The 267,139-nt window shown below is 48.1% G+C and overlaps 10 protein-coding genes and 3 long non-coding RNA genes across 22 annotated transcripts; 6 read left to right on the plus strand and 7 right to left on the minus strand.

Moving 5' to 3' along the window:
• Positions 1–12,584: 12,584 nt before the first annotated feature.
• On the plus strand, positions 12,585–33,230 carry LOC131820104 (zinc finger protein 300-like). Of its 6 annotated transcripts, none has more exons than XM_059155645.1 (9): positions 12,585–12,757; positions 12,969–13,033; positions 13,131–13,248; positions 17,787–17,908; positions 18,476–18,708; positions 20,696–21,939; positions 27,372–27,498; positions 27,779–27,874; positions 29,891–33,230. In XM_059155645.1, the coding sequence occupies exons 6-9, from the start codon at positions 21,931–21,933 to the stop codon at positions 30,964–30,966; spliced, it is 1,308 nt and encodes a 435-aa protein (XP_059011628.1). In that variant the 5' UTR covers positions 12,585–12,757; positions 12,969–13,033; positions 13,131–13,248; positions 17,787–17,908; positions 18,476–18,708; positions 20,696–21,930; the 3' UTR covers positions 30,967–33,230. The 6 variants fall into 6 exon arrangements, with proteins under 6 accessions (XP_059011628.1, XP_059011627.1, XP_059011629.1 ...); XM_059155644.1 differs by having other exon boundaries at positions 12,585–12,742; positions 12,964–13,033; XM_059155646.1 differs by having other exon boundaries at positions 12,590–12,669; positions 12,964–13,033.
• A 3,387-nt stretch (positions 33,231–36,617) lies between these two features.
• Positions 36,618–37,595, minus strand: LOC131820105 (olfactory receptor 10AC1-like). The gene has a single exon (XM_059155651.1). The coding sequence runs from the start codon at positions 37,593–37,595 to the stop codon at positions 36,618–36,620; it is 978 nt and encodes a 325-aa protein (XP_059011634.1).
• A 16,004-nt stretch (positions 37,596–53,599) lies between these two features.
• Positions 53,600–54,982, minus strand: LOC131820107 (uncharacterized). Of its 2 annotated transcripts, none has more exons than XR_009349461.1 (3): positions 54,790–54,982; positions 54,427–54,560; positions 53,600–53,973 (listed from the first exon to the last, which is right to left on the minus strand). It is a non-coding gene; the product is annotated as an uncharacterized LOC131820107 (long non-coding RNA). The 2 variants fall into 2 exon arrangements; XR_009349460.1 differs by having other exon boundaries at positions 54,427–54,563.
• Positions 54,983–57,243: 2,261 nt separating this feature from the next.
• Positions 57,244–122,780, minus strand: RBAK (RB associated KRAB zinc finger). 3 transcript variants are annotated; one of them, XM_059155642.1, is made up of 6 exons: positions 122,195–122,780; positions 121,275–121,333; positions 76,901–76,959; positions 67,743–67,869; positions 67,355–67,450; positions 57,244–62,808 (listed from the first exon to the last, which is right to left on the minus strand). In XM_059155642.1, exons 3-6 carry the CDS (start codon positions 76,937–76,939, stop codon positions 60,890–60,892), a joined length of 2,181 nt encoding a protein of 726 aa, XP_059011625.1. In that variant the 5' UTR covers positions 76,940–76,959; positions 121,275–121,333; positions 122,195–122,780; the 3' UTR covers positions 57,244–60,889. The 3 variants fall into 3 exon arrangements, 2 of the variants coding, with proteins under 2 accessions (XP_059011625.1, XP_059011624.1); XM_059155641.1 differs by lacking the exons at positions 121,275–121,333; positions 122,195–122,780 and adding an exon at positions 77,827–77,966; XR_009349458.1 differs by lacking the exons at positions 57,244–62,808; positions 67,355–67,450; positions 67,743–67,869; positions 76,901–76,959 and adding exons at positions 106,874–109,321; positions 109,908–110,096.
• On the plus strand, positions 76,996–79,608 carry LOC131819394 (uncharacterized). Its single transcript, XM_059154453.1, has 3 exons — positions 76,996–77,010; positions 77,764–78,418; positions 79,379–79,608. The coding sequence occupies exons 1-3, from the start codon at positions 76,996–76,998 to the stop codon at positions 79,411–79,413; spliced, it is 705 nt and encodes a 234-aa protein (XP_059010436.1). The 3' UTR covers positions 79,414–79,608.
• LOC131820108 (uncharacterized) lies at positions 80,630–83,146 on the plus strand. Its single transcript, XR_009349462.1, has 2 exons — positions 80,630–82,267; positions 82,794–83,146. It is a non-coding gene; the product is annotated as an uncharacterized LOC131820108 (long non-coding RNA).
• Positions 86,003–90,377, plus strand: LOC131819395 (speedy protein E4-like). The gene is made up of 6 exons (XM_059154454.1): positions 86,003–86,323; positions 86,818–87,015; positions 87,880–87,938; positions 88,423–88,508; positions 90,018–90,186; positions 90,315–90,377. Exons 1-6 carry the CDS (start codon positions 86,044–86,046, stop codon positions 90,375–90,377), a joined length of 855 nt encoding a protein of 284 aa, XP_059010437.1. The 5' UTR covers positions 86,003–86,043.
• LOC131819396 (speedy protein E4-like) lies at positions 90,545–103,734 on the plus strand. The gene is made up of 5 exons (XM_059154456.1): positions 90,545–90,620; positions 96,947–97,005; positions 97,488–97,573; positions 103,472–103,640; positions 103,729–103,734. Exons 1-5 carry the CDS (start codon positions 90,545–90,547, stop codon positions 103,732–103,734), a joined length of 396 nt encoding a protein of 131 aa, XP_059010439.1.
• A 1,043-nt stretch (positions 122,781–123,823) lies between the features above and the next one.
• Positions 123,824–140,988, minus strand: LOC131820106 (uncharacterized). Its single transcript, XR_009349459.1, has 3 exons — positions 140,898–140,988; positions 127,176–130,578; positions 123,824–123,958 (listed from the first exon to the last, which is right to left on the minus strand). It is a non-coding gene; the product is annotated as an uncharacterized LOC131820106 (long non-coding RNA).
• A 106-nt stretch (positions 140,989–141,094) lies between these two features.
• On the plus strand, positions 141,095–175,058 carry ZNF12 (zinc finger protein 12). The gene is given in 6 exon segments (XM_059155643.1): positions 141,095–141,455; positions 142,490–142,554; positions 166,784–166,910; positions 167,162–167,257; positions 170,952–172,754; positions 172,757–175,058. Coding segments are annotated over 5 exon segments (2,112 nt in total). The 5' UTR covers positions 141,095–141,455; positions 142,490–142,539; the 3' UTR covers positions 172,828–175,058.
• An 8,804-nt stretch (positions 175,059–183,862) lies between these two features.
• LOC131820101 (zinc finger protein 665-like) lies at positions 183,863–201,081 on the minus strand. Its single transcript, XM_059155640.1, is given in 6 exon segments — positions 183,863–185,818; positions 185,821–188,466; positions 190,697–190,792; positions 191,089–191,230; positions 198,774–198,830; positions 200,969–201,081. Coding segments are annotated over 5 exon segments (2,940 nt in total). The 5' UTR covers positions 198,789–198,830; positions 200,969–201,081; the 3' UTR covers positions 183,863–185,777.
• A 14,730-nt stretch (positions 201,082–215,811) lies between these two features.
• ZNF316 (zinc finger protein 316) lies at positions 215,812–234,652 on the minus strand. The gene is made up of 6 exons (XM_059154273.1): positions 234,524–234,652; positions 230,408–230,787; positions 230,113–230,234; positions 229,189–229,315; positions 228,574–228,687; positions 215,812–221,287 (listed from the first exon to the last, which is right to left on the minus strand). The coding sequence occupies exons 2-6, from the start codon at positions 230,757–230,759 to the stop codon at positions 218,961–218,963; spliced, it is 3,042 nt and encodes a 1,013-aa protein (XP_059010256.1). The 5' UTR covers positions 230,760–230,787; positions 234,524–234,652; the 3' UTR covers positions 215,812–218,960.
• Positions 234,653–244,989: 10,337 nt separating this feature from the next.
• On the minus strand, positions 244,990–253,058 carry ZNF853 (zinc finger protein 853). Of its 2 annotated transcripts, none has more exons than XM_059154898.1 (3): positions 252,439–253,058; positions 251,551–251,668; positions 244,990–248,699 (listed from the first exon to the last, which is right to left on the minus strand). In XM_059154898.1, the coding sequence occupies exons 1-3, from the start codon at positions 252,448–252,450 to the stop codon at positions 246,340–246,342; spliced, it is 2,490 nt and encodes an 829-aa protein (XP_059010881.1). In that variant the 5' UTR covers positions 252,451–253,058; the 3' UTR covers positions 244,990–246,339. The 2 variants fall into 2 exon arrangements, with proteins under 2 accessions (XP_059010881.1, XP_059010882.1); XM_059154899.1 differs by having other exon boundaries at positions 251,551–251,673.
• Between the last annotated feature and the right edge of the window lie 14,081 nt (positions 253,059–267,139).

Consider the following 267,139-nt stretch of genomic DNA (forward strand, 5'->3'; position numbering starts at 1 on the left):
GCCCACTTGTGATCTCTGTCTATCCAATAAATAAATAAAATCTTTGAAAAAGAAAGAAAAAAAAGTCCTCTATTCCCCTCACTGATTGGAAATGTTGTGTCTTGTACTTTGTTTTGAGTCTGTACCTGGTTCTGCTTCTGGATTTTCTGTTTCTGTGCCCTTCTGTCTGTGACGAGACCAGTGTCTCATTTTAATGACAGAGACTGTATATGTGTTCGAATACCTTGGAATCTGGATGTATTTCAAGCACTATCTGGCTGTTTTATTTCTTCTTGCCCAAATTATAATCTACTTGCTTTTAATCCCAGGAGAAGAAAACGAATGGTTTATTATTTTTTTTTCTTGAAATGCTGTAAAATGTATAGATTAACCTGGGGACAACTGGCATCTTCGTGATGATCCAATCCAGGAATGTGACACGACTTTTCATTCGTTCAAGCTCGCCTTTGCCTTTCCAAATGTGTTTTTATAGCTTCTTATATGAATTTTAGATATTTCTTTTTAAGATTATGCTTATATTTTATTATTTTTTTAATGAAATCACCAATAGGGTCATCTCTCCCAGTATACCTTTTTTCTTCCAATGTATCCTTCGAATGATTTATGTTTATATAGATTTTTGCATGCTGGTTTTAATACTTGCATCTTTTACAAAATGCTCCTTTTAAAAAGATTTTATTTACTTATTTGAGAGAGAGAGAGAGAGAGAGATAGGGAGCCCAACATGGGGTTCGATCCTAGGATGCTGGAATCATGACCTGAGCAAACTGACACTCCCCCAAATGCTTCATTTGATCAAACCATCGGAAATTGTAGTTTTATCTCTTTCTTTGCTCTAATTTGCTTTTTCTTGTTTCATTGCAGCAAATAACTCTAGCACAGTGTTAAGGAGCCGGAGAGTGGCCCTAGCTTAGTGGGCAAGTTTCCAGTATTTTCTCATTGGGATAAAGTATATATATTTTTATCATGTTAAGGAAGTGTTCATTAATTCCTATTTTTATAGCATTTTTATCATGAATGGGTGTCAACTTTAAAATAATGCCCTATGCTACTTCTTATGAAAATGGTCATACAAAATTTCTCTTAGTCCTATTATTATAATATAGTAACAACTTTTCCCACATTGAACCATCCTTACAATCCTGTTGGAAATTCCACCTGATACAATGTCTTATTTTATTTTATTTTTTAAAGCTTTTATTTTTGAGGTGTCTGGGTAGCTCAGTTGTTAAGTGTCTGCCTTTGGCTCAGGTCATGATCTCAGGGTCCTAGGATTGAGCCCCGCATCGGCTCCCTGCTTAGCATGGAGCCTGCTTCTCCCTCTCTTCCCCAATCTTGCTGTCACTATCTCTGTGTCTCTTTCTCTCTCAAATAAATGAATAAAATCATCTAAAAAAATAAATATTTTATTTTATTTTTTTAAAAAATATTTTATTCATTATTTGACAGAGAGAGAGATCACAAGTAGGCAGAGAGACAGGCAGAGAGGAGGAAGCAGGCTCCCTGCTGAGCAGAGAGCCCTATGTGGGGCTTGATCCCAGGACCCTGAGATCATGACCTGAGCTGAAGGCAGAGGCTTTAACCCACTGAACCACCCAGGCGCCCCATTTTTTTAAATTAAAGGTTTGGTATAATTTCTCTATTAATAAACAGTGTGGACCTGGTGCTTTTCAATTATTTTCCCCTGTTTCTTCTTCAGTAATTTATCTATTCAGGCTTCCTGTCTCTGGTGGGGTCAATTTCGATAAATGGCATCTTTCTAGAAAACTATAAATTTCTTGTAAGTTTCCCAATCTCTGCGTGGAGTTCTGGGTTTACTAATTGATTGGCATAGAGTTGTGCGAAATAAACTAGCATCTTACTATTCTGCAAAATATCCCTGTTTCGGTAGCTATTTTCCGTTTGTCCCTTCTGAGGGAGGCTCACCAGATTCACCTGAAGGTAACCTGCATTTACCAGAGAGTTCTCCTAGATGGAATCCCAATGCAACTCAACGTCATTCAGGTGCAGAGAGTGAGTTAAAGCAGGATCAGAGACCAAAATGCCTAGCTTATATGGGAAAGTACATTAAGCAGAAGAAACTAGGTACTGTTACACCTTCGTTAATTTTTCCAGGAGTGTTACTGATAAGGACGTGTGTGTGTGATGTTGCCCCCAACCCCGCAATCCTCTGCTCCTTCCTACATGCTTATGTGGGAAGCCCGGTCACCATTAACTTTTTGAAGGGGTATTTCCCTCAAATGAGTTTTAAGTTCATAGGTTAGAAATCCTAGACAACTGGGGGTTTTGTTTTAAATTAACATATAATGTAACACAACTGGTATCTTGGTGAAGAAGAAACCAAGAAAGTTTTCCGTTTCGCTCCTACTCTCTCTCCTCTCCTCCTCTTGTGCTCTGGGTCGAGGCTGAAAATCCAGGTGTGAACGATAAAGCACCATCCTCCAGCATGCTGGCTGTGGATTCAGAAAGGCTGAATTTTTTTAAAAAAAGATTTTATTTATTTATCCGACAGAGATCACAAGTAGGTAGAGAGGCAGGCAGAGAGAAAGGTGGAAGCAGGCTCCCCGCTGAGCAGAGAGCTCAGTTTCTCTTTTAGCATTGCATAATGCTTTTCCATGGTCTGGATGGACAGCAGCTTATCTGTGCATTCATCTAATGGAAGAACATCTTGATTGCTTCCAGGTTCTGGCAATTATGCATAAAAGCTGCTACAAAAATCAGGTTTTTGTATAGGCATACATTTTCAACTCCTTTGGGTAGATACCAAAGAGCATGATAGCTGGTTCATATGGTAGGACTATGTTTGTTTTTTTGTTTTTTTTTTTTAAAGATTTTTTTTTTAAATTTACTTATTTGACAGAGAGAGATTACAAGTAGGCAGAGAGAGAGAGAGAGAGGAGGAAGCAGGCTCCCTGCCGAGCAGAGAGCCCGATGCGGGACTCGATCCCAGGACCCTGAGATCATGACCTGAGCCAAAGGCAGCGGCTTAACCCACTAAGCCACCCAGGCGCCCTATGTTTGGTTTTAAAAGAAAGTCTTTTAAATGTCTTCCAAAGCCATTGCACCATTTTTCATTCCCCCCAGCAGCGAACGAAGAGTTCCCACTCTTCCACATCTTCCCCAGCATTTGGGGTTCTCAGTCTTGGATTTCGACCATTCTGAGAGATGTGAGGTCATTGTGTATCTCATCGTTGTTTCAATTTGTGATTGTCTAATGGCCTAAGCGTGCAGGACGGGTCTATTACAACAAAACCCTCAGTTTCATTTGTCTGAAAGTGTCTTTAATTTCCTTTCGCCTTTGAAGAATAATTTTGCAGGTTACACGACTCTAAATTGGTGGGTTATTTTTCTTTTCACACTTCAAATATTTTACTCTATCCTCTTCTTGCTAGCATGGTTTCTGAGAAGTCAGATTAATTCTTATCTTTTTTCCTCTATAGATAAAACGGATTTTCCCCCTCTGGCTTCTTCCAGGATTTTTTTCTTTATTTTCTGAAGTTTGAATATGTTATGCCTAGATACAGTTTTTGTTCTTTATTTATTTGTGTGCATTTTGGCATTTATTTTGTTTGGTGTTTTCAGAGCTTCTTGGATCTTAGGTTTGGTGTGTGACAAAAATTTTGGGAGATTCTCATTTTTGTTTCAAATATTCCTTCTCTTCCTTTCTCTTTCTTCTCCTACTGGCATTTCCGTGACATATATGTGATGTCATTTTTATATACATAGTTCTTGGATATTCTAGTCTGCTTTTTCATTCTTTTTCTTTTTTCCTTTGCTTTTTAATTTTTGAGGTTTCTATTGAGATGTCCTCACACTCACGGATTCCGTCCTCAGATGTGTCTGGTCTACCGATAAGCCTATCCAAGGCATTCTTTATTTCGGTTGCAGTGATTTCGGTTTCTAATGCTTCCCTTTTATTCTCTCTGAGAGTTTCCATTGCTCTGCCTACATTATTCATCTGTTCTTCCATATTGTCTTCCCTTTCCATTAAAGCCCCTACCCTATTAATCACAGTTTAAAAAATGTTTTGGTCTGATAATTCAATGTTTCCACCATATCTGTTTCTTGCTCTGATGAATGTTCAGTCTCTTCAAACTGTTTTTTTGCCTTTTAGTATGCCTTGTAATTTTGTCTTGATGGCCACACATGATGCCCCAAGTAAAAACACTGCTGTAATGGGCCGTTAGTAATGTGGTGCTAAAGTGTTGGGGAGGGGGAGCACTTACAGTTCAAAGATTAGGTCTCAGTTTTTTTCGCCAGTGAGTGCCTCTGGAGTGTGAGCCTCCCAGATGCGGTTCAGTGCACCTCCCCCGCTGAGTGCGCCCGTGGCGGAGTATTTTCCTTCCCCCGGTCATTTAGGCTCTGATAAAGCCCTAGTAGGTTAGGCTCTGGTTAACTAGTTTCTCCTGAGGGCCGGCCTCGTTAAGAAGAACAGAATGCTCTGGTGTATTTAAAAATGGTTACTTTCCCCTTCCCCTTGCAGGAAGCATGAGGCGGTTTTCCTGCCCTCTTCACTGAGAGCACAGGGTGAAACACCTAAGATAAAAGTCCTGAAAGGGCACCCCCCTCCCTGGACTCTCAGACTTGCCCACACTGAACCTCCAGTAATTCATCCATTACAGTTGAGATTTTCTTAACCCAGACTGGTTCATGTGAAGGTTTCTGCCCTGGTAAGTTGTGAGTCTCAGAATCTGCCCATCTGTATGTTCGATTTGGGGGGACCACAGCTTGCCCTGTGACCTCCCATGTCTGATGGATCTAAGTAGAGTTGTTTTTGTTTTTCTTTAGTTTAGTCAGTTTTTAATTTGTTGTTAGGGTAGGATGGCAACTTCTGAATTCTTTAATTTGCTGTGGTATTTATAGATATCCTGTTGACTTGTTGAAATCTTAGAAAAGTGGGACCACAATAGCCTTGGGAGAGAACTGGTCCACCTTGGAGATGCCGAAGGAAGCATTAGCTTCTATGGAAGACAGAGCAGACTTGAAAGAAAGATGGCAGATTCTATATAGGCTCCTGAAACCCACTAAGGTGGGTTTTTAAAGTAACAGGTAAGAGATTTAGTTATTCAAATTTTTCTAAGGAGGAGGACCTTTCAGTATGGGATATTAATTCCTCAGCTGAAGCTTGATGATATCAGGAGTTCGTAATCCTGAAATCTGGGACATTTTATAGCGTTGGCTTTGTGTTATTTTAACTGTGCTGTCATTGGCTGTTTGTTAGATTGTTACTAGTTTTTTTTGTAAGAGCATAGAGCTGCCTTCTCTTTGGGGTGAGTTTCCCTGTCTGGAAAGAGATTTTTTTTTTTAAAGATTTTTATTTATTTATTTGACAGAGACAGAGATCACAAGTAGGCAGAAAGGCAGGCAGAGGGAGAAGGGAAAGCAGGCTCCCCGCTGAGCAGAGAGCCCGATGCAGGGCTCGATCCCAGGACCCTAAGATCATGACCCGAGCCAAAGGCAGAGGCTCAACCCACTGAGCCACCCAGGCACCCCTGGAAAGAGATTTGACGCTGAACCGCAGGTCGAGAGTTGCTGTTGGGGGCAATGTTTCCAACAGGAATTAGCGACAAACCCTGTTGCATATTTGAATTAAGGATTCCAAGTCCAGCTCCCAAATGGAGCTATTGAAGGAACCCCATTAGTTCCCATGGAAGATGGCCCTGGTTTCAGCCATGGAAGAAGGAAAACAGATTCCACCTGGCAAGCCACATACTCTAGACTCAAGTTTCTCATGATTTAGATCTCTGGTCTGACGAGGCTGTGACTCCCTGGCCAGTTTGCATAAGCTACTTGATTATATTAAACGAGTGGTTCTCAAATGGGGACAATTTTCCTCCCCATCCTCTCCCACCACTCCAAGGACATCGGTAGTGTCTGCAGACCTTTTTGGTGGTCATAAATGTGGAGGGGGCTTCTGGCATCTGGGCACAGAACAGCGCCCCCTACAACAAAGAATTATTTGGCCTCAAATATCAATAGTGCTGAGGTAGAGAAATTTGCTCATCAGTGTGTACCTAAAGATAAGATTGCTGGGGCACAGCAAACAGTCACGCTCAGCTTTACTGCAGCAGACCAAAGTGTTGCCTCATGTCGTTGTATTAATAGCCACTCTTCCCCGGTAATGAGTGCCCGGTTGGTTTTTACAAACTTGCTGATCTTTGGTGCTGCCCCTGCCAACCTGGTGGTTTATAGTTTGCTTTTCCTTGATCATTACTAACGTTGTATCCCAAAATGCCCACTTGGGTGTTCTCTTCTGGAAAATATCTGTTCGGGTTTTTTTTAATCATTTCTCTTTCCCATTGCATCATCTCCTTTTTTTTTTTTTTTTTTTTCTCCTCAATGATTTCTAGGAATTCTTAGTTCTTCAGATGAGTCTTTGTGAGTTACCGGTATAATAGATCTTCTCTCCCGTGCTATGGCTAGTTATTCATCCTCTTTATGGTGTCCTTACCCTTGATGCAGTCTTACCAATCTATTCCATTATAGTTAATGATTCTTGTGTTTTTCTTAGGAAATTTCACTTCTTTCTAAAATTGTGAAGATATTTTATACTTGATTTTTAAAATTTATTTTAGTTTTAAAGTAATCTCCACACCCAAGGTGAGGCTTGAACTCATGACCCGAGACGGAGAGTCACACACTAGGGACGCCTGGGTGGCTAAGTTGGTTAAGTGTCTGCCTTTGGCTCAGGTCATGATCCCTGGGTCCAGCAGCAAGCTTCTCACTCAGCAGGGAGCCTGCTTTTCCCTCTGCCTTCCCCCTCCCTGCTTATGTTCTCTCTCTGACAAATAAATAAATAAAATCTTTAAAAAGTCACACACCAACATCAAGACTGATGTTGGTCTTGATGACTGAGCCAGGTAGGCACCCAGAAAATCGTGAAGATACTCTCTATCTTTTCAAAGTAATATAGTTCTATTTCTCACAATGAGGTCTTCTGAATTTTTGATCCTCTTTGTTTTCATTTATTTTCAATTATCAGTTTATTCCCCAGTCTTATGACTATTACCCTTCTAATTTCTTTCAGTTTAGTTTGCTGTTTCTTTTCTAAAATTCTTTTTTTTTTTTAAAGATTTTATTTATTTGACAGATCACAAGCAGGCAGAGAGGCAGGCAGAGAGAGAGAGAGAGGAGGAAGCAGGCTCCCCCCAGAGCAGAGAACCCGATGTGGGGCTCGATCCCAGGACCCTGGGATCACGACCTGAGCTGAAGGCAGAGGCTTTAACCCACTGAACCACCAGGCATCCTCTTTTCTAAAATTCTTAATAGGGAACTGCAAAAATATTACACAGAAGGAAAAAAAAAAAGGCAACTTCTTTGCAGAAGAATAAATCCAGCAAGTCAGAAGAAAATGGATGACTTTTTTAAAGAGTTGACAGTAAAAAACCAAAACTCCATTGACCTATCATTCTATATCCAGTGAAAGTATCTTTCAAAAATGAAGATAAATTTCTGTTTCCAATGCAGATAGTGCAGAAATATTCTATCTGAAAAACAAAAACAAAGTAACAAAAATATGTGAAATAAATATTTGGGAGACATTGGACACCAGGCAGTGAACTGTCTTTTGTGAGAGCAGAGACTCAGTGGGGAAAATTCTGTGATGCCCCAGCCCTGGGACAAAGAGGGTAACCTGGGTGAAGCCCGGTAGACTCCCTGAGTTGAGAAGCCCAAGGAGACCAAAATAGTTAGTGCTCTCAGGACAGAGTGCCAGAGAGCGTTAGGTAAGATATCCTGTAATATCACTGGAAGGTAGATTGCGAGAAGTTAAAATGGATGCTGTGACTAGAAAGCAACCACTAAAAAAATAGTTACAGCTAATGAGCCAACGAAAGAAATAAAGTGTAACTGTTACATATGGGGGCAATGATCAGGCGGGGGCTGGTGGCTTGGGTGGTGGAAGGATTCCACATGAGGCAGAACAAAGGAGAATGAAATTTATTAAACTCACTGCAAGGGAGCAGCGGGCAAGACAGCAGAGGGGAGGCTGTTTGCCAGGACGTGGTGGTGGGGGGCTAGACTTAAGGGGGAAGTGAGGAGGTATGGGAACATACAGAATTGTCCTTTTGTGGTACCTCGCGAGTGGCCCATTGGTGAGTTAGGATCTGTGACTATTTCGAGGTGGTCACCTGATGGGATTCAGCCCAGGGGTCGCTGTGGGTCCTTATGCCTTACTCATGTTTCCATTGTTCAAGCCTATTGCCTAAGAGTGGCCTCTATGCTATAGACTGAACGTGCACCCCCCATTCCCACTGCCCAAATACCTATGTTGAAACCTAACTCCAAATGTGATTATATTAGGAGGCGATGTCTTTGGGAGGTCAGGAGGGTAAAGCCCTCCTTGGTGGAATTTGTAACTTATAAAAGACGCCCCAGAGAGCTCCATCTGTCTTCCCACCATGTGAGGACACAGAGAGAAGACCTGTAGTCCTGAGTCTATAAACCTGGAAGCAGGTCCTCCCCAGACACTGAATCTGCTGCCATCTTGACCTTGAAATTCCCAGCCTCTCCAGATCTGTGAAGAAACGATTCTCTGTGGTTATAAGCCGCCTTTTCTCTGATATTCTTTTCTAACAGCCGATGGTCTAAGGCAGGAATCATTAAAAAAAAAAAAATTCAATCTAAAAAATGGCCGGGAAATACGGAAAGGAGAATAAAAAGCAAATAGGACAAACAGAAACCAAAGAGCAAGATGAGAGATTTAAGCCCAAACATATTAATGGCCATATTAAATGTGAATGGCCTTTGTATGATTTCATATGATTACATAGAGGCAGGAGAATTATACGGAAGACTAGGCACTAGACTATTTACATTTGTTATTTGGGAGTCCGGGGGCAAGGGGTGTCAGCTTCCTCTCTCTATTTGTATTGTTCGGTTTGTTACACTAAGCATTTCTTACGCTTTTCAAATAAATTGAAAAACATGAGAATCTATAATCAGAGCAGTTAGATCCCCTTGTCTCCGGCTCTACTCGGCATATCTGGCTGGTTATTACTGCTTATCATTTTCAATTCCACCCCCTAGAAGATTAAATTTTGTCCTCTGGTAAAATGGGGAAAATAAATAAAATGCAGCACTATCTGCAGTCTAACTCGATGAGGTGGGGGGAGGCTCGTGGTTAATATCACAATCTGCCTCGGTCGTTTGGCTGGCGTTCTCCATGACTTCCTGCAAGCTCTCTGATCTCCAAAGGCAGAGACTGCTCATTATCTCCCAATATCTGTTCTCCGCTCCTAAAGTAATAAATCCTCAATTTTTAGCTGGGAACATTACCTTCCCAGAATAAAGACTTCATTTCCCAGTCTTCTTCGTAGACAGGAGGGGTCATAGGACGGAGACCCGTCCAATGGGATGTGTGCAGAAGTGACTTGTGCCTCTTCCGGATTGTGCCCTACAAGAAAACTCATTCTAGGCTCTTTCTTTTCCTTCTTACTGCCGAGTGAGGGACGGATGTGGGGCTGGCTATCTTGGAAGAGTATAGGAGTAATCTAGAAAGAGTTTAGTTTTCTGACTCCCTTGGAGCTGCCCAGAGGGTTGTGTAAGGAAAAAAAAATCATCTATGATTTTTTTTTTAAGGCGCTGCTGTTTTGTCATCTCTATTTACAGCAGTTTCATCCACATCCTAAATAATGTGGTTCTGTCCATTTTTAGTTCTCATTTTGTAATTAGCATTGGAATGTTCCTAAATGGAGTGCTCCCATTTATTTTATTATTTTAAAAAAGATTTCATTTATTTATTTAAGGGGGAGCGCTAAGGGAGAGGGAGAGTCTCCAGCAGACTCCGTGTTCACTGCAGAGCCCCAGGTGGGGCTCAATTTCACGACTCTGAGATTATGACCTGAGCCAAAATCAAGAGTCAGATGCTGAACTGATTAGCCCTCCCCCTCCCAGGTTCTCCTGCTCCCATTTATTTTATTATTTTTTAAAGGTTTTATTTATTTATTTGACAGACAGAGATCACAAGTAGGCAGAGAGGCAGGCAGAAGCAGGTTCCCCGCTGAGCAGAGAGCCCGATGCAGGGCTTGATCCCAGGACCCTGGGATCATAACCTGAGCTGAAGGCAGTGGCTTAACCCAATGAGGGACCCAGGCGTCCCAAATCTTTTTTTTTTTTTTTTTATGATTTTATTTACTTTTTTTTTTTTTTTAAGAATTTATTTATCTATTTGACAGACACAGATTACAAGCAGGCAGAGAGAGTGGCAGAAGCAGACTCCCTGCTGAGCAGAGAGCCTAATTCGGGGCTTGATCTCAGGACCCCGAGATCATACCCAAGCCAAAGGCAGAGGCTTAACCCACTGAGCCACCCAGGCGCCCTGCTCCCATTTATTTTAAAGTAAATTCCTTGTCATCCTGATATTAGAAGATAATCATAAGACTTTTATTTTTCTCTCTCATCAGAGAAGAAAAGAAAAAAATTGAATTCATAAACCAATCTAAAGCCTAGTCTTTGGGGGGGGGAAAGATACATTTCTGGTTGTGTTAACACAAAAGAGATAACAATTCTGGGAAAATGCTCTAAAAAAAATAGATGTGGACATTTAAAGTAATAGGCTTAAAAAAAAAAAAAACAACCCTTAGTAAAAATCGTGAAAATACTGAATTGAAGAATAATTTGGAAAAAATATAGATTACCAAAATCAGTTTAACAAGAAGAAAAGAACAAAAGACATGAAACCCCAAGAGAATTAACCTGTAAAAGTTCCTACACTCAGAAGTTTCACAAATGAATCTTTCTGAATGTTTTTTAACAGGATAATTTTTACTGTTTGTAACTATCTCTAGAACAAAAGCTGTAAAGCTATAAGCTTTGCTGAATCTGCAAAGGACTCAAATCCCTGATACCCAAACCTGACCCAGGAAGGAGAAACAAAAGGAGAGGCAACTTCTTGTAACAAAACAATAGGATTACCTTCTTTTCCTTTAAAAGATCATGAACTGAATCTAAGAGTATATTCTAAAAGCTCTTATAGGCTGTACCCAATAATGCATAATGAGTTCACTGATAAGAAACTATTTGAATATTAGTAGTTAAAATTTAAATTTATATCATTTTAATTGTTTTAAAAAATCACATGATAGCATTCATTGCCCTGACCTCTCTCTCTCACCCACAATACATGTATGTCCTAAAGAATATCTCTTTTAGACCAATATCATACTTGGTTGTTCAAATTCTATAGACAATTCCAGCAACCTTATAAAATCAATACAATTTACTGGCACTATTTTATAATGTAGGATCTCCCAAAGCATTAAGCTTTAATAACTTAATATTTCAAGTGCTACAAGCATACGAAAAGCATCATTTTAAGCTTTAAATTCCTTTACCTTCAGTCGGTGAATTTTGAATAATAAATGTTTAATGGCAAACGATGAGGGGAATATCACACAAAAAGAGTAGCTGGCCAGAATAAACAGAATGTATGGGAAAAAAACCTTGACAAATATCTCTCTGAAAATAAACACTAACCAAATGAGAACAGGCAAAACCTATTTATTCAGAACTTGCTATACCAAAGGAGTCAGTCAACGTTCCTTGCATTTCGGCAGAAACTCAAAAATCAGGCAGGGAAATGAGAAAGTTCTACAGTGGGGACCAAAGGAAGGCTTCCAATATGCCTTCATTGGAGGCTGGTGGCAGCAGAAGGCTGGAGGCTAGCACGGGCAGTGAGGCATCCTGTGTGATGGGTTAGCGGTGTATAATCGATTTTTTTCCTCCCCTCTGGTTGATCCCGAGTTAGAAGCGAGGATGAACTTTAGGAAAGCTGTCAGTTATTGATGGAAGTCCTCATTGTTTGGGGCTGTTACAGAAGGGATTGTTCAGCTTCCGGGACTGTGGCTGGAGATTTGCAATCTGGCTCCCAGCGTTGTTCACTGCGGACAAGGGAGCTGGTTTCTGGGGAGGCTGCGCTGCTGGTAGGTCAGAGTCCCTTCTCGGTCCCTGGTCCGGCTGTTGTGCACTTGTATATTCAGTATCTCCTATGCATAACCTCAGGACCACCTTATTACACCATGAGCTGCAGACAGAATAGTTAGGCAAGGGTTCCCTGAGACCTGAGAATTATTTCAAGGGTTCCTCCAGAGGGAAAATATTGAGAAAGGCTGCCTCTGATTCCTCATCTGTGAAATGGGGGATAATGATACCTATTTCGGGACACTCAGGAGGACTGAAGGATAGGAGTGGTTTTTGTTTGTTTGTTTATTTGCTTTTACAAAATCAAGTGCCCGACATGGAGCCCCTCAGGTGGTAGTAGACTTCTGGGGAGGTGGTATACGGACAAGCCCAGGTTGGCGCCCAAAGAGGGGGCCAAGGGGGGACAGCCATAACCCATCCCTCAACAGGGCACAGGACTGGGGACTGCCCGGATCCGATCCGGTGGGAAGACCCTAGGGCGACTGCCACCGGCAACAATGTGAGAGAGGGTGCATTCACTCACATCCCGGGGGACCACTGGGGTGGCCCCCGCGCCATGCCCGCCCACCCACCCACCCACCCACAGCCGCGACTCCGTGGCCGGAAATGTGTGGACCGCCGGCCGGAAGTACCTCACCGCGGAGGCTCCCGGGAATTGTAGTTTCCTCCAGTCCAGGGGCATCTCGGCTATGTCTGGAGGTCTCCGAGAGTGTTGTGCGCACTTCCGGACCTCAGGCTGGGCTCGCGGTGGTCAGCACCTTGGACCTGGCTGGTCCTGAGGCCCCCGCGGCATCTGGGACTGGCTATTCCCTCCGCCTGAGTGGTAGAGAGGGCACGTGTGGCAGAGCCACGGCTGCAGAGCTGGCGGATGCTGGGAGGGGTGCTGTGCTGGGTGGCGGGTGGCGGGTGGCGGGTGGCGGGCGGGGGGGAGGGGTCCGGTGGGCGGCTCCGTCTGACGTCTATTGGGGAGGGTCGGGGTTCCTGTCTGGTTTGGGGCGGGGGCCGTGGGCAGGCTTGTCTCACTGCTTTTCTGCCGTCCTGCAGCCAAGCCTCGTTGGAGCCCACGGTCCGCAGGGGGCTTGGTGCGGTGGACCCAGTGACAGCCGTGGCCCTGGTGAGCTGGGGGGCAGCTCTCCCCCCAATGGTCACCTCTCTTTCCCAACGGTGGATTTGTTTCCATCCCTTGACCTGGAGCTTCTCTGCCCATCCAGGTCCCTGAACTCCGCTGGTGTGGCCCGGCCTCCCGTGGCTGAGAAGGGACTGTTGAGGAAGGAAGCCCCTCCTGTCCGACCTACCCTCACTCCTTCGGACCCCACGTTGCAGCCAACGGTAGGCTCTGAGCTATGAGGGCAAGGAAGGAAGGATGTGAAATGATTGGTACTTCATGGATCTGCAGTGTCCGTCTTCATCTGACAAACATTTGTTGAGTGGGACAGGCACTGGGGAAGCACTGAGCCCCATCTTTGGCTAGAACCCTATAGAGGTGTCCGTCCTGTGAACAGATAAGGGCCACCAAAGTGTGGGTGCTCTGATAGTTATCCCTACTGGATGAAGGGACCCCCAGGCAGGAGGTCAGTTCCTGCTAGGGGAGGCATGACTGAGTATCCGACTTGAAATAAGGTCTCCATAGGTGACAGGGGGCAAAAGGATTAGGGGTAGGGAACAGTCTATGCAAAGGTAAGAGGCCCCCATGAAGCGTGCAGGTAACTGCTGGATTTTGCACCATGGAAGAGCCTGGGGGCAGTGTGGTGAGGCTGGAGGCTGGAGGTGGTTTCGGGGAGCATATCAAGCTGAGCTAGGGGTACGGACTGGGTTCCATTAGCATCTGAAGTGTTTTAGGCAAGGCAGTGGTGTGATGAAATTTCTCTTTTGGTGTGAATATGACCAGCAGTGAGTAGAGTTGATGTGGACTGAGCTAAGGGGGCAGGAAAAGTGAGTGGAGGAAGCCAGGCCAGCGCTGGCGAGGGGGAGAGAAGCGGGGTGTGTGAGTGCATCTGACTGCAGAGTGTCAAAGAAGGCAGGAGGCAGACACGGTTCAGTGTAGACGGTTCTTTCCCCACACTCCACGAGGAGAGGTAGAGCCACAGTGGGGGTACCCGGAGATGCAGAGATGGGGCTGGATCTGTCGTTGTTCTTTGAGACTTTTTTGCTCAAGATACAGGACACACTTGAGCCGGGGCGGCTCACACACTTGAGAGGGGGTGAAGCGAAACCGGTTCTATAGTTCTGCGTCTTGATGAGGCTTATCAGTTGTTTCCATCATGACTTGGATTTGGGTCTTCTTGAAGGAGGTTTTCTTCTATCACAGCCCATGATCTTTTCTTAACTGTGTTCAGCTAGTCCCGTTAGAAAAGATCTCACGTAAAGTGAGAAAAGAAGGAAACTTTTTGCAGTCATCATTTAGACGGAGGAGATGTGAAAAGTTTGTTTGCTTTGGATTTTCTAAAGATCTAAAACCTTATAAGTACCATTGGAGCTATTTTATTATCCCCCCTCATTCCGTTTCTCTTCCTCTCTGGGTAACAACCCCTGAGATCGCTTTATTCTTACATGTTATTTACTTATTAGATGTGAATGTGGTCGTGAACAACATATTGTGTTGTGAGTTCATTACCTTTGCCTGTATTTCTTTGGCTGTGTCTCTTTCTCGTTTATTTTTAGTATTTTTTTTTCATATATTCCAGATATAAATCCATTTATGGCTTATGCATGTTGCAAAAATCTTGACTAGATTTTTTTATTGAGACTGGTGTTTCCTTGATGGGTCTATTTCCGAGTGCCCATCCATTTTATTTAATGTTTAGTGGTGGTGGTTGTTTTCTTTTTTTTTTTTTTTTTCCAGTTTTCTGTTGCTTTGTCAATTTTGGGACTTGATATTTTTCTAGGAAACTGTCCAGTTTAATTTCCGATTTATGGCATTGCATTATCTTTAGTGATCTTCTAACTTAAAGATATCTCTGCTGTATCTGAAATTTGTCTTTTTTTCATGTCTAAAAATTGGATTTTTGCCTCCTCTTGTTTTCTTGATCAATGGTGCTCGAACTTAGTCTATTTTATTAGTTGAAAACATAAACCAGTTATGTTACTAGTTTTAATCTTTTCGAAGAATGGATTGTATTTTCTTCTTCACGGTTTTTTATTTGGGCAGAACTTCAGAAGTAAAGAAAAGTCACAATGGTAGAATGTACAGAGAATTCCTAAACACTTTTCATCTGAATTTCCTGAATGTGAGCATTTTACCACATTTGTGAAGGGGGCTTGAGGGATTTCAGGGCCGATTAAAGAAAAAGATACGTGACCAGGAGCACACACAAGCTTTATTTAAGCATGCAAGTGAGGGTGAGGTCCCTCACAGCACGAGACCATCCAGAGGTTAGGGCCCAGGGGTCCCCTTCCCAGAAGGGGAGGAAGACAAGGATCCCCCCGGGTATCTCTGGCGCAGAGGTTCTTGCGGTCTCTCTAGCCACATGGTGTATGTTATCTCTGGCTACCTGATGCTGGCGACAGATGCATGGGGTAGGCAAAGCAGGCAGCTCTAAACGACTAAAAATCTCTTTCTATTTGGCTTGTTTTTAACACGGCTGCACATTAACATTGGAGTTTGGTGCTGCTGGTCTTTTGAGCTGCTGGTCTCAGCCTGCTAGGGTCCACTCCACAGAGGCCATCATTGAATCATTCATAGACAACTCGCTTTCTCCTTTTTTTTCCTCTCTCCTCCATACCTATGCGTGTGGGTACACACTTCGTGTGAGTTTCCCAAAAACAAGGCCATTGTGTCGCGCAGCCACAGGATAAGGATCAACAACACCGGGAAATTAGCACTGATACAGTACTGCTGTCCACAGATCTTACTCCCAATTTGCACCCGTCGCCTCAGAAAGACCCTTTCTGACTCCAGGAGATCTCCAATCATGCGCCGCTTTTATCCCCTCAGTGTCCCTTTGTCGTCTTTTCTCTGGAACAGTTACGCCGTCTTTCCTGGTCTTCAATAGAATAGCAATTTTGACGAATCCAGGCCAGTTGTTTTGTGGAATGTTCCTCAGTGTAGTTTTGTTGAATGTCTCACCATGATTGCATTCAGGTAATACACTGGTGGCAGGATTTTTTTTTTTTTTTAAGCCGTTCTATTATTTCTTTGATTTCCTCTTTTTAAAATCTCTGCTCAAAAAAAAAAAAAATCTCTTCTCATACTTGTTTCTTTTATGGCTTTTGGGTTTACATTTTTCTGTGTGGGCCTCCTGCGATGCATATCATTAATTTTCCATTTTTATCTAATGAGTATCAAGGCTTTAATTTTTTGTTAAAGTATCCTAGGGCTGTACTTTTTTTTTTTTTTTTTAAGTGTGTCTTTGTAACTATGTCTCCATTTTGATGTGTAATATTTTTGCAGTCATTGTTATAAATAATTCTGCATTCTTATTATTTTCCGGTTGTATTGCTTTTTGGTTTAGAGAGTGGCATCTATGCAATATTCATTTTTAACATATTTATCGAAGTTTATTCTTAGCTTTTTTAGGTCAGTTTTTATAACTATCCCAGATGTGCTTAAAAAGAATTTATGTTCTCTTGTTATCAAGTGCATTCTGTCCGATCCCATAGGTCAGGTTTTTAAATTGTTAACCAAATGTTGTATACGCTTGCTATTTATTTTTTGTATCCAGAATCTTCATTTCTAAAAACACGTGCTAGAATCTTTTCACTATAATAGGGGATTTGTTGGTTTCCCCTGCGTGTTTCACGTGTGCTTGGGCTACATATGCTTCCCATCCGTGTGTTTGTGTGCCCAGACCCAAGATCAAGTTGGCTTCTGGCCCTTGCTATGTCTCTGCAGTGGGTGTCTCTGCAGTGGGTGTCTCTCTTGCTTTTTGTAATTTTTTTTTCTTTTTTTAAATGAATGCGGGGCATTGTTAGGCGGGGGGAGTGGAGACCTCTGCTCCCCTGTTGCTGTACGTGGGGCTTGGAGGCTGGAGGTTGGTCTCTGCAGGACTGGTTAGGAGGGGACAGGGCTGGCATTTCCTGTTGCTCTGGTTACGGTCTGGCCGTGGCCTCGCTCCATGCCTCGGGTGGGCTGCTCACTGTCCCTGCTGTTACTTTCTCTCCGTGCTGATGCTGGACTAGTTCCACCTAGCTGGTGGTAGGGTCCCTGCGTCCCTGAGTCGAGGTTCTGGCACCTTGTCAGGGCTGCTGCCCTTCCCTCTGGAGTAGGAGCCTAGGACACATGCCTGCTCCGTTCCCACTGGGGAGTTTTTTTCCCCCCTTTTCCCTGTCAGGAGCTGGCAGTCTCACCTGTGCTCGGGAAGCAACAGGTTTTGTTGCCCTTCCCTTGGCACAGTGTAAAGCTTTGTTCCTCAGAAGTTTCTGGAAGGATGGGGCTTCCCCGTGTTTTCCACAATGGCAGCCATTCTGCTCCTCCAGACCTTCGCTACCCAGGGAGTCTCTCTGTGGTCTCATGCCGAACCCTAAACTTTCTCCTGAGCCCCCCGCAGAGGGCTGGGTCCCAGATGACCCCACACCCAGTGATTTAAAGCAACACCCACTGTCACCTCGCAGCTCTGTCCAGTCCAGAGGGAACGTGACTGACGGTGACTCCATTCAGGTCTTCCAAGGCCAGAATCAAAGTGTGGGACCGTGGGCCTCTTCCCCGAGGCACTTAGGGTACAGTCTGTTCACAGGGGTCAGCAGACCCCGGTGGTTTGAGGCCCAGGGCTCCGGATTCCCGGCTTGCTGTCAGCTGAGGTTTCTCTCGGCTCTTCACATGGGGTGGCGTGGGGTCCTTCTTGTGTTTCCACTTCTCTGCCCCCAGACAGAGGTGGATGTCCTGCCGATGTTCTCACGTGAGTCTCACCACGCTGTCTGTCTATTTGCAGGTGTTCGTAGCGTCTTGGCAAAGACTAAGCATCAGGCTGGGACCGGGTGGCTCAGTCTGCACATTCTAGCTCCTTTCTACCCCCAGACTGCCTGGAAGCAGGAGCTGAGCCTCCACCCCACGGTAAGTTCTCAGCAGGAGAGCAGAGCTTTGCCAGTCCTCAAACCCCAGGCACCCCACCAATAGGATAATTCTTGTAAAGGTGACCCGGGGAGCAGCAATCTACTTTGGAAGCAGGGCACCCTCTCTGAGCTCCCCCTTAGAGCTTAGGGCTGAAGCTGGAGGTCCACGCAGTACAGGGCACATTCCCCCCAGGAAAGCGTCCCTAAAACAGCCGAGGACCTGCTTGCGGACTGTGAATTTGGGGGAATGCCATCATATCAGGGGATCATCTAGGATTTGGTTTAGGGGAAGGTTTGCTAGCCGGAGAGGGATCCCCTGCTTTAGGGTATGAGAAACAGGAGCAAGAGAAGGGATCCCCGCGACTCTTGGAGGATGCCCCCCCCCAGCCCTGATCTCTCTACACGCAGGTGCATTCACTGTCCCTCTGTCCTGCCCGCGCCCCCTGCCCACCCCCATCCCCACTGCCCTGCACTCCACTCGTGAGACGTAGACCCTCCTCGTATAGTCAAGGCATAGAAGTTGTTTTCTTAACCTAAGAGTATTTCATTTTTCCTTCTCATGTTAAAGACGAAAGAAAATGCGCGTGAGAGCGGTGTTCAGAGCCGCCCAGCTCTCTAGAGGCCGAGCCAGCTCTAGCGCCCAGGGCTCCCGTCCGCCAGGCGGCGGCTTCCTCCCGTGCGCCCGCCTCGGGTCATCGCTAAAACCCGCCCCTTCCCACCTTCCACCCCTTCAGACCCTCCCACGGATTTCCTCTCCTCCAGGGGAAGGACTCTGATAGGCGGTCATGGAGAGAACACCCAGTAAGATGATATATTTTTATGAAATATTGAAATATTGAACAGTGAGCATATGTCGATTGTCTTAATTAGTTAAATATTAGTTAAATGCCACGGTTTCAAAACGGAGCCAACCACGCGAAGGTCACTGTTGTTAACATTGTGTGTGTTTTGTGCAGAATTTTTTTCTTTATATGTTTTTACAAAAACCCACTCTACAGGCTAAAATGGGATGTGCACAAACAGGAGAGAGAGGAGTGTCCCCTCTGACCAGGGTTTTGGACCCACACTCTTGGGTCTGCATTCCTGTCCTCACTTCCCTGGGGGCGCCAGGACAAAGTACTCCAGACAGGGGCGGCTTGAAGCTCAAGCTTCAAGCTTGAGATCTGTCTCAGCTCCGGTTGATCTGTCTCAGCTCAGGTTGGGCTGGGGCTGGTTCCTTCCGAGGCCATGCTGGGGCACCTGCTCCGGGCCTCCCCCCTGCTTCTGGGGGCTTGCCAGCAGTCCTTGGCAGTTCTGCCTTCATCTTCTCTGATGTTCTTCCTGTGTCCAGTTTTCCCTTTTCACAAGCATGCCAGTCCCCCTGGGTTGGGGCACCCTCTATCATCATCTGCAAAGACTCTATCTCTAAATTAGGTCACATTCAGAGACACCGAGGGCTTGGATCCCCGGCATATCTTCTTGGGGGACAGAGTTCAACTCAGAACACGTCCCTGCCAGAGGAGCTCTCTGGTAACCCAGAGTGGTTCAGTCACTCTTCAGCTGGCTGCTGTTGGTCTAGTGCACAGCTCACTCTCCCGTCCAGTTCTGAGCTTCCCCTGCTCCCTGCTGCGGGGCTGCAGGTCTTCATTCCCCAGATGGAAGGCCTGTGATTGCTTCTGTCTCTGCTCTTCCTTAACCCTTCGTTCTCCTCATCGGACTGCTTCTTTCTCCACCGGGGGCAGGCCAGGAGGAGGGGAAAGTAGCACAGATGTCTCCTTGCTTGGTTCTCTTGGTAGCTTCACCTGCCTAGCTGGCTGCCCTCTGTCATGCTGGAGGCCACCTGATGGCCTTTTGAGGGTGCAGAGCTTGTGATACCAGCCTGGACTTTCTGGCAGACCTCAGTGCCCAGCCCCAGCTCCTGGCTCAGTGGTCCTTCTTCTCTGTGTCCTTGCAGTAGAATTCACGCCCACCTACCTTCCTACCCTCCAAGGGCCCCCAGGAACTCTCGCATCCTGGTTCCAACACATGGAGGCTGGGCACGGGGGCTCCTGGTCCTGCCCCCTCTCTTCACCTGATCACCATTGCTGGCCTCTAACTTGCTGGCCTCTAACTTCTGAGTTCCTCGGTTGCAAGGCTCACTCTTGCTGCTGGGATCCTGCATGCACACAGCTGTCCCCGGAGAGCACGCCCCCCATTGTCTGCTGAACTACCATGTGCCCCAGAGTTCTGCACCTGGGCACACATCCAGCCCATGGGGGTGCAATTTTACCCCCTTACTTTTTGCAGGCTCCCTTTGGTTCTTTTGTAACCACCCCCCTTGGCATGGGAAGGAAGCAAAACCCCACGTACACCTTCAGTAGATACCTCTCCTTCGCCATTCCTTCTCCAAAGGGAGGCGTCTGTCAGGTTGGGTCTAGCAGCTTCCCCGGAGAATTTGGGGTGTTTGGGAATTTAGCTGAAACTCCAGGGACCTGGGAAAATCCCATCTATCTACCTGATACCCATCTGTGAATCGCGTGTTTATGGATTACATAGCCTCCTTTTTTTCCTTCCCCCACTTACTGGTCTAGCCAGAAGCGATTTCCATGTCTGATAGTTTCTTGTATGATAGTTTAAATTGATTCGTCGCATGGCATGTTTGAAGTGTATCAAACTTGACTGACTAATCTCTTATTTTTAAAAATGTAGGTAGTCTCTAATTAAAACCAAAACACCTTCAGAATTCTTTACGGAGTTTCTGTAACCCTAGAGTTTTAGTGTCTCTGCAGACTTCTCGGACCCAACTCCCATGTGTCTCTGTCCCGAGTAGGAACATACGTAAGATCAACCTCGTGTGTGTTCAGGAGAGAGATAGGTGTGGGGTCCAGTTGACGCTTCCAGCCACAGTAAATTTGCTCCTGAACCTTCGTGTTCCTGTTCCCTGGCAAAATGAGGAAAGGAGGAGAGGGCTCAGGAGAAGCCATCAGATCTTGCCCCATACTTGGTAAGTGGCAGAGCCAGACCGAGACTGCTTCCCGGGCAGAAGTCAGCACAGATGAGCCAGGGCGGCTGTGATGAGGAGTGACAGCGGACAGACCGCCGGTGCGGGAGGAGGCGCGCACGGAGCCCCACAGGTCCGGGGAGGGGCCGGAGGGCCACGGCTCCTCGCCCCCCGCCCGCCCTAGCTGAACTCCATTTAATGGACTCTGCCTTCAGGAACCCATTTTTATATTTTCCTGGGAGTGGTCCTCCATGCCTGCCAGGGGCAGGCCTGGTGACGAGCTTTGGGTTAGAAGCTTAGTAGACAACAGATGTTTTAAAAGTAAGGTTTATATACGAAGTGCCTGTTAGTCATAGAAAAAGTTAGGAAATTCATCTAAGGACAAAGAAAGTATTTTATAAAGTGGTCGTGACCCAACTGCCCAGAGCTAACCACTAGCGTTTTTGTCTTACATCACTTCAGAGATTGTTCTGCGTGAACATGTCTGTGTGTGCATGCGTCTGTGTGTGTGTGTGGGATCCAATAGTTTCCGGCCACCTTTTTTTTTTTTTTTTCAGTGATGAGTACGCTGTCGCTAAAATAGTTTTCCATGATTTTATTTTCATAAGTTACATAGCGGGTTCATTTCCCTTTGGAGGTAAGGTAGTGTGTTTACTCATCCTCCTTCATTGGTTGTTATTTTCTCTTTTATTTCGGACTTTTAACAAAATGTAATACGTATCTTGGCACCTAACTCTTCGCCTACACTCGTGACTGTTGCGTCAGAATAAATTTCTATGAATTAATTTCTGGGGAGCGAGGGGAGGGGTTAGTAAGTGGCTCACTGGTGACTGAAACACAGATACATATGTGGATTAAGTAGAAAAGTCGAGAGTGGACCCCCACAAGGTGGGGTCCCTCATCACACGCCAAGGCGAGGGCATTGTGTGGTGGCGGGGTCCTTGGGGGGAAGCCTGTCCTCCCCCTGTTCCTGCAGCGAGCTTGGCCTCTCACGTGCTCTCCTGTCCCCACCCCGTCTCTGCTTCCACAGGTGTCTGCTTTTCCCGGCCCATCAGGGAAGGATCATGTACCCGGTGAGTAGGGCATTTCTTTTATTTATTTGTTTTATATTTATTTATTTGATAGAGCGAGAGCACGAGCAGGAGGAAGGGCAGAGGGAGAGGGAGAAGCAGACTCCCTGCTGAGTGGAGAGCCTGATGTGGGGCTCGATCCCACGACCCTGAGATCACGACCTGAGCTGAAATCAGGAGTCAGAGGCTTAACTGACTGTGCCCACCCCCAGTTGCCCTATGGCATTTCTTTATACTCCACTTCGCTTTACTGGGCGGGTTTAGGGATGCTTCTAAGAATGCATCCAGTAAAAACAACGTGAACAGGACCCAAGGTCACTGAAGATGGGAAATGAGTAGAGGGAGGCGGCCCTGGGCAGGGCCGGGCGGATAGAGTTAGGAGCAGCCCTATAAACTTGTGTCTGACATTGCCGGCGCTTGGAAAAGGTGGATTCCGTCCAATGTATGACTTGTGTTGTCTGCTTGGGACTGGCATGTCAACTTCTTAGAGGAAATAAAGCTGTTTTCGGTACTGAGGAGTTCACGTGACGGGCCATGGCGTGAGCAGGTAGGTCCTCTGTAATGACCACACTGCGGCAGACGCACCAGCAAAGCTTCTGCGACTTTTCCCCCAACTAAACAGTGGGTCTTCCATCAGTGTGGAAATCTGTGATTGCGGTTGCTTAAGGAATCAAAATTCGCACTTCTGTGTAAACAGCCTGGTGCTGTCAGACTGACCTAGCGGAGACACGGCCTTGTGCAGAGGAAGGAACCAGTCCCATGTTCTGCAAATTCTTTCTCATAGTAAGTTTGGACACAGATGGAGAGTGAACAGCTCAGTTTCAGCCTTTGGCAGGAGCGTGGAGGGAAGATGGTTAGAGCTCTCCTGGCCTTTTCTCCTGGGCTCTGAGGTTCCTCTTTTCATGACTTAGACCTCACACATCTGCCCTTGGCCCCCCCTTTCTTACGGGGTCACTGTGATCTTCAGATGTCAGTGACGTTGTCTGCTCCTAGCCTGTCTGTGTTCTCTAATTAGTCACGACGGTCCCTCTCCTTACCCCGGATGCAGGAACTTGTGAACAGGAAGTATGCTGGCCAGAATCCATGTTTCAAGAGCCAGAAACCCAGCTAGAACTAGTCTAGAACTAGGCAATACCTAGACCATGGGAGGAGCAGGTGTGCAGCCAGGACTCAGAGGCTGTCACATCGAAGAACGCAGGTGTCGCCTGGAGACTTTCTGGCCCCTTGCCTCTGCGTCTGTGACTTCCTTCTCATACACCAACATCCTCCATGAGGACGGAAGTAGGCATGGCCCACACCCCATCCCCAGGAGTTCTGCCAGATATAGGAACCTAGTCCCCTCCCAGAGCCAGTTTGCGTGGTCTTTGGGAGAAACTCAGACTGGCCAAGCTTAGCCCACGTCTAGGGCTGAGAGGCTGGGTCAGCGGTGGGGTGCCCCCAGGAGCACCACCTGCTCGGGGTGGACGCAAAGGAAGCCTGCTAGCCCAGGAGGGAGCTGAGGCCTCGTGGACGAACATTACACGCAGTATAGTAAGGATACAGTGGAGGATGGTTAACTACAGAGCCTTGGCCGTGCAGTAGATCTTCAGATCTTATTCATCTTTTGTAACAAACACTGAACCCTTAACCAGCACCTCCCCATTTCCCTGCCCCCCCCCAGCCCCCGGTACCCTCCATGCTACTCTCTATTCTAGGAGTTTGGCCATTCTAGAGCCCTCATTAAAGTAGGATCGTGCAGTGTCTGTGCTCCTATGTCTGGCCTGTTTCATTCTGCATAATGTCCTCCAGGTTCATCCGTGTTGTCCAAAATGAAGGGATGTCCTTCTCTCTCATGGCCAATATTCCGTAGTATGTGTACACCACATGGTCCGTTCATCCACTGATGGACACTTAGGCGGGTTCCATCTCTAAGCTCCTGTGAACGATGCTGCAGGAGGCATGAGAATTCAGGTATCTCCTTGAGACCCACACTTCATAAGATCACATCCTCTTCGAGCACAGAAACATTCATTTCTTCCTTTCTGATTTGGATGCCTTTTATTTCTTTTTCTTGTCCAATTGCTCTGGCCAGACTTCTAGTACTGGGTTGAACAGGAGACGTGAGAATGGGCCTCTTTGCCTTGTTCCAGGTCTTAGATGGAAAGCTTTCCCCACTGAATGTGATATTAGCTCGGGGATTTTCATAAATGGCCTTTATTGCGTTGAGGTGAGTTCTTCCTATTTCCTCAGTTTGCTGAGAGCTTTTAATCATGAAGGGTGTTGAAGTTTGCAAAATGCTTTTTGTGCAGCTGTTGAGTGGATTTTGTGATCTTTATTCTTTGTTCTGTTAATGTGGTGTCGCGATTGGATTTTCATGTGTTGAACCATCCTTGCATCCCAGGGATTAAATCCTACTTGGTCCTGGTGTCTGATCCTTTTACTGAGTTGTTGAATTTGATGCGCTGATATTTTGGTGAAGGTTTTTACATCTATATTTATCAGGGTTATTGGCCTGTAGTTTTCTTTTTGTGTGAGGTCTTTAGTTTTGATATCCGAGTAATGCTGGCCTTGTAGAAGGAATTTGAAGGTGTTCCCTCTCTTTCTGTTTTTTTTTTTTTGGGGGGGGGGGAGCCAGATTTTAAGAAGGATTGGTATTAATTATTTTTTAAATTTTTGGCAGAATTTACCCTTGAAATCCTGGGCTTTTCTTTGTTAGGAGTGTTTTGGTTACTTCTTCATTTTTTTGTGTGTGTGTCTGGTATGCCCAGGCTTTCTGTATCTTCTTGATTCAGTATTGGTAGGTCGTACTTTTTTTTTTTTAGAATTGTGTTCATTTTTTTTCTAGGTTGTCCAGTTCGTAAGCATAGAATTGTGTATCATAGTTTTTTGGAACTTTTTATTTCTCTGGCGTCAACTGTAATGTCTCCTCTTTCATTTCGGATTTTATTTATTCCAGTCTTCTCATTTTATTTTCTTAGTCTAGCCTAAGGCTTTGTCAATTTTATTATTTCACAAAACCAACTCTTAGTTTTATTTTGTTTCTATTATTTTCTCTTCCCTATTTCATTTATTTCTGTTCTAAACTTTATTATTTCCTTCTGCCAATTTAGGACTTAATTCTTCTTTTTCTAGAGGTACGAATTTAGATTGTTTGAGATTTTTTTCTCTTTTTTGATGTAGACGTTCATTTCTACAAAATTCTCTTACTGATGCTTTTGCTGTATCCCTTAAGTTTTGGTCTTTTGTGTTTTCATCAGTCTTAAGATATTTCATAATTTCCTTTTTGATTTCTTCTGGACCCAATGATGTTTAAGAATGTGTTGTTTAATTTCCAATAATTTAAAATTTCCCCCTTTTCTATTATTGATTTCTATTTCGTTTCATTGTGACTAGAAAGGATATTTGGAACAATTTTGGTCTTCTTAAATTTAAGACTTGCTTTGTGATCTTGTCTGTGATCCATGCTGGAAAACATTCTGTGTGCTCTTGACAAGAATGAGTATTCTGTTGCTGTTCGGTAGAATGTTCTATAGATACCTCTTGCAGCTATTTGGTCTATAGTATTGTTCATGTCTGCTGTTTTCTTGTTGATGTTCTGTCTAGACAATCTACCCATTATTGACAGTGGACTAGTTAAGCCCCTTACTAGTATTGTAATGCTTTCTGTTTCTCCCTTGTGATTTGTCAATGTTTGCTTTATATATTTAGGTCCTTTGATGTTGGGTGCATATGTATTTAAAATTGTTATGTCTTCCTGTTGAATGGACCCTTTTATAGTTATAAGAGGACTTTCTTTGTCTCTTGTGACAGTATTTGACTTAAAGGCTATCTTGTCTGATACAAGTTTAACTAGACCAGCTCTCTTTCGGTTACTACTGCGTGGCATAGGACATCTTTCTTCATCCCTTCACTCTTACCCAATATGTGTCCTGAAGTCTAAAGTGAGGCTCTTGCAGACAGCATATACTTGGGTCTTGTTTTTTTTACCCATTCAACCACTCTACGTGTTTTAATTTGGGGAGTTGAGTTTATTTACATTTAAAGTGATACTGGTAGGTAAGGACTTAATATTGCCACTTTGTTCACTGTTTTCTGTTCTGTAGTTTCTTTGTTCCCCTCTTCCTCTCTTGTCTTTATTGTGGTTTGAGAATTTCTTATAGTGATATGTTTTGATTCCTTCTTCTTTATTTTTGTGTATCTATTATAGGTTTTTTTGGTGTGATTACCATGAGGCTTACACTGAATATTTTAGACTTTTAGCAGTCTCTTTTAGCCTCATAACAACTTAACTTCAATCACATATGGCAACTCTACACTTTACTTCCTCACACATTTATGCTTTGTTACTTATGTCAGATTTTACTTCCTTTTATATTGTGTTTCCATTAGTAAATCTGATTATAGTTACTATGTTTTTGCCTTTTAACTTCCATATTTGTGTTAAAAATGATTTACATATGGTTACAGTCTTACCACATTCAATATAAAATAATTTGTTGTTTTGGTCCTTAATTCATCCAGAGAGAGAAGATGAAGGAGAAAAGAGAGCCGGCCTTGTTCTGCATGTGCAGAATCCTTTTGCTCTTTTCTTGTTGCCACCTTAATTTTGACAATATCTCATGTCATTGATTGTAATTGTGCCCTAATTTTATTTACTCATTCTCTCCCAGTGATTCCCTACCTTTTTCTACATGCCACTATCTCTTGTAACTCTGCTCCTTAAATACTGTGATGGGAGTCCCTATTGCCTTGTAGGAGAAAAACCTTTTGTCTTGTGATATGTGCGCGCTCTCTCTCTCTCTCTCTCTCTCTCTCCCTCACACACACACACACACACACACACACAATTCTACATTGACGTTCCCAAGTATTTGCAATTCTACATTGACATTCCTAAGTAACTGCAATTCCTACCAGATTTTTTTGTGATGCCTTGCTTTTGCTTGTGCCATGCCTCTTGATAGGAAATACCTTCAGGGGTAGCACATCAGAATGTGCTGTTCATCTTTCACGATTCTGCACAAAGGTACCCTCCAGTGAAGCTTAACTTGACATCAGACATTTGACTGCTGTCTTTGTTCTGTCCTTAACATATTTCCATCATAGCCATATGGAAGTCTTAGGTTTATCTCGCTCCACCAGACTCCAGAAGCCATCAGAGCAAGAGTAATGCTGTGTTCAGCTTTCAACCCCAAGCACCAAGCAGAATGCTATTAACCTACCAAACGCACTGCATGAATGAATGCATGAATAGAGATCCAGAAGCGAGATCTTTTCTAATGAGCTTTTTCTTCTCTTCCTCAAAATATAGTACAGAGTTAGGGGCATGTTAATTTCCCATATCACTTAACATGGGGAAACCTGACATCAAAAGTGTTAACACCCATCACTGCTACACCTTTGCCATGGTGCTCTGTGCCGAGCATTCCAGATTAATCAGGAGTGTGTTGTTCCAGCGGTCGTTGTCATTCAGAGACGTGGCTGTGGGCTTCACCCGGAAGGAATGGCAGCAGCTGGACCCCACACAGAGGACGCTGTACCGGGATGTGATGCTGGAGAACTATAGCCACCTGGTCTCAGTGGGTGAGGCGAGCTTCCCGTGTTTCCCAGTTCTATCTGAGCTCCTTTCTTTTCTCGCTTATGCAAAACTTCTCAGACTAAGCATGTTTGGCCTTGGGTTTCAGTTCAGCAAGGCTCTGGCTCTCATCTCGCCCGCATTATTTGTGAATTTACCTCCCAAGTGAGATACCCATTCTTCAGCCGAGATGGAAGTGTTTGTTGAGCCACCTGAACCTTCTGCTTCCTTAGATGGCCCACGGGGCTTGGCATAGATCCTCATAACAGGGATATTTCTCATCAACAGGGTATCAGGTCACCAAACCAGCTGTGATCTCCAGGTTGGAGCAAGGGCAAGAACCATGGATGGAGGAGGAAGAAATCCTCAGATGGAGCTTTCCAGGTGAGAGAGGGCCAGCTTGCAGGGCGGGCTGGGGCGAGTGGACATCTGGTTGGTCACAGAGCTGAACTTCAGGTGGGTTTCAGGCTTCTTAAAAAGCCTTGGATCTTTGCAAGCAGTTGTGGAAGTCTTGGCCCGAGACCTTGAGTTGCCCCAAAGGACTTCCGCTACCTGCACACATCCCACGATGATACAGGATCACATTCCTTTCCCTGGGTTTTAGAGAAAGACCTATTTTTTTAAAAATTTTATTCATTTATTTGACAAACAGAAATCACAAGTAGGCGGAGAGGCAGGCAGAGAGAGAGAGGAGGAAACAGGCTCCCCGCTGAGCAGAGAGCCCAATGCGGGGCTCGATCCCAGGACCCTGAGATCATGACCCGAGCTGAAGGCAGAGGCTTAACCCACTGAGCCACCCAGGCACCCCAGACCTATTCTATTTTTATTCTTCTATTTTGACCTTACTGTCCCCATCTGAGACCTTGCTTGCTCAGTTTTTCTCTAGAATCTTCAGTCTGACCCTTTCTCCCATAGTTGTGAAACAGATTTCCTCATGTTTTCAGGGATTTGTAGATCACCCCTATTTTAAAATCACTTATTTTTTTGCCACTCATTTTTATTTCATTGCCTTTTCTTTTACTGCAAAATGCCTCAGAAACTTAGTTTCTCCCTTTTATGTGACTTTAAATGACTCTTCTTTCAAAACTATGTAACATGGCTCCGTTTTCCTTAATGGATCATAAATGAAACTCCTCTCTCCCTGTCCCAGTATAATCCCAAGGGGAGAAGAGTGTTTATCTTATATGTCCTTATTCTGTGGGACACACATGGTGGTCACTGACTCTTCCTTCCTTCTTCCTTCTGGGACCTTTTATCCTTCCAGGGTCTTTTATCAAGCATTTGTTTCAGGACCGTTGTTATTAATCAGGGATACCCACCAGAATCACCTGGGGAGCTTTAAAAACACCCTCTGGCTGGGTCCCAACCCGGGACACTGTGATGTAGGCAGGGCGGAAGGTCAGCAGGCATTGATTTTGTCCATTAGGAGTTTGGCGGTAGGACTCAAGGAACTGCAATATTTCTAAACCAAGGAGCTCCTTGGCTGCTCTGGGACTAGGTATGAGAGGTGAACCAGCAGGTACAGTTTGTGGTTTAAAATGTAAACGAAGCTAAAAGCAAATGAGGATGCAAGCACGGGATGCAGAATCCCACATTTAAGAACCTTCGCCTGGTTGCCACAGAGACGGGGACGCCAGCATGCCTCCTACCTTTCCAGTTTTTCTCTCATTCCCTTTTACTTGCGTGTCCTCACCTTCCCAATTGACTGTGTCAAACTCGTTAATAGCAAAGCTACATATATTTACTATCCACAGTAAACCCCTCTTTCCAGTATCCTACTTTTTCCTTTCAAAAGCCAAGGGATACGGCGCCTGGGTGGCTCAGCGGTCAGGCGTCTGACTCCTGATTTCAACTTGTGTTGTGAGATCAAGCCCTGTGTGGGGAATCTGTGCTTGGCGTGGAGTCTGCTTGGGATTCTCTCTTCCTCTCCCTCTGGCCCTCCCACTCAGGCTCACTTTAAGATAAGTAAATCTTTTTTTTTTTTTTTTTTTTAAGATTTTATTTATTTGACAGAGAGAGATCACAAGTAGGCAGAGGCAGGCAGCGAGAGAGAGAGAGAGAGAGAGAGATTGAGAGAGGAGGAAGCAGGCTTCCTGCTGAGCAGAAAGCCCGATGCGGGGATCAATCCCGGGACCCTGGGATCATGACCTGAGCCGAAGACAGAGGCTTTAACTCACCAAGCCACCCAGGTGCCCCAAGATAAGTAAATCTTAGGAAGAAAAAAAAGCCAAGAGACTAGAATGTGTTTGTAGTAGGTTTATGATTGTGATGATTGAATCTCGGCAAAGAGGTGTGAAACCACAAAGGTAATCTTCCTCTTAAGTGTATGTGAAATCATTTAGTTCTGGGACGTGACCCTGGAAAGATTAACAAGTTTGTGTCATTATTTTTTTCCCCTAGGAGAAAATTTACAAGTTGACCACCCAGTAGGAAGACCACAGGAACACCAAGACCGGCTTCTGAGGCACATTGTGTTCCTAGACAAGCAAGAACCGACAAAGAAAGGGCACCACGAGCGTAACCCAATTGAAAAGACAGTCTGTCGGGACACAAACCTTGCTCCTTCAAAACAGCAGGTCCATACATGTGACTCGTGTGGAAGGAAGCTACCATGCAATGTAGACGTCAGCCCCAACGCCTACCTTGCAAGAAGGCGATTTGAGTGTGACGGACATGGGAACCTGTTTCTCTACTCCAAGCTCGAAACACCCCCTTCTGAAGGGCGGCCGCGTGAGTGTGACCAGTGTCGGAAAGCCCTCCGTGGGGACCAGGCCCGGAGTGCCCGCTGGGGAGCTGGTGGCGCCGAGAGAGCCCACAGGTGCCCGCATTGTGGGAAAGGCTTCTCCTACGAATCAGAACTCAGGACACACCTGGATGTGCACGGGGGTGAGCAGCCCCCTGCGCATGGGGCCCAGGGGCTAGGCTGCAGGGTTAGCCGGGGAGGTCACCCCAGAGAGAAACCCGGGGGCAATGGCAGCGGCGGGATGGTGCCATCACAGAAGACGAGCCTGTCATTGCCCGCCGCAGCTCTTGCAGGAGGGAAGCCGTACAAGTGCTCTGAGTGCGAGAAGACCTTCTCCCACAAGTCCCGCCTCATCGAGCATCACCGGTCCCACACGGGGGAGAAGCCCTACGGCTGCAAAGAGTGTGGGAAGTCGTTCTCGCGCAAGTCGTGCCTCATCATCCACTTCCGGACCCACACCGGGGAGAAGCCCTACGGCTGCGGCGAGTGTGGGAAAGCCTTCTTCCAGAAGTCCCACCTCATCCTGCACCAGAGGACTCACACGGGCGAGAGGCCCTACAAGTGCAGCGAGTGTGGGAAAGCCTTCTCGCAGAACTCCTGCCTCATCATACACAAGCGAACTCACATGGGCAAGAAGCCCTACGAGTGCTCCGAGTGTGGGAAGACCTTCTCCCAGAAGGCCAACCTCATCCGCCACCACAGAATCCACACCCGCGAGAAGCTGTACGGGTGAGCGGAGAGCCCGGACTTAAGCTCCCGAGTCCCGGCATGTTGGTGGCGGTCGCACCTCTGGAGGTTGTGAGTGTGGAAAACCCTTCCGCAGGAAGTCCAGTGCTGTGGGTGTGCGGAGATGCAAACCCAGGGGAGACTGGACCAGTCAGGAGAATCAGGAAGGGCTCTTCTCTTAAAACCAGTGAACGATGCTCTAGAGCGATCTATTTTTACAGGGTATACCTCATTATAAAGTCTATCTGCATTAACTGTGGCTATAGGGCTTTGAAATCTGTGACTAAATTAAATCATTATGACAATAGGTCTAATAAACATCAGAACAATCCCAGGGGGCACATAGCGGGTCTGTTCCTGAGGATGCAGCCTAGAAAGAATCTGATTTATTTTAAGCCACGTTGGTAATTGACTGTAAGTGTGAGCTTCTCAGCTTGTCAGGCAGACACACCACCGGAGTGGATGGAGTGACCTGTACCAGGATGTCCCACATGAAATCATGCCCTTTTGTCTCTGTGACATACTCCGTACCCAGGGCAGCAGGAGCTTATTAGGCCAGGACTCCAGACCCCACATGCCATTGCTTGCTGGATCTGAATACCAGCCATTTCCTGACCTCTCCTGATGATCTCTCCGCCCACTGGTTCATAATCAGGTTTCATATCGTGTAAGGTTAGAGCTCCCTTTCCTGGCAAAACGGTGGGCCACCTGAGGCGAAAGCCATTCCACCATCAGTGACCAGAAATGACAGCCGGTAACAGATAAGATTCTTTTAAATGCATAGGTGGGCTGGCAAGAAAACTAGTGCGGTGTCCAGGTGCCAGCAAGGCAAGCTGAGCGGAGAGCCAAAGTGGCAGTTGGAGGCCAGAAGCTCGAGTTGCCCCAAGGGTTTAACTTGGTTTTTCCCAAAGCTCGGGTGTTCGAGACCAAAGGAGGACACAAGGCAAGGCTGTGGAGCACACAGGGCAAAGAGTGGGTCCTGAAGTAACTTAGAGTCAGAAATTTCTCAAGTCTGTACACGCAGGGAAAGGGGGAGGGCTAGCGAAAAGTCTCCCTTGCTCCAGAACCTTGTCTGCCTCTCCTTTGGGCCTTGATGGGGAAACGTTGACCCCGATGATTCATGAGCTCTGACCAGCATCCTGTGTGAGTCAGAATTTGGAATTCCTCTTATTTCTGTCCTAGTCTTAAAACTAACCAGTCAGTATAGAAATTTGCCCCATTTTGAAACAGATGACAGAAGCGAGCACAATACATTTTGGAGGGGAACACCCTCAACCCACATTTGTCGGTGTTTTGACATATAAAACTCCACATGACTTCATAATCCCCAGCTACAAAACATGAAGGACCAAGCTACAGCAAGACGGACAACAGACACTCAAAATAACGTCCAGTATTTTAGGGTCATAGAAACACAAAATTCTAGAAAAATAACTATCTTCACAAATGATTGAAAGCAAAGAATGAAAACCGCAAGACAGCAAGGCACAGAGCCAGAGAGCTGGTGTCTGGCCAGGGGAGCTCACAGAGCATCTAGAAATGAGAAATACGGGCATTGCAACATGAACACCAAAATGCTGAGCGGAAAGCCCAGCAGGAGGCGATACTCAGCTGCAGAGAACGGGAACAGAGTCGAGCAAAGCAGATTCTTAGGAGTCCGTCTACAGAGAAGCATCTAGATTAAAACGCTACAAGCAAGCGGGAGTTCCTAAGAGGCAGACTACAGGAAGATGAGAAAACACGGCTCGGATTTGACAAGATGTGAGCTCACAGGCTCAGGCAGCCTGTGGCCAGGCGGATGAACAGTAAATTCGCATCTTAGATACCCACCTGTACCTGTCAACAGCTGGCTAAGTTGCTCCGAGGTATCGCAGCTCCGCACCTAAAACATCTGGCCGAGCGGTCTGCGGGGACCCGACACTGACGCCGGTCCCCGGATCACAGCCGCAAAGCCACGAGCAAATGTGAGGTCCCGCATGCCTGCCTCCCACATCCTTGCGAACTACAGACTCCTCTGCTCGCCAGCGCTTATCTGCCTTACGCGCCCCTTAGCCAAGACCCCCGTGGCGCTTACCTAAACCCAGCTTCTCTGGTTTGAATGGACCAGTGTGGTCCTAGCCTACGGGCCCTAATAAAGTTGCGTGCCCCGGGTCCAGTCTCTTTCTGCTTTCTGCCTTGATGTCCCCGTGTGGCCCCTCCAGGCCTGCTGTGTACTTCTTGCCCCGCCCCCAGGGCCCCCCCGTGAATAATAAATGTCTCTGTTTCCCGTTCTCCTGTGGCCTGCTGTTGAACCCACCGACCACCAGCGCTCCTCTTAACAAGTGTTAGTTCAACAAAGTCCCAACAGCTGTCCCCAGGAACAGGCAGGGAGGGTCCTAGGGGAATGCTTCTTCCTGCTCGTGACTGGCTAACTGGCTTTGCCGGGTGGGCCGGTCTGTCTGGGGTCCTGCGCCTGCTGGCCTCAGTGGGCATTGCTTTGCCCCGAGGCTGCTGATTGTGCACAGTTCTTCCCATCCCAAAGGGCGAGCTGGGAAAGAAGCAACCAGAGTCCTCCTGGACCTGGAAGGGCTGAGGCGGAGTCTGAGATGCTGTGGGTCTGTCTTATACCTGTTGATGCCCCAACGAGTTCCCCCAGCGGGTGCCGGGCCTTGAGTGAGCCAGCTTCCCCACTCAGCACCTGCCTGACGAGGCTCTGAGCACTTGTTGCCTGGGGTAATGGCCAGGACAGGAGTGTGGGCTATGATAGAGGGGCCCGATGTGCCCTTAGAGCACAGAGAGACTCCCCTTCCCCGCCAGCTATGCTCCCAGGTGGCCCCGGGACTCCTCATCTTACCTGGTGCCCCAGGGGCCTTCACATTCAGGGACCTGTGTGCCCTCTGTGGCTGTACACCTTGGCCCTCGACCCTGTGGGTTATTGTGGACCCCACCCCGGGCACATGGTGGCAAGGGATCTAGTGGCCTGATGCCAATGGTCCAAGCGCCCCCCTGCAAGGCCTGAGGAGGTTAGCAAGCTCCTCGCTAAAGTCAAAGCCCACAGATGAGACCCTGGGCTGGGCAGCTTGCAGGACGCTGACATGCCAGGCCTGGGGGTCGTCCTGGGACCTCTCACTGTCACGTTGCTGCAAGTTCCTCATATCCTGGGGAGGCTGACGGGGACACCCCGGAGAGGGAAGGGGCCATGGGGGGACAGCCACTGCAGACCTTTCCAGTAAGGGTCTGTAAGGTCAGATCGGTGGGGGATGGTGGAGAATCTGAAACGAGAAAGTGTCACGTGTCTGAAAGCTGCTAAGAGAGTAAATCTTCAACGTTCTCATCGCAAGGGGGAAAATGCGGCAAATGTGAGATGATGTTAACTGTGCTTGTGATCACGTTACACTGTACGCATCTATCAAATTGTGCTGTACAACTGAGATTACTGTCCTTACGCATCACTGAGAGCGCCAACATCAGTCAATAAAGGAAAAAAGAACTCCAAACTCGAAACTTGATGCGTCTCGAGACTCGCCAGATTCTAAAGGACCTTGTGCAGCAGGAGGGGTTCGGACAGCTCCCGGCTGCTCGGTCGTTCACACCCGGTGGGGCGCCCCTCCTCAAAGCCCAGCCCCAGAGCCAAGCCAGACCAGAGCCACGCACAACCACAGACGGCCATGCACCGGCCCTTCAGCATATAAGACCTTCTCCTACCTGGTGGTTTCAGTGGGGCGGGGATGGAGGTTGCCTCTGGTGCCTGGAGCCAGAACTCCTGTGTGCATCGGGATATCCCGTTCTCCTCCTAGCACCGGCCTGAGGGAGACACGGAAGGTGACAAAGCAGGTGGCATGGGTGGGTGGATAGCCAGCCAGACAGAGACCCCGTCACGAGCCATCTGAAGCAGTTGGGAGCCCTGTGTGGCCTCACATATTCCCTTCTTCCCGGGCTCCAAGGGAGCCCCTATAGATGGGCCATTTCCCCAGCCTCTCCGACTTCCAGTGTCTGAATGGGACTCTAGGGGAGGGGGAATGTTTCTTGGAAGAGTTCCCTCCTGCACGATCTGGACCTCTGGCCCTGGTACCATCAGGTCTGCCGAGTTTTCTAGATGCAGTTCGGACGCCAAGTTACAAGGCCACTGCTTCCGAGGCTCCTTGCATTGATTGGTAAATTGGGCCCCAGAACTGGCCAGCTGAGGTTTTCAGCCAGTTCTGACACTCTGACAACAGACCCCAGAGGAGGACTCCATTGGACAGATTCTTGCCTTTGGTAGGACTCCAGAGCTTTGCCCCTGGGCCTGTAGCCTGTATGTGAGACCCCCAGAGAACCAAGAAGTTCGCCCATGGTTTGTTCCTCCCATCACATATTTATTAACAACCACCAAGTTCACGGATCGGGAACTAGAAGGTCAGGGTCTGAGGTCTGGCTTTAGGGAGCTCACCGTGTAGTTGGGTGGGGGGTGTGGGTGGGCGAGCGGGAAGTGAAGCGCATGCTGAAATTCTATTTTGGCGTCGCAGCCGCTGTCATCAAGAAGAGGAAGACATGTTCATAGGTGGTAGGAGAGGAAGAAAGTGTACCAGGGGCATCAAGCAGCACGAGCCAAAGTCACGGCAATCCCGAAGTCCTGCCGTACTTGGCGAACAGTCGAACCAGCTGTGGTTTACTTTATAGACGGCAAAATGCACAGACCTGATGTGAACATCTTGATGGAGATTTGTACACATGTATGCCCACGTCATGACCTGCCAGATCTAAATACAGAGCTTGTCCGGTGCCTGTGCCAACCCAGACCCTTCTCCCAGGTAACCCCTGTTACGGTATCAGCCACCGCTGATGAGTCTGTCATTGGCCTTATGAGCAGCGGGGCATTTGGTGTGTACTCTCGGAGTCTCGCTTCTCCTATTCAGTGTCATGTCTGAGTCTGCCAACAGGAACACGTGTCCCTTTCTTATTGTTGTGTCCAATTCTGTCACGTGAATATGCCACAAAGTTGTTGGTGTCTAGTTCTTTCTTTCTTTCTTTTTTTTTAAGAGGGGGAGAGAGAGTGGGGCGGGGGGAGGGCAGAGGCGGAGGGAGGGAGAGAATCTTCAGTGAACTCCATGCCCAGCACAGAACCCAATGTGGGGCTTGAACTCACGACGCTGAGATCATGACCTGAGCCGAGATCAAGTGTCGGATGTTTCACCGACGGAGCCACCCAGGCGCCCCTTCTTTGTGTCTGTTCCACGTTCATGAACACTTGGCTTGTTTTCGGTGTTTGTCTATTATCAGTAACGCAGCTGGAAACCTCCTGCGCATGCGCTCCTTTCTCTTCAGTAGATACTGTGTGGCCAGACGTCAGAGCCGCTGTTCTCAGCCAGGGCTGACCTCGCCCCTTGGGTGAGGTCTGGCTACGTCTGGTGACATTCTGGGGCACCTCAAGTGTGGGGGAGCGGTGGTGTGTTCCTGGCATCTACTGGGTAGAGACAAGGGCTGCGGAATATCCCACAGGGCATGGTCACCAGCAGGAACTGTTCAGCTTGAATGTGCATGGATGCCAAAGAACCAGGTTGTGGTCCGATTCTGGAGTCCTCATACACTGTACACCGTGTTTCCATCCAGCCCATCCTGGGGAGCCACAGATGGCTCTGGAGCAGTGAGGTTCCCCTCAATGAAGGAGATTTCAGGACAGTCACCCCCTGGCTCACACTGTTAGTTGATGTCAGCCTGGTGGACGGTCCCTGGCGTCCTGCCGCTGACTGCCCGCTGTAGGGCACCCTGCACATCCCGGTTCCGCAGCGTGTAGATGGCGGGGTAGAGCAGCGGCGTGAGGCTGATGTAGATGAGCGAGACCAGCTTGTCCTCCTCGAGGTCCCGGCTGCTCAGGGGTCTGGCGTACATGGCCGTGGCACAGCCATAGTGGAGCACGGCCACCGTGAGGTGTGATGCCACCGTGTTGAAGGCCTTGCGGCGGCCCGCAGGCCCCCCAACGCCCAGGATGACCACCAGCACCCTGGTGTAGGACAGCAGGATCAGGGCCAGGGGCAGCACCAGCAGCAGCAGGCAAGCCGCCAGCAGGACCCGCTCCTGCAGCTGGCGGTTCCCGCACGCCAGCACCAACACTGCCGGGAGGTCACAGAAGACGTGGTTGACGAGGCCACCCCGGCAGAAGGGCAGCTGGAAAATGGCTGTGGTGAGCCCCAAGGCCAGGATAGAGCCCCCAGCACAGCAGGAGGCGAGGAGGCACCAGCAGAGGCCCGTGGTCATGAGCTGGGGATAGGAGAGGGGGCGGCAGATGGCCAGGTAGCGGTCCAGGGCCATGGCAGCCAGCAGCAGGCACTCGGAGCCTCCCAGCGCCACAAAGAGGCCCATCTGGGCAGCGCAGGTGGCTCGGGCCACCGCCTGGCCCCCTGGCGGCAGCAGGAAGCCGGCGAGCATGCGTGGGGTCAGCACCAGCGTGTAGGCCACCTCCACAGCGGACAGTGCCCCCAGAAAGAAGTACATGGGGGTGTGCAGGGCAGGCTCCACGATGGCCAGGCCCAGGATGAGCAGGTTTCCTGCCAGCGTGGCCAGATAGAGCGGCAGGAGGAAGGCAAAGAGCAGCAGCCGCAGCCCCTGGGGCCACCCGGAGAAACCCAGGATCACGAACTCCTGTGCCGCGGTCCAGTTGGAGTCTGGCCAAGAGCTCATGTCGGGACCTGCGGGGGGACAGGCGGGCGGGCCGGAGAGGAGGGTCACGGGGACGTATCTCTCCCAGAAAACACACGGATGGCCCCCACGTCCCTTCCACCAGTGACACCGGGCTTTGTCCCCAAGCTGGCACTTTCGGCCCCTTGCTGCCCTCAGCCCAGCCTCCCCCAGGAATTCAGAAGTCTGGAGCCACCGTCCGCTCTTCCTCTGGCCTCCGTGCTCTGGGCACCCAGGGGTCTCTGCACACCTGTCCACCCAGTCCCCAGGTCCGTCCAGCATGTGGAGCCCACAGCTCCCGTGCCCGACGGGCCAGCCTTACAGGGAGGAAGGCGGGGATGTGTACCTGAGTGGACAGTGGCCTGAGGGGTCCGATTTCTGAAGGGACGGGCTCTTTCCGGAGCAGCTGGTTCTGGGGTATGGACATGGTCGCTCCTGGGACAAAGCCCGGGGTGAGGGGCTGGACCAGCACCAGAGTCTCCTGTCCCCAGAGACCCTTCCTACCACCTGCACTCGCCCATCCCGGGGAGGTCAGACCCCAGGCTCTCCGAGGACAGACCGCACACCCTCCTGTCCTCACCTGCCCTGGCCATTGTCTTTTGTCTTATTTATGTCTTCTGGCCCTCCCCTTAGGGGGGACTCAGGACACCCCCCATGGTCATCCTGGGCTTGTCCATTCTGACTCCATCCCGGGGAAGACGCGCACCCGCTCCGTGTTACGGCGGACAGCGGCCTTCGTGGGCGGCAGCGCCCGCGCCCGCGGCCCCAGCTGTGACGTGCAGCCCCGCGGCCCCAGCTGTGACGTGCAGCCCCGCGGCCCCAGCTGTGACGTGCAGCCCGAGCCCCCCGCAGACCCTCCCTTCTCTGAGCCGAAGACCATCAGTAATACTGCCCACACCCCCGCCCGTGCTTCCAACTCAATCTGTCCTGAACTACTTACTGCGTCACTTCTCCAGGAACCTTCCTCGACCTTATGTGAAGGGAGCTAGCCGCGGGCTCAGTTCCGAAGTCAGAAGTCACTGCGGATGGGCACCCGTCCCCACCCCTGCAGGACAGCTGGGCAGGAGCACCTCTGTTCTCTCCCCTCTCAGGTTTCCTCTCCCCCAGGGATCACAGTGGACCCCTGCCGGCCCTCCTGCCTTTAGCACCGCCCACCTGAAGGACCCTCCAAAGACAGATGACAATTCCTCGCTTAACTCTCTCTTCTTTGACCTTCTGGGTGACTTCTGACTTTGCCTCACGGACACCACGGGCTCCGCGTGGTGTGCATGACACGCCTGTCCTGAGCAGATCTATCTCTGCACACGGGGGCCTGGTTGGGGGGGGGCTTCCTGGAACACCCTGCGGTCCCCACATTACTTACAGGGAAGAGCTGGGCTGACGTCACACGTGACACGTGGGTGAAGACCCCTGTCTCCCAGGTGTCACCCTCTTGTCTTACAGTTGTCATGGCAACTGCGCTAAACTCAGGCTCCTGGATTGGAAAGTCTGAGTCATGTCTGCTGATTGCTGAATTCCTGGAAGCGAGGGAGTTCATTCCCATTTCTCCCAAATGTCTGCCTCCTGTCTGTGTCCCTGTCTGCGGGCCTGCTGTCCCCTTCATTCACTCGACTAAGAGGCGTTTTCTGCTTCTCACCTTTCTCTTCCTACACCCCCATCCTTAAAACTGCACCCCTCGGAAGCCTCATGCAAGCTCACCGGAGGACCCTCAGCTGGCCAGACCAAACGGCTACCTTCCGGTCCTCACTGCGAAACCACGCCGTGGCCGTCCCTCAGGCCCCCGTGGACCACTGGCCCGGGGCTCCCTCCCACCGGACCCCCTCCCGCCGCTCCTTCCTGTTTCACCGCTGCTCCCTCCCCGCACGGGTGGGTGCCTCAAGGCCACATCAGTAGAGCCAGAGGTAGGTGAGGCCAAGCCCCCAAAGCCTGCAAGTGCCCGGCCTCAGTTTCTCTTCCCCAAACCCTCCCCGCACCTCTTCCACCAAGCCTTCTGGAAAGTTCCCCAGAGACACTGACAGGGGCCTCCAACTTCCCTTTGTTGGCAACAGTCCCATATTCCCTCCCAACACCGAGGGGCATGGGGGGTGGCGTGGTGCGGGACCACGGCGACAACCCCGCTGTGACAGTCACTGCCACACGTCCAGCCCTGACGGTGTGCTCTAAACGCGCCCCACGCACAGTAATATTGGGTCTTTGTGAGGCTGCTGGGAGGCAGACATGTTACCATCCCTGTTAATTCACAGATGGGGAAGCTGAGACTTGGGGCAGTCACACAGCATCTCCCTTAGCTAGAGGTCACCAGGTTGGTCTGATTTTGAAGTCTGAACTCTTCTCTGTGTCTGCCTTGTCTGTGGGTCCCTCCCCAGCCAGTTGTGGGGGAAAGAGAAAGGGGCCTGGAGGAGGGAGAAAGAAGCAGATTCTGAGGGGGAGAAACAGAACAAGGCACATGACGAGGGACAGGCAGAGGCGACTGCTGAGGGCAGCCGCAGGCAGAGCAGGAGGGAAGCCACTCAGCCTTTGGAAGACCATCCCTACCATGAGGGGTTCATCAGGCTCTGGGCTAACAGAGACCCAGAGAGAGACAGAGACAGGGAGAGAGAAAGACAGAAAGGGACAGAGACCGAGAAGAGGCACAGACAACAGAGGAGAGTCTTCTATGTCCCCCAGGCTTCTGGACCTGAGACCCCCCCAGCCCACCACCACGGGATTTCTGCTCCACTGCAAACAGGGGTTTAAAGCTGGCTAATTCCAGCAGGGGCTTTGCTCTCATCCCTGGCACCCACACCCCATCTTCCATGGCATCCCTGGAGAAAAAAGACCAAAATTTGAAAACTCATTCGTTTAAGCCAGACTCTGGGTCACCAGACCCCAAACTGCTGCCTGAATTAAAGCCTCAGCATCTCAGCTGGCCAGACACCTTGCTCACTGAACTACCCCGGAGGGAGAGCGGGATATGCCCGCTGGGCTGAACGGGGGACCCAGATCCTGGTGGAAAAAGGGCAAGTTCTGGCCATTGCAACATGGAACCCATGGACCTTGTCGGTCCCCGCCCCCCTGTCTCCTGCCCATGTCTTCCCCACAAGTCACGCCGCAGCCTGCACGTACCACCATCTCCCGCCGCTCCCTGACCGAGCACACCTTCTCCGCATCGGAGTGTCCTTCCCCACCTGGAAAGCTACTCACTCTTCACAGCCCAGGTCAAACAGCAGGGCCTCTGTGGACACAAATCTTAAAGTAGCAGCGGGCTACAGGAGGACTCTGCAGAAAACGGGGGGAGGCCTGGCTGCACCGCATCGTGCCCCCTCTTCTCCCGTGAGCTCCGCCTCTGTTCCCGGAGTCGCTCGCCGTAAGCAAAGAGGGACTTAATAGGTTTCCCGGGGCCCACTTAGGGGTCTGGCTTCATCCAAAGCCCCAGGGTCTCGTTAGCGATCTTGGCCCCACGCTGCGGTGCCGAGGGGCACGGTGGTCTCCAAAGGCATGAGTGGGGAAGGATGACTTGGGAAATCTGAACTGGGGTGTCCCGGGAGAGTCAGAAACTTCTGGGCCGGGGGGACGGAGGCTACCACCTCCCTGCAGTGATGGAGGGAATGCGGCGGGAGCTGAGGGTAAACTGGGATGGAGAACGTGCCGAAGTTTGAACTAAGCGGTGGTCAACAGCCTGGATCTCAGAATGGGGCGGCTGGTGGCGGGGGTGGGGGTGGGCGCCTTCACCACCACCGCCCCTGTCACTGGAAAATACCCCAAGATGCAGAGCAACGAGACTCAGCACCATGGACTTCTCATGTCTCACCGCGCCGTTGCAGAGAGGACCGGAGCCCTGCGGAAACGGACAGTTCTATAGCCCGCTGTCCTGTTTCCGTTGAATTACACCTTTTTTCCAATTGCTCCATCGTCATCTTAACCATTTTAGGCATTCATTTTGTTTACTTTTTAAAATAGAAATTTGGGGCGCCTGGGTGGCTCAGTGGGTTAAGCCTCTGCCTTCGGCTCAGGTCATGATCCCGGGGTCTTAGTAGGATTGAGTCCCGCATCAGGCTCTCTGCTCAGCAGGGAATCTGCTTCCTTCCTCCTCTCTCTGCCTGCCTCTCTGCCTACTTGTGATCTCTGTCAAATAAATGAATAAAATATTAAAAAAAAAATAGAAATTCCAAGGGTGTAGAACCTTGCCTCTAAACCAGAGGCAACAGCTTTTATCAGACCCGCTTCTCCTCATAGAGATGGTCTAAGTACATGTGGGATAGCATGCCCAGGTGTGGGTTTTGTTTGCTATTTAAAAAAATTTTTTAAAATTTATTTTAGAGAGAGGGTATGTGAGTAGGGTGGGTCAAGGGAGGACGGAGGGAGAAGGAGAGAGAGAATCTTCAAGCAGACTCTCGGAGGAGTGCAGAGTCTGAAGCGGGGCTCGATCCCAAGGACCCTGAGATGGTGACCTGAGTGGAAACCAAGGGTTGGACACTTAATTGACAGAGCCACCCAGGTTCCACTAGATGCCCTCACCTATTGAACAAGTCCGGGCCGAAGGACATTCAGAGGGTTTCTGATCCTTGGCCGTTACTACCAACACCGAAATTAATATCCTTCCTTATCTACATTGTATTTGGCAAGTGTGCAATTAGGGTCAATGGGTTTGTGCTTTTTCTTTTCTCTCTTTCTTTAAGATTATTTATTTATTTGAGAGAGAAAGCACACGAGCAGGGGGAGGAGCAGAGGGACAAGCGGGCTATACCGGCTGAGTGGGGAATCTGGTGCGGGACTGGATCCCAGGACTCTGGGATCATGACGTGAGCCGAAGGCAGCTGCTTAACAACTGAGCCACCCAGATGCCTTGGGTTTTAAATCGTATTTAAAGCCATTTTCTTTTTATTTGTTTTTAAAGATTTTATTTATTTATTTGACACAGAGAGAGAGATCACAAGTAGGCAGAGAGGCAGGCAGAGAGAGAGGAAGGGAAGCAGGCTCCCTGCTGAGCAGAGAGCCCGATGTGGGGCTTGATCCCAGGACCCTGAGATCATGACCTAAGCCGCAGGCAGAGGCTTTAACCCACTAAGCCACCCAGGCGCCCCTAAAACCATTTTAAATTTTCTTAGTTATTTTTTTAGTGATCCACATGTTACTTCCCGTCTTTATTATAGCACTAACGGCTCCTGTCTGGAATATACGAAAACACCAGCTCGTCCTCCACCTTCACCAACACGATGCTGTTCGGACTGTCCTCGATTTGGTAGAAATGCGCTGTCTCAGCATAATTTTAATTGGCACTTTTCTGTAAGTGAAGTTGACCTCCTTTTCCTATTTTAAAGGACATTTCTATTTTTTGCACTGTTCATTCGTATCCTTTTCCTTCCCCATTTTTTTTCTATTTGCTTGTGGCTCTTCGCTTTTTATTGATTACAAGCCGTTTTAATATACATATTAGAGGACTTCAACTTGCCTGTAGGAGGAATTACAAATCTTTTTCCTGGCTCGCTATGTGTCTTCTGATGTTTATGGCGGGTTTTGCCATGGAGAATTGCTTGATTTCAATGTAGTCAGATTCATCAATATTTTCTTTTGTAGCTTCTAGGTTGCACATCACGCTCGAAACACTCTTGAAATAAAAATTATTTCTCCACCCTTTCTTCTCAAACGTTGTGGTTTGATTCTTTTTTAACAATTAAGTGCTTAATAGACATGCAATTTACCCCGTAAGATGTGAAGTAGGAATCCAATGTTATTTTTACGAGATGTTGGTTATCATTTTAAAAATAAGCATTACAGGGGCGCCTGGGTGGCTCAGTGGGTTAAGCCTCTGCCTTCGGCTCAGGTCATGATCTCAGAGTCCTGGGATCGAGTCGCGCATCGGGCTCCCTGCTTGGCAGGGAGCCTGCTTCCTCCTCTCTGCCTGCCTCTCTGCCTACTTGTGATTTCTCTCTGTCAAATAAATAAATAAATAAATAAAATCTTTAAAAAAATAAGCATTACAATTGACATGTGATAGACTTACAGAAAATGTGATAGACTACCCAGAATAATGATACAACTGAATTTTCACAAAGTGAAAAAACAGAACATTGACAGAATTCCAGAGACCCTCCTCACTCCCTGCCCCACTGTTCTCTTTCCTCTTCCCTAAGGGAGAATAATGTGGGTTGTTTTTTTTTTTTTGGCTTTAGCAGCTTATATAGTTTTGCTTGTTTCTGAACACAAAAATATATACCTTTGTGTTTGGTGTCAAAGAAAAATGCAAAGCCATATAGTTAACCATTATCATGCTGTTTGTGTACAGCAGAGATCAAAATCCTGGACTGAGTCCTAAATAAGCAAAAGGGGGGGGGGAGGAAGTGGGAGATTTAAATTTTAAAAAAGAGGGAAAGGGAAAAGTAAACACTGCAGATAGCCTGGGGACAGTGAATCTTGTTTGAACATTTTGAGGGGGTCAGAACAATCTGTCTTAACGCAGGCTGTTGAACAGTATCAGAGAAAACAATTTCACTTATTTGTAGAGTCACCAGGAAACCTGACAGATCAGCTATGGAGAATAACAAACTATCTCTGTAATGTGTGATCGGTCATTTAAAAAAATTATCTGGAATGCATAGAAGCAAGAAAACATGACCCATAATGAAGTGAAAAATCAATCAGAACCAATCCAGGAATGGCAGAGATGACAGATTTAGTAGACAAGGACACTGGGAGGGTTATCACAACTGTATTCCATATGTTCTGGAAGCTAGAAGAAAGATTGGTCACGCCAAGGAGAGATGGGGAGTATTTAAAAGGGGGACAGTCGAACTTCTTCTAGAGGAGAAAACAGCTGGGTCCAAATGAAACATAAACCATGTGGCGACAATGTGGGAGATATTGGTGACCTTGAAGACACCGCAAGGGAAACTATCCAAGATTAAATAAAGACAAGGAGAAAAAGAATCAGCAAGTTGTGGGACAAAGTCAAGCAATGTAATAAATGTGTGATTGGAATCTAAAAAGGAGAAAAATATTTGAAGAAATAGTGACCCCCCCAAATCCCAAATTTAATGAAAACCGCCAAATCCATATATCCAAGAAGCTCCACAAACTCTGAGCACAAGAAACACGAAGAAAACAATGAAACAGCTTAAAATTAAGGGCAAAAAGAAAATTTAAAAAAATCTAAATAAAAAAAGACGCATTCTATCCAGAGGAATAAATGTAGGAGTAATAGCCAACTTCTTGTCAGCAAGCCAGAAGACAGTGGAGGAATAGCTATAAAGAACCAAAAAGGAGAAAAAAAATATCTGTACCTAGTGAAAATATCTTTCAGAAAGGAGACATTTAAAAATTTCTGGATGTACAAAAGCTGAAAAAATTCATCAAGCAGCGAATCTTCCACAATGCGTGGCAATTGATGTTGGCGAAAATATCCATAGGGCAGGAGGAGACCTCATTTGATGAATGTACAAAGCCTGTGAAGACAGAAGGCATTTAGAGTCTGTGGTAATTAACTGCCTTCTTTATCAGCAGGTGCTTTTTGAAAGCTATTCCAACCTCTCGTGTGTTATCACCAGCATCAACTGTGAGCCTCATTTGCTCTTTTGAACTTGATCTTTGAAAATGTTCTCACCCATGATTGTTTCTTGATATCTGTCGAGGCTGTTCTTCAATCACGTCAAACTTGGCGTTGGCTTCTCCAACAAATGAACCACCTTTGAGGTATCAGTAACAGATGTCAACTCACTGAGAGACCAGGAAAACCACTCAAAGTCACTTGCTTTGTTTTGAAATTGACTATTGATGTTGTTCTCAATGTCCTTGACTTGTCTTCTCACCTACAGGCCAGACATCTCAGAATATGTTCATCTTCTCTGAACACATTTTTCCCCCCAGCTGTCTCCTTCACGTAATTGACTCACCATTAGGTAGGTAGCTTTCCTTGCTTGACTAATAAATGGGTCACTCAGAAACTCAGCTTCATTTCAGCTTCATCTTTAAACAGGATAAATTTATTTGAAACAGAGAGTTCAGGAGGAGGGGCAGAGGGAGAGGGAGAGAGAGAATCTTGAAGCAGACTCCCCACTGAGCTCAGAGCCCGACTTGGGGTTGGATCTCATGACCTGAGTGGAAATTAAGAGTCGGATGCTTATCTGGCTGAGACACCCAGGCATCCCAAACCTCGTTTTTATTTTTGTGAAGAAAGCCTGATGCGATGAGATCATCTCTTGTAAGCTTTCTAATGTTTCTGACGGTTGCTCTCCTACGAGCTGGAAAGATGATGAGTATTAGCCTGGTAAGGTCAATGTCTGTTGGACTCTCTAGCACAGTTATGGTTTGCTATGGCAAACACAATGCTTTGACATCTAAATCAGTGACAAAATAATCTTGCTCCACCAGGTCTTAAAAGTACAGTATTTGAAGTCACTTTTCCTCTTTTACAGAATGGATATACACCGTCTCTGTTGCAACTGATCTCTGTTGCACCTGGTTGAGTCTGCCATTGTAGTCCCAATGGAGCCATGGGGGAGTACGTCATCATGGTTACGTTCCAGTAACACTTTATTTATGGACACTGAAATTTGAACTTGGCAGAATTTTCATGTGTCATGAAATATGATTTTTCTTTTTATTTTTTTTTTCAACCATTTAAAAACATAAAGGCATTCTTAGGTCAGGAGCGGAAGAAAACCATGTGGTAGGCTGAGTTTGTTGAATGGCCCGTGGTTTGCCAACCACTGGGTTAAAGAGAAAATTACAGTGCCAAGTTCCTATGTTAGAAAGAAGATCGCAAATCAAACCCAGCTTCTACCTTAAGACACTGGAAAAAGAATACCGAATTAAATACAAAGCAAGCACAAGAAAGGAATAAAATAAAGATCAGAGCAAAAATCACCAAAAATGGGAAAACCAGAACAATAGAGAAGATGAATAAAACCACAATTTTGGGGGGTAGGGAGAGCAAGAAGATTGATAAATCTCCAGTGAGACTGATCAGGAAAAAAGGAAGAAATAAATTACCAAAATCAGATAAAATGCGGAGGCAACAGAGCGATAGGCTCATCTCAATAGATGCAAAAAAAGCATTTGACTAAAATCTGCATCTACCCCTGATAAAAATTTTCAGCAAACCAGAGAGCGAAAAGGAACCTCCTCTATTTAATGAATGGTAAACAAGCTCAAGTGAATTTGTGTCTTTTGAGTAATTTGTGCAGTGTATCTGAATTGCTGGATCTATTGGTATAAAATTGTTCACATATTTAAGTATCTGTAGGATCTGTGGGCAGTGGTCATTTGTGCTTCTCTCTTTTTTTCTAATTAACCTGGCGAGGCTATTTTTATCAGTCTTCTCAAAGGATCAAGTTTCAATTTCATCAACTTTCTCCTCTATTTTTTCTCTATTCTATTATTCTTTGCTATATATTCTATTTTATTTCTCCTCATGTACTAGTTTATTTCTTCTTTTTCCTTTTGGTGAATCTGAGTCGCTTTCTAGTATGAGAAGGAAGCGGGTGTCATTAGCTTTAGACCTTTGTTCTTTCCCAAGGTAGACATTTATTGCTCTTCCCCTCTAAACACTGTTTCAACCATGTCCCACAAAATTTTACACATTGTTTGTTAAAATTGTTTCATTTGATTCAAAAGACTTATTTCCTTTTTTATTTCTTCTTTGACCGGTTTTTCTCCAGATATTTCGGGGCTCTGTTGTTAGGTGTAAGTATGTTTATAATTGTAGGCATTCCTGATGGATTAATTAATCCTTTTATCATTGTAAATTATTCTTCTTATCTCTAGTAACAATTTTTTGTCACAAAACCCTATTTGTCTGCTATCGGTCTAGTCACTCCATTTATCTTTTATTATTGTTCGCATGGTACACCTTTTTTCATTCTTTCAAGCAATTCTTGTCTTTCAATCTAAAGTGATAATCTTCGGATGCCTGGGTGATTCAGTTGGTAAAAGGTCTGCCTTCGGCTGAGGTTGTGATCCCAGGGTCCTGAGATTGAGTCCCACATTGTTCAGCGAGGATCCTGCTTCTCCCAGTGAGGTCCCTCCACCCCCCTCCACGTTCCCCCAGTCATGTGTTCTTTCACTCTGCTCTCAAATAAAATATTTTTTAAAATAAAGTGATAATCTTATAGATGGCATACAGTTGGATCTTATTTTTTTTTTTTAAAGATTCATTCATCTGACAGTGAGTGAGTGAGAAGGGGGATGGGCAGGGGGGTAGGGAGACAGAGAATCTTAAGCAGGCTCCTCGCCCACCATGGAGACCAACATGGAGCTCGATCTCAGGACCCTGAGATCATAACCTAAGCTTAAATCAAAAGTCAGACTCTTAACTGACTGAGCCACCACGCACCCCTGGATCATTTTTAATACATTCTGCCAGTCTCTACCTTGTGATGAGAGGGTTTAATCTATTTATATTTAGAGTAATTACTGATAAGGAGGAGACTTAGTTCGAGAGTTTTCCTGTTTGCTTTCTGTACACCTTGTCTTTTTTATTCCCTTATTTCTCCATTGCCCTCTTCTGTATTAATATATGTTTTCTAGTTGTACCATTTTAATTTTCTTATTTTCTTTACTACATATTTTTGGGGCTTACCTTTTTTTTTTTTGAGATTTATTTATTTTGAGAGAGGGAGTGAGCACAAGCAGGAGCAGGGGGGAGGGGCAGAGGGAGAGGGAGAAGCAGACTCCCCACTGAGCAGAGAGCCCAGTGTGGGGCTCCTGGGATCAGGACCTGAGCCAAAGGCAGATGCTTAACTGACTGAACCACGCAGATGCCTCAAGATAAATGTCCTCTTAATCCCCTTTACCTATTTCCTACTCTCCTACCCACGTCTCCTCTGGCAACCACCAGTCTGTTTTCTGTATTTAAGAGTCTGGTTTTTGCCTGTTCATTTGTTTTGTTTCTTAAATTCCACATATGAGTGAAATCATATGGTGTTTGCTTTCCTCTGACTTATTTCACTTAGCATTTATACCCTCTAGGTCCACCCATGTTGCCAGATTCAAGATCCATGAAATCCTGCCATTTGCAAGATTTCATCATCTTTATTCATTCCTTTGAAGATGGACACTTTGAGTGTCCATATCTTGGCTATTGTAAATAATGCTGCAAAAAACAGAAGTGTGCATATATCTTTTCAAATTAGTGTTTTCATATTCTTTGGACAAATACTTAGTAGTGGGAATACTGGATCCTATATTTCTGTTCTTAAGTTTTTGAGGAATCTTCATACTCTTTTCCATAGTGGCTGCACCAATTTGTATTCCCAACAATAGTACATGAGGGTTCCTTCTCCTCTACATCCTTGCCAACACTTTTATTTCTTGTCTTCTGATTTAACATCTTATTTTTTTCTTTTAGATTTTATTTTACTTGCCAGAGAGAGAGAGAGAGAGAGAGGGAGGGAGAGAGAACACAAGCAGGGGGAGCAGCAGAGGCAGAAGGAGAAGCAGGCTCCCCACTAAGCAGGGCTGGATCCCAGGACCTTGGGATCATGACCTGAGCCAAAGGCAGACGCTTAACCAACTGAGCCACCCAGGTATCCCCTGATTTAACATCTTAATTTAAAACAGTCTAGCTTGGATTACTATCAACCTAACTTACATAGTATATAAAAACACTCCCCCAATATACCTGTTTTTATTTCCCCATGTTTATATGTACTATTATCATCATACAAATTATATCTCATAAACCCATCGACAGAGATTTTATAATTTACTTGAACATATTTAAAATAGCTTCTTTGAAGTCTTTGTCTAGTAACTCCAACATCTGGGATTTCTCACGGTCAGTGTTTATTGACTGCTTTTTAATGTATATAGGCCACACTTTCCTGTTTCTTTGCATGTCTTCTCTTTTATATAAATCTGGCTATTTTATTTTATTTTTAAGATTTTATTTATTTATTTGACATACAGAGATCACAAGTAGACAGGCAGGCAGAGAGAGAGAGGGGGAAGCAGGCTCTCTGCTGAGCAGAGAGCCGGATGCGGGGCTCGATACCAGGATCCTGAGACCACGACCTGAGCCGAAGGCAGAGGCTCAACCCACTGAGCCACCCAGGTACCCCTATAACTGGCTATTTTAAATAACAATGTGGCAATGGAATTTCCTTTCCCCCTCCTCGGAGTTTTTGCTCTTTGTGGTTGTTTACTTATGGTTGTTTATTTGGTGATTTTCTTTGACTAATTCTGTAAAGTCTGTATTCTTTGTTATCCTAGTTTTCAGCTAATGGTTGTACAGAGCTTTCCATACATGCCTTAAACTGGTAAGTCTTCCAGGCTTTGTCAAGGGGCCCCTTGTGTGTTGGGGCTACCCTCGTTCTGCACTAGCCTTTACTTTCTGCTTGCTCAGAGATTCAAGGCCAAGTCTTGATGTGAGACATCAAGTCTGACGTGACTTGCGCTGTCCATGGTACTTCCTGAGCGTGTGCATGGTCTCCTAGGCAAGGGGGCAGTTAAGTCAGAGCTTCTCTTCCCCCAAGTTTTCCTTTTAAGTTCTTGGCCAGCCTCTTGTTTGCCTCAACTGGTATCATCGCCCCAGAGAGCTACAATGTGATTAAAAGCCACTAATTGGTTTTGACAGATGCCCTGGGGATAGGGCTTTACTCCCACGGTGAGCTTGCAATCAGGGAAGATAAAGACAGTTCTGTAGATGAGGCTTTTCTGGGGAGCTGCCACACAGGCCAAGTTTTGATAGTTCCCTGGGGAAGGAGCTTCTGGGGAGTTTCAGCCCATCTGGTCCCTCCAGTGGCAGCTAGGCTACTGCTTTTCACTGCTCCTGTGTTTCAGAGGCAGGCAGTTTTCAAGGCGACGCCAGAGATGGGGAGAGGGGCATGGAAATAGGGCAAATTCAAATGCCCGAAGTTCACTGTTCTTATATTCAGCCATTTTTCTTGAATAAAGTCTCTGCAAATCGTTGCAAGCCTTTAGTCAATTTCCAAAGTTCTGGAAAAGTTGATTATGACCATTATGTTCATCAATGTTTTGTTGTTTTTATGGAACAGAAGATTTTCAGAGGTCCTTATTCCTCCATCATGGAAGCGCCTGTCCCCTCAGGTTTATTCTTGATTCAATAAATGGAAAAAAAAATAATGAAGTGTGATATTTTCCTTTTGCAAAAATACTGGCCAAAATGTGTTTAAAGTTTCTGAATCCAAAGCTGACAAGGATGAGAGGAAGCAGGCTTTCTCACACAGTTAGTGTGAGTGTAACTTGCTGGAAAGGAGATTTGGTACTTGTCCCTATAAATTGGAATTTCAAAAAATCTCATGTTTTCCTGTGGAGCCCCTTGTGTCAGAGAGATTCTGTCAGGTTCGAGAGGGGGCACTATCGTCCCAGGTGAGAGCAGGAGGGGTTGGCTGGAAGAATTAGGATGGGGAGCTCCTCCAAAACAGAGGCACCTTGTGCCAAGCAGCTGACCACAAGAAGCCTCAACACAGGCAGGAACAGGGAGGGAGGGAGAGAGAGAAATGGGACCAAACACTCTTACGTAGTGTGGTAGGGAGAAACTGGGAGACGTTTTTCACAGGACAAGAAAGGATACACAGACTTTAAGGTGTGTGAACAGACGGTTTGCCGTATGATCTTTGTGTGCCTTCGAGAGCCAGACAACAGAGGAGTCGTAAACAACTTGAGCCTGTAGTTGGATCCTGTGATCAATAAATGCCGAGCCTCCAATGACAGATTCGTTTAGGACACCTTTTCATCAACCCACTCCTGACCAAAAGTGACGACCTAAGAGGATGGGAGTCCCCTTTTGTGGGAGGCACTACTGTTGTTCTCATTTTACAGCTAAGGAAATGGAGACCCCCTGTTTCCCCTTCCTCTTGAAAGCATGCACACACATGGGCACACGTGGGTACACACACACACACACACACAGCTCATGGCCAGAAACTCATGGCTGAGCTTTTTCTACCTAGTTAAGTCAACATTTCCACACTTGTCTTAGCATGGTGATTCATCCCAATACCTTAAAATCTTTGCATCTGTGTTTTTGAGAGATACAGAATTGATATCATTCCTTTCTCAAAATTTACCTTTCAGGTTTTGCAAAAAGGCTATTCTGGTTTCCTAACACACATTTTCTATTCTCTAGAGAAATTTATGTAAGATTGTCAATATTTTTCTAAAGCATTAAGAAGGATTTCCTGATGAGCTGAGTCTGTAGACTCTGATGGGAGGATTATAAACTATAGATCCCATATATTGTGTTAGTTTTAATAAGCTGTGTTTTCTAGAAAGTTACGTTTTAACCACATTTTCTAACTTACTGGCATTGGATGCTCATAATATCTTCTGTGCGCTCTGTAATGATGTCTCATGTTTTCCCATCCTAATGGCTCAGGGGAGCAGAACAGAGATGGCATTCCAGGCATTGGAAGAGCATGAGCAAAGCCCTAGCACAGAGACTGAACCAGCAGCTGGATGCACCTGTCTGAAGATTTTTTTTTTTTAAAAGATTTTATTTATTTATTTGACAGAGAGATTACAAGTAGGCAGAGAGGCAGGCAGAGAGAGAGAGGAGGAAGCAGGCTCCCTGCTGAGCAGAGAGCCCGATGCGGGACTCGATCCCAGGACCCTGAGATCATGACCTGAGCCGAAGGCAGCGGTCCAACCCACTGAGCCACCCAGGCGCCCCTGTCTGAAGATTTTTTTAAAAAAGATTTATTTATTTATTTGACAGAGAGAAACCACAAGTAAGCAGAGAGGCAGGCAGAGAGAGGAGGAAGCAGGCTCCCCGTGGAGCAGAGAGCCCAACGTGGGGCTCAATCCCAGCACCCCAGGATCACGACCCGAGCCCAAGGCAGAGGCTTTAACCCACTAAGCCAACCAGGCAGCCCCCTGTCTGAAGATTTGAGGCACAGGCCCCAAGGATATAGAAGGTCCCGATATCACGTCCATATCACGTACTGTTGGTCCTGGATAGGAATCTGTTAGTAGAAGCAGCTGCCATCTGACTGAATGGTTCCATCGGCCTGGGGGTCCCAGAGACAAACCAAAGAGCAAACCAAGTCACACTGTGGCTTGAAAAGAGGGCACAGCAACCATCTTCAGGGCTCCCCCTGCACGATTAGGGTGTCATTTCTTGCTGGTTGATATCTCCACCAGGTATGCTTTCTTGGGTCCCTGGTGCAGCTGCTCCTCCACCAGCTCTGCACCCCGAGCCCCGCCTGAGCCCAGTTTTTTCTTTTGCTTTTTAAAGTAGGCTCTGTGTCCAGCATGGAGGCCAATGTGGGGCTTGAACTCAAAATCCTGAGCTCAAGACCTGAGCTGAGATCAAGAGTCAGATGCTTAACTGACTGAGCCACCCAGGGGCCCCTGAGCCCAGTTTATGACTGCAGTCTGGTCCATCCATCTGGCCTTATGCCAGGCCCACTCTATCAGCATGGTCCTAACCTCTCTGGCTTCAGCTCAGTCCTCTACCCCCTTTATTGATGCCTCCATATCCACCTGGTTTCCCCATCTGCTAAAGGCAGATGACATTGTGGGTCAGCTCCTCTGACTTGGATCAAGCAGGGATCTATACAGACAATGGCCAGGACCCTCACAGGCTGGAGTACAGCTGGCCATGCCCATGTTGCCTTATGGCCCAGACACACCCACAGTCACCAGAACACAGAACCAAAGAGGAATATGTCATCACTTTAACCCTGAAACATAACTGAAGAGTGCTTCTTTACTTCTCTGGAAGGAGGCAGAGGTCCCCCACTATGAATGACCCATTTCTTTCACCAACTCATCAAAGTGTGTTTTAACTGTCAATTTCAGCATTAGGACAGTAGGACTCCAATACTTTTAAACAGTCCAATGTGATCACCCTTCTAGGCAATACTGAAGTGGGAGCTTACGGCTGGAACTCCGGGGGGGGGGGGTCCCTCCAGACAGCACTCAGTGGACTCAACAACATCTATTCTTGTCGACAAAATGTTTTTGAGAACTAACACAGGCCACACTCTCTGGTAAGCCTCGCGCATCATCTTGCTACAGGGGCTTGTAAATTATGTAGAAGAGATTATTTTTAATTGGCCACATATTGGGGACTGGCCCTGAAAGGAAAGAGCACAGCTGACTGTAAGAAAGGACTTTATTTCTAAATGGTGCTGGGGTCTGTTAAGGGTACATGTCTGTGCCCTGCCCGTGCTCTGGTGCCCACCCCCAGAACCAAAAGCTGCTGATGAGCCTCGAGTGGGTCTTGGGGGTGGGCTGTTGGAACTGAGGGAGGCCCCAGGTCTCCCTTTGGGGCAGACCCCCTTTAAGAAGACTGGGGCAGATGGCCTATAGCCATGGAGGTTTCTCGCAGAGCCGCAGGCCAGCCTCCGGGACTTTGGGGCTCATAACCCAGGAGGACATCTGGAGTGAGTAACTTGATCTGTGATTGCCCACATCCCTCTGTCTCTTGCAGCTTGAGAACCTGGTGAAGGAGAACAGGTTGAGCTCCAGGAGGGGCTGTCTGGTGCTAGCTGCAAAGGGGGCTGCTCCCCACTCAGGAAGCACTGAGGTCCTTGGGGCAGAGGGGAAGCTGTCCATGTCCCACAGCAAGTCCCCTCCAGCCTGGGGCCCGTGTGTCTCCACCCCCTTCCCTGTCCACCCTTTGACCAGGAGGGTCAAACCAGTCCACCCCCACTACCACCATTTTGTTCTTTTTTATTTTATTTTTTTTTAAATCTCAGTCCCTGGTCTATTCTGTCCCACATTCTCCTTATTCTTGAACTTCGTCTGTCATGGTGTATCTGTTTCTGTCCCTAAGGCCCCTTCCCTTTATCTGCCTCTCCTTTGCTCTGTGTCCCTCTGACTTCTCTTGCCATCTGCCCCGCCCCTCCTGTCATCTTCCTCTCCCCAAACCGCAGCGAGAGAGGGTTGCAACCTTGGAGAAGGCCCTGCAGGCTGTCCTGGGCTTTGGCATCCGGGATGGGAGCGGCAGTGGCGCTGGGAATGGGGATGACAGGGAGCAGCAGCAGCATCAAGACCACAGGGCGCCACATGGCCGGGCAGGCAGGGCTGCTGGCAAGGTGGTGAGGGCTGGGTAGTCAGAGGCCCTGCCTCCTATTCCACCAACACCCCCATTTGACCCCTTCTGTCCCCTCCCCCTTCCAGGTGCTAGGCCCACCACCCCCGAGGCACGGCCCTGAAGCCCAAGCCTCAATAACTGCTCACGGGCCCATAAGCCTGGCCATCTTCCCGCTGCTCTCATGTCCGCGCATAGCCCTGTCACTGGCCTTCTGCTCACCAAGGGCTATTAGTTCCAGACGGTTCTCTCCTGAGCTGCTCCTAGAGCTTTGGAGCCACGCCCCGTCCGAAGCCACTCCTCACTCTGACCACGCCCCCAGGGCATCGCCACGCCCCACTTATTGTTACACTCTACTCTTCACACAAAGATCACGCCTCCATGGCAGCCATGCCCCACCCACTGTTATGCACCACCCAAGTCCTACTATGGCCACGCCCCCAAGACGCAACCACGCCCACGCCCTTTAGCCACGTCCCCTAGAGTCAAGATAAGCCTCCGCCCATGGCCACGCCCCAGGCCAGAGCCACGCCTCTAGTTGAAGAGCAAGGGCCCGAAGATCCCTGGTGTTTGAGGGCTCTCCTTTGTTCCACTCTCAAAGCCCACCCAAATGACTTGGGGCACCCTTTCCTCCACTGTCGCCTGGAAAGTCTGTCCAGGAAGCATGCCAGGCACCCAGGAGAATCACTGTCCTCTCTGCCCACTGTCCCAACGCTGTGACTTTATTTTGTTCAAGTTTTCAGTTTAGTCAGAAGGGTAAATCTGGTTCCTGTTACATCACAGTGACCAAAAATGGAAGATCAGAAATTATTCTTTGGAGTGATTGCCTCTTTAAAGAGACTTGCAAAACTTTATCTTCAATATCCTTACATTTCACTTGAGGTATGGCTATTCCTTATCTTTTCTGTTTGGAGCCCTGGTTTTTTGAGGTCACTTTGTTTTTTTCCAAGTCTGTCAAATTAAGTACTCCCCCCACCAAGCAGTTTCTCCTCTGCACTGCTGGAGTCTTCCCCACTTTGGAGACTCCTGTTACCTTGCAGAAACCTCCACTTCTTTTTCCCCCGCACATTTTTTCTTGCCACACAGTATCTCCCAGCTCATCAGCCATCTGCTCATCCGAACTCCTGAACCTTTACTGTTCAAAGTCAACATTTCACCTCTTTTTCACTTATTCCCACCTCACATTAGCAATACACTTTCAGTTCTTTGAGGAGGTTTACTTAGCGGTGGTGGTTCAGGCTGTTCGTGGTCTGGTTTTCCTGAGCTTTTTTTCTCCCAGGAGTTCCTGGAATCTTGTCCGCAGGAAAAGCCACTCACACTCCTGTTTCCCAGTGAGGGTTTATGAAGAACCTGTGTACCCCCAAGCTGGGAAAGCTGGTGTGGATTTCCTTTGTCCACCCACCAGACAACCATGCTACAAAAGGATTTCCTTTCCTTGTTTTTAACCACGAAATCCTGCCAATTTTCTTCTGTTGCTGTGAAAGCGTAGCTTTGGGTGCTATGGGGTGGGGGATGGGCTGAACACCTGCCTGTGTGTTCCATCTACTCCCTAGTCCTGTCAGGCTTGTGGGTTGTCTGGTGGTCATGAGCTAAGTACTTGGTTTCCTCTTCCATGGTCATCAGGTTGGTTGACTGTGCGGAGAAGAGAAAACAGTTGCAGAGCTGTGCTCTGCAGATGCCAAGATATTTGCACCTGTTTCTTTGCCATCTCCAGAGGCTACATGTTCCTCCACTGAGACCACCATCCTGCTTTCCCTGGAGGATCTTGGGGCCTTATTCTCTTATACTCTGCTCGCAAGTCAACAATTCAACTAGTTCCCCAGTCTAACAGGCACTACAGCAATCTGATTTCTTAAATATGAAAGGGAAACTTTTTTGTCATGATTACCATGGTGCTCATCTTTGTGGCTTTTGTATAATTTAATTTGGGGAATACTGTAACATTCTTATTAAAATGGGGCACACATTTTCCCTCTTTAAAGGGCTTAGCTGGATGGACCAGAGAACTGGGCATTTGGGATGGAGTAAGGAGCATGGGGTGAGGTTCTGCCCTTAAATATAAGTGGTCTCATATCCATGTCTTTGGCATAGTTAAGAGACTTGAGAAAAAAAATCTGGAAAGTTAACCGACCCCAAGTTGAGCAGTAGTAGATATGGGGATGGAGGGGGCAATCCCATAATGAAAGAGGCAGGCTCTGTCTGGGATGAAAGGGAGGCCATGGCCATGCTTGACCCCATGCCTCTTGGTTAAGTCCAGTGGATTGAGGGAGTGGAACAGGCAGCTGGCGGTTGGGAGAGCACATCGCCAAGCCCCAGCTCCTGGATCACTGCTCTTTTAGCCAGTATACACTTCAAGCATCGCCTAGTATGAGGCAGGGGAAATAAAGCCAAATGCACACCGTCCACTGCATCCCATGCTGAAACATGCTCCTTGCTGGGCTGCTGAGCTCAGCCAACCCTCTTCCCTCCCCAACCAGCCAAGCGCTCTTACTTTTCATGTCAGAGTTTTCACACATATCTGTGCGGGTAACAACTAAGTGGAAAGCATCGGAGTACAATTTCCTGCCAAATCAAAGTCACCGATACATGGATTTACCTCCCAGCAAGGTCATCTCTAGGACGGTAATGCAGAAGACGCATCCCAAATTCAGAATGTGAAAAATTATTTGAGAAAAATTATGAAATGTTTACACACGTTAGTTCTTTATTGGAAGAGGTGGTTCAGACCCATTTATATATGCAAAAGGGTAGGATGACAAAATACGTAATGGCCCTGTCACCTTTTCAAATATTTTACTTAAAATATACTTTATATTAAGCTTTAAGGTCACAGTGTAGGAAATCTCTGTAGTTGCCATTAAAACTACTCTAAAGAATACTTCCTGCACAGAATGATGCAGGATTTTAAAACAATATACATGCAGAGAAAGACACATATCTTAAGTGCAGAGAACACTCAGATATTCAGAACCCAGGTTTAGAAACAGTATTACTAGCACCAGATAAATACCGTTTTTCAGTCTTGCCCAAGGCTAGCCGCTATCCTGATTCCTAACTGCATAAAGTTTTTCTGTTCTTATGCTTTACAAATGGTCATTCAGTGTGTGTGCCTGTGTGTGGTTTCTGTCATTCAGCTCTGTGAAACCAAGCTACTACTGCAAATACTTACGGTTCACTCGTTCTCAACGCTCAGAAGTCTCCTGCAGTGAAATATGCCACCAGGTTTATTCATTCTACTGCATGCCTACCTTCAGAGAATTCTGGTTTGTGCAGTTTGATGCAATGAATTATTTTAGTATGTCTTTGGTTGACATAAGCGCGCCTATCTGCCAGGTTCGGGTTAAAAGGGTATACGCATGTTCAAAGTGCCAGCTTTCCAAAATGGTCATACTAGTTGACAACACCTCAAGCAGGGTAGGCTTCCTGTTGCTTACCACCTTGCCGGAGCTTGATTCTTTTTCATGCTTTCATTTTAACCATCTCAGTGGGGGGCTGGTGTTCTAATTTTGCATTTCCCGGATTACTAATAAAAATGACATACCTTTTCATGTTTACTGGCCATCTGGATATTCTCTTTTGTTAAGTGGATGTCCCAATCTCTTGCCCATTTTTCTATTTTTTTCTTGTTGATTTGTATTCTTTTTCAATTTTAGATCCAGGGCTGGAAAGTGTGGCCTTTGGGCCAAATCCAGACTGTTGCCTGTGTTTATGAATAAAGTTTTATTGAAACAGACATGTTCACAGAGACTGTCTAGCCCACAGAGCCCCAAGTCTTTAACAAGCGGCACCTTCCAAAATCCATCACCACCTCCTCCTCTACACTCAATTCTGCTGTGATATACATAGGTTGCGAGTATTTTCTCCCCCCTTTCTTGCCTATTTGCTTTCTTAATGGTGGTCCTTTTAGTAAACCTAAGTTTCAGAAAGTTAATAACTCCAAATTAACTGGCTTTTATAGTTTAGTGTTTTGGGGGTCTTATGAAAAATTTTCTCATTATAAGGTTACATACAGTCTGCTAAGTTCTCTTCTTAAAGCTTTATCATTTTACATTTCATACTGAGATCTGTAATCCATTGCAACCCACTTTTCTATTTTCTATTAAATTTTAAAATTTAACTGGCAAAGCATTTACTAGAAAGAATATCCTCTCCCCACTGCATTATCAACTTCAGCAAAAACCAAGTGACTATATTATATATGGGTGTTTCTGGAATCTTTCTTCTGTCCCAATGGTCAATTTGTTTATCTCTGCACCAATTATAATAATTTCTCTGGCTTTAGGACAGCTCTTCCTTGATACCTGGTAATATAAGTTCTTTCACTCTATTTCAGAAGATAGCCTTGACTATTATTGGTCTTCTGAATTTTCATTTGAATTTTTGAGTTTGTTTAATTTCAATTAAAGAACTTAGTCGGACTTTTAAGATTGCATTGAATATATGAATTAATTTGGGGAAAAACTGAGATTTTTAAAAAACTGTCCTGGAATCCATGAACTAGATATGGCCCTCTCAAGTTTTGTGATTTTTTTTTCCTAGAAACAGTTCTTGAAAATATGGAGTTAAGTAATGTTCCCTCGAGGCACTTGAGGAATTTTGATGCTATTGTAAGTGGTATTGCTTTTTAAGTTTTTCATTTTTTATGTTCACTGCTGGTATATTAAAAAACTATTTTTGCATAATGAGCTTAATATGCAGGGAGCTTGCAAAACCTAGTCATTCATTTCAATTATCTGTGCATTCCTCAGAACTTTCAAAGTACAAAATCATGTCAATTGCAAATAAAAGTTTTACTTCCTTCTAATCCTTATGCTCTTTAATTATTATTCTTCCCTTATTCTCCTGGCTACGTCCTTCTGCAGAATACTGAATACAATTACTGACAGTGGATAGCCTTTTTTTTTTTTTTTTCCCATCCTGGAGAAAACTTTCAGTATCTCGGTATTAGGTATGCTGGTAGTTATAGTTTTAGATACTTTTCGTCCAAGTAGGGAAGTTCCCTTCAAATCTATAACTTATGGAGAACATTAACGGATGCTGACTGTACCAAATGACTTCTGCATTCTAGATTACTTGTTTCTGTGAAGCAGTCCAGTGATTAATTTTTGATTATTAAATGATCCTTGCATTCCTTGGCCCAGTGAACTGGGTCCTGCGACCACTATAAAGAGGTTACTCACAATCGGAATGGAATTATCATGATTTAGACGAATCCGGATCCACTCTGTGTCTTGTGAAGAAACGGTGAACAAACTCTTCCAGCAAGGAATTAGGGGGTAAAGGACACCGAGTTAATCAACTAAAACTCTGCTAGAAACCTGTATTTGTTCCAAAATACTGGGAATGAGGGGCAGTGCACAGAACACAATAGTATTCGTGTCAAATAAAAGAAGAGATGATGTATCTGAATTATATAGTATCTGCACACTGCGCACTCTAACAATTAGACAAGCAGAGTGGCACGAGAACTGTGTATATTCTACAGATAAACTGTGTGGATGCCCTCTTTTACTGACACAGACTTAACTCCAAATCATCTATGTGTAGTTTATGAAAAGAGTGTCTTAAAATCCTTTTTGCTCAAATGTAGTTGAAAATGCTACAAAAGCCACCGCTTAGCCTTTATTGATGGGGCATTTGCTAAAAATCCATTTATCAAAGCCTCCCAACAAAGAGAAAAGTATTTAACTACCTAGTACCTAGCAAATGTCTCACCAACAGCACATATCCTGTGTTAGTACATTTTGCCACCTTAATACTCAAAATACTGCGTTTTCCCAAATAATTCAAATCCCAATTTGCAGAGAATTACTATTGGACTGCATTTTAAAAACATGATAGAACTGCCATATATATGTTTAATGTTACCGTCCTCATTATAAACTCCTGGTGATTCCAAAACTTCATTTGATACAATGGTTTATTCAGAGCTGATAGCTTCTGATAGCTTTCCTATTGGAATTTATGTCAGAATTATGGCTTTTAGTATAACAATTTCCAAGACAATAGTTTTCCCACATTCATCCCTCTAACAGATCTCGCCTTGGTATGATTCCCTGATATGTAAATACAATTTGAATTCCAAAATAAATATTAAATATGCACCAAGTTTCACTTCTGTATAAATTATCTCGTGCCCAACGGGTTGCAGTATTTTGCTGAAGGCTTTGCTGCTTCTTTCATTCCTAGGGATCCTTCTCTGTGAGAAATCAGGTGGAGATAAATTTAATTCCTAAATGGCTTCCCCATTCAGAAACATGAAGTCTCAGACAGTGACATCTGACTCCCTATTACATTTTGGTCTACTCAGAGGGTTTGGACTTCACAGGAGATTCTCCACATCCAGTACATTCACATTCCCTCTCCTATGAATCCTCTGATGGCTATTGAAGGCTGACCTGTGGTGGAATTTTTTCCCACACTCGTTACATTCGTAGGGCTTCTCTCCTGAATGAGTCCTATAGTGTACAGTGAGGTAGGACTTCTGAGAAAAGACTTTTCCACATTCATTACATTCGTAGGGCTTCTCTCCTGAATGGCTTCTATAGTGAACAGTGAGGTTTGACATCCGAGAGAAGACTTTCCCACATTTACTACATTCATAGGGCTTCTCTCCCGAATGGATCCGGTGGTGGATGGTGAGATAGGATTTCTGAGAGAAGAACTTCCCACACTCGTAACACTCATAGGGCTTCTCTCCTGTGTGCACTCTTTGATGTCTAAAGAGGGATGAGTTATGGGAGAAGGTTTTCCCACATTCACTGCATCCATAGGGCTTCTCTTCAGAATGACTCCTGTAATGGATAGTGTAGTACGATAATTCAGAGAACAATTTTCCACAGATGTTACATTCATAGGACTTCTCCCCTTTCGGAAGTGACTGGTGCCCACTGAAGGCCGAACTGTCAAGGAAGATTTTCCCACATTCATGACATTCATAGGGTTTATCTCCTAAAGGAGCCGTAGGGTGGTCAGTGACACAGGAGAACTGAGAGAGTTTTCCGCATTCACTACATTCATGGGGTTTCTCGTCTGTGTGTACTTTCCGATGTCTAATGAAGGCTGAATTTAAATTGAAGGTTTTCCCGCACTCGTTACATTCATAGGGTTTCTCTTCTAAGTGACTTCTATAATGTATAGTGAGGTACGACACCCGAGAGAAGAACTTCCCACACTCACTGCATTGATAGGGTTTCTCTCCCGTGTGGGTCCTCTGATGTGTAATGAGGGTAGATTTTCGGTAGTAGGATTTCCCACATTCGTTACATTTGTAAAGTTTCTCTCCCGTATGTGTTCTCTGGTGGTCACTGAGGGCAGACTTGCGTGAAAAGGATTTTCCACATTCGTTACACGGATAGGGTCTCTCTCCTGAATGATTCCTCTGGTGTAGGGTGAGATGGGTCTTCTGGCAGAAGGTTTTCCCACACTCATTACATTCATAGGGCTTCTCACCTGAATGAGTTCTCAGGTGTTGGGTGAGATGTAACTTCTGACAGAAGGTTTTCCCACATTCGTTACATTTATAGGGCTTCTCCTCTAAATGTGATCTCCGATGGACGGTTAAGGTCCCCTTTTGGCTGAAGGATTTCCCACATACATTACATTCGTAAGGTTTTTCTCCTGTGTGGGCCCTCTGATGGATTATTAACTTTGACTTTTTACAGAAGGATTTCCCACATTCACTGCATTCAAAAGGCTTCAATTCCATCTGTGATCTCTGGTAAACACTAAAATTTGACATCTGGATGAAGTCTGACCCAGAGTCATTCCAATCATAGGGCTTTTCCCCCATATAAGCTCTCTTATGAGCAAGGAAAACAGCATCATTGTCTAAGGCTTCCATGCATTCATTATATTCAAAGGGTTTCTCCAAAATACTAATTTTCTGAAGAATACTCTCTTCATTTTGAGAATAGCCTTCCCCATTTTGATTACATTCATAGGGTTTCCCTCCGTGGTACATCTTCCCACATTCACTACACTCATCTGGTTTCTTTCTCGCATAGCTTCCATCACTAATAATTAATTCTGAAGTAGATTCTAAATTCTTTCCACAGGAGACACATGTATGAGATGTTACGTTTGAAGGAACAAGGCTTGTTTCCACATTACATGTTTTATCAAATGCATTCTCTCTCTCTTCAACCGGGGTTTTGCTGTTGATAGAAATAGCTTGCCTTGAATGTTCGTCTTCACTTCCTGGGATTCTCTCTATCGGGTCATCCGCCTTCCAGACTTCTTCTAAAAAGGAATAAAATTAAACAAACTTTGTGAATCTGAACACACCGGGTATCAAATGGGAGTGGTGCTCAGGAGCCCTACTGAGGAACTGACTCTGGCTTTACAGCCAATCTCCACAAATAAAAATAATCACAAGCATATAGTCTTCATTTCCCCTTGATGTGTCATATAAGACAGACAGACAAGACACACACACACACACACACACACACAACACACAGGAGTGGGGCGGGGTAGGCACAGGGAAGGGATGAGTGTGGGACAGGACCCAGTATTAGAGAAAGAAGGGAGAGTAAATTCACACTAAACACAAGTACCTTTGTTATCTCCCAAATATGTTCAAAACTTTGGTAGAAAAGGTGAAAAAAACCCAAGAAATGATGAGCAGAGGGCACTATGACTGAAAAAGCAATAGATTAAGGAGGACTCGTGAGCACAGTGGTCTGGTGGGAGAACAAGAGCAATCACTGCATGAACTTTTAAAGAAAACATCCAAGTACGGATTTAACTGGGAGTAAGAGATTGCAATTTATATTAAATTGTAAGACACTGCTGCACACAAAGATTACCATAATGACATCCTCACTAGCCCAGACACTTCCAAAATCTTTGCCCTTCTATTCTGCACGTAAACCAAATAAACATTCTAAAAATTCCGATCTCCTCATCTTCAGAGACCTCTTTACCACCAGGGCTCCAACTCCCCAGCCCTAGTTCACACTCATCTGGAGGGAGAGCTCGAGGCACCTCAACAGCCAAAAGAAATGTAAGATGGGACCAGATAGCAAGAGACTGAGCCACGAACATTGGCTCTTGGAAGTGTTCTGACAGTCACTGAACCCTAGCTGCATTTGGGTGTACAACAGAGCGTGGCGGCTGAAAGCCTAGAGATGAGGCTACCTTGATTCAAATCCACTTCTAACACACTGCTGGCCAGGTCTTGAGCAAGTTACTGAACTGTGATGCAGCTTCGCATAGCTACAATGTGCCCAGATCACTGGGAAAGGACCAACTTAGTGCATGCTGATCGCTCAGAACAGTGTATGATATGAAACAACGGTTCATCGGTTTTCTTTCAATCTGCTGACTTAAATTTGACAAAACCAGTCACGTCCCTGACATAACACTGATGGAGTCCTGAAAACAAGCAAGAATTCCCATATGTGCAGGTTTCATTTAGTTTTAGTAGAAAACCTTAAATGTCAGATTTCAAAAACTGCCCCTGCAGTATTAACTTATTTATTTCTATGCTTCTTACAAATTTCGGGGGTCCGGGGATTGAGCCCCGCATGGGGCTCTATGCTCAGCAGGGAGCCTGCTTACCCTTCTCTCTGCCTACTTGTGATTTCTCTGTCAAATAAATAAATAAGATCTTTAAAAAATAAATAAATAAAGCTCTTCTTCCTTTAATTCTTAAAATAGCTTTAACATAAAGTTGTAAATAACATGTAAGTGCTCTGTGTGAAAGCGAAATCCAAACTAGTCCATGCAGCTATGTTCTCCTTTCCTAACTAAACCGTGTGCCTGCGGAGAGTGTGGAAACATTTCCTAGCTTTCCTGGAATCTCTCTGTCGTTAGAAACTAAAGTAGTTCCTAATCTGATCAAATGGGGGGCTTTCAGGTTCCACCCTGTTTTATCAAATTTATAGTTGAGGATAAATTATGTCTCAATGGATATAGATAATAAAGATCTTTCTTCCCTAGGTCCTCAAGTCCATGAAAAATCTACAGAATGCCTTCTACACATTACATACCAAAACAGAATGAAAAGATCCTTCCCCTTTGGAGAATTACAATTCACGCAGAAAAAGAGGCTGAAGGACAAAATATATAATCATATCTAACTTTCATAGTAACTGTGGAATGTGTATCAAGAGAAGGGAGAAACAAGTGTGGTGAGCCAGTAATTATGAGAGCATAAATAAGAGGTGAACTTTTCAGGATAAAGCTCTAGAAGTTCTGTTGCACAAGAATGTGAATCTAGTTAATATCAATGAACTGTGTGCCTAAAAATGTTAAAATGGTAAATTCTGTTACGTGTTTGTGTTTTCTTGAGCCTTGGTGTTTCTTTTGGGGTAGGTTTTTAAAAAAATGTTTACTTATTTCTAAGATTCAAATACAGTCAATATACCATGTTCTATTAGTTTCAGACATATATTATTATTTTTTTATAACTACAATTTTAAGAGGAAGGAAGGAAAACATGTAATTTGGGTAAGAAAAGCACACACAAAGAAGAGCTAGGATAGTCTGGAGATCCAGACCAAATGGAATTTGACAATTCTGGGTTAACGGGTTAGTCTGGGGAAACGGGACATGAATTTTGATAGGCGCCATCACACCGTACTGAACGGGACCCGAGGAAAAGAGATTGTAACATCTATTTCAGAAGAAACAGAATAGTTATGGGCTCATCTGTCAGCCTCGTGTTAAATCAGCTGGATGTCTCCACTGAACAGACTTTGCAATTTCCAAATAGGTTTCACTGTCATCCAGGTATGAGAAAGTATCTTTTAGGCTGATGTCAGAAGAAACGAAGATTATGCAGGAAAATTTTAAAGCATTTCACAGGAGATAAGAAACAGGAAGCAGGGGAGAGAAGACCAGTCCGATGTATTAAACAACAGAAGTGGGGAGGATGTGCAGGGTGGTTTGGAGAAGTCTGCAGCCGACTGTCAGCCCTTCTGAGGAAAAAGGGACTGGGGACCCTCTGGTACCGGCCTCTGTCAGGTAAGAGTTCACGGATTATAGGCATTCAATATCAACTTGGAAGAGGAGCATATACACAAAGAAAAAGGCCTGAAAGTTGAGATAAGATATACCTTTTTAAGGGACACAAAGAAAACAAAAGAATGGAAAACAGGCTCTTTTCCTCCCGGGCTGCTCGAAGCCGGGCCGTCATCATGAACGACGTGGTAATTATCCTGACCAGGAGGTTCACGAGCAAGCAACTAGGTTAGCGGAAACAAATGATCACGGATGTTCTTCAGCCTGGGAAGGCCCCAGTAGTTCGGGAACAAGTAGCCGCAACCCACACGACCACACCAGATGTCACCTTCATATCTGGATTCAGAACCAATTTTGGTGGCAGCAACACAAGTGGTGTGGCATGATTTAGGACTCCTTGGATAATGCAGGGAAAAACAAAATGAACCTAAACACATGCTCGCAAGAGGTGGCCTGTATGAGAAGGAAAAGACCTCCAGGAAACAGTGCAGTGAGAGCCAGAGCAGAATGAAGAAAGTCAGGGGGATGCCAAAAGCCAGTGCTGGTGCTGGCGACAGTGAGCCGGAGACCGGACAACAGGAGCAGAGATTCCGCAGTGACTATCAGTGGTGGTTGCGCAGATTTTTCATGAGAACAAATAAAATAAGAACTTTTAAAATAAAACTTTACTTATTTTTGCGAGAGAAAGAACATGACCGCATAAGCAGGGGAACGGTCAGAGGGAGAAGCAGACTTCCCGCGGAGCAGGGAGCCCTGGGATCATGACCTGAGTCGAAGGAAGACGCTTAACCAACTGAGCCACTCAGATGCCCTGCAAACCTTGATTTTAAAGTAACTTTTTCCCTCTCTTCCACAAACCTTCCTCACTGCCCCTTAGCCTGTGGTCTCAGGAATCTGGCACCACCCTGAAAACAACTAACAAGGCTGGCAGCATCCCCACAATTCCTGCTGAACTGGCCAGATCCTAGAAACCCCCTTCCTTGCCATTTGGGAAGGCCACAGCCCGCGGCGGCCTCCTTTGCCCAGCAAAGCAACAAAGCTCTTATTGCTCTGTACCCCGAGCTGTCGGGAGTTATATTTGGGCTCTGAAGCACAGTATCATGTGACAACCAACTTCGGGCCTGTACCCATCGCTGTCAAGCAGAGCACAGAGGAGCACAGATGCACTGACTCGAGGTGACAGCCCGGCCTCACCCGCTCAGGGAGGGGGCAGATTTTGGTGTCTGTGTGCACAAAGGAATGGGTAAAACAGGCAGGAGACCAGCCCGAAGCACTTCATGGCAAGGAAGGAAAGAAAACAGAAGACGGAAAGAATGAATGAGAAAGTCTCAAGTTCATTTTTCTCCAATACTTCTGAATGCCTGCCAAGAAAGGAATTCTGTGGGCGCCTGGGTGGCTCAGTGGGTTAAGTTCCTGCCTTTGGCTCAGGTCGAGATCCCAGGGTCCTAGGATCGGGTCCCACATTGGGCTCTCTGCTTCGGTGGGGAGCCTGCTCCCCAACCCCCGGCCTGTCTCTCTGCCTACTAATGCTTTCTGTCAAATAAATTAAAAAAAAAAAAAATTATAAAAAGAAAGGAATTCTGTGCTATGGGCGCGGTGAGCTCCTGGGGACACAGGAAGAGGAAGTGACCGGAGCCTCAGCACTGGCCATTGTGGAGAACGCCCGCCAAGTGTAAACCAAATGTCAAATCCGAAAAGCAGTGTGCACGTGGCCCTGGAAGGAGCATGCTGTCTGCGGCCTGGAGGTGTGACCGGGGCACCAGTGGCTTGGGGCTGCCCTCAGTCCTTCCTGAAGCGGGACAACCATGTTCTAACCTACCTGGCTGACTCTGACACGGCACTTCACCTTCGGCTACCCACGGCTCCTCTCCCTGTTCCAACTTGAGTATCACTTTGGGCTTGGTGCTGTCGTAGCCTGTGAAGGAGACACGGAGGCAGACTTGGACCGGCTGCTCCCCTCTCAGATCTCTGAGTCCAAGGTGCTGCCTCAGAGGCTGCAGGCTAAAACGTGGCTGGTTTTGCACCTTCGCAAAATCCGAACGTTTTGATGGAGAGGCCGACATATGAATACCCAGCCTGGTGCACGAGGGGAGTGAGATGGTCCTACCACTTGTTTCTTCAAACTTGAGGAAAAATCACGACATGGGCAGTCCCTCCACCCCAACCCCCACCCGCGGGGCAGCGACCCACAAGCAAGCTCTCCTCACCCACAGAGACGAGATGGCTGTAGTTCTCCAGCATCACATCCCGGTACGTGGTCTTCTCATCGGGCTCCAGCTGCTGCCACTCCTCCTGGGTGAAGTCCACGGCCACGTCCCTGAATGACACTGGCCCCTGCAATGGCACCGGATCAGAGCTGGTCAGGTGGAGGAGGTGTGCGGGCTCGGGAGCTTACTGAGCTCACAGAGAAAAGTGAATCGGGAACACTGAAAACCTGACCGGGTGTTACAGGCTATGGAATGAAATCAAACCTGAAGGGAAACACACAGCCTTTGGGTTCTTTCACGTGCTCCCTAAAATAGCCAAATCCTGAAACCAGAAAACCAACTGAGGTCCTGTGTTGCAATGGAACCGAATTCTGGGGTATGTGAGATGAGTAAGACACCACTCCTGCTCTCAGAAAGCTTCCGGCCCGGGAGGGCAATACCATGGAAATACACACGCACTCTGTCTCTTGGCCTCCCACCCCACCGCGGCTTGGGGGCGCCCATGGCACTCAGTTGCTGGTTTCTGCCTTCCCGTTCATCTCTTTCACCTTGGACTTTTACCTGCAGTGACCTGCATGACTAGGGGTTCTACCTCCTCCGAGTTTTGGGCCAAACACCACATCTACAAACACCTCACTCTCGCAGCAGTAACTGGCACTGACGGACGCGCAAGAGGTCAGAGCGCCCGAACAGAGAGCAGTTGAACAGACTCTGAATCTTATGTCGCCTGGTTAGGGTTCACAGATGCAGCCGGTAGGCCACAGGATTAAGGAGGAAAGAGGATGCAGAGGTGTGAAAAAGACACTTCCACGGAAGAAAAAGGCAACCTACAGGATGGGGAAAATATCTGCCAATCATGTTTCTGGTAAAGCCTCATTCTAGAATACAGAGAGAACTCTTCAAACCCACCCAACAACAGAAACCAACATGATTCAAAATGGGCCAAGGACTGGAACAGACATTTCTCAAAGACGACACACACGTGTCCAAGGAGCATGTGGGAAGATGATCAACGTCACCAGCCATTAGGGAAATCAAATCAAAGCCACAGTGAGTTACCACCTCCCGTCCCTTAGCATGGCTACTACCAAAATGCCTACAGATAACACGTGTTGGAGAAATCGGAACCCTCGTGCACTGTCGCTGGAATGCAAACTGTGGGAGCCACTACAGCCAGGAGAGCTCCTCAAAAATTAAAAATAAATCTGGCATTAATTTCCCATATGATCCAGCAAGTCCACTTTTGGAGACACGCTTAAAAGAACCAGAAGTAGGGTCTTAGAGAGGAATTTATGCACCCACGCTGCATCGTTCCCAATAGCAAAAATGCAAAAGTGACCCAAGTGTCCATTGACAGATAAAGAGACAAGCAGAATGCAGGCCACACATACAATGCAAGCAATATTTGGACTTAAAAAGAAGATTCTGGCATCTGTTCCAACATGGATGGACTCTGAAGACACGATGCTCAGCGAAACAAACCAGTGACAAAAAGACAAACACTGGATGAGTCCACTTAGGTGCTGAGAATAGTCACAATCAGAGCGACAGAGAGGACAACACTTGTAGGGGCAGGGGGAGTTGAGGCATTACTCTGTAATGGGGGCGGAGCTTCAGTTTTACAAGATGAGAAGTGTTCTCGAGACGGATGGTTGGTGGTGGTTGCACAAGCACATGAACGTACTTCATGCCCGTGAGCTGTATGTTTTAAAGGTAAAATGGTAAATTTCATATTACATGTAACTTATCACAATTAAAAAAAAAGGAAGAAAAAAATTGAAGTAGTGTCTACCTGCATTTCCCTAGTCCAGTAACTTCTAGAGCTCTGCAGTCATCCCCCCCGTAAAGAAAAGAGTGAAATGGGATTATTAGTTAAGTATATTCACACGAGCTATGAGGAATTCCTCTCTCAAAAACTGAAATTTTTAAAAAAATCAAGAATCATCAGCTAATTGCAGAAAACGGTGTGAATTAAAGATAGGTATCAAGGTGAGCAGCTAAACTATGACAGAACGAATTTCATAAAGGAAACAACTTCTATTGATTTGTATTTTTCAATAAATTTAGCAGGACACAGTTTCCAAAAAATGAGAACATTCTCCAAAAAATAGCCAGCAGAGATTACTTAGAAATTAAAGATCAAATTGTTGAATTTTTTTAAAAACCCCCAAGTAAGAGACTTACGTAATAAATGGGACACAGAATATCTAACTTAGGAATTGTCTCCAATAACAAGAAATTGAAATGATGAAATAAAGCTTGAGATACAAAAGCCATATCGGACAGATTCCACTTTCAGAAAGAGAAAACAAGAAGGAAGAACACAAAGAATCAAAGGCAGAACAAAAAATGATACGTGAGCTGAAGAATCACACAAGCCTTCATGTCACAAGGGGCCATTCAATTTGCAAACAAGAATACTGGGGGAGGGAATACAGATCTAGAAATTTCCCAATAAAATGCCCCACACCAAAAAAATGGAGGAAAAAAATTGCCTAAAAAGTTACAGGTGGGGGGAAAAACACCACTGACCCTGGAACCTGCCATTCTACTTCTCACCTGAGAAAAACCCTTGGACAACTGTCCACGGCTTGTGAAAGAAAAAGAATTGCAAACCCAGAACTGTACGCCAAACCAAGCTATCATTTCAGCCTCCAGATATCAGAATCTTGCAAGAAAGCAGGACAACTGATTATCACAGGAGACACTTTCCTCAAAATGTTCAAGATATCCTCTGCCGGAAGCAAGCGAGAGGGCCACCCCAGAGGGCCATGGGGATGCTGGAGCCTCCTGAAGGGGGTGTTTCCGATGCCACTACTGCAAGCAGTGGTGCTCCAGACTGCTGACACACGACTCCTGTTTCAGAAGAAAAGTGCTCAGCAGACGCGTCCCTACGCCCTGTTTACAAAACATGTATCAACACAGGGTTTTCTACCCATGACGTAGGTGCCACAGTCGAGATTGCCCGAGACTGAAGGAGTTGAGCCAACAGAGAATCCAGAGCAGGACACTGTAGTCGATCCGGGCCAAGTGAACTGATGAAGTGCCATGGAGAGTCACAAGTTTTGTGTTCAGTGAGTCCACAAGGCAAGGATGGGAGGGGTCAGAAGATTGACCACATGATCAGTACGACAGCTGGATACCACTCGTATCAACACCAAATTCCAAAATGAGATGTTAGCAAACAGAATCCAACACCAGAATGAAAAAAATAATATATGATCTCTAAGTGGTGCTTATGCCAAGAATACTGACTTGTTCAATCTTCGGAAATCCATTCATGTAATAGGCTACTCTAATATGGCTAAGAAAACACTTTGATCGCCACTAAGGTGCTGAAAAAGCCTCTGACAATGTTCAAAATACATACCTGATATAAAAAACCCTCAAGAAACTAGGAGTGGATACTTCACTAGCATGAATGTGTGTATACTCACACACTCTCATACCCTAATACACAGAGTATGTGTGATACATGTACAATCTGAATCACAGGCAAGCACACACAAGTTATACAGACACAGCTGCACAGGCACGGGCATGTTTACGCAGTCTTCTCAGTTCTCAAGTCAGGGTTTTACTTAATGGACAAACGTAAGAGACAATCCCAGTAAGGTCAGTAACGAGGCAAAATGTTCACTGCCTCCAGCTGGAGAAAACAACTAGGTATATTAATCAACAGAGAGAGTAAAACTATTTCTATTTGCAACGGATATGCTATACCCCAAAACTCAAGAGAATCAACAACAAAACCAACTCAATGAAAGAACAGTGTTACATAAAATCAGGACATACAAAGCAATAGGCCCGGGGGAGCCTGGCTGGCTCAGCTGGAAGAATGTGCAATTCTTTATTTTATTTTTTTTAAAGATTTTATTTATCCATCTGACAGAGCTCACAAGTAGGGAGAGAGGCAGGCAGCGAGAGACGAAGGGAAGGAGGCTCCCTGCTGAGCAGAGAGCCCGATGCGGGGCTCCATCCCAGGATCCTGGGATCATGACCTGAGCTGAAGGCAGAGGCTTTAACCCATTGAGCCACCTAGGCACCCCAAGAATGTGCAACTCTTGATCCCAGGGTTGTCAGTTTGAGCGCCACGTTGGGTGCAGACTTAAATAAACTTACAAAAAAGAAAGGAAGAAAGAAAGAAAAAGAAAATTATTTTTAAAAAACTCAAACAAACCCAACAGCCCTTGTTACATTAACAGACTAAGAAGATATAATTCAAGCATATACACAGTTCATGGAGTAACAGAAAAGATAAAAGCGTGAACAAGAAATGTACAAAATCTATACTAGGAAAGCTTTAAAACACTCCTGAAAGGCACAGAAGCACACGTGAAAAAAAAGGAATGATGTTCTTTGTTCCTGGATGGGTCAACACTAAGATATAAATCACTCTGCCTTCACTTACTTAACAGATATGTGATCCCAACAAAAATACCAAAAGCTTTATTCCTTGAACTATGTGAGCTGGCACTAAAGTTCATATGAGGGCAGAAAAAATCAAGAACTAGGAAAATCTCAAAAAAAAAAAAAAAAAGCTGTATAGGGGGCCTAATCCCTACCAGATTTAAAACACAACCTTTATGATTAAAAGGGTTCGGTGTCAGCATACGGATGGAGATAGGTCAGTGGAACAGAGCACAAAGTCTAGAAGTAGACTTGTATGATTACATGACACATCATGAGGACCTGTGATATTATAATACATTATAACAATCCACTGATTTTTAATGAACAGTGTTAGAGGAACTATAGTCATTTGGGCATGGATGAAACTGCATCCATACTCCACACCATGAAAGAAAAAAGTCCAACTGGATCAGTGAATAAATATAAAATATTAAAACACACAGAAAAAAAAAATGGGTGAATTTTCCTATAACCCAAATGTAGGGAAAAGTTTCTAACTATGATTCAAAATACAGGGAGGCATTAGGACTGCTTTCAACAAAGACAGACAAGAATCAGATTTACCCTGCCGCCTGAAAGGACACCAAAAAACAGAATATACAAAGCAGTGGCTTTCTTTTTTTTTTTTTTTTTTAAAGATTTTATTTATTTGTTTGACAAAGATCACAAGTATGCAGAGAGGCAGGCAGAGAGAGAGGGGGAAGCAGGCTCCCTGCTGAGCAGGGAGCCTGATGTGGGGCTCAATCCCAGGACCCTGAGATCATGACCTGACCGAAGGAAGAGGCTTTAACCACTGAGCCACCCAGGTGCCCTCAAAGCAGTGGCTTTTAAGACACGGATCTTGAAGCAATAAAGGGCAGCAATGAAGAACAGGAATCAGAGATAGGATATCAACAAGGAGAGGCCTCTAGTTACTGCCCTGAGAGTTCCCAGCCCTGGAGCAGGGAGGGAGAACCGAGAAGAGGTGAGGAGGGTTGACAAACTGGGGGAAAAATGCAGGGAAGGACAAGCCACCACAGAAAATGACACATCTACTGAAATGGGCCTAGAACTGACCCAGATGTTACAAGTGGCACTGATCATTAAAATAGTTTATTACCGTATTCCTTATGTTCAAAACATCTGAGTAGGAACAGGGAAGACATTTAAAAAGACTCAAACTGGGGCGCCTGGGTGGCTCAGTGGGGTAAGCCGCTGCCTTCGGCTCAGGTCATGATCTCAGGGTCCTGGGATCGAGTCCCGCATCGGGCTCTCTGCTCAGCAGGGAGCCTGCTTCCTCCTCTCTCTGTCTGCCTGCCTCTCTGCTTACTTGTAATCTCTCTCTGTCAAATAAATAATAAATAAAATCTAAAAAAAAAAAAAAAAAAAAAAAAGACTCAAACTGAACTTCTACAGATAAATACTACAATGTCTGAGAAAGTTAACACCCGACTAGATAAACACAGCACCAAAAAAAAGATCAGTGAACAAGAAGAACAGCCACAGGAGCTTTTATACAATGAAACACACAGAGAAAAAGGAATTGGAAGAGAACAAAGAATATCAGTGAGTTGTGAGACGACTTCAAGCTGCGTAACACACACGGAAAAGGAGTCGCTGAGGACAGATGGAGGGAGGTGGGGGGAATATTTGAAGGAATACGGTCAAAAATTTCCCAAAGTTGATGAAAATCATAAACACACAGATCCAAGAAGTTCAATGACCCACAAGCACAGAGACCGGAGGAAAGCAATACCAACACACAGCATAACCAAACTGCTCAAAACCAGGGATAAAGAGAAAAGTTCAAAAGCATCTAGAAGAAAAACCAAAAACCGCAGGACAAACGTAGGAATGGAGAGGATGACATCACATTTCTCTTGGGAACAATGGAAGTGGGAAGACAGTAGGGGAACACATCTGAGGTACAGGAGAAAACCCAGCAAAGCTCCCCTGAAACTGTAAGATTTTTTTTTTTTTAAAGATTTTATCTATTTATTTGACCGACAGAGATCACAAGTAGGTAGGGAGGCAGGCAGAGAGAGAGGAAGGGAAGCAGGCTCCCCGCTGAGCAGAGAGCCCAATGTGGGGCTCGATCCCAGGACCCTGGGATCATGACCTGAGCCGAAGGCAGAGGCTTTAACCCACTGGGCTGCCCAGGTGCCCCGCTCCCCTCAAATTAAAGCCAAGGCAAAAATAAAGGACTTTTCTGACATATAAGAGCTGAAAGACTCAGCAGCAGCTTAAAGTGTCCCAAAATTCAGAAAGAACTTATCAAACTCAACATCCCAAAACCAAATAATCCAGTCAAGAAATGGGCAGAGGACACGAACAGACACTTTCCCATAGACATATACCTAGGGCCAAATGCATGTGCCTTACATGCAAAGATGCACAACATCACTCATCATGAGGGAAACACAAATCAAAACACAAATCAAAACGAGATCCCACCACACAACTGTCTCAATGGCTAAACTCAACGACACAAGAAGCAACAGGGGTTGGCGAGGATGCGGAGAAAGGCGAACCTCGTGCACTGCTGGGGGTAATGCAAGCTGGTGCAGCCCCTCTGGAAAACAATATGGTAGTTCCCAAGAAAGTTGAAAATACAAATACCCTACAATCCAGCAATGACGCTCTAGGTTAGGAATTTACCCAAAGGATACAAAAATACAGACTCGAAGGAGAACCTTCGATGTTTATGGAACCCCGATGTTTAGAGCAGCATGATCCACAAGAGCCAAACTACAGCGAGAGCCCAAATGTCCCCCCACTGAGGAATGAAGACGATGTGGTGTATATATACAATGGATTATTACTCAGCCATCAAAAAGAATGATATCTTACCATTTGCAATGACCTCGATAGAACTAGAGGGTATTATGTTAAGCGAAGTAAATCAGTCAGAAAACGACAAATTTCATACGATTTCACTCACATGATTCATAAATATGGGATTTAAGAAACAAGACAGATGAACATATGGGAAGGAACAAAAGAGGAGAGGGGAATCAAACCATAAGAGAACACGATGAGGGGTGATGGAGGGATGTGGTTGGGGTTGGGCTAGATGGGGGATGGGCATTAAGAAGATGTTTTGATGAGCACCAGGTGTCCTATGTAAGTGATGATTCACTGACCTCTACTCTTGAAACTAATATTGCACTGTAAGCTCACTCATTAAAATTTAAATAAAAATTTGAAAAAGAAAACAAAGAACGATTAGAGGTGTTGAAGGAAGTCCTTCAGGCAGAAGGAAAGTAAGAGCAGATAAAAATCTGTATCTACATAAAGAAATGAAGAGTACCAGAAATGGTAGCTATGCTATTTTCTTATTCCTTAAAAAATAAGTATTTGCTTAAAAATCACTAGTCCTATGGGCTTGATTCTACTTGTAAGAGTAAAATGACACAACAGTGTGATGACCCAGGGGGAGCAATGGAAGTCACAAACTCCCTACATTCTAAGCAATAAATGGTACCTTACCTGAAGATAAACTGTGATGAATTAAAAGTTTCATACTATAAATTGCAAAGCAATCACAAATAACAACTGTGTTAGAGCTAACAACCGCACACAAGACGTAAAATGGGATCATAAAAAATACACAATCGAAAGGAAGACAAAAGCAGGAGAAAGAAACAAAGCCAACAGTAGATGTCCGATGGATCTCACTGTAATTACGTCACCGCTAATCTTCACCGAAACATTCGGGAGAGGGGTGAGGACGAAACCGGGTTGCTGAGAATTGAAACGGGAATGAGATTAAGAATATATTTGCTAACGAATACTTTGCTGGGACGCCTGGGTGGCTCAGTGGGTTAAAGCCTCTGCCTTTGGCTCAGGTCATGATCCCAGGATCCTGGGATCAAGCCCCATATCTGGCTCTCTGCTCGGTGGGGAGCCTGCTTTTCACTCCCCCACTTGTGATCTCTGTCAAATAAATTAGTAAAATCTTAAAAAAAAAAAAAAGAAGAAGAATACTTTGCTTTATTATTTACTGCACAACCCAAACGAACAGTAACAGAAGCATCTTAAGGATGGGCAGGCCATTCCCTCAGCCTTAGCTTTTATCCCTGCATCAAACAGGAACAATGACAACAGGTCTTCTTGGATCACCGAAGTTTGCTCACCCAGCAGGCCCTCGGTTTAGATAAGCTACATGCATGAGCCATATGTTGCAATACTTAATGGTTGTTATTAGAAAAGCTACCCATAACTACATCAACTCCCACAAAGACATTTTCTCAAATCCCAGGAAATCTTGAAAACCCACAAGTAACGAAACAGTCAATTCAAATCATGTAACAGGCGGCACTCTCCTTTTCTGAGACTGTCAGGAACATCAGTCATGTGTTTGCTCTACCCCCACAGCCCTGAGGTAACCTACTATCTGCACACATGAACTCAGAAAAAGACTCTGGGTGCTGATATGACCCCCTAATAATTGTACTTTACATGATAATGTCTCTTATTTCCACATTCCCATTTTAAAATCTGAATCCAGAGGCACCTCGGTGGCTCAGTGGGTTAAGCCTCTACCTTCGGCTCCGGTCACGGTCTCTGAGTCCTAGGATTGAGCACCACATCGGGCTCTCTGCTCAGCAGGAAGCCTACTTCCTCCTCTCTCTCTGCCTGCCTCTCTGCCTACTTGTGATCTCTCTCTCTCTCTGTCAAAGAAATAAAATCTGAATCCATATAACCCTTCTGAAATGCATTACAAAGCTAAGCAAGAGAACATATACAAAGACAGGAAAACTCACCTGGGATTCGTTCATTCTCTGCTGCTCTTGGAAAAGCATACAGACTGTTAACGGCTGACCTAGGGAAGCAGAAGAAATAATAGAAATCACGGGTAATGCAGCTTGCCGAGGTGGGAACATCCTGTGTGAGAACCACCAAAGAAAGCTCCTATCGTGTGAACACTCAGAAGGGTCTAAAAATGTGAGAAAAGGAGAAACATCAGAGTAGAGCTGTTGTCACTCCCACATATCAGGAAGTGATTAGCAGGTTTCTCTCATTGGTTAATATAAACACCCATTAATTTTTCAAAGAGGTTGCCTTCATTAAATTAATGTTGAAAAGAAAACCCTCTTACACTGTTCACGCATTCTTTGACTATTCAAAGTGCTTAAAATCACGGTATCCACAGGAACAGAAAACACCAGCTCTCTGAAGTGTGATCAACGTGCATCAAGGCATACTTTTGTTTTTAAAGAAGATCACTTAACTTCGTTATCGCTGCACTTAAGAATCTTTTCCAAAAAAAAAAAAAAAAAAAACCCGTAACGGAGAGAACAGAACCCGGGCCCAGGAGCTGAGTCCTGCGAGCATGCCTACCTCCCGACGCCATCACCCAGAACAAGCCCCCTCCCATCTCAGGCCGTCTCCTGTCAACTCCTCCACGCACGCTGGTCCAGCCCTACACTGGGACATGCCCCAGGCACAACCCAGCGGGGTCAGCACATGCTCCTGCGCGCTTACAGACGCGTCTGGAAACTGGACAGGAAACCAGGGGAGCAAGGGGTCGGGGGGGGGGGCAGGGGGAAGGCGGGAACCCCCTGCGCTCCCGGGAAACGTTGAGTCCCACGAGTCTCCAGTCCCGGGGGAGTGCCCAACCCTCCAGGTCCAGCCGCTCGCGCTCTCTCGCCGCCCCGCCCCCCGCAAGACCCGCAAGCGCACGACCTACCACGTCGGGACACGCCGAGCTGCCCCGAGGCTCCCGAGGACTCCGGGGCGGGGGCTGCTCCTCCTCCACCTCCCGGGGCCGCCGTTCCCGCGGAGCCGGCTCTGGGCCCACGGGCAAACTCTCTTCAGGTCGACGACCTTCCCGGGGCCCGAATCGGTCTCTAAGGGCCTCCCCGTCCCGCGGGCGCAGACCGGCCGAGCCCGGGCCGAGCCGCCCTGCTCCGTCGCCGCCGCCACGGCCCGACCCCTCCGGCCCAGCCCGCGGGCTCCGGGGCTCGAGCTCGAGAGTCCCCGCTCGAGCCTCCGCCCGGCCTGCGCGGAGCCGCGCCCGCACAGCCCCGTGCCCGCTGGATGCCGGCGCGACCGGACAGCGTGCAGCCCCGTAGGCCCCGGGACCCTTGCCCGCCGAGGCCAAAGCCTGGGAACCACTGCGAGCGGTGACCTGGGCACGGGCAGGAAGCGAGAGCAACGCGACGGTACTACGCGTGCGCGAATACGCACACAGGCCGAGGTGCACATGCGCAGGACGGCGGCGGCAGTGCGGCTGTTAGAGCCCACTTGGGAGCCCGTCAAATACCCGACCTCTGTTTCCCGTGAGTCCAAGCGCCCACATGTTAGGGGACGTCTCGAAAGTCTCCACCCTATCTGGTGGTTTAGAGGCGCTATGCTGAGACTTGACTCTGGGACCAGGGTCCGGATTTCCCACTTGCCTTTGCTCCTGTTAGGGATCAAGGAAAGGGGTCACCTCGAGTAGTGGGCTGTGTTTACGTCCTGGATCTCTGGTCCTTTGCTTGCCCTGAGATCTATTGGGTTGGCACTGAGATTCCCCACGAGCAGGAGAGGACAAGGAAAGGGTGTATAGTATGCACATCACTGAAATATTACAAGTTTCACTAAACACTGGTCTACAATTAATATCCAGTCATGACATTAGATATTATCATTCATGGGCACATGGTTTCTCCAAGAAAGGGGAAGAAAATAGAAAACTTAGCTTGTCCAGATTATACAACGAATGCATGAAAACTGTAGAACAATCAGAAATCACGCACAAACCAACCAAACAAACCCAGATACCTGAGATCTTGGGCATCAAAGAGAATTATGTGTATGTTAGCTGAAAATGTCATTTTTCAAAAATGGGACCATAAGGACGATGCTTTATCAGTATTTTTTGGTGAGGTGATGTAATCCTTTTCTTAGCCAATTGCTTCTTAACCAGTAGCGGGTGGTGAGGATTAAAAGTAAAATCTCCTGCCATCCAAGAAATCCTCTCTGCAACTATAGAAATAAGGACAACCACACTATTTTTTTTTTTTAAGATTTATTTTAGAGAGAAAGAGACAGAGCAGGGGGAGGGGCAGAGGGAGAGCTAGAGAGTGAATCCTCAGCCGGCTCTGTGCAGAGTGTGGAGCCCCATGCAGGACTCGATCCCACAACCCTAAGATCTGGACCTGAGCTGAAAACAAGAGTCCCCCCACTGACTGAGCCACCCAGACTCCCCTGTTCTATTGTTAAATAACCATTAAACCAGACTGTGTTGCATGTCACAGGCGAACTACTAACAAGACAGCAAGGAGAAAAATGAACCTCGCCTTTTCAATCAGCTCGGCAGATACAATCCATTACATAGAAGTTCTCCAGCAAAACAATACACCTGTTTCAGGGTCACAGGACTTGCCAGCGGCATTTGGTATAAGTTTTTCATTGTTCATCCTAAATGTACTTTGTCATCTTGGTGCCCATCCGTGTCAGTTGTCTCTGTCCAAAGGAAAAAGAAAACTACTTACCCATTTCTGACAAACAGGTCATTAAAGCTCAGAGTTAGGTGTCTAGGGCCCACCCTTAACTCTCCTGGTGACAGAGAGACACTAGCTTCCTTGAGGCTTACATTTCAAAGAGATGGCTCCCAGGCCCTTAAGAACAACCATCCCCTGTTACAATGCTAGCAAGAAAATGGTTTAGCTTCTAGGAGATTTAGATACATACAAAATCAACAGAGGAAGTTTTCTCCAGGTAACACTCTTTCCAAAGGTAATAGTACTGATTTATGCTAATGATGGGCACATAACCCATTCCTGATTTCTCTCACTGAGCTGTTGCATCAAACGAATCCTGCACAAAAGGCGTGCTTCTCCGGAAGCTTCTCTGTCCGCCATGGCTGTGGCTGTGTAGCCCGAAAGTCCTGCCCAGCTCTTGCTGCTAGTAAGTGTGGTCTGTGCCCGAATTCCCACCAACAGACTTCTCACCAACAGAATGCTGGAATTCATGAGAGGTGACCACACTTCCCTTGGGCCTGAGACTGGAAGACCTCCAGGCACATTTCTTCTGTGTTCTTTTCCATTTTCGTCAGGTAAAGGAAGGAAGCTATGCTGAGCACCTTGGGGAAGACAGGCAGAGCCCCCCGCCTGCCCCGTCTATTGGGTCCTGGCCTCCACCCTTGCCTCCCCCATAGGCACTGACCTGCTCACCTGAAGACTGGGACACCCTCCTGCCTCTCAGTCCACTCTGGTTCTCTGCCTGTGAACTCTGGCTGTCATGCCCACCTCTCCCTCACCACCCAACTCTGTCCCTGCAACTCAGAGACATCCTGGGCAGCCCTAGGACCCCTGCCACATACCTCAGCCTAGATAACTCTCTGGGTGGTGAACTGGAAGCTCTTGGGGGCTCACTCCTCTCTCCAAATGGCTAAAACCTGTCATTTCATATATTCATATATTTCCCCCTCCTAGAAACTTCTTTAAGGCAAATCTGAGCCCTGTGATTCTGTCTGGGCCAGAAGTACCAGATCTGCACCTTTTTTTATTTTTTAAAGATTTTATTTGTTTATTTGACAGAGATCACAAATAGGCAGAGAGGCAGGTAGAGAGAGGGGGGGGAATCAGGCTCCCTGGTGAGCAGAGAACCTGACATGGGGCTCAATCCCAGGACCCTGGGTTCATGACCTGAGCTGAAGACAGGGGCTTTAACCCACTGGCCCACCCAGGCGCCCCTGGACCTGTACCTTTTAAAAATATATACATATTATTTATTTATTTGACCGAGAAGGGGCACAAGCAGGGGGAGCAGAGTGGGAGAGGGAGAAGCAGACTCCCCGCTAAGCAGGGAGCTTAATGCTCGTCTCTATCCTAGAACCCCAGGGTCAAAACCTGAGCCAAAGGCAGACACTTAACCGACTGAGCTACCCAGGTGCCCCAGATCTATACCTTTTAATGTGGCTTCATTAATAGCTCTTCATTTATTAGTATTTAAAATATAAAGCTTTCTCTTTTTGTATTTGTATTAAGTACAAATATTGCCCCCAATTTGTTATTGACCTTTTGAACGTAATGTTTTACTTTTATTTTCTGCCATATGGACATAATGTTTTTAAAGATTTTTATTTATTTATTCATGAGAGACAGAGAGAGAGAGGCAGAGGCAAAAGGAGAAGCAGCCTTCCTGCTAAACAGGGAGCCCTGATGTGGAACTCGATCCCAGGACTCTGGGACTATGATGTGAACAAAGGCAGACGCTTCAGCATCCAAGACCCCCAGATGACCCTCACTCTCTCTTCCTACTTTTCTTCTGTTTGACACCATACTTGAAGAAGCCTTTCCAGCCCTTAATTTTCTAAGTAATTGCCTGTGTTGGCTCCTGTTTCTCTTTAACACATCAATTTTATGAAGATAACTGGCAGCCATCCTCAAGATTTGTGCATCATTCTTCTCTTAAAGTCTTTCAACCATTTTTTTGCCCCCAAACTAGCACATTCACGGTGACCAGGAAATGTCAGAGGCTAAGAAAGCTCAAGTTTCCAATCTGTATGAAAGAACTAGTTCTTCTTTGAAGCCTCGGGACATGGCTTGTTTTAATGGAAGGGGCCACAGAAGTGCGAGGAAAGTGGCTGAATCTGAATTCCCTCTTATGCAAAATACTGGTTGGATGGGTTTACAGGGAAGCTGCAACAAAGTAAGACAACCCAGGGGCCTTAACAACAGAGATGAATTGTCTCCAAGTTCTGGAGGCTGGGAGTCTGAGATCCAGGTGTGGGCAGGCCTAGTTCCTTGGCGGGGTTGGGGGGGGGGTGCGGGGGCTCGGTCCCATCCTCTCTCCTTGGCTTGTAGCCGACTGTCCCCTCTCTATGTATCATCACAGTCTCTTCTCTCTACCTGGGAGTCTCTGTATCCAAATTTTCCTTTTTTCTTTTTTTAAGAGTTATATATTTACTTTAGAGAGAGAGGGCATGAGCAAGGGGCGGACAGAGGGGGAGAGAGAGAGAGAGAGAGAGAGAGAGAGAGAGAAGCAGACTCCCTGCTGAGTGCCGTGCCTAGCTTGGGGCTCATGACCTTGAGATCATGATGTCCACCCTAAGGCTTCATTTTACCTTGATTTTCCTCCATAGACACCCACCACCAAAAAAGAAAGAAAAGAAAAAGAAGAAGAAAACATCACATTCTGAGGTACCAGGGGTTAGGACTTCAACACACGAAGTGGGGGAAGGTGGCTTGGACGGGAGCACACAATTTTACCCCTAGCCTTTGCGTCCCTGGTCTTGTCCAGTTTGCTTCCTCACAGCCTTGGTTATGTTAACATGGGCAGAACGCTTACAGGTCATCTTATCTACGTATTTTATTTTATAGGTTGAAGAGATGGGACCCTGAAGGTAGGAGGATTTGCACAAGGGCATGTGCTGCTTTGTAACAAAACCATTACTTTCCCATTCTCATCGCCCCCATTTTATTTTATTTTATTTTATTTATTTATTTGACAGAGGGAGATCACAAGTAGACAGAGAGGCAGACAGAGAGAGAGAGAGGGAAGCATGCTCCCTGCTGAGCAGAGAGCCCGACACGGGCCTCGATCCCAGGACCCTGAGATCATGACCTGAGCCGAAAGCAATGGCTTAACCCACTGAGCCGCCCAGGCGCGCTCACGGCCCCCATCTTTTAGACAAGCATATTATAACTACTGGCTTATGTTCTCCAGATTGTCTACCAACGGGAGTCTGAGCAGATGGAGAAGGGACATCGTGAACAGGACAGAGGACTTGAATCAGAGCAGCTGAGGTGAATCCTGGGGTCTTGCTTCAGTCTTTAGCGCATCACATCCCTTGTTCTAAAAAACAAATCCCAGAGGTGCCTAGGTGGCAGTGGGTTAAAGCCTCTGCCTTCAGCTCGGGTCATGGCCTCAGTATCCTGGGATCGAGCCCCGCATCGGGCTCTCTGCTCAGTGGGGAGCCTGCCTCCCCACCCCTCTCTCTCTGCCTGCCTCTCTGCCTACTGGTGATGTCTCTCAAATAAAGAAATAAAACCTTTAAAAATAAATAACTAAATAACAAATCGCAGACTTCTGTTTTGTTATGGTGGGTGTCCACTCAGGTCTGATGGCTGAAAACATCAGGAATGGAAATCTGAATGCAAATAGGCTTCCTAGAGATTGAACTTCTGCAGCCACGAGTCACGTGTCATTCATGGGGCAGTGTGGACCCGCAGGAGGTCCAGGACGCAAGGACTCTGTGCGGGAACCCCAAGGCCACCTGCAGGCTCTGTGAGACCTCATCCAAATGTGAAGTTTAACAATTGCAAACAAAGGTAACCGTCGGTCCCTGCACCTTGGATCAACTACTTTTTAAAAATTTCAGTTTTATTGAGGTGTAACTGACATATAAAACCGTACGATTTAAAGTGTACATCATTATGATGTACACAGTGAAGGGATTCTAACCACCTAGTTAATTAACACATCCATGACCTCACCCATTGACCTTTTTGACGGGTGAGAACATGTCAGTTCTACTGCCCTGGCAAATTTCATTTATGTGCTATGTTGTGTGCGGTTACTGTGTCTGATAGGAGATCAGTAGACTTCATCTTCTCACTGAAAAGTGTTCTTCTTTTTACCAGCCTCGCCCTAGTTCCTCCACCTTCCCCACCCCTGGCAACCTCCTTTCTTTTTTTTAACCTTCTGTTTCTCTGAGTTTGACTTTTTGTTGTTTTTTAAGATTTCCCATATAAATGTTACCAACAGTATTTGTCTTTCTCTGTCAGTCTTATTTCATTCCACATAATGCCCTCAAGGTCCATCCATGTTGTCACGAATGGCAGGATTTCCTACTTTCTCACCTCTATACAAATACCAATCTACAGCTCCCTGTGTATGGACCTCACATCCTCTTTATGCACGCCTCCGTTGACGGACACCAGGGTAGTTTTCCTATCTCGGCTATTGTGAGTAATGCTGCAATGAACACAGGAGGGCAGATATTTCTTTAATATCCTGTTTTCATTTCCTTTGGTTGTATATCCAGCCATAAGAATGCCAGATTAAGGGTACTTCTGTTTTCTGGGGGGTTTGTTCGTTTGGTTTTTTAAAATCTTTAGAGAAACCTCCATATTGTTTCCTGGGTGAACTGGTTTGACTTTATTTATGCTTGGACTGGGCTCCTTAGCTATCCGTAAATTTGATCGAAGTGCAAAATAAAACTTGAGACACATCCCGAATTAAGGATGTGTTTCTCATCCAATTTCAAACAATGGATCGAAAGCAAGGCTTAGCCAAAATGTGGACACAATACTGGCGTCCATCAACAGATGGATGGATAAACTAAAAATGGTATGTATGTATCACTGTTCTTATATGATTGTGAAAGGAACATGTAAAAGTGCAAACATACACACACACAGAATGGATATTATTCATCTTTAAAAAGGAAGGAATTCTGTCACACACTATAACACAAAGGAGCTTGGAAGACATTGTGGTGAATGAAATAAATCAGAAACATACGCAGAAAATACTGCATGATTCTACGGATAGGAACTATCTGAAATAGCCCAATCTCTAGAGACAGAAAGTGGAATGGTGCTTGCCAGGGGCTGGGCGAGGGGAGAACGGGCAGTTCTCCTTCAGTGGGTGCAGAGTTTCAGTTTCAGGGAAGACGAAAAAGTTCTGGAGAAGGATGGTGCTGATGGTCGCACAGAGACCCGAAGGTGCATACTGCTAACAAATCATACCCTCAAAAATGGTTAAAATGGTAAATTTTCAGTCCTGTTATTTTAACACAGAAGGAGAGAGTGAGCAAGATTCAGATGCACAGGTGAGAAGCAGAGGTAGGAGGTAGGAGGTTGGGAAGAAGCTTCTTCTGCTGTTAATGGACAGCCGGCCAGAACCTCTGTGACGGCGTCTATGCTACCACATGCTTCCCACCTTCTTGGTTAAACAGATTCTGCCTTAAACGGGAGATTTTTCCATCTAGCCTTTTTGTGCATGTGGCATTTTGTTCATAAGATACACAAGTGGTCATGAGGTTTCTGGGTCGAGAGTGATACACGGGCTTACAAATTTCAGATGCAGACTAGAGCTGATTAATTGTGATCAAGGGGCAGGTTTTGGGTGGTCCAGGGACTTCTTAAGTTGTAGACACCGTCTGAAGTGTGTGAGAACACAGGTACAGTTATCTACCGGTTCAGGTTCCCAAAATGTCTCTTGGGCTCAGAGTTGCCTCAGAGGAGAGCGTGGGTGCTCCCCCACCACTGAACCCCCACCCCCAACACAATGTCTGTAAAACATGGAGCAGAAGAAGTCTACCAAATCAAGCGATTTAAACTAACTTTCTTTAAAAAAATTATTTATTTATTTGTCAGAGAGAGAGAGGGAGGGAGAGGGAGCGAGTGAGCACAGGCAGAGAGGCAGGCAGAGGCAGAGGGAGAAGCAGGCTCCCCGCCGAGCCAGGAGCCTGATGTGGGACTCAATTCCAGGATGCTGGATGGTGACCTGAGCCGAAGGCAGCTGCTTAACCAACTGAGCCACCCAGGCGTCCCTTAAACTAACTTTTACTTCCAACAAGTCCATGTACCTGGAACCTTCTTGACATACTTATGTCTGTCTTGTAAGTTCTTACGTTTCGGCCCATCCCAAATTCCCTTGTCTCTTTCTTCCTTCTCCCACCAGATTGTGCCCTGAATTAGGAATAGGAAGGATGGAGAGAGCCCAATATGTGCCAAGAGGGGAGAGAGCCGGGCATCTGCTGGAGAGGAGTAGTGCGATCCAGACCCCTCGAGGACAGTTTTGGAGGATGACCAAGGCTGGGTCGGTGGCTGGAAACAGCCCTTACCTCGAGATGCAAAACTGGACATCAGTGTGGCAGTTACGTGTTTCCCTTAAAACTGGTTGCCAGGCTGGAATGACCTGTGACATCAGAGGCTTCCGACCTTCCTGATTGGAAGGACCAGATTCCATGGTGCTTGGCAGCAGAGGTGGACAACTGTATCTTCACAGACCTTTTGGCCACTCCTGGCTTTGCCCCAGCTTGGAGAAGGGATCACGGGCTTGTGTTCGGTCGGAATTTGCCCAGAACAGGGTCTCAGGTTTCTGGGAGGACAGAAAGAGCTGGGGAAAAATCATGGCTGATGATCAACCTAATCAACCGCATTCCCAGTCTGAGGACCAGAGTCCCCAGCCTAGCACCTCAGGGTACCAGCTCAATGTGGTGGATGATGAAATCCCAGGACCATCAGGTGAGAAAGGAGGAAGAGGAAGGAACTTGGGAGGCTTGACTAGTAAAGAGGAATGGGTACAAAGTCAGGAATGAGTGTCTGAGTAGGGTGTGTGTGACAGGAGAGATCCAGAAAGCCGGGGATTGGAGAAGGAAAGTACAGGAGTTGGGGACAAAACTGTAACCATGGAAGGAAAACCCAGGAAGCAGGGAAAGTGGGTTAGGAGATGAGGTCCAAAGAGGAGGTAAAGGAAGAGAGGAAATTATGCCATTTTTCCCAGGGCAGAAGTTATCTACAATGAAATTTTGAGGATGGGGGTGGTGAAACAGTGCCAAAGATGAATGGGGACAGATGTGTATCAACAAAGGAGAAAGATGGAAACATGGTTGGGGAGATGTCAATTGTCAGTAAGGCTGGAGAGAATGAAGGGGAAGTTGGGGTTTTTGGAGGGGGAGAAGGGGTGGCTGAATTCCAAAGACCAAAGCCTTATACTGTAGCCTGGTTTCTTCACTCAGCCCCCTGGGTAGACCCCCGCCCCATGCCTGAGTCCCCCACAAGGAAGAGAGGAAGGGATGAGTCAGATGAGGAGACAGGCTCTGGCGCTGAGGACATCTGGGTCGTGGAGTCACTGTGTGGCCTCAAGATGAAGTTGAAGAGACAACGGGTGTCTTCAGTGCTCCCTGAACACCACGAGGTCTTCAAAAAGTTGCTTGGTAAGAAGATCTCCTCCAACCCTCTTCCATTTTCTCTTTAAATTCAGGAAGCTTCCAATGGAAAAGAATTTTCCAGTGGAAAAGCATTCTCTGAAGGTTGGTGAGCTCTCCATCCTTGGAGGACTCCATAATGATCCCTCACTGGGGACACATGAAAATGACAGAGGATTAGGTGAGACTTGGAGAAAGGTCTGTACTTGGGATGAGAAAGATTGGTTTCAGTTACACTCCTGAGATGTCTTAGTTCTTATTGGTCTTTTTTTTTTTTTTTTGATATTTTATTTATTTATTTGACAGAGAGAGAGAGAGAGATCACAAGCAGGCAGAGGCAAGACAGAAAAAGAGGGGGAAAGCAGGCTCCCCGTTGAGGAGAGAGCCTGATGTGGGGCTCGATCCCAGAACCCTGGGATCATGACGTGAGCCAAAGCTGAGGCTTTAACCCATGGAGCCACCCAGGTTCCCCTAATTGGCCTTTTGACTCTAAATGTCTTTGGCTGTGTGTGTGGAGTTGGGCAGGGGGTGTGGAAATGACATGCCATCTTTATACCCTTATGTCACTGTGGGATGAGAAAATGACAGGGAATGACTGTGGTCTCCGCAGTGGCATGCCCATGCATGATGAGACAGCGTCCCTGTTGACTTCCCATCCAATCTTACAGGTGTGCTCCCTCAGCCTCCCTACGCTGGAAGCCACCAACGTTGTCCGGGCGGTGACTGGTCTTTCCTCCCTTTTGCCCATCAGCCTCACCGCTGGCCACATCCTGGAACTTCCCCAGGAGAGGCATCATTCTCCTCTTTGCCCTGGAATGCTCCCACAGTAACCCCATTCTGCTTGTCAACCTGACCTATGCCCTCTTTTCACAGAGGATCCTGTCATTCAAAAATTTCTGGCCTGGGACAAAAATCTGAGCGTATCCGACAAGGTATCATTGTTCTCCACTCAGATGTGTTCTTGCTCCAACATCTGTCCTGGGGCAGGGCGATGCATCCAAAACCCTTTCTCCAACCTCATACTGCCAACACTTCCCGTTGGGGACCTCGTGGTTTCCTGCAGGTCCTCTGGGACCTGAGTCCCAGGCATGCCCCTCTGGCTGTTGCCACCTTAAGTCCCTTCTTTCTCAGCTCTTGGGTGGGGCTACCCGTGGCTCCAGCTTCTCAGAGACCCTCCAGAGGCCGGCTGTCCTGAAGACAAGCCCTCAGACCAGCACAGCTTGCTATCCTGGGAGCACCATCAACTCTTCCCTTGACTTCTTTGGTTTGCAACCAACCTTTTGACACCAAAGAAGCAAATTCACCCAGTCTGTCAAAGCGGGAGCACCTGCTCCAGCCTCCTGTCCCCATGCCCCACTGGTTTTCCTCGCCCAGGATGTGACCTCTGTCTGACACTGTGTCTCCTCTTGCCGGCAGTATCTCCTGTCTATGGTCATAGCTTACTTCAGCCGTGCTGGCCTCTTCTCTTGGCAGTACCAGCGAATCCATTTCTTCATAGCCCTGTGAGTATTTTTGTCTCATCCCTCAGTAGAATTCGCTACCTGGGTGGATGGAGGGGGAAAGTGGGACCCTAACCTTTCTTCTACTTTTTTTTTTAAACCATTTCTAACTGTTTATTAAACTACTTTTAAAAAAAAATGTTGACCCCGTGTTAAAAACGATAGGATTATAGTATAGTGTTTTTTTAGACTGTTCCTTGTAAACACAAACAACCCTGACGTCAGCCAGGAGAAGCAAACAGAAGACCCTTCTAAGAGGACAGAAAGAAGGACGGAAACGGCCCTGTCCTGAGCAAACAGACTAGCGAAGCAGCCGGTCCTGATCCTCTGTCTGTCCCCTTCCCACCGCGATAACAAGTGTAATTGTTTTCCTCCTAAGCATTCCCAGCACAAATGCCTCCATTCACGCCCCCAAGACATAGCACAGATCTGTTGTGAATGCTTCCGCAGGTGTGTCTTACAAGACCGTCCCCAATCCTGTGGGCGCTATGTGCATGAAGTCCTTCAAAGCTCTGGTCTCCTCCTTCACTCTCCAGGGCCAGTGGTATTCTGGGTCAAGGCCAGGCTTCTGAGCTTGGATCCAACCCTTTCGTCTTCGTCCGACTTGCTCATCCCCTTGGTGTTTCAACCTTCTAAGGACACTTCCCTCTGTTCCTATATTGCGTTTTCTGTCTAGGTAATTTTGCACCTATATCTGAGGAAAACGACTTGTCCTCAAGGTCAACTTCAACTCCCAAATCTTCAGATGCTCCCCCCTTCCCCGCCCCGCCCACCTCCCTGACTTCCGCACCGCAGCAGCACTTCTGTAAAATCCGAGTGTCATGGATATTCTGGACTATGGTTATTGCCTATCCACTCCCCGCCCCACCCCTCTGTCCCCTTCCCCAATCCCATTAGACTTGATGCCTGCAGGACTTGTCAAGATATTACCACACTCTCAAAGACACTGCAGAATTCCTTCTGTTTTGCAGAGGTTTAAGTTATGTTGGGACTAGGAGGTGATCAGTATTGCACTTGAACATGAGAAAAAGCATCATTTATTCCTTCAACAAATACATGTAGAGTACACCTTATGGACCAAGGACATGAGGCAATGGGAAGAGAAGTTCAAGAAGTGCGTGTTGAATTAATGCACCCAATGAACCCAGTCCTGTATTAGTCATTTGGTAGGAAAGTCATGGTTACAGAATAGAACAGGGTCAGCTCGTGCCCATGGGAGATGTATATGGCCTTGCTCTATGGGAAGACAGGTTTGTGCACAAACTAGCTAAAGGGAAGGGGTGGGTGTGGATGTCCCCCCACAGGACATGCCCTCAGGCTTCCCATTGAGTTCCCTCTCCATCCTCAAGCTGGGAGAAGTCTCTGCCCAGCCATGCCTTCTTGATGACTGAGTGGCACTCTGTGACACTGGGTAATAAGCAACCTGTGTCCTTGCTGGGAAGCTGAGCTCAGGTGGGGGAGGGGCATCCTTCCCGTCCTGCTCCTGACCAGCCACCTGATGTCTCTCTCCAGCTACCTGGCCAATGATATGGAAGAGGATAACCAGGCCCCCAAACAGGCCATCTTTTCATTCCTCTATGGGAAGAACCGGTCCGAGCGACCCTTGTTCCACAAACTGAGATTCCAATTTATACGATCCATGAACTGGAGGACCAGGGTGTCCCGAGAAGAGTGTGAAGAGGTATGTTGGCTGGAGGGATTTGGGGTGTGGGGCCCAATGGGAGAGAGAGGAGGTGCAGCGAGGGACATGGGGATTTGGGACCAGAAAGAATTAAGGGTTGTGTTCTCATGGGGCCGCTTGTCTTCTAGATCCAGGCTTTTGATCCAGACCTGTGGGTGTGGGGGCGAGACCGCCTCACTCTGATGCCCTAGGTCTCCTAGGGCCATGGAGGCCTGAGGTCATCGGCCTAAGGGAAGGTAGGTCTCTGTCCTCATGGGTCCAGGCACAATGATTTCTTGTGTAATGAGGAGATATGAGGAATCCAGTAGCTGAACCGACGCTCCTCTCCCTAGCCCCACATGTCAGCCTTCCATGCGCTATGAGGTGGAAGCTGTACACGCACTCAGGTCCCAGCCACGAGCTGACAACCCCACAGAGCCATGACTCAGGGAGACGTGTGGAAAACCTTAAGGACCTCAGGAAAACCAGTTTATCACAGAGGCATGGACTTGGCTGAAATAATTCCATTGAAACCAACTGGGCCCAGATGATAGCTCTGAGGAAATGTTGACTTTCTTTGAAAAGGGAGCAAGTTTCCAATTTTCCCCCTACATTTTGTTTTTACTTTCTCTTTCATGCCTCAGAGATATGAATTCTGGGGATTTATTTACAACAAAGTAAATGTCTTACAATAGGGCATTGGATGGAAGAGTCTATGTATCCAATAATCAAAGATAAATTAGGACTAGCTGTGTGTTCATCCAGATTTGCTTGCGAACACATTGCTGAGGCCAGATGGCATCTGTGAGTCCTTTGTGTCCCCTGCCCACTTCTGGACGAGTCTCTCATTTCGTTCCATTACATCTTTCCCCTCAGGTTCACAGTCAAGGAGTTTGTCAGAATGAGTAAACCTTCAGAAATACTAGTTTCAGGGTGCCTGGGGGGCTCAGTGGGTTAAGCCTCTGCCTTTGGCTCAGGTCATGATCCCAGGATCCTGGGATCGAGCACCACATCGGGCTCTCTGCTGAGTCGGGAGCCTGCTTCCCCCTCTCTCCCTGCCTGTCTCTCTGCCTACTTGTGATCTGTCTGTCAAATAAATAAATAAAATCTTTTAAAAAAATGATATACTAGTTTTAGCATAGCTTATTGTGATCAGCATGTAGAGTTATAGATTTGGGCAGAGGATTAAGTAAAGATTTGGTTTAAATCTTGTGAACTAGTTCTCAGTCCATTCGGGCTCCCACAACGAAGTACTACATGGCTTTGAGCAAGACATTTATTTCTCATGATTTGGAGGCTGGAAGTCTGAGAGCAGGGTGCCGGACCCTTTTCTGGGTTGCAGACTAAGTGGGTTCTGAGTTATGTCACTGGGGTCTCTTTTATCAGAGCACTACTGCCATTGTTGAGGGCCGCCCCCCCATGGCCATATCATCCTGAAGACCTCATCTTGTAGCACCATCACCTTGTGGGTTAGGATCTCAATGTACAAATTTGAGGGAGGTGAAGAGACAAACATTCAGACCATGTAGTACTGACCAAATTTAGGACTAGGTGTTATGGTTAAACATTAGGATCTAGGGTTAGAATGGAGGATTATGTGGTCTCATGGTTCATGATGTTGATGTTTGCAGTATGGTTCTTTGTTCAGACTTTAAGTAGCACAAAAGGACCAAGGTGAGTTTCAGGTCTAAAGCAACATTCTCTCAAGTTTGTTTGTTTGTTTTGTTGTTGTTTTGTTTTTGTTTTATTTTTAAAGATTTTATTTGTCAGAGACAGAGAGAGAACACAGGCAGGGGAGTAGCAGGCAGAGGGAGAAGCAGGCTCCTCATTTGAGCAAGGAGCCTGATGTGGAACTCATTCCGGGGTACCTGAGCCGAAGGCAGACGCTCAACCAACTAAGCCACCCAGGCGACCCTCAAGTTTGCTTTACTCCCTGAGCAGAATCACCTAGAGTCCTGGCTATCAAGCAGATAACCGGGTGTGACCTTAGGCTCAGGAGAAAATTTGGGGGGTCAGGGTCACCAAAGTCCAAGAGTCATAACTGAAAATGAATTGGGGTTTAGAATGAAGGATTAGAGAGAACGTTGGATTTATGAATTAGTCTAAATTCTGGTTAGAACTGACCAAGATGTCTGGAGCGTTGACTCCTTGCGATCTGACTTCCTCTCTTTCTCTCAATTTCAGATCCCTGAGCCCCGGGGAGACGCAGATTTACAGCAGGAAATCAATCTAGACGCTAACAACAGGCATGAGGAAGGAAGAGAGGAGTCTCTTGTGCAGATAATCTAGAAGAACCCAAGAACTTCTAAAATGAGCTAAAGGGAATTTTCATATTGTTCTCTGAGGAGATGGGAGTACCTATAGGAGTCCAGAGAAGGACAATAAGAAACCAGGCTTTTGATCAGGATCCACCCTTTCCTGGGGTGGTATCAAATATTCCAGATTTTTTAAGTCAAATCTCGCTTGAGGTAGGAGTTGGAGATCCTGTTTTTTATGCATTGGGACACAATCAAGAAGGAGATTACTTCAAAAATATAAAACGAGAGACAAAGGATTATCTTAACCTAATATTAGGCCATGAATCATTGGTATATTTTGAAAATGTTGTCCTTAGAACTATTTTATTTATTTTTATATATTATATTTATGTATTTATTTTTAAAAGTTCTGAAATTGTCATAGTTTTCAAAACTAGTTTTCAAAAAAAGTTTTGTGATGAGATTACACCTGTAGATAAAATATTGTTGACATATTCGGGATAGGTTTTTGTGTTTTTACTATAGCTATATATCAATTACACTTATAACTAGGTAGGTGATTCCCTCAAGTTGTTATTACTGTAAATGTTTATTTGACATGTAGTCTTCATTATTAAAAAGTGGGAATCAGTTGTAATTCTTTTACTTGCCTGGATGACACGTTTGTAAGTTGTTTTATGTTATTTTAGGTTATTAAAGAGGACACTGCAATGTGTCTCTTGAGGAAACATAATAAAGATAAAAGTCTTCATCTTCGTGGTGTTTGTGGTCATCTCAGTTGGTCTTACTGTTCACTGTCCAATGACACTCTTTCTTAATGGGGCTGTGATTATTCAGCCACACTTCTTACCTTTGAAAAATAAGTGTAAGTTTTTTTTTTTAATGAGGATGTGGGTTTTTTTTTTAAGATTTTATTTATTTATTTGACAGAGAGAGATCACAAGTAGGCAGAGAGGCAGGCAGAAAGAGACAGGGGAAGCAGGCTCCCCTCTGTGCAGAGAACCAGATGCGGATGCGGGCGGTTTCGATCCCAGGACCCTGAGATCATGACCTAAGCCGAAAGCAGACTTTTAACCCACTGAGCCACCCAAGTGCCCCAAGTAGAAGTTACCTTTTATGTAGAAAAAAAAGGAAGATAAAGTGAACCCTGAGCTTGTGTCTTAAAGCAAGAAACAAGGCAAAGATATTGAGGCAGGAAAAGGGAAAGAAGGAAGACAGAGCTATGGGGACCTAGATAATCTGAAATTCACAACAAGGGAACGTGCCTCAGTGAGAGTATGCATTTTAGGCGATGATCCATGGCCAGCAGACCCACAGGTGCAAGGGAGCACCCTTCTTTGGTAGAAGGAAAATCTACAGTATGGGATGAAATAGAACAACTGGAAAGAAATGAGGCCTTGGGAGAATTTTCTGAGAAACACAGTAAGTTAGGAGAAGCTTAAGCTGTCAAATAAGAGAGGCATGGAGAAGAAAGAGTTAATGGCAGGAATCCTGAATATTGGAGGAAACCATCTTGGGAGATGGTAGCACCAGAGAATACTGGGGCTGTCTCAAATACCAAGCTTCAGTGTCCGCGGGAAGCATCCCATGGATGTCTTGGCACATAGATGCATATCACCCGTCATGAAGCTCACCTGAGCTTGGTGACCAGAGTTTTTACTGGGGTTTCTTTATGCAAGTGTGATTAACTCCATCATTGGCCATACATCGAACACAGTCTCCAACTCTCTTCCTTCCACTAGAGATTGGGCTGATATCAAGTGGTTCAAAGCCCCAGCCCTGTTGGGTTCCTGGTATGGCTGGCCCTATCCTGACTCATCTCATTAGCACAAACTCAAGTTTGCTCCAGTGTGAGTAACAAACACTCCTATCACTCAGGATTCCAAAGATGTAGAGGTTCTCTCCCAGGGAGCAGGGAGGGAGAGGTATCTGAAAAATTATTTATACAACACACTGGCTATGGTAGGAGATTGGCAAAACTCAGTTGGTCAGGGAAGGTAACAGTTTGGGGACAGATCTATCACAGGAGATGTTGGAGAAGTTGAACAAATAAGGATTGAAATAATGGGGTCCTCATGGGGATTTGGAATAGCTTGGGAGATGTGAGATATTTAGGAGATGAACACAGCACTCTATAGAGGAACAACAAGCAATGGAGTAAAGAGAAACCGAAGGGAAAATTTAGTGTGTGTGTGTGTGTGTGTGTGTTGGGGTTGGGGTGCAGTTCTGATACATAAGGTGAACTCCTAAGCCTGGAGCAATTTCAGAAAGTGAAACCACCAAGGTCAGAAGAGCCACAGGGACATCAGCATCTGATTACAGCAGCTCAAGGAGAGGGATGGCATTCAGAATTGGGACACAGTTGATGGACTGGGAACAGCAGAGGCTAGATTCTGCAGACACGGAAACAAAGAGGAGAAACAGTATGGCAGCTTGGAAACAGATATAACACATGAGACACTTAGGACTTAAAATGTATATTTAAGAAGCTTTACGTCTCTGCAAGGTGGCAGGTAAAGGCAGATGAGGAAACAACTCAAATGAGGAAAGACCTGAATGAAAAGGCACAAGAAACAGGACGGTGGATGCACACAATAAAGCAGTAACAAACAGGCGAGAAAGCAAACAGTCCGCTGACTTATGACAGGTGAGAACTGGGAGTGCTTGGGAACACTGGAGCAGAACATGGTGGTTTCAGCCTGGACACCTAGAGAAACTGAGATCAGGACGGATCCAGTTGAAGAGAAGGGGGAGCCGAGGCTGCTCAGAAGCGGGTGAAGCTTAAGAGACTTGGAGGATAGAGAGAGGGACCAGCTGAGAAAGTGGGAGAGGCTAGAGGCCACCGAAGGCTGAGAAGGAATACGGATCCAGGGAGGTGGTTCGGAAGTGTGAGCTGATGGCAGAAGCACGTGTGGCTCCCAGAGCACAGAAGAGTCAGAGCAGCCAAGCTTCTGGAACCGGAAAGCATCCAGGCCTATAGGTGGCCGCTGAGGGGAGGTCAGGAGGCAGCAACAGCGAAGTTCAGCCACACAGCAGAGGAACAGCGGGCTTGTCCTGAGAAGCAGGAGTGATGGAAAAAGTCTAGTGCCTGGAGATGGACAAGTAGGAGAGTGGTGGGGATCAGGGGTGTGATGTGGCTCAGTCAGTGAAGCAGCTGCCTCGGCTCAGGTCATGATCTCAGGGTCCTGGGATCGAGCCCCGCATGGGGCTCTCTGCTCAGCAGGGAGCCTGCTTACCCCCCACCCTCCACCTGCCTCTCTGCCTACTTGGGATCTCTCTCTCTCTGTGTCAAATAAATAAGACTGAGTGACAAACAAGGAGGAGCTGCTTTGTGAAGGGGAAACACGGAGAAAACTACAAAGAAATAGGAGCAGGGACTCAGGAAGAGTCCCGCGGGCAACTCCGGGGCGCCTGTCTCAGTAGCTACTCCCATTCTCTCCGCTTCTCCCTCAGCGGCACCCACGTTCCCTCTACCGCTACTCTCATCCTAGATAAGGCGGGATTGTCTTTTTCTTTTCAGTTTTCCCCTTTATTTCTCCTTTCCTTCCGCTTCCCTCTCCCTTCCTTTTCCCTTCCCTACCTTTCCCTCCCCTCCCCTTGCCTTTTTTCTTTTTAAGTGTGGGTTTTTCGAGACGTCCCCTAACTTGTGGGCCCTTGAACTCAAGGTCCTGTATTTGTAGGCTCTGGAGTGGGCTCCAACAGGCGCACCGCTGCCGCCGTCCTGCGCATGTGCAGCCCGGCCTGTGTGTCCTGTTCGCGCACGCGGAGTGCCGCCGCGCAGCTCTTGCTTCCCGTATGAGTTCAGGTCACCGCTCGGTGTGGTTCCCAGACTTGGAGAAAGGTCTGTATTTGGGATGAGAAAGCTCGGTTTCAGTTACACTCCTGAGATGTCTTAGTTCTTACTGGTCTTTTGCTGTTTGGTTTTTTTTTTTTTTTTCGTTATATTATTTTTTTATTTGACAGAGAGAGAGATCACAAGCAGGCAGAGGCAGACAGAAAGAGAGGGGGAAAGAAGGCTCCCCGTTGAGGAGAGAGCCTGATGTGGGGCTCGATTCCAGAACCCTGGGATCATGACGTGAGCCACAGCTAAGGCTTTAAACCATGGAGCCACCCAGGTTCCCCTTATTGGCCTTTTGACTCTAAATGTCTTTGGCTGTGTGTGTGGAGTTGGGCAGGGGGTGTGGAAATGACATGCCATCTTTATACCCTTATGTCACTGTGGGATGAGAAAATGACAGGGAATGACTGTGGTCTCCGCAGTGGCATGTCCATGCATGATGAGACAGCGTCCCTGTTGACTTCCCATCCAATCTTACAGGTGTGCTCCCTCAGCCTCCCCACGCCGGAAGCCACCAACGTTGTCCGGGCGGTGACTCGTCTTTCCTCCCTTTTGCCCATCAGCCTCACCGCTGGCCACATCCTGGAACTTCCCCAGGAGAAGCATTATTCTCCTCTTTGCCCTGGAATGCTCCCACAGTAACCCCATTCTGCTTGTCAACCTGACCTATGCCCTCTTTTCACAGAGGATCCTGTCATTCAAAAATTTCTGGCCTGGGACAAAAATCTGAGCGTATCCGACAAGGTATCATTGTTCTCCACTCAGATGTGTTCTTGCTCCAACATCTGTCCTGGGGCAGGGCGATGCATCCAAAACCTTCTCCAACCTCATACTGCCAACACTTCCCGTTGGGGACCTCGTGGTTTCCTGCAGGTCCTCTGGGACCTGAGTCCCAGGCATGCCCCTCTGGCTGTTGCCACCTTAAGTCCCTTTTCTCTCAGCTCTTGGGTGGGGCTACCCGTGGCTCCAGCTTCTCAGAGACCCTCCAGAGGCCGGCTGTCCTGAAGACAAGCCCTCAGACCAGCACAGCTTGCTATCCTGGGAGCACCATCAACTCTTCCCTTGACTTCTTTGCTTTGCAGCCAACCTTTTGACACCAAATAAGCAAATTCACCCAGTCTGTCAAAGCGGGAGCACCTGCTCCAGCCTCCTATCCCCATGCCCCACTGGTTTTCCTTGCCCAGGATGTGACCTCTGTCTGACACTGTGTCTCCTCTTGCCGCCAGTATCTCCTGTCTATGGTCATAGCTTACTTCAGCCGTGCTGTCCTCTTCTCCTGGCAGTACCAGCGAATCCATTTCTTCATAGCCCTGTGAGTATTTTTGTCTCATCCCTCAGTAGAATTCGCTACCTGGGTGGATGGAGGGGGAAAGTGGGACCGTAACCTTTCATCTACTTTTTTTTTTTTAACCATTTGTAACTGTTTATTAAACTACTTTTTAAAAAAACTGTTGTCGCCATGTATAAAAATGATAGGATTATAGTATAGTGTTTTTTTAGACTGTTCCTTGTAAACACAGACAACCCTGACGACAGCCAGAAGAAGCAAACAGAAGACGCTTCTAAGGGCACAGAAGGAAGGAATGGACACGGCCCTGCCCTGAGCAAACAGACTAGCGAAGCAGCTGGTCCTGATCCTCCTACTGTCCCCTTCCCAGGGCGATACCAAGTGTAATTGTTTTCCTCCTAAGCATTCCCAGCAGAAATGCCTGGATTCACATCCCCAGGACAAGCACAGATCTGTTGTGAATGCTTCGACGGGTGTGTCTTACAAGACCGTGCCCAAGCCTGTGGGCGCTATGTGCATGAAGTCCTTCAAAGCTCTGGTCTCCTCCTTCACTCTGTGGTATTCTGGGTCAAGGCCAGGCTTCTGAGCTTGGATCCAACCCTTTTGTCTTCGTCCGACATGCTCATCCCCTTGGTGTTTCAACCTTCTAAGGACACTTCCCTCTGTTCCTATATTGCGTTTTCTGTCTAGGTAATTTTGCACCTATATCTGAGGAAAACGACTTGTCCTCAAGGTCAACTTCAACTCCCATATCTTCAGATGCTCCCCCCTTCCCCGCCCCGCCAACATCCCTGACTTCCGCACCGCAGCAGCACTTCTGTAAAATCCGAGTGTCATGGATATTCTGGACTATGGTTATTGCCTATCCACTCACCGCCCCACCCCTCTGTCCCCATCCCCAATCCCATTAGACTCGATGCCTGCAGGACTTGTCAAGATATTACCACACTCTCAAAGGCACTGCAGAATTTCTTCTGTTTTGCAGAGGTTTAAGTTATGTTGGGACTAGGAGGTGATCAGTATTGCACTTGAACATGAGAAAAAGCATCATTTATTCATTCAACAAATACAAATAGAGTACACCTTATGGACCAAGGCATGAGGCAATGGGAAGAGAGGTTCAAGAAGTGCGTGTTGAATTAATGCAACCAATGAACCCAGTCCTGTATTAGTCGTTTGGTAGGAAAGTCATGGTTACAGAATAGAACAGGGTCAGCTCCTGCCCATGGGAGATGTATATGGCCTTGCTCTATGGGTAGACAGGTTTGTGCACAAACTAGCTAAAGGGAAGGGGTGGGTGTGGGTGTCCCCCCACAGGACATGCCCTCAGGCTTCCCATTGAGTTCCCTCTCCATCCACAAGCTGGGAGAAGTCTCTGCCCAGCCATGCCGTCTTTTTAAAAAAATTTTTTATAAACATATATTTTTATCCCCAGGGGTAGAGGTCTGTGAATCACCAGGTTTACACACTTCACAACACTCACCAAAGCACATACCCTCCCCAATGTCCATAATCCCACCTCCTTCTCCCAACCCCCTCCCCCCAGCAACCCTCTGTTTGTTTTGTGAGATTAAGAGTCACTTATGGTTTGTCTCCCTCCCAATCCCATCTTGTTTCATTGATTCTTCTTCTACCCACTTAAGCCCCCATGTTGCATCACCACTTCCTCATATCAGGGAGATCATATGATAGTTGTCTTTCTCTGCTTGACTTATTTCGCTAAGCATGATACGCTCTAGTTCCATCCATGATGTCGCAAATGGCAAGATTTCATTTCTTTTGATGGCTGCATAGTATTCCATTGTGTATATATACCACATCCTCTTTATCCATTCATCTGTTGATGGACATCTAGGTTCTTTGCATAGTTAGACTATTGTGGACATTGCTGCCATAAACATTCCAGTGCACGTGCCCCTTTGGATCACTAAGTTTGTATCTTTAGGGTAAATACCCAGTAGTGCAATTGCTGGGTCATAGGGCAGTTCTATTTTCAACATTTTGAGGAACCTCCATGCTGTTTTCCAGAGTGGCTGCACCAGCTTGCATTCCCACCAACTGTGTAGGAGTGTTCCTCTTTCTCCTCATCCTCGCCAGCATCTGTCATTTCCTGACTTACTGATTTTAGCTATTCTGACTGTCGTGAGGTGGTATCTCATTGTGGTTTTGATTTGTATTTCCCTGATGCCGAGTGATATGGAGCACTTTTTCATGTGTCTGTTGGCCATCTGGATGTCTTCTTTGCAGAAATGTCTGTTCATGTCCTCTGCCCATTTCTTGATTGGATTATTTGTTCTTTGGGCGTTGAGTTTGCTAAGTTCTTTATAGATTCTGGACACTAGTCCTTTATCTGATATGTCGTTTGCAAATATCTTCTCCCATTCTGTCTGTTGTCTTTTGATTTTGTTAACTGTTTCCTTTGCTGTGCAAAAGCTTTTGATCTTGATGAAATCCCAATAGTTCATTTTTGCCCTTGCTTCCCTTGCCTTTGGCGTTGTTCCTAGGAAGATGTTGCTGCGGCTCAGGTCGAAGAAGTTGCTGCCAGTGTTCTCCTCAAGGATTTTGATGGATTCCTTTCGCACATTGAGGTCCTTCATCCATTTCGAGTCTATTTTCGTGTGTGGTGTAAGGAAATGGTCCAATTTCATTTTTCTGCATGTGGCTGTCCAATTTTCCCAGCACCATTTATTGAAGAGGCTGTCTTTTTTCCATTGGACAGTCTTTCCTGCTTTGTCGAAGATTAGTTGACTGTAGAGTTGAGGGTCTATTTCTGGCATCTCTATTCTGTTCCATTGATCTATGTGTCTGTTTTTGTGCCAGTACCATGCTGTCTTGATGATGACAGCTTTGTAATAGAGCTTGAAATCCGGAATTGTGATGCCACCAACTTTGGCTTTCTTTTTCAATATCCCTTTGGCTATTTGAGGTCTTTTCTCGTCCCATATAAATTTTAGAATTATTTGTTCCATTTCTTTGAAAAAGATGGCTGGTACTCTGATAGGAATTGCATTAAATGTGTAGATTGCTTTAGGTAGCATAGACATTTTCACAATATTTATTCTTCAGATCTAGGAGCATGGAACATTTTTCCATTTCTCTGTGTCTTCAATTTCTTTCATAAGTACTTTATAGTTTTTTGAGTATAGATTCTGTGCCTCTTTGGTTAGGTTTATTTCTAGGTATCTTATGGTTTTGGGTGCAATTGCAAATGGGATTGACTTAATTTCTCTTTCTTCTGTCTTGCTGTTGGTGTAGAGAAATGCAACTGATTTCTGTGCATTGATTTTATATCCTGACACTTTACTGAATTCCTGTATAAGTTCTAGCAGTTTTGGAGTGGAGTCTTTTGGGTTTTCCACATATAGTATCATATCATCTGCGAAGAGTGATAATTTGACTTCTTCTTTGCCGATTTGGATGCCTTTAATTTCCTTTTGTTGTCTGATTTCTGAGGCTAGGACCTCTAGTACTATGTTGAATAGCAGTGGTGATAATGGACATCCCTGCCGTGTTCCTGACCTTAGCGGAAAAGCTTTCAGCTTTTCTCCATTGAGAATGATATTTGCAGTGGGTTTTTCATAGATGGCTTTGATGATATTGAGGTATGTGCCCTCTATCCCTACACTTTGAAGAGTTTTGATCAGGAAGGGATGCTGTGCTTTGTCAAATGCTTTTTCAGCATCTATTGAGAGTATCATATGGTTCTTGTTCTTTCCTTTAATGATGTGTTGTATCACATTGACTGATTTGCGGATGTTGAACCGACCTTGCAGCCCTGGAGTAAATCCCACTTGGTCGTGGTGAATAATCCTTTTAATGTACTGTTGAATCCTATTGGCTAGGATTTTGTTGAGTATTTTTCCATCTGTGTTCATCAAGGATATTGGTCTATAGCTCTCTTTTTTGATGGGATCCTTGTCTGGTTTTGGGATCAAGGTGATGCTGGCCTCATAAAATGAGTTTGGAAGTTTTCCTTCCATTTCTATTTTTTGGAACAGTTTCAGGAGACTAGGAATTAGTTCTTCTTTAAATGTTTGGTAGAATTCCCCCGGGAAGCCGTCTGGCCCGGGGCTTTTGTTTGTTTGGGGATTTTTAATGACTGTTTCAATCTCCTTACTGGTTATGGGTCTGTTCAGGCTTTCTATTTCTTCCTGGTTCAGTTGTGGTAGTTTATATGTTTCTAGGAATGCATCCATTTCTTCCAGATTGTCAAATTTGTTGGCGTAGAGTTGCTCATAGTATGTTCTTATAATAGTTTGTATTTCTTTGGTGTTAGTTGTGATCTCTCCTCTTTCATTCATGATTTTATTTATTTCGGTCCTTTCTCTTTTCTTTTGGATAAGTCGGTCCAGGGTTTTATCAATTTTATTAATTCTTTCAAAGAACCAACTCCTAGTTTCGTTGATTTGTTCTATTGTTTTTTTGGTTTCTATTTCATTGATTTCTGCTCTGATCTTTATGATTTCTCTTCTCCTGCTGGGCTTAGGGTTTCTTTCTTTTTCTTTCTCCAGCTCCTTTAGGTGTAGGGTTAGGTTGTGTACCTGAGACCTTTCTTGTTTCTTGAGAAAGGCTTGTACCGCTATATATTTTCCTCTCAGGACTGCCTTTGTTGTGTCCCACAGATTTGGAACCGTTGTATTTTCATTATCATTTGTTTCCATGATTTTTTTTCAATTCTTCTTTAATTTCCCGGTTGACCCATTCATTCTTTAGAAGGATGCTGTTTAGTCTCCATGTATTGGGGTTCTTTCCAAACTTCCTTTTGTGGTTGAGTTCTAGCTTCAGAGCATTGTGGTCTGAAAATATGCAGGGAAGGATCCCAATCTTTTGATACCGGTTGAGTTCTGATTTAGGACCGAGGATGTGATCTATTCTGGAGAATGTTCCATGTGCACTGGAGAAGAATGTGTATTCTGTTGCTTTGGGATGAAAAGTTCTGAATATATCTGTGATGTCCATCTGGTCCAGGGTGTCGTTTAAGTCCTTTATTTCCTTGCTGATCTTTTGCTTGGATGATCTGTCCATTTCAGTGAGGGGAGTGTTAAAGTCCCCTACTATTATTGTATTATTGTTTATGTGTTTCTTTGATTTGGTTTATATAGTTGGCTGCTCCCACATTGGGGGCATAGATATTTAAAATTGTTAGATCTTCTTGTTGGGCAGACCATTTGAGTATGATATAGTGTCCTTCCTCATCTCTTATTATAGTCTTTGTCTTAAAATCTAATTGATCTGATATAAGGATTGCCACTCGTGCTTTCTTCTGATGTCCATTAGCATGGTAAATTCTTTTCCACCCCCTCACTTTAAATCTGGAGGTGTCTTCAGGCTTACAATGAGTTTCTTGGAGGCAACATATAGATGGGTTTTGTTTTTTTATCGTTTCTGATACCCTGTGTCTTTTGACAGGGGCATTTAGCCCATTAACATTCAGGGTAACTATTGAGAGATATGAATTTAGTGCCATTGTTTTGCCTGTAAGGTGACTGTTACTGTATATGGTCTCTGTTCCTTTCTGATCTACCACTTGTAGGCTCTCTCTTTGCTTAGAGGACCCCTTTCAATATTTCGTGTAGAGCTGTTTTGGTGTTTGCAAATTCTTTCAGTTTTTGTTTGTCCTGGAGCTTTTAATCTCTCCTTCGATTTTCAATGATAGCCTAGATGGATATAGTATTCTTGGCTGCATGTTTTTCTCATTTAGAACTCTGAAAATATCATGCCAGCTCTTTCTGGCCTGCCAGGTCTCTGTGGATAAGTCAGCTGCCAATCTAAGATTCCAGCCATGCCTTCTTGATGCCTGAGTGGCACTCCGTGACACTGGGTAATAAGCAACCTGTGTCCTTGCTGGGAAGCTGAGCTCAGATGGCGGAGGGGCATCCTTCCCGTCCTGCTCCTGACCAGCCACCTGATGTCTCTCTCCAGCTACCTGGCCAATGATAAGGAAGAGGATAACCAGGCCCCCAAACAGGCCATCTTTTCATTCCTCTATGGGAAGAACTGGTCTGAGCGACCCTTGTTCCACAAACTGAGATTCCAATTTATACGATCCATGAACTGGAGGACCAGGGTGTCCCAAGAAGAGTGTGAAGAGGTAGGTTGGCTGAAGGGATTTGGGATGTGGGGCCCAATGGGAGAGAGAAGAGGTGCAGCGAGGGACATGGGGATTTGGGACCAGAAAGAATTAAGGGTCTGGACGACAGGAGGGAGCAGGTCGGGGGTCGCAGGGGCAGGGCCCATCTGGAAGTTGTGTTCTCATGGGGCCGCTTGTCTTCTAGATCCAGGCTTTTGATCCAGACCTGTGGGTGTGGGGGCGAGACCGCCTCACTCTGATGCCCTAGGTCTCCTAGGGCCATGGAGGCCTGAGGTCATCGGCCTAAGGGAAGGTAGGTCTCTGTCCTCATGGGTCCAGGCACAATGATTTCTTGTGTAATGAGGAGATCTGAGGAATCCAGGAGCTGAGCCCACGCTCCTCTCCCTAGCCCCACACGTCAGCCTTCCATGCGCTATGAGGTGGATGCCGTACACGCACTCAGGTCCCAGGACGAGCTGACAACCCCACAGAGCCATGACTCAGGGAGACGTGTGGAAAACCCTTAAGGACCTCAGGAAAACCAGTTTGTCACAGAGGCATGGACTTGGCTGAAATAATTCCATTGAAACCAACTGGGCCCAGATGATAGCTCTGAGGAAATGTTGACTTTCTGTGAAAAGGGAGCAAGTTTCCAATTTTTCCCCTACATTGTGTTTTTACTTTCTCTTTCATGCCTCAGAGATATGAATTCTGGGGACTTATTTACAACAAAAGTAAATGTCTAACAATAGGGCAACGGATGGAAAAGTCTATCTATCCAATAATAAAAGATAAATTAGGACTAGCTGTGCGTTCAGACAGATTTGCTTGCGAACACATTGCTGATGCCAGATGACATCTGTCAGTCCTTTGTGTCCCCTGCCAACTTCTGGACGAGTCTCTCGTCTCGTTCCATTACATCTTTCCCCTCAGGTTCACAGTCAAGGAGTTTGTCAGAATGAGTAAACCTTCAGAAATACTAGTTTCAGGATGCCTGGGTGGCTCAGTGAGTTAAGCCTCTGCCTTTGGCTCAGGTCATGATCCCAGGGTCCTGGGATCGAGCACCACATCGGGCTCTCTGCTCAGCCGGGAGCCTGCTTCCCCCCCTCTCTCTGCCTGCCTCTCTGCCTACTTGTGATCTCTGTCTGTCAAATAAATAAATAAAATCTTAAAAAAAAAAAAAGAAATACTAGTTTTAGCATAGCTTATTGTGATCAGCTTGTAGAGTTATACATTTGGGCAGAAGATTAAGTAAAGATTTGGTTTAAATCATGTGAACTAGTTCTCAGTCCATTCGGGCTCCCACAACGAAGTACTACATGGCTTTGAGCAATGGACATTTATTTCTCATGGTTTGGAGGCTGGAAGTCTGAGAGCAGATTGCCGGACACTTTTTTGGGTTGCAGACTAAGTGGGTTCTGAGTTATGTCACTGGGGTCTCTTTTATCAGAGCACTACTGCCATTGTTGAGGGCCCCCCCCCCGATGGCCATATCATCCAAAAGACCTCATCTTATAGCACCATCACCTTGTGGGTTAGGATCTCAATGTACAAATTTGAGGGAGGTGAAGAGACAAACATTCAGACCATGTAGCACTGACCAAATTTTGGACTAGGTGTTATGGTTAAACATTAGGATCTAGGGTTAGAATGGAGGATTATGTGGTCTCATGGTTCATGATGTTGATGTTTGCAGTATGGTTCTTTGTTCAGACTTTAAGTAACACAAAAGGACCAAGGTGAGTTCAGGTCTAAAGCAACATTCTCTCAATTTTGTTTGTTTGTTTTGTTGTTGTTTTGTTTTTGTTTTATTTTTAAAGATTTTATTTGTCAGAGACAGAGAGAGAACACAGGCATGGGAGTAGCAGGCAGAGGGAGAAGCAGGCTCCTCATTTGAGCAAGGAGCCTGATGTGGAACTCATTCCAGGGTACCTGAGCCGAAGGCAGACGCTCAACCGCCTGAGTCACCTAGGCGACCCTCAAGTTTGCTTTACTCCCTGAGTAGAATCACCTAGAGTCCTGGCTATCAAGCAGATAACCGGGTGTGACCTTAGGCTCATGAAAAAATTGGGGGGATCAGGGTCACCAAAGTCCAAGAGTCATAACTGAAAATGAATTGGGGTTTAGAATGAAGGATTAGGGAGAAAGTTAGATTTATGAATTAGTCTAAATTCTGGTTAGAACTGACCAAGATGTCTGGAGCGTTGACTCCTTGGGATCTGACTTCCTCTCTTTCTCTCAATTTCAGGTCCCTGAGCCCCGGGAGACGCAGGTTTACAGCAGGAAATCAATCTAGACACTAACAACAGGCATGAGGAAGGAAGAGAGGAGTCTCTTGTGCAGATAATCTAGAAGAATCCAAGACCTTATAAAATTAGCTAAAGGGAATTTTCATATTGTACTCCGAGGAGCTGGGAGTACTTATAGGAGTCCAGAGAAGGACAATAAGAAACCAGGCTTTTTTTCAAGATCCACCCTCTCTTGGGGTGCTACCAAATATTTCAGATTTTTTAAATTCAAATCTCGCTTGAGGTATGAGTTGGAGATCCCCTTTTTTATGCATTGGGACACAAACAAGGAGGAGATTACTTCAAAAATATGAAACGAGAGACAAAGGATTATTATAGCCTAATATTATGCCATGAATTTCATTGGTATATTTTGAAAATGTTGTCCTTAGAACTATTTTATTTATTTTGATATTTTATATTTATGTATTTATTTTTAAAAGTTCTAAAATAGTCATAGTTTTCAAAACATGTTCCTACAAAGTTTTGTGATGAGATTACACCTGTAGATAAAATATTGTTGACATATTCGGGATAGGTTTTGTGTTTTTACTATAGCTATATATCAATTACACTTATAACTAGGTAGGTGATTCCCTCAAGTTCTTATTACTGTAAATGTTTATTTGACATTTAGTCTTCAATATTAAATTGTGGGAATCAGTTGTAATTCTTTTACTTGCCTGGATGACACGTTTGTAAGTTGTTTTATGTTATTTTAGGTTATTAAAGAGGACACTGCAATGTGTCTCTTGAGGAAACTACAAAGATTTGTGATGAGAATACACCTGTAAATAAAATATTGTTGACATATTCGGGATAGGTTTTTATGCTTTTACTATAGCTATATATCAATTACACTTATAACTAAGTAGGTGATTCCCTCAAGTTGTTATTACTATAAATGTTTATTTGACATGTAGTCTTCATTATTAAATTGTGGGAATCAGTTGTAATTTTTACTTGCCTGGATGACACATTTGTAAGTTGTTTTATGTTATTTTAGGTTATTAAAGAGGACACTGCAATGTGTCTCTTGAGGAAACATAATAAAGATAAAAGTCTTCATCTTCGTGGTGTTTGTGGTCATCTCAATTGGTCTTACGGTTCACTGTCCAATGATACTCTTTCTCAATGGGGTTGTGATTATTCAGCCACACTTCTTACCTTTGAAAAATAAGTGTAAGCTTTTTTTTAATGAGGATGTGGGTTTTTTTTAAAAGATTTTATTTATTTATTGGACAGAGAGAGATCACAAGTAGGCAGAGAGGCAGGCAGAAAGAGACAGGGGAAGCAGGCTCCCCTCTGTGCAGAGAACCAGATGCGGATGCGGGCGGTCTCGATCCCAGGACCCTGAGATCATTACCTAAGCCAAAGGCAGACATTTAACCCACTGAGCCACCCAACCGCCCCAAGTGTAAGTTACATTTTATGTAGAAAAAAAAAACCAAGATAAAGTGAACCCCGAGCTTGTGTCTTAAAGCAAGAAACAAGGCAAAGATATTGAGGCAGGAAAAGGGAAAGAAGGAAGACAGAGCTATGGGGACCTAGATAATCTGAAATTCACAACAAAGGCAACATGCCTCAGTGAGATTATGCATTTTAGGCGATAATCCATGGCAAGCAGACCCACAGGTGCAAGGGAGCACCCTTCTTTGGTAGAAGGAAAATCTAAGTATGGGATGAAATAGAACAACTGGAAAGAAATGAGGGTTTGGGAGAACTTTCTGAGAAACACAGTAAGATAGGAGGAGTTAAAGCTGTCAAATAAGAGAGGCATGGAGAAGAAAGAGTTAATGGCAGGAATCCTGAATATTGGAGGAAAACATCTTGGGAGATGGTAGCACCAGAGAATACTGGGGCTGTCTCAAATACCAAGCTTCAGTGTCCGCGGGAAGCATCCCATGGGTGTCTTGGCACATAGATGCATATCACCCGTCATGAAGCACACCTGAGCTTGGTGACCAGAGTTTTTATTGGGGTTTCATTATACAAGTGTGATTAACTCCATCATTGGCCATACATCGAACACAGTCTCCAACTCTCTTCCTTCCCCTAGAGATTGGGCTGATATCAAGTGGTTCAAAGCCCCAGCCCTGTTGGGGTTCCTGGTATGGCTGGCCCTATGCTGACTCATCTCATTAGCACAAACTCAAGTTTGGTCCACGGGGCCCAGTGTGAGTAACAAAACCTCCTATCACTCAGGATTCCAAGATTTAGAGGTTCTCTCCCAGGGAGCAGGGAGGGAGATGTATCTGAAAAATTATTTATACAACACACTGGCTACGGTAGGAGATGGGTAAAACTCAGTTGGTCAGGGAATTTAACAGTTTGGGGACAGATCTATCACAGGAGATGTTGGAGAAGTTGAACAAATAAGGATTGAAATAATGTGGTCCTCATGGGGATTTGGAATAGCTTGGGAGATGTGAGATATTTGGGAGATGAACACAGCACTCTATAAAGGAACAAGCAATGGAGTAAAGACAAACCAAAGGGAAAATTGCGTGTGTGTGTGTGTGTGTGTGTGTGTGTGTTGGGGTTGGGCTTGGGGTGCAGTTCTGATAAATGAGATGAACTCCTAAGCCTGGAGCAATTTCAGAAAGTGAAACCACCAAGGTCAGAAGAGCCACAGGGACATCAGCATCTGATTACAGCAGCTCAAGGAGAGGGATGGCATTCAGAATTGGGACACAGTTGATGGACTGGGAACAGCAGAGGCTAGATTCTGCAGACACGGAAACAAAGAGGAGAAACAGTATGGCAGCTTGGAAACACATGAGACACCTAGGACTTAAAATGTATATTTAAGAAGCTTTAGGTCTCTGCAACGTGGCAGGTAAAGGCAGATTAGGAAACAACTCAAATGAGGAAAGACCTGAATGAAAAGGCACAAGAAACAGGACGGTGGATGCACACAATACAGCAGTAACAAACAGGCGAGAAAGCAAACAGTCCGCTGACTGATGACAGGTGAGAACTGGGAGTGCTTGGGAACACTGGAGCAGAACATTGTGGTTTCAGCCTGGACACCTAGAGAAACTGAGATCAGGACGAATCCAGTGGAAGACAAGGGGGAGTCGAGGCTGCTGAGAAGTGGGTGAAGCTTAAGAGACTTGGAGGATAGAGAGAGGGACCAGCTGAGAAAGTGGGAGAGGCTAGAGGCCACCGAAGGCTGAGAAGGAATACGGATCCAGGGAGGTGGTTCGGAAGTGTGAGCTGATGGCAGAAGCACGTGTGGCTCCCAGAGCACAGAAGAGTCAGAGCAGCCAAGCTTCTGGAACCGGAAAGCATCCAGGCCTATAGGTGGCCGCTGAGGGGAGGTCAGGAGGCAGCAATAGCGAAGTTCAGCCACACAGCAGAGGAAAAGCGGGCTTGTCCTGAGAAGCAGGAGTGAGGGAAGAAGTCCGGTGCCTGGAGATGGAGAAGTAGGAGAGTGGTGGGGATCAGGGGTGTGATGTGGCTCAGTCAGTGAAGCAGCTGCCTCGGCTCAGGTCATGATCTCAGGGTCCTGGGATCGAGCCCCGCATGGGGCTCTCTGCTCAGCAGGGAGCCTGCTTACCCCCCACCCTCCACCTGCCTCTCTGCCTACTTGGGATCTCTCTCTCTCTGTGTCAAATAAATAAGACTGAGTGACAAACAAGGAGGAGCTGCTTTGTGAAGGGGAAACACGGAGAAAACTACAAAGAAATAGGAGCAGGGACTCAGGAAGAGTCCCGCGGGCAACTCCGGGGCGCCTGTCTCAGTAGCTACTCCCCTTCGCTCAGCATCTCCCTCAGCGGCAGCCACGTTTCCTCTACCGCTACTCTCATCCTAGATAAGGCGGGATTGTCTTTTTCTTTTCAGTTTTTCCCTTTATTTCTCCTTTCCTTCCTTTCCCTTTTGCTTCCCTCGCCCTTCCTTTTCCCTTCCCTACCTTTCCCTCCCCTCCCCTTGCCTTTGTTCTTTTTAAGTGTGGCTTTTTCGAGACGTCCCCTAACTTGTATGCGCTTGAACTCACGGGAAACAGAGGTCCGGTATTTGACAGGCTCCCGAGGGGGCTCCAAGAGGCGCACCGCCGCCGCCGTCCTGCGCATGTGCAGCTCGGCCTGTGTGTGTGTTCGCGCACGCGTAGTGCCGTCGCGCAGCTCTTGCTTCCTGTCCGAGTTCAGGTCACCGCTCGCTGTGGTTCCCAGACTGGGAGAAAGGTCTGTACTTGGGATGAGAAAGCTTGGTTTCAGTTACACTCCTGAGATGTCTTAGTTCTTATTGGTCTTTTGCTTTTTTTTCTTTTTCTTTATTTATTTGACAGAGAGAGAGAGATCACAAGCAGGCAGAGGCAGACAGAAAAAGAGGGTGAAGCAGGCTCCCCGTTGAGGAGAGAGCCTGATGTGGGGCTCGATCCCAGAACCCTGGGATCATGACGTGAGCCGTAGGCTGAGGCTTTAACCCATGGAGCCACCCAGGTTCCCCTTATTGGTCTTTTCACTCTAAATGTCTTTGGCTGTGTGTGTGGAGTTGGGCAGGGGTGTGGAAATGACATGCCATCTTTATTCCCTTATGTCACTGTGGGATGAGAAAATGACAGGGAATTACTGTGGTCTCCACAATGGTATATCCATGCATGATGAGATAGCGTCCCTGTTGACTTCCCATCCAATCTTACAGGTGTGCTCCCTCAGCCTCCCCACGCCGGAAGCCACCAACGTTCCCTGGGTGGTGACTGGTCTTTGCTCCCTTTTGCCCATCAGCCTCACCGCTAGCCACATCCTGGAACTTCCCCAGGAGAGGCATCATTCTCCTCTTTGCCCTGGAATGCTCCCACAGTAACCCCATTGTGCTTCTCAACCTGACCTAGGCCCTCTTTTCACAGAGGATCCTGTCATTCAAAACTTTCTGGCCTGGGACAAAAATCTGAGCTTACCCGACAAGGAATCATTGTTCTCCACTCAGATGTGTTCTTGCTCCAACATCTGTCCTGGGGCAGGGCGATGCCTCCAAAACCCTGTTTCCAACCTCATCTTGCCAACACTTCCCGTTGGGGACCTTGTGGTTTCCTGCAGATCCTCTGGGACCTGAGTCCCAGGCATGCCCCTCTGGCTGTTGCCACCTTAAGTCCCTTCTTTCTCAGCTCTTGGGTGGGGCTCCCCTTGGCTCCAGCTTCTCAAAGACCCTCCAGAGGCCGGCTGTCCTGAAGACAAGCCCTCAGACCAGCACAGCTTGCTATCCTGGGAGCACCATCAACTCTTCCCTTGACTTCTTTGGTTTGCAACAAACCTTTTGACACCAAATAAGCAAATTCACCCAGTCTGTCAAAGCGGGAGCACCTGCTCCAGCCTCCTGTCCCCATGCCCCACTAGTTTTCCTCGCGCAGGATATGACCTCTCTCTGACACTGTGTCTCCTCTTGCCGCCAGTATCTCCTGTCTATGGTCATAGCTTACTTCAGCCCTGCTGGCCTCTTCTCCTGGCAGTACCAGCGAATCCATTTCTTCATATCCCTGTGAGTATTTTTGTCTCATCCCTCAGTAGAATTCGCTACCTGGGTGGATGGAGGTGGAAAGTGGAACCCTAACCTTTCATCGACTTTTTTTTTTTTTAAACCATTTGTAACTGTTTATTAAACTACTTTTTAAAAAAAAACTGTTGACCCCGTGTATAAATACAATAGGATTATAGTATAGTGTTTTTTTAGACTGTTCCTTGTAAACACAAACAACCCTGACGTCAGCCAGGAGAAGCAAACAGAAGACCCTTCTAAGAGGACAGAAGGAAGGAACAGACACGGCCCTGCCCTGAGCAAACAGACTAGCGAAGCAGCCGGTCCGGATCCTCCGTCTGTCCCCTTCCCACCGCGATATCAAGCGTAATTGTTTTCCCCCTAAGCATTCCCAGCACAAATGCCTCGATTCACACCCCGAAGACAAGCACAGATCTGTTGTGAATGCTTCCGCAGGTGTGTCGTACAAACCGTCCCCAAGCCTGTGGGCGCTGTGTGCATGAAGTCCTTCAATGCTCTGGTCTCCTCCTCCACTCAGAAGTGTTCTGGGTCAAGGCCAGGCTTCTGAGCTTGGATCCAACCCTTTCGTCTTCGTCCGACTTGCTCATCCCCTTGGTGTTTCAACCTTCTAAGGACACTTCCCTCTGTTCCTATATTGCGTTTTCTGTCTAGGTAATTTTGCACCTATACCTGAGGAAAACGACTTGTCCTCAAGGTCAACTTCAACTCCCAAATCTTCAGATGTTCCCCCCTTCCCTGCCCCGCCAACCTCCCTGACTTCCGCACCGCAGTAGCACTTCTGTTAAAATCCGAGTGTCATAGATATTCTGGACTATGGTTATTGCCTATCCACTCACCGCCCCACCCCTCTGTCCCCTTTCCAATCCCATTAGACTTGATGCCTGCAGGACTTGTCAAGATATTACCACACTCTCAAAGACACTGCAGAATTCCTTCTGTTTTGCATAGGTTTAAGTAATGTTGGGACTAGGAGGTGATCAGTATTGCACTTGAACTTAAAAAAAGGCATCATTTATTCATTCAACAAATACATATAAAGTACACTTTATGGACCAAGGACATGAGACAATGGGAAGAGAGGTTCAAGAAGTGCGTGTTGAATTCATGCACCCATGAACCCAGTCCTGTATTAGTCATTTGGCAGGAAAGTCATGGTTACAGAATAGAACAGGGTCAGCTTCTGCCCATGGGAGATGTATATGGCCTTGCTCTATGGGAAGACAGGTTTGTGCACAAACTAGCTAAAGGGAAGGGGTGGGTGTGGGTGTCCCCCCACAGGACATGCCCTTAGGCTTCCCATTGAGTTCCCTCTCCATCCTCAAGCTGGGAGAAGTCTCTGCCCAGCCCTGCCTTCTTTTTTTTTTTTTTTAATTTTTTATAAACATATATTTTTATCCCCAGGGGTAGAGGTCTGTGAATCACCAGGTTTACACACTTCACAGCACTCACCAAAGCACATACCCTCCCCCAATGTCCCTAATCCCACCCCCTTCTCCCAACCCCCCTCCCCCCAGCAACCCTCTGTTTGTTTTGTGAGATTAAGAGTCACTTATGGTTTGTCTCCCTCCCAATTCCATCTTGTTTCATTGATTCTTCTTCTACCCACTTAAGCCCCCATGTTGCATCACCACTTCCTCATATCAGGGAGATCATATGATAGTTGTCTTTCTCTGCTTGACTTATTTCGCTAAGCATGATACGCTCTAGTTCCATCCAGAGGTGTGAAAAAGACACTTCCACGGAAGAAAAAGGCAACCTACAGGATGGGGAAAATATCTGCCAATCATGTTTCTGGTAAAGCCTCATTCTAGAATACAGAGAGAACTCTTCAAACCCACCCAACAACAGAAACCAACATGATTCAAAATGGGCCAAGGACTGGAACAGACATTTCTCAAAGACGACACACACGTGTCCAAGGAGCATGTGGGAAGATGATCAACGTCACCAGCCATTAGGGAAATCAAATCAAAGCCACAGTGAGTTACCACCTCCCGTCCCTTAGCATGGCTACTACCAAAATGCCTACAGATAACACGTGTTGGAGAAATCGGAACCCTCGTGCACTGTCGCTGGAATGCAAACTGTGGGAGCCACTACAGCCAGGAGAGCTCCTCAAAAATTAAAAATAAATCTGGCATTAATTTCCCATATGATCCAGCAAGTCCACTTTTGGAGACACGCTTAAAAGAACCAGAAGTAGGGTCTTAGAGAGGAATTTATGCACCCACGCTGCATCGTTCCCAATAGCAAAAATGCAAAAGTGACCCAAGTGTCCATTGACAGATAAAGAGACAAGCAGAATGCAGGCCACACATACAATGCAAGCAATATTCGGACTTAAAAAGAAGATTCTGGCATCTGTTCCAACATGGATGGACTCTGAAGACACGATGCTCAGCGAAACAAACCAGTGACAAAAAGACAAACACTGGATGAGTCCACTTAGGTGCTGAGAATAGTCACAATCAGAGCGACAGAGAGGACAACACTTGCAGGGGACAGGGGGAGTTGAGGCATTACTCTGTAATGGGGATGGAGCTTCAGTTTTACAAGATGAGAAGTGTTCTCGAGACGGATGGTTGGTGGTGGTTGCACAAGCACATGAACGTACTTCATGCCCGTGAGCTGTATGTTTTAAAGGTAAAATGGTAAATTTCATGTTACATGTAACTTATCACAATTAAAAAAAAAAGGAAGAAAAAAACTGAAGTAGTATCTACCTGCATTTCCCTAGTCCAGTAACTTCTAGAGCTCTGCAGTCATCCCCCCCGTAAAGAAAAGAGTGAAATGGGATTATTAGTTAAGTATATTCACACGAGCTATCAGGAATTCCTCTCTCAAAAACTGAAATTTTTAAAAAAATCTAGAATCATCAGCTAATTGCGGAAAACGGTGTGAATTAAAGATAGGTATCAAGGTGAGCAGCTAAACTATGACAGAACCAATTTCATAAAGGAAACAACTTCTACTGATTTGTATTTTTCAATAAATTTAGCAGGACACAGTTTCCAAAAAATGAGAACATTCTTCAAAAAATAGCCAGCAGAGATTACTTAGAAATTAAAGATCAAATTGTTGAATTTTTTTAAAAACCCCCAAGTAAGAGACTTACGTAACAAATGGGACACAGAATATCTAACTTAGGAATTGTCTCCGATAACAAGAAATTGAAATGATGAAATAAAGCTTGAGATACAAAAGCCAGATCGAACAGATTCCACTTTCAGAAAGAGAAAACCAGAAGGAAGAACACAAAGAATCAAAGGCAGAACAAAAAATGATACGTGAGCTGAAGAATCACACAAGCCTTCATGTCACAAGGGGCCATTCAATTTGCAAACAAGAATACTGGGGGGGGGGGGGGAATACAGATCTAGAAATTTCCCAATAAAATGCCCCACACCAAAAAAATGGAGGGAAAAAAATGCCTAAAATGTTACAGGTGGGGGGAAAAACACCACTGACCCTGGAACCTGCCATTCTACTTCTCACCTGAGAAAAACCCTTGAACAACTGTCCACGGCTTGTGAAAGAAAAAGAATTGCAAACCCAGAACTGTACGCCAAACCAAGCTATCATTTCAGCCTCCAGATATCAGAATCTTGCAAGAAAGCAGGACAACTAATTATCACAGGAGACACTTTCCTCAAAATGTTCAAGATATCCTCTGGCGGAAGCAAGCGAGAGGGCCACCCCAGAGGGCCAAGGGGATGCTGGAGCCTCCTGAAGGGGGTGTTTCCGATGCCACTGCTGCAAGCAGTGGTGCTCCAGACTGCCGACACACGACTCCTGTTTCAGAAGAAAAGTGCTCAGCAGACATGTCCCATCACCCTGTTTACAAAACATGTATCAACACAGGGTTTTCTACCCATGACGTAGGTGCCACAGCCGAGACTGCCCGAGACTGAAGGAGTTGAGCCAACAGAGAATCCACAGCAGGACACTGTAGTTGATCCGGGCCAAGTGAGCTGATGAACTGCCACGGAGAGTCACAACTTTTTGGGTTCAGTGAGTCCACAAGGCAAGGATGGGAGGGGTCAGAAGACTGACCACGTGATCAGTACGACGGCTTGATACCACTCGTATCAACACCAACATCCAAAACGAGATGTTAGCAAACAGAATCCAACACCAGAATGAAAAAAATAATATATGATCTCCAAGTGGTGCTTATGCCAAGAATACTGACTCGTTCAATCTTCGGAAATCCATTCATGTAATAGGCTACTCTAATATGGCTAAGAAAACACTTTGATCGCCACTAAGGTGCTGAAAAAGCCTCTGACAATGTTCAAAATACATACCTGATATAAAAAACCCTCAAGAAACTAGGAGTGGATACTTCACTAGCATGAATGTGTGTATACACACACACTCTCATACCCTAGTACACAGAGTATGTGTGATACATGTACAATCTGAATCACAGGAGAGCACACACAAGTTACAGAGACACAGCTGCAAAGGCACGGGCATGTTTACGCAGTCTTCTCAGTTCTCAAGTCAGGGTTTTACTTAATGGACAAACGTAAGAGACAATCCCAGTAAGGTCAGTAACGAGGCAAAATGTTCACTGCATCCAGCTGGAGAAAACAACTAGGCATATTAATCAACAGAGAGAGTAAAACTATTTCTATTTGCAACGGATATGCTATACCCCAAAACAAGAGAATCAACAACAAAACCAACTCAATGAAAGAATAGTGTTACATAAAATCAGGACATACAAAGCAACAGGCCCGGGGGAGCCTGGCTGGCTCCGCTGGAAGAATGTGTAATTCTTTATTTTATTTTTCTTAAAGATTTTATTTATCCATCTGACAGAGATCACAAGTAGGCAGAGAGGCAGGCAGCGAGAGACGAAGGGAAGCAGGCTCCCTGCCGAGCAGAGAGCCCGATGTGGGACTCAATCCCAGGACCCTGGGATCATGACCTGAGCCAAAGGCAGAGGCTTTAACCCATTGAGCCACCTAGGCACCCCAAGAATGTGCAATTCTTGATCCCAAGGTTGTCAGTTTGAGCCCCACGTTGGGTGCAGACTTAAATAAACTTACAAAAAAGAAAGGAAGAAAGAAAGAAAAAGAAAATTATTTTAAAAAAACTCAAACAAACCCAACAGCCCTTGTTACATTAACAGACTAAGAAGATATAATTCAAGCATATACACAGTTCATGGAGTAACAGAAAAGATAAAAGCGTGAACAAGAAATGTACAAAATCTATACTAGGAAAGCTTTAAAACACTCCTGAAAGGCACAGAAGCACACCTGAAAAAAAAGGAATGATGTTCTTTGTTCCTGGATGGGTCAACACTAAGATATAAATCACTCTGCCCTCAATTACTTAACAGATATGTGATCCCAACAAAAATACCAAAAGCTTTCTTCCTTGAACTATGTGAGCTGGCACTAAAGTTCATATGAGGGCAGAAAAAAACAAGAACTAGGAAAATCTCAAAAAAAAAAAGCTGTATAGGGGGCCTAATCCCTACCAGATTTAAAACACAACCTTTATGATTAAAAGGGTTCGGTGTCAGCATACGGATGGAGATAGGTCAGTGGAACAGAGCACAAAGTCTAGAAGTAGACTTGTATGATTACATGACATATCACGAGGACCTGTGATATTATAATACATTATAACAATCCACTGATTTTTAATGAACAGTGTTAGAGGAACTATAGTCATTTGGGCATGGATGAAACTGCATCCATACTCCACACCATGAAAGAAAAAAGTCCAACTGGATCAGCCATCTCAATATAAAATATTAAACCACACAGAAAAAAAAAATGGGTGAATTTTCCTAAAACCCAAATGTGGGGAAAAGTTTCTACTATGATTCAAAATACAGGCAGACATTAGGACTGCTTTCAACAAAGACAGGTAAGAATCAGATTTACCCTGCCTCCTGAAAGGACACCAAAAAACAGAATATACAAAGCAGTGGCTTTCTTTTTTTTTTTTTTTTTTTTTTTTAAGATTTTATTTATTTATTTGACAGACAAAGATCACAAGTACACAGAGAGGCAGGCAGAGAGAGAGGGGGAAGCAGGCTCCCTGCTGAGCAGGGAGCCTGATGTGGGGCTCAATCCCAGGACCCTGAGATCATGACCTGAACCGAAGGCAGAGGCTTTAACCACTGAGCCACCCAGGTGCCCTCACAGCAGTGGCTTTTAAGACACGGATCTTGAAGCAATAAAGGGCAGCAATGAAGAACAGGAATCAGAGATAGGATATCAACAAGGAGAGGCCTCTGGTTACTGCCCTGAGAGTTCCCAGCCCTGGAGCAGGGAGGGAGAACCGAGAAGAGGTGAGGAGGGTTGACAAACTGGGGGAAACATGCAGGGAAGGACAAGCCACCACAGAAAATGACACATCTACTGAAATGGGCCTAGAACTGACCCAGATGTTACAAGTGGCACTGATCATTAAAATAGTTGATTACCGTATTCCTTATGTTCAAAACATCTGAGTAGGAACAGGGAAGACATTTAAAAAGACTCAAATTGAACTTCTACAGATAAATACTACAATGTCTGAGAAAGTTAACACCCGACTAGATTAACACAGCACCAAAAAAAAAGATCAGTGAACACGAAGAGCAGCAACAGGAGCTTTTATAAAATGAAACACACAGAGAAAAAGGAATTGGAAGAGAACAAAGAATATCAGTGAGTTGTGAGACGACTTCAAGCTGCGTAACACACACGGAAAAGGAGTCGCTGAGGACAGATGGAGGGAGGTGGGGGGAATATTTGAAGGAATACGGTCAAAAATTTCCCAAAGTTGATGAAAATCATAAACACACAGATCCAAGAAGTTCAATGACCCACAAGCACAGAGACCGGAGGAAAGCAATACCAACACACAGCATAACCAAACTGCTCAAAACCAGGGATAAAGAGAAAAGTTCAAAAGCATCTAGAAGAAAAACCAAAAACTGCAGGACAAACGTAGGAATGGAGAGGATGACATCACACTTCTCTTGGGAACAATGGAAGTGGGAAGACAGTAGGGGAACACATCTGATGTACAGGAGAAAACCCAGCAAAGCTCCCCTGAAACTGTAAGTTTTTTTTTTTTTTTTTTTTAAGATTTTATCTATTTATTTGACTGACAGAGATCACAAGTAGGTAGGGAAGCAGGCAGAGAGAGAGGAAGGGAAGCAGGCTCCCCGCTGAGCAGAGAGCCCGATGTGGGGCTCGATCCCAGGACCCTGGGATCATGACCTGAGCCGAAGGCAGAGGCTTTAACCCACTGGGCTGCCCAGGTGCCCCGCTCCCCTCAAATTAAAGCCAAGGCAAAAATAAAGGACTTTTCTGACATATAAGAGCTGAAAGATTCAGCAGCAGCTTAAAGTGTCCCAAAATCCAGAAAGAATTTATCAAACTCAACATCCCAAAACCAAATAATCCAGTCAAGAAATGGGCAGAGGACATGAACAGACACTTCCCCAAAGACATACCTAGGGCCAAATGCATGTGCCTTACATGCAAAGAAGCACAACGTCACTCATCATGAGGGAAACACAAATCAAAACGAGATCCCACCACACACCTGTCTCAATGGCTAAACTCAACGACACAAGAATCAACAGGGGTTGGCGAGGATGCGGAGAAAGGCGAACCTCGTGCACTGCTGGGGGTAATGCAAGCTGGTGCAGCCCCTCTGGAAAACAGTATGGCAGTTCCCCAGAAAGTTGAAAATACAAATACCCTACAATCCAGCAATGACGCTCTAGGTTAGGAATTTACCCAAAAGATACAAAAATACAGACTCGAAGGAGAACCTTCGATGTTTATGGAACCCCGATGTTTAGAGCAGCATGATCCACAAGAGCCAAACTACAGCGAGAGCCCAATGCCCCCCGACTGAGGAATGAAGACGATGTGGTGTATATATACAATGGATTATTACTCAGCCATCAAAAAGAATGATATCTTACCATTTGCAATGACCTCGATAGAACCAGAGGGTATTATGCTAAGCGAAGGAAATCAGTCAGAAAACGACAAATTTCATACGATTTCACTCACATGATTCATAAATATGGGATTTAAGAAACAAGACAGATGAATATATGGGAAGGAACAAAAGAGGAGAGGGGAATCAAACCATAAGAGAACACAATGAGGGGTGATGGAGGGATGTCGTTGGGGTTGGGCTAGATGGGGGATGGGCATTAAGAAGATGTTTTGATGAGCACCAGGTGTCCTATGTAAGTGATGATTCACTGACCTCTACTCTTGAAACTAATATTGCACTGTAAGCTCACTCATTAAAATTTAAATACAAATTTGAAAAAGAAAAAAAAGAACAACTAGAGGTGTTGAAGGAAGTCCTTCAGGCAGAAGGAAAGTAAAAGCAGATAAAAATCTGTATCTACATAAAGAAATGAAGAGTACCAGAAATGGTAGCTATGCTATTTTCTTATTCCTTAAAAAATAAGTATTTGCTTAAAAATCACTAGTCCTATGGGTTTGATTCTACCTGTAAGAGTAAAAGGACACAACAGTGTGATGACCCAGCGGGGAGCAATGGAAGTCACAAACTCCCTACATTCTAAGCAATAAATGGTACCTTACCTGAAGATAAACTGTGATGAATTAAAAGTTTCATACTATAAATTGCAAAGCAATCACAAATAACAACTGTGTTAGAGCTAACAACCGCACACAAGACGTAAAATGGGATCATAAAAAATACACAATCGAAAGGAAGACAAAAGCAGGAGAAAGAAACAAAGCCAACAGTAGATGTCCGATGGATCTCACTGTAATTACGTCACCGCTAATCTTCACCGAAACATTCGGGAGAGGGGTGAGGACGAAACCGGGTTGCTGAGAATTGAAACGGGAATGAGATTAAGAATATATTTGCTAACGAATACTTTGCTGGGACGCCTGGGTGGCTCAGTGGGTTAAAGCCTCTGCCTTTGGCTCAGGTCATGATCCCAGGATCCTGGGATCAAGCCCCATATCTGGCTCTCTGCTCGGTGGGGAGCCTGCTTTTCACTCCCCCACTTGTGATCTCTGTCAAATAAATTAGTAAAATCTTAAAAAAAAAAAAAAGAAGAAGAATACTTTGCTTTATTATTTACTGCACAACCCAAACGAACAGTAACAGAAGCATCTTAAGGATGGGCAGGCCATTCCCTCAGCCTTAGCTTTTATCCCTGCATCAAACAGGAACAATGACAACAGGTCTTCTTGGATCACCGAAGTTTGCTCACCCAGCAGGCCCTCGGTTTAGATAAGCTACATGCATGAGCCATATGTTGCAATACTTAATGGTTGTTATTAGAAAAGCTACCCATAACTACATCAACTCCCACAAAGACATTTTCTCAAATCCCAGGAAATCTTGAAAACCCACAAGTAACGAAACAGTCAATTCAAATCATGTAACGGGCGGCACTCTCCTTTTCTGAGACTGTCAGGAACATCAGTCATGTGTTTGCTCTACCCCCACAGCCCTGAGGTAACCTACTATCTGCACACATGAACTCAGAAAAAGACTCTGGGTGCTGATATGACCCCCTAATAATTGTACTTTACATGATAATGTCTCTTATTTCCACATTCCCATTTTAAAATCTGAATCCAGAGGCACCTCGGTGGCTCAGTGGGTTAAGCCTCTACCTTCGGCTCGGGTCACGGTCTCTGAGTCCTAGGATTGAGCACCACATCGGGCTCTCTGCTCAGCAGGAAGCCTACTTCCTCCTCTCTCTCTGCCTGCCTCTCTGCCTACTTGTGATCTCTCTCTCTCTCTGTCAAAGAAATAAAATCTGAATCCATATAACCCTTCTGAAATGCATTACAAAGCTAAGCAAGAGAACATATACAAAGACAGGAAAACTCACCTGGGATTCGTTCATTCTCTGCTGCTCTTGGAAAAGCATACAGACTGTTAACGGCTGACCTAGGGAAGCAGAAGAAATAATAGAAATCACGGGTAATGCAGCTTGCCGAGGTGGGAACATCCTGTGTGAGAACCACCAAAGAAAGCTCCTATCGTGTGAACACTCAGAAGGGTCTAAAAATGTGAGAAAAGGAGAAACATCAGAGTAGAGCTGTTGTCACTCCCACATATCAGGAAGTGATTAGCAGGTTTCTCTCATTGGTTAATATAAACACCCATTAATTTTTCAAAGAGGTTGCCTTCATTAAATTAATGTTGAAAAGAAAACCCTCTTACACTGTTCACGCATTCTTTGTGACTATTCAAAGTGCTTAAAATCACGATATCCACAGGAACAGAAAGCACCAGCTCTCTGAAGTGTGATTAACGTGCATCAAGGCATACTTTTGTTTTTAAATGAGATCACTTAACTCCGTTATCGATGCACTTAAGAATCTTTTACTAAAAAAAAAAAATCCGTAACAGAGAGAACGGAACCCGGGCCCAGGAGCTGAGTCCTGCGAGCATGCATACCTCCCGACGCCATCACCCAGAACAAGCCCCCTCCCATCTCAGACCGTCTCCTCCCGTCAACTCCTCCCCGCACGCTGGTCCAGCCCTACACTGGGACATGCCCCAGGCACAACCCAGCGGGGTCAGCACATGCTCCCGCGCGCTTACAGACGCGTCTGGAAACTGGACAGGGAACCAGGGGAGCAAGGGGTCGGGGGGGCGGGGGGAAGGCGGGAACCCCCTGCGCTCCTGGGAAAGGTTGAGTCCCAGGAGTCTCCAGTCCCGGGGGAGTGCCCAACCCTCCAGGTCCAGCCGCTCGCGCTCTCTCGCCGCCCCGCCCCCCGCAAGACCCGCAAGCGCACGACCTACCACGTCGGGACACGCCGAGCTGCCCCGAGGCTCCCGAGGACTCCGGGGCGGGGGCTGCTCCTCCTCCACCTCCCGGGGCCGCCGTTCCCGCGGAGCCGGCTCTGGGCCCACGGGCAAACTCACTTCAGGTCGACGACCTTCCCGGGGCCCGAATCGGTCTCTAAGGGCCTCCCCGACCCGCGGGCGCAGACCTGCCGAGCCCGGGCCGAGCCGCCCTGCTCCGTCGCCGCCGCCACGGCCCGACCCCTCCGGCCCAGCCCGCGGGCTCCCGGGCTCGAGCTCGAGAGTCCCCGCTCGAGCCTCCGCCCGGCCTGCGCGGAGCCGCGCCCGTACAGCCCCGTGCCCGCTGGATGCCGGCGCGACCGGACAGCGTGCAGCCGCGTAGGCCCCGGGACCCTTGCCCGCCGGAGGCGAAAGCCTGGGAACCACGGCGAGCGGTGACCTGGGCTCGGGCAGGAAGCGAGAGCAACGCGGCGGTACTACGCGTGCGCGAACACGCACACAGGCCGAGCTGCACATGCGCAGGACGGCAGCGGCGGTGCGCCTGTTGGAGCCCACTCGGGAGCCCGTCAAATACCGACCTCTGTTTCCCTTGAGTCCAAGCGCCCCCATGTTAGGGGACGTCTCGAACGTCTCCACCCTATCTGGTGGTTTAGAGGCGCTATGCTGAGACTTGACTCTGGGACCAGGGTCCGGATTTCCCACTTGCCTTTGCTCCTGTTAGGGATCAAGGAAAGGGGTCACCTCGAGTAGTGGGCTGTGTTTACGTCCTGGATCTCGGTCCTTTGCTTGCCCTGAGATCTATTGGGTTGGCACTGAGATTCCCCACGAGCAGGAGAGGACAAGGAAAGGGTGTATAGTATGCACATCACTGAAATATTACAAGTTTCACTAAAACACTGGTCTACAATTAATATCCAGTCATGACATTAGATATTATCATTCATGGGCACATGGTTTCTCCAAGAAAGGGGAAGAAAATAGAAAACTTAGCTTGTCCAGATTATACAACGAATGCATGAAAACTGTAGAACAATCAGAAATCACGCACAAACCAACCAAACAAACCCAGATACCTGAGATCTTGGGCATCAAGAGAATTATGTGTATGTTAGCTGAAAATGTCATTTTCAAAAATGGGACCATAAGGACGATGCTTTATCAGTATTTTTTGGTGAGATGATGTAATCCTTTTCTTAGCCAATTGCTTCTTAACCAGTAGCGGGTGGTGAGGATTAAAAGTAAAATCTCCTGCCATCCTAGAAATCCTCTCTGCAACTATAGAAATAAGGACAACCACGCTATTGTTTTTTTTTTTTTTTAAGATTTATTTTAGAGAGTAAGAGACAGAGCAGGGGGAGGGGCAGAGGGAGAGCTAGAGAGTGAATCCTCAGCCGACTCTGTGCAGAGTGTGGAGCCCCATGTAGGACTCGATCCCACAACCCTGAGATCTGGACCTGAGCTGAAAACAAGAGTTCCCAAACTGACTGAGCCACCCAGACTCCCCTGTTCCATTGTTAAATAACCATTAAACCAGACTGTGTTGCATGTCACAGGCGAACTACTAACAAGACAGCAAGGAGAAAAATGAACCTCGCCTTTTCAATCAGCTCGGCAGATACATTCCATTACATAGAAGTTCTCCAGCAAAACAATACACCTGTTTCAGGGTCACAGGACTTGCCAGCGGCATTTGGTATAAGTTTTTCATTGTTCATCCTAAATGTACCTTGTCATCTTGGTGCCCATCCGTGCCAGTTGTCTCTGTCCAAAGGAAAAAGAAAACTACTTACACATTTCTGACAAACAGGTCGTTAAAGCTCAGAGTTAGGTGTCTAGGGCCCACCCTTAACTCTCCTGGTGACAGAGAGACACTAGCTTCCTTGAGGCTTACATTTCAAAGAGATGGCTCCCAGGCCCTTAAGAACAACCATCCCCTGTTACAATGCTAGCAAGAAAATGGTTTAGCTTCTAGGAGATTTAGATACATACAAAATCCACAGAGGAAGTTTTCTCCAGGTAACACTCTTTCCAAAGGTAATAGTACTGATTTATGCTAATGATGGGCACATAACCCATTCCTGATTTCTCTCACTGAGCTGTTGCATCAAACAAATCCTGCACAAAGGCGTGCTTCTCCGGAAGCTGCTCTGTTCGCCATCGCTGTGGCTGTGTAGCCCGGAAGTCCTGCCCAGCTCTTGCTGCTAGTAGGTGTGGTCTGTGCCCGAATTCCCACCAACAGACTTCTCACCAACAGAATGCTGGAATTCATGAGAGGTGACCACACTTCCCCTGGGCCTGAGACTGGAAGACCTCCAGGCACGTTTCTTCTGTGTTCTTTTCCATTTTCGTCAGGTAACGGAAGGAAGCTATGCTGAGCACCTTGGGGAAGACAGGCAGAGCCCCCCGCCTGCCCCGTCTATTGGGTCCTGGCCTCCACCCTTGCCTCCCCCATAGGCACTGACCTGCTCACCTGAAGACTGGGACACCCTCCTGCCTCTCAGTCCACTCTGGTTCTCTGCCTGTGAACTCTGGCTGTCATGCCCACCTCTCCCTCACCACCCAACTCTGTCCCTGCAACTCAGAGACATCCTGGGCAGCCCCAGGACCCCTGCCACATACCTCAGCCTAGATAACTCTCTGGGTGGTGAACTGGAAGCTCTTGGGGGCTCACTCCTCTCTCCAAATGGCTAAAACCTGTCATTTCATATATTCATATATTTCCCCCTCCTAGAAACTTCTTTAAGCAGGGAAGGCAAATCTGAGCCCTGTGATTCTGTCTGGGCCAGAAGTACCAGATCTGCACCTTTTTTTATTTTTTAAAGATTTTATTTGTTTATTTGACAGACAGAGATCACAAATAGGCAGAGAGGCAGGTAGAGAGAGAGGGGTGGGAAGCAGGCTCCCTGGTGAGCAGAGAACGTGACATGGGGCTCAATCCCAGGACCCTGGGATCATGACCTGAGCTGAAGACAGGGGCTTTAACCCACTGGTCCAGGCGCCCCTGGACCTGTACCTTTTAAAAATATATACATATTATTTATTTATTTGACAGAGAAGGGGCACAAGCAGGGGGAGCAGATGTGAGAGAGGGAGAAGCAGACTCCCCGCTAAGCAGGGAGCCTAATGCTGGTCTCTATCCTAGAACCCCAGGGTCAAAACCTGAGCCAAAGGCAGACACTTAACCAACTGAGCTCCCCAGGTGCCCCAGATCTATACCTTTTAATGTGGCTTCATTAAGATCTCTTCATTTATTAGTATTTAAAATATAAAGCTTTCTCTTTTTGTATTTGTATTAAGTACAAATATTGCCCCCAATATGTCACTGACCTTTTCAACTTAATGTTTTACTTTTATTTTCTGCCATATGGACATAATGTTTTTAAAGATTTTTATTTATTTATTTATTCATGAGAGACAGAGAGAGAGAGGCAGAGGCAAAAGGAGAAGCAGGCTCCCTGCTAAGCAGGGAGCCCTGATGTGGAACTCGATCCCAGGACTCTGGGACTATGATGTGAGCCAAAGGCAGATGCTTCAGCATCCAAGACCCCCAGATGACCCTCACTCTCTCTTCCTACTTTTCTTCTGTTTTGACACCATACTTGAAGAAGCCTTTCCAGCCCTTAATTTTCTAAGTAATTGCCTGTGTTGGCTCCTGTTTCTCTTTAACACATCAATTTTATGAAGATAACTGGCAGCCATCCTCAAGATTTGTGCATCATTCTTCTCTTAAAGTCTTTCAACCATTTTTTGCCCCCAAACTAGCACATTCACGGTGACCAGGAAATGTCAGAGGCTAAGAAAGCTCAAGTTTCCAATCTGTATGAAAGAACTAGTTCTTCTTTGAAGCCTCGGGACATGGCTTGTTTTAATGGAAGGGGCCACAGAAGTGCGAGGAAAGTGGCTGAATCTGAATTCCCTCTTATGCAAAATACTGGTTGGATGGGTTTACAGGGAAGCTGCAACAAAGTAAGACAACCCAGGGGCCTTAACAACAGAGATGAATTGTCTCCAAGTTCTGGAGGCTGGGAGTCTGAGATCCAGGTGTGGGCAGGCCTAGTTCTTAGGCGGGGTGGGGGGGGGTGCGGGGGCTCGGTCCCATCCTCTCTCCTTGGCTTGTAGCCGACTGTCCCCTCTCTATGTATCATCACAGTCTCTTCTCTCTACCTGGGAGTCTCTGTATCCAAATTTTCCTTTTTTCTTTTTTTAAGAGTTATATATTTATTTTAGGGAGAGAGTGCATGAGCAAGGGGCGGGCAGAGGGGGAGACAGAGAGAGAGAGAGAGAAAGAAGCAGACTCCCTGCTGGGTGCCGTGCCTAGCTTGGGGCTCATGACATTGAGATCACGATGTCCACCCTAAGGCTTCATTTTACCTTGATTTTCCTCCGTAGAGTCCCACCACCAAAAAAGAAAGAAAAGAAAAAGAAGAAGAAAACATCACATTCTGAGGTACCAGGGGTTAGGACTTCAACACACGAAGAGGGGGAAGGGGGCTTGGACGGGAGCACACAATTTTACCCCTAGCCTTTGCGTCCCTGGTCTTGTCCAGTTTGCTTCCTCACTGCCTTGGTTATGTTAACATGGGCAGAACGCTTACAGGTCATCTTATCTACGTATTTTATTTTATAGGTTGAAGAGATGGGACCCTGAAGGCAGGAGGATTTGCACAAGGGCATGTGCTGCTTTGTAACAAAACCATTACTTTCCCATTCTCACCGCCCCCATTTTATTTTATTTTATTTTATTTTATTTTATTTTATTTTATATATTTATTTGACAGAGGGAGATCACAAGTAGACAGAGAGGCAGACAGAGAGAGAGAGAGAGGGAAGCATGCTCCCTGCTGAGCAGAGAGCCGGACACGGGCCTCGATCCCAGGACCCTGAGATCATGACCTGAGCCGAAAGCAGCGGCTTAACCCACTGAGCCACCCAGGCGCGCTCACCACCCCCATCTTTTAGACAAGCATATTATAACTACTGGCTTATGTTCTCCAGATTATCTACCAACGGGAGTCTGAGCAGATGGAGAAGGGACATCGTGAACAGGACTGAGGACTTGAATCAGAGCAGCCGAGGTGAATCCTGGGATCTTGCTTCAGTCTTTAGCGCATCACATCCCTTGTTCTAAAAAACAAATCCCAGAGGTGCCTAGGTGGCAGTGGGTTAAAGCCTCTGCCTTCAGCTCGGGTCATGGTCTCAGTATCCTGGGATCGAGCCCCGCATCGGGCTCTCTGCTCGGTGGGGAGTCTGCCTCCCCACCCCTGTCCCTCTGCCTGCCTCTCTGGCTACTGGTGATGTCTGTCAAATAAAGAAATATAACCTTTAAAAATAAATAACTAAATAACAAATCGCAGACTTCTGTTTTGTTATGGCGGGGGTCCACTCAGGTCTGATGGCTGAAAACATCAGGAATGGAAATCTGAATGCAAATAGGCTTCCTAGAGATTGAACTTCTGCAGCCACGAGTCACGTGACCTTCATGGGTCAGTGTGGGACCCGCAGGAGGTCCAGGACCAGGGACTCTGTGCGGGAACCCCAAGGCCACCTGCAGGCTCTCTGAGACCTCATCCAAATGTGAAGGTTAACAACTGCAAACAAAGGTAACTGTCGGTCCCTGCACCTTGGATCAACTACTTTTTAAAAATTTCAGTTTTATTGAGGTGTAACTGACATATAAATCTGTACGATTTAAAGTGTACATCATTATGATGTACACAGTGAAGGGATTCTAACCACCTAGTTAATTAACACATCCATGACCTCACCCACTGACCTTTTTGAGGGGTGAAAACATGTAAGATCTACTGCCCTGGCAAATTTCATTTATGTGCTATGTTGTGTGCGGTTACTGTGTCTGATAGGAGATCTGTAGACTTCATCTTCTCACTGAAAAGTTTTCTTCTTTTTACCAGCCTCGCCCTAGTTCCTCCACCTTCCCCACCCCTGGCAACCTCCTTTCTTTTTTTTAACCTTCTGTTTCTCTGAGTTTGACTTTTTGTTGTTTTTTAAGATTTCCCATATAAATGTTACCAACAGTATTTGTCTTTCTCTGTCAGTCTTATTTCATTCCACATAATGCCCTCAAGGTCCATCCATGTTGTCACGAATGGCAGGATTTCCTACTTTCTCACCTCTATACAAATACCAATCTACAGCTCCCTGTGTATGGACCTCACATCCTCTTTATGCACGCCTCCGTTGACGGACACCGTGGTAGTTTTCCTATCTCGGCTATTGTGAGTAATGCTGCAATGAACACAGGAGGGCAGATATTTCTTTAATATCCTGTTTTCATTTCCTTTGGTTGTATACCTGGCCTTAAGAGTGCCAGATTATAGGGTACTTCTGTTTTTTGGGGGGTTTGTTCGTTTGGTTTTCTAAAATCTTTGGAGAAACCTCCATATTGTTTCCTGGGTGAACTGGTTTGACTTTATTTATGCTTGGACTGGGCTCCTTAGCTATCCGTAAGTTTGATCGAAGTGCAAAATAAAACTTGAGGCACATCCCGAATTAAGGATGTGTTTCTCATCCAATTTCAAACAATGGATCGAAAGCAAGGCTTAGCCAAAATGTGGAAACATTACTGGCGTCCATCAACAGATGGATGGATAAACTAAAAATGGTATGTATGTATCACTGTTCTTATATGATTGTGAAAGGAACATGTAAAAATGCAAACATACACACACACAGAATGGATATTATTCATCTTTAAAAAGGAAGGAATTCTGTCACACACTATAACACAAAGGAGCTTGGAAGACATTGTGTTGAATGAAATAAATCAGAAACATACGCAGAAAATACTGCATGATTCTACGGATAGGAACTATCTGAAATAGCCCAATCTCTAGAGACAGAAAGTGGAATGGTGCTTGCCAGGGGCTGGGCGAGGGGAGAACGGGCAGTTCTCCTTCAGTGGGTGCAGAGTTTCAGTTTCAGGGAAGACGAAAAAGTTCTGGAGAAGGATGGTGCTGATGGTCGCACAGAGACCCGAAGGTGCATACTGCTAACAAATCATACCCTCAAAAATGGTTAAAATGGTAAATTTTCAGTCCTGTTATTTTAACACAGAAGGAGAGAGTGAGCAAGATTCAGATGCACAGGTGAGAAGCAGAGGTAGGAGGTAGGAGGTTGGGAAGAAGCTTCTTCTGATGTTAATGGACAGCCGGCCAGAACCTCTGTGACGGCGTCTATGCTACCACATGCTTCCCACCTTCTTGGTTAAACAGATTCTGCCTTAAACGGGAGATTTTTCCATCTAGCCTTTTTGTGCATGTGGCATTTTGTTCATAAGATACACAAGTGGTCATGAAGTTTCTGGGTCGAGAGTGATACACGGGCTTACAAATTTCAGATGCAGACTAGAGCTGATTAATTGTGATCAAGGGGCAGGTTTTGGGTGGTCCAGGGACTTCTTAAGTTGTAGACACCGTCTGAAGTGTGTGAGAACACAGGTACAGTTATCTACCGGTTCAGGTTCCCAAAATGTCTCTTGGGCTCAGAGTTGCCTCAGAGGAGAGCGTGGGTGCTCCCCCACCACTGAACCCCCACCCCCAACACAATGTCTGTAAAACATGGAGCAGAAGAAGTCTACCAAATCAAGCGATTTAAACTAACTTTCTTTAAAAAAAATTATTTATTTATTTGTCAGAGAGAGAGAGGGAGGGAGAGGGAGCGAGTGAGCACAGGCAGAGAGGCAGGCAGAGGCAGAGGGAGAAGCAGGCTCCCCGCCGAGCCAGGAGCCTGATGTGGGACTCAATTCCAGGATGCTGGACCGTGACCTGAGCCGAAGGCAGCTGCTTAACCAACTGAGCCACCCAGGCGTCCCTTAAACTAAGTTTTACTTCCAACAAGTCCATGTACCTGGAACCTTCTTGACATACTTATGTCTGTCTTGTAAGTTCTTACGTTTCGGCCCATCCCAAATTCCCTTGTCTCTTTCCTCCTTCTCCCACCAGATTGTGCCCTGAAAAGGAATAGGAAGGATGGAGAGAGCCCAATATGTGCCAAGAGGGGAGAGAGCCGGGTATCTGCTGGAGAGGAGTAGAGCGATCCAGACCCCTCGAGGACAGTTTTGGAGGATGGTCCAAGGCTGGGTCGGTGGCTGGAAACAGCCCTTACCTCGAGATGCAAAACTGGACACCACTGTGGCAGTTACGTGTTTCCCTTCAAACTGGTTGCCAGGTTGGAATGACCTGTGACATCAGAGGCTTCCGACCTTCCTGATTGGAAGGACCAGATTCCATGGTGCTTGGCAGCAGAGGTAGACAACTGTATCTTCACAGACCTTTTGGCCACTCCTGGCTTTGCCCCAGCTTGGAGAAGGGATCACGGGCTTGTGTTCGGTCAGAAGTTGCCCAGAACAGGGTCTCAGGTTTCTGGGAGGACAGAAGAGCTTGGGAAAAATCATGGCTGATGATCAACCTAATCAACCGCATTCCCAGTCTGAGGACCAGAGTCCCCAGCCTAGCACCTCAGGGTACCAGCTCAATGTGGTGGATGATGAAATCCCAGGACCATCAGGTGAGAAAGGAGGAAGAGGAAGGGACTTGGGAGGCTTGGCTAGTAAAGAGGAATGGGTACAAAAGTCAGGAAGGAGTGTCTGAATAGGGTGTGTGTGACAGGAGAGATCCAGAAAGCCGGGGATTGGAGAAGGAAAGTACAGGATTTGGGGACAAAACTATAACCATGGAAGGAAAGCCCAGGAAGCAGGGAAAGTGGGTTAGGAGATGAGGTCCAAAGAGGAGGTAAAGGAAGAGAGAAAATTATGCCATTATTCCCAGGGCAGAAGTTATCTACAATGAAATTTTGAGGATGGGGGTGGTGAAACAGTGCCAAAGATGAATGGGGACAGATGTGTATCAACAAAGGAGAAAGATGGAAACATGGTTGGGGAGATGTCAATTGTCAGTAAGGCTGGAGAGAATGAAGGGGAAGTTGGGGTTTTTGGAGGGGGAGAAGGGGTGGCTGAATTCCAAAGACCAAAGCCTTATACTGTAGCCTGGTTTCTTCACTCAGCCCCCTGGGTAGACCCCCGCCCCATGCCTGAGTCCCCCACAAGGAAGAGAGGAAGGGATGAGTCAGATGAGGAGACAGGCTCTGGCGCTGAGGACATCTGGGTCGTGGAGTCACTGTGTGGCCTCAAGATGAAGTTGAAGAGACAACGGGTGTCTTCAGTGCTCCCTGAACACCACGAGGTCTTCAAAAAGTTGCTTGGTAAGAAGATCTCCTCCAACACTCTTCCATTTTCTCTTTAAATTCAAGAAGCTTCCAATGGAAAAGAATTTTCCAGTGGAAAAGCATTCTCTGAAGGTTGGTGAGCTCTCCATCCTTGGAGGACTCCATAATGATCCCTCACTGGGGACACATGAAAATGACAGAGGATTAGGTGAGACTTGGAGAAAGGTCTGTACTTGGGATGAGAAAGATTGGTTTCAGTTACACTCCTGAGATGTCTTAGTTCTTATTGGTCTTTTGCTTTTTTTTCTTTTTATATTTTATTCATTTATTTTACAGAGAGAGAGAGAGAGAGAGAGAGAGAGAGAGGAGAGAGAGAGAGATATCACAAGCAGGCAGAGGCAACAGAAAAAGATGGGGAAAGCAGGCTCCCCGTTGAGGAGAGAGCCTGATGTGGGGCTCGATCCCAGAACCCCGCGATCACGATGTGAGCCGAAGGCAGAGTCTTTAACCCATGGACCCACCTAGGTGCCCCTTATTGGCCTTTTGACAATAAATGTCTTTGGCTCTGTGTGTGGAGTTGGGCAGGGGGTGTGGAAATGACATGCCATCTTTATACCCTTATATCACTGTGGGATGAGAAAATGACAGGGAATGACTGTGGTCTCCACAGTGGCATATCCATGCATGATGAGATAGCGTCCCTGTTGACTTCCCATCCAATCTTACAGGTGTGCTCCCTCAGCCTCCCCACACCGGATGCCACCAACGTTCTCCGGGCGGTGACTGGTCTTTGCTCCCTTTTGCCCATCAGCCTCACCGCTGGCCACATCCTGGAACTTCCCCAGGAGAGGCATCATTCTCCTCTTTGCCCTGGAATGCTCCCACAGTAACCCCGTTGTGCTTCTCAACCTGACCTATGCCCTCTTTTCACAGAGGATCCTGTCATTCAAAAATTTCTGGCCTGGGACAAAAATCTGAGCGTATCCGACAAGGTATCATTGTTCTCCACTCAGATGTGTTCTTGCTCCAACATCTGTCCTGGGGCAGGGCGATGCTTCCAAAACCCTTTCTCCAACCTCATACTGCCAACACTTCCCATTGGGGACCTCGTGGTTTCCTGCAGGTCCTCTGGGACCTGAGTCCCAGGCATGCCCCTCTGGCTGTTGCCACCTTAAGTCCCTTCTTTCTCAGCTCTTGGGTGGGGCTCCCCTCGGCTCAAGCTTCTCAGAGACCCTCTAGAGGCCGGCTGTCCTGAAGACAAGCCCTCAGACCAGCACAGCTTGCTATCCTGTGAGCACCATCAACTCTTCCCTTGACTTCTTTGGTTTGCAACCAACCTTTTGACACCAAATAAGCAAATTCACCCAGTCCGTCAAAGCGGGAGCACCTGCTCCAGCCTCCTGTCCCCATGCCCCACTGGTTTTCCTCGCCCAGGATGTGACCTCTCTCTGACACTGTGTCTCCTCTTGCCGCCAGTATCTGCTGTCTATGGTCATAGCTTACTTCAGCCGTGCTGGCCTCTTCTCTTGGCAGTACCAGCGAATCCATTTCTTCATAGCCCTGTGAGTATTTTTGTCTCATCCCTCAGTAGAATTCGCTACCTGGGTGGATGGAGGAGGAAAGTGGAACCCTAACCTTTCTTCTACTTTATTTTTTAAACCATTTCTAACTGCTTATTAAACTACTTTTAAAAAAAACTGTTGACCCCGTTTATAAAAACGATAGGATTATAGGATAGTGTTTTTTTAGACTGTTCCTTGTAAACACAAACAACCCTGACGTCAGCCAGGAAAAGCAAACAGAAGACCCTTCTAAGAGGACAGAAGGAAGGAATGGACACGGCCCTGCCCTGAGCAAACAGACTAGCGAAGCAGCCAGTCCTGATCCTCTGTCTGTCCCCTTCCCACCGCGATAACAAGTGTAATTGTTTTCCTCCTAAGCATTCCCAGCACAAATGCCTCCATTCACGCCCCCAAGACATAGCACAGATCTGTTGTGAATGCTTCCGCGGGTGAGTTTTACAAGACTGTCCCCAATCCTGTGGGTGCTATGTGCATGAAGTCCTTCAAAGTTCTGGTCTCCTCCTTCACTCTCCAGGGCCAGTGGTGTTCTGGGTCAAGGCCAGGCTTCTGAGCTTGGATTCAACCCTTTCGTCTTCATCCGACTTGCTCATCCCCTTGCTGTTTCAACCTTCTAAGGACACTTCCCTCTGTTCCTATATTGCGTTTTCTGTCTAGGTAATTTTGCACCTATACCTGAGGAAAACGACTTGTCCTCAAGGTCAACTTCAACTCCCAAATATTCAGATGCTCCCCCCTTCCCCGCCCCGCCAACCTCCCTGACTTCCGCACCCCAGCAGCACTTCTGTAAAATCCGAGTGTCATGGATATTCTGGACTATGGTTATTGCCTATCCACTCCCCGCCCCACCCCTCTGTCCCCTTCCCCAAGCCCATTAGACTTGATGCCTGCAGGACTTGTCAAGATATTACCACACTCTCAAAGACACTGCAGAATTCCTTCTGTTTTGCATAGGTTTAAGTTATGTTGGGACTAGGAGGTGATCAGTTTTGCACTTGAATATGAGAAAAAGCATCATTTATTCCTTCAACAAATACATATAGAGTACACCTTATGGACCAAGGACATGAGGCAATGGGAAGAGAGGTTCAAGAAGTGCGTGTTGAATTCATGCACCCATGAACCCAGTCCTATATTAGTCATTTGGTAGGAAAGTCATGGTTACAGAATAGAACAGGGTCAGCTCCTGCCCATGGGATATGTATGTGGCCTTGCTCTATGGGAAGACAGGTTTGTGCACAAACTAGCTAAAGGGAAGGGGTGGGTGTGGGTGTCCCCCCACAGGACATGCCCTCAGGCTTCCCATTGAGTTCCCTCTCCATCCTCAAGCTGGAAGAAGTCTCTGCCCAGCCATGCCCTCTTGATGACTGAGTGGCACTCTGTGACACTGGGTAATAAGCAACCTGTGTCCTTGCTGGGAAGCTGAGCTCAGGTGGGGGAGGGGCATCCTTCCCGTCCTGCTCCTGACCAGCCACCTGATGTCTCTCTCCAGCTACCTGGCCAATGATATGGAAGAGGATAACCAGGCCCCCAAACAGGCCATCTTTTCATTCCTCTATGGGAAGAACCGGTCCGAGCGACCCTTGTTCCACAAACTGAGATTCCAATTTATACGATCCATGAACTGGAGGACCAGGGTGTCCCGAGAAGAGTGTGAAGAGGTAGGTTGGCTGGAGGGATTTGGGGTGTGGGGCCCAATGGGAGAGAGAGGAGGTGCAGCGAGGGACATGGGGATTTGGGACCAGAAAGAATTAAGGGTCTGGACGACAGGAGGGAGCAGGTCGGGGGTCGCGGGGGCAGGGCCCATCTGGAAGTTGTGTTCTCATGGGGCCGCTTGTCTTCTAGATCCAGGCTTTTGATCCAGACCTGTGGGTGTGGGGGCGAGACCGCCTCACTCTGATGCCCTAGGTCTCCTAGGGCCATGGAGGCCTGAGGTCATCGGCCTAAGGGAAGGTAGGTCTCTGTCCTCATGGGTCCAGGCACAATGATTTCTTGTGTAATGAGGAGATCTGAGGAATCCAGGAGCTGAACCCACGCTCATCTCCCTAGCCCCACATGTCAGCCTTCCATGCGCTATGAGGTGGAAGCCGTACACGCACTCAGGTCCCAGCCACGAGCTGACAACCCCACAGAGCCATGACTCAGGGAGACGTGTGGAAAACCTTAAGGACCTCAGGAAAACCAGTTTGTCACAGAGGCATGGACTTGGCTGAAATGATTACATTGAAACCAACTGGGCCCAGATGATAGCTCTGAGGAAATGTTGACTTTCTGTGAAAAGGGAGCAAGTTTCCAATTTTTTCCCCTACATTGTGTTTTTACTTTCTCTTTCATGCCTCAGAGATATGAATTCTGGGGATTTATTTACAACAAAGTAAATGTCTAACAATAGGGCATTGGATGGAACAATCTATCTATCCAATAATAAAAGATAAATTAGGACTAACTGTATGTTCATCCAGATTTGCTTGCGAACACATTGCTGATGCCAGATGACATCTGTCAGTCCTTTGTGTCCCCTGCCAACTTCTGGACGAGTTTCTCATCTCGTTCCATTGCATCTTTCCCCTCAGGTTCACATCAAGGGGTGTGTCAGAATGAGTGAACCTTCAGAAATACTAGTTTCAGGGTGCCTGGGGGGCTCAGTGGGTTAAGCCTCTGCCTCGGCTCAGTTCATGATCCCAGAATCCTGGGATCGAGCACCACATCGGCCTCTCTGCTCAGCCGGGAGCCTGCTTCCCCCTCTCTCTCTGCCTGCCTCTCTGCCTACTTGTGGTCTGTCTGTCAAATAAATAAATAAGATCTTTAAAAAAGAAAAGAAATACTAGTTTTAGCATAGCTTATTGTGATCAGCACGTAGAGTTATAGATTTGGGCAGAGGATTAAGTAAAGATTTGGTTTAAATCATGTGAACTAATTCTCAGTCCATTCGGGCTCCCAAAACGAAGTACAACATGGCTTTGAGCAACAGACACTTATTTCTCATGGTTTGGAGGCTGGAAGTCTGAGAGCAGGGTGCCGGACACTTTTCTGGGTTGCAGACTAAGTGGGTTCTGAGTTATGTCACTGGGGTCTCTTTTATCAGAGCACTACTGCCATTGTTGAGGGCCCCCCCACCATGGCCAAATCATCCCAAAGAGCTCATCTTATAGCACCATCACCTTGTGGGTTAGGATCTCAATGTACAAATTTGAGGGAGGTGAAGAGACAAACATTCAGACCATGTAGCACTGACCAAATTTTGGACTAGGTGTTATGGTTAAACATTAGGATCTAGGGTTAGAATGGAGGATTATGTGGTCTCATGGTTCATGATGTTGATGTTTGCAGTATGGTTCTTTGTTCAGACTTTAAGTAGCACAAAAGGACCAAGGTGAGTTTCAGGTCTAAAGCAACATTCTCTCAAGTTTGTTTGTTTGTTTTGTTGTTGTTGTTGTTTTGTTTTTGTTTTATTTTTAAAGATTTTATTTGTCAGAGACAGAGAGAGAACACAGGCAGGGGAGTAGCAGGCAGAGGGAGAAGCAGGCTCCTCATTTGAGCAAGGAGCCTGATGTGGAACTCATTCCCGGGTACCTGAGCTGAAGGCAGACGCTCAACCGCCTGAGCCACCCAGGCGACCCTCAATTTTGCTTTACTCCCTGAGCAGAATCACCTAGAGTCCTGGCTATCAAGCAGATAACCGGGTGTGACCTTAGGCTCATGAAAAAATTGGGGGGGTCAGGGTCACCAAAGTCCAAGAGTCATAACTGAAAATGAATTGGGGTTTAGAATGAAGGATTAGAGATAAAGTTGGATTTATGAATTAGTCTAAATTCTGGTTAGAACTGACCAATATGTCTGGACCGTTGACTCCTTGCGATCTGACTTCCTCTCTTTCTCTCAATTTCAGATCCCTGAGGCCCGGGGCGATGCAGGTTTACAGCAGGAAATCAATCTAGACACTAACAATAGGCATGAGGAAGGAAGAGAGGAGTCTCTTGTGCAGATAATCTAGAAGAACCCAAGACCTTCTAAAATTAGCTAAAGGGAATTTTCATATTGTACTCCGAGGAGCTGGGAGTACTTATAGGAGTCCAGAGAAGGACAATAAGAAACCAGACTGTTTTTCAGAATCCACCCTTTCCTGAGGTGGTGCCAAATATTTCAGATTTTTTAAATTCAAATCTCGCTTGAGGTAGGAGTTGGAGATCCTCTTTTTTATGCATTGGGACACAAACAAGGAGGAGATTACTTCAAAAATATAAAACGAGAGACAAAGGATTATAATAGCCTAATATTATGCCATGAATTTCATTGGTATATTTTGAAAATGTTGTCCTTAGAACTATTTTATTTATTTTTATATTTTATATTTATGTATTTATTTTTAAAAGTTCTGAAATAGTCATAGTTTTCAAAACATGTTCCTACAAAGTTTTGTGATGAGATTACACCTGTAGATAAAATATTGTTGACATATTCGGGATAGGTTTTGTGTTTTTACTATAGCTGTATATCAATTACACTTATAACTAGGTAGGTGATTCCCTCAAGTTTTTATTACTGTAAATGTTTATTTGACATGTAGTATTCATTATTAAATTGTGGGAATCAGTTGTAATTCTTTTACTTGCCTGGATGACACGTTTGTAAGTTGTTTTATGTTACTTTAGGTTTAAAGAGGACACTGCAATGTGTCTCTTGAGGAAACTACAAAGTTTTGGGATGAGATTACACCTGTAGATAAAATATTGCTGACATATTCGGGATAGGTTTTTATGCTTTTACTATAGTTATATATCAATTACACTTATAACTAGGTAGGTGATTCCCTCAAGTTTTTATTACTGTAAATGTTTATTTGACATGTAGTCTTCATTATTAAATTGTGGGAATCAGTTGTAATTCTTTTACTTGCCTGGATGACACGTTTGTAAGTTGTTTTATGTTATTTTAGGTTATTAAAGAGGACACTGCAATGTGTCTCTTGAGGAAACATAATAAAGATAAAAGTCTTCATCTTCGTGGTGTTTGTGGTCATCTCAATTGGTCTTACGGTTCACTGTCCAATGATACTCTTTCTCAATGGGGTTGTGATTATTCAGCCACACATCTTACCTTTGAAAAATAAGTGTAAGCTTTTTTTTAATGAGGATGTGGGTTTTTTTAAAAAGATTTTATTTATTTATTGGACAGAGAGAGATCACAAGTAGGCAGAGAGGCAGGCAGAAAGAGACAGGGGAAGCAGGCTCCCCTCTGTGCAGAGAACGGGATGCGGATGCGGGCGGTCTCGATCCCAGGACCCTGAGATCATGACCTAAGCCGAAGGCAGACATTTAACCCACTGAGCCACTCAAGCGCTCCAAGTGTAAGTAACTTTTTATGTAGAAAAAAAAAAAGAAGATAAATTGAACACTGAGCTTGTGTCTTAAAGCAAGAAACAAGGCAAAGATATTGAGGCAGGAAAAGGGGAAGAAGTAAGATAGAGCTATGGGGACCTAGATAATCTGAAATTCACAACAAAGGCAACGTGCCTCAGTGAGAGTATGCATTTTAGGCGATGATCCATGGCAAGCAGACCCACAGGTGCAAGGGAGCACCCTTCTTTGGTAGAAGGAAAATCTACAGTATGGGATGAAATAGAACAACTGGAAAGAAATGAGGCTTTGGGAGAACTTTCTGAGAAACACAGTAAGTTAGGAGAAGCTTAAGCTGTCAAATAAGAGAGGCATGGAGAAGAAAGAGTTAATGGCAGGAATCCTGAATATTGGATGAAACCGATCTTGGGAGATGGTAGCACCAGAGAATACTGGGGCTGTCTCAAATACCAAGCTTCAGTGTCCACGGGAAGCATCCCATGGATGTCTTGGCACATAGATGCATATCAACCGTCATGAAGCTCACCTGAGCTTGGTGACCAGAGTTTTTACTGGGCTTTCATTATGCAAGTGTGATTAACTCCATCATTGGCCATACATCGAACACAGTCTCCAACTCTCTTCCTTCCCCTAGAGATTGGGCTGATATCAAGTGGTTCAAAGCCCCAGACCTGTTGGGGTTCCTGGTATGGCTGGCCCTATCCTGACTCATCTCATTAGCACAAACTCAGGTTTGGTCCATGGGGCCCAGTGTGAGTAACAAACACTCCTATCACTCAGGATTCCAAAGATGTAGAGGTTCTCTCCCAGGGAGCAGGGAGGGAGAGGTATCTGAAAAATTATTTATACAACACACTGGCTATGGTAGGAGATTGGCAAAACTCAGGTAGTCAGAGAGGTAACATTTTGGGGACAGATCTATCACAGGAGATGTTGGAGAAGTTGACAAATAAGGATTGAAATAATGGGGTCCTCATGGGGATTTGGAATAGCTTGGGAGATGTGAGATATTTAGGAGATGAACACAGCACTCTATAGAGGAACAACAAGCAATGGAGTAAAGACAAACCAAAGGGAAAATTGTGTGTGTGTGTGTGTGTGTGTGTGTGTTGTGGTTGGGGTTGGGGTGCAGTTCGGATAAATGAGATGAACTCCGAAGACTGGAGCGATTTCAGAAAGTGAAACCACCAAGGTCAGAAGAGCCACACGGACATCAGCATCTGATTACAGCAGCTCAAGGAGAGGGATGGCATTCAGAATTGGGACACAGTTGATGGACTGGGAACAGCAGAGGCTAGATTCTGCAGACACGGAAACAAAGAGGAGAAACAGTATGGCAGCTTGGAAACAGATATAACACATGAGACACTTAGGACTTAAAATGTATATTTAAGAAGCTTTAGGTCTCTGCAAGGTGGCAGGTAAAGGCAGATTAGGAAACAACTCAAATGAGGAAAGACCTGAATGAAAAGGCACAAGAAACAGGACGGTGGATGCACACAATACAGCAGTAACAAACAGGCGAGAAAGCAAACAGTCCGCTGACTGATGACAGGTGAGAACTGGGAGTGCTTGGGAACACTGGAGCAGAACATGGAGGTTTCAGCATGAACACCTAGAGAAACTGAGATCAGGATGGATCCAGTTGAAGAGAAGGGAGCCGAGGCTGCTGAGAAGGGGGTGAAGCTTAAGAGACTTGGAGGATAAAGAGAGGGACCAGCTAGGAAAGTGGGAGAGGCTAGAGGCCACCGAAGGCTGAGAAGGAATACGGATCCAGGGAGGTGGTTCGGAAGTGTGAGCTGATGGCAGAAGCACGTGTGGCTCCCAGAGCACAGAAGAGTCAGAGCAGCCAAGCTTCTGGAACCGGAAAGCATCCAGGCCTATAGGTGGCCGCTGAGGGGAGGTCAGGAGGCAGCAACAGCGAAGTTCAGCCACACAGCAGAGGAACAGTGGGCTTGTCCTGTGAAGCAGGAGTGATGGAAGAAGTCCAGTGCCTGGAGATGGAGAAGTAGGAGAGTGGTGGGGATCAGGGGTGTGATGTGGCTCAGTCAGTGAAGCAGCTGCCTCGGCTCAGGTCATGATCTCAGGGTCCTGGGATCGAGCCCCGCATGGGGCTCTCTGCTCAGCAGGGAGCCTGCTTACCCCCCACCCTCCACCTGCCTCTCTGCCTACTTGGGATCTCTCTCTCTCTGTGTCAAATAAATAAGACTGAGTGACAAACAAGGAGGAGCTGCTTTGTGAAGGGGAAACACGGAGAAAACTACAAAGAAATAGGAGCAGGGACTCAGGAAGAGTCCCGCGGGCAACTCCGGGGCGCCTGTCTCAGTAGCTACTCCCATTCTCTCCGCTTCTCCCTCAGCGGCACCCACGTTCCCTCTACCGCTACTCTCATCCTAGATAAGGCGGGATTGTCTTTTTCTTTTCAGTTTTTCCCTTTATTTCTCCTTTCCTTCCTTTCCCTTTTGCTTCCCTCGCCCTTCCTTTTCCCTTCCCTACCTTTCCCTCCCCTCCCCTTGCCTTTGTTCTTTTTAAGTGTGGCTTTTTCGAGACGTCCCCTAACTTGTGGGCGCTTGAACTCACGGGAAACAGAGGTCCGGTATTTGACTCGCTCCCGAGTGGGCTCCAAGAGGCGCACCGCCGCCGCCGTCCTGCGCATGTGCAGCTCGGCCTGTGTGCGTGTTCGCGCACGCGTAGTGCCGCTGCGCTGCTCTCGCTTCCTGCCCGAGTTCAGGTCACCGCTCGCTGTGGTTCCCAGGCTTCGGCCTCCGGCAGGCGAGCGTCCCAGTGTCTGAGGGGTGCCCCCCTTCCAGCCGGGCCGGCACCCAGCGAGCGTGGGGCTGTGCGGGCGCGGGTCCTCGCGGAGGCTCGAGCGGGGACCCCCGAGCGCGAGCCCCGGAGCCCGCGGGCTGGGCCGGAGGGGCCGGACGGTGGCGGCGGCAAGGACGCAGGGCGGCGAGGCCCCGGCCCGGCCAGTCTGCTTCCGAATCGGGGCCCGGGAGGGTCGTCGGCCCGAAGTGAGTTTGCCCTGTAGGCCCAGAGCCGGCTCACCGGGAACGGCAGCCCTGGCGGGCGGAGGAGGAGCCACCCCCGTCCCGGAGTCCTCTGGAGCCTCGGGGCAGCTCGGCGTGTCCCGACGGGGTAGGTCGTGCGTTTGTGGGTCTTGCGGGCGGCTGGACTTGGAGGGATGGGCGCTCCTCCGGGACTCGGGACTCGTGGGACTCACGCTCCTGGGGGCGCAGGGAGTTCCTCTCTCCCCTCCACCCCGACACCCTTGCTCCCCCGGTTCTCTGTCCAGTTGTAGACGGGTCTGTAAGCGCGCAGGAGCGTGTTCTGACCCCGCTGGGTTGTGCCCTGGGGCATCCCCCAGTGTAGGGCAGGACCAGTGTGCGAGAAGGAGTTGACAGGAGAAGACTGGGCCTGAGAAGGGAAGGGGCTTGCCCACGTTGACGGGGTCTGGGGGGTGGGCTTGCTCGCAGGACTCGCCTCCTGGACCTGGGTTCTGTCCTGTTACATTTAAGTCAAAATGAGTTTCTTAATAAAAGACCCTTTTGCGGGCGCCTGGGTGGCTCAGTGGTTAAGCCGCTGCCTTCGGTTCAGGTCAGGAACTCAGGGTCCTGGGATCGAGTCCCGCATTGGGCTCTCTGCTCAGCAGGGAGCCTGCTTCCTCCTCTCTATCTCTCTCTGCCTGCCTCTCTGCCTACTTGTGATTTCTCTCTGTCAAATAAATAAAATCTTTTTTAAAAAAATAAATAAATAAAAAATAAATAAATAAAAATAAAAAAAGAAAAATAAAAGACCCTTTTGCAGTTTGTACAAAGGATTTAAAGACAGCCATGCCTGAGCGCATCTCTTTCCTCAGAGCATCCCCGTTCTGTTCTTAAGTAGTTAAAAGGGGTAGTGAGAAGATGAGTGTAACAGATTTTGTTTTATGTTACTTTTAATGATGGAGGATGATTTCAATAGGATTCAGGTTGGTTAGTTAAGAAACAACATACCAGTCAGGTGGGAGTTACAGACAGGTGGGTGTGCCCTCATTCTTTTGGTCATTTCTGAAGATTTAAAGGGACAGTGTCGCAGTTTCTTTCATGGAACTTGCCAGGAGAGTACTCTCCCCCCCTTCCTCGGCAGTCCAGATCTCACTTAGTTTCGTTGATTGTCCTTTCTTTCCCCAGGTCTGCCTCCACTTTCACTGTCCTTCCTGTTTTTCCAAGATCAGCAGAAAATGAGTAAATCTTTGGTGAGTATTTCTGTGTCTGTGTTTATTCCCCACTTGCACTTACAGTAGGCCTTAGGAGGTGAGTAGTTCAGACTTTAAAGTGGGAATGGGGACATAAAAACAAAAAAGGTGTGGGCGGACAAAACGTGGAGTAGTAGCGGGGCGCCAAGCATGTCTGTCACGTTCATCTGTGTGGACAGCGCAATCCTTCAGAGCCCTTGAAGCCAGAGTTCAGTTGACATTCGTTGCAAAAAGTGACAAATACCGTTCGGTACTTGACTTACACTGACCTGCCAAAAAACAGTTTTGTTTTCTCGCGTGTCTTGTGATTTCTTTGGCCGGGTTGTTGGAATGCTGAACAGGCTTCCTGAGTGGCCCTCCCCAAACCGTGGACATTGGTATCTCACTTGTGTCTCCTGGAGGCAAGGCATACTGTCCAGGGAGCACCCAGTGCATGTAATTTCTCTGGTAACTAAAACATTGCCCTATAAATGCATCGTTTTTATTGCTCAAGTCAAGGGGAGGATGAGGGAGCTCTGGAGGTATGGCCTTTCCACCCTCCAGTGAGTCTTGCCAACTAGTTCTCTCTGATCATCTGTCTGGTTTGCATCTCAGACTGGGCGGTGGCACCTCTGGGACAGATTGCTGATTTCCCACTCACGTTGTATCCCAAACAGCACTTCCGGGTCTGCCCCTGTCCCTCTGGAACCTGACCCGGTAAAGGTTAAGCTGGGAGTCAGTCCTTGTGTTGGACCACTTGCCACCTTTCCTATCTGCAGAGGCGGTCTGTTGGCATCTCTGACGAGTTTCTCCTCTTTGTGACTGCTTCCTCTGCCCTCTTCTTGTGTTGTCATGTCCCCGCTGACTTTTGCACCTTCACATCCTCTGAGCCACCTGCTCTGTCTGTTCTCCCACGTGGACCAGATGCCGGGGCTTCCGGGGAGGGTGTCTCAAGTCGCCTTAATAGACCCAGTAGATTCAAAAGGAATTATTTGCAGCCCCCCCACCTATGCTTTCCGCTGTCCTTCCCTGTCCTCTCTCTGTTCCATTGTCTAGCCTGTCACTCTGTCCCGAACAATGGGGTTCATTCTCCTCTCTGTCTGCATCCTGTGTTACATTTGCATGTTCCTGTTGTTGTGTTCTAAGTGGCTTCTGTCCCTTCCCCTTCGGCTCCTCCATGCTGCCGTTAAAATAGCTCATTCTTTTCATCTGTGGACCATTATAGAAACTTCTTTTCTGTGTTCCTTTCCTGCATGGGCTCAAGTATATTTACCACGCTGAGCATTTCTCCAAAACTGTGAATCACATAATTTTGTCCCCATGTGGAAAAAGCACTTCAGAGGCTCCCTGAGTGGCAGGAAATGCAAGGCTGGGGTGGGCGGGGCAGTCAAGGGGCTCCGGCTTATTAGTGAGACAACAGGCAGAGAAGGAACGCGGCCTGGGGTGTTCTAGCTGATTGAGGCCCATACTGGGTTGGTGGGGTTGGGTTTGTTCTTTTCAACACACCCCCCCCCCCCACTCAAGAGAATATTAAGTCATTTATTGATTACACATGAAAATGGGTGTTATACAAGGTTTAATCCATCTATGATTTTATCTGATACCATTATTCAATTTAGATATATTGCCTAGGATGTGCCAACAATCATATTGATAACCAAACAAACTCCAGGACTTTGTTTGGGTGACCCTTTTAATGTGAACTCCAGGTCACAACACATTGTCAGTTCAACTGCACCAAGGTTTGGGGAGACAGTGGCTTCTGGGCCCAAGCAGGTTGCAAATAAATTTCGAATGGAACCTGGCATCACCCTGAAGGAATTTGAACTTCACACTGTTGGGATAGTGTACCAGGACGGCTTCAGTGTAGACTGACTTTACACAGCACATTTAAGAAAAAATACATTTATTCAGGGTCATGATCAAACTATTATATTTAGCAGCATGGATGCAAAAAAAAAATTATATTAAAATCCTTTATTGGAATGCTTTACACTTTCCAAAGAACAGAAACTAAAGTAACCCGTTATACAGTTAGTCACAAATACAGTCCTGGAGTTGTTTGCCCCGTATACGTGAGTATCCTCTAACATGTCTTCTTTGTAGCAGCTCGGCCCTGCCACCACTGTGCTTGGCTGAGTTCAGGAATCAGTTGTAACCTGTAGCTTCCTTGTTTCTCTGGCTCTCCTCTTCTGCTAAGCTTCGTTTACTGGCAGTAATTAAAACCTTCTGCTGGGGCACCTGGGTGGCTTAGTGTGTTAAACCTCTGCCTTCGGCTCAGGTCATGATCTCAGGGTCCTGGGATCGAGCCCCACATCAGGCTCTCTGGTCAGCAGGGAGCCTGCTTCCCCCTCTCTTTCTGCCTACTTGTGATCTCTCTCAGATAAGTAAATAAAATCTTAAAAGAAAAACAAACAAAAATCTGCCACTGCTGTAGCTACTGCTGCTACTGGAACCACCATAGCCACCTTGTTTTCATGATTTGGCAAAGTATTGGCGTCCATCTTGGTGCCAGAGCTTCTGCCTCCCAAATTTCTTCCTTTCATGGGTCCAGAATTTGAGGATTGATTGTTGTAATTGCCGCAATCATTATAGCTTCCACCACCTCCAAGGTCGCTTCCATCATTACCAAATCCGTTCTAGCCATCCGCACTGCCACCCTGTTTACCACCACCTCGACTGCCACCAGAGCCACCTCGATCACTGAAGTTCCCTCCACAACTGAAGCTGTCATTCCCAACAAAACCACTTCCATATCCAGCAGCAGAGTTTCCAGAACCACTTGGACCTCTTTGGCTGGATGAAGCAGTAGCCATCTCTTGCTTACATAGGCCTTTCCTTACTCCCCAGTTGTGGCTGTTCACAGTGTGGTATTTTTGAATGACAGTCTTGTCTACAGAGTCCTGGTCATCAACTGTTACAAAAGCAAAACCCCTCTTTTTTGCCACTGGCTCGGTCAGTCATGATCTCCATCACTTCGCTTTTCCCATACTGTTCAAAATAATGTCTTAGATGATGATCTTCAGTGTCATCTTTAACGCCACCGACAAAAATGATTTTCCCAGTTAAGTGGGCACCAGGTCTTGGAGAATCTTCTCTTAAGCCAGCCCTCTTCGGTTCCACAACTCTCCCGTCCAGCTTGGGCGGCCTTGCGTTCATGGCTGCCTCCACCTTCTCCACAGGGGAGTATGCGACAAACCCACCACACAGTCCCCAGTGCTCAGAATGGCTCTTCAGACTCTCATCGGTTGTTTCAAGGCTCAGACCTCCGATGAAGATCTTCTGCAGCCGTTCAGGCTCTTTGAGAGACTGTGACTTAGACATGACCACAGTGGGAGGGGCCACTTCAACGATGCTTACTTGGCGGTGGCCATGGGCGGAAAGGACTTGGGTTTGTTCTGAACCACAAGTGAGTTTAAGTATATATTCACATGTTTGGAAGCTTTTGTTTTGTGTGTGGCTTTTATCTTAATCACATTTTTTATTCACATTGACTTTCCTGACATATTTTTGGCCAGTGCAAAAGGGATTATATAATCTCTCATAGGAGATATGAGTGGATGTGTATATAGAATACACATGGTATGTGTGTATATGTACCCACACATCCAGAGTCTCTGTGAAAGTTGTATTCTTACCTAGTAACCCAGTGACTGATGGTTCCTTTTTTAAAAATTTTTAAAAATTTAATATACAATGGGGTGCCTGGGTGGCTCAGTGGGTTAAAGCCTCTGTCTTCAGCTCAGGTCATGTTCCCAGGGTCCTGGGATCAAGCCCCACATCGGGCTCTCTACTCCGCAGGGAGCCTGCATCTCCTCTCTCTCTCTGCCTGCCTCTCTGCCTACTTGTGATCTCTGTCTGTCAAATAAATAAATAAAATCTTTTAAAAAAGTTAATATACAGTGTATTGTTTCAGGGGTACAGGTCTGTGATTCATCAGTCTTAGACAATTCACAGCGCTCACCAGAACACATACCCTCCCCAGTGTCCATCCCCAGCCACCCCATCCCTCCCACCTCTCTCCACTCTAGCAACTCTGAGTTTGTTTCCTGAGATTAAGAGTCTCTTACGGCTTATCTCCCTCTCTGGTTTCGTCTTGTTTCATCTTTCCCTCCGTTTCCCTATGATCTTATGTCTTGTTTCTCAAATTCCTTGTATCAATGAGATCATGTGATAATTGTCTTTCTCTAATTGATGTATTTTGCTCAGCATAATACCCTCTAGTTCCATCCCTATCATTGCAGATGGCGAGATTTCTCTTTTTGATGGCTGCATAATACTCCATTGTAGATCTATACCACATTTGCTTTATCCATTCATCTGTTGGTGGGCTTCTAGGTTCTTTCCACAGATTGGCTATTGTGGACATTGCTGCTATAAACATCAGGTGCACATGCCCCTTCGGATCACTACATTTGTATCTTTGGGGTAAATACACAGTAGTGCGATTGCTGGATCGTAGAGTAGCTTTATTTTCAACTTTCTGAGAAACCTCCATACTGTTTTCTAAAGTGACTGCACCAGCTTGCATTCCCACCAACAATGTAAGAGGGTTCCCCTTTCTCCGTGTCCTCGCCAACACCTGTCGTTTCCTGACGTGTTCATTTTAGCCATTCTGACTGGTGTGAGGTGGTATCTCATTGTGGTTTTGATTTGTGTTTCCCTGATGGCGAGTGATGTTGAGCACTTTTTCATGTGTCTGTTGGCCATTTGGATGTTTTCTTTGCTGGAATGTCTGTTCATGTCTTCTGCCCATCTTGATTGGATTATTTGTTGTTTGGGTGTTGATTTGGATAAGTTCTTTAGGGATTTTTGGATACTAGCCTTTTATCTGATATGTCATTTGTGAATATTTTCTACCATTTTGTCAGTTGTCTTTTGGTTCTGTTGACTGTTTCCTTTGCTGTGCAAAAGCTTTTGATTTTAATGAAGTCCCAATAGTTCATTTTTGCCCATGCTTACCTTGCCTTTGGCAATGTTTCTAGGAAGAAGTTGCTGCAGTTGAGATCGAAGAGGTTGCTGCCTGTGTTTTCCTCAAGGATTCTGATGGATTCCTGTTTCACATTGAGATCTTTCATCCATTTTGAGTCTATTTTTATGTGTGGTGTAAGGAAATGGTCCAGTTTCATTCTTCCACATATGGCTGTCCAATTTTCCCAACACCATTTTTTGAAGAGACTATCTTTTTTCCATTGAACATTCTTTCCTGCTTTGTCACAGATTAATTGACCATAGAGTTGAGGGTCCATTTTTGGGCTCTCTATTTTGTTCCATTGATCTATGTATCTGTTTTTATGCAAGGACCATACTGTCTTGATGATTAAAACTTTGTAATAGAGCTTAAAGCTCAGAATTGTGATGCTACCAGCTTTGGTTTTCTTTTTCAACATTCCTCTGGCTATTCAGGGCCTTTCCTTCTTCCATACGAATTTTAGGATTATTTGTTCCATTTCCTTGAAGAAAATGGATGGTATTTTGATGGGGATTGCGTCAAATGTGTGGATTGCTTTACGTAGCATAAGCATTTTCACAATATTTTTTATTCCAATCCATGAGCAGGAAACGTTTTTCCATTTCTTTATGTCTTCCTCAGTTTCTTTCATGTGTATTCTATAGTTTTCTGAGTACCAATTCTTTGCCTCTTTGGTTAGGTTTCTTCCTAGGGATCTTATGGTTTTGGGTGCAATTGTGAATGGGATCGACTCCTTCATTTCTCTTTCTTCTGTCTTGGTGTTGGTGTATAGAATTGTAGCTGATTTCTGTGCATCGATTTTATAGCCTGACACTTTACTGAATTCTTGTATGAGTTCTCGGAGTTTGGGGTGGAGTCTTTTGGGTTTTCCACATAAAGTAGTATCACATGATCTGCAGAGAGTGAGAGTTTGACTTCTTTGCCAATTCGGATGGCTTTAATTTCTTTTTATTGTCTGATTGCTGAGGCTAGAACTTCTAGTACTATGTTGAATAGCAGCGGTGATAGTGGACAGCTCTGCCGTGTTCCTGACCTTAGGGGAAAAGCCATTGAGAATGATATTTGCTGTGGGTTTTTCATAGATGGCTTTGATGATACTGAGGTATGTACCCTCTATCCCTACACTTTGAAGAGTTTTGGTCAAGAAAGGATGCTGTACTTTGACAAATGCTTTTTCTGGATCTGTTGAGAGTTTCATGTAGTTCTTGTTCTTTCTTTTCTTAAAGTATTGTATCACACTGATTGATTTGCAGATGTTGAACCAACCTTGCAGCCCAGGAATAAATCCCACTTGGTTGTGGTGAATAATCCTTTTAATGTACTGTTGGATCCTATTGGCTAGTATTTTGGTGAGAATTTTTGCATCCATGTTTATCAGGGATGTTGGTCTGTAATTCTCTTTTTTGATGGGGTCTTTGTTTTGTTTTGGGATCAAGGTAATGCTGGCCTCATAAAATTGGTTTGGAAGTTTTCCTTCCATTTCTGTTTTTCAGAACAGTTTCAGGAGAATAGGTGTTATTTCTTCTTTAAATGCTTGGTAAACTTCCTCTGGGAAGCCATCTGGCCCTGGGTTCTCATTTGTTGGGAGATTTTTGATGAATGCTTTAATTTTCTTGCAGTCATGGGTCTGTTCAGATTTTCTACTTTTTCCTAGTTCAGTTTTGGTAGTTTCTCCGTCTCTAGGAAAGCATCCATTTCTTTCAGATTGTTTCATTTGCTGGTATATAGTTGCTCATAATATTTCCTTATAATTGTTTGTATTTTTTTCAGTGTTGGTTGTGATCTCTCCTGTTTCACTCATGATTTTAATAATTTGGGTGCTTTCTCTTTTCTTTTTGATAAGTCTGGCCAGGGGTTTATCAATCTTACTAATTCTTTGAAAGAACCAGCTTCTCGTTTTGTTGATCTATTCTACTATTCTTTTGGTTTCTATTTCATTGATTTCTGCTCTTGTCTATACTATAATTTCCCTTCTGCTGGGTTTAGGCTTTCTTTGCTGTTCTTTTTTCAGCTCCTTTAAGTGTAGTAACTTAGGTTGTGTACTTGAGACCTTTCGTGTTTCTTGAGAAAGACTTGTATTACTATGTACTTTCCTCTCAGGACCACCTTTTCTGCATTCCAAAGATTTTGAGCAGTTGTGTTTTCATTTTCATTTGTTTCCTTGAATTTTTTAAATTCTTTGATTTCCTGGTTGACCCATTCATTCTTTATTGTGATGCTCTTTTTAGCCTCCATATATTTGAGTTCTTTCAAACTTTCCTCTTGTGGTTGAGTTCTAGTTTCAAAGCATTGTGGTCTGAAAATATGCAGGGAATGATCTCAAGCTTTTGGTACCAGTTGAGACCTGATTTGTGACCCAGGATGTGATCCATTCTGGAGAATGTTCCATGTGCACTAGAGAAGAATGTGTATTCTGTTGCTTTGGGATGGAATGTTCTGCATATATGTGTGATGTCCCTTGGGTCCAGTGTGTCATTTAAAGCCTTTATTTCCTTGTTGATCTTTCCTTAGATAATATGTCCGTTTCAGTGAGGGGGGTGTTAAAGTCCCTTACTCTTGTTTTATTATTGTCAATGTGTTTCTTTGATTTTGTTATTAATTAATTGGCTTATATATGTTAGGGGCATAGATATTTTAAATTGTTAGATCTTCTTGTTGGACAGGCCCTTAATTTAAGTATGATATAATGTCCTTCCTCCTCTCTTATTATAGTCTTTAGTTTAAAATCAAATTTGTCTGATATAAGGATTGCCACCCTAGCTTTCTTTTGATGTCCATTAGCATGGTAAATTGTTTTCCACCCCCTCACTCTGAATCTGGAGGTGTCTTTGGGTCTAAAATGAGTCTCTTGCAGACAGCATATCAGTAGGTATCATTTTTTTTTTTTTTTATCCATTCTGATAACCTATGTCTTTTGGTTGGGACATTTAGCCCATTTATATTCAAGGTAACTATTGAAAGATAGGGATTTAGTACCATTGTATTGCCCGTAAGGTGACTGTTACTGTATATTTTCTCTATTCCTTTCTGGTCTATTAATTTTAGGCTCTCTCTTTGCTTAGAGGACTCCTTTCAATATTTCCTGTAGGGCTGGTTTAGTGTTTGCAAATTCTTTTAGTTTTGCTTGTCCTGGAAACTTTTTATCTCTTCTATTTTCAATGACAGCCTATCTGGATATAATATTCTTGGCTGCACATTTTTTTCGTTTAGTGCTGTCATGCCAGTCCTTTCTGGCCTGCCAGGTCTCTGTGGCTAGGTCTGCTGCCAATGTAATATTTCTGCTGTAATATTGTATGTTACAGACCTATTGTCCCGAGCTGCCTTAAGGATATTTTCTTGTCTCTGAGACTTTTAAGTTTTAGTATTAGATGACAGAGTGTTGACCTATTTTTATTGATTTTGAGAGGGATTCTCTGTGCCTCCTGGATTTTGATGCCTGTTTCCTTCTGCCAGTTAGGGAAGTTCTCTGCTATAATTGACTCCAACATACCTTCTGTTCCTCTCTTTCTTCTTCTGGGATCCTAATTGTTCTAATATTATTTTGTTTTATGGTATCACTTATTTCTCAAATTCTCCCCTCCTGATCCAGTAGTAGTTTATCTCTCTTTTTCTCAGCTTCCTTATTCTCCATCATTTGGTCTTCTATATCACTAATTCTCTCTTCTGCCTTTTTTATCCTAGCAGCTGAAGCCTCCATTTTTTATTGCATCTCATTAATAGATTTTTGATTTTGACTTGGTTATATTTTATTTTTCCAGAAAGGGATTCTCTCGTGTCTTCTGTGCTTTTTTCAAGCCCAGCTAGTATCTTTGTAATCGTCATTCTGCACTCTAGTTCCAACATCTTACTAATGTCCGTGTTGATTGACTCATTGGCAGTCAGTATTGGCTCTTGGTTTGTTTTTGTTTTTTGTTTTTGTTTTTGTTTTGTTTTGTTTTGAGGTGAGTTTTTCCATTTTGTCATTTTGTCCAGGGAAGTATAGATGAACAAGAGAACAAAATGCTACAAGGGTAACAAATACACTAAACAAATCAGAAATGATCCAAAACTGGGGTCAGGGTGGAGAGGGGGAGAAAAATAAAAACAATATGATCAGGCTGGTGAATAGAATACAGCCAAACACTAGAGTTTGGGTATATTTTGGTCTGCTAGAAGAAATTGCCTCCCAAAATTTTAAAGAAAGGAAAACTTAACATATATACAAAAATAAGGATAAATATCATGAAGGGATGGAATATGACTGTAAAAATGAAAATTTAAAAAGATTTTTGAAAATGAATTGATAAGTTGGTTAAGAAGAAAAAACATTTTAAAAAAGACAGGATTGTGAACTGGCAGGAGACTAGAATAAAGCCATTCGTTAGATTTATCGTATATTTTGGTCTGTTAGAAGAAACTGTATCCGGGCACCCGGGTGGCTCAGTGGGTTAAGCCTCTGCCTTCGGCTTAGGTCATGGTCTCAGGGTCCTGGTATCGAGCCCCACGTCAGGCTATCTGCTCAGCAGGGAGCGTCTAAAAAAAGAAAACCTTATGTATATATCAAAAAACAAAAGTCTAAGTACAGTTAAGGGATAGAATATCACTGTAAAAAAGAAAATTGAGAAAGATTTTTAATAAGGAATTGATAAGATACTGGTTAAAATAAGAAACAAGAAAAAATTTTAAAAATAGAAACAGAGAGGGTGCCTGGATGGCTTAGTGGATTAAGCTGCTGCCTTCAGCTCAGGTCATGATCTCAGGGTCCTGGGTTCAAGTCCCGCATCGGGCTCTCTGCTCAGCAGGGAGCCTGTTTCCCTCTCTCTCTCCCTCTGTGCCTACCTCTCTGCCTACTTGTGATCTCTCTCTGTGTCAAATAAATAAAATCTTAAAAAAAAAAAAAAGAAACAGAGAAATAAAGAAAATTTTAAAAATTAACTTTGAAGGACTGAGGAACCATGAGGAAAGAAGGCATGGATTCTGTGTGGTGTGTTCCCCGAGCGCTGGAGTTTTGCAGTTCTCATTGATTGGGAACTTGGTTTTGGCTGGATGTTCTTGCTGATCTTCTGCAGGAGAGGCCTATTGCAGTGATTCTCAAATGTCTTTGCCTGAGATGGAACTGCACTGCCATTGCCAGGGGCCAAATTAAGTCATCTGCTTGGGTTCTTCATAACTTTTGTTCCCTGAGTGCTTTCCAAACAGCTTTGGAGGACAAGAATGAAAATGGCAGCCTCCCAGTCTCCCTCCCTGGAGGAGTGGAGAGCTTGAGCCTGGGGGGGACCCCCATCCTTATTGCACCTGCAGAGGAAGGCATTCCATTACTCCTGTCCTCCTGGTTTCCGGCCGCACTCCATGCTTACCCAGCCAGTGACCGAGCATTTCTGTCTCTGGCACATGACCCCATTTGGAGTCTCCAATCCCAGCAGATTCCTGCAGCATGCCCCTGCACTGCTCCTCCTGGCAGAGGAAGGAGTAGGGTCACCCTGCATCTGCCACTTGTTGGGTCCCTGCTTGAAGAGTAGCGGCTAGAATGTGCTGTGGATCATGGTTTAGGGTAACCCTTAGCTCGCTGAGAGCCCACTCCTCAGCTCTGACTTTTCAGACGGTTTCCCTGCTCTGATACCTGGGAGTTCACCACACTTAGTACTCCCCAGTCTCTCTGTGACCCTGAAGGTCCTGAGACCACACTGTCCCAGCCACGGTTCCACCCCCAACTTAGCCACTGGAGTGATGTCCCTCAGCAGAGCAGATGCCTAAAAGTTCCGATTTTGTGCTCCACTGTTCTGCCGGGAGCCGGCCCCTCCCCACTGCGGTCTGTCTTCCCGTATACTGCCTCAGATTCACGTCTCTGCACATCCTACCTTCTAGAAAGTGGGTCACTTTTCTGTTTATAGAATTGCTACTATTCTTTTCTTCAATCTCCTGTTAAGTTTGTAAGTATTCAGTATGGTTTGACAACTATCCAGCTGAATTCCTGGGACCAGACAAAATTTAGATCTGCTCCTTTGCCATCTTGTTCTCCATAGCTCTATCTTCCTTCTTCCCCTTTTTCTCCCTCAATATCTTTGACTTGTTTCTTGCTTTAAGACACAAGCTCAGGGTTCACTTTGTCTTCTTTTTTTTCTACATGAAAAATAACTTAAACTTGGGGCACTTGGGTGGCTCAATGGGTTAAGCATCTGCCTTCGGCTCAGGTCATGATCTTAGGGTCCTGGGATCGAGCCCCACATCTTCAGTTGTCATGGTCACTGCGTAACGCGCTTTCCGCACCCTCTTCTAGGTAACTGCTGCTGTTGCTGCTGAACAGCGTGAGTTCTGGATTCTTTATGGTTGGTCCCTGATCTGGATGGCTTGTGTAGGCTTCATCAGTTACCTTAGAGCCGTCGTGGTCTGGTTCCACCTCTTCTATGGGGTGAAAGGTTGTTGGGTTTAATGTCCTTACTATTTCAAGGGTGACCCGTGGTTTTTTGCAGAGGAGCCCTTGGTATTGTGGTAGCCGAGATTTGTAAAGGAAGCGGTGCCCCTGTGTCTTCATGAGGGTGCAACTTCATGAGGGACCTTGATGTTAAATTCTTGCCCTAGGGTATGCTTGCCTTCCTCCTTAATAAGTAGGACTGTGGCTGTTAGTGCCCTGAGGCACAGTGGCCATCCTGCCATGGAGTCCTTTCTTTGACAGATATGCGACTGGCCATTGCCAGGGCCCAGCAGTCTGGGGAGTACCCAGAGCACTATCTTTTCTTTTTTTATGTAGGGGCCTGATTTGGAGCTAGTCCAGGTGAGTTGTCTTCAGCCCATCTTGAAGAGAAGGCGAGCCTCAGCTCCGGCAGGCTGCTCGGTTGGGCCTGGCCAGGGGAGAGTCTCTATTCTTCTTCTCTCGTGTGGTAATTGCTAGTACCAGAGAGGTGGTCGTTGGTGGAGAAAGGTTGATAATATATCATGGAACAGGCCGGGTTGGACTGTTCTGTCTTTACTGTGCCTCTCGGGTTCCCACATCTCTCGTACCAGCATTTGGAGGGTGTTTGTGCCTGGCCTGGGGTGCACCTGACTGCTGGTCCTAGAAAAGTGGATCCTCTGGGCCTAGGACACTGGGGAGACTGATGGTGGTGGAGTGCCTGGAACTGTATGGGATCAGGTGTAGATGGCCTTGGGGGTGCATACAGAGGGGGCAGGATCGGTTTATCCATGAGATCTCCAGCTAGGATCTTTGGAGGCTGGGGCTTCTTCTGTTGGTCCTTTTGGGGCTTTTGGGTGACATGATTTAAAACTCTGGCCTATCCCTGCCTGTTGCAAGCAGATCGCACACAGGGGGTAGGGTCTGGGCAGTTCCTAGCTGGGAGTCCATGTACGGAAACTGGTCAGGGTGTCCTGGCTCTCCTCTTACAACTTGCCACACCCAGTGAACCATTAGGACATCCAGTGTCCCTTCTGAAGGCCATCTGACATTAAAGCTGTGCCTTTCTAACTCACATTATATTTTTACTTTGCCGGGATGAAAACCCCTTCGTGAAATGTTGATCATACAGTCTAGAACCATAGGTTTACTCTGCCCTGATGCCATAGTGATGTCCCCGTGCGCGGTGGCACAGAGCCAGTCAAAGGGTGGGTGTCCCTCCAGAGGCGAGACCAGTCAGATGCCCACATGTGTGCCCTCCTGGAGGAGACTTGGGTGCCTCTTAGCCATACTAAGTCCTTATAAACCCCGGACTAGTGCCCCGAAGGGCTCATCATAGATCCTATGAGGTCACCACGAAACAGGTTGGGGCCTATTCGGACTCTGTAGTCTCAAGACCGTGGAGCCACAGAATCAGTCCGCCTGACAAACCAGGTCAAACCACACATTTACTCACCCATTCGCACCAGTTATTACAGTTCCTCCCCTCTTGGGAGGCCCTGACCTGTGGAATTCCTTTCGGAAGTTCCTTTCTGATCCCCCTTCTGAGAGGTATCTGACCTGAGGGACATGCCCCTCTGAGAGGTCTCTGGGAGGTGATCAGTCTCCCCTTCACCCTGACGGATGGGCCTGACTGGGTGCTGGGACCCCAGGCCTTAGGGGAATCTGACGTCGGGACCAGGGCGTCACCTGCCAAGTCTCCTTGAGTCTGGTGGAAACAGAGCAGGGCCTGTCCGAGGCAACCAGGTGGGAGACTGCCAAGTTTTCGAAGGGCACACCTTCTCCGTTGTGTCCCCTCGTTTTTGTCACTGCCCCACCGTTGCTCTCACACCAGTGGCAGCAATGGGCCAGTGCGGTTGGGTTTCCCAGTCAGGGAACCAAATGTTGTGGAGCCTGGACTGGATATTGGCCAAAGAACCAGGTAGCACTCGGAGACCTTGGAGATCAGAGATTTACGTAATACTGGTGGGCTCAGAGGAGAGTAATCTGCCAAGGTCTGAGCCCCAAACACAAAAAAGGGGGTAATTTATACACTTTTACTTCCATATCTGTGGCACTGTTATGGCTGTGACCGGTGGGGCAGGGGGTGGGGACCCGGAATGGCCCTGGGGCTGGGACTAGGGTCTGCTGCTGGATTGGTTGGCCACCTCAGAACACAGATTTCCCTTATCACTTTTAATGTGTAGACTTTTTTTTTTTAAATAAAGATCTTATTTATTTATTTGAGAGAGTATGAGAAGGGGGGAGGTCAGAGAGGGAAGCAGAATCCCTGCTGTGCAGGGACCCCCCCCCTCCCCCACTTCCGATGTGGAACTCGATCCTGGAACTCCAGGTTCATGGCCTGAGCTGAAGGCAGTTGTTTAACCAGCCAAGCCACCACGTTTGCTGGGTAGACGATTTTTGAGAGCAGTGTAAGTTTATAGGAAAATTAAGTAGAGAGTGGTCAGTAGAGAGGTGCCGTCAACCCCTCCTTGTCTCTGTTCCTCCCGTTGTGAACGTCTTGGGTCCGTGTGGTTCACTGTAGTAGTGACAGGTGATTATCTGCAGCCTGTAGTTGATGTTAGAGGTCACGCCTTGTGTTGTGTGGTTCAGGCCTTGATGTCTGGATAGTGCATGTGTCCATCATGACAGTATCTTATGGACCACATTTGCTGCCCTGAAAGTTCCCTGCCCACCTGTTCATCCCTCCCTCCCCCGGTCCCTGACCACCACTCGTCTTTGCGCTGTGTGTATAGTATAGTTTGTGTATGTATAGTTTTGTGTGTATAGTTTTGGCCTTCCCCGAATGCCCATGAACAACATGGGCCTGATCTCTGGGTTCACTTATATGTGGATTTTTTTCAGTAAGTACAGACTGGCACCAAAAAGGTATTTTCCTGACATTTTCCCCCCAGCTTACTGTATGGTAACAATACTATTTATCATACACATAACACACAGAACATGTGTTAATCAACGGCATGTTTGTGGGTAAGGCTTCTGGTCGGCAGGATACTGTAAGTTTGGGGGCGGTTCAGAAGTTGTATGCGCATTTTCAGCTGTGAGCGTCAGTGTCCCTAACCCCCGCGTTGTTCAAGGGAGTCACACAGCTTGTAGCTTTTTCAGTTCTAGTTTTTGTGTGAAGTGCCCACTTATGCCAGGCTTTCTGTCACAATACTGTTTTGTTTTGCTTTTCTTAATTGACTTACAAAATAGTCTTTTTTTTTTTTAAGACTTTATTTATTTATTTGACAGAGATCACAAGTAGGCAGAGAGGCAGGCAGAGAGAGGGAGAGAAAGGGAAGCAGGCTCCCTGCTCAGCAGAGAGCCCGATGCAGGGCTCGATCCCAGGACCCTGGGATCATGACCTGAGCCGAAGGCAGAGGCTTTAACCCACTGAGCCACCCAGGCACCCCAACCTAGAAAATAGTCTTAAATCTTTATACATGTTTCCTGTTTGGATCACGTCAGCAAACATTTTCTTCCAGGGTTCTTAATATTTTTACTTTATTTTCCTGCATTACCATTTCATTTTTTTTTCTTTTTGAAGATTTCATTTATTTATTTGACAGGGACAATAAGAGAGGGAACCTAAGCAGGGGGGAAGCTAGAGAGGGAGAAGCAGACTCTCGGCTGAGCAGGAACCTGTTGCAGGGCTCAGTCCCAGGAGCCTGGGATCATGACCTGAGCTGAAGGCAGACGCTTAACCGACTGAGCCATCCAGGCACCCCTACCACTTCGTTCTTTAATGTTTTCATTTTGACGAGTTGAATACTGTACATTTTTAAGATTTCTCAAAATGAGCACGATTCTGTGGGTCAGAGTCCTCAGCCAGCGCTGGAGCCACATTCTTGCTCGTGCGCCGCGGGTTGGGGGGCGAGTGGGTGGAGTTCACGGTCTCGGGCTTCCCTCTCCGTTTCTGCGGTTCTGTTTTCCTCTCCTGGCTCTGGAGGATGGCCATGGTCTCTCTCCTTGGGGGGACCCCATTGTGGCGTTCTGACTTCGCAGCTCTGGAGGCCTCAGATGTCTGAGAATGTGCTTTCTCCTGCATGTTCCGGAGGACTCTGGATCCGTGGGGCCCGTGGACTGTGGGCTTCCGGCCCCAGTGGGGTTTGTTCGGGACCCCGGAGGTGGCTGTGGCACACACAGCCCTTTGTTAGAGTCCCTTTGCACATGGCTTTTTGTCTACACCCCTCCGAGGGCCTTGCCGCCTCTCAGCATTTACTGCCTCGATGCAACAGCCGGGGAGAGAATGGCCTGGTCTGCATCCTAAGCCCTCAGACAGTGGCGCAGACGGAGGCGCTCACAGAGTGTTTTCACTCACGCATCCAGTGGTCTGGCTTGTGTGAAAATGCATAGCTGGCTCAGAGTTCTTGACTATGAAGCGGTCTCTGAAACATTGTACTGAGTGTTCTTTTAACACATCAAGGGTTGTTCCCTCTTGAAACTCACCTAAAATCCTTAAATATCTGCAGTTCTGTCTAGTTTCTTAATTTGTTAGCCAGGTTTTGTGAAACCCATTTTCTTTGAGTTTCAGAAGCTTCTGAAGCTGCTTTTTTAAAGTCAGAGAAAGAACAATATGGTTTTCTCCTCTCTTTGCATGTAATCATGAACTTGGGCAAGCTACTCAGATCCATCAGGAAAGAGAGAATCAGTTTGGAGCATTCACAGTAATGCTGGTTGTAAACATGTACTTGATGTGCATTACAAACAACAAAAACTATCATTTTTCCCTTAATATGTATTTTTCTTAATAAGGCAAAAATGCAAGTGTTAAAAAAAAGATTGCTGCAAATTGTACATTCTGTGAAATTACAGACGGCAAAACCAGAAGTTAAAATAAGATGTACATTGTTGTACTTATGCTTTAGAACTTAACTACTTCCTGTTTTCATCCCTGCTCTCTTGGTTTTGGTAATGACTTTTAACACGTGAACTGGTGGGCACTGGTCTTTATCAGGGTGGCTGCAGTCTTGGCTGGAGATGTCTGACTGAAGGATGGGCACAGCTTCTGGAAGACCTGCTCGCTGTTGCTCCCCTAGCCCATCTGCTCACAGGCCGGGCCGGGGCAGTTCTGCACACCCTGGTCTGGATTGGGCAGGAACCACTTTTAGCCATACTCTGTGCCCCAGAGCACAGTGCTCTGTGCTCTGAGCCCAGGACCTTTACCCTTCCCAGGCCAGCAAAGCCTGGTCCCCAGACGTCCCCACACCTGGAGCTTAGAAGAATAACAGGGTCAGGTGACTAGGCATCTCGGAGAATCTTGCCAGTGGGATGCATCCTGCACTCTTTGATCGTTCCACATGAAGAAACATAGCTTTTTGGTCAACGTCTAGAGTTTGTGTTCTTCTCACATGGCCCCTGAGTATGACACAGCCTTTCCCTTCATTGCTGTCCACGCCCCTCTTTACTCTGTGTTTTGTCGGAATCCCTGGGGTCTTACTCTTTTTCTTTTTTTCTTTTTTCTTTTAATTAACATGTAATGTAGTATTTGCCCCAGGGGTACAGGTCTGTAGATCATCAGGCTTACACATTTCATAGCACTCACCATAGCACATACCCTCCCCAGTGTCCATAACCCAGTCACACTATCCCTACCCCCACACCCCCCAGCAACCCTCAGTTTGTTTCATGAGATTAAGAATCTCTTTTATGGTTTGTCTCCAGCCCAATCCCATCTTGTTTCACTTTTTCCTTCCCTACCCTCACAGCTCCCCACCCTGTCTCTCACATTCCTTATATCAGAGAGATCGTATGATAATTGTCTTTCTCTGATTGACTTACTTTGCTCAGCGTAATACCTAGTTCCATCCACATTGTTGCAAAATGCAAGATTTGGTTTCTTTTGATGGCTGCATAGTATTCCTCTGTGTGTGTGTGTGTGTGTGTGTGTGTGTGTGTGTATACACACTCCACATCTTCATTATCCATTCATCTGTTGATGGACATCTAGGCTCTTTCCATAGTTTGGCTATTGTGGACATTGCTGTTATAAACATTCGGGTGCATGTGCCCCTTCGGATCACTACGTTTGTATCCTTAGGGTAAATACCCAGTAGTGCGATTGCTGGGTCGTAGGGTACCTATATTTTCAACTTTCTGAGGAACATCCATATTGTTCTCCAGAGTGGTTGCACCAGCTTGCATTCCTACCAACAGTGTAAGAGGGTTCCCCTTTCTCCGAATCCTCACCAACACTTGTCATTTCCTGACTTTTTCATTTTGGCCATTCTGACCGATGTGAGGTGGTAGCTCACTGTGGTTTTGATTTGTATTTCCCTGATGCCGAGTGATGTTGAACACTTTTTCATGTGTCTGTTGGCCATTTGGCTGTCTTCTTTGCTGAAATGTCTGTTCATGTCTTCTACCCATTTCTTGATTGGGTTTTTTGGTCTTTGGGTGTTGAGTTGGATATGTTCGTTACAGATTTTGGATACTAGCCCTTTATTTGGTATGTCATTTGCAAATATCTTCTCCCATTCTGCGGATTGTCTTTGGTTTTGTTGACTGTTTCCTTTGCTGTGCAGAAGCTTTTTATCTTGATGAAGTCCCAATAGTTCATTTTTGCCCATGCTTCCCTTGCCTTTGGTGATGTTTCTAGGAAGAAGTTGCTGCAGCTAAGGTTGAAGAGGTTGCTGCCTGTGTTTTTCTTAAGGATTTTGATGGATTCCTTTCTCACATTGAGGTCTTTCATCCATTTTCAGTCTATTTTTGTGTGTGGTGTAAGGAAATAGTCCAGTTTCATTCTTCTGCATGTGGCTGTCCAATTTTCCCAACACTATTTCTTGAAGAGCCTGTCTTTTTTCCACTGGACATTCTTTCCTGCTTTGTCAAAGATCAGTTGACCATAGAGTTGAGGGTCCATTTCTGGGCTCTCTATTCTCTTCCATTGATCTTTGTGTCTGTTTTTGTGCCAGTACCATACTGTCTTGATGATTACAGCTTTGTAATAGAGCTTGAAGTCTGGAATTGGTGATGCCACCAACTGTGGTTTCCTTCAATCCTTGCTTCAATTTCCTTGCTGGTTATGGGTCTGTTCAGGTTCTCTATTTCTTCCTGGTTCAGTTTTGGTAGTTTATATGCCTCTAGGAATGCATCCAATTCTTCCAGATTGTCAAATTTGCTGGCATATAGTTGTTCATAATATGTTCTTATACTTGTTTGCATTTCTGTGGTGTTGGTTGTGATCTCTGCTCTTTCATTCATGATTTTATTAATTTGAGTCCTTTCTCTTCTTTTTGATAAGTCTGGCCAGGGGGTTTTCAATCTTATTAATTCTTTCAAAGAACCAGCTCCTACTTTCGTTGATTTCTTACACTGTTCTTTTGGTTTCTATTTTATTGATTTCTCCTCTGATCTTTGTTGTAATTTCTCTTCTCCTGCTGGGTTTAGGCTTTCTTTACTCTTCTTTCTCTAGCTCCGTTAGGTGTAGGGTTAGGTTGTATACTTGAGACTTTTCTTGTTTCTTGAGAAAGGCTTGTATTGGTATATACTTTCCTCTAGTACCGCCTTTGCTGTGTCCCAAAGATTTTGAACAGTTGCGTTTTCATTTTCATTTGTTTCCTTGAATTTTTAAAATTCTTCTTTGATTTCCTAGTTGACCCATTCACTCTTTAGTAGGATGCTCCTTAGCCTCCATTTATTTGAGTTCCCCTTTCCAACTTGCTGCTCGTGATTTCTAGTTTCAGAGCATTGTGGTCTGAAAATACGCAGGGAATGATCCCAAGATTTTGGTACCAGTTGAGACCTGATTTGTGACCCAGGATGTGATCTGTTCTGGAAAATGTTCCATGTGCAGTAGAGAAGAATGTATATTCTGTTGCTCTGGGATGGAATGTTCAGAATATATGTGTGATGTCCCTCTGGTCCAGTGTGTCATTTAAAGCCTTTATTTCCTTGTTGAAGTCTCTTACTATTATTTTATTATTGTCGATCTGTTTCTTTGATTTGGTTATTAATTGGTTTATATGATTGGCTGCTCCCATGTTCAGGGCATAGATATTTAAAATTTTTAGATCTTCCTGTTGGACAGACCCTTTAAGTATGAGGAAGGAAGTGTCCTTCCTCATTTCTTAATATAGTCTTTGGCTTAAAACCCAATTTATCTGATATGAGGATTGCCACTCCAGCTTTCTTTTTAGCATGGTAAATTGTTCTCCACCCCCTCACTTTAAATATGGAAGTGGTTTTGGATTTAAAATGAGTTTCTTGTAGACAGCATATCAGTGGGTCTTAATTTTTTTTTTAACCATTCTGAGACCCTGTGTCTTTTGATTGGGACCTTTAGCCCATTTACATTAATTTACATTCTTTATTATTGAAAGATACGAATTTAGTGCCATTGCACGGCCTGTAAGGTGACTGTTACTGTATATTGTCTCTGTTCCCTTCTGTTCTATGTTACTTTTAGGCTCTCTCTTTGCTTAGAGGACCCCTTTCAATATTTCCTGAAGGGCTTGCTTGGTGTTTGCAAACTCATTTAATTTTTGTTTGTCTTAGGAGCTTTTTATCTCTCCTTCTATTTTCAGTGACAGCCTAGCTGGTTATAGTATTCTTGGCTGCATGTTTTTCTCATTTAGTGGTCTGACTATATCATGCTAGCCCTTTCTGGCCTGCCAGGTCTCTGTGGATAGGTCTGCTGCCAATCTAATACTTCTACCATTATATGTTACAAACCTCTTGTCCTGAGCTGCTTTCAGGATTTTCTCTTTGTAACTGAGACTTTAAGTTTTACTCATAGATGATGGGACGTGGACCTGTTTTTATTGATTTTAAGGAGTATTCTCTGTGCCTCCTGGATTTGGATGCTTGTTCCCTTTGCTGTGTTAAGGGGAATTTTCTACTATAATTTGTTCCAGTATACCTTCTTCTCCTCTCTTTTTTCTTGTGGGATCCCAATTACTCTAATACAGTTTCGTCTTACAGTATCAGTTATTTCTTGAATTCTTCCCTTGTGGTTGAGTAGTTGTTTGTCTCTCTTTTTCTCAGCTTCTTTATTCTCCATCATTTGGTCTTCTATATCACTAATTCTGTCTTCTGCCTCATTTATCCCAGAAGTAAGAGCCTCTTTTTTTTTTTTTTTTTTTAAAGACAGTTTTGTTTATTTATTTGACAGACAGTGAGAGAGGGAATGCAAGTAGGGGATAAGGCAAAGGAAGAAGCAGGCCTCCCTCTGAGCAGGGAGTCTGATGTGGGAGTCCTCGAGCCCAGGACCCCAGGATTATGACCCAAGCTAAAAGCAGACACCTAACGACTGAGCCACCCAGCCACCCCAAAGGCCTCTGTTTTTTATTGCACCTCATTAATAGCTTTTTTAAATTTCAACTTGGTTAGATTTTAGTTCTTTTATTACTCCAGAAAGGGATTCTCTAATATCTTCCACGCTTTTTTCGAGCCTGGCTAGCACCTTGATAATCATCATTCTGAACTCTAGTTCTGACATATTAATAATGTCTGTATTGATTAGGTCCCTAGCAGTCAGTAGTGCCTCTTGTTCTTTTTATTGTGGAGAGTTTTTCCCACCTTGTCATTTTATCCAAATAAGAATAGATGAATGAGACAACAAAATACTAAAAGGGTGGCAACAACCCCAGAAAAATATATGCCAACCAAATCAGAAAAGACCTGGAGGGAGAAGAAAGGGGTACAAAATAAATTAAAAATGAAGAATGTATATATATATATATATATATATGACTTGTGAATTGAACAGAGCCACACACTTGATTTTGGGTGTATTCTCATCTCTTAGAAAAAAGTACCTCCCAAAATTTTAAGGAAAGTCACAGTGAAGGGATGGAATATGCCGGTAAGGATGAAAATTTAAAAAGATTCTTAAAAAGGAATTGCAAAAAGTTTAGTTGAAAAAAGAAAAAAAAAAAAAAAAAAGGAAAGAGTGTGATCAGGCTGGAGACTAAAACAAAGCCATAGGCTAGATTTAGGGTATATTTTGATCTGTTAGAAGAAATTGTATCCCAAAATTTTAAAGAAAAAACAAACCCATATGTATATTAAAAAATAAGGTTAAATACAATGAAGAGATAAAATATGACCCTCACAATGAAAATTTGAAAAGATTTCTTCAAAAGGTATTGGTAAGATAAAATAGTTAAAAACCATTAAATAGGAAAGAGGAAAAACTTTAAAAATAGAATAAGAAAAAAATAAAATTAAGAAAATTTAACTTTGAAAGACTAATGGATCATGGGGAAAAAGCCATGAATTCTATGTGTTGCTTTCTCCTAGATTTGGAGTTCCACAGTTCGTTCGTTCTTTTTTTTTTTTTTTTTTTTTCTTTAAGATCTTTATTTATTTATTTGACAGAGATCACAGTAGGCAGAGAGGCAGGCAGGGTATAGGGAAGCAGTCTCCCTGCTGAGCAGAGAGCCTGATGTGGGTCTTGATTCCAGGACCCTGAGATCATGACCTGAGCTGAAGCCAGAGGCTTTAATCCACTGAGACACCCAGGCACCCACTTCTGCAATTCTTTTTTTTTTTTTTTTTAAGATTTTATTTATTTATTTGACAGAGAGAGATCACAAGCAGGCAGAGTCAGGTAGAGAGGGGGGGGGGGGAAGCAGGCTCTCTGCTGAGCAGAGAGCCCAATAGGGGGCTCAATCCCAGTACCCTGGGATCATTACCTGAGCTGAAGGCAGAAACTTTAACCCTCTGAGCCACCCAGGTGCCCCCAGTTCCTCAATTCTTGATTGGTGAGCTTGGTCTTGGCTGGATATCCTTGCTGATCTTCTGGGGGCAGGGCCTGTTGCTGTCATTCTCAAATGTCTTTGCCCGAGGCAGAATGGCACCTCCCTTGCCAGGGGCTGGGCTACATAATCTGCTCGGATTCACTCTTGGTAGCCTTTATTCCCTGAACACTTTCCATACCACTTTGGAGGACGGGAGCGAAGATGGTGGCCTCCCAATCTCCAGCCCCCGTAGTTGCTGGGAGCTCGGAGCCCCACTCCTCAGTGCATCCTCAGAGAAAAGCAGTCAATCCCTCCCATCTCCCTGGTCTCTGGCCACACTCTGAGCTCACCTGGCCCATGACTGAGCATTTCTATCTTGAGCATTTCTATCTCCAAACGGGGTCCTTGGAGTCTCCAAACCCAGCAGATTCCTGCTATGCACTTCTGCGCCACTCCTCCTGGAGGAAGAAGGAGGGTGTCTTCCTGATCTGCCACTTGTGGGGTCCCTTCTCGAAGAGTAGTGGTCCGACTGTGTGTTGAATCACAGTTTACAGTAAGCCCGACTGAGAGCTCACTGCTCAGCTCCGTCTCTGCAGCCAACTTCCCCGCTCTGATACCTGGTAGCTCTGCCATCCTCAGACACCCCTGGTCTTTCTGCAACCCTGTGGGTCCTGAGACCACACTGTCCCCGCAAGAGCTCCAGCCCCGCTTAGCCTCTGGAGTAATGTCCCTCGGTGGTGCAGACTTCTCAAAGTTCCGATATTGTGCTCCACTGTGCTCTCGCTTGCTGGGAGCTGCCCCCTCCCCCCGCGGTCTATTTCCCCATCGCTTTGGATTCACTTTTCTGCACGTCCTGCCTCCCAGAAAGTGGTCGATTTTCTGTTCCTAGAATTGCGGCTCTTTTCTATTTACTGTTGAGTTTGTAGGTGTTCAGAACTGTTTGATAACTATCGAGCTGAACTGGGACCTGATGATATTTCAGTCTCCTGCTTCTCCACCATCTTGCTTCCTCTCCCTCCAGGGCCTTTTTCTTAACACGGGGACACTTTTATAATCCTTCCTGATAATTGCATAAACTTGACAGCTGCATTACCTTTAGTTGCTTAAACTTCTGTCTTACTACTTTCTGTCCTTATTTGGAAAGAGTGGGTAAGGGACAGGTATCAGTAATATGTAGGTGTCATTGAGAAGTATGTATTATGTTCCAAGGACTTGGCTAAGTGCTTTTCCATGGATTAGCCCATTTGATGCTGGTATTATGTGATGTGATAGACACCACTCTTACCTTTATTTTAGAGGTTGCGATACAGCGGGACTGTTGTAATGACTGGTGTATTTGAGAGATCAATGTTTTAAAGTCTGGTTTGGGCAGTCTCTGGGTCTGTTCTGAGCTGTGTGCCCCTCTGCAGGACCTTGCTCCCGCTTCCTGGAATGTGGGTAGGAGGAAGGGGGTTCTGAAATCTCCAGTGGGAATTAGAGACGGTCAAAGCCCATCGTTACTGACAATTCATGTGGCAGCTCTGTCAGACCTGGGTAGGCTTACCCTGCAGTAAAGCACACGATTGGGCTGTCCGTTGCTAGACTTGCTTGTGGCGTTGGCAGTTGTGGCCAGTATCACTTCTGTAAGCTGTAGTAGGAGCAGGTATGAATAGAGATAGCGGTGGAATTTCAGGCTGTTGAGTTTGGGTCTGGGACGTGTCTGGAGTTAGGAGAGAAGTCGGGGTGGCTGGTTTGAACATGCTGACGTGTAGGTGGGAATTAAAGCCAGGCGGTCCGGTGGGATCACAGCAGGGTGTAGACAGCAGAGTAAGGGACCAAAAACAGAGCCCCGGGCCCTCTAACTTGAGGATGGCTTGGAGAACAGGGGAGCCAGCAAAGGAGATAGAAGGAGCAGTGGGAGAGGTGAGAGGAGAACCGACATTGGTAATGTTCTGGAAGCAAAAAGGAGCAAAGTTCATCCTGCATCAGTGGGAGTGCTCCTCAGTGCTGTTTTCCTCAGGGCGGCAGCTGTGTCTGCTGGTCTGTGTCCCCAGCAGCCAGGATTGTTCCTAGCTCATAGTGCAAGACACTATTTTCTTTTTTTATGTATGCTAAATGAACTCATCCTGGCCTATTTTTGCTATGTTTATTTTCTTTCCACAATAAGGAAGGTATACAGTGTTCATAGATAACTTGACCAGTGAGCTTGGTAAGCTCTTGTCCTCGTCTGCCTTCACCTCATCCAGTTCCGATCCGGTGCCATTGCAGGGGCCAGTGTCATTCAGGGACGTGGCCGTGAACTTCACCCAGGAGGAGTGGCAGCAGCTGGAGCCCGAGCAGAAGACCACGTACCGGGATGTGATGCTGGAGAACTACAGCCATCTCGTTTCCGTGGGTGAGGAGAGCCCGCTTTCTCGATTGCTAAGATACATGGGATTTCCCTCAAATGTTACCGACTCTAACTTGGAGTTTGATGGGACAAACGTGAGTGGTCTGTTTTGGGCAGCAGGCAGGGCATTTTGGTCTTCACCTCCCCAGTGAAAGGTCCTCATTGTGGTGCTGGTCGTGAGGCAGCACTGTCTTTGGACGACAGAGACCCAGCAGCCCAGCAGTCAGGCTCAAGTTCTCTTTCGTTTCTGTTAACAGGCTGTCACATTATCAAACCGGAAGTTATCATCAAGTTGGAGCAAGGAGAAGAGCCATGGATAGTAGAAGGAGAATTCCTACCACAGAGTTACCCAGGTGTGTTAGTGCAGGCAGTGCGGAGCCTGGTAACTTGGAAGTGTTTTTCCCGGGAATTGTTAACGGTCCCGAACGGGTAGATGTGACTACAGACAGTCACCTGTGTGCTCTAGCTCCCCGAGTCCCTCTCCCAGCGCCTTCTTCCTTCCCCCACGAGAACCTGTGTTTGCAGAACGTTGCCATGCTTGCCTCTTCCCAGAGCCCCTGCCCAGTCACTTCCTTCTTCCCCCAGCCTTGGCGTCTTGCTCGCTCCCAGGGCGTTTCCATCCCTGGGTTCTTTCGTTCTTAGGCCTTCATAAGCCTGTTGTCGAGAAGGGACTGATGTGACTCTTCGGTTCTTGCCACCTTTTTTCTTCCTCTTTTCTGTGAAATGGCTCAGACTGGTTTCTGACCCCGGTTTCACGTCCCCCTTCTCTGAGGTCAGATTCCAAACCCTCACCTGTGCCTGAGCCGGTGTGTTTGGTTCACCTGTGGCCGGTGCTGCTCGTCCTTCCCGCAGTCTGGCGCTTCTTACGTCTGGCGACAGCGGTGTCTGGTCTCCTGCCTGCCCCGGACACCCGTGTCCATCTTGTCTCTCACTCCCTGTTCTGTCCCAGTGCTTGACCAGCATCCTGTCCCGTCAGGCGCTCAGTGCGTGTGGTGCACGGGAGTGAGTTCCGTTCCCTCCACCTTCCAGAAGATGCCCCCGACGGGTCTGCTTCCACCTGTGGTGTGTTCTGGCTCCTGAGTTCTTCCCAGGTCTCCTCCTGCCTCTGTCCTTAGGGCTGTTGTTGGCCTGTTTGTTTCTGCTTTACCGTCCCTGTCCTCCTGTCCAGCCTCTCCTGTGGTGGCCGTCCCGCACCCCCTTGCACCTACACGACGAGTTCCTCGATGTTTCCAGTCGATCTTATCACTGGTCGCCCAGGAGGAGCCTTTGGTGAGCCCCTGCTGCTTCCCAAAGGGGTGCGAATTCCTCCTCTTCCCTGTGCTGCTTGGGAAATGAATGTTCTATGCTTCCCCACAGCCCTTGATACACTCCACGGGGTCCTCGCACCTAAGTGTCTTCTGTTAGTGTGGTTATTGTCCCTGTCGCTTCACTTCAGAGGGGCCTGCTCTGTCCGATGACACGTTCTTCCCGTCCGGGCTCAGTTTTCCCAACCCCTCCTTGAAGTTTTTCCTTCTGGCTCTTACCATTATCTCCGTCTGCTCCTTCTCTCAGAGGGACTCTGCCTCGTGGCCACACCTTGAAAAAAGTTAGGTTTGATCAAGTAATCTGTTATTTGGTAGGATATATATTTTGTTTGTGCTTTTTTCTTTCTTTTAAGATTTTATTTATTTATTTGTGTGAGAGAGCACATGAGCAGTGGGGAGGGGCAGAGGGAGGAGAAGCAGGCTCCCCGCTGAGCAGAGAGCCCAATGTGGGGCTCAGTCCCAGGACCCTGAGATGGTGACCTGAGCCGAAGGCGGAGAGGCTTAACCCACTGAGCCACCCAGGCGCCCTTGAGCTTCTTTTCTTCCCCAAATCAGTGTGTAGTGTGTTCTCTCTTGCCTTGGTATGTACCATGTAGTGTGCACCCGAGTATCTGAGGAGCCAGGTCGGTGACAGAACTTTCTTGTCCATCTGTTGAGAAATAATCCGTAAGCGGTTCTGACTACGCATGGCCTGGGTCACATCCCCATTTATACTGCGGGTGCCTGAAGCATACCCACAGGATTCAGATGAAGAGCAAACCTCGGATTTTGTTCAGGGGCTCAAAGGAAACAGGGAATAGAGTCGTACTTTCCAAGAGACAGGATTTGGTTAAGAAAGGAGTATTGCATGGTGTAATTTAGAACTCCATGTTCACGTGGACCGCTGATGGTCCAGTGCATGGCTGAACCAGTGTGCTAAAGTCATTGTTGGTGGTGGGGGTGGTAATTATTTTCAGCTTTCAGGGGAGATGGAGCTGATTGAAGTGAGAAAGGATTTAAGCAGCTTTTGGGTTTGGTTTTGTTCTGAGAACACAGAGACTCCCTGAGAGGTTTTGAGTAGGTCGGGGTTGGAGGTCAGGTGAACTATATGAAGCAGTAAGAGCGGAGACTTGGGTTTGAACGTTTGCTGGGCGTTGCTGGCACCCCAGCGATCTCAGAAGCAGCCCCTGGCGCCCGACATGGGACTCCGTGTCTCCCAGCTTGCTGCAAAGCAGAGTAGCGCCGAGTGCTGGTCTCTTCCTCCACACCCAGCCCCCCTCGTGTGTATCAGGTGACACACTTTGCCCAACAAAGAGCTTGGTTTTCCTGGAGCAGAAAGTATTTGTAGATCAGTATAATCCCAGTTTGGAATCATACCGTGAATCTAGGTGAGCAGTATTTTTGGTCAGATGTTTCCCGCATTTTATCTGTCCTGTCTTGGCAGCGGACTCAGGGGAGCTGTAGTTTTGGGAGGACAAGGTCAGCATAGGTTCATTTGATGTGGATGACAGCAACCACAGTCATCTGGTTCATCTAAAAACTTGTAAGATAAGTAAAAATAATGAGCAGCTTGGGAAATCTGATTTTTAAGGTTTATAAATGAAAGTGAAACCAGATGAAACTCAGGAGTGGTGAAGTATGTTCTCAGAATGCAGTGACCGCGCTATGTCAGAGGCAAGACTCCTTTAAGGAAATCGCCAGGAGACTGAAAATGGGAAAACTAGTTGCTGTGTTACATGTGTCTTGTGCCAGATGCTGGTCTGAGCACTTCATGAGTTTATGTCACCTATAAAGACCCTAGAATGTAGGTACCGTTGTCTACGCGTCACCTGGGGGTCATCGTGAGCTAAGGGCGACGTAAGGACTCCCCCAGGTCACCCAGCCAGAGCGCCTGCTGTATTGTCCAAATGGAAACAGAGTTCCGTGGTTCGACTGAGTTCAGGTTAAATCCTAACATCACATAGGGTTTATGAAATCCTACACTTCAGAAGGGCTGGCACGCTCTGGTCTGTTTTATCCTTCATGTTGGACATGAGCTCCTGGGGCTCTCCTAACACATGACACAGAACCACCGGGAATGGGAACCCTGGCCTCACAGGTGCTCCTCCAAACAGAAGAAGGTTTGGGTGCAAGTGGATTTGACCCTGCTGTGCAGAATCTGGGCAGAATGGTTTGGAAGGATCTGGGCTGGTTAGAGTGCTGCCACAAGAATCTCAGTGAAAGGAGATGGTGCCCGAGACCGACCGTCTCTCCCGCTTGCTGTGCAGTGGCGTGGTGCAAAGTGCCGGTCCCCTCCCCCACGCCTGATGCCTCTGGGGGGCCTGTCCACCCTTCCTCACCTGGCTCTGCTCCTTGGGGCCCTTCATTCACCCCATCTGGTGTGAATCCGTCCATGTCTGCCTATCAGCTGCCCATCTGTTCATCCAGTGTCCCTTGTCTTCCCATCATTGCTCTGTGTTTTTACATCTTACCATCTATGCCCAGTTGGAACAAAATCTTATAAAGTAGCAAAGATCAAAGGTGCTTGTGTTTTTCCCCTTTCCTCACCTCAGAGGTGTGTCAGTGTGTGTGTGTGCGTGCGCGTGCATGCTTGTATGTGTTTATTTCAAACCATAACTGTACAGGAAAGAAGCACACTGGGAATTATTTTCATCTATCCATGCAGCTAGCATCTATGCTAAAATGAAACGCTTGTATGTAAGCCGTCTTCCGTAACTTACATGGGAAGAGATACAAAACTTTGTTTATTTTGCCTTTTTTTTAGGAGAAGTCTGGAAAGCTGACGTTCTGGGAGAGAGAGTCCAGGAAAATGAAAGCAAATATTCAAGACAAGCCGTATCCAACAACAAAACCCTGATTGAAGAGAGAGGTAATGTTCTTGGTAAGACTTCTAATGCGGAAACGAATCCCATTCCTTCAAGAAAAATGTCCTATAAATGTGACTCATGTGAAAAGAGTTTGAAATCTATTTCAGAATATATTAGTAGTGATGGCAGCTATGCAAGAATGAAGCCTGATGAATGTAGTGCATGTGGGAAACCACTTCCCCAGATTAAACTTGAGAAAACTCATCCGGGAGATGAGTCTTACGAATTTAATCAAAATGGGGACGCTTATAGTCTAAATGAAGAAAGTATTTATCACAACATTAATATTTTGGAGAAACCCTTTGAATATATTGAATGCCAGAAAGCCTTTCAGAAGGATACAGTTTTTGTTAATCACATGGAGGAGAAGCCCTATAAGTGGAATGAATCTGAAATAGCCTTTCTGCAAATGTCCAACCTCCGCGTACACGAGAGGTCTCACATGGAGCTGAAGCCCTATGAATGCAACGCGTGCGGGAAATCCTTCTGTAAGAAGTCAAAGTTCATCATCCATCAGAGGACTCACACAGGAGAGAAACCTTATGAATGTAATCAGTGTGGGAAATCCTTCTGCCAGAAGGGAACCCTCACTGTCCATCAGCGCACACACACCGGGGAGAAGCCCTACGAATGTAACGAATGTGGGAAAACCTTCTACCAGAAGTTACACCTCATTCAGCATCAGAGAACTCACTCAGGAGAGAAGCCCTATGAATGTAGTTACTGTGGGAAATCCTTCTGCCAGAAGACACACCTCACACAACACCAGAGAACGCATTCAGGAGAGAGACCCTACGTTTGTCACGACTGTGGAAAAACCTTCTCCCAGAAGTCCGCACTTAACGACCATCAGAAAATCCACACGGGTGTGAAACTCTACAAGTGTAACGAGTGTGGGAAGTGCTTCTGCCGCAAGTCTACACTCACCACACATCAGAGGACCCACACTGGAGAGAAGCCCTACGAATGTAACGAGTGCGGGAAATTCTTCTCGCGGTTGTCCTATCTCACTGTACACTACAGGACGCATTCGGGAGAGAAGCCCTATGAGTGTAACGAGTGTGGGAAAACCTTCTACCTGAACTCGGCTCTCATGAGACATCAGCGAGTGCACACCGGAGAGAAACCGTACGAATGTACCGAGTGTGGAAAACTCTTCTCTCAGCTGTCGTACCTCACTATACACCACAGAACCCATTCAGGAGTGAAACCCTACGAATGTAACGAGTGCGGAAAGACCTTTTACCAGAACTCAGCCCTTTGCCGACATCGGAGGATACATAAAGGAGAGAAGCCCTACGAATGTTACATATGTGGAAAGTTCTTCTCTCAGATGTCATACCTCACCATACACCATCGAATTCATTCAGGAGAGAAGCCCTATGAATGTAACGAGTGTGGGAAAACCTTCTGCCAGAATTCAGCCCTTAATAGACATCAGAGGACACATACAGGAGAGAAAGCCTACGAATGTTACGAGTGTGGGAAGTTCTTCTCTCAGATGTCCTATCTCACCATCCACCACCGGATCCATTCGGGAGAGAAGCCCTTTGAATGTAACGAATGTGGAAAAGCCTTCTCTCGGATGTCCTACCTCACTGTTCACTACAGGACTCACTCCGGAGAGAAGCCCTACGAATGTAACGAGTGTGGGAAGAAATTCTACCACAAATCAGCCTTCAATAGCCATCAGAGGATTCACAGGAGAGGGAATGTGAGTGTTCTGGATGTGGGGAGGCTTCTCTGAAGTCAGAGAACCTTTCCGTGTGGTAAGTGGGAGATGCCTGCTGACGTGCGTCAGCGCTCACACGGGTGTTGTGCTCAAGGCTTTGTGTTAGTCAGACTCGAGGCCTAAAAGTTCACAGGGTAGGAACCACAACTGTAACAAGACCACAGCACTTGTTGGATTCCAGACTCTACAGGGATCAACGTTCGTAAGCATTCAGAACGAGTATGCATTTCACCGTGGACTCAGACTGTTTTACACATCAGGGAATTCATACCAAGGGAAAAAATCTCTCCGTTTTAAAGAAGGCGGGAAACCTACTCCTTTGGAAATTATCCGTATTAAATGTTACGTTTCTGACGTAGTATCAAGCTTCTTGAAAACAAAAATACAGACGATAAAGATACTTGTGTAAATAGAAGCTGTGAAAGCGGCGACAGCGATCCGGACCACAGCGTATCAACCTCACACTCACACGGGAGCGGCTCCTGGGCATGTAGGGCTTAGGTTTCTGAGGGGTTTTCAGTCTCTGTGCTTGCTTTTTAGGGTGCTGCATTACAGGAAGTGTATGTTCAGTTTGAATCCTGTTTGGAAAGCCACTGTATCCTTATTAGAATAATTCGGAAGATGCAGTAAGATTATCCATTTTAAGCTCCACCGTGTTCGTATCCCAATACCCTGAAACGGTCACCATGCTGACATCTGATAGTCTCAAGTACACTGCTTCTCGTACACTTGCCTGGCATTTTTAAATGTTTTTGATCGCTGTTAACGAACAGAGTCTTCTGTAAAGAAGCCAGTGTTTTTTATAATGTGTTCAGCTGTATCTGAGTCAGCAAGAGTTAGAAATTCACACATACAATAGAGAAGTGCATAGATAACTTTAAGTTGTTAATGCCAGACATTTCCAGTAGTATGAAGCACCTGTAGTATTCATTGTACTCTATAATTATATTTACTTTAAATATTTAAGTACTTAAGGTATTTCCATTTGTATCAGTTTTTTCCATCTGTTTTATTTGGATGCTGACATAAGTGTGGAGAACATACATACTATGTAACTTAGGAATTTTCTGTATTTTTATTTGATAGGATAGTATTTTTAAATATCGTGCTCTATTCCTTCTGAACGACCTCTTCCTATGGGTTTGTGGCAGACGATGCTGAGTGACCCTGGTCACTCCTTACTGTTCGCTAGCAGAATTTGGGGCTCCATTTCTCCTCGTGGAATGGGGGGGAGTTCCTGACTAGTTTCAACTAATAATGATAATCCCTTTCTCACTGCCAGCAATTGGTTTAGAATGGTCGAAGAACCCAGCTCTGTGCAGATAAACAGGAGATATCTGACAGGTTATTTCTGGAAAAGGTTCCCTTGAAGATTCCAGGAAAGAACCGTGCAGGGTGAAGCATCTGTTGTGGACCGTTGCCTTTGCTGCGTGTGATGCCCGGCTGTGCCCTTCAGCACAGAATTAGAGTCTAAGTGTGGCAGAGCAGAAGGACGGGGAGATTTGGGGACCCGGTCATGGCAGAACCCTGACCTGCCCAGCCGCGCGGCTCCTCGGCCCCTGGACTGCTGCTTCGGTTGTAGACGAAATTTACTTTGGAGCCAGTTGGTTTAGGCTGCTGTGTTACGGACAGCTGAAGACACAGAGCTGTACCTTTGTAGGAATTATGCAGTTGAGAAGGACTTGAGGTAAATCGCCAGTTTAGAAGTACGGATAGAGATTGGTCTTATTTTCTGTAAATTTTGATGTAAATAGTTTGAGCACTACAAACCAACTTAAAACAATTAAATGTGTATGTTTCCTCAAATGGTTACATCATTGACAGAAGAACCCTTAGAGCCCAATAATGATGTCAGATACGCCTTCCTTTTTACAATGCATGACATTAAATCTTGTTTAGGTTGATTTATGTTATTCACGGATCATCGCTCCACTGCTGGTTCACAGTATATGGTGTGGCGGTAAGGACCTTTGCTTTCCAGTGGTCAGCCTGATAGCCTGTATGTGAATGCCAGCCCTGCACATGGAGGTGAAATGCCATATTTTTCATGTGTTGGGATCATTTGTGACACCGGTTTTTGTTGCTCAGCACATATTCTTTAGCACACTGTGCGTTTGCTACATAACTGGGATGGAAAAGCTGGTAGATCGTGTATATTGGTGTAGGAAAATATATTCATGGTATATTTGTTGAAATATCTACAAAGATTTCCCAGTTTGTCCTCATAGCTTAAATACACAGTATGCATTTTAAGTAAAATATTTAAAAAGTGGACGTGGTGTAACACATTCTTCCTCACGGAGCCATGCACGCAAGGGCCTGGTGCACAGAGCTGGTCCCGAGCTGCATCCCTGATGACGTAGTAACGAGGTTTATTCATCACGGCGAATGTGTCAGTGTTTTCGTGTCACATCTCTGTGCGGGCTCAGTGGCTGCTGCTGCTTTAATGACCCTGTTTTTCTTCTTCCCTAGAGGCACTTAAAATAATGGTTTGTCTTAAATTTGATGGAATACAGTGTTCAAAAAATTTCTAACTGTTCCTGGCAAGCGTGTAAGATACCCAGGCCTGAGTCTCTGAGGCAGAGCACTAGAGGGACATCTGCATCCGTCCCATAGCGAGGACCACACGTGGACTGGGGCAGAGCGGGAGTCCGTGTGCCTCACACACAGGGACCTCATGAACTCTGAGAGGCGTTTTCCAGGGCTGAGGGGAAGGAAGACCCTTCCTGGCCAGTGGACACGTGAGATTCCCACAGATTTTTCTGTCTTGTCAGTGAAGCAGCTTCAGATAGGTCAAATCAAAGACTGCCAGCACCAGGACCCCATCTTCTCAGAGACCCCAGAGCTACTCTTCTGTGGCCATGTGCCTGGCCATGCTGTGCCACCAGCTCCCCCTCCCCCCCCAGCCGCCACGACTACAGCCCCAAGAATGACCCACTTTAGAGTGCCTGCAAATAGAACAAGCGAAGTCCTTTTCCTTCTCATCACGGAGATAACTACATCACAGATAAATCGCTTTTCCCTTCCCTGAACTTAAAGCCTAGGATTCTTGCCAAACTGATGACCTAGCATGGGCTGCTGACTCCAGCCCAACGGACAGAGCCCAACCCTCGGGCTGCCATAAAAGAGCAGCTTGTGGGGCAGGGGGCTGCAGTGGGGGGCTGCTGGGGGCGGTGTGAGCAGCCAGAGCCACTGGAGAGGCAGCCGCTGGGGAACCTGGGGCTTGGAATCTCCTCCACTCTCCTGCCCTGCACGGTCGTGTCCCCAGCACCTTCTGGCCCAGCACGGCGTCTTCATGCAACAGCTGGTGGAGGCTCCATCCATCTGAGGGGGCGGGGGGCTCCCTGCCCGGAGCGGCCTCTTCTCACGCCACGGCCAAGTCCCTACAGTAAGTAGACACGGGTTTCTGGATGGAGGCGGACCCTTCAGTGGTGGATTAACATGCCGAGAGGAGAGGGTCCATCAGGAAGGGGGTTCCTCCCAGCCGGGGGCGGGCTTTCTCTTGTACATGGGTCTTCGGAAGGCATCCTGAGGAGCAGGAACTAGGGATTAGACCTTCTGCTGCTCCCCGTACTGTCCTTGATTTGCAGAATTCATGTGAAAATGCTGGGAAAAACCAACACAGAAGGAGTCACTAAGAGCACACCAGACATCTCCACAACTGGCAACCTTAATGGGATGTAGAAACCCAGATTTCAGAATTGTCTTACAAGACATCCTTACAGAAAGGTATATTGGTTATATGAAGCAGGAATGGTTACTCCAAGGTAGGGGACGGGGCGGGAGCCCAGCCATAAAACCAGTCAGTGGGCAGTGTGAGGAGAGGAGTGGTTGGCCTGGGGCGCCAGACCGAGAGAAACGAGAAGATGTATGTAGAAAGTGAAACACTGAGAGCAGAACACCACAGACATCCTACCCGTATCCTAGGGTTCTTAACGTAGGATAGGAAGAAAATTATGAATGAAAAACTTCTCCATGCTGGGAAGTGTGTAAACCTGGCGATTCACAGACCTGTACCCCTGGAGATAAAAATAGATGTTTATAAAGAATAAAAAAATCTTTTCCAAATTAAGGATGAGATTAAAAGGGGCTTTTGTGATTCCAAATGCAAAGGTGCAGAAAAATCTGTCTATAAAGCAAAATTATTTAACTTAAAGACCAATAATTAGAATATATGAGGAGGGGCGCCTGGGTGGCTCAGTGGGTTAAGCCTCTGCCTTCGGCTTAGGTCATGATCTCAGGGTCCTGGGATCGAGCCCCGCATCGGGCTCTCTGCTCAGCAGGGAGCCTGCTTCCCCCTCTCTCTGCCTGCCTCTCTGCCTACTTGTGATCTCTGCCAAATAAATAAATAAAATATTTTTTTAAAAATACGTGAGGATGGATATCCAGCAAAGTAGCAAGAAAGGGCAGTGCTTAGACTCCTCTGTCACCAGAAATACATTTGTGAACCAGTGAAGTACCCCTTACACTAATGACAGCGGCGTGTACCATCAGTGTGGAAATGGGTAAACTGACCTGGAGATACCTTTTAAAAAATTCATGTGTGTGCCTTGTGGAGTGGTACTGCTGATGTGCTTTTGTGTCCCAGAGACATTCTGTACACACGTAGACGTGTGCACAGAGCAATGCTGTCAGCACGAAGTGCGGGACCATCTAGGTCCGGGAAGAGGCGAGCGAAACGCAGATGAAGCCGTGGGGTGCTCGCTGTCCAGCGGCGCGGCGCGGAGCCTGTATCTGCATGTAGCTCGTCTGATAAAGCATAAGGAAGAATTTCAAAAAATGGAATGAGACTTCATGAAACTAAATCCTTGTATCCGTTTTCATGACCTGCCACCCCCACACAGGCTCCAGGGGAATGGGCTCGCGGTCGCACACGCATGAATGGCTGTCTATGGGAAGCGCGTGGAATCGGGGTTTGGGATGAAGAGAAGAACCAGGTCAAGAACGGTTTCCAGGCCGAAACCGGTACTGAAAATGTTTTGAACTGAGTGGTATGATCCACATGGTTCCCCAGGACTCCAGAAAAATTACACAAAAATTAAACGACAGAAATAAAAATCCTTGGCGTTTTATGCTGTTCAGTTTTAGCTGGAGTTTCGGAGCCCAGGTACCTAAATGATGTCTCTGTCCTTTTTGGCAACTTCACCCCAAGCCAACTTGCTGTAAATGGTTGTAGCTGCTCCATTAGTTGGTTATTCTGTACTTTTAAGAAATTATTTATTTTAAAGATTTTATCTATTTATTTGACAGAGATCACAAGTAGGCAGAGAGAGGAAGGGAAGCAGGCTCCCTGCCTAGCAGAGAGCCCGACATGGGGCTCGATCCCAGTTCCCTGGAATTGTGACCTGAGCCAAAGAGGCTTTAACCCACTGAGCCACCCAGGTGCCCCCCAAAAATTATTTTTTAAAGAACGCTCCGACCCCAGCATGGGACTTGGGCTCACAGCCCTGAGATCAAGAGGCACATGCTTTACTGACTGAGCCAGCCAGGCGCCCTGGTCACTGTGCTTTGAACCATCCGTCCTGGGACAGGGATTCCACTCCCACCCCGGGGAGGACATGAGTGGCCTTGCAGAACTCACCGAGTGGGCCAGCCTGCGCTGCTCCGGGCACCAGTGCCCCCTTCCCTCCAGTGCCAGCCGGCACCCCACGGCAGCTCTGACCTCCAGCTTCGGCTAGCTGAGGTTAGGTCCACGGGGCGTGAGTAGGGTGATGTGTCATCTTCTGAGTCCCATTCTAGAAGGACTGTCTCCTTCGCTGCCTTTCTCCCTCCTTTGGCTGTGAAAGAACCATGGTGCCAAGCCAGCTTCTACCCTGAGAACAAGAACAACACACTTGAGGGCTGGGCTTGGCCAATGGGCCCTGGGAGGGGCCAGCTGGGAGCACTTCGGGCTTCGTGGGCACAGCCTCTGCCACCGCTCAGCCCTGCCTCTAGTGGGAACTGTCCCAATAAACCTGACATGGGACACAAATTTCAGTCTCATTGAATTTCATAAGCTATAAAATACTCTTGATCTTTTTTTAAAAACTATTTGCAAATGTGAGTCCATTTGTGGCTTCCACGCCGTATGAAAGAGGCAGGGGCCAAATGTGGCCCACGACTGTCTCTTGCTGACTCCTTTCTGGGGGACAGAGAAGCAACTGGATAAAGGGGACCCTTTCCCTCTGGAGAACCACCTGGAAGGGGCTACCCTACCTCCCGGGGACCAGCTGTTAGACTGGAATTGTACAGGAGATAGCAATCTTCTATCCTGGCAGCTGGTCAGACACGGATACAGAATTCGCCAACAAAAAGTGAAGTGCCATCATTTCTTCTAATAGAAACTGCAATGACTGTGTCCCTCTCAAACCTCATGCTTCTGCTACAAACCAAGCCGACAGTATGTCGTGGGGAGAGAGAGGGCGGCCCACTCGAGACTTCTGTAACGTAACCAGAGATCTCGCAGAATCCACAGCAATCCTAACAAAAAATACTAGCACAGTTTGCAAATTTTAAGTTCCTACAAAAGCATGTCGTATTTTTATCTTTAGGAAAGTATGCGCTCAGATCTTGATTTCTAAATATTCTTCTCCACCAGATGGCACCAGGGCTGCTCAGGAGCGCTCATAGCACAGGACACTGGTCAGTGGGACGTGCTCAAGAACTGACAGTGGCAGAGGCGGGACACGGAGGGTTCAGGTTCCGCCCCCCCCCCCGCCCCCTGCCGCTGGTAGAAACAACTGATGAGATGGGTGACCTCTGCAGGTCTCGGGACTGTTGTCCAAAGCAGAGGAGGCATGGTGAGGGAGGCACGCTGTGCAGCCGCAGAGCTCCCAACTTACACCTGCCACCCCCACCCCACCCCACACACCTCAGATCAGCTGCCACGCGGTGACGGGCGGTGCAGGCAAGTCCCTGGGCCGGAGCCGAGTGACAGACCTTGTTCTCAGCTGCAGAGTGGGTGTCCTGGCTGGACCGCTGTCTGGAGGAGGGCTGTGCGGCTTCCCCTTGTCTCCTGGACTCCCGTCAGTCACTGGTCTGTGCAGCTTCCCAGACAGCTTGTGCCACAAGCACGCAAAGACCCAGGTCCTGGCTATAAGCCAGCAGGGGCCAGGAATGGCTGTCATGGTGAGCGGCAGACTGACACACCTGGGAAGGAGGAGGCTGAAAAGGAGAGCTGTGTGGGCATAAGCTTCTAGAAGCTTCCATGTGTGCCAGGAAATCACCTGTGCCTAGGGTGGACACACGCTTAGAGACATCTGGACACATTCACCTTGGATGGGCCTCCAGGCTCCACAGAAAAGATGTGAAGGCTAGGGCAGGACAGGAACAAGCTTGGCTAAGCGCTGAAGGTCTGCAGAGATGGGGAGTTATTTTTCCTCTTTTTCTTCCCCCACCTTTAAACCTTTTTTCAGCTCCTGATGTTTAAGGAGAATCTGGCAAAACACACCTAATCCCTGAGTTAATGGAACAACGCATCCAGTGGCTGCATGTGACAAAGATGACACACCTACTGAAACAGAAAACGCCATTTAGAAAGCACATTTAAGAACCCACTAGGGTGGGGCGCCTGGGTGGCTCAGTGGATTGAGCCACTGCCTTCGGCTCAGATCATGATCTCGGGGTCCTGGGATCGAGCCCCGCATCGGGCTCTCCGCTCGGCAGGGAGCCTGCTTCCTCCTCTCTCTCTGCCTGCTTGTGATCTCTCTCTGTCAAATAAATAAATAAATAAAAATTTAAAAATTAAAAAACCCACCAGGGTGCCTGGGTGGCTCTGTGGGTTGAGCCTCCGCCTTCAGCTCAGGTCATGATCTCGGGGTCCTGGGATCAAGTCCTGCATCAGGCTCTCTGCTCAGCAGGGAGCCTGCTTCCTCCTCTCTCTGCCTGCTTGTGATCTCTGTCAAATAAATAAATAAAATCTTTAAAAAAAAAAAAAAAAGCCCACCAAACCCTCCAAAAACCCTGGGGGTGGGGAGAATCTAATTTCCAGAGTTGCCACTTATATTTAAAATGTCCAGTTTTCTGGGCGCCTGGGTGGCTCAGATGGTTGAGCCTCTGCCTTCAGCTCAGTTCACGATCCCAGGGTTCTGGGATCGAGTCCTTCATTAGGCTCCCTGCTTAGCTCCCTCTCCCTCTGCGGCTCTCCCTGCTTGTGAGCTTTCTCTCAAATACATAAAATCTTAAAAAATAAATAAAAGGACCAATGAAAACATGATCTTGTTCAGTACAATTACAGGTCAGTAAAACAGAAAACAAACCCAGAATCAGAGTACTTACAAGCCGTGAGTCAGGACTGACTGCAAACAGGAGAAAACTCGGATAACCAAGCTGCCAGCAGCTCTGCGAACCAAACCGGCCAACCACTGCTCTGTGACGCCCACCAGAAGCCCTGGCTGGAACCCCCTGGACTCTCACTGGCCTCTAGATTAAGTGTCCCTCCCAGGAACAACGAACGGTGCCCCAAGGGTGGTGCTGTGACTGGCCTGCCAGGGAATGTGCCAGCCCTGGAGGGATCAGCTTCCCTTTCTGGAAGGATGTGGGGAAGAGGCTGAGCGGACAAAAAGCGAAGCCACTGCAAATGGTAATTAAATCTACAATAAAGACAGTACTTTAAGTCAGGGACAGAAAGATTAATTCAGTGGCGTAAAGACAACAACTCAGGAAGAAAATAAAAATCAAATGCATCAAACCACATCTTGTCGAGAAAAAAAGTGGGAAAGATAAATGAAAGGAATAAATTAATAAATAAATAAGAACAAATAAATAAGTAAATTTCACATAAAGAATATTTAATATGTAACTGGGTTGCAAAATGACATTTCCTGTGCTCTATTTCTTTTTTTTTTTTTTTTAAGATTTTATTTATTTAGTCAGAGAGAGAGAGTGAGCACAGGCAGACAGAGTGGCAGGCAGAGTCAGAGGGAGAAGCAGGCTCCCCGTGGAGCAAGGAGCCCGATGTGGGACTCGATCCCAGGACGCTGGGATCATGACCTGAGCCAAAGGCAGCTGCTTAACCAACTGAGCCACCCAGGCGTCCCTCCTGTGCTCTATTTCTTTCCAACAAGAAATAGCATTATTTCATCAAGGCATGGAACTGTACAGGGGAGAAAGCAGTCACTGAATCATTTTCTTGAATGAAATCATTCTTGCTCCCAAGTTCTAGTGTCTACCACTTTGGCTTATAGAGTAAGATATATACTACATATATATACATGTATATATAGACACACACTGTGTGTGTGTGTTTATTTATATATATATTTGCAACATTAAGATGTCTTATAGCTCCCAGCAACAGAAAAATCCCAACTCCAACAGGTGTAAACTCAAAGGGAGATTGAAGACCTCAGTCTTCCCGGTACAGAGACCACTCTCCATGCTCCCTGCCCTTGGGACCGACCTTCCCTCAGATCACCATCCTGACAACCAGCCCCGAGTCACAAGATGCCATCAACAGGCATCCACACGGACAATGCCATTCTGGTCCTGATTCTGTATTGATGACAAAACCTTCCCCCAGATCACCCGGAATACTTCAGTGTCTGGTCATCCCGCCAACACCAAACAGTGTCTGGCAAGGAGGGAGCACAGGCCCCATCAAGGCCCTCTACCAAGGGAGATGTGACAGCAGCTGCCAGCCTGCTTCGAGGGGAGCAAGGACCAGGGCACAGTCCCTGGAGCCTGCTCTTCCTCCCATGGGGACTCCAGCCGCCGAGCCTCGGCAGGTGCCCTGCAAATCCCCCCAGGAGTGGGAAGAGAAGGGTATTTTCTACACACGGCGCTGTCTGCAGCGGGACAAGCACCTCTGCCTGCAAAGAGCCACACCCCTGCCCCTGCACATTCGATGAACATGTGTTCATTAAATCAGCCAAGCCCAAGACACATACTTTTTTTTTTTAAAGATTTTATTTATTTATTTGACAGAGAGAGATCACAAGTAGGCAGAGAGGCAGGCAGAGAGAGAGAGGAGGAAGCAGGCTCCCCGCGGAGCAGAGAGCCCAATGCGGGCCTCGATCCCAGGACCCTGAGATCATGACCTGAGCCGAAGGCAGCGGCTTAACCCACTGAGCCACCCAGGCGCCCCAAGACACATACTTTTTTATTTAAGGCAATTGTTCGGCTTTTTTATTGATGTGCAGATCAGTAACAACGGGCATCACTATATATGCCAAAAAACAGTGCTTTTCCAAAAACGGTTAGCATTGATCAGAGCTCTGTAAAGAAAAAGAGAGTGAACACCCATGTCCCAAGCACCACCCTCAGCGTTTGCTGAGATTTTTGCCCTATTTCCTGCTTCCTCTAATAATGCACATTCCTGTCCCAAACCATTTCCCAGCGGCAGAACCGACAGCCCACCTCTGTTCTGCATAGTGTCCTAGAGACTCGCACTCATAACCACCATTATCACACTGAAGAAAACTACTCGGATTCCCTAACATGATCCAATGCCATCCACATTTCAGTTCCTCCAAAGGCCTCAGAAGTACCCACGTGGATGTCTTTTCGAGCTGAGTGGGGTTTGGATCCAATCAAGGACCACACATTGCATCTGGTCAGATCTCGTAGTCTCTCTTGATGGAAAGAGCCCCCAGCCCCGACCTTTTCCTTCTAAAATGACATGGACTTTTGGAGGCACCAGGCCAACTGTCTTGGTGGATGCCCACACATTCTGGATTTTGGTTTCCTCCACTGAAGCTGCTCTCTCATATCTGCTGTAAACCAATCACCTGACTAAACTCCTATGAAATACTTGGGCAAGAGCACACCCCCAGGTGACATGTGGACCCCACGCCGCACCCTAACAGGAGGCACACGGTGTGGTGTCACCACTGCTGATGGCGAAAGGGGGGCAGTTAATCATTCCACTGTAAAGGTGTACCTTTTCCAGGGCCAGTGAAAAAGAGGTCTGTGGGAGGTTCTCTGGCCCCGCACAGATCCCCGGTCCTTTACACCTACTGATGCTCGCGTCACAGACGCTCTTTGCCGAGACACCTTAGGGGTTGCAAATTAATGATCTTTCAAATTCTATCATTCCTTCTACATTTATTAGCTAATACTTGTCTAGAACATGCATCCTTCCCACAACTCTTACTAAAAGGGCAGGGTGAAAATGGTTTCCTTCTCATTAAAGAGAAAGGAGCTTGTGTAAGATTCACCTACAACGGTGGAAATAAGCTCGTGCCCCTCTTTTTCCATATTGATGTGGACACAGATTTTTGTTTAATCAAATGTTGTGCAATCCATTACAGTTGTTCTGTTGGACCGTCAAACTACCTCAAATTTGGCGAGGGAGAAACCCTGCAAGGTAGCCTCTGGGACCACTGACGCGTCCCCATTAATCTTGAGGACTTCCTTGGTTTCTTGACCCAAGAGCTCCCAGCCTCACCCTGGACACTTAAAGGCCCGGACCTAGAACCAGCTGTTTCTCCAGGGAGTCCTGGCTCCTCAAGAGGGAAATGCTGGCACCGAGGCTGCACATCCGTGGGGCTGCCCCTGCTTCCAGACCCTCAGCGGACGAGCTCATACATACACTTTTTAAAAATAATGTCTGATCAGTTCATACTTCTCATGGGGAGTTTTACATAAATTCTTTCATTTTTATGGTCATCTCTTCTTGTAAACTGGGAAGTGTGGTTCCTGGTAACATTAACAGTTTCGTTTTGCTTTATCTTACAACATACACAAACTAGATCTAAAATAACACAAATTATTACTAACAAAAAATGAGTGGTGTTTATAATTTTTTGCAAATCTTTGCCCTTAAACATACCATTAGGGATATATAGTCCTAACTCTGTATTCCGAAGTTTCCTGTAAGAATTGTTTTCTCTGTGTTGTTACCAATTTGACGTAAAGTTCATTTCTGTTTTCGATTTCAGAATGCCTTTATTTTCTGGTTTTGAATATATAAATCATTTATATTGTTCAAAAGTCAAAATGTCCTATGAAGGCGTAACCAAACCTTGCTTCCATCCCTGACTCCCCCCTGTTCACTCCTCCCTCCATAGGAATTCATTTTTCTTAGCTTGTCGTTTCTCCTTCTAGCCTTTCTCTTTGCAAAAACAAGCAACTGTGTGTGTAACTTACTTCCTCTCAACTTACACGGAAGGGAGCATGCCCTACGGTGGACAGTACTCCGTGATCCTCACTGAACAGTATGTTGGCGTATAGAATTTCAAAATTTGTCAAGCATGTCCCCTGTAATGCATTCTGTACTACAAACATACAGAAACACATGGGGGCCCTGTAGTGTGAGAAGTCTGTCATGGGAATTATTGAGCTGTGGGGAGACACTTCCTACCGACACCTATTTCAACACCAGCCACGTAAGCCAAACGTGCACAACGTGTCTATGCTGCACACAATATACCAAAGCCTCGATTCCTCAGGTGCACCTCTGGCGTCTGGTGCTGTGAGCAGCCGCCACCAAAGGCCTCGTGATCCCACAATGAGCACCGTTAGCGTCAGAGGTATCTTATGGCACATCTTCAACATCTTGTACCACATCCGAATCCGGACTTCTAGTGTTACGATATTTCCAAAGAAAATGTATCCACATTTCCCAAATTGATAGATTTTCCCTCAAGATTAATTCCTTTCTTATACAGAGTCTGATTTTATTTTTCCTCAAAAGCTTTCATGCATGTAAAACACTGGTAACAGTTCCACTCGAATATCAATTACCTGATGATCCGTAAGCTGTGACTCTGTAAATGCTTTTATACTTCTGTGGCATTCTTTGTGGTTTGAGCCCTGTGACTGATTCCTCTGAGACATCTTCTCAGATCCATAGATGGACACTCACATACAGGACGTTCTCGGCTCTCTCCATGTGGGCTCTCTGGTATTTCATAAGATCTGACACAGAAATTTTCTGAGAGAGAGAGCCCACCTACCCCCACCCCATGTTGTGTCTTTCAATGCCAACTGAAGACTGAAGTTCCCCAAGAGTTCTTCACATTACTACGGTCCTAAGGTCTCTCCCACGGGTGCTCTTGGTGTTGACGAAATTCTACTTCACACAGGAGGGCTTTCCACATTTGCTGCACCTTAGGGTATCTCCCTTGTGTGAATTACCTGATGTTTCGTGAGAGTCGACTTCTTGCAGAATGACTTCCCACATTCGTTACATTCATAGGGCTTCTCCCCTGTGTGTGTGCGCTGATGAACCGTGAGGGTCGACTTCATACAGAAGGACTTCCCGCATCGCTTACATTCATAGGGCTTCTCCCCTGTATGAGTCCTCTGATGATTGATGAGGTTTGACTTCACATAAAAAGTCTTCCCACATTCCTTACATTCAAAGGGGTTCTTCCCTGTGTGAGTTCTCTGATGGACGGTGAGGTGTGATTTCATACAGAAAGATTTCTCACATTCATTACATTTATATGGTTTCTCTTCCGTGTGAGTTCTCTGATGTATGGTTAAGGCTGACTTGTAACAAAAAGATTTCCCACACTTGTTACATTCATGGGGCTTCTCCCCAGTGTGGGTTCTCTGGTGTTCAATGAGGTGTGACTTCTGGAAGAAGGTTTTTTTACATTCCTTACATTCATAGGGTTTCTCCCCTGTGTGTGTGCGCTGATGTTTCGTGAGATGTGACTTCTGGAAGAAGGTTTTCCCACATTCTTTACATTCATAAGGCTTTTCCCCTGTGTGTATTCTCTGGTGTTGACTGAGGGCTGACTTCATATAGAAGGATTTCCCACATTCATTACATTTATAGGGTTTCTCCCCTGTGTGAGTTCTCTGGTGTACCGTTAAAGTCGATTTATGGCGAAAGGTCTTCTGACATTCGTTACATTCATAGGGTTTCTCTTCTGAATGTGTCCTCTGATGGTCGGTGAGATTGGACTTCATAGAAAAGGCTTTCCCACATTCACTACATACGTGGGGTTTCTTTCCTGTGTGATTTCTCTGATGAATGTTAAGAAGTGACTTCACGTAGAATGACTTTTCACATTCGTTACATTTAAAGGGTTTCTCTCCAGTGTGAGTTCTCTGGTGTATGACCAGGGTGGATTTCATATGGAAGGCCTTCCCACATTCGTTACATGCGTGTGGTTTCTCCCCTGTGTGTGTTTTCTGGTGTTTAGTGAGGGCTGATTTTTTATAGAAGGACTTCTCACATTCATTGCACCCATAGGGTTTCTCCCCCGTGTGGGTTCTCTGGTGTACTATTAGGATCGAATTCATAGAGAAGGCTTTGCCACACTCATTACATTCATAAGGTTTCAAACCAGTGTGAATTTTCTGATGTTTAGTGAGGTTTGACTTCACACAGAAGGTTTTCCCACATTCATTACAGTCATAGGGTTTCTTCCCTGTGTGAGACACCTGATGGATAATTAAGGCAGATTTATAGCAGAAGGATTTCCCACAGTCGGTGCATTTAAAGGGTTTCTCTTCTGTATGCTTCCCCTGATGTACGTGCAGGGCTGACTTATAGTAGAAGGATTTACCGCACTCATTACATACATAGGGTCTCTCCCCCGTGTGTGTTCTCTGATGGTCAGCAAACTGTGACTTCTGTAAGAAAGTTTTCCCACATTCATTACATTTGAAAGGTTTCTCTCCTGTATGTGTTTTCTGATGTTTAGTTAAGTTTGATTTCACACAGAAGGATTTCCCACACTCCGTACACTCATAGGGCTTCTCCCCTGTATGAGTCCTCTGATGATGGTTCAAGTTTGATTTGGCATAAAAGGATTTCCCACACTCGGTGCATTGATAGGGCTTCTCTCCCGTGTGAATTCTCTGATGGACTTTGAGGGCTGAGCTATGACGGAAAGACTTCCTGCACTCGTTACACACATAAAACTTCCCTTCTGACCGTGTTCTCTGCTGATCGGCAAGGCCTGACGGCACAGGGGCTTCACCGTAGTCACTGAGTTTCTCTCTTGCCTGAGATTGCAGAGGGTCTGTGAGCTGTGATTTCTGAAGGGTTTTTCCAGATATATTACTTCCACGGGGTTTCTCTCTTGTGTGTGTCTTCTGGTGCTGAGTCAGGTGGGCCTCCTGGTCGAAAGATTTCTGGCAGTGACTACATTCAAAGGTTTTCTCTCCTGTGTGAGTTTCGGGAGGTTGAGTGTCATGGGACTTCTTGCTGAAATTAGTCTCGTTGTCATTACATTCCACGTTAACTTTCTGATGTTTTAGGAGGGTTGACTTCCGGCACTCATCAACCTCACAGCGGTTCTTCCTTGTGTGAGTTTCCTGAAGGACTTCAAGGGCTGACTCATCTCTGGTATTTCGTCCCTGTTCCTTAGAATCACAGGATTGCTCTTCTGTTTGAGCCCTGGTAGGTGTAATGACAGCTGCCTTATTAAGAAAGATCTCTCTACATTCATTATTTTCAAAAAGTGGCCCCAAAGTTTGAATTTTCTGTTGTTCAGTACAGCCCTCAATACGACTTGGGGATTTCCCACCTAGGTTCTGTTCGCCAGACTTTTTTCCAGTATGAGTATTTCCTTGGTTATTACCAGATAGTAACTTCCCACATGCATTAATTTCATCAGAGTTCTTACCCGAATAATTGTTATTACTAAAAATTGATTCTGAAACATTTTTCAAACGTTTTCCATGAGAGACATCCTGACAGGGTGTTTCTCTGAAAACATTCTCTCTGTTCTTAGTCAGTGATTTTTTGCTGATGAGTGAAACTCGCCACAAATGTTTGTCTTGGTCTTCCTGGTTTCTGTCTGTAAGGTCATAAAGAAGAAAAATTAAGTGTACTTCAAAAATGTTAACACATTTCCTATGATTATCAAAATCAAGATAATCAAAATATCTATCATCATATTCAGTTAACCCAGGTAAACTGTGTGTGGTTAGAACAATCAACATCTACTCTCCACAACTTTCCACTGTACTTATTGTAATAGTAACCACAGTCACCCTGCTGCACATCACATCCCCAGAACCTGAAGTCAGTCATTTTTAAGAGGAGGAAAAAAAAAAATCAAGCTGATTTCAGGCATCCGTAATAGAATTCAGTGCTAAAAGCAGTGAAGAAAGAATTACAAAATCCTTAAACACTAAATGTAAATCCCAATAATTTTATATGTAGACAAAATGATCCTCAGTTGAAGTAACACCAGGAAGTCTGTATTTGTAAGAATGCAGGGAAATACTGTTCTCATGAATTCTTAAGAACCTACTAGCAAATGAACTTTGGTCAAGAAATGGTGAAATGTAATACACCAGAAGACTGCTTTTGAGAACTGATCTGCTTACCAAGTCTAGAAGTAAAGCAGGGACTGGCTATCCGAATAGAACTAAAATCTAAAGGACTTCAGGTTTTAGAATTAGTAGATGTTAAATTTTAAACTTCCCCCAAACATCTCCTGCCCAGTCTGCCACATCGGTAAACACCGCCCACCCCTAACCCTTACCCTTGCCCCTCTCTCAAAGGCCACCTTGGACTCAGTGGCAGACCCGCTTCTCCACACGGTGCAGCCCCGCCTCCTCACACACACCAGCTCAGAACTCGAAGCCCCCATCACAGCTTACCTGAACCACGGCAAGCAGGTCTGCTCTGCTGAGAACCGAAACCATCCACACCCACACAGCCCAGTCCCGACATTAACCTGACCAGTATTCTGTCTTCAGAACAGGACTGTACTACTCTGGAACACTTGCCCGGGAAGCTAAGAGTTGCAAGCAATTTGACTGTTCAGTTCAGAATCTTGCCCCCAAACCTTTTAAACAAACTGTTCAACATTCCAATTAATAATAAACTTATTCTCCAAGACCCTTCAATCCTTGTTGTGTCCACACATCCACACATCCGAAACTATATTATGGTCCTTACTCAATGGTTATCAAGTTCCTATGTTAAAAATATACCTGAAACCATGCCCTCAAATGCTATAAATAACCTGATTTTGTTCAACTTCCTCCATGGCACTACTGAGACTATCAGCATGAACAATAAATTGAAATCTGCCAGATCAGTGGGTAACTGGCATTGCGCTGGGGGAAGCAGCCCTGCATTCCGTCTCTGTTTCTACTTTCATCAACCACCCTCATGCTCATCTCTGATTTTCTCTGGGCAGTAGCCAGAGAAATTCTTTTAAAACACTGTTTTGTGGAAATCCATGAACAGTTGTCCCTCTCACCTAAAGCAGAATCAAAGCCCTTAGCTTGTCCTGTAAGGCATCCTCCTCTGGGCTCTGGCTACCTCTCCGAAGTCAGCACCCCTACAGCCATGATGTCCCCCTGCCATTCCCAGAGCTCTTCCAACCAACAGCTACCACAAGAGCATGGCCTGGCTCTTCCTTCTCCCTGGAAAACTCAGTATCCTGCTCTAATGTGGACCTCATCAAAAAGGCATTCTCTGGCCACCTTTTAAAAGAGCACACCCCACAATCTCCTTTTAGCCTGCTTTAATTCTCTTCATGGATCTTGTCACCACTTGAGAGGTAATTTTTTTTCGTTTACATCTATCTTCTCCTGCTCGCTTGTAAGCTCTAAGAGCTCAGGAACATTGTTAGTTCACCAGCATATCTCCAGCATCAAGAACACGAGTGGCACGCAGGAGGAACATCTGCAGAAGGACAGAAGGATGGATGGATGGATGGACAGACGGATGGATGGATGGATGGATGGCCAGAGGGAAAAATAAAGAGGAAACAGTCCATGAAATGGAGGAAGAAGAATACTAGAGAAAGAAACCAAAGACAAAGGTCTAAGGCGAAGAAGGCAGGGTTCCACACCGGCTATCAGGCAGAAGAGGGCAACACAGTATTTACAAGTGACAGACAGGGGTAACTTGGGTGACTGGAGGTCTGCCAGCTCACTGCTCAGCTACTTCCAAAGGTCTGAGGACCCAAAATTGAATTACAGAGACACACACACCAACCTCAGAACCGACCCACCTGGGACCTGATTTCTGTCAGGTTCTTCTTTCCACCGCAACGACTAACTCACCTTGATCACCCTGGTCTGGGATCTCTGCGTCTGAGGGCCACAGCTCCTCGCCTTGCTCCAGCCTGAAGATCACCTCTGGTTTGGCGAGGTGACACCCTGCAAGTGGAATACAGGGTAAAACTCGTCACAGCTGCTTCGACATAAGGCCCCTGGAGGATGAGGAAGGTGCAGCTTCAGGAGCCACGTGATAAAGATGCCCGGGTGCACCTTGCATTAGGGAGGCAAGAACACAGCGTCCTTTCTGTGCCCGATGGGAGCATCTCTGACCCATGAGATCATGAGATACACACACAGTATCATTCAACACTCCTTCAGGGGCCCACAAACTCTGGCAGCTACGAAGGAAGAAAGGAAATGCGTGCTATGAGACGGGACACAGGGAACACCCTCACCCACTGAGACCAGGTGACTGTAGTTCTCCAGCATCACGTCCCGGTACAGTGTCCTCTGTGTGCCCGTCAGTTGTGACCACTCGTCCCGGGTAAAGTCCACAGTCACATCCCTGAATGACACGGATCCCTGACCAGCACATTTCTGTTCAAGCCAAAGACAGCAGCATTGGGTGACATGAAACAGACAAGTGGGAGACAAGCCTTAACATGTTTACTTTGCAAGTTTACCATAAAAGTGTACATGTGGCCTATTGCATTTTTTTAATATTTTATTTATTTATTTGACAGACAGAGATCACAAGTAGGCAGAGAGGCAGGCAGAGAGAGGGGGGGAAGCAGGCTCCCCGCTGAGCAGAGAGCCCCATGTGGGGCTCGATCCCAGGACCCTGAGATCATGACCTGAGCTGAAGGCAGAGGCTTAACCCACTGAGCTACCCAGGCGCCTCTATGTGGCCTATTCTATAATGTCTTTTGTTTTTACTTTGTGGATAAACTGAACGTGATGGGAAAACCCAGAAAACCCAGTATTAGCTTATTAATTCAAACAAAAAAACTGAAGTTCTTACTGTGTTTCTGAAACTGTCTTACTCTGCAAGGAATATTAAACTAAACAAATCCTGTTCTTTTTTCCTGCCCTTAAGGAGCCTAAGCCTTTTTCTTTTTTTTAAGATTTATTTGAAAGAGCATGTGAGTTGGGGGGAGGGGTAGAGGGCAAGGGAGAGAAGCAGACTCCCCGCTGAGCACAGAGCCCATCAGAGGGCTCGAGCCCAGGCCCCTGAGATCATGACCTGCGCCAAAATCAAACATCAGACACTCAACTAACTGAGCCACCGAAGCTTAGCCCCAGGAGCTTCAGTCTTAATAAGGAGACAAATCAGATTTATGAACACTTATGCTGTAATAAGGTATTGTGCAAGCTGTGCTAGAATCATTTACAGAGAGTATTAAGTAATGGCAGAAAATGGGGTTCTGTTTTGTATTGTCAAGTTGGGCTTCACGAAGCCGGAGATCGTCATTAATGTGGCACCGTGACGTGAGCAGGGCCAAGTAGTCAGGAGACACACCCAGAAGTGTGACAGAACAGTGTGTAGGGCTATAAGATGATAGAGATTTGCCAAGGTGTCCTGGGATACTACACAGCAAGTCTGGGTTCATTCCTATACTGTAGTGTCTCCAGAATAATTCACCCTCACCCTAGGAATAAAGTTTGAGCATCTCCCAATTTATTTACTTCTTAACGGATAATATATACAGACTGCCAGTCCACACAATAATGATAAACTTAATTTGGTTTTTTTTTCCTGGCTAAAAGTTAAATAAGACAACCCACTGTTTCCTTTCTGCCGAAGCATCCTGGGCCCTCAGCAGGCAGCAGGTGTGACCCTGAGGATAAGGAGGAACCACAAAGGACTTGAAAGCCATCACCCTTACAGCTCTCAAATCAATAACCTGACTTTACAACTTAAAGAACCAGAAAAACAAGAAAATTAAACCCAAACCCACCTGCTGGAAGGAAATAAGATTAGAGCAGAAATAAACAAGAGATAAAAACAACAGGTAAAATGAAAACAAAAGCCAGTTGTTTGAAGAGATGAACAGAACAAATTTTTGCCTAAATGGAGTAAGGAAAAAAAGAAGACTTCAGGAGTCAGAAATGAAAATAGGAACATTTCTACCAGTTCTGCTGAAATAAAAAGGTTTATAAGAGTAGTACGAACCACTGCATGCCAACAATTTGGGTAACCAAGAGGTAATGGAGAAAATTCTAGAAACACAAAACCCAGTCAAGGCTCAATCAGGATGAAAACAGAAGGTCTGAACAGAACTGCAACTAGTAAGGACACTGGGTCAGTACTGAGGACTATCCCAACAAATACAGTCCTGGACCTCATGGCTTCGCTGTATCATTCTACCAACATTTTATTTTTTTTTATTTTTATTTTTTTCTACCAACATTTTAAAGAGGAACGAATACCAATCCTCCTCAGACTTTTCCAGAAAATTGAAGGGGAGTGAATACTTCCTAACTCATTGTGTGAGGCCAGCATCACCCTCATACCAATGCCAGAAAAAGACACTGAGAGAAACCTACAGACCATTATCCCTTATGAACACTGCTATAAAAATCCTCAACAAAATACTAGCAAACCAAATTTGGCAGCATAATAATAAAAGGACTACCAGCTTTGGCCAAGCGTGGTTTATTCCTGGAGCGTGAGGATGGCTCCAAATATGAAAATCGATCAACACAACACACCATACGTTAAGGGAATGAGGGGGAAAAACACACAATCGTCACAACTGGCGTGGAAGAAGCATCTGAGAAAATCCAACACTCGTTCTTCACGATAAAAAAACTCAAGAAACTAGGGGTAGCAGGAACCCCCCTCAACATAATAAAAGTCATACATGGAAAAACCCACAGCAAACATCACACTTATTGGTGGAAGCAGAAAGTTATTCCTCTAGAATCAGGAAAAAGACAAGGATGCCCACTTATGCCTCTTCTGTTCAATCTAGTACTGGAAATTTTAGCCACAAGAATTACGAGAGAGAGACAGAGGAGGAGAGAAGGAAGGAAGGAAATGAAACAAAACATTCAAATCGGAAAGAAGTAGTAAAATTATATCTATTTGCAAATGGTATGATGGTGTATGTAGAAAACCCTGGAGAGTACATACAAAAAATGTTAGAGTTGATAAGTGAATTCAGCAAAGTAGGAGGAAGGATAGAAATCAATACACAGGAAGCGGCTGCATTTCTGTACACGAACAACAATTTGAAAAGGAAGTTATAAAAACAATCCCATTTACAATCACGCCAAACGAATAAAATACTTAGGAATGAACAAAGGAGGTGAAAAATCGCACAAGGAACACCACAGAACACTGCTTAAAGAAATTAAAGACCTAACTAGGTGGGGCACTGTCCACATTCATGGATTGGAGGACTTAATATTGTGAAGATGCCGACACTACGCAGTGATCTACAGAATCAACGCAATCTCTCTCAAAATCCCAGTGATGTCTTTTACAGAAATAGAAAAACTCCTCTTAAAATTCACATGGAATGTCAAAGGGAGATCCTTTGCCCAAGGAAATGCCCAAAACAACCTTGAAAAAGAAGAGCTGGAGGACTCATACTCCCTAGTTACAAAACTCAATACGAAGTGACAAAAATCAAAACAGTGTGGCACAGGAATATAGACAGACACCCAGACTCAGGGAATAGAGAGCCCAGAATTAGACCCCCGCATTTGTGGCCAGATAATTTTTTATAAGGGTGCCAAGACCATTCCATGGGTAAAAGACAGTCTTTCCAACAAACAGCACTGGGAATATTGGGTATCCACAGGCAAAGAATGAAACTGGGCTCCTATTTAACACCACATACAAACATTAACTTAAGTGGATCAAAGACCTAAATGTACTATTTTAAACTATAAAACTCTTAGAAAAAACATAAGGCAAAATCTTCATGACACTAGATCTGGCTATAATTCATTGGACACAAAAGGGAAAAAAACCAAAGTGGACTTTCTGAAAATTAAGAATTTTGTGCATCAAAAGACGCTGTCAACAGAGTAAAATGCAACGCACAGAACGGGATAAAATATTTGCAAGTCATCTATCTGATAAGGCATTAATTCCCAGAATATATAGAGGGCTCTAAACACACACACACACATACACACACACACACACCCCACAAACATCCAATTCAAAAATGGGCAAAATTCTTCATCAGATATTTTTCCACAGAAGACACAAAAATGGCCAATAAACACATAAGAACACGCTCAACATCACTGATCATTAGGGAAATGCAAATTAAAACTACAACGAGATACTGCCTCATACCAATTAAGACAGCTACTATAAAACACACGTGCGCACACACACAAAACACACGCTTGAGAGGACGTGAAGAAATGCTGATGGGGACGTGGAATGGTACAACCAGTACGGAAGGGCATGGCAGTTCTTAAAAAGTGAAAAACAGATTTATCATATGACCCAGTAATTCTACTTTGGGTTCTATACCCCAAAGAACTGAAAACAGTGTCTTAAAGGCGTATCTGTACTTCCGTATTTACAGCAGCATTATTCACAATAGCTAAAATGTGGAAGCAACCCTAGTGCTCATCAACAGACAAATGGAGAAGCAAACGTGGTATGTACATAAGATCGAGTGTTATTCAGTCAGAGAAAAGGAATGATGTTCTGACACTTGCTACAATATAGATGAACCTTTAAGACGTTACGCACAAGAGAATATCATAGAGACAGAGCAGAATGGTGGTTGCTCGGGACAAGAAAGGAGGAATACAGGGTTATTACTCAATGGGCACAGAGCTTCAGTTTTATAAGATTCTAAAAGACCTACAGGAACAGATGGTGATGGTTGCACATTATGAACGTATTACCACCACCAAACTGTACCCTTAAAATAATTAAAATGGTAAATTTTCTATGCCACAAGAAAAAAAACTGGGAAAAAATTGTTCCTTAAAGAATGAACCCATCAAACTACATGGCTGGAAAGATATACCATGATAATACTGATCAAAAGAAAGCAGGGGCCTATCTTACTTTCAGACAGAGCCGACTTCAAAGAAAAGCTATCAAGGATAAAGAGAGGCTTTCATAATGAAGAAAGTGTCAACTCTCCAAGAAGATATAATAATCCTTAACAGATATGTGCTTCTCCTCTGCTCAGCAGGGAGCCTGCTTCCCCTTCTCTCTCTGCCTACTTGTGATCTCTGTCTGTCAAATAAATAAATAAAATCTTAAAAAAAAAAAAAAAAAAGAAGAAGAAGAAGAAATACAAAATCTATGTCTACATCTATCAAGGAACATGAGTCAATAGTTATTAATCTTGGGGCATCTGCGTGGCTCAGTTAGTTAAGCCTTTGGCTTAGGTCATGATTCCAATGCCCTGAGATCAAGACCGATGTCTGCAGTGGAGAGTGTGCTTCTCCCTCTCCCTCTGCCTGCCGTTCTGCCTGCTTGTGCTGTCAAATAAATAAATAAATAGTATCTTTAAAAATAAATAAATAGGGGGGGTGCCTGGGTGGCTCAGTGAGTTAAGCCCCTGCCTTCAGCTCAGGTCATGATCTCAGGGTCCTGGGATTGAGCCCCACATCGGGATCTCTGCTCAGCAGGGAGCCTGCTTCCCTTCCTCTCTCTCTGCCTGCCTCTTTGCCTGCATGTAATCTCTGTCCAATAAATAAATAAAATCTTTAAAAATAAACAAACAAATAAAATAATTAATAATCTTCCAAAACAGAAAGCACCAGGCTTAGATTGGTTCATTGGTAAAAATCCTACCGAACACTTAAGGAAGAAATTATAATACCTCTCTACAATCTCCTCTAGAAGACAGACACAAAAGGGAACAGTTCCTGTTTCGTTCTATGTGGCCATCCTTACCCTAATACCAAAATAAGAGAGACATCCCAAGAAAAGAAAACTACAGACCAGTATCTTCCATCAACAGAGAAGCAAAAATCCTCAACAAAATCTTAGCAAAATGAAACCAATAACACATAAAATTATACATCACAACCAAGCCACCCAGGTACCCCCTATATGTCTGTTACTTTACCACTACCGAGGCGCCCTATGAATTTACTTTAAACAGAGAGAAAGTGCGCTTATGTGGGGGGGGAGGGGCAGAGGAAAACAATCTTCAAGCAGACTCCCCGCCGAGCACTGAACCCGAGAGGGGGCTCGATCCCACAACCCCCAAGATCATGACCCGAGCCGAAACCAAGAGTCAGATACTCAACCCACCGAGCCACCCAAGCACCCCAGAATAGCATTTCAGGTTAATTACTCAGGAGGACAGAAGTAATCTGGGGGACGAAGAAGCGAGCAGCTCTTCCAACAGTCCAGGGAAGAGAAAATTAAGCTCTGAAAGGGGAGAAAGAATTCAGTAGGAAGAACAGGTTTAAGAACTGTTGCCATCTGAAAAGTAGTAAAACGGAGATGCACACGTGTTAATGTAAGGGAGCGAAGGCTTCAGGATGAATGCCATTCCAGGGCTTCCTTTACCTGTGCCCGCAGATGGCCCACCACCCGACAGGGGATGGGCAGGCGAGATTAGATGGGAAATGGGGGAGGCTGCAAACCATCACTTTAACTTCGGAACATGGAAAACAGAGGAGACGTCGGCCACCGGCGCGGAGAAGGGCACGTGAGGGGAGAGCCCAGGCTAACACTTGGTACCACCACCACAGCGGGCAGGAAACAGAAAGGACTGGCGGAGTAACAGGAGGAGGGAGCAAAGGATGGGAATTTGAGGAAAAGCTGTGAGAATGGGTCGAAGAGGAGGAGATGCCATGAGAGAGACAAAGAAACCAGAGCAGGGAAAAAGCCAGAAGAACATGCCACAAAATGCCATAGAAAGAGGCCTTTCTAGAAGGTCAAAGTGGGTTAACTGCCACATGCTGCCGAATGTTCTAGTACAGTAAGGTCTGGAAAACACCCGCTGGTATCCACGGCAGAGACATGACTGCTAAGTTTTATCAGGACATATTTAGGCAAGTAATGCAGAAGAAGTGAGGATACCCCCAGTGCACTGAAATGCGAACGGGTAGGCAGATCCTTGTACTTGAACGCTCACAGCAACACTATTCTCAAGGGCCAAAAGATGGAAACAACCCGAAGTGTCCATTAACACACGAATGGATGAGAAGGTGATACATCCGTAAAACGAAAGATTACGCAGACACCGCAAGGAAAGAAGTTTTGATACACGCTACGACAGGGATGAACCCTGAAAATGTTACATGAAGTGAAAGAAGCAAGACACAAAAGGACAGAGACTGTGTGATTCCATGTATATAAAATACCCAGAATAGAGAAATTCCGAGAGACAGGAAGATTTGGTTACTGGGGCTGGGAGGACCGCGAGTTACTTACTGGCCAAGGATTACAGAGATTTGTCTGGGCAGCCAAGAAAGTTACAAAAATAGGAGTAACGGTTGCACAACACTGTGAAAGTAATTCACGCCACTGAGCTGTACACTTCCGGTCAAACGGTTAAAATGATGAATTTTGTTATATATACTTTATCAAAATGAAAGAAACGTGACCTAAGAGTGCACAAGCATTTGCCAAAAACGGAGTTGGACCCATCTGCCGTCCAACTGTTTGAGGAGCTCAGAAGAAGCCATCCCTTTCTTTCGTGCCTCCAGAGAGCCTGAGGGTTTTGTCCCTAGATCAGAGCGGACGTTCAGGAAGCTCTCCGGAGTCCAGCAGCACTTTGGTCCCTAATAAAACCTGAGGTCTGACCTCTACCTCCAGTGAAGAATGATTATAGGCACACAGGGGTGACCAGAAGGCTCTTCACCACCTGAAGAACTTCAAAGACGTTTTTTCCCAGACTCCAGGGTCACTAAGTCTTTCGTCCCAGGAGTAACTGGCCGGTTCCTCTCTGTGGTCACTGAAAATCCTATGTAGATCAGGAAGCTCAAAGACAAACGTGAGGCTCACCTGTGACGATGGAACAGTCACATGACTCACAGCCACCACCACAGGTTACAAAGGGACCACTCACTCTTTATTTACCCAGAAGCAGCTTTTTATCTATTCTGACTTTTCTACTTTATGAACACACTTACAAAAATCACAAAATCTGCTGGAAAATGAAATAAGCAATAAAGAAAAGAAACCACTCACCTGGGATTTGTTCATTTTCTGCTGTTCTGGGTAGAATGCCAAACGCTGGGAAGGCACCTGTAAGAGGAGGAAAGCCCGCCAGGGTAATGAGAGCCGGCCGGCCCCGTAGCTCCCCGGTTCCCATAGAAACTTCTACACACCAGCTGGCCAACCTCTGATCCTGGAAAAGAGAGGGAAGGTAACATCCGTCCCCCTTTGACTCCTTAAACCTGCAGTTTCCTACTGCTTTAACTATGTCCCCCTCCCACTAACACAGAAACGTTTAAAATAAAACTTATTATTGGAGGATTTTTGCGAGTGTGCGTGTGCACGTGTGGGGGCGAGCAGAGGCAGAGGGCCAAGCAGACTCCATGCTGTGTGCAGAGCCTGACGAGGGGCTCTATCCCATGACCCCAAGATCATGACCTGAGCAGAAATCAAGAGTCAGATGCCCAACAAACTGAGCCACCCAGGTGCCCCTTAAAACAGAACTATTTAAGCAAATGCTGGCATGTCAAAATATGAAATACAATGTCTTCATTTAAACTGATCTTGTAGGGCGCCTGAGTGGCTCAGCTGGTTGAACTACCGACTCGAGTTTGGCTGGGATCCTGATCACGGGCTCCATGAAGTGTGGAGACTGCTTGGGATTCTCTTTCTCTCCCTCTGCCCCTCCCCCCACCACTTGCGCACCAATGTAAATGTAAAATCAGGGACACCTGGGTGGCTCATTTGGTTAAGCATCTGCCTTCAGCTCAGGTCAGGATCCCAGGGAGCCAACTTCTTCCTCTGCCTGCCCCTCCCTCTCTCTCTGGCTCTCGCTCTCTCACTCTATCTCTGGCAAATAACCCAATAAAGTAAATAAATAACAAGTAAATTTTAAAAACAACAACAAAAAAGTGATGTTACAGGGGAAAGCAAACCCTAAAGGCTATTTCGTGTATCTGATTTACTAACAATAACATTCACTCCAAGTCCAAGAATCCTCAAAGCTTTGGGAAAAGGGATACATACCTTAAATGTAAATCTTTGAAGAAACTGTTTCTTCTAATTCGATTGGTGTTTCTCAAAAGCATCTTTTTTTTTTTTTTTTAAAGATTTTATTTACTTACTTGACAGAAATCACAAGCAGGCAGATAGGCAGGCAGAGAGAGAGGGGGAAGCAGGTTCCCGGCTGAGCAGAGAGCCCCATGCAGGGCTCCACCCCAAGACCCTGGGATCATGACCCCAGCCAAAGGCAGAGGCCTCAACCCACTGAGCCACCCAGAGGACATCTCAAAAGCATCTTTTAAGAGGAAACTTATCTTGATGTGATTGTGTGGACAGGACTGAGCCAGGAGTCAGGGACTCTGGCTTCTATTCACCTTTTTATGGATCCTAGACAAGTCATTTTTCCTTTCAGGTTCTTTTTCCCTCTTGCACCAAATGAGACAAAACAGAAAACGCCGGCAAACCCTCCCTGAACTACTACTCCTGACCCTGTAAGATCAAGATCTGCTGTGGAAAGACCCTGGAAGACCCAAGTACACATCTCCAGATGCCTGACCTGGTGACAGGTCACGGTTAGAAAGCGGCCCACCTTCCAGAAAGAATCAGTGGAGAATGAAGGGAGGGAAGAGTGCTCTTGACGGTAGAGCTGAAAACAAAAGCTTCCCAGCTGTGGAGCCAACTAGGTGACATTTCTCAGAGAGTCCGTCCCCTGCCACCACTTGGCCCCAGCTCCCTTCTCCTGAAGGTGGTGAAATCACTCGGGGGCCCCTATGCTCTTTTTCTGCCTTTCTTCTGCCTCTGGTCCGAAGCTCTGCACAGGGCTCCTCCCGGTGAGATTCCTGCTCCCGGAGCCCGCCCCTTCCTGCCTCAGTAGACCTGCTCTGCTCCGGGAGAACCTAAGGAAGAAACTCCCTCCAGCAGAAGCTTCATCAGAGGCCCCAGACCCGTCTCCCCGAGAACACACGGCCCCTCTCAGGGAACGCAAAGCAGGGGACCGAGGAAAAAGGCGGGCTGGCCGCGGAGAAGCGCTCTCAGGCCCTGGACAGCGCAGATGCGGGGGCGGGGGGCCGCCCGGGGGTGGGGCACACGGCGGGGAGGCCCCGCTGCTCCCGCGCGCCCCCCAATCTGCACCGACCCAGGGAGTCACACCGCCCAGGCGAGCCGGGCAACACATTCCGGTCACCGATGTACGGCATGCAGGGGGCGGCACCCGGTCCCAGTCCTACCTCGGCGACCCCCGGCCGGTGGCAGCCGGCGCTCAGTCCTCGCGGCCGCGCACGGGCCCCTTCGGCACCTACGAGGACGGAGACCCCGCGGGGGGCGCTGCCAGCCCCCAAAACGCGGCCCTTCCTGCGCGTTCGCCCGGAGGCCCCAGGGGCGCCCCCATTCTGGGTGGACGCGGGCCCCACCGGGGGGAGGGAGTAGGCGATCTGAGCGGGCCGGGGTCTGCCGCCCCCCGTCCCCACGCTCCGCGCTGCAGCCTCGGACGGCCGGCGCGGACCAGGGCCAGAACCTGCGCGACCCGCCGCCCGCCTCCCGCGTCCGCCACCTCGCAGGTGCCGGGTAGGCCCGAGACCCCCAGATAGCGCCGCGGCGGAAAGACGCGCGCCTGCGCACTGAGCCCTTCGCCAGCCTGGCCGCGCGCGCGCCGCGAGCCCCGCGGGAGGCTCCGCCCACGTGCGGGGCGGGACCTGCGCGGACACGCCCCTCCCCAATTTCACCGCGACTCCCACCCCACCTCGCCCCCATATACTCCACCCCGCCCCCAGGTCACCCCACCGCCACCCCTTCAGGCGCCCACATCACCCCGCGTCCCGCTCGTGTTCCCAAACCCAGATCCAAGGCCTCTCCTGCCAGGCGGTGAGGGGGGGGCCTCTTCAAAGATGCCCCACGAGGCAGATTCCGGAGCACAGATGAAAAGTTTGAGCCAAATTAGGTCTTGCGATCCATTGATTGCCCAGCCAGGCAATTTTTAAAAGATGTGAATGAAAACGAAATAAAGGGGGGGAATGACAAACATTTCAGATAAAATACAGAAAAATCGAAGTTAAGTCAAAACGCATAGAAACGAGAAGAAAAAAGGGGTTCGCACCTTCTCCCAGAGGTGACCGTACGGAGCCGTTAGGTGCGCATCCTTCCGACAGTTTTACCATAAAAAGGATCTTGAGAGGCCAGAGCACAGGCCGAGGACACTGTCACTCTGTTCCAAATGGTGAGGGGCCTTTGGGATTGGTAGGAGACTGGAGTTTGCCATACATTGCCAGCTCAACCCGGGACCACGCTCAAACACAAGGGTAAACACGAGCCCACGCATCAGAGTAGTTTTACCTGGGTTCACGATTTTAAAGTCTAAAAGCAAATTCTTCCTTTCTTTTTTAAAAGATTTTATTTATTTATTTGTGAGAGAGAGAGCACAAGCAAGGGGGAGCAGCAGGCAGAGGGAGAAGCAAGGAGCCCCATGCGAGACTTGATCAAGAGATTCTGGGATCACGACCTGAGCCAAAAGCAGCCAGAAGGCAGACATTTAACCGACTGAGCACCCCAGGCATCCCTAAAACCAATTTTTTTTTTTTTTAAGATTTTATTTGTTTATTTGACCGACAAAGATCACAAGTAGGGAGAGAGGCAGGTAGAGAGAGAGGAGGAAGCGGACTCCCGGCTGAGCAGAGAGCCCCATGCGAGCCTCTATCCCAGGACACTGAGACCATGACCTGAGACGGAGGCAGAGGCTTAACCCCCTGAGCCACCCAGGTGCCCCTCTAAAATCAAATTCTTTTTTTTTTTTTTTTTTTTTTTTTAAAGATTTTATTTATTTATTTGTGAGAGAGAGAGAGTGAGAGCGAGCACAGGCAGACAGAGTGGAAAGCAGAGTCAGAGGGAGAAGCAGGCTCCCCGCAGAGCAAGGAGCCCGATATGGGACTCGATCCCAGGACGCTGGGATCATGACCCGAGCCGAAGGCAGCTGCTCAACCAACTGAGCCACCCAGGCGTCCCTAAAATCAAATTCTTAAAGCATAAGTGAATTTTAGAACATACAATCCATGGATGGGAAACACAGGACAGCAGGCTAAGAAACCATTAAGCTGAAATTGGACTGGTTATGTTAGAAAGTCACACATTTCAGTTTCAGACTAAAAATTGGAACAAAGCTTAAAGACAAACTAGGAAAAGATCTTTATAACTTTCATGAGAAACAAAATCTTTATAATCTTTTTTTAAAAAGATTTTATTTATTCACTCGACAGAGATCACAAGTAGGCAGAGAAGCAGGCACAGAGAGAGAGAGGAGGAGGAAGCAGGCTCCCTGAAGAGCAGAGAGCCCGATGTGGGTGGGGCTCGACCCCAGGACCCTGGGATCATGACCTGAGCTGAAGGCAGACACTTTAATCCAGGCGCCCCAAGGCTTTATAATCTTAATATACTAAGAGCTCTTATGAATCTTTGAAAAGATCAGCATTACTATTGTCACTCTAACACATGAAAAGGGAACTGGCAAGATGTAAGTGGATGATAAATATATGTAAAAAGTCCCTCGTGACAAATAACAGATGTGTAATGTTTAAGGTATTTTTGTCTTCCTTTCTTTCTTTTTTTAAGATTTATTTATTTATTTGAGAGAGAGAGACGGAAGAGAGAGGGGGAGGGTCCCTCTGCTTCTCCCTCGCCCTCTGCCTGCCCCTCCCCTGCTTGTGCGCGCGCTCTCTCGCTCTCTCTCTCTCTCTCTCTCTCTCTCAAATAAACCAATAAATCTTAAAACACAGAAAGAAAGGAAGATACCACCTTGCTGTATAGGCATAGAGCTGGCTCTATGACATCATGTTTATGGAAATATGACTGTAGATAAAAACATGTTTGTGTGTATTTGCACAAGTATGTTCTTAGAGTGTGTCTGAGAGGCAGCTCTGCAGAGGGGCGGAGCTGGAGGTCTGGAGTCTGAGTGTGCCTGGGCTCAAATCCCAAGTCTCCAGCTTATCAGCCGTTTGGACCTTAAGGTGGCTCTCTGTGGCTCACAAAGTGCTGTTCAAGACACTGGTGGCTTTTAGGTGTTTTTAAGGAACCCATCTGAATGGGAATTGTATCTTGTGTGTGTGCAATTACATGCCCTGGGGTGGGTGGGGGACCTCAGATCCTTTGAGATAAGGAAGGTTATAGATAAACCAAAGAATAAGAAAGTGATAACTTGGGGCACCTGGGTGGCTCAGTGGGTTGAAGCCTCTGGCTTCTGCTCAGGTCATGATCTCAGGGTCCTAGGATCGAGCCCTGCATCGGGCTCTCTGCTCAATGGGGAGTCTGCTTCCTCTTCTCTCTCTGCCTGCCTCTCCGCCTGCTTATGATCTCTCTCCCTGTCAAATAAATAAAATTTTTTAAAAAAGAAAGTGATAACTTTTTAATGTTATGTGTACGTCCTCCCAAAATTCACAGGTTGAATGCCCAACCCCAAGGATGGTATTTGGAGGTAGGGGCTTTGGGAAGTGATCAGGCTGTGAGGGCAGAGCCCTCCCGAAAGGGATTCCTACCCCTCTATGAAGAGGTCAGAGAGCTAGTCATGACGTGAGGAGAAGTCAGTATGCAACCCAAAAAGAGGGCTCTCTCCAGAATCCAGCCATGCTGGCACAGCCTCCAGAACTGGGAGAAATAAATATTTGATGTTTAAGCCATCCGGTCTCCAGTCATTTGTTACAACAGCCTGAGCTGACACAGACCACATGAGACTCCATCCTTTCCACAGCAACCTTTCAGGCCATGTGCTCCAAAACCTCTTGATCAGTCTGCCTGGTCTGAGTGATTGAGTAGGGCACCAGCTCCCCCGCCCACCCACACACACCATAGGTATTATCAAGAACAGAAATGAAGACCTGTCGTGTGGAGCTATGCACCATCTGGGGCCAGTCACTTGTCACCACACCACGACACTGTCCCAAGCTCTTCCCACGCGTAACTCACAGCAACCCTACCAGGCAGGGTTCTAAGCTGCGCAGTCCTCCATATGCGGAAAAACTGAGGCTTTTGGAGGTTAAGCCACCCACAGAGGTCATAAAGCCAGCCACGCTGGAGTTAAGATCTGAACCATGGCCATTTCCCCAGACTTCGATCCTAAGCCTAAGGCCAGATTAGCACTACTCACAAAACTATTTGTTCAGTCGTGCTGCCAGCAAACCTTCCAGGAGAGCCATCCCAGAGGCCATGGGGAAAGAAAACCATCGAGAATGGAGAGGCCAACTGAGGCCAGGAAACAGCCCATCTGTCCGGGTGTCTTCTTCCTTCCCTCCTCTTCCACCTAAAACATGAGAACAGAAACTGTTTGGGATAGTTGCATTTATACCTCACCCCCCTCTCATCTTTCAGGAGGAGAGAAAAATGTGGATAGCTCTTAAGGTCCCCCTCTCTCTCCTCCTTGGTGACCACAGTGTCCTGATAAAGCTCCTTGTCCACACACACTGAATTAGCCAGATCTCTGGCCCAAAGGTTCTGTATCCATGAGGGATGCCAACCCTGCTTCCCGGGTGAGTCTTGAGGAGCCTGGAAAGGGCAGAAATGCAAACCCAGAAGGAAAGCATCCCGCCTCCCAGGGGCTGAGTAGTGAGGGCAAAGAGGAAGGAAAACAAGATGGCAGCTGGGAGGAGGCAGGAAGAACTTCACAGACTCAGCCAATCCCAATCCATCCTGCCAAGGTCCCTTTGCAGAAACCGTCTTAACCTGCAGAAGTGTTCTGTGGGGTTGCAGAAATTGATTTAAGGAATTCGTCGTAGGAAATGTAAGTTCTCAATGATTAATGGGAAGCAGTAATATCTTCTGCACCAGAGAGACTCTTGGTTCTTTCTCTCCCACACACTTGTTTTCCTGGGGATTCCCAGGATTCTCCAAAGGATTTAAACTGTCGCAAAGTAAGAATTTTTAGGGAATCTAGAAGTTATCATGCAAGCATCAGGATTCAACAACTGAAATTAGAATTGGTTTGGCTCTCAGTTGGATTTTTTTTTTTACTATTTGCATTTTTTAAGATAAAATTTTATTTTTAGAAAGAAAAGAAAGCAACAAATTTTGCCATTAATTTCAAGGCATTTGATTCCTGTACTATTTTCCTACCCACGTAAAAGGTAACATTTCCTGCTTACTGGGAAATGAATGGCTTTCTTCAAACTCTCTTCTGAGCCATTGTGTTTGTAACAACTGCAAGAAACAATGCTTTCTGAGAACTTACCACTAACCAGCCAGGATCTGTTTTAATGGTTTCCACTCATCTGATTCTCAGGACAAAGCTGAGAGGTAGCCCTTATGTTGAGGTAACAGAGGTACAGTTTTATTCAGAGTCATAAGTGACACCGAGTGAAAGGAACATGTATGGAGTTTATAATTTGATAAGCTTTGGTGCATGTATATACTCATAACTCCATCACCACAGTCAAGATAATGAATGTATTATACCCCCAAAAGTAATCTCTGCCTCCCACTTCTCCCTGCCCTCCCCCACTAAGTAATTCCCAGGCAATCACTTATATGCTTTCTGTCACTATAGATGAATTTGCTTTTTCTAGAATCTTAGAGTTTTACATAAAGCGGGATTATATATTCCTTTTCAAATGATTTCTGCAAGCCAACATAAATATTTTGAGGATCATCAATGTTGTTGAGTGTATCAATACTGTCTTCTTTGTCATTACCAAGAAGCCCACTGTACGAACAAACCATTGTGTTTACCTATTCACCTGTTACTGGATGGTAGGGTAGATTCCGGCTCCTTTCTCTTAGGTAGATACCTAGGCGTTGAAGATTTGAGTCGTATAGTACAGATATGTTTAACATTTTAAGAAACTGCCAAACTGGCTGATCATTTTCCACTCCCACCATCAATAAATGAGAGTTAAAGCAGCTTCCTATGTTTGCCAGGCACTTGGTATGGTTAGTCTGTCTAGTTACATAAAATGTTTTTCTTTTTTTTTTTTTAAGATTTTATTTATTTTACAGACAGAGATCATAAGTAAGCAGAGAGGCAGACAGAGAGAGAGGAGAAAGCAGGCTCCCCGCAGAGCAGAGAGCCTGATGTGGGGCTCGATGTGGGGCTTGATCCCAGGACCCCGGGATTATGACCTGAGCCAAAGGCAGAGGCTTTAATGCACTGAGCCATCCAGGTACCCCTATAAAATGATTTTAAATAGGTGTGTAATAGTATCCTATTATGGGTTAAATTTGTTTTTCCCTAAGATTCATGATGCTGAGCTGCTTTTCATATGCTTATTTTCCATCCAAAGATTGTGTCCAAATCTTTTGCTCATTAAAAAATATATATATTAGTTTTCTTATTACTGGACTTTTAGAGGTGTTTTTTTTTTTAAAGATTTTATTTATTTATTTGGCAGATCGAGATCACAAATAGGCAGAGAGGCAAGCAGAGAGAGAGAGAGGAGGAGGAGGAAGCAGGCTCCCTGCTGAGCAGAGAGCCCGATGCAGGGCTCAATCCCAGGACCCTGGGATCATAACCCAAGCCGAAGGCAGAGGTTTAACCCACTGAGCCATCCAGGCACCCTAGAGGTTTTTTAAAAATATGTTTCTGGATACAACCCTTTTATCAAGTATGTGATTTATAAATATTTTCTTCCAGGCTTTTCGTTGTCTTTACAATGTCCTTTAAAGTTCTTGGTTTTAATAAAGTGCAATTAATGTTTTTTTTTTTTCTTTTATGGCTCTTATTGTATCTTTAAAAATTCTTGGCCTAACCAAACATTTATAAAATTTCTCCTATGTTTTCTCAAGAGCTTAATGGTTTTACATTTGGGTCTCTGATCTCCTTTGAGCTAATTCTGGTCTATTCAGGGAGGTGTGAATCGAATTGCAGTTTTAGTCCAGTAGTCAAATAGGAATTCAGAAGAAAGTAGAGAAAATGACGGAAAGGCAATATGACAGAGTGCTGAGAGTTTTCCAGACTTAGGAAATATGTTCATACAACCAATTCACAAGATAGGTTCTGAGCAGGATAAAGTTTAAAAATCCCCACTTTCTCACTAAACTGTTACCTTTAAAAAAAAAATTATAGGAGTTCCTTGAATATTTTAGATGATAGTCCCTTGTGAATTTTAGATATTGCAAATATTTTCCTCCTCTGATCTCTATTTATCTCTGGAGTCCTTCATAATACAAAAGTTGTAAGTTTTGAAGTAATCCTTTTCATCAGTATTTGCCTTGTGGTTTTGATATTGGAGTTTTGTTGAGTCCTTTCCTACTCCAAGATCATAAAGATACCACCTCCATTTTTTTTTAAGATTTTATTTATTTATTTGACAGGCAGAGATCACAAGCAGACAGAGAGGCAGGGAGAGAGAGACGGAGAAACAGGCTCCCCACCGAGCAGAGAGCCTGACTCAGGACTCGATCCCAGGATCCTGAGATCATGACCTGAGCCAAAGGCAGAGGCTTTAACCCACTGCGCCACCCAGGTGCCCTATCACCTCCATTTTCTTCTGCTAATACTGTGGCTTTACTTTTGCAGTTAGGTCTTCAACGTATCTGGCATCCGCATTACTCAATTTCTCTGATATCATCTACTAAACAATGGGTGCTTTCTGGTCACAGAGGTAAGTGAACTCCTCTTTACTCTTCTTCTCCCACAGAAATTTACCAAGACTCTCAAAAAGCTCAACCGAAATTTTTCTTGAAGTTGCATTATTTTTGGATTAATTTGGGGGACAACTGATATCTTTATAATATTAAGTCACCCCCTCCAAAAGCATGATACAACCATTTACTCAAATTTCTGGTAGGGAAACACTGTTGATATTTGTAGGTTGAACTTGAGTGAACACTTCTATAAGTTCTAATCTGTTAGCAATGGATTCTTATGTTTTTCTGGGGAGATGGTCATGTTATCTGAGAACAATGACAGTTTAATTTATTCCGTTATAATTCTTATACCCCCTCTTTACTTGCGTGGAAACCCCAGTATGGCATTAAATGATAGGACGATGGTGGACATATCCATTTCTAATTTTAAAAGAAATCTATCTGATGTTTTTCCATTAAGCATCATGTTTTCATAGATTTTTGCTATATAACCCTTACAAGGTTAAGACAGTTCCCTTCTGGTTCTAGCTGAATTTTATCTAATGTCCTTTCTATATCCATTGAAATAAATGAACTTGATGAATATTACACATAGTTGAAATAACTGTATGTGACTTCAGTACATAATTAGCATATATTACTCATAGTGTTACAACTGTATATTATGTATAGTGATAGATACAATTTAAACACAGTTCTGTATACACAGAATTTGATGGCTAATATATACAGTTTGAAAACATTCACAAATATTGTGCTCTAGACATAAATATGCAGTATAACTGTAATCAATGTAAACAATGAATAGCAAATTAATGATAATCACTTCCATCGGGGAAAAGAAGAGAATGAAATTAGACAGGGATTCATATATGAGTTTTACTGCACCTGTAACATTTATTTCTAACAATATTAAAATTCTGAAGCAATATAGAAAAGCATCAAGTCTGGGTATGGATAAAAAGTTCACGGTCGTTCGTTGTAGTATATTCTCTGTCAAGGTTTTAAAAAATTGTTTAGATAAGACAATGGTTTTCTGTTTTACCCATCAGGTTGCCAGAGATCTAGAGGTTTGATAACACATACTGCTGGCAAGCCCGTTGGGAGACACAGGGGCCGGTGTTGTTGATGAGAATGTATGATGTTATAATTACTTTAGCAAAACTCGAAATCAATGTGCCCTTTGACCGGACAGTTCCATTCCGGGAATTTATTGGACAAATCATATTAACAGATGTGTGCAAAGGGCATATATGCCTTCTAGCATTGGTTGTCATAGCAAAAGACAGGGAGCAACTAACATGTGCATTCCTGTGCATTCCAGGGGAGCTGATGAAGAAGTAGCAACGTTCATACAATGCAACTATGTAGCTTTAAAATGAAGAGGTAGATTCCATTGTGCTAATATGAAACTAACTTCGGGTTATAAGGTAAAGAGGATAAAAGCATTGTGTTTGGTATTCCAGTATTTGTTTAAAAAGAAAGGTAGGAGTCTATGTGCATTTGAATATGCATAGAGTTTCTCTGGGACCCAAGAGGTTAATAACAGCAGGTGCCTTTCTGGAAGGGAATGGCAGGTGGGTGGAACCAGGGAGTAGGTATGAGAAAGAGACTCAGCCTTTTATTTTCACCCTAAACTAAAAAGCCTTCTAATATATTTGAATTTGTATAATGTGTATTAATTTTTCAAACAGATAAAAACATTTGTATCAATGGTATTTTAATGTCCCTGTCACTTTTTGTCTTGCCTCTTCTCAGAAGTCTCTAAAAAGGTAGTGTGGGTTTGTTTCTTTGGGGCTGAGGACGTCTAGGGCACAATGGAAGATTGAGGTAGGCAGAGAGGCTCCCCAACTCATAGCGAGTTGTCACTAGTTGGGGACTGCTCCAGACCTGATGTCCTTAGGTCTGACGTCGTCACCTGTCCCCCTCCACGTCCCCCCATCCCAAGCATGTTTATTGCACGGATTCTTTTTATAGCACTGCGCTGGTCAGAGAAAGAGAATCAAACAGACTGTTCCTACCTTGTACTGGCCCACAGAGGAGACAGCCATTAAACCAGTAACACACACAACACTGCAATTTGTGCTAAGAGCTAAGAAGGCGAGAATCGCGCATTGCCAGAAGACGGGGGAACAGGGCGATCTAAATTAAATGAGGGGAGCAGAAGACCTGACAAACACATTTACGCTGGAACCTGAGCGATGCTTTGCCGGTTAGGACTCTTTCTGGTTCAAGTACAGAAATCCAGCTCAAATGAGCCATAGGCAAAAATGGAAAATTATTGTTTTAACTCAACTAGAATGGGGCCTGGGGGGAGGGGGAATCAGCAGAGACTACTTCATGGAGGGATGGAGATGTTTGGGAACACTGTAACTGTACCTCATGCCACTCCACTGTGCTCTTCAAAATGGTTAGTTTTAGGGGCGCCTGGGTGGCGTAGTGGGTTAAGCCACTGCCTTTGGCTCAGGTCGTGATCTCAGGGTCCTGGGATCGAGTCCCGCATCGGGCCCTCTGCTCGGCGGGGAGTCTGCTTCCTCCTCTCTCTCTCTGCCTACCTCTCTGCCTACTTGTGATCTCTCTCTGTCAAATAAATAAATAAAATCTTCAAAAAAAAATGGTTAGTTTTATGCCATGTACATTTCGTCTGAAGAAAAATAAGAAAAAGAATCTGCCTGGGATTCTACAGAAGAGGGATCCAGAGCGTTAGGAACGGCCTCTAGGTGAAGCAGTTAATAATGTCCAGTGTGAGGACACGTGTTCTGACCCCTCCTGCTTACGGTTCCTTAATGCTCTGATGACACTTCTAGAAGATACCCTAAGTCAGATTCGGGAATGGCGCACCCACAGTCTCTCATCACAATGAGATGATTCACAAAAACAGACCAGAGCCACCTGGTTGCCACCTTCTGTGCGTGGAAATCACGGTGTCTGCTGGCCTCGGACAGGTAGTTGTGTCTGGGAGCTGTGCCTGGCTGACATGGCCACATCAGGACCCGGCAGTGACACCCCCCAAATCCTGGTGTCAACGGGGTTCCCTCTTTATTTATTTATTTATTTATTTAAATAAATTTTGTTTTGTTTTATTTAATTATTTGGCAGAGAGAGACACAGCGAGAGAGGGCACACAAGCAGGGGGAGTGGGAGGGGGAGAAGCAGACTCCCCGCCAAGCAGGGAGCCCGATGGGAGGCCCGATCCCAGGACCCCGGGACCATGACCTGAGCTGAAGGCAGATGCCCAACGACTGAGCCACCCAGGCGCCCCAAAAGGGGTTCCCTCTTGATGACAAGCGGGAAGGAGCTGGTGAGTGGGCATGCGTACCCATTTTCATTTCTTTCTAAGAGTGCCTGCTGCGGAGCTAACTACTGCCTTTCCCAACCTTCCCTGCTGCTGAGTTCTGGACTCAAATCGGGCCCTTCCACTGAGAGGCACTTGTACAAGGTTTGGCAGTCGGAGGAAAGGAGCGGGCCTCTTCCTAATGCTCTGGGTGTTGTGCTAGAAAAAACATTGTTTGTTTGTTTGTTTTGCAGGCCGTCCAATGCTCAGCCACAAGCTCCATGAATGACAAGAGGATATTTCCTCTTGACCTCTACCCATCACATCTGCATTCCAGGTACAAGAAAAGAAAGATCAAAGGGCAAAAAGGTATAACCCTCCACACCCCCCCCCCAAGCAAGATCATATTGTTGTCACCTATCCTACGTGTTGCTATCACTGCCTGGGAAGAAATCCTAAAGCGAAGAGGACATGAGAATCAACATCTTGGCATAGTGATTCAGGAAGGCACAGGAGGTCCTAGAGTTGTTCTCAGCTGACTTGCACTTGGCCCAGACCCTCTAAGAGTGGGCTGATCGTTTGGAACGGAGGTCCCTGAAGAACACTACAGCTGGGCCTGTGTACATCGGATGTTGGAAAGGGCTACGCTTGGGATAGGAGCTGGGAGTCGTGCCAGAAGCCCGAAAAGCTGTGAACCAAGATCAAAGAAAGGAGCTTCCCCAGGATTTGCACGACAGAGCCTGAATAGCCCTGGAAAGGCGTGATGCCTGCCAAGACCCGAGCCTATCCCTGTGTTTTCTTCTGCATCCACACTGATAGTGAGGAGAAATGAGCCGCAGCTTACCTCATCAAGGGGAGGGATTTCCAGCCAGAGATTTCTCTATTTATCAGTTACTACAGGGTACAGTGGATGTTACCCATGGTTTTTGACTCTCCAGGGAGGAATCCTCTACGTGGGTCTTAGTGGGAGGCAGTGCCTATGTCCCACAACAGGTGCCAAAGGGGTAAGGTATTCTTAACCCCCTGGCCGCTGGGAAATGTGCCCCTGACCCAAGCCCAGCCAATCACATGCTTCTACCTGGGACTTTGAATTTCCAGGGAATGATTCGAAGACGGAGCGTCTATTGGGAAATTGCTTCTGATAGCAACGGCAGAAGTTGGTCATCCTAACTGGAAAGCTCCTGGGGGCAGGACCTTGGTTGTGTCTCCCGTGCCCGGCCCACCTTGATCATGCTCTTGGGGAACGCAGGTTCTTGTTGCTTTTCTGCTCAGCCATTCTCAGCGTCCTTGAAGTGACTTCTTTGTCTCAAGATGGCAGGTGACCTCTACCCATCACATCTGCATTCCAGGTACAAGAAAAGAAAGATCAAAGGGCAAAAAGGTATAACCCTCCACACACACCCCCCAAACCAGATCAGGCCCTTTTAAAGAACTTCCCTGGAAGTCCCACGTAATTATCTTTTCCTTACATTTAATTGGCCATTTCTTTTTTTTTTTTTTCTTTTTTTTTTTTTTTTAAAGATTTTTATTTATTTATTTGACAGAGAGAAATCACAAGTAGGCAGAGAGAGAGAGAGGAGGAAGCAGGCTCCCTGCTGAGCAGAGAGCCCGATGCGGGACTCGATCCCAGGACCCTGAGATCATGACCTGAGCCGAAGGCAGCGGCTTAACCCACTGAGCCACCCAGGCGCCCTAATTGGCCATTTCTATCTACAGAGATATCTATGTACATAGATATCTATGTATAGATAGGTATGTACATATCACTGGGGCACTTTGGCAACCCCAGCAGTACAGAGATTTTCTTAGAGCAAAAGAAGGGCAGAATGGATACATAATCGACAACTCAGGAGGGTAAAGGGAACAAAGTTAAGGGGAAATTATAAAAGTGGTACAATCTGGGCAAGACAGAGCGTCAAGTTTGCATCCAACCTGCTCCTTGTTCTGATCACATAGCAATGAAAGATAAAATTTGTCCATATATAATTAAAAAGACAGAGCCAGGATCGAAAAGCGAAGTAAACCTTTCTCTGGATCAAAAATTAGCAGAAGCCATGTGAGTGGCAAGAGAAAAGGTCTCGTGGGCTCTAGATTTGGAAGTGAGCAGGAAATGCTTGGGGCTCAGCTTTTGGGGGGAAGGACACTCTAAAAGCGTCTGGCAAGAAAAGGACCCAAGGCAAGTTCACTGGGTGAAACAGAGCTGGGAACACGGGCTGCCCGCCTGCTGCGGGGGACTGCGGGTTGCAGGGAGCTGAGGACTAGGGAGGTGGGCGAAGGGGACTGAGAGCCGGCTTCCTGGCCAGGAGTCCAGCCCAGCCGCGTGCCGCCTCCTTCCCTGGGTCTCAGCGCGCCCGGTATCCTCCTGGAAGAGCGATCTCAGAGCACTGTCAGCACATGTCTCAGTTACCATGGAGGTAAGCCGCAACTGCTGGACTTCTGGACGGGGGAGAGAGAGAATGAAACCCAACCATGACCCAAGCAAGGAACCAAATAAAAACCCTCCTACTCGAAATGAGCCTGTCTGCAAAGTAAGCTTCCAAAAGATGAAGAGCTCGAATGCCAAGAAGAAGAGTCAACAAAGTTTACCAAAGCGTGATACAAATTAAGCTTACGGAGCAACATGGTAAGAACCTAAATTAAGTGTGTTCGGGCTGGTCAGATAGAACTGAAGACATAACTTCCAAATTGAAAAAAAAAAAAAAAATACAAAGTAAAAAACTGCATAGAGCCTCACAGTGGCTGCCGTGGCTGCCGGTTGGGGAACCGCATTCAGTCTTTGTCTCAAGGTGGAAACAGGATCCTGGTTCCTCCCTGACCCGGTTCTTGTCTGAAGAGCGTTTACTTCATGGCCCTGAGAGGTGCCACGCTGGCTTTCCCCGCCGAGGTCCCTTTGACCTTCAGGCCCGCCTTTCACCATAGCTCTGCTCTTCCATGCGCAACTTCTCAGGGATATTTTTGACTCTACTGGTTTCCCCCGTTCCTCGGAGACCTAATTCCTGAAGCTCTCCGTTCTTGCGCTGCAGCAGGACTGCTGTGTCGCTGTTGTCCCAGACAGCTCCTCCTCCCGGACTGGCTCCACGCTTCCCTACATCCCAAATCTTCCTCTTTCTTGGTCGATTCTTTCCTTGTGTGACATGCCTCCTATGAATGGCTAAAGGATGGTAAATTTTCTGAAATTCTCGCAGATCGAAAAATATCACTTGTCTTTGCAACCAGAATAGCTTGGCTGGAGATAGAATTCTAGCTGGAAAATGTATTTTTTCCTTAGGGGGATAAAAATCAACCTGATAACACTGAGCACCCCAGCACCAAATTATAGTCCCTGAATAACATTTCCCACTCAAGGAATCCCAGCTCCTTGGAGAGTTGGCCGGTTGCAGGTTTGGGGTCGGAAATTTTCAAGGTAAACCTGAGATGTCTTGTCTTCAGAAAATATGGAAGCTATGAACTTGAACTGGGTAAGCGTATATTATAGTCAGAACCCCAGAAATACCTTAGCCAAGGGTATGAGGTTTTTTTTTTTTTGTTTGTTAAATAACCTGTTTACATGTTTGAAAGAAATAGAACAATGCAAGCCATTCACCTCTGTAAAATTAAGAACAAAGCAAAGATTAAAACGATTGTTGGTGCCACCTGTTGGCGAAGCAGAGGACCACTCATACTTTCTCACTGCGCTGGGGGAACACGTTGCTGGACTGGACTTAGCCTTTCCCAGGGGCAATTTAGCGGCACCCCGAATTTTACAAACACATGCCTTTTGGCCCAGCAAAATCACCTCTAGGACTTTTCCTAAAAAGACAACTAAAAATCTACATAACTGCACGGAAATATGTACAAGAAGCTACTTTGCAGCATTGTTTCTAATTGTCAGGAACTGGAAACAACCAAATGCCCATTGTTGGGGGATAAGTTACACCGATTACTGGTACATCTGCAAATGAAATGCTATCACGGAGCGGTTAAAATGAGTGAGGTAGTTCTGTCCGGTAGGAAAGAATGTCCTAATGTATTGTTAAATGGGGGGGGGGGCAAGTTGCAAGGGGACATGTAAAGTATGTCCAGTGGTGAGACGCTTCCATTGCATGGAAGAAATGTGCTCCCACAGCTCCTGCCCCACTCTGGTGCCCCGTGGCGGGATGTGGTGACTCTATAGGACGTAAGTGTGCACGTAACACATTTTGTTGTACTGCTGGGATTTTTACAACTAGCATGTATTTTATAATCAGGAAAAAAATTAAATAATGAACAAGGATCATAAAGCTTTATTTAATAAATATCACCCCAAAATGTCAAAATACTTTATTCCATTCGTAGCCAATTAGAGAAAGAAAAAAGAAAAAGAGTTAGAAGGAGGTGTGTGAAGAGATCAAGTGAAAGGGTCAGGAGCGAGGAAGGAGGCTGGAGAAATGCAAGCAATAGAGAAATGGGAAAATAACAAAAGAAAGGGGAGGCCAGAGAGGGTTCTCGGAGCCTCAAAGCTTTGGAAGTACCACCTTGCACAAGTCACATCTCCTGGGGGCTTCCACTCCTTGGCAATGTTTGAAGATGCCTCCCAAATGGCCCCAGATTCCCCCAAATTGATACTCAGGGGAAATCAATCAGGGACTCCAGAAATTTGGAAGTCGTCTCAAAGCCAGGAAGACTGTCTACTTTTTTTTTTTTTTTTTCCTATGACCATCAGGATTGGGTCGCCCCCTCCCCCGCCCCCCAAATAAAAAGGAATTTGGCCGCACAACGATAAGCTCTATCAGGGGATAATTTACCTTTTCTGAGTAGACTTTAAGATCCTCAAGGCCATCAATTTGTAACTAGGTCTTAACATCCATCTGTCACTCAAAGTGTTTTTTTTTTAACTGAAACATTGGGTTCTGCTCTGATGCCTCCAAATCACATCTGAAAGAGAATTTACTTCATAGTTCATATTTTCCAAATCCGTGGGCCAAGAATGGGAGGTCAGATCTCATTGTGGGGACCTCATGTGGTGAGAAGAATGGAGTCAAGAAATCAGTACAAAGGAAGGAGATTGGGGGGTAACAGGAGGCGCCCTGTGCCCTGGCACAGAGCAGAGGAGCCCAGACAAGCCTACGAAACATCGAGGCCTCTGAGGAAACGTCTGTGACTCAGCATGTGTCTGGACCCCCGGAAGGGGGACCTGGCCCCTCTCCTCTGACCTCAGAAAGGCTGGAGAAAACAACCCTAAGCACAGGAAGGTCCCAAGATAGGCGTGTTACAAAGTTTGTGGCAGTGTTGGGGGGCCCGTTGGGGACTCCCGGAAAGACTTGGTAGACACAGGCAGCAGGAGCCAAAGCTCATCTTGGGCTGACTCCTCACGGGCCATTTCTAGTCTCTGAAAGAACTCGGAACTCCTAAAAAGAAGTTTTTTTGTGTTTCTTTTTGTTTGCAGAAAAAAAAGGCCCAAGACCTTGCAGAGCCTCCCTGAGGGCACTAAGGAGCAGCACAGCATGGAATCCAGTCAGAGAGCTCATTTCTCCAGTCTTTATTAAAGCTAGGTCCTCCTGCTGATGGCTCCTGGCCAGGGCAGAAGCAGCTGGGGCCCAGGGCAGCACCAAAGGTACGAACTCTGAGGAGTGTGCAAGGCGGGGAGGAGCACAGAGCCACACCCCAGCCATGTGGGGCTACACTGCCTTGAACTTGGCCCCTGAGGTTCCTGTCCCACAGGGAGAGGAAAGAAAGTGAGGACAGGGAAGGCATCACCCAGCACTGCTGACGCCTCCAGGGACCCCTGCCCTCCTCAGCACCCACACCACCCCACCACCGCACCCAGCCAGGCGAATTCTTACCGCCACCATCCACGCCACGCCCCCTTCCCACCCACTGACTACTGCGCCTCCTACCCCGCCCCCAGCCCCAGCAGTCTGGCTGCTGGCTCTCCCAAGGCCATGTCTACACTAAAACAGAAGGAACTAGGTCTAAAAGGGAATGCGGTTGCTTCAAAATCTGTTTTCTGGCCCCATTCACTGGCCCACAAGGCATTCAGGGAGGGAAGGATCTCATGTGAGCCATATTTCAGCTGCCTGCCCAGTGCCTCCCAATGGCCCAACCCAGAGGGCGGGGTGCCCGCCAGGCGCAGGATTTGCATAGCTGGGTGCCTGGCCTGTCATTGAGCCACAGGCTCAAGTCCACACCCCCGCAGGTGGACTTCCGCTGTACAGACTGCCCACCCTGTGACGTGGGATTCTAAACAGAAACACTGCTTGCTTCTAGTACAGAATAACAACAGAAGCAGCATTCAAGGGACCCATAGGCATCACAGGGCCCTAGCCCCGTAGGGATGTGAAAATTGATCCTGCTGCTAACCTGTCACTTTACAATTGGTCATTAAACCTAAATAAGCACTGGGCTTAGAGGACAGGGGCCCATGTGTCTGACTGCTCCAGGGAAGGTGGCGGCCCAGGAAGTTGAAGGCTGGGGCCATGGCCGTAGCAGCCAGCAAGGGGCCCCCAAGGATCTCTGAGTGTGCCACCTCCAGCTGCTTAGAGGTGAGAGTACTGAAGGACTCAAAGGGGGAGGCGGAGACCAAAACCGGCCGGGGCAGAATTAGTGCCTGGTGCTCAAGTGGGGTGAGAGTGAGTGACCCTCCCCCCAGAATAAGGCTTCAAACTCCCTCAGGACCCTGGAACACCTGCAACCCCTCCGCCTGGGGCCACAAATTTGGTTTCTGGCTTTTTCTCCTCCTCCCAGATTCCTCAGGCCATACAAGAGATGGAAATAAATATCCACAGTAGACAGAATAAAAGCTTTCCCAGTCGCATCTCTGTCCCCCCTCGGTAGGGAAGAACATCGTCCTCCGGAAACCCAGAAGGCTTCCCCTAGCCCTGCGCAGTCCTTAAAACTTCCCGGACACATTCAAATGACCACAAGGTCCCTGAAGTCCCTCACTGAGGAATGGGAAGAAGTCGTCAACCAAACCCACTGGAGGAGCCCGATGCTCTGCCCTCGACCACCCCACCCTCCCCTCGACGCAAGGGCTCCCCCTCCCTCGCTGTACAACCCACTTACAGACTAGACTCATCGGCCGCCGGTCCCCCAGGCCACCCAAATCGGAATCCGAGTGAAATAAATAACCTCGCCTGCCATCCCTACCGCGTGGGATGCAGCAGTCTCGGTGAGGGTGGCCGGCCCCTGCCCTCGCCTCCTCCGCGCGTGGCTCTCCTCTCCCCACGCGCCCCCTGGACGGCCGGACGAGCTCAGCGGCCCGGTTTCCCGGAGCCGGGCAGGAGGGGCACCCGAGGTTGGGGCGGGGGATGCGGTGCACGGGGGGCTGAGGGGAAGGCACCGCACCAGGACTGGGATCCTCAGCACCCCGAGGCCAGAGGAGCAAGGGGGCCGGCGGCCCGGCGGGCTGCGCCTCCGTCGGCCTCAGGCCATCACAGGATGCTCTCTTCGTAGGCGCCCGACGGCCCCGCGAAGGGGGCCGTGGGCTCAGAGCCGAAGCTCGTTCCGCCCGCGAACTCTAGCAGGGTGCTGCCGCGCTCCCCCGGCCCGCTGCCCGCGCCTGACGTCCCCTTGGCGGGGGCCTCGGTCTTGGACGCGGGGGCCGCCGGCGCGGAGCCGGGCGCGCCGGCCGCCCCGCGGTGCGTCTTCATGTGGGTGAGCAGGTGCGAGCTCTGCGAGAAGCGGCGGCCGCAGTTGGCGCAGGCGTAGGGCCGCTCGCCCGTGTGCGTGCGCTGGTGCGTGACGAGCACCGAGCGCTGCGAGAAGCGCTTGCCACACTCGGGGCACGGGAAGGGCCGCTCGCCGGTGTGACCGCGCCGGTGCTTGGCCAGGTTGGAGCGCTGCGCGAAGCCGCGGCCGCAGTCCGAGCAGCGGAAGGGCTTCTCGCCGGTGTGCGTGCGCCGGTGCCGCTTGAAGTCCGAGCTGTGGCCGAAGCCCTTGCCGCAGTCGGGGCAGCGGTGCGGCTTCTCCTCGGCGTGCGCCCACTGGTGCCGCGTCAGCGCCGCGCTCTGGCCGAAGCGCCGGCCGCACTCCCCGCACGCGTAGGGCCGCTCACCCGTGTGCGCGCGCCCGTGCGCCGTCAGGTGCGCGCGCCGGCTGAAGCCCGCGCCGCACACGCCGCACACGAAGGGCTTCTCGCCCGTGTGGCCCCGCACATGTGCCGCCAGGTGCGAGCCGCGGGCGAAGCGCGCGCCGCACTCGGGGCACGGGAAGGGCCGCTCACCCGTGTGCGTGCGGCGGTGGCGCGCCAGGTGCGAGCCGTACACGAAGCTCTTGCCGCAGTCCGCGCAGCGGTGCGGCCGCTCGCCCGCGTGGTAGCGCTGGTGCTTGGCCAGCGCGGCGCGGCGCCCGAACGTCTTGCCGCAGTCGGAGCAGATCCACGGGCTCTCCTCCTCGGCCAGCGCGGCGGGCGCCGGCTCGCCCAGCAGTCCCCCGACGGCCGGCGCAAAGGCGCGAAGCCCGCCGCCGCCCCCGGCCCCTGGCCCGCCACCGCCGAAAGGGTCGCAGGCTAGCCCCGCGCCCTCCACCAGGGCGAGCCGGCCCCCCAGGGGGACCGGCAGGGGACGCCCATCGGCCGGTAGCCGCTCCCCGAAGTCCGGGAGGCCCAGGATCGGGAAGCTGTCCGGGTGCAGCCAGGACTTGGGGTGCACGGGAAAGTGGAAGCCAAGTGGGTGCGAGGAAGGGCCTTCGCCCTCCCCCAGGCCGTTGCCCAGCTCGAGGAACCGTCTGTCCGGCTCGGGGTCCTCCTTGCTCCCGGGGGTGGGCCCCACTGCCGCCGCCGCCGCCACCTCCTCTCTAGCCTCGACCTCGGCCTCTCCATCCACCTCGCCGGCCTCGGCCTCCTCAGGCCCCTCTGGCCCGGCCTCGGCCTCTTCGGGCCCTGGCACGGGCACCGTGTCGCAGGGCTCCCGCCGAGGGCCGTCTCCGCTGGGCTCTGTGCAACCGCCGCCGCGCCGGTGGCGCTGGAAGTCGGCGCGCAGGCGGAAGGCCTGGCCGCAGTCGGGGCAGCAGTGTGGCCGGTCGGCCGTGTGCACCGCCTGGTGCCGCGCGAGCGCCGAGCTCTGGCTGAAGCTGCGGCCGCAGTGCGGGCACGGGTAGGGCCGCTCGCCTGTGTGTGTGCGCTGGTGCGTGACCAGGTAGGAGCGGCGCCCGAAGCCCGCACCGCAGAAGGCGCAGCGGTAGGGCCGCTCGCCCGTGTGGATGCGCCGGTGAGTGACCAGGTGTGACTTGTAGACGAAGCGCTTGCCACAGTCCGGACACGGGAAGGGCTTCTCTCCCGTGTGCGTGCGCTGGTGGATGGCCAGGTGCGAGCGGTACACGAAGCCTTTACCGCACTCGTCGCAGCCGAAGGGCTTGACGGCCGCGTGGTAGCGCTGGTGCTTGGCCAGCCGGGACCGGTGCGGGAACACTTTGCCGCACACGTCGCATGTGGTCTCGGGCCGCCCGGCCGGGGCAGCCACAGTGGCAGGGAACGCCCAGGGCGCCAGCAGGCTCGCGCCAGGCTCCCGGCCCTGCAGGAAGGGCTTCGCCTCTGGCCCCTCGGCCAGGCCCCCGAGGCCCCCGGGGTCAGGACCCCATCCCTCCAGAGTCTGCGCTGAATCCGAGTCATCGGGGCCCCACGTCCCAGGAACGTCCCCCACGCCGTAGGCCGCTGACCAGAGCCCCGGAGGCTCGTTTTCTTCCTCCGCCACCTCCGCCAAGAAGTCTTCATCCTCCTCCTCCTCGTGGTCGTCCAGGTCGTCAGTCCAGAACCAGGCCCCTGAGGGGACAAAGGAAGGCCCGAAGGGAGAAGTAAGAGGAGGCCAGGACAACCCCTTGCAGGCTCCTCCCTAGCGAAATCACACTTGGGCGGGACCCCAAGCTCCCCTGGCCTCCATCCCCAGTTTCTGGACAGGATGCCTCTCTGGTCCACAAGGACCCATTCCAGCATCCCTGGGGCAGTAGAGCCACTGCCTCCCTCAGTTAGGAGGAAGGCTGCAGACAGGAGAAATGTGCGGGCGGGTGTCCCTCTTAAGGGAGGCCAAGATTACTGCTCACTCTATCCTCCAATGGCACCAATTCACTAATTCCTCTGGCAGATCTCCAGGGCTTGCTGCCCTGCTGAGGAGCAGGAACACTACAAAACTGGTCACCTAAGCTCACAACAGCGGTCCTGTACCCAGGAAAAGAGAGACCCCTGAGCTGTTCTCCCCAAAACCCCTATGTCTTCCAGAGCATTCCAGCCCCGCCCTGCTCGGTCCAAGCCCAGCAAGTCTCCAGGGCCAGCACAGCCCCAAGGTCCTGCAGCTGAGGACCTGCCTTTGTAAGCACCTGGGCTTTGCTCGGCATCCCTTCCCCTCGGAGTCCTTCTCCACCAGCCTCAGGCTGCCCAGCAGACGTGGGTCTCCTTCCGACTCTCGGAGCAGAACCTGACAAGGCTGCCTTGAGCCCAGGAGACCTGGAGGGGCCGCTGGGCCCTAGCTCCCTGCGCTCATCCACAGCCCAAGCTTCCCTGTAAGCCACCCCAAAGCCTGGCTTTTTCTGAGTGCCTGTGCATTCGGGAAACAATCCCAAGCTGGTTAAGGTGAACTGCAAGCACTTTCCTATCCCAGAAGGCCAAGGACACTGCCCCCCACTCCGCCACCAAGGTCTTAACAGCTCTCCACCTCCTCCACCAAACTGACCTCTCCCTTCAGGGCAGAGTGTGGATATGGAGTTGGCCTGTAGGGTTTTCTAGTTTGGAAAATGGGGTGCTGATGCGCTTGTCATCATACTCAGGAGGGAACTACTGTTTATGGGACAGGCACAAAGTCTCGTAAGGAAGAGAAGGGAGAACGCTGACCCACGGTGGCCCCAGGTGTTCCAAAGCACCTGTGTGCCCACTTTCTCACGCACACTCTGCCCCGTGTGTGTCCACAGTGGTCGCACACCGTACTGCCGACCGCTCCAGAATACTAGCATCTGGAAGGTTTAAGCTCCAAGGGTGCAAAACCCCTCTCCTGCCCCACCTGGGTCCCCCACGGAAACTGTGGCCGGTGTCAGGCATCACCTGGCTAGATGAGCCTGAAGGACCGAGTCCCGCCCCCGGAGGCAGGTCGGGGCCCAGGAGGGCTGCCCAGCCTGGCTCAGCCCTCGCCCTGTATTCTGTATGGCACTATGCATGTACGGTGACATGGTCACAAGGGAAAACAGCACAGCATGGGGGGAAATAAAGGCAGACACACAACTGTTCGGGCATGATTGCGGCTACGGAAAAAAAAACACGCGTCATTTAAAGGCATACAGAAACGGGTTATTTTATTTTTTTGTAATTGCATATTCAAGTTTTCTACAGTTATAATATTATACTGTTATAATAAAAATAAGCTTTAAAATAAGAGATGAAGTTTGCTGAACTACACTCAGTTTATCTCCAGCTGTCACCCAGGGCCACGAGTGGGTGACATGAAGTGGCTGGTCCCTGGCACAAGCACAGAAATGGCCCAGCTCCTCCCTGGGAAGCTCAGAGCACCCCCGTGAGACGAGAGGGTCTGGTGCAGAGACAGGCGGGTCAGCAAATATTCAGGTCAGCTGGGAATTCTTCCCATGAGTCTCAGAAAGAATTTTAGCACAAGAATTTGTTAGTTTGAATTAGAGACTCGCCAAGGCAGAGGGAGTTCAAGCTAAGGAACAAGTTCACTGTCTTAGTGGGGTTAGTGTGTACCCCAAGGCCCAGCCCAGGGTCATCCCTGCTGGAGACAAAGTAGACACGCAGGCCAAATGAGGGCCCGCCAACAGGCCACCTCAGCCACTCAGAACTGGGAAGGGTGGGCGAGGTCCCAGTGACTTACCCACAACACCTCTTCCTTGGGGTCTAGGAGCAGCAGAAAGCCCCCCACACACTGGGAAAGGTGAGCCCTTACCCAACCTCCACCTCAAGCCCCTGCAGAGGGGAGCAACACAGCTGGCACAGCCACTTGTCCAGGAGTGAGAAAACACTGAGCACATGCCAAGGTGGTGGGGAGCACGAGTGACACCCAATGTGGGGCAGTAAGGGCAGCTGTGTCCTGGGCAGTCAGGGCCGGCTGCACCCCACGATCGCCGGGAGGAGCAGGGCCACTGGAGGGGGAGGCAGACAAAGACCAGCCTGCCCCAAGACTGGGTTCCATTCCCTTCTTTCTGTCACCAAAGTGGGTCAGGGTCTGGAGGTGGGACCCTGGAGTGGGGGTGTCCAATGGAAGGGTCTCTGGAGGTTCCCAGGGAGTTTGCTGGAATCCAAGTGAACACTTACCAGGTCTGCTTGTGAGCCGAGAGCCAGGGCAGAGAATGCTTCTACAAGGTGGGTGAGGGGACATACTGTAACAGTGGCCCATAGGGTCAAACACAGTTGCTCCTTTCAGAACGCACAGGGACAGGGTAGAGAAGAGGACCCTGGGAAGTGGGAAGCTGCTGTCTCATCTCTCTGAGACATTTGCTCCCAAGGACTATGACCCTGGGTGATGATTAGCTAGGCTGAAACCAGTGCTCTGAGGCCCGATGACAATCCCAGGGCCTGAGCAGTAGCCTTGTCAGGAGAGCCCCCAAGGCACCTCCAGTAAATGCCCTACCAAGGCTCTAATCACAAGACCTCGGAGAAGATGAAAGCCCCCGAGCCACGCGGGGGGCTTTGACAGATACACGACAGACACACGACGTCCTGAGAACCGTGCCACCATTTTCTATGACTCGCACCCCCAAGCCACCTCTGCCCCTGTCAGCGAACCCGGAGGCCTGCCCCCGGGCCCACCCTCACCTGGGGCCCCTGGTGAGTCAGCTCCGACTAATAAACCCATCTCTGCTGTCAACACCAGCGCCAACTCTGCCATCCAGACCCAGAGACTCGAGGTGCATTTGCGGAGAGCCCCCCACCCCCCCGAGGGACAGTTACAAGGCGAGGATGTGGACAGGGTTGGCGTGCCCCAAGGTGCAGGTGGGCTCCTGCCTCAGGAGCTGCTGGCCAGCTGCCCTTCCTTCCCACTGAGCAGGAGTCTGGTAACCAGGCCTGTATTCAAGCGTGAGGGAGGCGGCAGCTCCCGACAGGGCCAGGTCTCTGTGCTGGGCTCTGTCCTCCGAGCACAGGGCCCGTCCCCCATCACTGGCTAGTGACCTCTCGCCTCAGTCTCCTCATCTGTACTATGAGTATAATATCAAGGAAGAGCTACTAACAGGAGCCTGAGGCCCGGCTCTCCCTCACTTGGAAAGTTTCCTGGTTCCTTGCCCTTCTGCCTACACCATGCCCAGGGGGCGGAGGCAAGAAGGGACCCAAATGCCTTCTCCTGGCTCAGACAAAAAAGGGGGATTCAGGGACACCCAGGGCCCCCTCAGGGGTGTGGCAAAGGCAGGGAAGGTCCACGCTAGGGACTAATATTCCCCTGACCCCAGTTTTCCCTTGGCTGACAGCCCAGCTCAGGTGCTCAGCCCAGGTGCCCAGCCCAGGTGCCCAGCCCAGGTGCTCACAGGCTGTGTGAGGTAAACACCACCTGCCGGCTGGGGCCGGGCCTGCAGCGCACGGCCGCTCCTGACCTCCACCTCTCCAGAACCGCTGACGGTGCTCACCAACCCTGAGATTCCCCCACCTTGGTGTGAAATTTTCTGTCCCTCCTTTCCCGGGTCATCTTTAAGCAGGTGTAAGCCTGCATGCCGTATTTCTCTTCCGTCCTCCGCCCTCACACGAGGGGGAGGAACAGCAGCCAAGGAGGAAGGGGATCAGCCGCCAGCCCCGCTGGGTGCCAGGCCCGCGCCAGGCACCGTGGAGACAGCACAGGGTAGACAATACCCAGTGCCAGCTCTTACAGAGGAGGCAGGCAGCAGCAGACAGGAAATGAGGAAGCAAACATCTAGCCAGGACTATTTCAGACAGTGCTGTTTGCTCTACATGCAGGGAACATCCTGGAGTAATGCCGGAGGGCATGTTCCTGAAGTCTGTGTGTTCAGGAACACATGACTCAGTGGGGGTCCTAACAGCGGAGCCAGCCACACAAAAGGCACTCCTGGCAGGGGAAACAGCAGGCACAAAGGCCCTGAGGCAGGCTTGAAGAGAAAGGTTGTCTGTGGGGCCGAGCCTGAAGAGCTAAGGGTGGAGATGAGCCTAGAGGGGCAGCGGCCTCAAGGCCACAGCAAGGCCCAGATGCTGTGCCAAGTTCATGGGGAATCCCCTAGAGGAAAAGGCAGAGGCAGCTCGGGAACACCTGTGGCCACAGGCCTGCTGGCCTCATGAAAGCCTGGGACAGGATAGAAAGAGGAAGGCAGAGTGACAAGGACTAATCAGGCACAGAGCCACTGGCACTCAGGTGTCAAGGACACTGCAAGAGGGGACTGAGGTAGGAGAAGTCCCCTCAGGTTCAGGTTCACTCTGAAATGACCATCACAGAAGTGGAGCGATCAAGGGTACGGATGGACAAGCAGATAAGGTGAGGGCTGGAGAAGGAAGCTGAGGACGGGCAGCATTGACGTAAGCTCTGGCCACGGTCTCCTAGAGAGAACAGAAGACGACGCAGGACCATCCTGGTCTTGGGAACAAGCGAGGGCAGGTGCAGAAGCAGCCAGGAAGGCAGCTGAGAAATCAGAGGCCAAGAGGGTCCACCTCAGAGAGCAGAAAGCCAACCCAACAAGGACACGAAGCCGGACCACCGGCCCCAGGTGGTGGTGGCAGCATCCTCAGGAGGTGTGACGTCAGCCGGCAGTGCAGCTGTGGCCAGGAAATGGGGTCCCGCCACCAACAGGGGACCTGGCGGGCGACTACACGGGGCTATGGCAAACAGGAGCGAGGTGCTGCTATCCAAGCCAGGCGAGGAGAAAGGCACAGGAAGTGGGGCCGAGGAGAGCGCAGTGTGCAGGGCTCACGGCCTACGGTGGAGGGGCCGAGCCCAGAGCCGGAAGGGCAGAGCAGGGGACTTTGGTCAGTACGGCAGACGGGATGGGGCGTCTGAGGGGGACAATCTGGCCAGAGTCCAAACCTTTTGGCCCAGTTCTTCAAAAAGCACAAGAGGAGTACACTGGTGTTTTGCCAGGCTACAGTCTAGAGATCCAGAAACTCTGTCGGGCCCAGGACCGCTAGCATCTGCCCCATCCAGAGCCAGCAGTTCTCAATTCTCAACAGACTCGGCCACACAGAAATGAGTAACGGGGAGAAGACCTTTAGCAAACAGACTACAGTCATCGTTAAGAAAGGCCTTAGACGGCGTGCCTGGGGGCTCCGTCAGTTAAGTGGCTTGCCCTTGATTTCAGCTGAGGTCACCGTCTCGGAGTCCTAGGATCAAGCCCTGCATCAGGCAGGGGAGTGGGCTTGAGGATTCTTTCTCTCTCTCTCTCTTTCCCTCTCCCTGTGCCCCCGCCCTGTTCTTGCACACACACTCTGTCTCTCTCAAATAAACAAATGAACAAATAAATAGATGTTAAAAGAAAAAAAAGGCCTCAGATGGGTTTGCCCTACCTGAGCTGACCCCCGCAGACAGGGATGTCTCTAAAACTATGCCCAGGGCCTGCACCGACCTCGGGCTCGCCGGGTGGCAAGCGGCGGGGATAGGGGGAGCACTCGAGGCCATGCAGCCCTACTACAGCAGCAAGGCAGAGGAAGACAGGGAGGCACTGGCCCAGCTAGCCAGCCTCCTCAGGGTGCTGCCGACCCCACCCAGGTGCACAGGTCACATTGTGGGGACCACCCACACCGGAACCTGCAAATACCTATACTCCACGACCCTCCAAGAAGCGCGGAGAATGGGGGCACACCTATTAACATGATGAGAGACTGGCAAAGACAGGCCCATGGCCCCTTTATCTGCAGGTGGCTTTTCTGAGCTCTGCCCATAAGCAGGGCCCACCTCCCACTGAGAGCCCTTGAGAAACATCCCCTCTGTCCCAGACTCGTCCCGGAAGCAGCTGCCATGGTCTTGCCAGCCAGAGCCCACCCAAGTCCGAAGCCCAGGAACGATTCCCAGAGAGATCCCCACAGCACATGGAGAGCCAGGACGGGAAGGCTGTCCAGTGACACCACGGCAAGCGAGCCCTGGGGCTGGGCCCAGCTTTCAAAGTCAGCGTCCTCAGCTGCGAGGTCAGCTGGCTGCCTGTGCCCTGCTACCGCACAGGCTTGTCGCCAGGATACAGAGTAAACGGGAAAACACTTCGAAGAGTCCACTTGCAGGCACAGTAACATGGTCTGTGTTTCTCTGTGTTTTTATTTTAAAACACGTCCATAAGCTACTCTGAGTCTATCCAGGTCCGTGATTGGCAAGAGCCACCAGTGGGGGACGTCACTCAAGCCCCCAGGCAGATACACCCTCCAGGATCTCTCCCACACACTGAGCCCGACTCACAGACCTCGTGAGGCACTGCCACAGAAGCAACAGTCCCACAGAAGCAACAGTCCCACATCCTCTGCTTGGAAATCATGAATTTCGGTCCATACTTCATTCTCCATGTGAGCAAAGAGAAGCTCAGAGGCTTAGAGAAACACCCAGAACCACATGGGCAGTCCCCAGGGAAATTTGCCACCCTTGAACACACCCTGAACGCTTCCCTCCAAAATCTCCTTTCTGGAAGGGGCAAAGCTGCGCACCCAGGCCGAGGCCTGTCCCCCAGACCCTCTGCTCAGAGACAGCCCAGTGGGTGCAGAAGCCACAGGACCAGTTCAAGTGTGGGAACCAGAAAGGCGGGTTTCTCTCAGCCAGAGTCTGCCCAGCTCCTGCAACTTACTTTCTCTAAGCCAAACACTCAACAAATGGCCCTCACTTACAAAACACAAAAAACAATCAGAGGCTCCAAGGCAGGGACAGGGACATTTTCCAAGGCTCCTAAGAGAAACCTGTGGGTCCTCTAAGGATTCGCCAACCTTGGACGTCCATGGGCTAGAATGGACCCACGGACCCATTCCATGGGCCACAAAGGCAGAGGTTAGCCCATGGCGGCCTCCCTGTCTCCACGTGGCCCACTCCACATCCTGGACCACCAGCACCAAGGCCACGGCACAGGGCTAAGATCAAGGCCAAAGTCTGGCAAAGCTCTGAGGAGCTGTGTCAGCAGAAACCCCACGAGATTCCATCTCCCACTCACCTGTGTAGACGCCAGTGACAATGTCTCCTTCCTCAGGACGGGGGCTATCTGGGACCCAGGGTTCCTCCCCTTGCTCCAGCCGGAAGATCAGATCCGGCTTGGGGATTGGGTATCCTGGCCAGGAGGAAAACAGCCGGCGGCTGCAGGGCTGCGCTGGGCAGGGGCCCCCCTCGCCCCACATGGTGCCACCCCCGCCGTGCCAACCGGCTCCTCACTCTCCCTTCCCTCTTCTCCATCCTTCCTGGACCAGCCCTCCCGGCTCCCAGCCTCCCCCCTGGGAAATCCCACATTCACAAGTCTAGACTTTTGCCCTGGTACCCGCAGCGGCCCTGCTGAGCCCCTCCACACGCTTCCATCTCCTCCAGCACCTGACTCCTCACCCTGGAGGCCTCTGGGGAGCAGACGGCAGAGACCGGAGCCGGATGGGCGGCTCCCACAACACATCCACCGGCTCGCGGCACTGCTGGACCACAGTGGAGACCCCGCGCCCTAGGACTTCCCCAAAAGGCAGGCTGGCTCCAGGACCCCCTTCTCCTAGACCCTGTGGCTTCAGAAGCCACTCTCTCAAACGGCTAGGCTGTCTGCACCCATCATACCGAAAGCCTTCCTGCTTACCCAAGGACACCAAGATCCCATAGTTTTCCTGCATGACGTCCTTGTAAAGGTCCCGCTGGTCTGCGTCCAGCCTTTCCCATTCCTCCAAGGAGAAGTACACAGCCACATCTTCAAAGGTCACCAGCCCCTGGAAAACAGAGCCCTGGCCGCTGCCCTAAGCTGCCCGAGGTGGTGGGGAGGGGGGAGCCCCGAGAAGGCGAGCAACAGGAAGTCTCTTGAAGAAGAGGTGACTGTGGTCCTGCAACACAGAGCTCGTGGGGACACAGCCCAACATCCCGTCACTGACAGGCGACCAAGCCTGGCAGCGGGCCTGAAAGGCAAGGACCCCATTTCCACTCGGAGATTAGGAACCCAGGCTCCGAGCGGGCAAATGCTCAGCATGTGGGAGGTGGAGCCACGACTCACACTAAGGTCAGAAAACAAGTAAGCTCAAGTCTGTGCCCGTGCAGGGAGGCTGTGTCCTCCCCTCCTTACTGTCCAGCTGAAGACAGTGGTCACATCAGCAATGTGAGGGCCCATGCCTGGGTGCATGAGTGGCACTGACTCAACTGACCGTGGGCTCTGGCGTCCAGTCTGACTGGGCTCGGCAGGAAACCCGGGCCTGGACGGGTGACAGGCCCTCCAGGTATGGGGTCATGGCGCAGCCAAGGGAGGGGCAGTCAACATTCTCAGGACGTGATGGCCTGGGAAGGGTCGGACCCCAGGAAAGTGGAACCATGTCCCATGGGCTTGGGGCTAGAGACCCCCAGTCGCTTCTTGCTACCCCGTCTCTGCTCACAGCCTGAATTAGCCCTGAGGACCACAGAGTCTCTGCTTTGCCCACAGGGATCTCCGGAATACCAGGCGCCGAGATTCCCCCCTTCCCCCCGCCCCGCCCCAAGCAAACCCCGCCTGGTTAACTGAGCTCCAGAGACAGCAGCTCACCTGAGATCCAGCTGTCAAGGAATCGTCATCCTCCTCCTGCTCTTCCTCCTCCTGCTCTTCCTCCTCCTCCTCCTCCAAGTCCTCATCCCTAGGTGTGGCTGGAAGCCAGGTGGCCTGCCACGCTGAGGGGAGGATCGCTTAGGGGCCTGCCTACGCCATCAGGCCTCGCTGCCACCGTCCCCTTTGCCCGGACAGCAAGCAGGGTCCGGAGCTCCTGGCTCCTCCTTGGGCGATGGTGGCGCCACCTGCCCTCCCCTGCTGCCCCCTCCCCCAGGAGCCGCTTCCTTTTTCTTACCCTTTTCCTGCAGAACTGGGGACTTGGCATCACCGCCACGGCCAAGGCACTCCTGGGTCCCCGAGGTCAGACTCCGCTCCTCGGCCACCACCTCCTCCATGGCCTCGTCCTCCTCCAGCTCCACCTCCACCTGGTCCACGGGCCCGGCCCGCCCCCCCTCGCCGTCCCCCCCCACCTCCTCGCCCTCCCCTTCTTCCGCGGCGATCTCCTCCTCCTCCTCCTCCTCTATCTCCACCTCTTCCCCCTTTTCTTCTTCCTCTTCCTCCTCCTGAGCAGGAGCCCATTCCAGCCCATCCCCCGCCTTCGCCAGCTGTGCGGCTGGTGCGTCTGGAGTTGAGCGCAGGGCTGCCATCTTCCCCGGAGGAGAGCCTCAGCTCGGCCTGAAACACAGACAGGCGGCAGTGACCAGCTGCCCACCGCACACTCACGTGCGACGCTCGAGCCTTGCAGCGTCCCGCGGGAGGCAGGCTTCAGCGCCCCCACTCGACAGTAATGCCGCCAAGGCTGAGAGACGACCAAGGCTCTTTCCACAGTCTCACATGGCACAACTGGAACATTCTGTACCCAGAGAAAGTAACCACAGAGTCCCTCTCCGTGACCCCATTATGCGGTCTCAGGTATTCCTTGTCAGCATTTATGTGCTGGATATGAACCGCCGCGCTTTCTTGCAGTAAATCAGGGATTTAGCCTGGGTCTTTATCCTCAGGGGCCATGAAAACAGGGAGTCCAGGCAACATGGCCGAGAGTGGCCCACATTTGGCTGAAAGAGCTGAGCGCAGCCTGGGAGGTACGGCCCACCTGACATACAGGGGAAAATGCTCGCCCAGCTCTCAGCACCCACGCTGTGCCAGCAGGGGTGAGGGAGGAGAGGCCTGGGCACGGGCAGGTGTGTAATGAGACCGGTGGTCTTATTCGCCACTGCTGGGAAGGCCAGCAGGTCAGGCTCCTGCTGCCAGAAGCAGCACACCAGAGGTGCTGAGTGTGGGTCACCTTCTGTGTCTCCCTTGCCCCTCACTCCGCCCAGAGCATCTGGAGATAGTTCAACCGATCACGGAGATCTGGTTCATCGCTGCAGAAGCGACAATGATCTAAAACACCCTGTGACATCTCTTCAAGTTTAAGGATAAGAAAATCCCACCAGGACAGAACCACCAGTGCCCCAGTGGCTTACAAGGTCCTACTCATGCCACTGTCACAGCTGGGTCAGCCCAGGTGCTGGGCAGAGACATAGCCATGCGGCCGCATGGCCCAGAGCCAAGGGCTGTGGACCTGATGGACAGGAGGCTACAGGCCCAGGGGCCACTCCTCCCTCCCAGGTGAACGCCCTTTACCAGGAGGCCCAAGGCCAGAACAGGGCCACAGTTTTAACCAGTCCAAGGCTCCTTTTTGGGTGAACAGTTCCAAGCTGCTGCTTTAAATCCATACTTTAAAAATAAGGAACTTGGAGCGTTCATGAAGGCCTCCCAGAGACAACGTCCAGGTCCAGCGGCTGAACTGCATGGGCACCTAGATGCCACCTCTGTCCCACCCCTCATGCTCCCCTCTAGCTGACCGAATTGTGAATTCACAGTCACGGAACTCGGTGTCACAGGTGAAGAGCTATGCCTAGGTGGGCTGCCCCAGCCTCTCCCCAAAACCTACAGTTCTTGGCCTCCATAACTCTTTGGCCATGTGAAGGCATGGAGTATAGAAACACACGTGCCAAGCGCTACTCTAGCCACCTCCAGGAAGACGCAGCTGCCCTACCCAGCACTCAGGGCACTGAGAATGCTCAGCAAAGGTTTCCTAACTGCCACCCACCTCAGAATCCAGCAGAGGGCTTTCCTCACCCAGGCCTCAGGCTACAAATCCAGGCTGAACCCAGATGCCACCCCAAGCCCAGCCGAGCCGTCTCCTGCCTGGTCACCATCCAAAGCAGACTCCCACAGCAGGTCTGCTGTATCCAAGGACCCAGTCGCAACAGAAGAAAACCCCAGGGCTTTGGAATAAAGTGGCCCGGTGCTTGGTCCCAGCTCTGGACCTTTGCCGATCCTAGTCCCTTTCCCTGGAACTTGCTTCCCCTCTTCTTCTCTGATCCTCTGTGGGGAGCCTCCTGGGCCCCCGTTTCACCCAGTTCCCTGAACTCTATCCTCACGGCACCTCATTTTTATATATTCAAGGAACTGCCTCCTTACCACCTGTCTCCCCAAACACACAGTCAAGTGCGGGAAGACGGAAGTTCCCTTTGCTCATCCCAGAATCCCCCCATGTCAGACACAGAGTTAACGCTCAAATACTTATTAAGGAAGTGAGTCTAAAGTCTGTAATCAACGTGAAGCACATGAGATCTTAAAAATTCAGGGGCGCCTGGCTGGCTCAGTGAGTAGAGCATGCGACTCTTGATCTCTGGGTCATGAGTTCAAGCCCCGCACTGGGCGTAGAACTCACTAGAACAAAACAAAACACCTCAGTATTCTGGCCCCACTGCCACATTCCAGAATAAACTGATCACTCTTCAGGGTCCTTCCAAACAGAACCCATGCCAGAAGTACTGAGAGTCTCTGCCTTCAAAGAGGCTGGGGCCTGAAGTCCCTGCTCCCCAAAAATGCATGTGCTGGTGACCAGAGAAGGGAAAGTCTCAGCAGCTATGGGAGTTCAGCAGTCACCCTGCAGACAGAACTGTGACCTAGCACAGCCAGACACCTCACATACCCCAACCTGAAATCCAGAACAGAATCATTCTGGAAAACAGACTTCAGTCACTCAGGCACCAGATGCTTTCTGCCTCCCCATATGGCTGGGTGCTGGGCACACTCCCCCAGACCCACACGCTTTCCTTTCTTCTCTTTCCAGCCTGTCAGCCCACTGACACTCACTCTGCCTCCTTGCAGCCATCTGATTCTGGGTCAGAAGTCACAGAGGGTCAGGTAAGCAGCCTCATCAACATAAACCCCCACATCATCCCAGTCCTTTATTTTCCCGGGGGCCCCCATCCTAGGATACAGTACTACGGGTGCTTTACAACTGAGGATAACGAGACACCCTCCACGGAGGGAAGGGAGGACCACACGAACAGAAAAAAAAAGTTTGGGAACTGTTAGAAACTCTCCACAAAAGTCCCAAATTCAAGGAACCTACTTAGAGAAGGAGGAGAAATGTGTGGGTGCACATATATCTAGGCCTGGTCCCTCCCACACCCGTTATTCAAGGCCCTCCAGGTTTTTGTCTCCTCCAAGAAGCCTTCCCTCCTTGACTACTACAATCCTCACTGTGAGTCCATGGATCAGGCTGCCCTACCCTCCAGGATTTACTCCCGGATTTGCAGCTGGATGCGTGGGGCCATCCCAGCTCCCCCAGGCCGGCCCCTCACCATGCTGACTAGCTCCCCACATCTGCCAACACTTGTTGAGTCAAACTAAGTACCAAGGTCTCCCCACACAGGTGCAGCCAGGGGCCTGAACCTCCTGCACACCTCCCCTTCTTCCTATCCACCGAGTCCTCTACCGAAGGCCCGCCCCCTTCCCACTTATGTGGCCACATGGGGCAGCCCAGACCCTGCCCTACCCCAGGGATGGGTTCCCCTACGGGACTACCAGCAATAGAAGACAGCGCAGGAGCCCACCGGAGCTTCCACTGGCAGAGACCGAGGACCCAGACGAGGCCCCCAAGGTCACTGAGCAAGCTCATGGGGGCCCCCAGCCAAGCATTTCCATCTCTCCAGGGGGCAAGCTATCTGGCTTGGGTCTTCCCCAGAGGCGGTGGCGGTGACAGCCCCTTCTGGATGGGTGTGTCCCCGGGGGCGGCCACGGCCCAACCCCCGCCCCTAGGGCCTAGCCGGCGGCGGGCACCTCCCGAGGACTCGCGCGTGTCCTCCCCAGCCCGCCTGCTCCGCGCCGCCGGCCTCCGCCCGCCCCGGGGGGTCGGAGCCCGCCCCCTTCGGGCGGTCTGGGGCGGGGGATCCGCGGCCCGCCTCGGCCGTGGGCGCGGCCCCCGAATGCCCGGCCAGCGCGCCGCTCCGGCCCCGCCAGGCCCAGGCCGGGCCCCGCCAGCCCCGCGGCCTCCCGCGCCGGCGTGGAGAGGCGGTCCGACCCGGCCCCGCGCCCCGCGCCTGGCCACCCGCACCTGCCGCCCACTCACCGCGCGCGCGCCCCGGGCCGGCCGAGCCGCCGCCGGACGCCGGGGCCGGGCCGGGCCTGCGCGCCCCGCGCTACACAAAGTGACGGCCCCGGAGCTGCGCGGCGGCGGCGCGTGGGCACCGGAAGTGCCGCCGCCGGGCCCCGCCCCGCCCGCGCCCACGGGGGGCCACTTCCGGTCACGCGGGGTCGAGCGCGGCTCCCGGAGGGGGCGTGCGTGAAGGGCAAGGAAACGCCCCTGGTGCGAGGGAGGGGGCTCCTGGTCCGGGATCCCGGCCCCACCTCTGGGGACCCTGGTGCCCCACTCCTGGGAACTCCAGGGTCCTCTGCCCGGACCCAAGACCTCCACTCCTCCCCTGGGAACCCCAGCGCCCCCTTCTCTGACCTGAGATCCCGACTTCAGCCCGGACACCCAGCCCCGCCTGCCCGGACCCCAGAACTCCGACTCCTCCCCTGAGAACCCCAGAGCTCCCTGCTCTGACCCGAAACCCTGACTCCACCCCTGGACACCCCCCGCCCCCGCTCTGAGACCTGGGTCCTCCTTTGAAGATCCCGGCGACCCCTACCCCGAGACCGTGGCCCCAACCCCTGGACACCCCAACTCCGTCCTCCCCCTTGATTCTCCCCCTGAGATCCCTTGGCTCTGAGCCTAACCCCTTCCCAAGCCCAGTCGAAATTCCTAATTCAACCAACGTGCAGGGAGTGCAGACCGAGTGCTCGACCAGAGACAGACCCAAGCCCCAGTGATGGGTCGCTCTCCAGGTCCTGAGACCGTGGAGGTAGGCGATGACCTGTGGAGAGGCCTCGCGGTGGCTCTATCCAGTCCGCGGGCCATGACACCGGACAGGGACGAGGGCGACCCCTTGGAGGCGATGAGCAAGTGCGACTGCAGCAGGAGGGGCCGGTGTCCACTGCTCACCCGCCCTGCTTGCGGGACCACCAGTGCGTGCCGGACCAACGCTGCTAAATGAGAGCGTTTTACCCAGCAGCGATGGCGATGATGGCCCACTGAGAGGCAGTGGGCCGGGGCAGCCGAATGAATGCAATAGGGTCTCCGACTGGAGCGTCCCCTGGAGGGACCTGTATCAGGATGAGGCGGAGGACCAGCCTCTGGGAAGGGAAGGGTCCTCCAAGCAGAGGGAGGCACGAGTGATCTGTGACTGCAGGAGCTGTGAGGAGGTGAGGTCGCCAGACTGAGAGTCCACCTGCAGTCCTCCCCCCAACCTGCCAGCATCCACCTCCAGGCAGCCCGCTGGGTGTGACAGTGAGCTCTTGCCCTTGCAGAGGTCGGGGCCTTTTTTCAGCCTGCTTGCAAGCCCCAGTCAGCAGTGGTGGTGCCCTGCTCCTTCCCAAGCTCCCGCCCCACAGGCACCATTGTTCTTAAGTTTTCCGTGGCACCACCCAGCCTTGGACCTTCAGGACAGAGCAGCGACCTGGCTGGGCTCAGGCCAGGTTCAGACCTGCCTGAAATAACAGCTTCTCCTCTCCCCAGACCTCAGCCCCTGATCTTCTCAGGCCTCCACACAGGACTCAAACCTGTGTCCTGCATAGGGATGCGGCAGCCACTGTCCCCCGGTTCCCTCCCCCAAGCCTTGCCTTCTCCCACCCAGAGCACCAGCAGCCCACCCTCCAGCTGAAGCTAACTCTTCACGGTGATTGTCTTTGGCTTCTCGTATTTTAAAAATGTTTTAAACACTTAAAAATTGAGGGTCTCCCGTCATGATCCCAGGGTCGTAGGAACGAGCCCCGTATCGGGCTCTCTGCTCAGTGGGGAGCCTGCTTCCCCCCTCTCTCTGCCTGCCTCTCTGCCTGCTTGTAATCTCTGTCAAATAAATAAATAAAATCTTTTTTTAAAAAAATTGAGGGTCTCCTGTAAAAAGATGGAAAAAAACGGAAGTTCTGCCCACACGAAGGCCATGGTTTCCAGGGCACCTGTTAGGGGGCCCTGAGAGGCGACTAGCACCCCCTGCAGTTGAGGCTGGGGTTTGCTGCTCTCTGTGCCCACTTCCACATGGCACCTCCTCTCTGGTCCTTTGAACTCTAGACCCCCAGCATAGACCCTTCCCCACCCTCCTTCCCCAGGTAGTCCCAACGAGAGGGTGTGAGAGGAAGAGAGCTAGCGGGAGCAGTGGAGGCCAGGTAAAGGGAAACATCAGGGACAGAGGCCTCGAGACTGGAACGGGGCCCTGAAATGGGCGGGGGGGTGGCAAGGAAGGACGTCATCCAGCCTGGGGAGAGCAGAAGTGCAGACGGGGTCCCCCCCAGTGGGAGCTGCGACCCTGGCGAGGGGTGAGAATACCCCAGCCCTGTCCTCCCCACCTTTCCTGGCAGCCCATTGGCTGAATCTGCTTGTTCTGTGGAGGGCAAGGGGCCCCAGGGCTGCGATCACAGTCCAGTGCCGAAAGCCGGGTGGAGAACGTACGGGGCAGGGCAGGGGCTGGACAGAACCAGCCCCTCATCGGGCAGGGATCCTGCTTCTCCTCAGAACTCCTCCTGGCCTGTCCCCGCTGGATACCTAAACCAGACTTGATTTCTTCCTCTCCCTTCTCTGAGGAGATCTCCGAGTCATGAAGCCCCCCAGACTCTCGCCACTCAGCAGGCTCTGCCTCCATCCCGCTCTGTCCCCCAGAGGCTGAGCAGGGAGACTGCCTCCCCTAGGCCTCTCTGTGTTGTCCCCTCTGTGAGCCTCTACTCCCTCTGGCCCCATGACAGGCAAAGTCCCCCAAAGCTTGTCCAGGAAACCCACGTGGTGCGCTGCACAAAGGCCCCAGATTCTGCTGCCCAGTCGGCATGTCCAAGGTCAGTTAGGCTTGGGACACTCCCGTAAGATAACCTCCTCCCCTGGCCCACACCTGTGACTTCAGAAGCAAGGCGTGCTGGGGTAGACCGCCTGCTATTCTGTGGGAATCAAGCCGCTTGATAGGAGCCTTCGTATCTTTGCTTATTTTATAGTTAAATCAATATAATTCCCACTCTTACGACCTCACCTGGCCCGGTTCCTTCTGTGTCAGCTCTGCACTGGGTCCGGATTGGGTGCTTCGGGTGCAGGACTTGCCATCCACCTCTGACTAGCCAAGCCCCTGCAGACGACCCTCCCCTGGGCCCCAGGTCATCTTTGGGCCTGCTCCAAGCAGCGCTAGGCTGTCCCAAATGGCTGGGTCATGCCAGGGACTCTCATGTCCTCAAGTCACCGGGCCTTGATGCTCCCAGCCATTGAAGCCCAGGGCTGCAGGATTGGCACGGGCTGCCCAACACCTATAGGCACGGAACCTGAACATTGCCATAGGGCCGGGCTCCTGCCAGGTGGACCTCGCTTCCCAGGGGCCCTGGAGAGCCGGAGACCCGGGTTCCAGCCTTGACTCCCCACCTCTCTCTCCTTCACCCCATCATGCAGCGATGTTCCCACAAGCTCTGGGTAGCTCCATTGCTTGGGTTTCCTGAGTCTCACAGTCGCAGCCAAGACCCAGCCATTGGCCTTCCTGCAGATTCTCGGGTCCTCAGTGGTACCCCCATTCCTTCTGAGGCCAGCAGCCTTATCCTAGCTTTTCCTTTGGATGGCCCGTGTTCCCTTGCACAGCTGCACCCCCGCTGAGTGCAGGGCCCGTTCTCGTGCCAGGGGTTCTCTGAAGAGCTCAGACCCTGCTGTCTAGGTGGTGGGGAGAGTGAGGAGACAGAACCTTCACTTGGGTCTCTGGCTCAGGGCTGCATACTGAGCCATGAAAGCCAACGGGAGGTGCCAGGGTGGACAGGGGAGAGAGATCAGCAGGAGTGGAGACCAGCACAAGCAAGCTGGAGCCCCGATTCCACTAGGGTGCTGGCCCCACCCTCCCAGAGATGCTACTTTGGGCATTGACCTTGGGGATCTCAGAACTGCAGTGACAGTGACAGCGAACCCTCAGATAGCAATTATAGATGCAGACAAGGTATTGGGATTCCATATTAGGGGTTATTGGAACCGAGAGGAGTTTGGTGCCATTTTTGCTTCTGAGCCAGAAGGAGAGCACAGAGAGGTGGCCGGCAGTATGTCCCGGGGTAAGGCCTGCACAGGCCTCTGTACCCTGAGAGAGCAGGAAGCAACAGGAGCAACAGAGACCCAGACTGGACGTTTCCACTCAGTCCAGCCAGGGACTGACCTGTCAGTCGGCAGCTTTCACCCTGGAGCGCACTGGGAAGGGCCAGGTGGAGGAGAGCTGGGCAGAGGGGAAGCGGCGACTTCTCCCAGACACAGGGGCTAGCCCTGGCTTGAGCTCCTCCTGCACCATGCTACCTGGATGGGTCTGGGGAGGACAGCAGTAAGGGACATAGAGCCCCCAGGGGCAGAGGAGCATGGGTCCCAACAAGGAGGTGGGGCCTGTGAGCCATGGGCCAGGTGGCATTTCAGCCAAGCCTGAAAGAGAGCCAAAACCTGGGTCCTTATTCAGCAGAAGGCTCAAGGGAGCTCTCTGAGGTCCCCCCCTTTTTTTTTTTTTAAGATTTTTTTTATTTATTTGACAGAGAGAGATCACAAGTAGGCAGAGAGGCAGGCAGAGACAGAGAGAGGAGGAAGCAGGCTCCCTGCTGAGCAGAGAGCCCGATGCGGGGCTCGATCCCAGGACCCTGAGATCATGACCTGAGCCGAAGGCAGCGGCTTAACCCACTGAGCCACCCAGGCGCCCCTCTGAGGTCCCTTTTATAAGGGCATCAGTGCTGTCAGAAAGGGCTCCAACCCATGACCTGGTGCCCCCCAAAGGGCCCCCCCTCCTAATGCCATCACACTGCGCATTAGGTTTTAACATAGGAAAGGGGTAAGTTGGGGGGGGGACACAAATATCTAGTCCACGCCACAAGGTGACAGGGTCACATAGTGATGGCCGGAATTCCAATCCCCAAGTCCTCCCTGGAGGGACATTGCTATTTCCTAAAAGATACCAAGCTGACTCAAGTAGAGATGGGAATTTCTACTTTCTAGGGGGAACTCGATCACTCTGGGAACAGTCCCTGGTTCTCCAATCTTGGACACTGTGAAGGACTCTGCCCATTTTCCTTCCAGAGGGAGCCCCTCCCCACCTCGGCCCCCCAACCCCAGAAGCCATGCCTGCCCAGTCTTCTGTAGGAGTCCATCCCGACCTCCCACCGAGGCCATGCAGGGCAGGTGGAGGGCAGAAAGGGGGGAGCAGGCAGAGATGATATAGGTGTCCCCTCAACAGGGGCAGAGGGTTGAATCCAGGCCCCTGCAATGGCAGGGGTGGGGTCTAGACTGTAGACAAATGGTGGGGGGGGGGGCGTGTTGTGACAAAGACCATTTCCCGAACCAGACTTTTAGCCTGGGCCTCACCTCAATTAGGCCCTGACTTCCAGCTTCCATGTCTGTCTGCATCACCCACTTTTAACAAAAATCCTGTCAAGTTGGTTTAGCCAGAATTCCCACCCTTGGTATCTGATCACCCTCCGTATTTGGTCGTGGTTCTCGGCCCCATCCCCTCCACCTCGCCACCCCCCCTCAACCCTTCGGCCACAGTGAGGTCTGATTGCCCTCAGCAAGAATCCTGTTTTACTAGAATCTCCCCCTACCCCTGATGTTTCTCCCATCTTAGTAAATGTCCATCCACCAACTTCCCCCTACCTTGCTCCTTGTGAAAAGATTCCTGTGGATCTTCTTTTGTCCTTGCTGAATCCAAATTCTCTTCTGAGGTCTCTTTCCCCATTGCATTAGGGCCTGAGTAAAATCTGTTTTTGCTGCTTTAACTACCCTCTGGCTCTGGTTCTTTTGAGTGGTTGCACTTCTGTCATCCCCCCATGCTGGGAACGTGGGGCTGGGTGGGGACTTTGGTCCTCACCCCTCTGTGCTGGGCTCCTTGCCGGTCCATGGCATGAGAGCCTAGGAAGAGCCCAGGAGGGCTTCCTGCAGGAGGAGAGAGTTGAGTAACTCCTAAGAGCTGAATGGGAGTGAGCTCTGCCCGGACCAGGGGCCAGTCCCTGAAGGTGGTAGCATCATTCCCCTGGAGGACCAAGCAGGAACTAGGCATAAGACTCCTCTGGGAAACTCCATCTCACGACTACATCTTTACAGGTCCCCAAACTGTTACATATCTATAACAAGGACATGGAATGTGTATTAATGCAGAAGTCTATGCTTTGGGGTACCATTTGGATTTCTTACATCCTTTTTTTTTTTTAAAGGTATTTTTAAACTAGCTTTCCAGGTGGATTTGGGAAATCTGTCGAGATTGAATTCAGCAACGAGCACCACGAACGCCCAGTGAAGCAACGGTTGATACAAACTAAGGTGTTACTGTCCTCAGGTGAGAGACATCCCGATGGGGGTGGTCCCGGGCTGCTCTAGCAGCTGCCCAAGGTCATGGACAACCTCCCCTCATCCCCTCTCCCACCTTAGCCGGTTCCTTCCCTCCCCTGTCCTGACTGAGTCTCTCAGCAACCCCATAAGACAGGCTGCTGGAGCAAAAGGCAGAAATCACCAGGGCTCAGTGTAAATGGGCTTGTTCAAATTTGATTTGTGTTTATGTATGTATTTATTGCGCCATTGTTTCTTTACTTATTCCTAAAACAGATGAATAAGTTGAGAGTAAATTGGGAGGGTAAGTCAATCTTATGAGCAGAGATTGTAGGGCCTGGCAGAATATGGTAGGAAGGAGCCTAAAAGATGGGGGGCGGGGTAGTCAAAGAGAACCTGAAAAGCCTTTTATTCTTAGGTAAGGAATTCAGATTTTCTCCTACAGGTCATGTGGGACAGAGATAGTTTAAGGGGTTACTCGGAAGGATTCTCAGTAACACCCAGTTGTTACCTTGTTGCCTTTCCTGTCTTCCTGTCACTTCTCCCTTCTCTTCCGCATCCTCTGATACTGTCCAGGAGAAGGTCTCTCTGCAGTGCTGCTGGTCTCCAACACCTCTCCCATATTCGCTCATCACCCTTTAGACAAAGACAGGGCAAGCCTTGAATTCGGAGCTTCCACCAGACAACTGGGTCTCGCTGTATTTTAACCACATCGTTTTGTTTCCACTGCATTTATTTTTACAGCTGACTTCTATCTTTTTGGGGGAGGGGAAGGGGCAGAGGGTGAGAGAAAATTCCAAGCAGCCTCCATGCCCAGTTCAGAGCCCGATGTGGGGCTGGATACTACGACCCCTCGATCTGGGCTGGGACAGTGATTTCATTTTAATTAACTTTTGACATAAGTGAACTCCACCACTTCAAAGGCTAGATCATAAGAAGCCTTACAGATCCCAAGCCCAGGTCTCTTGGGACCCAGACTCTACTGAGAGATACGCACGTCACAGAGAGATTATGTGGAGCTGCTCCGGGGGACAGCCCCACTGAGCTCCCAGCTGACCACCAGTATCAACTACCAGCCTCATGATGAACCCATGTCCCACCCCACTGAACCATCAGATGACATCACATGGAGCAGAAGAACCTCCCGGCTGATCCCAGGCGACTGCAAAGACATGACAAATAATAAAGCATTTGCTGTTTTTAGTCACCGTTGCACAACAATCATTAGCAGAAGCAGAGGGCATTAGATAAAGCAGGAGACATCTAGAAGGACTCCTGGGCTTGGGTCTTCATGTCCCCAGATAGATGGTGCTGCCAGCCACTGAAAGGAGGAATCAAGAGATGCAGGCTTGGCTGGGAATTAAGAGCTCTGTGTGGTCTTCCTGAGCTTTAGATTTTTGTAACACCCAAGTCTGGGAGACCAACAAGTCCTCAGGTCCTAGAGAGAAGCCTGGGTGGAGGCTGGGGACCCTACCAGATCCTACCTGCAGGGGAGGCTCCTAAGGGCATAACTATGCCCTTCTACCATCTGGGGTGCTCACGATTCATTTCTACAATGTCTACATTTTTTAACATTGGAACAGTAGGAAGCCTTATCTCGGAAAATCCAACCAGAAGAAGGAATTTATGTTTGACTCTTGCTTTAGAAGCAACAAACATATTCAAAGGGCCTAATGTGTGCTGGGCCCTTTTGCCTCTTTGCCTGTACTATTTCGCCCCCTGTACTATTGTGTTTGATACACAATAACCCAGAACTATGAACACTCTTGCTCCCATTTTGCAGGCAAGGAAAATTGTCACATAGTAACTGGTGGCTGGAATTCCAATCCCCAAGTCCTCCCTGGAGAGATACTGGTATTTCCTAAAGATACCAAGCTGAGTGAAAGGAATCAAAGACCAGTAACAAGAGTCCAGCTCTTTTCTGTTTTATAGATTTGATTTTATCTCCTTTCCTGGGGATTTTCCATTTTAGAGAATCCAGGGTTCAGTCAGCCAGCTCCTGATATGACACAAATACAGCCCAAGGGCCAGCCCAAAGAGATATTTACCTAATCACTAAGAAAGCAACATGACACCCTGCTCTACTGTCATTATGGTGACGAACACATCACCGAGGGGCAGGAAGGATTTCACACCAGGTCCCTCTCTCTAGCACTAGTCCCTAAAGTACATAAACCCTGGAGCCCTTTCCTGACCCCCTCACAAAAACATGATCCATATCTTTTGCAAACCCTTATAGATACAATCATTATATGAAAAATTAAGACTGATGGCACTCTTGGTAATTTTGTGAGCTTTTTAAAAAAAATTCACGTTGTAATTTTTCACTTGATGAGCCAGTCTTAAGTCTGGACCCCTTTACAAAATTCCTAACCACTAAGAAACTTCTTTTCTGGGGGAACCTGGGTGGCTCCATTGGTTAAGTGGCTGCCTTCAGCTCGGGTCATGATCCTAGGGTCCTCGGATGGAGCCCTGCATTGGGCTCCCAGCTACATGGGGAGCCTGCTTCTCTCTCTCCCTCTGCCTGCTGCTCTTCCATCTTGTGCGCTTTCTCTCTCTCTCTCTCTCTCTGTGTCAAATAAATAAATAAAATATTTTAAAAAAAACAAAACATCATTTCTTAGTGCTCATGTCTCCCAACACACATGGTTTAGCCAGGCTAAACACTGGAAAGTAGCGTCCCCCACAACGAGCCAGGGCACAGGTGATGTGAACGTGGTGGCCATTGGCTCAAGTCGAAGAAAGAACCCCTGGACATGGGTGGAACTACAACTAGCAGGTGGACAGGGAGCTCTTCCCAGGGACAAGGGAGATGAGGACCCCAGCTCCCTGCTACACAGCCCTGGGGCCCGGCCTGTCAGGCATCTCTGCAACCAGGATCCCCTACTCCTGACACAGGAATCCAAGTCTGGGATGCACTGGCCCTGGGAGCTGTAAGTGGGGACGAGCTGCAGAGACGGGGGCTCAGGATGCAGGGACACTGGGGTGGGGAGCACGGACATGGGACCTAGGCACTCTGGTGGGGGGGCAAGTGGGTGGGCAGCGCAGCTTCTGGACCAAGCCACCCCATGGACGGCATCAAGGTTCTGCTGTGACATTTGTTCAAGGCAAAAGTATAGGAGCGAGGGACAGCTCAAGTGCTGTGGCTCCCACCCCTCTTGGGCATGGAGGAGGGTGCCTATTCCTGTCTCTGCTGCCCAGACTGCTGATAGGAATGGAGGTGGAGAGTAGCCAGGACTGCGGACCGAGCTGGTTTGTGGTTAGGCGGCAAAAACAAGGTTGGGGGAGTTGGGTGATGGGGGCAGGGATCGGGGGTGGGTGGGTGGGGGACAGAGCCTGACCCATGGGACCACACTTGGCTGGACTTCCAGAATCAGGAGTTATTGGGGATGGGGTGGGCGGGCACAGAGGGCAGGCCTGCCTCATCTTAGATGCCTGTTGAAATGGAGACGCCTAACAAAGGTGACAGGGATGCTGAGAAGGTCTGGGGCGAAGTCGGGGCAGTAAACAGGATGAATCTGGGAGTCTGGGGCCGATGGGTTCCACGAAATCTAGCCCCTATTTCTGCCTTTCACCACCTGTCTCCTGGAACACCTATGGCCCGGCCATCAGGAAACTCGCACCATTCCGAATCACATCAGGCCCTCTCTGGCTCTCCTCCATTGCACCCTGAGACTTCTGTCTGAATCACCTTCCCCTCTAGTTCCACCTGTCCTCACCTTGCATACACCTTATGGTCCAGCTAGGACTTCTCCTTTGAGGCCCCTTGGCTCCCCCATGTCAGACTCAGGTGCTCTGTCCCCCCTCCCCATCCCCCGTCCCACTGTATGACCATTTACGTGTGTGTGTGTCTCTGCTACTGGGCTGTGAGCTCTTCAGCAATGCCTGTCACCACTGGGGGGCTGCCTGCTTTGCACCTGGGACAACCCCCCCCCCCCCAACACAGGGCCTTCACCTACCGACAGGCTTGGCCTACCCACCTGGACATGGGCCCCTGTCCTGGGTTCCTCGGCTGCAGATTACAGAAGGCTGGTCAAGGAAAGGGCCAGCGGAGTCTGGGGTGAGGAGCACTGAGCGTGGGACTGAATAGGAAGTCCCTTTACTCTAGGGCAACCGGGAAACTCTTCTGTAGAAATGAAACCAGTGGCAGGACACAAAACCCGGTCTTGAAAACACAGAGACAAGACAACGCATTTCCTTATTTAAATTTATTTTTCAATTTTTGTTTCTCACTTAACCAACACATTTGTAAAATGTAGCAGGCTGTGTTAGTAAAGGAGAAGCAGGGAGCGATGAGAGAGGCAGGATGGAAGCAGCCACACATGGGAAGTCAAGAGCAGGAAGCACTTGGGGGCAGAAGGGGCGGGCAGCCTCCTCCACCGTCCTGCCTTCCCAGAGGCATTAACCTTGCCGATGCTCATAAGACCCCCGGACAATTTTGTAAACTTTGTAAAGAGCATTTCTGTTGCCTCCAACCTTTGTCCCCCCAATTTCCCCCTCTGACCCCACCAATGACCAGGCAGGATCTGCTCAGGCCAGCGCCCTGCATAGCCTGGCCCAGGAGAACCTCGCTCCTGGGTCTCAAGGCCCCAACCCCATAGGCTTAGTCCCCAGATAAGCAACAGAGAAGCCGAGAGCTGGAGGGTTGCAGGGAGGTGGCGGTGGTGGGGAGGGATCTTAGAGCTCCTTCCCCAAGCTGGACCTTGGAGAGCATTCTCGGAATGCCCTCTGTTTCAACTGCAGGCTCCTGCTCAAGAAGACACTGGACACACCACCGTGGGCGTGGGACCTTGGCAGCAAAGAGGGTGAGAGCCTGCCTCCCACACTCGCTAAAACCCTGGGTTTCCCAGGAGGGAAGGGTTAGCTTCCACTGGGGAAGGGCTTCCTGGCATTTGTGCATTGACCCAGTGGACACTGACCCTGTGCTTATGAACACCAACATTTCAATCAGGATGATATCCACCCTGATGCATTCTCATTCTAGAAAGTACTTTCAAGGCAAATGCCTTTGAGGACAATTTAATGCCTTGATCGGTTTTCTACAAAGTGCAGTTAAATTTCCTTATCTCCCCATTTTTTTTTCCTTGAAGAAATTTTCACCAGGATCAAATCCTATCCGTGTGCGTTTTACCACATACATTTCATTCCCTGGTTAGTGTCCGAGGCATGTCTAAGGTCGCCAGCGGTCACACGTGTCACTGGCAGTTTTCTCCCGTGGCTCTCCCCTCCACGAAGTCCGGTTTTCCGGGGGAAGGGCTCTGGCCGACTCTTCGAGGATTGAGGATCAGTACCCAGTCACAAATTTGTGCAGCATGCCGTTCATCCCAATGTGCAACATCCGTGCCACTCGGCCCCAGCAGCGCTCCCCCGCGTGGAGTGTTTCCGAGGGGCCGTGTGTGTGCACGTGGCCTCCCCTCCGCTGAGCAGGAAGACAGCCGGGAGCCCAGCCGGGAGCCCAGCCGTGGCCACCGATCAGGGCAGGCGGGAGGAGGCCACGACCTTTCAGGCCCAAGCCCACGCCCCCGGCCTCCCGTCCCCACCGGCCACCGTCACGGTGCCTTGTCAGCGGCCCCCGCCGCCTGCTCGGAGCGCGGGGGCCCGCCCGTGGTGGCGCGCGTGCTGCGGAGCAGGCCCAGGCCTCGCGAGCGGCCGGCGCCGTGCAGCTGGCGCTCGTGGCGCCGGATCTGCACCTTGTGGCGGAAGCGCTCGCCGCAGTCCTCGCACACGTAGGGCCGCTCGCCCGAGTGTGTGCGCCGGTGGCGCAGGAGGTTGGACGAGACGCTGAAGCGCTTGCCGCAGTCACCGCAGGCGTAGGGTCGCTCGCCCGTGTGCGTGCGCTGGTGCTGCACGAGCGCCGAGCTCTCGCTGAAGCGCTTGGCACAGTAGGAGCACGCATAGGGCTTCTCGCCCGTGTGGATGCGCTGGTGCGTCACCAGGTTGGAGTGCTGCGAGAAGCCCTTGCCGCACTCGCCGCAGCGGTGCGGCCGCTCGCCCGTGTGCGTGGCCTGGTGGCGCACCAGGTCCGTGCTGCGGCTGAAGCCCTTGCCGCACTCCCCGCAGATGGTCGGCCGGTCCCGCGCACGCCGCCGCCGCCGCTGCCGGGCCGGAGTCAGCGCCGCGCTGCCCGCGGGGCCTGGGATGGCCACCACGGCGGGCGCCGCCACGGCCGGCAGCACCATGAGCTCCTGCAGCACCACGTAGCCCGGTGGGGCCACCACCACCGCGGCTGGAGCCCCCGGGGCGGCGGGCCCGCCTCCCCCTGCCGCGGGCACCAGCTCCAGCTGCAGCTCCGGCTGCACGGGGGTCAGCTCCAGCTGCACCTCCTGCGGCGGGGCTCCCAGCTCCACCGGGGTCAGCTCCAGCTGCACCTCCTGCTGCCCCTCCAGCTGCTGCTGCTCCAGCTGCTGCTGCTGCTGCTCCAGCTGCTGCTCCAGCTGCTGTAGCTGCTCCTGCAGTTTGAGCTGCAGCTGCCGCTGTTCCTGTTGTCTCTCCAGCTCCTGCTGCCGCTCTAGCTCCTGCCGCTGCCGCTCCAGTTCCTGCTCTGTCCCCAGGTCCACCGGCATGAGCTCCAGCTCCACCTCTTCCTCCTCCTCTGGCTCCAGGGGACGGGGCGGCAGCTGCTCTTGCAACTGCTCTTGCTGTTGCAGCAGCTGCTGCTGCTCTAACTGTTGCTGCTGCTGCAGATGCTGCATCTGTAACTGCTCCTGCTGCTGTCGCTGTAATAGTTCCTGCTGCTGCTGCTGCAGGTGCTGTAACTGTTGCTGCTGGAAGTGCTGCTGCTGAAACTGTTGCTGCTGCTGCTGCAGGTGCTGCATCTGTAACTGCTCCTGCTGCTGCTGTAACTGTTCCTCCTGCTTCTGCTGTTCCTGCTGTTGCTGCAGCTGCTGCAACTGGTATTGCGGCTGCTGCTGTAATTGTTCCTGCTGCAGGTGCTGCTGCTGCTGCTGCTGTAATTGTTCCTGCTGCAGGTGCTGCTGCTGCTGCTGTAATTGTTCCTGCTGCAGGTGCTGCTGCTGCTGCTGTAATTGTTCCTGCTGCAGGTGCTGCTGCTGCTGCTGCTGTAATTGTTCCTGCTGCAGGTGCTGCTGCTGCTGCTGCTGTAATTGTTCCTGCTGCAGGTGCTGCTGCTGCTGCTGTAATTGTTCCTGCTGCAGCAGCTGCTGCTGCTGCTGCTGTAATTGTTCCTGCTGCAGGTGCTGCTGCTGCTGCTGCTGTAATTGTTCCTGCTGCAGGTGCTGCTGCTGCTGCTGCTGCTGTAATTGTTCCTGCTGCAGGTGCTGCTGCTGCTGTAATTGTTCCTGCTGCAGGTGCTGGGGTTGCTGCTGCTGTAACTGTTCCTGCTGCAGGTGCTGCTGCTGCTGCTGCTGCTGTAACTGTTCCTGCTGCAGGTGCTGCTGCTGCTGTAATTGTTCCTGCTGTGGGTGCTGCTGCTGCTGTAACTGTTCCTGCTGCTGCTGCTGTAATTGTTCCTGCTGCAGGTGCTGCTGCTGCTGCTGTAACTGTTCCTGCTGCTGTAACTGGTTCTGTTGTTGCTCCTGCTCTTGCTGCTCCTGTGCTCGTTCCTGCTGTTGCATCAGCCCCAGCTGTGGTCTCAGCTGCCCAGGGGGCACAGGTTGGGGTGTTCCAGGCAGGTCCTTGTTTTGTTGGGGCAGCCGGCCTTGCCCAGCTTGCTGCTGCTGCTGCTGCTGCTGCTGCTGTTGCAATTCCAGCTGCAGTCCTGGCGGCGGGCTTTGCGGTAGCTGCTCTTGCAGCTGCTCTGGCTGTTGTCGCTGCAGGTCCTGCTGTCCGGGCTGTGCTTCCTCGGCGAGTCCCCCGGCCTCCATCGGGGCTGAGCCTGTTGGCCGTGGGGGGCTGCCTTTCTTCTCCCGAGCCTCTTCCTCCTCTTGACTCTCAACCCCACCGCTGCCACCTGCAGTGGAAACGGCAGGAAGCCAGGAGAGAAGGATCCACAGGCAGCTCTCAGGGTCAGACCCCCACGGCCTCCCCGCTAACCCTGCCCCATGCACTGCCACTCTAGGACACACTGTTGAGCTCTCAGCAGGGGCCCAAAGAGACCAGGTCAATTGGCCATCGTACTGGGGCAGAAACTGAAATGCCCAGAGGCGTGGGACTGGCTTAGAAATGTGCCCGAATATCTGCGGGTCGCGTCACTCTGGACCCTGGCTCTGAGACCTCTCTTCTGGGCCTTCCTCCATACAGCCTCCATGCTTAGATCTTGACAGTGACAAGAGCTTGGGCGTCTGGGGCTCCCCAATACCATTCCCTGAGAAGTCTCTTGGGCTTAATTACCATCCAGTGGGAATCAGCAAACAAGTCACCCTGACAGCTAAGCCACAAGCCCATGCTGAACTCTGACCTCACTTAGGGTCATGCCTTAAATAAGCGAACTTGCCTTCTCTGTAAATAATATAGAATCTCTCTCTTTTTAAAAAAGACTTTATTTATTTATTTGACAGAGAGAGAGAGAGAGAGAGGTGGCAAGCACGACCAGGGGAGCAGCAGGCAGAAGGAGAAGCAGGCTCCCCACTAAGCAGAGAGCCTGGTGCGGGATTCGATCCCAGGACCCTGGGATCATGACCTGAGCCGAAGGTAGCTGCTTAACAACTGAACTACCCAGGCGCTCCAGTAATAAAGAATCTCTCTAAAGCTACTTGGAAGTATTACCACAGATGTTTTCTAAAAGTCCCTGAAGTGTCAGAGAGAGCACTAGGTTTCCAGTGGGAAGTCCTCAGGTAAGGCCCTAACTCTACCAGTTAGTGGCTCTCAGCCTCCTACAGCCCCAGAGCCACCCCCCACCCGTCGGTAACAGCCTCAGGATACCCCCACTTCCAGCTCCGTGCGTGAGGCAGGAAGGACCTAGCCTCTAGAACCTGGCATGTGCCTGACAAATCCCTCTGCCTGTGGGTTAGGAAATTCGTTCACAAACTGACGAACAGTTCAGAAATGCCAAGGACACAGCTATCCCTGTTTGAAGGAGCCTAGAGATGGGACACGTTTGAGACTATTAGTGTGGAATGAAAAGGACTAATCCCATAGTCCTGCGTCCGCACAGTGACTGGCCAGTCACATAGCCTCTGGGAACCCAAGTGTCCCTGCCTGCAAAAGGACAGCGACCCTTCTCAGGGACACAGTGAGGACTCAAGGGGGGACAGGTGTGGCCCAGCACTGTACAGGTGTACAGTAACTCCTGCCACCTACATGTCACTCTGTTGTCACATGTCACTGCCCAATAGCCACATGTCGTTTCCCGTTTTGAGCATTCATACTGTGTTACCAGAAAATCTAAAGAGGCCTGCTCCATTCCCCAGTGTGCCTTCAACAATCGTTCTTCCTACCGCCTCATGTTTTCATTTTTGTAACGGAAAGCAGGGGTGCAATTTTTAACATTTTGCTTTCTGGCCACTCTTCCAGGAGTATATTGACAGAATAAAACCAAGGGATAATCTCCATGTAAGTAATTTCCTTTTAGGAAACTATTCCTCATAACGTTTTCATATGCTAACAGACAAGTAGTTTTCACATACGCACACCAGCCAGGAGTAGGCATGTGGTGACAGAGCCACGCAAACCTGTCCATCCACCCCCACCCCACTGCCCAGCAGGTCTGCCACCTCTGGGAGCAGCAGGGACACGTTGTGCCTTTGTGTCAGTCCTCATATTTTAGCATAGCACTTGGCCGTGTGGCCGGTCCTGGCTTCCTGCAGTCACATCAGCATTTTTAACAATGATGTTTTAGTAAACATATTATTATCATCTGAGGTGCCTACCATACCCTTGCAAGACTGTTGTCGGTTAAATATTTGAGCTGGAAGACCCCTCATTTCATCCACACATCCCCACCCAACCCCTCTAATTGCTTTGGTTCTTTCCATGCTGTTCAACCCTGGCCTGGACCTCACTCAGTGCCCTCAAAGGACAGAGAGGGAAATTGGACCAGAGTGGCCCCCAGGGGGAGAAGGCATCTTGGAAGGTTCTACAGGGCCACATTTGCCTCTGGGCAAAAAGGGAGAAAGATAGATGGAAGCAAAGGTCAGGAAAAGCGGACAAGGTCAGAGAAGGCCCCAGGAAAAAGAGAAGCCGGGGGGGCGGGCAATGCCTGGGGTAGGGGGGGCAGTGGGAGAGAACCCCTGAATTCAATCTGAGAACATGAGTCCGGAGCCCAGGACATGTGGGAGGACAGTGGAGACTACCTGACCACTGGGGACACAGCAGCAGCTCCCAGCCAGCCAGCACACATCCGGGGTCCAGGGCATGGACTGTGAAATGTCTGCACTGTCAAGAGCCTGTCACCGGGCGCCTGGGTGGCTCAGTGGGTTAAGCCACTGCCTTCGGCTCAGGTCATGATCTCAGGGTCCTGGGATCGAGTCCCGCATCGGGCTCTCTGCTCAGCAGGGAGCCTGCTTCCCTTCCTCTCTCTCTGCCTGCCTCTCTGCCTACTTGTCATCTCTCTCTGTCAAATAAATAAATAAAATCTTAAAAAAAAAAAAAAAAAAAAAAGAGCCTGTCACCAGCAAAACCACAGCCTGACAGAGGCGCCTCTGAAAATCCTAAGGGGAACCTGCCAGTGTTGTTCCAGGCAGTGGGCGGGGCGTGAGCGGCTGCGGCCAGCCCTCTCCACCTGGAAACCAGCTGAGCGCCCTTGCAGACAGCTGGCTGCCCCCGACCCTGCAGCCCCTGGGGCTCTGGCAAAAGATCCTCAAGGAGGCCTGAGGGTTATCTCCCGGCTTAGGTCAGAGCCACACCCCTCTCCAGCCCCTTACCTGAGAGGGTGCCAGGCCCCGGGCCCCCATCTTCAAGACACCGAAGCTCCAGCACGAAGGTCTCGGTCGCTGCCCCCAGCTCCATCCTAGCGTTCAGACCAAGATCCCGGGGAGCCAGCTGTGCTGAGAGGAAGGAAGGAAGCTGTTCAGGTGAGTCCCCACCCCAGGGACACCGACTGCCAGAGAGCCCTCCATCTCCTACTTGAACCCCAGAGCCGGCATCTCCACCCAGCCTGGAAAGGAGGACGGTGCAATCCACAGCTGAGGAAGGGAGGAGCAGGGCGGCCTGGAGGCTCAGCTCCCAGGGCCCATTCATTTCCCCGGGGCCAGAGGCAGTTCCTTCCTCTCCTGACTTTGCAGGGCCCACGCTCAGCCCCAGGCTGAGGGGCTGCTGGTGCACCTGCTCCTCGCTGAGATCCGACTGTGGGAACCAGCCTTCGCTGGGGAGCCAGAGTCCCACCAGGGACATCTGAGGAAGTTTGCAGAAAAAGAGAAACATCTCCCGTTCCACCGCCCCCTTCAAAGCACCGACAAGTGTGTTCCCTTCCCTGGTTTCTTGCCTCCCAAACCACTGTTGGGGTTCACCCCAGCCTTCCAAGGCCACCAGCGGGCCACAGGTTCCAGGTGCCACCGCAGTTCCCTGGGAAGGCAGGTTTCAGAGGATGACAGCCCTTGGAAGCAGCCTTGGCCCACCGGCTCCTGAAGTCTGGAAGGTTCCTCAGCCCTCTCCTGCCTCCACCCTGGCCCCTGCGGAGATGTCGCCACATCCAGTCCTGCCTCCCCTCCTAACTTCAGCTCCCCTTTCCAGAATCCAGTCCCGAAGCCCTCCAGAGAGCAGTCCCCCCGCCCTCCCCGACCTCCCCACCGCCCCCCCTCCGCCGGGCCCACCTGGGGCAGCATCTCCGGCTCCTCACAGCGGCCTCCGCTCCAGGGGAGGTGTGGTCAGCAGCGGCTGGAGAGCGCGGGCCGGAGCGTCAGCCAGCTCCCTCCCGAGGCGCCTCCATCCAGAAACAGCCGGGGAGGCGCTGGGCCACCGGGGGCCTTTCTGGGCACTGCGGCGGGCCTGTCGCGGTCAGGGCGGTGGAGGTCGCCCTGGGCCCAAAAAGGGGCCGAGCGGAGTTGGCGACCTCAAGTTGGTGTCGGCTCCGCGGGGGAAGGGGGCGGGGAGCGGGCCGGGGGCCGGCCGGGCGCGGGTCCCGAGCGAGGGCTGCGTGGGTGCCGGGCGACACCGGTCTCGGCCCAGCCGGGGGTCAGCCCGGGTCCGGCCGGGGTCCGCCGGCGGCCACAGGTGCCCGGAGCCAGCGGGCGGGGGGCGGCCCGCGCCGGGGTCCCCTTGGCTCGCCCGCCCGCCCGAGCTTGCGTCCGGCGGGCGGCGGGCAGCGGGCAGCGGGCCGGGCCGGGGGCGGGGGCGGCGGGGCCGGCACAGGAAGTCCCCCCGGCATCCGCATCCTGTCCCCCGCCCGCCACCCGCGCGCCCCGCGCCCCGGCCCCCGCGCCGCCGCCGCCGCCGCCGCCGCTCTAGGCCGCCGCGAGCTCGGTGGGCTTAACCCTTCCCGGGCCGGCCGCTCACCCACAGGGCTCCCGGCCCGGCCCTGCCACCCCCACCCCCCGGGGGGCCGGGTGCAGCCTCGGGGCGCCCCTGGCCCGGGGCCAGGTTGGGGTTCATTAGCACTCTATTAGAGGACACTCACCTAATGGGGGGCCCCAATCCGTTCCCCCACCATTGGACCCAAAAGAGGCCGCCCCCTCGGCCCCTTGAACCCCTCCTCCTGGAGCCTGGGATGGTGAAGACTGGGCTGGTGGGCGGAGGCGGGGGCCGGGGCAGAGTTTGTGCGTGCTTGGACATTGGGCTGGGACCCCAAAGGACCAGATGGGGCGGTGGAAGCCACCCTCTTTAACTGAAGGGTAAGCCAGGCTCACTGTCTCTGTGCACAAACCCCACGGGTCAGGCCTCCCTCCACCACCCCAACCTCAGCCCACCCCAGGTCCCCAGCCCAGTACTGCTGTGCTGAGGCCTCCCGGGACAGGCCAAGCCGCCCCTGACCCCTGAGTCAGGGGTCTTCTCCTCAGGGAAGCCTTAGCTGACCATCTTGATATCCCATCACTTTGCTGCACTATCCGAATCTGGAGAGTTCGCATTAAAATTGAGATACTCCAATTCTCTTGAAAAAGCCCAAGATCTGGCCTTGGAGAGGTGGTCCTGGGCTAGAGTGTGGGAACGCCTCATGGGAGGCGGTGTGGTCATGTCCTTCCCCCTCCTTCGGGTCTCCATGCTCGCAGGGCCACCCCCTTGTTCCACTTTTGGATGCTTCCTGTCCCCACAGGCTGTAGAGTTGAGGACTTCTCCTCCAGCCCTTCCTCACCCCCAGACTGGGTGCTCTAGATGCCCGAGAACCGGCTCTGCCTCATCAGGGGAACCAGTGCAGCAAGAGCTTAGCTTTGGAAGCAGAAAATTCTGGATTCACCATGGCTTCTTCTGGTTGGGTAATGAGGCAGATTATTCCTTTGCATCTGTGGAATGGGACAGCACTCTGCTAGCCAGGGTTTACGGATAAGCAAGCATCTCCCCTTTGGCCAGCAGGCTGTGCACCTTCCCTCCCCTGGGAGGGCTGGGAGCAGAGCTGTCCCCGCCTTCCTTCCTCTACGGAGGAATCCAGAGAATCCTCTCATTCCTTGGCTCTTTAACCTCTCTCTCTGCTGGCTTCTTTCCAAGAGCGTTAGCTCCTTCTCCTAGCTCTCCCATCTTAAAAGCAAGCAACCCCTTCTCTCTCCTGCCCTTGCTGGCAAGACTGCCTGGAAAGATGCCCCATAGCAGTTCTGTCTGTATCTCCATCTACCTGTCCCTTCTTCCTGTTCCCCAACTTCACCCCACTCAGACCGCTCCCCCTAATGTCACCAGGGACCTCTGCATCATTGACTCGCTCATGCTACTCCACCTCTAGGCAGCTTTGGACAGCTGTCTGGTGGTCGGTGACAGGGACCAGCCTTGGTTCCCCCTTCCTTGCTGTCTGCCTCCTCTCTGACTCTGGGCTCGCTGCTCATCTCTATATCATCAAAACCTATAGAAGGTGTCTTCCCAAATCAACAGTTCTATCCTGAAGAGTATTTCTCCTGTCCATGACCCAGACTGAGCACCCCACAAACAGCCGCCACCCTTTTTCTAACTCTTTCTTCCTTTAATTTTTTGTTTAAGAAAGAGAACAAGAGTTGGGGCACCTGGGTGGCTCAGTGGATTAAACCTCTGCCTTTGGCTTAGGTCATGATCCCAGGGTCCTGGGATAGAGCCCCACATTGGGGCTCCCTGCTTGGTGGGGAGCCTGTTTCCCCCCCTCTCTCTGTCTGCCTCTCTGCCTGCTTGTGATCTCTCTCTCTGTCAAATAAATAAATAAAATCTTTTTTAAAAAAGAGAGAGAGAACCAGAGTGAACAGAGCGGGTGGGGAGGGGCAGAGGGAGAGGAAGAGAGAGAATCCCAAGCAGGCTCCACGCCCAGTGTTGAGCCTGACACGGGACTCAATCTCACAACCTTAAGTTGGTGACCTGAGCTGAAATCAAGAGTCGGACGCTCAACTGACTGAGCCAGCCAGGCAACCCTCTCCCTTTAATTTTTTTTGTCCAGGCAAGACACATAGTGAATTGAACAAGTCTAATTGTTCCAGGAGGCTTTAGCAACAATAAAAACCTCTCCTCGCTTCCAAGTCCTCTCCCATTTCTTCTGCCTTTTTTTTTTTTTTTTGCCATTTTTAAATAATATGCTTATAATGCTATTATTTGTTCTTTCCAGCTTATGTAGTATCTATGGACATCCCAGTCTGGGAGATGCAGATTCAACCCTTGAAGCCACACATACGCATGTCTTCTTCCTGCCTACAATCTGTCTGGTCTTTATCCAGTTTTCTGGGATAGAGTTTCTACACCCTTGGAATTTCTCCAGGGATAGGAACATCTTTGTTACTCAGGGGGCGAGGTGGCTGGATTAGCTTCAGGATGGAGGGCTGGTGGTACTAGAAAGACCAGCCACATGATTACAGGGTTAGCCAGAGATATCAACCCAACTTCTGGGGCTAGAGATTGAGGTCAGTCACATGGCCAATGATTCAATCCATCATACCTATGCAATGAAACACCAGTAAAAACTATGGGCACCAACATTCAGCTGAGCGTCCTGGTTGGCAACAGACACTCCTTTTCCAGAAAGAAGACATGGAAATTCTACATTCAGGACTCTTCCTAGACCTTGGATCTCTTCAGCGACCATGGCTGGTCCTGCTGGGTATCCTTTGCAGTAAGATGGTACTTGTAAGTAGAGTATTTCTTGAATTCTGTGAGTTGATCTAGTTAATGACCCGATCTGAGTAGGTCAAAGGAATCCCTGATTTTGTAGCCAGTCAGCCTGGGAACTCCCAGACTTGCCACTGGGGGCAGTCTTGCTGGGCGTGATGCCCTTATTTTGGGGCATCTGAACCAACTTTGGTAGTCAGCTGCAGAAGTCTCGGACGGGACCACACCTCTCCAGTTCTAGCACAGTCGGTAGGAAATCCACTGTACCATTCCCGTGAATACATCTCTGTAAATATTTTTCCCTGCTTAGCTCAGTAAAAGGATTTGTATTAGTTCCTTTCTTAAACCACTCTTAATCCTTCCTAAATTAATCTCTCCTCGTTGCTCGTGCTCTCCCTCTCTCTCTCTCTTTTCTTTTTAAAATTTGCTTTGATTCAGTCTTAGAATCTCCTGAAACATCTTCCTGCATTCTCCTTTGGCTCTCTAAATGCCCATCAACCCAAATTTCCACCTGGGCAAACGCGTCAGAAAATCTCTTTGTTTTTTTTTGTTTCCAGACATCCCTCCTGGAGCCTCCTTCCTTTGGACCCAAATTGGGCAGTTTGCCCTCTGGAGTGCTGTCAGTCTGGGACTCGGTGTCTCCTGCTCTTTCTCTCTCCTGTGTTCATCTGTTTCCTCACACGGCATCTCCCTCCTTCGGAAGTCCTCCTACAGACACTCAGCACTCACCAAATATTCCAAGTCTTCTCCTGTATTTCCGAGTCTTACATACAGTTCAGCTGTGGTTAAATGAATAATTTGGCCAGGGGACTATGAAAGGAAGTGACCTGGGCTACGTCTAACCCAAAGCACTCAGGAGCTGGTGGACCACCTCTGCCTCATACCTCCCCTGCCCTGTGGCCTTGGAGGTGATGTGTCCCAGATTGTGTAACCACAGGACACTGGAACGTCACTCAGCCTGAGCTATCCGTCCGGTCAGGAAAACACCAGAACTCGTAAGTAATTAAGCAGAATATTTAATACAGGACAGTGGTCACAAACACGTTAAAAGGGCTGGAGCATGACACAGGGGACGGAGGAACTACCTAGACGTTAGGACCTCTAGGGCAAGAGGGGTGAGAGAGGCGAGAAGGAGAAATGTTATTATAGACAGACAGACACAACTGCCGTATCAACAAGGCTGGGGTAGGCACTGGGGGAACTGGACTATGTAAGCAAGAAGTGACCAGCCCAGACTCTCCAGCCAGTGACGGCTCCGCCAGGAACAAGAAAGGTCTTCGCTGCCATCCTGACTTTTGATCCCTCCGTGGTGCTTCCCATTAGCAGAATCTCCCTAGAGGCCAGCTGGCAAGGGAGCCCGGAGAAATGTCATTTCCCGTCTTCCAGCCTCCCGCAATGGAGCAGAAGGGAGGATTGAGTCAAGAGGCAACAGGCAAAGAGCTGGCACATTTGGTGACGAAAGCAAGCCTCCTGCCAGCCGGTGTTGGAAATGCAGACATTTCTGAGCTAAGACAGGGATGGGAAGGCTGTGTCACTAGCGTTGAACATCCTGACCCTCGTTCCGGGGAGCACATTCTTTAGTGGGCTTCCTGAGAGAGAGTACATGGCAAGGAAAATCTGGGGAGCCCTCATGTCTAAAAAGGCTTCTTTCAGGGCGCTTGGGGTGGCTCAGTTGGTTGAGCATCTGTCCACCTTTGGCTCAGGTCATGATCCCAAGGTCCTGGGATTGAGCCCCGGCACTGGGCTCCCTGCTCAGCAAGGGAATCCGCTTTTCCCTCTCCTTCTCCCTTGGCAAATCTCCCTGCTTGTGCTCACTCTTTCTCTCAAATAGAGTAATAAAATCTTAAAAAAATAAAAAGTTTTTATTCTTACATGTGACTGGGCATGGATTCTAGAATGACAATGGCTTCTCCAGACGCCTTCTCTTTGTCTTTTAACCTACAGTGTGGCTATTAAGGATGCCAGATCCTTTCTTGGGTGACTGGTATTTTCTCTCTGGAAGGTTGTAAATCCCCCCCCCCCACTTTTTTTTTTTTTTAAAACCTGGATTCTGAAGGTCCATGATGACAGGATCTCAGGCAGCCACTTCAATCAGGAGACTCATGTTTTTCTTTTTTTTTTTTTTTTTAAAGCTTTTATTTATTTATTTGACAGACAGAGATCATAAGTAGGCAGAGAGGCAGGCAGAGAGAGGAGGAAGCAGGCTCCCCGCCAAGCAGAGAGCCCGATGTAACGCTGGATCCCAGGACCCTGAGATCATGACAACCTGAGGTGAAGGCAGAGACTTTAACCCACTGAGCCACCCAGGCACCCCTGACTCATGCTTTTCTGATCTGAGAAATGAATTTGAGTTCTTTTTTTTTTTTAAGATTTTATTTATTTATTTGACAGACAGAGATCATAAGTAGGCAGAGAGGCAGGCAGAGAGAGAGAGAGAGGAAGGGAAGCAGGCTCCCTGCTGAGCAGAGAGCCAGATGCAGGGCTCGATCCCAAGACCCTGAGATCATGATCTGAGCTGAAGGAAGAGGTTTTAACCCACTGAGCCACCCAGGCGCCCCTGAATTTGCGTTCTGGATCCGACAGTGTCCCCTTCCATTTTCTCTTTTCTGTTTTTCTGGAATTGTGATTATTCGGGTGTTGGATCTTCTGTTCTGATCCTCTAATGTTATTATACTTTTTCCTTCATCTTCATCACTTAATTTCTTGGTTATACTTTCCTTTTTAAAAAAAGATGTTATTTATTTATTGGAGAGAGATAGAGCCGGGAGACGAGCAGAGGGAGAGGGACCAGCTGACTCCACACTGAGTGAGAAGCCTGACAAGGGCTAAATCCCAGGACCCTGAGATCATGTCCTGAGCAGAAATCAAGAGTCTGACACCCAGGGCACCTTGGGGGCTCAGTTGTAAAGCGTCTGCCTTCGGCTCAGGTCATGATCCCAGCATCCTGGGATCGAGCCCCGAACAGGGCTCCTTGCTGAGCAGGAAGCCTGCTTCTCCTTCTCCCACTTCCCCTGCTTGTGTTCTCTCTTTTGCTTTCTCTCTCTATCAAATAAAATAAATAAAATCTTAAAAAAAAAAAAAAAGAGTCTGACAACTGAAGGAGCCATCCAGGGGCCCCTCTTGGTTACACTTTCTAGAAGAGTTGCTCCTCACTGTCCTCTAACCTTTTTGCTTTTATTTCTGCAACCCTGTCTTTAATTTCCGAAGCTTTCTTCTTCTCAGACTTGTTTTTTCTTATACGTGCTTTTGCTGCACCGTTGTAATATTTGCTCCCATCTCCCTGATGACAGTTAACTTTGTTTCTACTTCCTCTATCATCACTTGCTCTAATTTTTTTTTTTAATTTGACAGAGAGAAATCACAAGTAGATGGAGAGGCAGGCAGAGAGAGAGAGAGAGGGAAGCAGGCTCCCCGCTGAGCAGAGAGCCCGATGTAGGACTTGATCCCAGGACCCTGAGATCATGACCTGAGCCAAAGGCAGATGCTTAACAACTGAGCCAGCCAGGCCCCCCATTTTTTTTTTTTAAAGCTTTTGCTTCATTTCTCTTGTTGGAGGATTTCCTAAGATGCCTGGTGATGCTGGCCTGTTCGGTGATATGTATGGAGTGAGTCGCTCTGCAAGCCAAGAGAGGGATTCCGCCGTGGGGAGGGGTGTTCTCTAACTAATCTGGTAGTATTTTCTCTCAGGCCAAGGCCACTCAGTTTCTCTAGAAAGGACTTGTTTGATCTCCTGCCTGGAAGTGACTTGGCCCTGAGCATTCTAGGAGCCAAATTGGGGTGGGGGGGGTGGGGGGGTGGAGACTGGAAATCAGATTTCCCTAAATCACCACGGTTTCAAGAAGAACTCTTCCTGCCTCTGATGCCCAGTGCTCCCCAAAGTCAGACCCTGTTTGGTACCAGGCTTTTGCCAGAGTAGATGCGAAGTGGAAGGGGAGGTGTGGGGACCCACTGGCCCCTTGGGACACATTGTAACAGCCTTTCTGTTTTCTGCTCTGCTGGGAGCCTTGCATTTTGCGGGCGTTCTGGGTGGGGGGTGGGGGTGGGCGTTCTGGGTCGTTCCTTGTTGGCTTTCCCCTCTGACAGCTTAGCTTTCGACTTTCTGTCCTCTGCTGAGTCAGAGCCACTAGTTCACCTGTGTCCCAGTTTCTAAAATCGTGTGCTTTTGATTTTTCCTTACTGAGAGAGACAGACAAGAGACAGTGAGCAAAAGAGACAGACGGAAGGAGAGACAGAGAGGAACAGACAGTGGGCCGGGAGTGGGGGCCCCACTAGGGAGAGGAGTGTGCCAGACTTGTGCCCTGATGGCCACCTGGGGCCGCGGCAGGTTTCATCTTCCACTGGGGATGATGGACAAGGTGTGGGGTATGATCCAGGGAAGAATGACAGACGGGGGAGCAGCACCGGTGGCCTGGAATGCATCTCGGGCCTTGCTTCCCCTGGTCAAACCCGCAGGACCTCTCAGAGCCCCAGGACCCCATGGCACTTGCCCGACTGCCAGCTGCAAGGACCAGGAATGGGTCTAGGTTGGTCACCCTTGTTTCCCGAACACGACAGCAGACACCCCTTTTAAGTATTTGTTGAATGAATTACTATAATAATCAGACTGGGGTGCTTTTTATACCCACTAACACTGCAAAGACAACTCAGAATAAGAATCCAATCTTCACGTCTCACCTACGGGGATTCTCTCCCTCTCCCGGGGGATCCGGAGCACAGGCTCCCTGGAACCAAGGGTGCCTGGAGGGATTGTACCATGGAGGTGCCGTAGAGAGAGAAACTCTTGAGTTCCCATTGCCGAGAATCCCAGAGCTCCGGTCCGCACCCTTCCTGGGATGTGCCCGAGGATCCTTCCACAAAAACTCTTTCTCCTGCCTAATTCACTCCCGGTTGGTCTCCGCAAGCACAGAACCCTCACAAATGCAGAAACTGGTACTAGAAGTGGCATTTAGGCCTAGATGCCCCCAGAAAAATGTGGTAGTTGAAACCAGCTACTGGGCCACGATGAGGACAAGGCAAGGTGATTCCCACCTGTGTTCAGGATGGGTCAGTGTGTTCTGTTAAAACAATGAATCCGGTGCAAGCGAGGGCCCCCTGAGACCATGGGTCCTCTGACAGCGAGGCTCTGAAGGAACAGGGATGCCAGGACCACAGTACTGGATGGGTCCGTCTGACAGCAGACATTCCCTTCAGTAAGATCTTGGCATCCCTTTGCTGAGGACCAGACTGAACCGGGGACCGTGGTGGGGCTGCTCTGAGAGCATCTCAGAGCACTGGGAGCCACAGACCAAGACCTCGGTTTCAGGCGGATTCCTGGGTCCCCAGAAGGGAGCCCCACTTGGACTCCGTTTGAGTTTCCTGGGGTTGCCGTGACAACCCATCACACACTGGGCCGACACTGCGGAAATGAATGTCAGAAAGTTCTGGAGCCCAGCAGTCTGTGATCAGGGTGTTGGACGGGTTGAGTCCCTCTGAGGTTGTGAGGGAGGGTCTGTTCCTGGTCTCTCTCCCAGCTTCCGCTGTTGCCATCCATCTGCAGCATTCCTGGGCTTCTAGAAGTGTCACCCCGTTCTCTGCCTTCATCGTTGTAGTGTTCTCCCTGTTCGTGTGTCCCAATTTCCCCTCTTTATAAGGACACCTGTCCCTTTGGCTTCTGGCCCACCCTCATGACCTCATTTTAACCAGTGACATCTGCAATGACCCTATTTCCAAACAATGTCCTGAGGGGCTACAACTTTAGTAACTTGGGGCGGGGGGAGGAGCAGGGATTGTAGGAGTGGAAGGAACTGTGAGGAAACTCAGCCACAAGGAGCACCATGAGGCTTCTTGAGTCAGGCCGAGTGGGAGGACTGAATGCGGATGGCAGTCTGCATTTTGGGGTCCGCTTGCCCCAAGGCCAATGTGCAGCAGTTTCCAGGGAAGCCAATGCCAACCTGAACCAAAGCAAGCTCTGTGCCTAGGGGCACTGCCCTTGGCCTGGATTAAAGATGCAATAGAGACTTTGGGCCCAGAACACATTCTGCCCCTACCCCAGTTGTCCCCTCTACTACTTCTTCCAAAGGGGCTCAGAGGACTTCCCCCAATTTGAGAAATGGGCCAGGGATGGAAACCCCAGGATCATTAGCAAAGCTCTTTATCAGCTGGGCATGCCTCCAGGCCCTGGAAATGAACTTCCTAGTCTGAGCAGGGATGGGAGGGCCTTCTACAGGCCGAGACCGAAAGGCAGCACTCAATTTCCAGAAGCAAAGTTGGCACGCTTCGCACGTTAGGTGTTGTGTGGGTGGCGTGGAAATCAGGTCTCAAGCACCGGTCTGATGCTCAAATCAGTGGGCAGCCCAAAAAGAAAATACCTAATGTGCGGAAGCCGTCCTTTCTGGGTCTGGAAAATAGCAGCTTGAGCCAAGCCTCTGTGCAGGCTGCGGTGTGTGGCCTGTCGCCCGGTGCCTGGACCTTGAGCCTTGCATTCGGCACCAAGGACAGAGCACACAGCCTAGGTAGGCCTAATGGCAGAGAAAGGCTGTGTTGCCGGTTTGGTTGGCTCGGAGGCTGCCTCTGGGATGGAGATTAGCCTGCCGGAGCCTCATTACAGAGGGCTGGCAACTGGATGGGAAGAGAGGAGGTAGCAGGACCAAGCCAAGGAGACTCTGGACTGTGGTGTGGTCTCCACGAAGGCCCCAGACAAGCCAGTGGGGACCTCTGAAGCCAAGACTGTTTTCAGAGTTGTCACAAGGTCGGGGCATGAGAGCCAGTCATTAGATACAGGCTCCTCTGGGGCGGGGATGGGACGTTGGGGCAAGGTGCTGCTCTTTAGCAAATTCAAGTCTGAAGATGGCGCAGATACGGCCTATTGGGCAATGACACACTTGGCCACTCAGGGAGACCCATCCTTCAACCCTAAAGCAGGAAGGAGGACCTCAAGAGTGCATCCTGGCATCCACTATGGGCTCTTGCCAGCCCATCCCCAGCCTGGGGTTCCCCACCCAGGCCCTAGGTCAAGGCCACTAGAGACGGGACTCAGGACTCAGCAGTTAATCAGTGGCCACCAAGCTAGATCATCAAGGCTACTGGGAGCTCAAGCATGAACGGTGGCCTGCAGAACCCACTGGCTATGCCAATGCACAGTTATGTCCCCCGGAATGAAACTGATCAACAATCAACCTCGGCTCTGTAAGATCGCATGCCAGAAAACCCCTAAGCCTGGTGCATAAGGATCTGGAATTAGATTCAGGTAATCCCCAGGCCTGAGGAAGGAAAGGTTTCTGAGAAGACAAAAGGGGACGCCATCTCCTTCCTCGGCTGATTACAACTGGAAACTGGAAAAAACCAAAAAGCAGTGACTGAAAGGTTATGAAAAGTAAATACTAGCGGGCCGACTGGGACAGTCAAAAGACAAAGAGAAACCAGTGTGGCAGAGGTGGTGGTTTCCTCTTTGTTTATCTTTTTTATCTACTGGCCTTGGGCTGAGGGCTAATCAAGGGACTTGAATAGCATTGGGAGATTGTAAAACCTTCAAGAGAGACTAGTGTTTAGGGCCAGAAGACCAGGACAGTGCCCCCCCCCCCCCGCCCCACCCCACGGGCAGGAGAGTGGGTAGAGAATTTCCACATTTTTCTTCTTCTTCTTCCCAGTCCTACCCTGAGCCCAGGGCCATTTGTGAAACCTCATTGTCATGGTCAGGGTGGAAGGGGGCATGGGCATCTAACATCTTGGAGATCACCCATATTTCTGGACAGAGGAACAAGGATAAAGGGTCCCTATTGTGTGAAGAATGATGGGATCCCTGTCATTTGTTTCCGTCTTTTTGCTCATTACTTCACCCCAGAGGAAGCCCAGCCACACAGAACTGTGCCTACAGCAGGGTTTGGGAGATGGGGGGGGGGGGCCGGGCGGACATTCCTGGAGAATCTCGTCTTCCTGGTCAAAGGAAGCTGGAAAAGGGGACCTGGGAGTCAGGGGGTGTGGAGGAAATTCTAAAGAGGAGGAAGCTTGAGAGTGGGCTCCCCTCCTTCTGCGTATTGACTAGTACACGTTGCCACGGGGCATCCATGGGTCACACTCACCAGCTATGTAGCAAACAAAGTCTTTGAAAACTGACCTGACACGGGAACCGCTGAACACAGAAGGAAAGAATCTGTGGTCTTAACCAGGCTGATCACCTGCTTTGGAGAAACAAAAAAAGCAACATCCCAATGTTCTCCAGAGAATGTAACAGGACCCAGAGTCTCAAAAACAAAAAAACCAAAGCAGTATTGCATAGCATATGATCCAAAATTACTCAACATATTGAGAACCAGAAAAACATGGTGAATTCAGGGGGTGCCTGGGTGGCTCAGTGGGTTAAAGCCTCTGCCTTCGGCTCGGGTCATGATCCCAGGGTCCTGGGATCGAGCCCCAAGTCGGGCTCTCTGCTCCGCAGGAAGCCTGCTTCCTCCTCTCTCTCTGCCTGCCTCTCTGCCTTCTTGTGATCTCTGTCTGTCAAATAAATAAATAAAATCTTAAAAAAAAACCAAAACATGGTGAATTCAGGAGGGAAGAGACAATCAACATATACCAACCCAGAGATGACCTAGATGTTGAAATTATCAGAGACTCTAAGGCAATGATCATAACTATCCTCCAAGAGGTAAAGGTAAACATGCTTGAAATGAATGGAACTTGTTTTCAGCAGATAAATATAAACTGAATAAAAAAGACTGTAGGGGCACCTGGGTGGCTCAGTCTGCCTTCAGCTCAGGTCATAATCCCAGGGTCCTGGGATCAAGCCCTGCATTGGGCTCCCTGCTCAGCGGAGAGCCTGCTTCTCCCTCTCCCACTCCCCCTGCTCATGTTCCCTCTCTTGCTGTGTCTCTCTCTGACAAAAAAATAAATAAAAACTTTAAAAAATAAATAAAAATAAAGTCTTTAGAACTTCAAAGAAAAATAAAATTTAAAAAAAAACACCAATAAAAACCACCAAAAAACCCCCAAAAAACAAAAAACAAAGAAAACCAAAACAAAGAAAACAAAACCAAATCATTGAATGGGCTCAATAATAAAAGAGAGATGACAAATGGAAGAGTCGGTAAAGTTGAGGACAGATAAACAGAAAGGGTGAGAAGGATTGAAAAAATAGAGAGCACCAGTGACCTACTGAGCATCAAAAGGTCTAATATTAGTATCATGAGACCCTAATGGAGAGGAGAAAGAGACTGGTGCAGAGAAAATACTGAAAGAAATAATGACTGTGGGACACCTGTGTGGCTCAGTGGGTTAAAGCCCCTACCTTCAGCTCAGGTCATGATCCCAGGGTTCTGGGATCGAGTTCTGCCCGCATCAGCCTCTCTGCTCAGCGGGGAGCCTGCTTCCCCCTCTCTCTCTGCCTGCCTCTCTGCCTACTTGTGATCTCTCTCTCTCTGTCAAATAAATAAATAAAAATCATTTTTAAAAAGAAGGAAAGAAAGAATGACTGGAAGAAATAAAGACATCTTAAATTTGGATAAAGACTTAAGCTTACAGATTCAAGAATGTCAGAAAACCCCCAGAAGGATAAGATTAAAACAAAACAAAACAACTAAACACCCAAACACATCACAGTCAAACTGAGGAAAACCAAAGATAAGGGAAAGAAGTCTTGGGAGCATCCAGCGAAAAACTTCATGTTATAAACAGAAGGCTAACAATTCAAATAACTGAATTTCTCATCAGAAATTATGGAGGCCAGAAAACAGTGGTACAATATTTTGTTTAAAGATTTCATTTCTAACTAATCCCTACACCCAACAGGGGGCTTCAATTTACAGCCCGTGGGTCAAGAATTGCATACTCCACTGACTGGGCCAGCCAGGCTCCCCAACAATAGAACAAGATTTTTTAAAGTGCTCAAATAGAAGAAATATCAAACCAGGATTCCATGTCCAGCAAAAATATCTTTCAGGGAGAAGGTGATAGAAAGCCATTCTAAGATGAAAGAAAATTAAGAGAATTACTCAATTACTTCAGTAAAAATAAAACTTAAAAAAGAAAGAAAAGAAGAGCTGAATTCCTGGTACTAGTATCAAAGGGAGAGCAGAACAGACTTAATTTGCAAAGAAATGTTCTTACTGATCTGTCTGATGGCTTCTTGGAAGGCCCACTCAGAAGGCTTGTTTTCTCTTCCTTTAGAACTTTCCAACTACTGAAGCTGTTACTGAGGGACATTTATCAAAAATATTTATAGAAAAATGTTTAGTGGTTGCTGGAGGCAATGGACAACAGACTAACTAAAAAGCTGAGGAGGAAAGAGATTGGGAAATAAGAGAAGTTGGACAATGAGATTCTTTGGAAGAATAAGGTCTTTGAGAAGCTCTGACATATTTCTAGAAATCTAGAAGACTGTGGGCATGCCTGGGGCCATGCATATGCTCAAGAAAGACCTGAAAAGTCTCTAAGCTTTCACACACACACACACACACACACACACACACACACACACACACCGTCTGTAGGTGAGCAGGAAGTCAAAGCTAAGCTAAGAGTAGTTAACTGCCTGCCTGAGTGCTCCAATACCCACATTTAGGTCTTCACTACAGTTTGAGATAATTTAATATTTATATATGGTGTGAGATAGGGGTCCAAGTTCATTCCTCCGCATGTTGAGATCCAGTTGTCCTAGCACCATTGGTTGAAAAGTCTACTCTTTTCCAGTGGAATGGTCTTGACACCCTTGCTGAAAAATAATTGACCACAGATATGTGGTTTTATTTCTGAATTCCTATTCTGTTCCATTGGTCTATATTTATTTGACAGGCAGAGATCACAAGCAGGCAGAGAGACAGGCAGAGAGAGAGGGGCAAGCAGGCTCCCCACTGAGCAGAGAGCCCGATGTGGGACTCAATCCCAGGACCCTGGGATCATGACCTGAGCCGAAGGCAGAGGCTTTAACCCACTGAGCCACCCAGGTGCCCCTATATGTCTGTTTCTTTACCACTACTGTGCTTTTTTAAAATTTCTGTAGCTTTGTAGCAAGTTTTAAAGTTAGGAACTGTGAATATTCTAGTGTTGTTGTTGTTGTTGATTTTCAAGACTGTTTTGAGTCTCTCGGCTCCCTTTTAATTCCATGTAAATTTTAGGATCAGCTGGTTCACTTCTATTTTAAAAAGGCAGTTAGAATTTTGATGGCACTGCACTGAATCTGTAAATCAATTTGGAGGGGATTGCCATCTTAACAATATTAAGTCATGGCACGTTTTCCTACTTATTTAGGTCTTCTCTCATTTCTTTTGACAACTTTTGTAGTGTTTGGTGTACCAGTCTTTCACTTTCTTAGCTAATTTGTTCCTAGATGGCAGTTCCTTA

Source organism: Mustela lutreola, chromosome 17, assembly GCF_030435805.1.
Source record: "Mustela lutreola isolate mMusLut2 chromosome 17, mMusLut2.pri, whole genome shotgun sequence".
NCBI lineage: Eukaryota > Metazoa > Chordata > Mammalia > Carnivora > Mustelidae > Mustela > Mustela lutreola.

What these genes read in the sequence shown, in the direction of transcription:
- LOC131820104 (XM_059155645.1), top strand. An exon ending in TAGCCACCTGGTCTCAGTGG is followed by an intron (nt 27,499 to 27,778) that starts GTGAGGCGAGCT and finishes TCTCATCAACAG; the next exon opens with GGTATCAGGTCACCAAACCA. An exon ending in CCTCAGATGGAGCTTTCCAG is followed by an intron (nt 27,875 to 29,890) that starts GTGAGAGAGGGC and finishes TTTTTCCCCTAG; the next exon opens with GAGAAAATTTACAAGTTGAC.
- LOC131820105 (XM_059155651.1), bottom strand. Translation starts at nt 37,595, where the DNA reads ATGAGCTCTTGGCCAGACTCCAACTGGACCGCGGCACAGGAGTTCGTG.
- RBAK (XM_059155642.1), bottom strand. Translation starts at nt 76,939, where the DNA reads ATGCTTTTCCAAGAGCAGCAGAGAATGAACGAATCCCAG. An exon ending in AGAGAATGAACGAATCCCAG is followed by an intron (nt 67,870 to 76,900) that starts GTGAGTTTTCCT and finishes GTGCCATTGCAG; the next exon opens with GGGCCAGTGTCATTCAGGGA. An exon ending in GCCGTGTCAGAGTCAGCCAG is followed by an intron (nt 62,809 to 67,354) that starts GTAGGTTAGAAC and finishes ATTCCTTTTTAG; the next exon opens with AAGAAGTCTGGAAGGCGGAT.
- LOC131819394 (XM_059154453.1), top strand. An exon ending in ATACCCGACCTCTGTTTCCC is followed by an intron (nt 78,419 to 79,378) that starts GTGAGTCCAAGC and finishes TGCATGTCACAG; the next exon opens with GCGAACTACTAACAAGACAG.
- LOC131819395 (XM_059154454.1), top strand. Translation starts at nt 86,044, where the DNA reads ATGGTGCTTGGCAGCAGAGGTGGACAACTGTATCTTCACAGACCTTTT. An exon ending in TGAAATCCCAGGACCATCAG is followed by an intron (nt 86,324 to 86,817) that starts GTGAGAAAGGAG and finishes TTCTTCACTCAG; the next exon opens with CCCCCTGGGTAGACCCCCGC. An exon ending in GGTCTTCAAAAAGTTGCTTG is followed by an intron (nt 87,016 to 87,879) that starts GTAAGAAGATCT and finishes CTCTTTTCACAG; the next exon opens with AGGATCCTGTCATTCAAAAA.
- LOC131819396 (XM_059154456.1), top strand. Translation starts at nt 90,545, where the DNA reads ATGAGGTGGAAGCTGTACACGCACTCAGGTCCCAGCCACGAGCTGACA. An exon ending in GAGCCATGACTCAGGGAGAC is followed by an intron (nt 90,621 to 96,946) that starts GTGTGGAAAACC and finishes CTCTTTTCACAG; the next exon opens with AGGATCCTGTCATTCAAAAA. An exon ending in ATCCATTTCTTCATAGCCCT is followed by an intron (nt 97,574 to 103,471) that starts GTGAGTATTTTT and finishes GTCTCTCTCCAG; the next exon opens with CTACCTGGCCAATGATAAGG.
- ZNF316 (XM_059154273.1), bottom strand. Translation starts at nt 230,759, where the DNA reads ATGGCAGCCCTGCGCTCAACTCCAGACGCACCAGCCGCACAGCTGGCG. An exon ending in CCCAGTTCTGCAGGAAAAGG is followed by an intron (nt 230,235 to 230,407) that starts GTAAGAAAAAGG and finishes TCCTCCCCTCAG; the next exon opens with CGTGGCAGGCCACCTGGCTT. An exon ending in TGTCACTGGCGTCTACACAG is followed by an intron (nt 221,288 to 228,573) that starts GTGAGTGGGAGA and finishes TTGTCCCCTCAG; the next exon opens with GGGCCTGGTTCTGGACTGAC.
- ZNF853 (XM_059154898.1), bottom strand. An exon ending in GGGGCCTGGCACCCTCTCAG is followed by an intron (nt 248,700 to 251,550) that starts GTAAGGGGCTGG and finishes TTTCCACTGCAG; the next exon opens with GTGGCAGCGGTGGGGTTGAG.